Source organism: Protopterus annectens, chromosome 8.part1 (genome assembly GCF_019279795.1).
Source record: "Protopterus annectens isolate FY-2018-M chromosome 8.part1, PAN1.0, whole genome shotgun sequence".
NCBI classification, from domain to species: Eukaryota; Metazoa; Chordata; order Ceratodontiformes; family Protopteridae; genus Protopterus; species Protopterus annectens.
In genome coordinates this window covers 152,851,442-153,139,799 of record NC_056742.1, presented here as the reverse complement: position 1 = coordinate 153,139,799, position 288,358 = coordinate 152,851,442, and the positions used below count along the sequence as shown (strand labels likewise).

The 288,358-nt window shown below is 41.7% G+C and overlaps 1 protein-coding gene across 2 annotated transcripts; it reads right to left on the bottom strand.

The window, feature by feature from the left end:
* Window positions 1-48,892: 48,892 nt before the first annotated feature.
* CCHR8.PART1H16orf46 (chromosome chr8.part1 C16orf46 homolog) lies at window positions 48,893-271,059 on the bottom strand. 2 transcript variants are annotated; one of them, XM_044081796.1, is made up of 3 exons: window positions 270,842-271,059; window positions 205,596-205,823; window positions 48,893-50,879 (listed from the first exon to the last, which is right to left on the bottom strand). In XM_044081796.1, the coding sequence occupies exons 2-3, from the start codon at window positions 205,794-205,796 to the stop codon at window positions 49,782-49,784; spliced, it is 1,299 nt and encodes a 432-aa protein (XP_043937731.1). In that variant the 5' UTR covers window positions 205,797-205,823; window positions 270,842-271,059; the 3' UTR covers window positions 48,893-49,781. The 2 variants fall into 2 exon arrangements, with proteins under 2 accessions (XP_043937731.1, XP_043937732.1); XM_044081797.1 differs by lacking the exon at window positions 270,842-271,059 and adding an exon at window positions 270,571-270,806.
* Between the last annotated feature and the right edge of the window lie 17,299 nt (window positions 271,060-288,358).

Below are 288,358 nucleotides of genomic sequence, written 5' to 3'. Positions count from 1 at the left end.
TAATGCTCTAGATTCTCTTTCAGAGGGAGGGTTTTTGGCAGAGGCAGCTGCTACAGCTTTGGGGCCCTGTGAAATGGTTTCAGGATCTGCAATAGGAGCCTTATACAAGTGAAAGTGTGTGTCCGGGACCCTGTAATATCTGTCGGGCTTGGCAGGGGCCGGGGAAGAGAGTCAGGGGCAGTACAAGCATCATTATATGCATCATCAACAACTGTAAGTACTGGAGGAATGGCTAAAGGCCTATGCTGTGGTAAATGTAAAAGGTCCTTAGCCTTTTCCTTGAATCTGAAAAATCCTGGCCCTGCCATTGAAAATGCTCTCTCATAGCATGTAAGGTTTCCCCAAAAGAAAATTCCTCAGGAGGAGAGGCAGAAGGAATGGAGTCTTCTGCATCAGAATCCTCATAAGGAGAATATGGGCCTTCTGGAGGATCTGAGTTTTCTGAATCATCCGAGGAATAGTCTGTAGAAATAGGATCCGGGGGCTCTGCTCTAGGCCTCTTCTCTGGAGGGGGTTGAGAGACCCTGTCTGGGTGAGGTTGGGATCCCCTGATCAAAGAAATGAGATCCTCAGCCAGGCTGAGCATTTGGGAACTAGAGGTAGGCCTGTGCGAGGGGGTTTTTGCAGGCAAGGCCTTAGAAGATTTAGCTGCTTAGCCCTAGAAAAAGCCTTGATAGACATAGATGCAGGGGGCCTAGCAGCTCCACGTGCAGGGGTAGATATGTCTAAAGGAATAGTATCTGATAAATCCTGGGTGGCTGCTACAGCAGGGGTTATTTCAGTAGCAGATTCTGCCATGCTGTGTGAGGCCTCGGCTATCGGAGGCATGCTTTCGGCCGAAGGAAGAACCGAGGACTCGGTTTCAGCCGAAACCGAGACACTCGCGGTTGGCTTAACCGTGGTTTCGGCCGAAACCGCGGGCCGCGAGTGTCGGTCCTTTTCCTTACGCTTTTTAGCTAATTGTGAAGTCGGAGTCTCCGATGGCATTTTGTAAGCAAAAGCGGGACCAAAAAACTCCTCTGCAAACTCCGACCGACGTCTAAGTGTCCGTCGGTTGAAGGAAGCACAGGCTAGACAGGCTTAGACGTCGTGGTCTGGGCCTAAGCAAGGAAGGCAGTAAGAGTGGAAATCCTTATGAGGTATTTGTTTCCCACAAGTTAAACAATTATTTACTTTTTCTGACATCGGCTGAGGCAAGAAAGAGTCCCCAACGGGGTACTTAGCTTTTTAGAAGTCTTCGGTAGTAGAAATCTCTGGATCTGACCGACCGGCACTTGCGAACAGCTTCTGCTTCGGGCACCGCGTGGCAAGAAAGACTGAGGAAAATGGCGTCGGCTGATGCCTTTATACCCAATTCACAGCAGCTATGACGTCGGGTGAAGTGCGACATCAGCCGAGGCCAGACCCAGACTTTGGAATCCGGCCGACCGAAGGGCTGCCTGAGGCAGGACAACCCAAATGTTAGGACTGCAGATGCATCCTTGAAGGACATCATTGGTTTCTTTAGCATCTTCTGATCCTTCCAGAAGTTACATTTGTAGGAGGTTGGCAGGAGGGAAGTTGAGGAAGAATGAAAATGGGAAACACAGACGGAACATTATGGTAAGCACATAACGTCTTTTATCTGATGTTGTCATTTTCATTCATTCCTCAATGATTGAGACAGAATTCCCAGTTACCTCAATCCCGGGACAACTCAAGAGGATGTTCCTGAGCACCACTAAGCTGAAGGCTGCTCTTCTCCTAGAGACCAGATCTAATTTGTAATGAGCAATAAAGGTAAGAGGGATAGCCCAAGCTGCAGCTGCACAAATATCATCCAAGAAAGATCTGGATAGAAATACTGAAGTTGCCACAGACCTTGTGGAATGAGGTTTTGACAAAGAGAAACCCAATTTATTGTAAAAAAAAAAAAAAAAAAAAAAAAGGAAATACAATCCATTAACCATTTGGCCAAGGATCATAGGAGATTACTAGGCTATCCACCAGGAGGTCATTACAAGTCCAGCCATTTCATCTCAATGTAATACCATAGAAATGCTAGTCAATACCCAAGATTACATTTAGTAATGACTGCCCATGTCCAGGAAGGTTGTGGGCACTATTTCTGTTAAGAATTTATTGTGCCCCATCCACCCATCCAGGTTTCTCTTGATGCATTTCTTTGCATTTAGTTTGAGATTGTGACCAAGACACTAGTCATTGGTCAGTGTAAGATCTTCCTGCAGTATACTGACATCATTTGGGGATTCAATAATTGCACTCAGTTTGCAGTTATCTGCACACCTGGTCAGCCACAACCCTAGTTTTGACATGAACTTCTGAGAAGTACATATCAAACAGTAGGGGGGCCAGCACTGACCCCTGTGGCACTCTGCTATTGACAGGTCTGCTGGTTGATGTGGAGTTTCCCACTTTGATAGCATGTGTCTGGTTTGTGAGCCAGTTGGCAACCCATCTTACAACAAAGAGGTTTACTTTCAGTTTGCTAAGTTTATTGGTAATGCCCAAGTGTGAGATTGTGTCTAAAGCCTTTGCCAAGCCGAGGTATGCTGTGTGCACGGATTTGCCCCTATCAATGGTTCTGTCACATTTTTGAAGAAATCCACCAGATGTAATAAGCAGGATTTGCCCTTGATGAAGCCAAATTGGGTTGGATCCAGGGTTTGGAGGTCACCTATGTCTTTATTATGAGGTCCATAATTATACATTCCATAGCCTTACAGATGAAGCTGATCAGGCTTATTGGTCTGTAATTTCCCGGGTCTGTTACTATACCACCTTTGTGGAAGGGAATAACTGCTGCTATTCTCCATTCCACAGGAACAAGGCCTGTGTTTAGGCTATGATTGAAAAAGGTACTTAATGGTGATGCTAGTTCATGTTTTAGCCTGTTTAGAAGACAGTCTAGGATGCTGTCTGGTCCTACAGAGGCTGTGTTTTTTGCCTTGGATAAGGCGTTGATGACCTGCTCTTCAGATATATAGGGTGGGGGAAGTTTGGGGAAAGGTTTGTGATAAGTTTGGAGAGGCTAAAGGAGTGAAATTCTCGCCAAGCCTATCTAATACTTCGTTTGCTATCTCTGTGGGGTCAGTGTGTGATAACCATTAGTCACTAGTTCTGCACATGCTTGGGTCCTACCTTTTAGGTTACATACATAGCTGTAAAAGGCCTTAAGGTTATCCCTGGCTGTGCTAGCTAAGTTTTTCTCAAAGGAGCCCTTAGAGGATTTGACAAGTTGTCTTATTTGCCTGTTGAGGTTGAGGAGGGTGCTTTTCCATTTTTGCGGCCTCACCTTTGTTTTCCTGGAGAGCAACTTTTTACGTTTATTGTAAAGCTTGTTGATGCTGGATGTCCAGCATGGTGGCTTGTTTTTTCTTCAGCCTCTGGCTTTGATTATTGCTGGTACAGCTGAATCTATACACTTATGCAAGTGATTATACTGTGTTTTAGTGTAACCTTTGATGTAGTTACCACTTCCAGCTGGGGGTAGGGCTTGGAATGCATTTATACCTTCACCTAAGAGGGTATAGTTTGCCTTGAAGTTTTTTGGTCTGATTTCACCCTTTGTGAGTTCTGGTGCTAGTGCCAGCTTGAAGTTGACTGATTTGTGGTCAGATTTAATTGAGTGTCCTACAGTTGTGGCAGTGCATCTGTTTGACATCTTAGTGAGGACCAGATCTAGCAGGTTTGTTCCTCTTGTCGGGGGAAGAACAATTTGTTCCAGGGCATTTGAGTTAAAGTCAAGTAACTTTTGTACTAGCAAGTTACGGCTAGCATAGGTTTCCCAGTTGATGGTGGGATAATTGAAAGCCACAATAACCAGAGTATTTGGCAATATCTGGATTGTCTTAAGTTTGGTCAAGTAGGCTTCATGCGCGTCATGACCCAAGGAGGGGGAATCTATAACTAGCTAGGACCTGAATGAGGTTTTTACCCACCGTAACCTGAACTTGGACTAACTCCATGGATTTGCCTAGTCTAACTAGACGGGAGATGAATTTATCTTTACTGTAGATTGGAACACCACCTCCATTGGTTCTCATTTTGCGGTCTGAAGGTATGGAAGCCATTGTAGCCTTGCAAGTCCAGAGTACTCTCTGAGACCTTGAACCAGAAGTGCTTCCTGGGTGTACAGTTTTTGTTCAAGCTCCTAGCATTAAGCAGCATGACCCTTATTCTATGATTGGCAAATTTCACATCGGTAAGTTTGTTATCAAGACCTTGCCTAAAAAAGGCACTATGGGGGAGGCAAGAGCCTTTGCCAGCAGCCAAAAGCCTAGTGGTGCCAGGTGCAAACTGTCTCTGGCAAAGCAGTGAGATTTGTCAACCATTGCTTCCCAGGCTGACAGGAACTGGATCCCCTTTGAATGATACCAAAAAATAATCCAATTATTGAAATCAATCATGTTTTGTTTACACTGTGGCATCATTCTAGGTGATAGTAGTATGCTGCTCAAGGCTAGGGACATACCTGCCTAGGAAGTATACTCAGAGAGCTCAATCATGTCTCTCTTCATATAGTCCAGTGAGGTACGTCTCAGGTCATTCACTAAAATGTGAATTATGACAGAGTCATAATGGTACTTGTTGCTGAGAGACCTGCGTGCATGCATGATCTGACAAATCCTGGCACCAGACAGGTAACTGAGTGTGACTTTCTCCTTGCCCAACCTGGATGGTGGGACATCTGTGTGTGTCATAATGGAGTCTCCAATGACAAGCAAATTTGTTTTTTGAGTGGTACACCTTATGGGCTTGGTAGGTGAGACACTGGTGTTACTATGAGTCATCGGTGCTGTGGGAACTGTGTTAGTTTAGCAGTCTTGTGTTTTGCAAGTCTTTGGTGTTTCAGTAAGTTTTTTTTAGTGAACCTCCATGTATGTTGATTTTTGTGTTTGGTGCATACTACGTGTATGAGTAGTGGTACTATGTGCATGAATAGTGGTGGATGGGTTGACAACCTCTTCAGTATTACTGTTTCAAGTGTGAGAGAGCAGAGATTCAAGATTCTTGGTGTAGATACATCTCTTACACTCTTTACTAGACTGAGTTATTAGTAGAGGGCTGTCAGTGTACATGAGGCAAATACCGCACTGCCTCAAGAGGCCCAAGTCAACAAGGTTGCCAGGAGAGACAAGGGTAGTCCAACTGTCCATAATGCTAGGTTGAAGACTCTTATCACAAAAGGGGGGTTTTCAGGATCAATCAAGGAGGAGCACAGTGGTTGGATATTTCTGCCAGGGCTTTTTGCTGCTGGTTTAATAGGTTACAGCTCACTAGTAGTATTTATTTTTTTGACCGGAAGAGTACTAAGGATGAGGGCTACACTAATGTGCTACAACTGGTGGAAGGGGAAAATTTGGTGAATTTATCTGTTTGGCTTTGGTTCACAATTATGCAGCAGTGTGCAATGGGCAAACAAGCAGAAACCTGCTCAAACACAGGGCTTAAATAACAGAAGCTAAAAACTTGAAACAAAACTTTAAAAAGGTTCAAAAGTACCAATGAGGATGCTTACTCCAAAGTTCTAGACCAACCACCCTTCGGCAGACAGGTTCCAATCAGCACAGTCCTCTCAACAGAGTGCAGAAGGGCTCTTTCTAATCAAGGATGGCCTAGAAAATGTGGTCAGAACAAACAGCCACTACAAACAGACCCAGATGCAGCAAACTTGTATCTGGACACATTTCGGCGGGAAACACTGCTGAAAGTTTAAGTTCACTTTGGTAACTTGTTTGTCCAATTCTGAGTCCAAAAAGGAGACAAATAATTGATCTGATTTCCTGAAAGCCTTTGTCCTATGAAGTTAAAATATAACTGTCTTTGGACATCTAACAGGTGCAACATGTATTCTCCTTTGTTTGAGAAATTCAGAAAGAAGACTGGCAGGTTGATAGTTTAATTGACATTGGATTCTGACACCACCTTAAGAAGGAATGAAGGATGGGTTGGTCCTTAAGGATACCCAATCCTTATGAAAAATCTGATAAACAGGATTAGAAGATAGGGCTTGAAGTTCTGAGACTCTTCTAGCAGAGGTAATGGCCATTAAAAAAACAGTTTTCCAGGTTAAATATTTTAGTTCACACTCTGCTGATGGTTCAAAGGGAGATTGGTCAAGTATTGTAACATTAAACTCAAATCCCACAGGGGAGTGAAGTCTTTAAAAGGAGGTCTGAGAACAAAGGCAACCCTTATAAAAGCTTTACAATGTTTGGAAGTGGCTAAAGTTGAACTATTGATTCCTATGTAAAAAAATAGAAATGGCAGCTAGTTGTACCTTAACAGCTGAGGAACTAGCTCTCTCTTTAAAAATTGCAGCTAGGAGCTTCAGAACTTTTGGAATTGGTGTGGAAAAAAGGTCAATATCTTTTTGCTGTGCCCAAAAAAACAAACTTTTTCCATTTGATTGTGTAAAGTTTTCTTGTGGAAACAGTATGAGATTATAAGAGAATGTGATGGACAGGAGAGGAGACCCTGGGCTGTCTAGCTATGAGCAGAATTGGAGAAACCATGCAGTCAACTTTAGGCCTAGAATTTCTAGGTGTAGTGAGTCTGTCAGGTGAGATAGGAGGTCAAGAGTTGGATCCAGAGTGCAAGGCTGGCAAAGGAGATGAGGCCAAAGAACGAGAACTCAAATCTAATGAGGCCAATAAGGGACAATGAGGATGACTGTCCTCTTCAGTTGTGATGCTTTTTGAAGAAATTTGGGGATTAGAGGTACTTGGTCAAAGGTGTAGAGGAGACCAGGGGGGCAATTGTGGAGAAGAACATCTCTCAGTGACTCCCCCGGTGGAAGAATTAGGGCAAAGAACTTGTTGCAGTTGGTGAGGGGAAATGCAGAAAGATCGCAGCAAAGTTGGCCCCATCAATGGAAAATTTTTTCCTCCACTTTCATATTGAGAGACCACTCATGAGGCATTAGACTGTACCTGCTCAGCTTGTCTGCTTTCATGTTAGATTTCCCTGGGATGTGCATTGCTATCAGAAATCGATTGGATGAGATTGTCTATTGCCATACTCTCTGTGCTTCTCGACAAAGGAGGTAAGATTTTGTTCCTCCTTGCTTTCTGATGTACCAGTCCACTAACACATTGCCCGTCTGAATTACAATGGCCCCAGAGGGGTGAGTGTCTTGGAAGGTCTGCAATGCTAGAAGGACAGCTCTCATTTCTAGGACATTGATATGTGTATTGGCCTCTTTGGGAGACCATGTGCCTTGGGCTGTCTTTCCCAAGAAGTGGCCCCCAACTGATTTAGGAAGTGTCCATGGTATGAGGAACAGTGAAGGGGTGACCTTGAAGAAATTGATCTGAGTAAATCCACCAAAGGAGGTAATTTTTGCATGCCTGAGTTATCTTTATCTGGGTGGATAAAGACTGGCAGAGAAAAGACTTCTAAGCTGCTGATGTCCACTGCAGGATTCTCATGTGATAGCTTGCTAACATAACCAGAGCTATCACAGCAGACATTGACCCCACTGTTTGAAGGATCTTCTGTGTCAAGACATAAGAATTTTGAATAATCTTTTTGACTTGGAATCATATCTTTTTAATCCTTGGAAAAGGAAAAGAGGCTGTCAAGGAAGACGTGTTGAACAAAGCCCCTATAAACTACAATATCTGAGTTGGTGTTAGTTGAGATTTGTTGTGATTGATAGTAATTCCTAGCTGAGAGCATAGCTGGAGTACATGATTCATGCTTTGATCAACTGATGCCTTGTTGGAGTGGTTATGAGTCCATCACTCAAATAAGGAAACATCAGGAATCCTTGCAGTCTCAAGTGAGCTGATACCACTGCCATGCATTTGGTAAACATACTGGGGGCTGTGGTAAGACCAAAGGGAAGAGCTCTGAACTGGTAATGACAGGGTTCCAGGTAGAAGCATGTTCATTTTGATATATTATGCATCCTGAAGATCTGTTGAGCACATGCAATCATTCTGTTACAGAAATGGCAAAATGGACTGAACCAAGACAATTCAGAACTTTGTATGCTGAACTGACTTGTTCAGATTGCGGAGATCTGAAATTGGTCTCCAGTCTTCTGTTTTCTTTGGCACTAAAAAGAATCTTGAGTAAGTTCCAGACTATTTCTGGTTTGGGGGGACCTCTTGGATGACCTTTTTTCTAGCAGCTTTTTTTATATCTAGTGCTGCTGCTTTCATCTAACTGGATGGAAGAGCAGACATTTTGATTACTGTACAGGGAGAAGGAAAGAAAAAAGGAATTATATACCCTCTAGAAATAATCCTCTGCACCCATGAATCTTTTGTTACCTGTAGCCAGGCTCTCTGGTGCAGGGACAAACAACCTCCAACTCCTCCAGAGGTGGACAATTGGGCCTTCTTTCAGGAACACTGGTAGGATCTGTCAGAGCAGGTATCTCTAGACCCATGGTTCTGTGGGCCACCTCCTCTGCTGCATGGATGGCATCTTCCATTAGAGTTTCGTCCTGCCTCTGGGGGGACTATCTCCACATGGATATTGAAAGGAACCCTATGACTTTTTGAACCACATTTTTGAAACACTTCATTGATTCCTGGAAAAGCTCCTTTGGGGGGGGGGGTAAAAAATGTATGCTCACAGCACACAGGGTTTTACCTTCCTGCTCAGACCTGGATAGTGCGTCTTTAACCTTGGCTCAAATAGTGAACTTCTGTCAAAAGGAGCATTGATGAAGGAAGACTTAAAGGGCTCTGAAAAATCACACAGGAACAACCAGGCATGTCTCTTAATGGAAATACCTAAACCTGCGTCCTTCAGGTACTTTCAGCTGCATGTGAAATGAGCCTCATGGACGAATTTGAAATGGACTGTAGGGTAGCCAACTGTGAGGCAATAGAACTTTTTGCCTCAGAAGTAATGGTCCCCGAGAAGGATTTGGTGAGTTTTGTGATCAAATCCCTCTAAAGTCTAGTAAAGTGTGCCAAATAGTTCGGTGATTGAAATGCAAAGGTTGCTGCAGCATACACATGCTTCCTAAATCTGTCCTTAAACCTAGACTCCCTGTTAAGATGATGAACAGAGGAACTTTGTTCTGCAAGTTCCTTCTTTGTGGCCGCAGCTATGACCATAGCATCCACAGGTACTGCCTTACTCCAAAACTCCATATCCTTGAGCATTGCAGGAATCCTATTTGGCATTTTGGGGATCGGCTCAATGCAGTCAGGCTCCTTTCATGCCCACTGAGAGATCAAATCAGTCAGCTCATCAGTGGGTGGAGTCACCCAGGAGGCAAATGGGCCAAGACCCAAAGGCTTCCAGTAATACAGATTCCTCTTGGGAAGGGTTGCCGGTTGACCAACCACCTTTTTGTTTTAGGATCTCTAGTACGTCTCCAAAGGAGACATCATCAGGTGGTGATCTTGGGGACCTTTCCCCCTCATTGAAATCAGTATCTTCTGTGACAGACTCTTGAGGGAAGTCAAAGTTCTTCCTCTTGCACTTTATCTTCTAAGGGACTTCCTCAGTGGGATGTTCCAGAGAAGTAATGGAAGAAATCAATATACCCAGAGGGGTTTCCTGGGAGACTTTCAGCTGGCTGTCCTTGTTGAGTAGTATGTTGAGGCTCTTGATGTAAAGACAAGTGGGTTTGGGAAGTGGAAACTGAGTAAGGTAGATGTGCCGTTTCTCCAAGAGCAGAGAAAACTCTGTCCACCACCTTGAAGTCAGAACATCCCAGGAAGGAAGTAGCCGATGACTCTGAGAAGACATGCTTCCAAACCACTGACTCCCTCCAAACCAAAAGCAAACTGGGGTTTCAGCCTAGCTGTCAAAGGCTGAGGTTCCGCGGGGCAGAGACAACTCAATCTTGGAGTCTACTCTAACACCCCAGATTTGGTGCTGATGTTATGACTCTGAGAGTCATCCAGCTCCAATGTGCTCAGAGCCACTCCACTCACACACAGTACCAGAGTAGAAGATAGGACAAACTTTGGATCCAATAAGGATGGATCTGGGACTCTCAGTTCCATCTGCAATGAAATTGAAGGTCGGATCAGAGGAGACAGCATTGCTGCAGTAGTACTTGTGAAGGTCCTTGAACCTGATGGGTTAGGAGCCTAGAGAACCCCCATTTCTATTTACATTGAAAGAAATGTCCTTATCATCCTATCCACATCTGCTTCAAACGTCTGGAGGATCAAGAAGATGATTCAATAGATGAGGTCCTGCAGTGGTGGTGTTTCTTCAGGAAAGGGGATGGGAGACGGGAGGGAACGGGATCCAGAGATGACTCAAAATAGCTCCAAGGAGAATATTTTGGATCTGAGTGGGTCTCATCCGATGATGCAGATTTGGCTTTGGAAGATGTAGAATCCGAGTGTTTTGCCTTCAGAGCAGACTTCCTCGGGTCCCATAATTTAGTTTTTTAGGAGGTTCTATACCAGTAGCTGAGCTCGGAGCAGCAGATCCAGAAAGGTCCAAAGGACAGTTCTTTGCCTCATTCTTGTCTGTTTTCTTACGGGGGTTGAACCCCAGGTACTGTCTGAGAAAAAGATGAAGGCAGCAAACTCTTCAAAATAAGCTTATTTTTTCTAAACACTACGGCCAGTGGAATAAAAACCTTATAAATATCACAGTACATATTCAAATGATCTGGGCCTAAATAGTAACTGCTCCAGTCATGTCCATTTGACAAAGCTATCTTGCAGCCACAGGCTTTGCATATTTTAAAACCTGCTGGTTTTTCAGCCATTTGTATCCAAAAACTACATTTCTAAGAGAAAAGGAAAATGAACGTTTTTTTTTTTTTTTTTTTTTAAGGAATCTATTAAGGGGAGAAAAGATTAAGAATGGTGTTAACTGAGACTACTGCTAAGTTATTAGGAAAGTAAGCATAAATAAAATACTAACAATTGTAATAAAGTTACACTAAAGAGTGTAGAAAGGGTAAGAGTGGGCCATTAAAGAAAAAGATAAAAGAAAAATGTATTAATCTGCTTTTCTACTCACAAATATCACAAAAGCTCAAGGGCTAACTGCAACCACATCTGTACGCAAAGGCAGAAAACTTTTAGTTATGTACTCACCATAACTTCAGATGTTTGGGATCCATCTCGCCTACATTCTGACTGATGGGTTCGGAGCCGATCCCTCGGCTCCGACTCGGCACGCTTATGCCAAAGAGCGAAGTCTCTTATTGGCTGAGCTTACTATATCCCAGGATGCACCACTACCAGTCCCCCAGATCTAGTTTGTCCGCATACATGCACACATGCACGCTCTGATTATATAACATCGTCAGATGAACAAGATAAAAACAGTAGAACTCAAACCGTTCAATCTCTTCTGATCTCCAAGGCAGGGGGAAGGAGGGTGGGTATTAGGAATGTGGCGAGATGGATCCCAAACATCTGAAGTTATGGTGAGTACATAACTAAAAGATGTTATGTGATCCTATCTCGCCTACATTCTGACTGATGGGACAGCGTCCCTAGCACCTGAATCCTGGGTGGCTCACTGGAAAACACTCCTGAGTACCGTGGAACCAAATGATGCTCGTCCTTTAGATGCCACATCCAATTTATAGTGGGAAATGAAAGTGTGCGGATTGGACCAAGTAGCAGCACAAATCTCCGATATAGCGAGCTTGGAATGAAAGGCTATAGAAGTAGCCATAGCTCTGGTAGAGTGAGCTTTGATAGATGTTGTAAGTTGCTTATTCGAAGAAGAATAAGCCTGAGTTATGCAATCTCTAATCCATTTGGAGATAGTAGCTTTTGTGATGGTTTTACCCAATTTATTGTCTGAGAAGGACACAAACAACTGGTCTGACTTACGAAGTTGCTGAGTCCTGTCTAAATAGAAGCGCAATTGCCTGTGAACATCCAATTTATGGAGAGTGTATTCTGCTTCATTGGAGAATTTTGGGAAGAAAACTGGTAGCTCTAGAGACTGTTGGAGACAGAGATTAGAACAGACCTAAGGGACAAAGGATGGATTAGGCCTGAGTGATACTCTATCCTTGTGGAAAATCAAGTACGGTGGTTTAATAGACAGGGCTTGAAGCTCTGAAACTCTTCTTGCAGAAGTAATTGCAACTAAGAAGGCAGTTTTCCAAGACAGATATTTTAACTCACATGTAGCAGCCGGTTCGAAAGGGGAAGATGTCAATGCACGAAGCACTAAATCTAGATCCCATGGAGGGGCAGGATGAAAAACTGGGGGTCTTAACAGACCCGCACCTTTAATGAAAGTTTTGCATAGTCTGCTGCTCATCAATGGAAGATCCATGGACTCGTGAAATTTAGAGATAGCCGCTAGTTGGACTTTAATAGTAGAGACAGAAGATCCTTGATTAAACAGGGATGTTAAGAATTTCAAAACCTCTGGGATAGGAGCAGTGATAGGGTCTAAGCCCTGAGTTGAGCCCAGATAGCAAACCTCTTCCACTTACTGAGGTACAATTTCTTAGTGGTGGGTTTGTGGGCCGAAGATAAAATGTGAATAACTTCCGGGTCTAGTGTGTGACTTCTGACTAAAGTCGGAAGTGGAGGAACCAAGCTGTCAACTTCAAGGAGTGAAGGGACTGGTGCTGTTGTCCCGACTGATGAATTAACAGGTCCGGAATTAGGTCTAAAGTCCATGGATCGTCCACCGCATGTTTCTTCAGGTAAGGAAACCATACCTGACGAGGCCAGTATGGGGCAATCAGTATCATTGGACCCCAATTGAGAAGCTTTTGAATGACTTTGGAGAGAAGTGGAATCGGAGGAAAGGCATAAAGTAGCCCTGTTGGCCAAGGTTGTGCTAGAGCATCCATAGCTGGTACTCCTTGATGTGGAGTCAAGGAGAAGAACCTTTTGCACTTGGTGTTGAGTGGAGTTGCAAATAGGTCGCAGCACGGTGTCCCCCATCTCCGGAAAACCTGATCTGCTACTGTTTTGTTTAAGGACCACTCGTGAGGAGAGAGAATTGTCCTGCTTAATCTGTCTGCCAGTATATTCGATTTTCCCGGAATGTGGGTCGCTACCAAGAAACGGCTGGTAGCTACCGCCCATTCCCACACCCTCATGGCCTCTCTGCAAAGGGGTAAGATCTGGTCCCTCCTTGCTTGTTTAGGTACCAGACCACCGACATGTTGTCTGTGTGGATGGCGATTATGCCCTGAGGGAGAAACCTGTGTAAGGCCTGTAGGGATAGAAGTACCGCCCTCATCTCCAATACATTGATGTGGAGAAGAGTTTAGTCTGGAAGCCAGGATCCCTGAACTAACCTGCCCAGACAATGCCCCCCCCCACCCTGTCTGGGAGGCATCTGTCGTCAGGGTGACCACTGGAGAGGGAATAACAAAAGGACTTCCTTGATTTAGATTGGATGTCTGAAGCCACCAGCGAAGGTCCCGTTTGCATGTTTCTGTAATCATGATGGGATGATTGAGGGGAAGGTCCTGAAAGGACCATTGAGTTGACAATAGCCACTGAAGAATCCTCATGTGCAATCTTGCCAGAGGAACTAAAAGAACTGTGGCAGACATTGAACCTAAAACTTGTAGAACCATCCTGGCTGGGGCTTTGGATCTTGAAATCAGAGCTTGAACTTGGCCCTGTAAAGTTTGGATCCTTTCGGTAGGAAGAAAACGCATCAATTTTGAGTCTATCTCTGCTCCTATGAACCTTATGCGCTGAGAGGGCAGCAAGACAGACTTTGACCAATTGAATGTAATCCCCAGGGTAGCACCCAGGAGATGGTGGCTTTGAGGTTGTCCATTAGTAGATGCCTGGTGGTGGCAGTCAGGAGCCAGTCGTCCAGATAGGGAAACACTTGGAATCCAAGACTTCTCAGGTGAGCCGTCACTACTGCCAAACACTTGGTGAACACCCTGGGGGCTGTGGTGAGACCAAAGGGCAGTGCACAAAATTGGTAATGACTGACTCCCAGGCTGAAGCGCAGATACCTCCTGGACGCCTGATGTATCGGTATGTGATAATAGGCGTCCTTGAGGTCTATGGAGCACATCCAAACATCCTTCTCCAACAATGGGAGAATGGATTGTAACGTGACCATTCAGAATTTGGATTTCGTGACGGATTGGTTCAGTCTGCTGAGATCCAATATTGGTCTCAGGTCCCCTGTCTTTTTTGGCACTAAAAAGAACCTGGAGTAATTTCCGGATCCGATCTGGTCTGTGGGGACCAGTTGGATGACTCCTTTTTCTAGCAGCTTTAAAGCTTCTGCGGCTGCAATTTCCCTTTGACTGGGTGGTGGGTCCGGGATTTTTTTGGACGGTGGAGGTGAGTATGTGAATGGGATGGTGTAACCTCCGGCAATGATCCGAAGCACCCATCTGTCCTGAGTGATTGACTCCCAGGCTTTTAGGTGCTTGGCAAAATGACACCCGACTGGCACAGCCGGGCAATCCCTCATGATGTGTGGGAGGCTGAAGAGCCACGAAAGGACTCGCGGTCTCCAGAATTGCGGGCCCTCTGCCGCCTCTGGGACGGCGTCTCCCAGAAAAATTTCCCCGTCCTCTGCCTCTGGAAGGGGAATCTTCCTGCTGTTGGGGGAAAAACTTACGTGATTTACGGAACCACATCTTCCCCCCTCCTTTAGCCTTGGGATAAGGCCGAAAGGGAGTGGAATAACGGGCACCTACGGCAGATAAAGTTTTTCCCTCTTGCTCACAGCGGGTAAGGGTGTCTTTAACCTTAGGTCCAAACAAAGAGGACCCATCAAAGGGAGCGTCAGCGAAGGAAGACTTGAAGGCCTCCACAAACTGACACAAGCGGAGCCAGGCTTGTCTCCGTAGAGCCACGCCTGTGCCTGCCGCTCTACCGCCTTCGGCCGCATAGGAAATGAGCCTCATGGACGAGTTAGAAATTGACGTAAGGATAGCCAACTGAGAGCTAACCGACTAGGCTAGCTGCTCAGGTAGGTTACCCGAGAGGGAATCTGACAGCTCCTTGACCAGATCCCTCTGAAGCCTGGTAAAATGTGCCAAATAATTCAGAGACCTTAAAGTAAAGGCTGCTGAAGTCAGGGTGCGCTTCCCGTACCTGTCCATGCTCCTAGACTCCTTATTAGGAGGATGGACGGACGTTGAAGCCTCTGCCACGTCCTGTTGTGTAGCAGATGCCACCACCATGGCATCTACAGCCACGCCTTTAGTGAGGAACTCCTTCTCGGGTGGGGCAGACAAAAATTTATTAGGACGAGAAGGGACTGGTTCCACGGTATCTGGATGTTCCCACGCCTTCGACAAACTAAATCCAGAAGCTCGAAGGGCGGAGACACCCAGGAGGCGGAGGGCTGAGCCCCAAAGGCCTTGAGGAGCACTGACTCATCAGCAGAGGGGGGTTTGGATATCCAGCCGCCTCGTTGTTTGAGGATCTCTAAGATGTCTGCAAATGAGACATCATCCGAGGACGACTTGGGACCCCTCTGCATCATCAAGATCAGTGTCTGATGTAATAGACTCGGGGGAGTCCACGTGCTTCCTCTTGCACGATCTCTTCCTTGGGGGTTCCTCGAAGACAACTCGAAGAACCCTCAGGAGGAGGGAACCCCAATGGGGGTAACCTCAGGCCCAGGGGCTCCGCTGCCTACGGACAGGGAACTGCCAAAGACCCAGTCTCCACGCCCAGGGAAGGTGCGGTAAAGCCGGAGAGATGGTCAAGAAGACTTGGCCAAGGCACTCCTCATAGCTCTGAAAGCCGGACCCCAGAATCCTGGGAGTGTCCGGTCCCGAGCCATGATAGCCGACGGAAGTCCCGCAGCCAAAGCACCGAGAGGGAGGCTCGGAACCGAAAGCATAGGTCCCGAAACATCACCCCCGGGTCCAGCCGAAGAAGTCCGTGTACCAAACTCGGACCCGAAGGCCCGGGTTGGAGTAAGGGTCGAAGCCGACCCTAAGATCTCCACCGGCTCCAACAGCACCTGCTCCGACGGAGCCGAAGCGGTCGGAGGAGGAATAGCAATGGGATGGGCCTGGGCTATCGGCTCCGAAGCCAACTGGGTCGGAGCCGAAAAAAATTTTTGGAAGACTGGGGACTGGAACAGTCTTTGGAGCACCCTGTCTATATCTGAATCCGACATCCTCGAAGACCGAGAGGATACTGAACGGGTTCGAGATGGCCTCTCCAATGGCCCCAAAGGGCTAGGGGACCGGCTCCGAGGCGACCCGATGACTATCGGCGCCGAAGGAATACCCACACTAGATTCCATCGGTGCCGAGGTGGACTTCGGCGCCGAGGAGGAAGTGTCTGAGCGGGCAACCCTTGTCGGCTCCGAGACCAGTGGAGCCGACGAAGGTGACCCGCCTCGATGCCCCAGCCATCGGCTCCAAACCAGAGGAGTCGAGACTGGTGGCATCGAGGCAGACCGTTCCGCCCTCGGCTCCGAAGTCCTTGGAGCCGAAGGAGAAGCCTGCCTAAGTCTTTTGGCGGTCGGATCCGACGGGCTGGTCGGAGCCGACGCCCTTTTCTTTTTAGCCGGAGAAGGAGAGGATGCCAAGGCTTCTTCAAAGGAAGGTTTTATTAACCCTTTAAGAATCAGTTTATTTTTCCTCTCCTGGAGGACCCTTGAGGAAAAAGCGTGACACACACTGCATGACTCCTGTAAGTGTTTTGCACCCAAACAATACACACAGAGCGAGTGATCGTCTGTGATAGACATTTTGAAATTGCATTTGGTGCATTTTTTAAAGCCCGAAGGCCTAGGATTTTGAGACATTATGGCAAAAAATCAGTAACCTTGACAGAAAAATACACTTACTTTCTGTTTACTAATAGGTTTACAGTTATCGCTTAGGTAAAGAAAGCGTCACCAAATACTAAGGGTACTTTGAAACCCTGTAAGGTTGAATGACCGGGAAGGCCCTAAGATGAAGGAGGCCCAAACCAAACTCAACCCAATCACACAACAAAGTTCTTTTTACAAACTCCAAACACACACAAAGTGAAGAATAGCCGTTAAAACAGCTTTTTATGACAAGAACAGCAAAATTCTGACAGAAAAAAAGTTAGTAAATTTACTACTCAGCTCAGCCAGCTCGAGACCACGTCTTCGCAGATTAGCGGCAAACGAGATCTGGGGGACTGGTAGTGGTGCATCCTGGGATATAGTAAGCTCAGCCAATAAGAGACTTCGCTCTTTGGCATAAGCGTGCCGAGTCGGAGCCGAGGGATCGGCTCCGAACCCATCAGTCAGAATGTAGGCGAGATAGGATCACATAACATCGTGATCTTTGTTATGGTGGGGACTAATGCATTATGGGTAGGAGATGAGCTTGAGAGCTTTCAGTGTTCCATGAGCTGCAAAAATTGGCAAAGTTGGATCTAAGGTTTGGATCTGAACCTAATCATTGAGGAATGAATGAAAATGACAACATCGGATCAATAATTTTTATCTTCTATATGAAAATTTCATATGGCTGCCAACTCTAGTTTAATCATGGAAAAACTAGCTTCTTCTTTGAAAACAGCAGCCAGAAAATCAAGAACAGCAGAAACAGGGGCATTAAAAGGGTTGCTGGTGTTTCTTAATGCCCAAAGGGAGAATCTTTTCCATTAGCTCTTGTAAACGTTTTTGGTACATACTGGGGGGAAAAGCCTGGGCTGTCTGGCTATTATGGGAACTGGAGTAACCATGAGGTTAGCTTGAGGGCTGGGATACTGGGATGATTCATCCCTGAGGGGTGTGAGAGTAGATCTGCAGTTGGGGCCAGTATCCAGGGAGGAAAATGAAGATGAAACCAAAGGAAGGGGAACCACATCTGGCAAGGCCAGAAAGGAGCAATGACGATGACTGAGCTCTTCAACCAAGCTGCTTTCAGTAGAAATTTTTGGATCAAAGGAAGTGGGGGCTAAGTGTAAAGGAAACTGGATGGTGTGGACTAAAGTATCTCTCAGTGACTCCCCTGAGGGGGGATCAGGACAAAATACCTGCTGCATTTATTGTAGGGGGACACAAAGAGGTCAGCACAAGGTTGGCCCAACAAAGGAAAATTTCCTCCATTACTGATTGTTTGAGAAACTACTCATGAGGCATCTGAACGGACCTGCTGAGTTTGTCCACTAGTACAATGGAAAGCAGTTGGAAAAGATCACCCATTGCCACACTCTCATAGCCTTCCTGCATCGAGGGTAAGACCAAGTCCCTCCTTGTTTGTAGATGTACCAGACTACAGACATGTCAATTTGAATTGCGATAGTCCCTAGAGCATCTTAAAATGCCTGCAATGCTGAATGGACTGCTCTAACCTCCAGAATGTTGATATACAAATTGGTCTCTTGACATTCCTTGGACCATCCCTCCCAAATAATGCCCCCAACCCCAAATGTGAGGCATCTGTGGTCACTGTGGCCAGTGGGTGTCTGGCTCCACCAGTAGATATGGTGTTTGCATATTTGTGAAAGCTTGACTGGAAATGATAGAGGTTGTTGAAGAATAGGTAAACAAATGGCCAGCACCAAAGTGTAAGAAGCACAGCAGAACAAATAAAAATTATTTATTAGATGGTCCCAAACCGGTTTCAGCAAAACTGCCTTATTCAGTGGAAAGTTTACACAAAATCAATACAACCATGACATTTAAATAAGACAATCCATCGAATAACCATTCAGCTTTACATTTATGTCATCACCTACATCACATACAGACCCATTAACCCCAAAAGCATGTATCAACTAATGTCCATTAATATTTACTTATAAATTAATAATAATTAAAATAATCATTTATAAAATTTATAAAATTTAATAAATGTATTAAACTTTGTGAGGTTTAATTTATAAGTAAATATTAATGGACATTAGTTGATACATGCTTTTGGGGTTAATGGGTCTGTATGCGATGTAGGTGATGACATAATTGTAAGGGTGAATGGTTATTGGTTGGAACCGGTTTGGGACCATCTAATAAATAATTTTTATTTATTCTGCTGTGCTTCTTATACTTTGGTGCTGGCCGTCTGTTTACCTATTTCTAGTTTGGTTTGGCCCCCGTACTTGCCGTATGTGCAGACAACTTGTACTTCATCGTTGTTGAAGAATAGATCTTTGAACAGCTAGAGTCCATTGAAGGACACACATAAATTAGTGTGCTAAAGGAACTCGAACTATTGCTGTTCCACAGACCCAAAAGCTTGTGGAATTAGCCTGGTTGGAGGAGTTGGATGAGATAGAAGTCGATGAACCTGAGATCTGAGTATGTCTACGTAATAAGAAGGCAAGCAGTTTGTGTTGTTGTGTTCAGATGTGCACCAACTCCAGACTCTGCACTCATGTGAGGTTTGATTTGGCATAATTGACTGTGTTACCTAGTGAATGACAAATCTGGAGCAAATAGTCCCTGGCTTGTTGTAGCATGGCAGGTGTGATGAGCAGCCAGTCATCTAGGTATGGAAACACTTGGAATCTTTTTAGTTTGAAGTCAACTGCCACCACTGCCATACATTTGGTGAACACCCTGGTGGCTGGGGTGAGTCCAAAGAGCAGGACTCTGAATTGTTTGTGACTGGCTCCCAGCCAAAAGCGTAAGTGTCTTTGGGAGCGCCTGTCTATTTTGATGTGATAGTACGTATCCAGAAGATCTATGGAGCACATCCAATTATCCTTGTGTAGAAATGGCAGAATGGATTGAACCATGACCATTTGTAACTTTGTCTTTTTCATTAACAGATTTAGTTTGCTTAGATCCAAAACTGACCTCGGGTCTCCTGTTTTTTTGGTACTAGAAAGAAATACAAGTTCCAAATCCTGTTTGGCCTGGTGGGACCTCCTGAATGACTCTTTTGTCTAGCAGCCTTTGAATTTCTTGCGCACCAGTCTTACTTTGACAGGTGGAATATCTGGAAGCCTAATTCTTTTGGAGAATGTGGGCTGGGAAACTGGTATGAAGTAACGTCTGGATATTTTTAGCACCCATTAATTTTTTTGTTATAAAAGCCGTGGTGTCCAAGTGCAAGCACAAGCAGCCCCTCACTGCCTTCAAAGGTGGGCAGTTGGGCAGCTCTTCAGGAGTGCTGAAAGAGTTTATCTGGGAAGGAATCTCGGAAACCCTGACTTTATGGACCTCCTCTGCCTCAAAGGTGACGTTTACTGATAGAACTGCCTCCACTGCCTCTGAAGGAGTTGTCTCTGTGTGGATTCTGGAAAGGTCCCTGAGATTTGTAGGTGTCAGAAGAGAGGGGAAGTTCCTTCATAGGAACTGACTAGAACCTAACTGGAACTGGCTGTCCCTGTGGAATAGGCCTGACGGGCTCAGAGCTTGAAACTGAAGAGGGGATGGTGGGAGGATCCAAGGGGTGAGGGACCGGATCTCTAGAATGAAAAAAAGTCCTTTCCACAATCTCAAAGGTAGATGGACCAGGAGAAGCTGTGGCCACCCACAATGCAGCCGAGTGATCCAATACAAGTAGATTATGTATCTGACCTGATCCATGCCTGGAGGAGGGAACCAGGCCCAAGCTGTCTAGCTCCAGGGCTTCAAGGGGCAGGGATGAATCCAACATCATCATAGTAAATCCTCACTCTGGGACCCATTCTGATCTAAAGGCACAGGAACAGAACTGGTCAGGGATACCAATGGAGTCCAAGAAGTAATTCTCTTCAGATCCGACTCTAGAACTTTCAGGGCTGTCAGATCTTGGGGCTCCAAAACCAAAGGATGGATTGGAAAAGGACATAAGACTGTGTGAGTAGTGGCCATAAGACTCATGGATCCAATAAGGAGCAGAGCCAAGATAACCCCCACCTAGATATGAGCTCTGAGGAACTTTTGCATCATTCTATCCACATCTGCTTCAAATAGACTCGGACCTGATGGATGATGTAGTTGACTGTGGTTTGGAGTGCTTTTTGGGTGTCTGCATAAAAGGGGAATGGAGCCTGGGGGAGATAGGATCCAAGAGAAGCTTTGTTGAATGAGCTCTAGTACGATGAACTAGGCTTAAGATCTGAAAGTTTTGGATCCATAATCTAAGTCGTAGGACTTGCTGAGATGATAATCTGATCCAATGGCTTAGGATTTGGAGTGAAACTTTTCAGGTCCAAAGACGTCTGATCTGATAGCTTCAAAACTTTAGAAGTGTTGGGAGACTTTGGCAGTGAATGCTTCCTATACTCTGAAGGGGCTTTCAGTGTCTTACTGGAGGTGTGAGCTCCTGAACAGGAGGAAGATGAGGGAGGACGTATACCCTTAAGAATAAGTTTACTCTACCTGTCATTGCTCTCAAATTGAAAGCTGCACAGACAGAGCAGTTTATATTCAAATGAGCTACTCCTAAACAAGAGATGCACTCCTTGTGGGCATCTGATTTAGAGTTTTGTGCCCACAAGAAGTGCATTTTAAAGCCTGTTGAATTGTTGAACTGTCAGCCACAACAGTAGAAAAGTAAAGAAAAGAAGGGCAGAGAAAATCAAGAATAGGATTTTTTTTTTTTTAGAAAAAAATACCACCAATGGTAATAAAGAATTACCCTATTTAAAAAGGTAGGAGGGATAGAAAAAAGTAAACAAAGACAAAATACCAGCAATGGTAGTTTCAAGGAATTACATAAATAGTATAAATATTCCAGACAAAGAAAAAATGAAGACTAAGAGGATGGATAACAATATATATATATAAAAAGGAAACATTTTAGATAAGAAAAGTAAAAAATTCTACTCACAAAAGCTTGAAAACTGTAAATAATGCTGCAAGAGAAGAACCTTACATCTGAGTGCAATGGTGGCAAATGAGATGTGAGGTACTGGGGATGGACTCAGGCATTATGGGCAGAAGGAGGAGCTTGAGTTTTGGATCCAGAGTCTGAAGTATTCGGCAGAGTCAGATCCGAGGATAGGATCCGTAAGCCACTCATTGAGGAAGAATGAAAAGGACATCATATACTTAAGAAACATCTGAAGTCAGGATGAATAGGGATGTTATGATAAGCATCTTTTAAGTCTAGTGTTAACAGGAAACTTCAAAGACAAAAAAGAGGTAACTGGTTGTAAAGTGACAACATTTTTGAAATAAAGCACTATCACAAACAGGTTTAGGAAAAAAATATCCAGAAATGATCCCAAAGCATTTTCTTTATTTGCCACTAGAAACATCCTTGAATAAAACCTTCTGCCTACCTGGGAAGGAGAAACTGGATCTGTCGCTCCTTGCGGCAGCATGTGACAAAGAAAGTACAGTTGAGTACACTTACCACAAATGCAGATGTTCGAGTGTATTCACTGTTGCAGTCATCACATTTGGGTTATCCCTGCCAGGGTAGCCCCGAATACCAGAGGCTTAGTATTTCTGCATCGGTTGCTGTCACTTCAGGACTGACGTCATGTCATCAGTAGTATAAAGTAAGCCAACTGACACAATTACATCAAATTTTCTTGCCCTGTCAGGAGCCCCCAAGTGGGAGCTAGGTTATGGTTTAAGAACCCCACCAGTAGAAAGTAAATACCAAAAAGTTCCTTGTAAGGAGAGAAAGAAAGAGAATAGGGGGATGGAGGGAGGGAAACCAGGACTGAAACAGTGAATACACTCGAACATCTACATTTATGGTAAGTGTACACAACTGTATTATGTTCTTCTTGTTTCACTGTTGCAGTCATCACATTTGGGTTGATTTCCAAAGCTGAGGAAAAGGGTGGAGGCAGTCAAGGAGACTAGGGGCTGGCTAGGATGCCCTGCAAGACTGCAGTGGCAAAGCCTGCCCTGGATTTGGAGAAGATAGGCAGGTGGTAATGCTTGGTTAAAGTGTGAACAGATGTCCAGGTGGCAGCCTCCAGGATGTCCCTGGTGGGGACTCCTCTGAGGAAAGCTGCAGAGGTGGAGGCTGCTCTGGTGGAGTGTGTCCTGACCCCCTTAGGAGGAGTTTTTCCGTGTTGCTTGTAACAGAAATTGATGCAGTGTGCTATCCATTTAGAAATTGCTGGTTTGAAGATGGCTTTGCCCTCTGCCCCTGCAGCAAAGCTAACCAGTAATTGATCAAACTTTCTGAATGATTTAGTCCTGTCCAGATATAATCAGAGCTGTCTGTGCTCATCTAGAGAGTGCAGGATCCATTCCCCCTTATTTTGTGGGTTAGGGAAAAAGGTGGGCAAATGAATGGCTTGGTTGAGAGCCACACTGGACACCACTTTGGGTATGAAGGATGGGTTAGTCCTGAGGGAAACCCAGTCAGCATGGAAGATGATGAAAGGCTCCACAGCCATAAGTGCTTGTAGCTTGGAGACTCTTCTGGCTGAAGTGATGGCCAGAAGAAAAGCTTTTCTTCCAGGAGAGAAATTTTAACTCTGCTGAAGATGCTGGTTCAAAGGGGGGGGGGGGCAGGGTGAGTTTTTCCAACACAAAGATAAGGTCCAAAGCTGGGGTAGGTGCTCTTCTGGGTGGCCTTAAGTTGCTAGCCCTTCTTAGGAATTGTTTGATCAGAGGGTGTGAGAAAAGGGGCTGTTCAGTGTGGAAATGAGCAGAGACTGCAGAGGCATGAATTTTAATAGAGAAAAAGAGAGACCACTGTGCAGCAGGTCATCTAGGTAATCCAGGATGAGAGGTAGGGAGGGCTATGCTGTATTGGCTCCCTTAGCCTGAATCCAGGTGCAAGAACCTTTTCCATTTGTCAGCATAAGACTTTCTAGTGCTAGAGTGTCTGGCCTCATGTATAACATCTAGAACCTGTTTACTGAGGTTGGCAGATTGATCAGTGGTCAGGGAATAAGCCAGGCTGCCAAACTGAGGGTCTGCAATTGGGGATGCATAAATTCTCCTTCCCTCTGGGTCAGGAGGGTTGGGGTCTGAGTGAGATGTCATGGTGGCAGTGGGGACAGACTGCACAGCAGTGGGTACCAGTGCTGGCGAGGCCAGTCTGGAGCAATAAGAACTGTCCTTGGTTTTTCATCCCTTATTTTGAGCAGTACCCTGGTGATGAGAGTTAGTAGAGGAAATGTATAGACAGATAGATTGACCCAGGGGAAGGATAGGGCATCCACTTTCCAAGCCATGCAGTGATGCTTCCTGGTGCAGAAGTTGCTGAGCTGATGATTGGTGTGGGAGGCAAAGAGGTCGATCTTTGGGGTGCCCCATTTCTGAGTTATTAGGGTGAAGGTTCTTTTGTCTAGCTGCCACTTGTGTGGGTCCAGAAGATTTCTGCTTAAGTGGTCTGCCAGATAGTTTAGAGAACCTGGCAGGAATTGTGCTCACAGGTGGAGTTGCATGGCAGAAGCTGTGTGCCAAAGGGTCATGGCCAGCCTGCATAGAGGGTAGGGGTGAGTCCCTCCCTGCTTGTTGATATACCACATCATGGTGGTGTTGTCTGTTTTGATCAGGAGGGCCCCTGGGGAGAGAAGGGACCTGAAAGCTGTCAATGCATGCTGGACAGGTAACATCTCTTTTTGGTTGATGTGCAGATGGATTTGCTGTGGGCTCCATTGGCCCTGTATGCACCTGTCATCCAGGTGTGCACCCCAGGCATAGTCTGATGCGTCTGTGGTGAAGGTCTGGGTGGCAGGGAGGGTGGTGAGAAAGGTAGTCCCTTGTTGTGGGAGCATGCTGCTGCCCACCAAAGAAAATCTTTCCTTAGGCAAGGTATCATTGGTGTAAGAGTTTCCAGGTCTTGAGAGTGTTGACACCAAAGGCTTTTTAGGTACCACGGAAGTTTCCTCATATGCAATCTGGCATATGGAATGAGTAGAATGCAAGATGCCATGAACCCCAGAGCTTGCAGGATTTTCCTAGCAGATAACTGGGGTCTGATGGCTAGTTGACAGAAGTAGGCTGTCAGGTAAGTTTGCTTTTCTGGTGTAAGGAATGTCATCTGGGATGCTGTGTCCAGGCTTGCTCCCAGGAATATAATCCTTTGTGTGGGTACTAGTTTGGATTTCTTTTCATTGATAGTGTACCCTAGGGAGGTCAGTAGGGACTTTACAAAGGCCAGGTGCTTGAGCAACTTTTCCTGACTCTCTGCCTGAATTAGGCAGTCATCTAAGTATGGGTAAATTTGGATATTCCTTTGTCTGCAAAAGGCAATGGTGGGAGCCAGACATTTTGTGAAAACTCTGGGAACAGTAGATAAGCCAAAGGGAAGTGCAGAGAACTGAAAGTGCAGAGATCCTGCCCTGAAACGTAGATATTTCCTGCACAATTCCCTGATAAGAATGTGGAGGTAGGCCTCTTTTAGGTCTAGGATGGCTAGCAAGCATCCTTGGACAGAATGGGTAGCAGTTGCTGGAGGGTGAGCATTTTGAATTTTGGTATCACCAGGAAGGTGTTTAGAATGGATAGATCAAGGACAGTGCACCAGGTGCCCTATTTTCTGGGTACCAGAAAAGTCTGGAGTAGAAACATTGGCCTATATGTTCTGCAGGAACGTGCTCTAGTACCCTCATAGAGAGCAGGGAAAGGACTTGTTTTTGTGTTTCTGTCCACTGGTTTGGAGATAGATCTGGGAACCCTTTTGGGGTTGGAAGAATGTGGAAAGAAAATGTGTATCCCTGGGACACTATGTTGAGGACCCAGCGGTCGTTGGTAATGGTGGCCCAGGTGCTTGGGTGAAAGGAGAGTTTTCCTCCTAGGGGTAAGTGAAGGTGGGCAGAGGGAGGGGGTGGGGGAGGACAGTCATTGTGAGTTCTTACCATGATGGGGTGGCTTAGAACTCCCTGGTTTTGAAGTGAAGGAATTCCACTGTTTTGATCTCTGCATTCCCTGTGGTTGCTGCCTGGGGGGTCTGGGCTGAAATGACCTGGTGGGAGCAGGAAAGGACCAGTGCTTGCAGGGGCAATGCCTGCTGAACCTGGGTGGCTGGATCTGTAGGAAATTGCATCCAAGAAGTTCACGCACGCAAGACAACGTGTGCGGTCCCAAAAAACCGTTTGAAACACAAAATGGACCAGCACGTGAAGGATTGTTCGATTATTTATTATTAAATCTGATTGTAATGGTTATAAACCATTACAAAAACCAAAAGCAAACCGGTTTCAGCTAAAAACAGCATTTCTCAATGCTACAACATTTAATTAATGAAAGTTTCCACCATATCCACTTGGGTGTATATATATATATATATATATATATATATATATATATATATATATATATATATATATAAATATAAATTTATATATATATATATACTAGAGTCCTTAAAGGGACATACACATCTATAACAGACATAGAGATAAATTCTCTCTTTGATGTTTATAATTATTCTATCACATTAACATAAAAAAACAAGTGATACTAATTACCTACATCTAAATATATATGGTGTGTAATAATAAACCATACATATTACTATCCTACTACCAAGATACAGAAATGTATAAAATTACAAAATACATTCTATTTAAACTCTATTATTCAGATTCATTTAGTCCAGGCCTAAAAAGTCCACCCAATTTGATAATCCACATATTTTCCATGTAATTAAGTTTGGTGTGCCACCCTGCTTTAAAACTTCTATGTAGTGTAATCCTGTCAATAATGGCAAATTTGGAAACAGCAGATGGGTGATCCATAACGTGTTTATACAGTGCATTGGTTGGCCGTTTATTCCTAATAGCACTCATATGCTCCCCTATTCTAAATTTTACAGGCCTAGATGTCTGGCCAATATAGAAGGCAGAGCAAGTGCACGTTGCTAAATATACCACCCAATCTGAACTGCAATTAGCAAAAATTCTGATATTAAACACATGAGAAGTATTTTTGCTTGTAAACTCAGTTGTTTTATGTATATGTTGACAAGCAGTACAGTGGCCACATGGGAAGCAACCCACAAGTACATCCCCAAATAAAGTTGTTTGATATGAAATATGGGGAATATATCTCTTGTAGTGGGTTAAGTATGAATTAAGATTTATTCCTCTACGATATGAAAATGAACATTGTTTGGGTAAAATATTGTTCAGATAGTCATGTGATAGTAAAATGTCCCAGTGTTGATTGATAATGTCTCTAAACTTGTTGGTGTTAGTCCCATAAGTGGTTACTAGCCTCAAAGATGAATCAGAACCTGTTACAGAAGATACCCTATCCATTGATTTATATTGTAATAGATCTGTACGTGTAAGCCTATTAGTTTGATCCATAATATGAGAAAGATTGTGTTGATCGTAACCACGATTAATAAATCTTTGTGACATTTCGAGACTGCAATTGGCATAATCTGGTTCAGAAGAGCAGATACGTCTAATCCGCATAAACTGGGATTTGGGGATATTACAGATGATGTGGAGTGGATGGGAACTTTGAGCATGTAGTAATGTGTTATATTGAGGGAATTTGCGATGAACCGAAGTAGCTAAAGTGTTGTCTGAAAGTCTAACTATTACGTCTAAAAAGACAATCTTATCATATTCAATGTTGGCAGTAAATTTAATACCAAAAGAGTTGTTATTCAAATATGTTACAAAGTCAGACAACTGATCCAATTCTCCACGCCACACCATCCAACAGTCATCTAGATATCTGCGCCAGATAGCCAGATGCTGGATGTTTATATTATGCTGAACATCGTATATAAATGTTGCTTCGTAATATCCCATAAAAAGATCTGCGTATATGGGAGCAAACGATGCCCCCATTGCTGTGCCCTTGATTTGCCACTATACTTTCCCTTTGTAGTAAAAGATATTTTTACGTAACACAATTTCTGTCAATTTTATCAAAAAATTGTTAAAGCCCGTAGAGTACAAGTCTGATTTGTATAGCCAATATGATACAGCCTGAATCCCCACATCATGAGGGATATTTGTATATAGGGAGGCCACATCCAATGTACAGAGCCACCAATTCGGTTCCAGTTGGGAATCTTCAATGATCTTAAGAAATTCTGTAGTATCTTTTATACGGGATCTAATTTGCTTCAGTAAAGGTTGTAAATAATGTGTAAGAAAAGATGACAAAGGCTCTGTTAAGGACCCTCTGCCTGACACGATCGGTCTACCAGGAGGATGAAGTGGATCCTTATGTATTTTAGGCAGCAAATATATATATTGTGGAGTTGGTTCATCCACCTTAAGCTGTTTAGCTACCCGTTCACTTATAATACCTTGGTCTGCTGCCAAATCTAGAAAAGAATCCACTTCACCCTTGAAAGAAAGGGTAGGATCGATGCTCATTTCCATATAAAAACTGGAATCTGACAATTGTAGGAAATCCTTAACTGTCTGCATAGATTTAGCTTTTTCTTCCATCTTTTTAAGACCTCCTCTGCCTTAGTGCCAAATAGGTTGTCTTTGTGCAAAGTTGCATCCAATATTAGCTTTAACATGGTCTGGCAAGGGCTGTTCCTTAAGCCATGCATGCCTTTTAAGGACAGAACTGGTGACTGCTGCTCAGCAAGAAGCTTCTAGGGCATCAAAATCACAGTGTAAGTTGTGCTTAGTCACTTGACTTGCAGAATGCATTAACTCTTGTAACTCTTTTTAGATACTGCACAAGCATGAAATGAAGACACTTTTTGTTTTCGGAGTTCCAAGGTATGTTGCTGAAATTTTAGCATATGGAACTGGCAATTTAGTGCTCTGATATCAAGAGTAGCAGAGGTGTATACTTTTTTACCCCATCTGTCTAGTACTCGGGAATCCCTATCTGAGGGGGTGGGATTCTTAGCAGAGGTTGCTTTAATTCCTTTACTCCCTAGAGAAATTACCTCAGGGTCAGCAGTAGGATTTTTGAAAATAAATTTGTGCGAGTCAGGAACTCTGTAATACCTGTCAGGTTTTTTGGGTGCAGGAGAGAGGGTGGCAGGAGTCAAACTGGATTCCAGGAAAACATCGTCCACAACATCCAGGACTGAGGGAATGGCCTGGGATCTGTGCTGTGGAAGATCTAAGAATTCCTTAAGTCTCTTTTTAGACTGAGGTTAGTCCTGACATTGCCGCTGGAAATGCTCCCTTAAGGTATGAAGGGTTTCCCCAAAGGAAAAGTCCTCGGGTGGAGAGGCTGAAGGAATAGAATCCTCTGCATTAGAATCCTCATAAGCAGAGAGGGGTTGCATGTCTTCATATTCAGATGCATCAGAGTCATCAGACTTCTGTTTAGACAAAACTACCGAGGACAGAACTTTTTCTTTTGGAGGGGGTAGCCTGGCTTCCCCTGATCAGCATGATAAGGTCTTCCGCCATTTTAAGCATTTGAGACTGAGGCAAGGAAACAGGTGCCTGAGATAGGGTCATCGGTTTCTTGGGTATGGTTTGTACCCTGGGCCTTAAAATCTCAGTAGTTTTTGAAAGAACGGTAGACACAAAAGAAGTCATTGGTTTGTGTCGAGAATCGGTAGTACGAATTACTTGCTCGGAAGCCGGTGCCTGCTCAGCAGCTCCGGACCCATCCAAGAGAGAGACAACAGCAGGATCCTTAGTCGAAGTGGCATACCAGACTTTGAAAGGGTCTCAGCAGTGGCCTGCAAATCCACATAAGCAGACATCAGGGACTGCGAAAGTGCCTCACTGAGGACCGGAGAACTGACGACTAGCTTAACGGAAGCATCGTCGGTAGGTTTGGACTTGTGTGGTCTGACTCTGTCTTTATCCTTACGTTTTTTCAGAAGATCTGCTGTCGGATGGCTTACCGAAGCCATATCACAATTCGAGGACTGTAAATGAAAATATCTAGTTGCAATAAGGGCCCGACGATGTATAGTTCTGGTGTTGAACAAAGCACAAAAGCAATAGCAAGGGACGTCACGGTCTGGGCCTAAGCAAGTGACGCAGTAAGAATGAAAGTCTCGGTGTGGTATTTGCTTTCCACAGGCAAGACAACTGTTAACTTTTTCTGACATCGGTTAGTGCAAGAAAAAAGGATCCCCAACAGGGTAGTTAGCTTTAGAAGACTTCAGCTTCAATTCAGAAGACAAAACATAGGTAGCGGCCGAGCGGCACTCGTGCAAACTGCTTCTGGCCCCGTGGCAAGAAAGACTGATGTAATGGCATTGGCTGCCTTACTTTATACTACTGACGACCTGACATCAGTCCTGAAGTGACAGGAAGTGACAGCAACTGACGCAGATATACTAAGCCTCTGGTATTTGGGCCGGCAGAGGGCTACCCTGGCAGGGATAACCTAAATGTGATGACTGCAGCAGTGAAACACGAAGAACATCAGGAGGAAACATGAGTCTGACCTGCAAGATGAGGAATGACCTCCTGGAATGGAGGAATTTCCTCCCACTGCCATCTGTAACCTTAATGGATCATTTTCAGTACCCATTTGTCTGAAACAATCTGTTGCCAAAGATAAAAATGCAGCTTCAGATTTTCTGATAGACAAAAAGGACCTGGCTGGGAGGGGGGGTCACAAGGTCTCTTGAACAATCATTTAGACGACTTGGACTGTCCTTCGTTTGCGGAGGGGTTAAGACTGATTTTTGGAACACCCTTACCATTTCTTCTTGAACGTCTGTTTATCTGTTTTTTGCCATAATTGGATGAGAAGAAAGAAAATCCCTTGTACAGTTTTGAAAATAAGAGCTGAGATTCCCTGGATCAGCTTGCCCTTTTCATCACACTTTTTGATCAACTCTGCAGCAGAGGGTCCAAACACTAAATCACTATCCAGAGGTGAATTTAAAATCTCATTTTTGACATAATCTTGGAGGTTCTAAGAATGCAGCCAAGCACACCTCCTTAAAACAGTACCACTGCCCACAGCCCTGGAAGTAGTATCAACAGAGGCATACATACACTGCCATGAGAAGTGACCTGTGCAATAGAAGCAGCTAAGTTACTTAAAGATTTTCTTCACAAGAAGAAACTGCAGATAAAACATCCCCTTACTTTCACAATTTGTCAGAACAAACTATAACACGAGTCTCAAAATTTTGAAAATTAAAGTTGCATAAGTTTACACTTTTCCCCATCTTCTTCTTCTTTCGGCTTTTCCCATTTAGGGGTCACCACAGCGGATCACCTGTCTGCTCATGATTGGCAGTGGAGTTTTACGGTGTTGAGTTGCCAGCCCAGCGCCCAACCTTCCACAGAAGGCACACACATGCACGCACTCACACCTAGGGCCAATTTAGAGTGTCCAATCCACCTACAGCATGTCTTTGCGATGTGGGAGGAAACTGGAGCACCCGGAGGAAACCCACATGAACACAGGGAGGACATGCAGACTCCACACAGAAGGTACCCCAGCCGAGGATCGAACCGGAGAGCCTCTTGCTGTGAGGTGGGAAAGCTAACCACTACACTACCATGGCCGACCTTTACACTTTTCCCCATACCTATCAATAGTCTTTCCATCCTTATTCGAAAGAGTAGGATTAGAATTAACTAAGTGCTTAGCAGCAGTGGAATCAACTAAAGCTATAGCTGTTGGGTCAAGTTTGTGAATAGTGTACAAAATGTAAAAGACTGAGGAACCTTATAGATCATATCTGCTTTTTAGGGACAGCTGACTGAGTATCATAAAAAATGCAGGCAGTAAGACAAATATCCTCTAAAGCAGACACGATGAGAGGAATGGGTGTAGGTTATGGAAAATCTTTCTGTAACAACTCAAGTTATTTTCTCTGGGACTGAGAAACCTCTATACTCTCCCACTGAAAACACTGGGAAATTTTAGCAGTAGTCTCAAAGAGAACTCCCACAGGGAGAATCAGAAACTAAGCTCTCTTCTGAGACTGAATCAGAAATCTGAGGACAAAGCCTGCATAAGTCCTTGTGTCTTCCTGTTCACATTTAGAATATTGAAACTCATAAGAAAAAGAGGCATCCCTCTTTCTTTTACCAGAAACTACTTTACAAGAAGGATCAATAGCCTGAATAAAACCCTGAGAAGTTCCGGTAAACTACTCCTACCCACAGAAATTTAATAAGGATAGATGCAGGAAAAATGGAGCCAACCATGTTACTAATGGCAGCAGCTGCTTCCCCAGAGATGGCATAGTATTTTGACACAACTGAGAAACCTTCCCTGTTTCTTCTCTCAGGACTATCTAAAGTAGTGCTCCCTTCCCTCTGAGGGGAACTCCAACAGCCACAGGGGATGTACCTAACTCCCTGGTCAACAGCGGCTGTAGATGCTACAACAGAGGGATCCGGGGTAAAAGATGAATGGTCTGAGGTACAACAAACAGCCACAGCAGAGTCATCCACCTGTGGCTGAGGCAAATTGTTAGCCTGCTGTGGTGGGAAAGGGTGCTTGATTAACTTTTTGTTATTGTTGCTGGAAGGACCAAATGTGGGACCCACAGTCTGTCCCATGGTCAAACTGAAAATGGTGGTTTCCCTCTTCCCCAGGTAAGACAAGAACCTGTCTGACTACCATTCCATAAAAGTTACTTTTTTGATAGAAGCACAGAAAAAAAAATAACTTTAAAACACTATGGCAGCCCCACAACAGAAAAACAAATACAATCTTTCCACAAAATATATGTTTTCAGTTAGTCTGCACTACTTTTATACTGACAGAAAGAAACAACAGCTCCATTTAAAAGAACGTCATAATCTTGAGACAAACAACAACACTCCTAACTTTGAAATAAATTTCCTAAAGAGGAAAGTAATAAACCATCAGCAAAATTTAAGAAAATGGAACATTTTTTCCCAAAAGGGAACTTATCTGCCCAGCAAAAAAAAAAAAAAAAAAAAAGCACAAGCTGATGTCGATATTCAAATGTCTCTTCAGTGACAGTAAGGCTCTAAAGGGCTTTGCGCCCAAACATGTCATTTAGTCATCTCTGCACAAGCTGTTTTGATATTTTGGGTGTGTAGAAGGTGCCCTGAAGCTTTGGAAGCTGTCTGTCTGTTATATCTTTGGCAAGATATAACCCATATAGCTAAGGCTATTGCAGCAGTGATCAATATGAAGAGCATCTACTGTTGCCTGGGACAGAGGGGAGTCACAGCAATCATATTGGGAGCTTCCTTCTGAATCTTCAGAATTACCCTGGAAATCAGTGGAAAGGGTGGAACAGCATACAGGAACATTTCTGTCCAAGGAAAAGAAAAGGCATCTGTCTTCAAGACATTTTTGCATGGAGTCCTGGAGCAGAATCTTGCCAGCTGATTGCTCAAAGAGGAGGTAAATAAGTTTACTTGAGGAAGTACCCACAGATGGATCAAACCTTGGAAAACACCCTGACCTAGTTTCCATTTGTGAGCATCTGCTTTTGTCCTTGCTCAGCTCATCTGCCATATAATTTTACACTGATGGAATACAGGATGTTTGTAGAGTGAGACTGTGTTGTGAAGCAATATCCCAAGCTAATGTGGCTAGTCTGAAATGGGGTAAGACCTGGTTACCCCTTACCTGCTGATGTCCCACATGACTGTGATATTTTCTATAACCTGAAGAGGTCCCAGGGACCAAAGATGATCCTGGACAAGCATCTCTTTTACATTTATGTGCTTGTATCTGTCCTTGGTGTCAGACACACCTTGCACTTATATCCCTCTTGAAAAGTACAGTTGTGTACACTTACCATAAATGTAGATGTTCAAGTGTATTCACTGTTGCAGTCATTACATTTGAGTTATCTGCTTGAAGGTAGCCCTCAGTCGGCCTGAATAACAAAGTCTTGGGTTCTGTGTCGGTTGCTGTCCCTTCTTCCATTATATCAATTCATCAGGGGAATAAAACATGCAGCCGACGCCATTACATCAGTTTTTCTTGCCCCAGATGTCAGGTGCCCCCCTAATGGGAAGCAATTAAATATAAAAGCACAAATATATACCTCCAACAAAAAAGCAAATACACCAAAAAGGCTTTTAAGCACAGTAAAGGAAAAAAGAAGTTAGGGGGCTGGAGGGAGGGTAACCAGGACTGCAACAGTGAATACACTCGAACATCTATATTTATAGTAAGTGTATACAACTGTACTATGTTCTTCGTGTTTCACTGTTGCAGTCATTACATTTGGGTAGATTCCCAAAGCTATGGTTGGGAGGAGGAATTCAGATAGCATTAGGACCAGCTATAAGGCCCTGTACGACTGCAGTGGCAAAGCCAGCTCTGGATTTAGAGACAATTGGCAAATGATAATGCTTGGTGAAAGTATGTACAGAACTCCAGGTAGCAGCGTCTGGGATGTCCTGGTAGGGACGCCTCTGAGAAAGGCTGTAGAGGTAGATGCAGCCATGGTGGAGTGAGGTCTGATCCCCTGGGGGATAGGTTTTTCCATGGTGCTTATAGCAGAAATGAATTGAATAGCTTATCCATTTAGAAATGGTTTGCTTTGAAATAGCCTTCCCCTCTGCCCCTGCAGCAAATGCCACCAGCAGTTGTTCAGATTTCCTTTGAGGTTTAGTCCTGTCCAAGTAGAATCTAAGTTGTCTGTGCACATCTCAGGAATGCAGTATCTGTTCCCCTTTATTCTGTGGATTGGGAAAGAAGGTTGGCAAATGAATGGACTGATTAAGAGCCACACTGGATACCACCTTGGGCATGAAGGATGGATTGGTTCTGAGGGACACCCTGTCCGCATGAAAGATGATGAAAGGCTCCACTGCCATAAGGGACTGTAATTCAGACACCCTTCTAGCTGAAGTGATTGCTAGAGGGAAAGCTGCTTTCCAATAAAGAAATTTTAAGTCTGCAGTAGCATCTGGCTTGAAAGGAGGTAGAGTCACTTTCGTTTCTCCAAGACAAAGTTAAGGTCCCAGGCTGGGGTTGGAGCTCTCCTGGGTGGTCTCAAATTTCTGGCCCCTCTGAGGAACTGCTTGAGCAGTGGATGAGAGAAGAGGGGAGGCTCTATGTTATAATGAGCTGAAATGGCTGAGGCGTGGATTTTAATGGAGGAAAAAGACAGGCCCTTGTGAAGCATTTCAGTTAAGTATTGTAAAATCTGAGGTAAATTTGGCGCTGCTGTGCTCATCCCTTGAGATTGGTTGCAGGCACAGAATATTTTCCATTTTTCAGCATAAGATTTTCTAGTACTAGGCCTCCTTGCCTCTAAAATGATATCCATCACAGGTTTGCTGAGTGATGGTAAAGGAGAGATTAAGTAATTAGCTAGGCTGCAAGGTTCAGTGTTCGAAGCTGAGGGTGCAGAATCTGGTTATCCTGCTGAAACGGCAGGGAAGGAGTCTGAGGCAGGTGCCATGGAGATAACCATGACACACTGCGCAGGAGGAGGTACCAGTGTTTGTGCGGCCAGTCTGGAGCAATCAAAATCATCCTTGGTTTGTCCTGTTTGATATTTAGTAGTACTTTGGAGAGCAGAGGCAGAGGGGGAAAGGCATAGACTGATAGGTTTTTCCAGCTAAAGGACAGAGCATCCACTTTCCAGGCTTGTTTGTGGGGAGTCCTTGTGCAAAATTTGTCCAATTGGTAGTTCTGGGGAGAGGCAAACAGGTCTACATCTGGGCTCCCCCATTTACTTGTCAACATGTTGAAAATCCATGGTTCCAGTTTCCACTTGTGTGGGTCCATGAGATTTCTGCTTACTCCGTATGCCAGTGTATTTGATTTTCATGTCAGGAATTGAGCTTGTAGGTGCACTTGGTAGCTCAAGGCTGTGTTCCACAATGCCATGGCTAGTCTGCAGAGGGGGTAAGAATGTGTACCCCCCCTGCTTGTTTATGAACCACATAACAGTGGTGTTGTCCGTCTTTACTATTAGTTGCCCTGGAAGAATGTGGTCCTTGAAGGCTGTCAGAGCATTCTGTACAGCTAACATTTCTTTTTGATTGATATGCAGGTGCATTTGACTTGGGTTCCATTTGCCCTGAATGCAATTCCCTGCCAGGTGAGCCCCCCCATGCATAGTCTGATGCATCTGTTGTTAGGGTTTGGGCGGCAGGGGGTGGTGTGACAGGTAGTCCCTTGTTTTGGTGACAGACCTCTGCCCACCAAAGGAACTCTAGGCTTAGACAAGGTATGATAGGAATCATTGTTTCCAAGTCTTCAGAATGTTGACACCATAGGCTTTTTAGATACCACTGTAATTTCCTCATATGCAGTCTTGCATATGGAATTAGAAGAATGCAAGAGGCCATGAACCCCAAGGCTTGCAGTATTTGTCTTGCAGATAGCAGAGTTTTTGTGGCCACTTGTTTGAAGTAGGTTGTCAAATGAATTTGTTTCTTTGGCGTGAGGAAAGCCATCTGGGAAGTTGTATTCAAGCTTACTCACAGGAATATAATTTGTTGACAGGGTACCAGGTGTGATTTCTTTTGATTTATGGTGTACCCCAGACAAGTTAGAACCCTTTGTACAAAGGCCAGATGATTCAAAAGTATGTCCTGTCTTTCTGCCTGAATTAGATAATCGTCCAGGTATGGGTACATTTGAATAATTCTTTACCTGCAAAATGCAATAACTGGAGCTAGGCACTTTGTGAATACCTTGGGCACAGTAGATAAGCCAAAGGACAGTGCAGAGAACTGATAGTGCGTGTAGCCTGCATTGAAGTGTAGGTATCTTCTGCAAGATTCCCCGATTGGGATGTGCAGGTATGCTTCTTTTAAATCTGGTGTTGCCAACCAGGCATCTTTGCCTAGCATAGGAAGTAATTGGTGAACAGTCAGCATCTTGAATTTTGGAATCTCCAAAAAGGTGTTTAGAGTAGACAGGTCCAGGAGAGGATGCCCCGAATTGTCTTTTCTGGGTACCAGGAAAAGTCTCGAGTAAAAAAACTTGTCCCTTTTCCTCTTCTGGTACCAGTTGAATAGCCCCCACGCTTTAAGAGAGAAAGTACTTGTTTTTGGGCCTCTGCCCACTGATTTGGGGGTAGGTCTGGCCACCAGCTTGGTGTTGGTAACGTGTGGAAGTGAAATCTGTATCCCTGGGACACTATATTTAAAACCCATTTCTCCTGGGTAGAGTTCCCAATTCTTTGCATGAAGAGCAATCTTTCCCCCCAAAGGGGCAGTCAGTTGATTAGTGTTTGGAAATTTTAAAAGGAAGTCATTGAGACAGTTTACCATAGGGGGGAGTCTTATTATTCCCAGATTTGGAAGTGGAGGCCCCCCCACTGCTTAGTTCTGTGTGTCCCCTGGGATTGAAACCTGGGGGTTTTGCTGTGTCTGAGTTTGGCTTGAGAAGACCTGGAAGGTTCTGGAAAGGACCAATTCTTAGAGGGCCAGTGCCTACTAAATCTAGGAGGCTCAACTTTTAAAAAATATTTAACAGTTTGCATAGATTTAGCTTTATCTTCCATCTTTTTAAGAACTTCCTCAGCCTTGTTGCCAAACAGGCAGTCCTAATTTAAAGGAGCATCCAACAATTTAGCTTTAACATGATCAGACAAAAATTGCTCCTTAAGCCAAGCATGCCTTCTGAGCACAGACCCAGTAACAGCAGCCCTGCAAGAGGCCTCTAATAAATCAAAACCACATTGCAAAGTATGTTTTCCAACTTGTTCAGCAGAATGCATTAAATCCTGTAATTCTTTATTTTCCACACAGTCAGGAATCAACATCATTTTCTGTTTAAGTAGTCCAATAACATGTTGCTGATACATTAACATATGAAACTGGCAGTTTAAAGCCCTAATGGCCAAGGTTGCAGAAGTGTAAAACTTCTTACCCCATCTATCCAGCACCCTGGAGTCTCTATCAGAAGGGGTAGGATTTTTAGCAGTAGAAGCCTTAATGCCCTTGGGCCCCTGTGAAATAGTCTCTGGATCTGCAACAGGATTTTTAAAAAGGAACTTGTGGGACTCGGGGACCCTGTAGTATCTGTCAGGTTTTCTGGGAGCAGGAGGCAGGGAATCAGGGGCCAAACTAGATTCTGAAAAAGCATCATCAACAATGTCTAGTACAGATGGAATAGCTAAAGGCCTATGCTGAGGTAGGAGAAGGAAATCCCTAAGCCTCTTTTTTGAACCAGAAAAATCCTGGCTTTCCCAGTGGAAATGCTCTCTTAGAGTATGTAAGGTTTCCCCAAAAGAAAAATCCTCAGGAGGGGAAGCAGAGGGAATGGAGTCCTCTGCATCAGAATCTTCATAAGTAGATAAGGTCAAATCCAGATCATCAGAAGAATCAGAAAAAACAGAATCCTGATCAGAAGATTCATAATCAACTTCAGTCCTAGGCCTCTTAGAAGGGGGAGGTTGGCTACCCCTGATTAGAGTTATTAGATCTTCAGCCATTCTTATCATTTGTTTTTTAGGCATAGAGGCCTGAGCATGTGGGCTGGGCATTGGTTTTTTTAGGCATGGATCGAGATTTAGGCCTGAGTAAAGAAGGAGGCATCGGTTTAATATGCAAGTCCCTAGGCCTGAATACACCCTCAGAAGCCGGTGCCTGCACAGCGGCTCCGGACGCATCCAAGGTAGAGACATCCGCGGGTTCCATAGTTGAAGCATATCACGGCATACCGGACTCCGAATGGGTCTCACTAGAGGCCTGCGAATCAGAAGCAGCGGGTATCAGGGGCTGCAAAAGCACCTCACTGAGTACCGGCGAACTGGTGACTGGCTTAGGAGAAGCGTCGGCAGTTTTGGACCTCGGCAGCCTGTCTCTGTCTTTATCTTTGCGTTTTTTTCGGAATCTCGGTAGTCGGATGGCTAACCAATGACATTTCTGGATAATTAAACCGAGAACCGAAATATTTAGAGGGAAAATATACCAACGACGGATAGTGCGCTGATTAAATAAAGAACAAAACTGACAGCAAGGTATGTCATGGTCAGGGCCTAGGCAAGGAATACAGTACGAATGAAAATCTTTATGAGATACTTGCTTTCCACAAGTAATGCAATTATTAACTTTTACTGACATCGGTAAGGAACAAGAAAAAGTTTCCCCAACGGGGTACTTAGCTTTAGTTGAAGACTTCAGTTCTGAAACTCAAAAACGAAAATTTCAGGAGTTGGCCGACCGGCACTTGCAAACTGCTTCTGCTTTGGGCACCACACAACAAGAAAGACGGGAATAATGGCGTCGGCTGCATGTTTTATACCCCTGACGACCTGACGTCATGGAAGAAGGGACAGCAACTGACACAGGACCCAAGACTTTGTTAATCAGGCCGACTGAGGGCTACCTGCAGGCAGATAACCCAAATGTAATGACTGCAACAGTGAAACACGAAGAACATCTGCTCCCCAAACAATGTTCCATTTTTCTGTGGTGACTGACTGCTTTGGAACAAGGAGGGAGAAGAGGACTCCTGGATTTAGGGATCTTTGCTGTCTCCACCAAGTGATTTCCCCACTGACAAACCCTAGCACTGGGGTTTGAAAAAACAAAGTATGTTGGTGCTGAGACCAAAGAGACTTCAGATACCATTGTATCTTTCACATGTAGAATCTTGCCAGGGGTTCCAAGAGAATCATAATTGCTATGATACCCGGAATACTGAGGTATTTCCTCACGGTGACCGAAGTATGAGTTGAAAACCTTAGAAACAGATCTACATACACATCTAATTTTTCCTGTGGAAGAAAAGCTCTTTGAACTAGGGTGTCTGGCTCACATCCCAAGAGCACAATTCTGTCTGAAGAAGTCAAAAAAGACATACAAACCCGACAATTCAAAATTCTGAAAATCAAAGTTGTAGAAACATACCTATCAATAATCTTCTATCCTTATCATAAACTGTAGAATTGGAATTAAATTAATGTTTCACAACAGTAAGATTAACTATAGCTATTGCTGCTGGGTCAGGTTTGGAAAGAATGTATAAAACTTTAAAGACAGAGGAACCTTATACATCATATCTGCCCTTTTAGGGGTAGATGGCTGACTATTAGGAAAATTGCAGGCAGTAACATGCATCTTGTAACAGCTCATAGTATTATCTGAGGGACTGAGAAACCTCAGTGATCTCCCACTGAAAACACTAGGAAATTCTGTAAATAATTTCAGTGAAAGAGAACCCCCAGAGGGAGAATCAGAAATTGAGCTCTCCTTGGAGTCTGAATCAGAAATCTGAGGAGAAAACCTGGTATATGTCCCTTCATCATCCTGTTCAGATTCAGAACCTTGAATCTCTTCAGGAAAAGAGGTATCCCTCTTTATATTACCATAACATTTTTATAAGAAGGATCAATAGCCTGAATTCAACCTTAAGCCAGACACAGTAAATTACTCCTGTTCAAGTAAATTTGAGGAGTAGATATATGTTTAGTTTTATGTTACTTTTTGACAGGAAACATGGGGCCAACAGTGTTATTAATGGTGATAGCAGTTTCCCTAAGGATTGCTATAGCTTTCTGACAAAACAAGGATGCCTTTCCTGTTCCTTCTCCCAGGCACCAATAAGAGTGGCTCTCTCTTGCCCACTGAAGGAATCCCAAAATCCACAAGAGAAGTGGCTAATCTCGGGTCTATAATGGCTGTAGGTGCTACATCAGAGGAATCTGGGTAAAAGATGAGTGGTCTGAGGTAGAACGAATGGCTACAGCAGAGTCACCCACCTGCAGCTGAGGCAAGTTGCTAGCCTGCTGTGGTGGCAAAGGCTGTTTGCTCAAACTTGTCTTTTTGTGGCTGGAAGAAGGCCTGACTGTGGGATCAACGTTGTCCTGTCTTCAAGCTGAAAAATGGTGCCTCTTTCCCATGGAAAACAAGTAGAAACAGCTGATAAAATTTAGTCTCACTTTTTTCACAGAAAAGCACAGTTAAACTACTCTAAATCTCCCACCCTAAAATTGAAATAAACACAATTCCTCCATAGAAAAAAAATGTTTTTAAGTAAAGTCATTTTAAACTGAAAGAAAAAGAGTGCTCCTGTTTAAAAATACAATACAGTCTCATGACAGTCCATTAAAACCCAAACTCCTGGTTTTAAAATAACTTTCCTGAACAAGAAAGTGTGATCAAGCAATTTGCTTTAAAAAGGAAGTTTTTCTCCCCGAAGAGATCTTATCTACCCAGCAAAGGAACAGCACAAGCAGACTGTCAATCCTCGGGAACTTTAGTGGAATGCACTCTTAACTAGCAGGAATGCTCTGAAGGGCTTGGTGCCCAAATCTGTCTTTTTAATCAGCTCAGTTCGAGCTAATGGTTTGGGCCATGGAAGGAGCCCTGAAGCTTTGGAAACTGGTGGGCTGCTATACCCTTGCAGGATATAGCTGATATAGCTTAGGCTACTGCAGCAGGGATGAGTATGAAGATAATCTCATTTTCAGTTAATCTGCATGTCTCCGAATTGTTCATATTTTCTGACAGCATTAATTGGCAATTTCTTGTAGTAATTACCAGTGGTAGCCCATGCACTGTACTGGCACAGTTTTCCCCCTCATTTGTTCTCTCACACATTTGCAGACATTCACACACACACACACACACACACACACACACACACACACACACACACACACACACACACACACACACACACACATCTGTGACAGCTCTGCTGATGTGCACATACACTGCTACATATATACCCACCTTCACACAATCCACCACTATCTCTCTCCTTTTGGCAGCCACTTAACTGATCTTACCTTTCACAAGATCTCCCTCATATATTATACTGGGGGATGCATCATTTGGCTGTGTTCATTAACATGTCTGCTTCTCTGGAATAAAATAACCACATCAAGCAGAGCTCCTCAATGACCCTAAGCACAACTTTGAAAACTGGATGGGACACTGTAAATTCACCCCACAGGTGGCACCTGTGTCCATCATGGATGGGGCAGTTGGTGCTAGGGCCTTAACAAGCCTAGCCATGTAATATCCTTGTTTCCAAGCTGACCACGGTAAGATTTAAGCAGCCAAGCAATTCTCTGAATTGCTCAACTGTGTCATAGCCTGGAATGCCTTATTAACATTTAGCACAGCTCTAGAAACAGCCAAGCATGATGATTCTACTGATTAAGTAGAATCACTGGAGTGGGACTGTCTCTGAATCAAAAAGGGCATCTGCAAGTTGTTTTCTGCCCAAGTTAGGCTTAATACTGGCAAAAGCTCATTCTTAATCCTAGGGGTAACCCCTAAAGTACTAAAATTTGTCATGCCCATTACCTAGCCAAAATAATCTCTTATATGGTAAATTAACACTGTGAGCTGAAGTAAAATAAAACATACTAGTTTCATATAAATAAAACATATTAATTAAATGAGTGCTTCAGAAACTGAATCAACTGAAGACCTGCTTGGTGAAAAGATGACACAGGCACTTTTACATTTCTACCAGAACAGTGAACTGATTTGTAATGCACCTCTTGTTAAATATTAACATTTTGTGACTTGGAATGCAAGCAGTCATGCTCAGGAGAAGGTGATACCTGCTTAAGTTCCGGCCAGTAGGACAAGACTATAAGTAACACAGAGTGGGAAATATCTTAATTTTAAACTGAAAGCACTTTTTCTTGCTTAAATTTTAAATGTGAATAATATCTATCCATTGAGTTGTTAGGCTTCGATAAAACCACAGTCAGTGCGTGTCTTTCTATAGTATTAAAGGATCATGGAACACTCTCTTGTATGATGTAAAGAAGATAATAATAGTATGTGGCCAAAAAGAACAACAGACATCTGTAGAATCTTGAAGTCAAATTAGCACATACAGCAGAGGACATAAACCTCACACTTTTGCCGTGTTCAAATAACTGAAAATGAATGAAAAGCAAATTAAGTACCATCCCGTTTTAGGTTCATAGATTTATAGCAGTTTACTGGGCTAATGGCCCTAGGGCCTTAACAAGCCTAGCCATGTAGCACCCCTGTTCTCTAGTTGATCATGGTTAGATGGTTGTTTTAGCAGAGCGAATCAATGATTAGCACTGTCTGCTCCTATCCATGAGAGACACAGGTGCCACCCCCGGGCTGAATTTATGTTCTCCATCCAATTGTCAAGGTTGTGCTTAAATAGGGTCATTGAGGAGCTCTGCTTCATATGAAGTGGGAGTTTATTCCAGAGTAGCAGCAATCTCTGTGAGACATATCTGTCTCTCCAATATGTTCTGTTATGTCACAAGCTAGGTTGAGATGCCTGAATTGAGTGACTCTTGTCCCATGTGATTTGCAGATGTGCATCCCTGCATTACCAGGCTATAATTCATACCACCCCTTTTGGCCACCTAACCTGGACCGAAACACTAAAGGCGCAGGCGTGTCCATATTCATTAAGGATATCCACACCTCCAGGTTAGTTGCTCAGCATAATGCATCCAAGAGTATCCAAGTGCAACTAACTCTAGGCAAGACCGCAATCCAAATTGTAACTTGCTACAGATCCCCCACCATGCCCCAGGATTCCACTCCTCATTTCTTGATACACTGGAAAATATTAGGGTACAACTCAACACCCTCATAATGGTCGATTTCAACAACCCCACCATTAACTGGGAAAACTACTCATGTACCAACTCTTTTGCTCAATGTTTTCTGGAATTCATAAATTCAAACGCCTTGGATCAACTTATCCACACTCCCACCAGGGGCAGCAATATCCTAGACCTGGTCATTACCAACATGGACGACCTGTGTTCCACACCAGAGGTCAATTCCTTGTTGGTCAGATCTGACCACAAGCTAATCACCCTAGACATCCACATCCTGCTCCCCACCGCCCATTAGGAAAATCGCCATAAAGAATTTCTCCAAAGCCAACTTCACGCTTCTTAAGACAGAAGTGGCAAACTTCACGACACCCATGCAGATGGACAATAGAGGTACGACTGCTGAATCCTACACAAATGCACTTTATAAGCACTTACACGAGTGCATGGATAGTGCTATCCTCCAAAAAAAGGAAGCCAATCTGGTGGTCCCCTGCCATAAACAAACACTACAACAGAAGAAAGAAACTATTGCAAAAAGAGTAAAATCCCATGATTGGAGGAACTCCCTGGTCAGCCTCAGTAAGAAGCTGAGATCCCTCATAAAATCCTCCAAAGCTAGTTACGAAAACAAAATCACCACTGATTCTAAAGACAACCACAAAGCATTCTATAGCTATGTCAAGAATCTCAATGGCAACACTCAGATCTGCTCTGAGTTACAGCACAATGATACTAAATTTACAGAACCAACTGATATTGCCAACATCCTGGCAGATAGGTTCAGTGCTAACTTTACCCATCTCTCATCCCCTAAAGGACCCATCTCTATACCAGAAGAATGCAAAGTTCCTGTAATCACAGCTGCACAGGTAAAACCCACACTCTCCAAAGCCAAGAACCCAGCATCCATGGGACCTAACAACATCTCAGGCTGCGTTCTACACAAACTACAGAATGAACTGGCACCCCACCAAAGCACCATGTTCAATCATAGCCTCACCTCAGGCTTTGTGCCCACTGAATGGCGAACAGCGACGGTTATACCACTCCACAAAGGGGGAGTCACCACGGACCCTGGGAACTACCGCCCCATTAGCCTAATGAGCCTGGCTTGCAAGGCCATGGAACGTATCATCATGAAACTTATAAACAAAGACACTGCTAATCGCCAAACTCTGGACCCCACCCAGTTCGGGTTTGTAAAAGGCAGATCATGTCTCCTAAACCTGATAGACTTCTTTGAAGCAGTCACCAAAGCCGTAGGCGAGGGTAAGGTGGTTCACACAGCCTATCTAGATCTCGCCAAGGCTTTTGACACCATCCCCCACTCTGGAATTATAGATAAACTCACTAAACTAGGTATAAATCCCTATGTCACAAGATGGGTTGCCAACTGGCTCACTGACAGAACCCACACTGCAAAAGTAGCAGACTCCAAATCTGACTTCAGACCAGTGATAAGTGGAGTACTACAGGGTTCAGTCCTGGGTCCTCTCCTGTTTGGTATCTACTTTTCTGAAGTACAGGCTAACACAGAAGGTCTTTGGCTAATGAAGTTCGCAGATGACTGCAAACTAGGAGCCGTAATCAAAACTCCTAACGATGTGGATATCCTACAAAAGGGCCTCACTGAGACAGATGCCTGGTGTCAAAGCCATGACCTCAAGCTCAGTGCCAAAAAGTACACTGTCATCCCCTTTGGTAAAAACTCTGTACCCATGAGCTATCACATAGGTCGTAGTTTACTTAACACTGAACGTGTGATAAGAGACCTTGGGACACAGGTGGACAGTAGTCTCTCCTTTGATAATCACATTGCCACAGTAGTCGGGAAATCCTTCTACGTGGCATACCTCATCACAAAAGGTTTCTCATCCAGGAAAAAAGAGGTCATTGTTCCCTCTACTCATCACTCATTACACCCATTATAGAGTACAATGCCCCTTTTGGTATGTACCTCACAAGACATCTACAACTGGAAAGGCCACAGAAATACCTCACAAAGAGGATTACCTGCCTCAAACATATGCCTTACGCAAACCGTCTCAAAAAACTCCAGCTTTACTCTGTCGCATATCGCCTACTCAGAGGCGATCTCTGCCTAATATACAAAGCTATGTCAAACCCAGAGCTGCTGAAAATGCAACACTTAAAGAAATCCCAATCCCTCCAAGTTACACTCTCTAGGGACCTAAACCTTGTCACCAAAATAAACAGAACATGCTGGAGGGATAGATTCCTGTCCCAGAGACTTTCCAAACTCTGGAACAAACTACCTAGCTATATCAAACAAAGCTCCTCATTAGCACTCTTCCAAGAAAAATCTTGATGAGTGGATGGGAAATTGGAAATTCACCCCAGGGATCACCTCTGAGGCTCTGCTCGACAGAGGCACAGGAAAATAATTTTCTTGGGTGGCAAAAGCCAGGGTACCTTTTTGGCTAGGCTTATATAGGCCCTAGGGCCAGTAGCCTAGTACCTACCTATAAACCTATGAACCTATGAAGCATTTCCATTAGGGCAGAGTCAGAGATCAGTCTGTAGGCCAGGCACAGGTTGCCACTCAGCAGCCTGTAGGATACAGAGTACAGTGACAGGGCCTTCAGTCCTTCCATGTATATTATGTTTTTGAGACTTTCAGTTTTCTTGGTTAGAAACCTCTGTGGTCTCTCATAGGATCATAGGAGGTTACTAGGCTAATGGCCCTGCAGTCCTTACAAGCCTAGCCAAGAGTTTATCTCCAAAAAGAACCCTCAGTCAGCACCTGTCACCCCTGTCAATGAGGGACAAAGGTGGAACTCCTGGGGCAAATTTGTGGTTTCCCATTGACTCATCAAGGTTGCACTTGAAGAGGGTCAGAGAGATACTCTGTTTGACATGTATGGGAAGTCTATTCCAGAGATGGGGCAGCCTCTGGGAGACAAACTTGTCTCTCTAGCAGGTTTTGTTGATGCTGCATATTAGATTTTAGGCCTGTCGAGCACGTAATGCGTGAGGAGTTAGACTTATGGATATTGAGCATCTCTGGTAGGGGAGGGTCCAATATTGCCTTGTAGGTGAGACACAGATCACCTCTGAGCAATCTTTATGATACTGAGTAGAGTGATAGTGATGGGGAACACCACTAGTGACAGGTCTGCTGTCGGAGGTGGTGGCACATATTTTGACCTTGTGGGTCCTATCTGTGAGCCAGTTAGCCACCCATCTGACGAGACAGGGATTAACACCAAGTTGTCTTAGCTTTTTGATGATGCCTGAGTGGGGGATTGTGTCAAAGGCCTTTGCCAGGTCAAGGTAAGCTGTAGGTACTCACTTTCCCTCATCTAAGGCCTTGTTGACAGTCTCAAACAAGTCAACTAGGTTCAGTAGACAAGATCATCCCCTGGCAAATCTGAAATTGGTGGGGTCAAGTGCTTGGAGATTGCCTATGTTCTTGTTTATAAGATCCATAATAATATGCTCCATGGCTTTACAAATCAGACTTGTCAAGCTAATGGGGTGAAAGTTTCCCAGGTCAGTAGTGGCACCACCATCGCGCAAGGGAATGACAATAGCATTTCTCCACTCTGCTGGAATGAAGCCTGTAATTATGCTGTGGCTGAATAGGGTGCTCAATGGCAAAGCTAGTTCTTGCTGGAGATGGTGCAGAATACAGTCTGGGATACTATCAGTTCCATGGAAGCTGTGTTCTTTGCCTTGGATAGGGCCTTTGACACTTGATCATGGAGATGTGAGGTGTGGAACAAGTATCAGGGATGTCGATTGTTGCAGGTTTCTGGTGAGGTACATGCAAATGGGAGCACTGAACTCTATTAGTGGTCTGATGTGGGTCGAGTACAGAGGAGTTATAACATCCTTAGTTATGGATGCGATGCCCTTATTTATGAGATGTGCAACATAGAAGGCTTTCCTTACCACTGTGGAGACATGGTGACTGAAATTTAAATTGCTATCAATCTGTGTTCCCAAGTCTCACACGACTGTGTTTGAGCTTAGGGGGTGGGGATGCTATCTATAATGTAATTTCCAGGGTCCACTTCTTTGCCAAAGGGGATAATGATACACTTTTTTGCATTTAGTTTTAGACCGCGACTGTAGCACCAATCAGTCGATGTTAGCCCCTTTTGTAATATGTTAACATCATTAGTGGACTCAATAACTGCATCTAGTTTGCAGCCATCTGTAAACTTGGTAAGCCACAGGTCATCTACTTTCGCCTGGATGTCAGAGAAGTAGATTCTAAATAGTACATGTGCTGGCAAAGATCCCTGTCGTATACTACTGGCAAATGGTCTACTGGAGGACGTGGAATCCCCAAATATGACAGTATGCGTTCTGTCGGTGAGTCAGTTTGCCACCCATCTAGTGACGTATGGATTAATCCTAGCTGGGTGAGTTTATCAATGATACCTGAGTGGGGGATTGTGTTGAAGGCCTTGGCTAAGTCAAGATAGGCAGTATGTACTGCTTTGCCCTCATCCAGGGCTTTGATGAAATTCTCAAAGAAGTCTACCAAGTTTAATAATCAAGACTTGGCCTTGATGCCAAACTGTGTCGGGTCAAGAGTTTTGGAGGTTGGCTCTGTCCTTGTTGATAAGGTCCATGATGATTCTTTCCATGACCTTGCAGATAAGCAACTGGCATTAACACATGTACTCCCTGCAGTAATACTGACAGGAGTGCAGCATGTTCAAGCAATAAAAAAGATAAAGTAGAAACTAGGCACACAACATTCAGGTTCAATACTTACTCTTTTTAATGGGTCTACTACAAGCACCGGTTCCCAGGAACTTGAAGACCACTGTCTCACAGCCAGTATTTTGTTGTTCACATGGACTGCCACTCATGCCTGAAATTAAATGAATTTTGGCAAGGTGTAGCAGCTGTGTAGATAGAGTGCAGCTGTGGTGAATGAGTGAAGTAACACTGTAGCTTAATGTTTCAGATAGTGATTGGTAGGGGAGGTAAGGTTAAGGAATGGCAGCAGAGTTTAGGGTTAGGATGTGTCAAGGAAGTTTTAGATTTAGAGGGCCATTGGAAAGTTCAGGTTTAGGGTTAAGGAGGTGCAGTGGAGTTTTAGGTTGAGGGGGTGATTGGAGACTTCAGGGTTTGGGAAAGGGAGTGGAGTTTCAGATTTAGGGAACAATCCGGGATTTTATATTTAGGGACAGGGAGTGGAGTTTTTGGTTAGGCATCACTTGAGGACCTCAGGTTTAAGGATTGGGAGGAGAATTCTAGGGTTAACATTAGGGAGCAAGAATCGGGTTAGGGACTGGGAGTGAATTTTAGTGTTACAGTTAGGGATCTGGTAGAACTATACAATTTAATAGGGTTGGGTTGAGGGATGGCAAGGTACCTATGTAGAATTGAGCTAGTAGGATTTAGGGCACTTACTGTTTAGAGCAAGTGGCACTGAGTAAATGTGTAGTAAGCTACTAGCACGTTAGCATTTGTAGCAGACACTTTTTTACATTAAGGGGTAGTGGATACCCAGTATTACTAATGGAATGACAGCTACTGAAAAATCAAACATGTTGGTATTATGAAGGCATTAACATACCTAGAAAAAAAGTGTGTGTGTGTGTGTGTGTGTGTGTGTGTGTGTGTGTGTGTGTGTGTGTGTGTGTGTGTGTGTGTGTCTGTATGCATCTGTGGGCCTGCTTGAACAATAGGGTAAGGAAGAATGATCATAACTTTCCCTTATGCTGATATTTTGTGTGCTTTGTGAAAATGTTAAATGCTTCACTTATTCAAACAGTGCTAATTAAGAAGAACGGAATTACTCAAAACTTTTCAAAAATCAAAATTTTGCATGCATCATCTAATAGCTACTCATATTTCAGTCTTTTTAATGCAAGGTCAACAGTTTCTTAGCATTACTTCTAATGTGTTCCTGAGAACCAGTCTCCATGGAAACAATTTTCTATCTGTGTAGGGAATACAGTACTGCTGCTTACAACATCTTGAGGCTACAGAGAAATACAATTATAGTATCAACTTTAAAACAGTCACAGACTACAGATACTTGGGTAAAATTACAAAAACAGGGTCCTCGTTACAAGGAATAGTTACACCCTCATATGATGAAACCCTAACTTCCAGGAATATCATAATATCCTAAAATGATGCAATAGACTTAAATGTGGTGCCCCAAAGTATTAAACAGCTAAATGAATAACCTATGCACAGCTTCAATAATTCCAATGCTTTAGTTAAGACCAGACCTTACTTAACTACAGTTATCCCATTTTCTACACCTACAAAAAAATACTGTGTGAACTGTTGTAACAGCAAATGAAGATTTTGTGACAGCAAATATGTTTGCTTCTAAAAGTCAGAAAACGCCAGCAAGTAGGGCTTCATTCTTGCCTTGGAATTGACTGCAATCAGGTCTCGTAACAACGTGACAGTATGAACACCTACTCCTACTTACTGGCATTTTTTTACTGATTTTCAGTGACAATGTTTCATGCTGTAATCATTACATGTGTAACCTTTTATGCAGTAATGATTTTAGGTTTCAACCTTCCATATGCATTATATATGCTCATTTGTGCTTAATAATGTTCAGTCTACATTTTAAAGGATAAAAAGCACTTGGCACAGATTGAAAAAGGCAGACATCGGTTGCCATAGTTATGGCAAAAAAGTTGGAAACTAAATTGCTTATTTTGTTCTGCCATTGCCATAAATGTAAAACACAAAACTTCTGCTACAGATTTTACAGCAGTCTATAAGGCACAGCTGGTATGGCAACTCTGGTGACCAATAGCTCAGGTAATAGTGGCACTGGAACATCTACTCCTCCCATTCTGTTTCTTCTCTGCTCACTGCCATTATCACTTCTGCCACTGGTAGAAAAAGGACCTCTAGATAACTCATCCTTCTTTGCATTCCTCTTGCAATACTGAATAGTTCTCGGGTGCAGAAGACTCTGAGTGGAAGCAGAATCAGATGGTTTTGAAATACTGGCATTAGGAATTACAGAACTGGCTTTGCCTGGCATTAAAGAACACTGACAATTCCAGTGGTCCTTGTCAGTTAGTATCTGAGTCCTTAGATCTAGTGGCACAAAGGCAGGTAGAACATTTTCACCCCTAAGTTGCCGCCTCAGAGCATCTGCTACTACATCTGGAGATGCTGCATTGACTGGCATTTGTAAACCTTTAGCATGACCCACAACTCCAGCAGATGCCTTGTACTGTGTTTTCTCCTCATTCTCAGGTGTAACAATTTTGTTCTTCTTGACAGAAAAATCCAGAAAGTCATTGGGAACAACTGGTTTCAAAGGTGGTAAAACAGCAAAACAACTGAAAGCCAAATTTTCATTAGTAACATAATTGACTCCACACATGTAGTTAACACGGCCTTTCTTTGCAGTCTTCTTCTCTCCAAATCTCATCATACTGTAAGTGTGTGACTTCTCTTGTTGCTGTACGTCTTCTTCCTTTAATGGTTTTACATCATTTTGAAAAGAATGTGTCAGATACACTTCTGCATCACTCTTGTCCTGTTCATTAGATTCTATACCATCACCACAGCTATAAGCTAAAGGAGTTTGCATTTCAGAAGAATTCAGCACCTCACCATCAGCACACTGTGAGAGATTTTGAGCTATTGTTTTAGGCTTGGTAGGGGGCTTACTAACTTCTTTTGAGTACTCTATTACAGACTTAGTTTCCAGAGTTCTTTTTTCTTCTGGTAGTTGTGCCAAATCTGTACAAAGTGTGCAGTGGTAGACTTCCCCATATTTGCTTTTCTGTAGTTTCTTCTGTGGATAAAGGCAAGCAAAAGGGGAAGCTCTTTCCCAACCATGTACCTGAAAAACACAAAACCACACCAAATAACACAAATTTAACTAAAGCTATGATCTTTGGGCAAAAATTGTGTTACATGGTACTTTTCTTATTGTATGAAAAAGAAGATACTACATTGGGAACACTGTTTCAGCTACATTCAAAGTAAGAAGTGAAAAATATGCAATAAACTATGTTAAAAAAGGATAAATGGCTTAATGCAGCAAAGTACAGCTGTGTAAGAACTTACCATAATTCTAAATATTTGAGTAGATCATTGTTGCACAACCTTCAGACAGCTCAGCACCCTTCCCTCTCCAGATATAGCAGATGCCATTCCTGCTGAGATGTTAGGACATTTGCAGTATAAAACAGGTGTCTCCATGTCATATTACAGCTTTCATGCAATCTACACAAGACACTAAGCATAGAAAGATAAAGATTAAGGTCTAAAGAGAAACACTGAGAACTATACAGAAAGGAGACCCTCATATTCTAAAGTAAGGGCAGCTAGAAGGAAGGAGGGCTTCCCAAAATCCTACTCAGACATAAGCAGGCTCAAGGCCCTGAAATAGGAAGGGGAAAAAGCATATACAGAAGAGATGGTATCCCTCCCCAGTCTAGGATGCCCAATAATTAGAAGGGGGTGGCAGAAGGAAATAGTACTGTAACAGTGATCTACTTGAACATCTACTACTACTGTAAGTTCCTACACAGTTATATTGTGTTCTTCATTTAGACCACTGTTGCAGGAGTCCTCACTACCGGGATGATTCCCAGAACTCTACCATGAAAAGAAGAAGATGAAACAAAGTGGATGACTTGCAGCATATCCTACAGTAGGGCAGCTCTCACCCTGCAAACAATGTCCATCTTGTAATGGTTTGAAAATCTATGAACATCTCCTCTGTTCAGGGGGTTACCTTTGTGCTGGCTTTCTTATGGAAAGTCATAACAGTGGCTATTATCATAGTTCTATAAGTTCTAACAGATCCTGCCAGTTTCCTACCCTGAGATGAATAGCAGAACATGATGCAGTGTGTTAGCCATTTAGAGAATATTAATTTTGGCATTGTCTTCCTTACTTTCCTATAAGAAAAAAATGGTTCTAAATTCTCTCCTCTGGTTTTGTGCAACTAATGTCTGTCCTACTTGTGAACCAATAGTTTAGCTAGGGTGGGGCAAGACAGGCAACTGCCCCTTGCGCAAAGTGTTGGGGAGTGGAGGCGCAATCAGCCAATCCTGATCTCTAATGCAATACTTGCTTTTAAAAGCCGGTATTGTGTTTGCGGTCAAACCTAAGTGTTATAGACCACACATGGAGCACTACAATGTTTAAACTATAACAAGTGTTTGCTATACTGCAGCAAGAAATTTGCTACGGTTTAAAAGTAAAATAAATAAATAAATAAATACCACTTTTTTTAAGTAAAACCTGACCACAGTATCTCTCCATGCATGCAGGGTATAAACTGTAGCAAATGATTGCTACATTTGACACAAGCATTTTTTTTTAATAAATATAAAAGGGTTGAGGGCAGAGTACAGAAACGGGACATGAATGGTTAGATGGTTGGGGGAGCTTGCTGTGCATATGGCCAACTGATTGGTGTGCCAGTAGAAAGAACATCTGTTTTTTTTTTTCTCATTAGTGGAAGAGCTTGGGGGTGGATCTGTAAGAAGCCCCTCATTACAATGCAATGACTGGCTTAATACAGTAAAGTGTTTTTTTTTTCCTTTCTGCTCTTCACTTAGAGCTGAGGGTGTAGAGTGCTGGTTCATGGTACTGGCACAGGGCACTTGTTGAGCTAGCTATGCTTCTGCTGTGTACATCTAGAAAGCACAGTTTTTTTTCTTCTTCTCTGTGTGGGTTTAGGAAGAAAGCAGGTTGCTGGATAGCTTGGTTGAGTGGAAAATTCAATCAGTACCCTAGGCACAAAGGAGTGATTTATTCTAAGATTCAACCTGTCCTTGTGATAAACTACTAAATGTTCTTTTCACATCAATGCTTGGTTTCACGTAGCCAAGGTGATAACTACTAGCAGGGCTGTTTTCCAGGTCAGGAACAAGGGGCTGTGGTTGGAAGTTGTATGATACATGTGTCACTTTTCAAGGGCGTAATTCAGTTCCCAAGAAGGAACAATTTTTCTTGATGGTCTCAAGTGTAATACTTCTTTTAGGAACTATCTGACATGTATGAGACATGTCAAGGGTAGATCCAATGATAAGATGTCTGAGACAGCTGAATAGTGCACTTTAAGAGAAGTACTGGACTACTTTAACAAACAGGTTTGAGTGGACAGATCTAAAAAGCTTCTGTATGGAGACAATGTGGCATTACAAGTTGAATTTGATCAGGAACTTCAGCAAATGATAGGGGAATGGAATGCAAAACTTAAGGCTTGTGGGATGAAACTGAGTATAGACAAGACAGTGTCAAAAGCAGCAAACATTGAAATCAGAAAAATATGAAGATTGAGACAGAAGGGGAAATAGTGGAACAGGCTAATAGCTTTAAGTATCTGGAAGGAGTGGTTGAGAAGAAAGAAAGAAATTCTGAAAGAGAAAATGAAAAATAAAATCAGAAGTGCTGCAGCCATCTGGCACAGAGCATTGGAGGTAGTGTGAATCGTGCCAAAGAAGCTGAAGAGTAAAGTGTGTAAAACAGTGGTGCAACCAGTACTTCTGTATGGTGCAGAAACATGAACAGTAAAGTCAATGCAGCTGAGGAAATATAAGTGATGGATATGAACTGCCTGAGAAGGGTGGTAGGATGCACACTGTGGGAAAGACAAGGAAATGCTGGCATCACGAATCCAATTGGCCCCAACCACAAAACATAAGGTCAAAAAGAACAAATTATGGAGGTTTGGGCACATGTGCAGGAAAGAAGACAACATGAAGAAGATTATTTTGGAATAGCAGAAAGGAGGCAAGAAGAAATGAGGATGTCTGACCAAGAGCTGGATGGATTGTGTGAGAGAAGACCTGCGACAGTCAGTTGCAACAAAATGTACGACGTGCCAACAACTGACACAACACTGACCCAATGTATAAAAAACAAGAAAAAAGGGGATGATGCTGATGATAAGGCCAATCCTGCACTGAAAAGCTCACTCAAGTGCTTAAGTATCATGGACGCCGATGCAGTCTTTGGGTTCTGATTACTTCTAAAGCATGAACAGGAAAAAAAAAACTTCTTCATTCAGAAAGATAGTATTTTGTTGAGGTTGTTTTTCTAGCCTCTTTAAATATATTCAGTATGTCCTTTATGAACTGGCTTCAGGTCGGTTTTTCAAGGACATAATTCAGGTACTATTGAGGACTACAGTGTCTTGCATAGAGAGAGAGAGACACACACACACAAAGTCATAAAATATCAGGATTTGCGGCAGAAATGAGAGCAATGTGGGGGAAGGATACCCACACAGTTCCAACAGTAGTAGGAGCAAGAGATATTATTGCATAGGGAATCATTACTGGGCATACTGTGGGTGCTGTGAAAAGCACTTTTGGCTGACATCAAAGATTGAAACAATACTAATTTCATGAACTTTAATCATACTTTGGCTTAGGAATGGGGTCCATTCCAGTCATGGTATTAGAAACCAAAAAGATTTGGAGAAATTAAAAAAGGAAAAGCATTTTCTTTTTGGTGGTCTCAAGTATAATATTCCCTTTAGGAACTTTTTGACATGTTGGCAATACGTCAAGGGTAGATCCAATGGCAAGATGTCTGGGACAGATGAATAGTGTATTTCACAAGAAGTACTGGACTACATCAGCAAATAGGTTGTCTATGAACTGTGTAGGGGCTGTGTTACCCTGCACCTGCTTTGGTTGATAGTACACTGGATCTGTGAATTTAGCTGAAGCTGTGAAGTACATTAATACAACCCAAAAGGAATTCTCTGTCTGAGTATTTGGACAATAAACCTGGTAGATCAATAGACTGACTTGATACTAGTTTCATTGCCTATCCCTAGCATATTATTATTTTTTTGTATGCACAGGCACCCTGTCCTTGTAAAAGATCAGGTAAGAAGGATGTACTGTTACAACTTGTAATTCATAAACCCTTTTGGCTGGAGTTTAATAAATATTCTCACGATAAGAACTTCAATTCTGCATCTGATTCAGGCTTATAAGGGAGAAATGCAAACTTCTCCAACAAAAACAGAGATCCCATGAAGGAATGAGATCACTGACAGATGGTGTTAAAAGAAAGGTATTCTTCAAAAAGGCTTTGTATCTCTTTAAAGACACTAAGGTGATAAAATGGGAGTTCTGGTAGAAATCAAAGATAACTGCTAAATGAACTTTAGGTGAACTTTAATGGTCAAATAACTAAGTCGAGAGTCATAGATTTCCAAAATTTAATCAAAAGCTGAAGTGACATGGTCTATAAAAGTTTCAGGATCTTTTGAAGAAGCCCAAAAAAAACATGTACACTTGCTTTCATAAGCTTTTCTATTATTAGGTTTCTGAGAAAATGAAAGAATATGAACAGCCCTGAAGGGAAAGACAAGATTACTGAACATCAATGAAAGAGTAGAAACCATGTGATTAGAAATAGGGAGTAGGATTCTGATGGGCCAGATGTCATCATCTGCTTTCAGCTGTTCCCGTTAGGGGTCGCCACAGAGGATGGGCCAGATGTAAAGAGGCTTATTCGAGAGCTGAGACATGAGAAAGGAGAACCATACTTGTCAAGGCCAAAATTAGGTTATCAGAATGATTTTGGACTTCTACTGTCTGGTTTTCTGGATGAAACTCACCATAAGAGGAAATAAAGTCTGTAGGAGTAAACGGTCTACTTCTAAATGATAGCAGCCTGTAACATTCCTCCACTGAAGTGATAAAAGGGAATAGAAGCTGCTGTACTTGACACTGATTGAAGAGGTCAACAGGTCACAACATGGCTTTTCCAACTGACAAAACAACTTCTACACAACTAAGATAACTAGGAATCATCATATGTAATCAGCAAATAGTGTGCTTGTCTACTAATGAGCTATTTCGCCTGGAATGTGGTTTGCTACATGAAATTTCATGGTCAGTATAGAGAATTTCCAATCCCTCACTGATTTTCAACACAAGGAAAAGGAAAAGCTTTCCCCTTGCTTGCTGACATCCCAAAACACTGCAGTGTTGTCACAGTAGATGGTCATTACACCCCAATGTAGGGTGTCCTGGAAAGTTTGGGCTGATAGACGAACTGCCTTCATCTTCAGAATACTGATGTGTAAGCTGGCCTCCATGTGTGACTAAGCACTCAGATCCTCTAGCCTTGACAAACCTTTCACCCAAACCTTAAGTCAGAAACATTCATAGTGACTGCAATAAGAAGGATGGGAATCAGAAATCTGTTCCCTTGTATAAGCTTGGGTGGGTGCAACGATCACAGCAGCTGAGACTTGCAGAACCTGCATATCTTTATTTGCTGGTACATTGTGTCTGAGATCTGAGACCACTGATCTCACAGCTTCTATTGCTTTGCTCTTGTGTGATACTTGGCAATGTATAACACTGTGGTTGACACTGCCATCAACAAATGGACAATGGCAAATTGCAACTAAATAAATTGTGAAACTGAGTTCTGGAGAAGTAGGCTTCTTTCTTATGGTAGGCAAACACTACATGTAACCATCTGCACACTGCAGTGTATGAACTTGAGCAGTTCAGATGGCTGAAAGACTTTGCAGCACTCTCTGTGACCTTCTAAGGACTGAAACAGACTCAAACAATTCCAAAGCAGATATAAAACTATTCAGTGAAGGATTTCCAAGGAGCCTGTCATTCAGGTAGGGGAACACATTTTCCTCTTGCAACATCTCTTTTGCTTCAGTTACAAATATAAATCTAATAAATACCCTGGGGGCTGCGATGACAACAGAGAAATGAATCTTGAATTCATAGTGATGGAAGTGCAGGTACCCCTTGGACTTCCTTGCTATCTTTATATGGAGGTAGGCATGATGGAGCTCCAAAGAGCTCACTGAGTCAAGCATGGAAGGATGGGCTGCACCATGACAATAGGACAGCCTCCCTGGGGATGAAACTGTTAAAGCTGCTTGAGTTTTTTTTTTTTGTATTCGAAAGAAACTGAAGTAATAAAGTACAGTTGTGTACACTTACCATAAATGTAGATGTTCGAGTGTATTCACTGTTGCAGTCCTAACCAATGGGTTATCTGGCTTCCAGTAGCCCTCGATCGGCCAGAATACCAAAGGTAAGTAAATATGACATCAGCTGTCATTGGTTGTAAAGGACTTCAGGACATCCGGTACAAAAGGAGGCAGCCAATGTCACTTCCTCAGTCTTTCTTGCCATAACAGTCAGGAGCCCCCAGAAAACAAGGCTTAAGCCAAAAGAAACTTTGGCAAATAAAACCAGATTCAGCCTGTACCTTAGGAAAGGAGAACAGGAGAGGACCAAAAAAGGGGGAATGAGGGAGGGAAACCAGGACTGCAACAGTGAATACACTCGAACATCTACATTTATGGTAAGTGTACACAACTGTACTGTGTTCATTCTGTTTCACTGTTGCAGTCCTAACCAATGGGTTGATTACCAAAGCCCAGAGAAAAGGGGGAGGTACCAACAGAATCAAGGATTGGAGAGAATGCCCTGCAAAACAGCAGTGGCAAACCCTGCCCTGGCTCTAGAAAACAAAGGCAAATTATAATGCTTTGTGAAAGTGTGAACAGAAGACCATGTGGCAGCCTCTAAAATGTCTTTAGTAGGGACACCCCTTAAAAAGGCTGCAGAGGTGGAAGCTGCTCTTGTGGAGTGGATCCTAACCCCTTGAGGAGGAACCTTGCCATGAAGGGAATAACAGAAAGTAATACAATGTGCAATCCATTAAGAACTGGTTTGCTTAGAGATAGCTTTGCCCTGAGCTCCAGGGGCAAAACTGACCAATAACTGTGCTGGTTTCCGAAGGTCTTTAGTCCTGTCCAGGTACAACCTGAGCTGTCTGTGCACATCAAGAGAATGTAGGATCCTTTCACCTCTATTTCGAGGATTTGGAAAGAAAATAGGAAGGTGTATGGACTGATTAAGAGTCAGGCTAGAAACCACCTTAGACATAAAAGAGGGATTGGTTCTCAGAGAGACACGATCTGCATGGAATATAAGAAAAGGCTCCACAGCCATGAAAGCTTGCAGCTCCGAAACCCTCCTTGCTGAAGTTATAGCCAAAAGGAAGGCAGTCTTCCAAGAGAGAAACTTTAAATCTGCAGTGGCAGCTGGCTCAAAAGGAGGAAGGGTGAGTTTCTCTAGAACAAAATTAAGATCCCAGGCTGGAGTAGGTGCCCTTCTGGGAGGTTTTAAGTTGCAAGCACCTCTGAGAACCATTTTCAACAGGGGATGAGAGAAAATGGGTTGCTCAAAAGAACAATGAGCAGAAATGGCTGAAGCATGGATCTTGATAGAGGAAAAAGAAAGACCACCCTGAAGCAAATCAGCCAAGTATTCCAGGATCAGAGGAAGAGTAGGCTGAGAAGACGATTCCCCTCTAGCCTGCATCCAATGAGAGAATCTTTCCCATTTGGCAGTGTAAGACTTCCTAGTGCTAGGCCTCCTGGCCTCTTGAAGTACATTAACCACCTGCTGGGAAAAGGAAGAGGAAATGCATTGATTCATACAATGAGCCATGCTGCCAAATGGAGAGACTGAAGATGAGGATGTAGACTGTTTCCCCCTTCCTGAACCAAAAGATCTGGTTTTAGAGGAAGACGCCAAGGAGGAAGTTTGGAGAGACTGCGAAGCAGTGGATACCAATGCTGTCTGGGCCAGTCTGGAGCTATGAGAATAGTCCTTGGTCTTTCGTCCCTGATCTTCAATAATACTCTGGGAAGAAGAGGAAGAGGAGGGAAGGCATAAACTGACAGAAGCGTCCAAGGGAAGGACAGAGCATCCACTCTCCAGGCCTTGCTGTGATGCTGTCTGGAGCAAAAAAGTGGTAGAAGGTGGTTGCCTGGGGAGGAGAAAAGATCCACCTGAGGAGTGCCTCAATGTTGAATGATGCTGTCACAGACTGCTCTGTTCAGTTGCCACTCGTGAGGATCCAGGATCTGTCTGCTCAACTGGTCTGCCAAAACATTGAGTCTCCCTGGAAGAAACTGAGCTAGGAGATGCAGCCCCAAGGATGCTGCTATGGACCAGAGAATCATGCTCTGTCTGTATAGGGGGTAAGAATAAGTCCTTCTCTGTTTGTTGATGTACCAAATGACTGTGGTGTTGTCTGTTCTGACAAGCAGAGTTCCTGGAGATAGAAGATGCTTGAAAACTAGTAAGGCCTGCTGAACTGCTATCAACTCCTTTAGGTTTATGTGCAGGTGCATCTGCTGGGCATTCCAATGTCCCTGTATGCATCTGCCATCCAGGTGAGCTCCCCAGGTGTAGTCCGATGCATCAGTGGTAAGAACTTGAATGGCAGAAGGTGGGCGAAAAGGCATGCCTTTGTTTTGTAGACAGGCTGTCGCCCACCAAAGAAACTCTGTCTGCAGACATGGAAGCAGAGGAATTATCATATCCAGGTCCTGTGTGTGTTGACACCAAAGGTTCTTGAGGTACCATTGCAATTTCCTCATATGCAGTCTTGCATATAGAATCATGAGAATGCAAGAGGCCATGTATCCCAGAGCTTTCAGGTATTTCCTTGCAGGGAGCTCGGACAGGCTTGCCAAATCCTTGAAGTAAACTGAAAGAGCTGCCTGCTTCTCCTGGGTGAGATATATCATCTGGGTGGCTGTGTTCAGACTCACTCCCAGGAATGTTATCTCCTTGGATGGCACCATTTTTGATTTTTCCTCATTGAGAGTGTAACCCAGGGAAGAGAGACGAGTTTTTACAAATTCCAGATCCTTTAACAGCTGTTCTTGAGAATTTGCTTGAATTAGACAGTTGTCCAAGTATGGATAAATCTGAATTTTCTTCTGCCTGCAAAAAGCAATGACTGGAGCTAGGCACTTTGTGAAAACTCTGGGAGCAGTAGATAAGCCAAAGGGCAGTGCAGAGAACTGATAATGTTGCTTGACCACTCTGAAATGAAGGTATTGCCTGCAACTTTCTCTGATAGGAATGTGCAGATAAGCTTCTTTGAGATCCAAAGTTACCAGCCAGAAGTCCTTATCTAACATTGGCAGCAACTGATGCAAAGTGAGCATTTTGAACTTTGGAATTACCAAGAAAGAGTTCAGAATGGATAGGTCTAGGATACGATGCCAGGTGCCTTCTTTTTTGGTACTAAGAAAAGTCTGGAATAGAAGCTCTGGCCTACCTGCTGAGCAGGAACTGATTCTACTGCTCCCAGATGTAACAGAGACAAAATTAGCTTTTCTACTTCTGCCCTTTGGTTTGGAGGAGTGTACGGGAATCCTTTGGGTACTGGAAAGGTGTAGAAAGAAAACCTGTGTCCTAGGGATACAGTTCCGAGTACCCATTTGTCGTCCATGATGGTGGCCCAGACATTTGCAAAAAAGGCAAACCATCCCCCTAAAGGATTCTCCAGGCATGCAGGAACAGGCAGAAGTTGGACAGAGTCATTGAGAATGTTTGGATTGAGATGCAGGCTTAGAACTTCCTGCCTTGGAAGTGGAAGCATGCCAATGCTTAGACCTTTGAGGGGTAGCCACCTGCCCCCTAGAGGATTTGTAACCTCTAGTCCGAGAACGGTTCTATCTGCTGGTATCAGGAAACAGCCAACTCTTAGAAGGGTAATTCCTGCTGAAGCAAGGAGGTTAAACTTGCAGACAATCCTTAACTGTTTGCATAGACTTGGCCTTATCCTCCATCTTTTTGAACACTTCCTCTGCTTTGCTGCCAAAAAGACTGTCCTTATGTAAAGGTACATCTAAAATCTTAGACTTGACAGGCTCTGGAAGGGGCTGCTCCCTGAGCCAAGCATGCCTGCTGATAACAGATCCAGTATCTGTAGCCCTGCAGGAGGCTTCTAGAATGTCAAAACCACAATGTAATGAATGTTTATTAACAAGACTGGCAGAATTCAACAAATCCTGCATATCCTTACTCTCTGCCAAAAGAGGCACATTTGCAATCTTTGACCTAATAGCTTGCAAGGTGTGCTGCTGATACCTAAGCATATGAAAAAGGCAATTAGTAGACCTAATAGCAAGAGTGGAAGAGGTATAAACATTTTTACCCCACCTATCCAGGTTCCTAGACTCCCTGTCGGAAGGAACTGGATTTTTGGCAGCAGTGGCCTTAACTCCTTTAGGCCCTTGAGAAATAACCTCTGGGTCAGCTAGCGGATTCCTAAAAAGAAATAAATGAGAATCAGGGACTCTATAGTACCTGTCAGGTTTCCTGGGAGCAGGAGGAACCGAATTTGGAGTCAAGGAATTTTCCAGAAAAACATCATCAACCACCTCCAACATTGGAGGAATAACCAGAGCTTATGCTGTGGCAAATCCAAAAACTCCCTAATCCTTTTCTTAGATTGGAGATAATCCTGACTTTCCCATTTAAAATGCTCCCTGAGAGTATTCAAAGTATCACCAAAAGAGAAATCCTCTGGAGGAGAAGCAGATGGAATGGATTCCTCTGCATCTGAATCCTCAGAAGGAGAAAAAAATCTGAGAAACTTCCTCTTCATCAGCGAAATGCTAGAAGTATCAGAACCTAAATAAGATAAAGCCTCAGGAGAGACATCCCTACCCCTTTTTGAAGGAGGAGGCTAAGTGTCAAAGGAAAAAACTTCAAAAACCAATTCACGTAAGGTTCAAGTATGGCACCCTTTATTAACTTGCAACAAGGAGACAAAGCATGCACGCAGAATGATTTGTCTGAACATTCATAATTAGTGTGGTACTTTTATACAGTTGTTTCCATGTCACACAGTAAATGTTACTATTCTATTGACATAGTTAGACACAGCTTTCTGTATTGTTCTACAGAAAATGTTACTAGACTAATTGCTGACTAGTTGAGAATAACTGCTGATTTACAAAATATTTGAGAAAAACAACCTGGCCTTGGGGCTTATTTTAGCCCACCACACACTTTCTATTCTTCAATTGTGCAGTTCTAATATATGTGTTACATTTTGCCTAGATTCAAGGTACATTTCTAACTCCGGTATAAGTAATGCTGACTATGGTTTATACTTTCAAGCAGCCTTTGTTTTCATTATCAGTAGCTTCTAGCAGCTATGTACTTTCTCATGGCATACGCAGAAAATCAGTAACTCCTTGTTAAGTCTCATGACACTAGTAGAAATTAAGCACTTATTATTATTTTCATGACATTAGCAGAAATCAAATGCTCCTTGTTATGTTTCTAATAGCTGTGCAGATTCATGCAGTGTGAACAGAATAAATGTATTAACCCTTTTAAACCTCGAATGCACTAAGCATGCATATTACTAATACATATTTTTCTAACACTGTGACCCCTAATAAGAGTCAAAAGGTCATTAGCCATTTTAACCATTTGAGATTGAGGGGAACGAGAGGAAACTGGAGTCTGTTTCTTCACAGGCTTACGACTGGAAGATTTACCTGCAAGTCTAAAGGACTCGGGGGGGCCTGGCAACCGCCAAAGTCGTGGCAGAGGTCGTCGGTATGAGCCTGCTGTCCGAATGAAGAACGGAGGCCTCAGACATCGGAGTCAGCTTAGCGGCTCCGGATCCAGCTAAAGAAGCAACAGGTGGAAGGTCAGAACACAAAATGGAAGCCGGAGGCCTGTGGGACTCCGAAATGGTCTCAACCGAGGCCTGCGGTTGAAAATCCTTGGACTGCAGGAGCTGCAAAGGTGCCTCACTGGCTACTGCAGGACTGACGACCAACTTAACATCATCTGAAGACTTGACCCTCTGAAGCCTGTCGCGGTCCTTATCTTTACGCTTCTTAGGGATATCTGAAGCCTGAAGACCAGCAGACGCCATACCGACAAACTCAGGCCACACTCCAAAATGCTTAGCTAAAAGCTTAGCCCGATGATGAATAGTATGCGGATTAAAGGAAGCACAGAGATCACAATTAGGAACGTCGTCGTCAAGGCCTAAACAAATAATACAATAGGAATGAAACTCTCTATGGGGAATCTGCTTTCCACAAGTAAGACAACTATTAACTTTTTCTGATATTCATTAAGGCAAGAAAAGAGGATCCCCAACGGGGTACTTAGCTGTAGTTGACTTCAATTTTGTAGTCAGAAACCAAAAAGGTAAACTGCACTGGCACTTGTGCAAAAAAGCTTCTGCTTCGGGCTCCGTGGCAAGAAAGACTGAGGAAGTGACGTCAGCTGCCTCCTTTTGTATCGGATGCCCTGACGTCGTTTACAACCGACGACAGCCAATGTCATACTTAAATACCTTTGGTATTCTGGCCAATCGAGGGCTACAGGGAGCTGGATAAACCACTGGTTAGGACTGCAACAGTGAAACATGATGAACATCAATAAACCTGCCTCATCTGGTTGGGCATACTGGATGGCTCCTTTTGCAAAAAGGTTTAAGATTTCTTCTCCTTCTGCAGTCTTTTGAAGGGATGGCACTTCATGCAGGAGTAAGGAGTAGGAATGCTGGGTCAGGTTGAAATGTGACAATAAATCTGGATATTACTGTTCTTAGATAGAACATCACAGTGGCATGACAGCATGTCACCTCACAGCAAAAGGTTCTCCTGTTTGATTTTTGGCAGGGGTGCTTTCTGTGCAGAGTCTACATATCCTCCCTGTGTGCGTGTGGGTTTCTTCTGGGTGCTTTGGTCTCTTCTCACATTCCAAAGACATGAATTAGGTGGTTTGGGTACTCTAAATTGGCTGAAGATGCGAGTGTGCATGTGAGTGTGTTATGGAAGAACAACCATGGCAGGGCTAGCCACCGGCAGTATGAACCTTGGCTCTAGATGACTATCACTGAAGTAACACCCCAACCCCATTGGGGAAAAAAGGCTGTGGATGGATAGATTACTGTTCTTGGATATATGGCCAAACAAAGAAACCACTTTTTGTTGACTTTACTTTTGTTGACAATTATTAAGAGATTACCTGCCATTGACTACTATACACACAAACCTCCTTGATAGAAACGGAATTTTGAAGGGGGTAGCCTCCCATGTCACTCACACTCCTGTATCTCAGTGACTGCATAACCTTATGGAAAACAGAAAATTCTTCGCTCAGCTTTCCTGTGATCTCTCTGTATTAAAAATCTATATTTCATTGAAACACTCGATGCATTTAGTTCAATGATTTCCATTTCACTGGAACATGGCTAGATAGCAAGCAGAGAGCTAAAGTCCATATCCACTTTTCCCAACTGATTGTCAACCACAGAAAAGTGGATTGACAGATGCCTCCTGACTGCCTCCAGAGTGGGACAGACAGGCAAGACCTAAGGGATTCTGCAGCCTCTTGCTAGAAGTAGACCATGGCCATCCTGTTTTTGCTGGATTTCCCTCTTGGTGGTGGTGATGGGGAGTTGCTAAGGTAGTTTTTGGTTTCTTCCTGGTTGTTAATTTTAACTGTGCCACTCCTGGCTACAACTAAATCATAGTCATTGTGGACTTCAGTGCATCCTAGAAAAGGGGCATTAGAGAGTCTGAATGTTGTTGTAACAGCTATAAGGATTTGCAATCTGTATTTTCTATGTCCAAACTCATGTCAAGTTCAAAAAACAGTGGGACCCTGAAACAGTGACTTCAAGGAAATTCCTTTGATTTTTTTCAGAAAAATCTATTAGCCAAAGACAGCAGTGATGGTACATTACAATACTGAAGCCTGCAGCTTGTGCTAATCTTTCAGCAGTTACAGGACAGTCTCACGGTAAAAGATAAGTGACTGAGATATATGACACGACTGATAATTAAGACTAAAAGTTATGTTTCAAAGGTCAGTCTGCAGCTTGTCTAGTGAATGCTGAAATTCATCAACCAGGTCTTGCTGAGACTGAATCATATATGCAAGCAGCTCTACCCAGAAAACAATGTAAGAAGCTCTAATGGAAATTATTCATTAAAAGAAATATGGCACTCATGAAAATCAGACTTTTTTTCCCACAAAAACAAACCAGTAGTATGCACTTCATTCTCCAATGTATGCTGTAGCACGGCAAAACAAATCTGGAGAGGAAAGATCTAGGCAGTGCATTATTCATTAAGGGGAATGACTTAGTAGCCTGGGAAATTTTCAGATGCTGAGCTCTCCTAAGTCTTGATAACCTTAATTGTATTTGTTAACGAGAATGGAACTCCTCAGTCTTGATTCACTGTTGTTTATGGTAAACACAGGGAATTTTTCTGGAGAAAGCCTATGTCTCCAGTGGTACACATGGTCATATGTATGGGTCAGATGCTTTAAGTGGCTCTTTTCCCATGCGGACACTTTTATCAATTTTAAGTGATCTCACTTGATTATTCAATTTTTCTACTAGAATGTTTTCAGAAGTACACGTAATGTAAAATAAGTCTTAGTTGTTTTTTCTTTGCACTCTGCTGTTTCTATGATTTTAGTCAAAATATGGTTGCTATAGAAAATATACCTCTTCTGAAAACATTAAGGAAGGCCATTCAGAGTACAAATGAAACTTAACCTGCCTTAATGAACCTTGTGATGGTTGACCTCCAACATATCATGCAAAACAGCTTTCTCAGATTAAGTACAGCATTTGAGAGAAAAAATTAACACAGAAATATCTCAGCTACCCCATTCATTGCACTTTCAGGGTTTTACACGAGTGCACATAAACTAAGAGATTAAGAGAGATGATCTTGAAAATTGGACATAAAGAAACAATCTGTGAATAACTGACTTACCTGAGAAAAAAAAATGGGATCCTCTTGTCTTTCTAAGAAAGGAAACAGAAAGGAACTAGGTGTCTTGTCCGCGACAGAACTCTGAATCAGCAAGTGGACCCATTGCACACCAAAATTAACTTCATCAATGTACTGTCACTCTTCATATTTAAGTGTTTGGACTTCTCAAATACAGCACATATACGCAATATGACTAGAGAGTTGGGTGTGGCCATGAAAAGTACAGTTGTGTACACTTACCATAAATGTAGATGTTCGAGTGTATTCACTGTTGCAGTCATTACATTTGGGTTATCTGCTTGCAGTAGCCATCAGTCGGCCTGATTAACAAAGTCTTGGGTCCTACATCGTCGGTTGCTGTCTCTTCTTCCGTGACGTCAGGCCGTCAGGGTATAAAACATGCAGCCGATGTCATTACATCAGTTTTTCTTGCCCCAGATGTCAGGTATCCCCCTAATAGGAAGTAATTACATCTATAAATATACAAGGTTATACCTCAAACAAAAAAGCAAATACACCAAACGCTTTTAAGCATTGAAAAGGAGATAAGAGGTATAGCCAAAAAAAGTCAGGGGGCTGGAGGGAGGGTAACCAGGACTGCAACAGTGAATACACTAGAACATCTACATTTATGGTAACTGTACACAACTGTACTATGTTCTTTGTGTTTCACTGTTGCAGTCATTACATTTGGGTAGATTCCCAAAGCTAAGGATGGGAGGAGGAATTTAGATAGCATTAGGACCAGCTATAAGGCCCTGCAAAACTGCAGTAGCAAAACCAGCTCTGGATTTAGAGAAAATTGGCAAATGGTAATGCTTGGTGAAAGTATGTACAGAACTCCAGGTAGCAGTTTCTAGGATGTCCCTGGTAGGTATGCCTCTGAGAAGGGCTGTAGAGGTAGATGCCACCCTGGTTGAGTGGGGTCTGATCCCCTGTGGGATAGGTTTTCCATGGTGCTCATAGTAGAAAAGAATGCAATGGCCTATCTATTTGGGAATGTTTTGCTTTGAAATAGCCTTCCCCTCTGTCCCTGCAGCAATTGCCACCAGCAGTTGTTCAGATTTCCTTTGAGGATTAGTCCTCTCCAAGTAAAATCTAAGTTGTCTGTGCACATCTAAGGAGTGCAGTATCCGTTCCCCTTTGTTCTGTGGATTAAGAAAGAAGGTTGGCAAATGAATGGACTGATTAAAGGCCACACTGGATGCCACCTTTGGCATGAAAGAGGGATTGGTCCTGAGGGACACCCTGTCCGCATGAAAGATGATGAAAGGCTCCACTGCCATAAGGGCCTGTAATTCAGATACCCTTCTTGCTGAAGTGATGGCTAAAAGGGAAGCTGTTTTTCAAGAAAGGAATTTTAAATCTGCAGTAGCAGCTGGCTCAAAAGGAGGAAGGGTGAGTTTCTCCAATACAAAGTTAAAGTCCCAGGCTGGAGATGGAGCTCTCCTGGGTAGTCTTAAATATATGGCCCCTCCGAGGAACTGCTTGAGCAGTGGATGAGAGAAGAGGCAAGGTTCTGTGTTATAATGAGCTGAAATGGCTGAGGCATGAATTTTTATTGAGGAAAAAGACAGGCCCTTGTGAAGCATGTCAGTTAAGTACTGTAAAATCTGAGGTAAATTGGGCACTGCTGTGCTCATCCCTTGAGATTGGTTCCAGGCACAGAATCTTTTCCATTTTTTAGCATAAGATTTTCTAGAACTAGGCCCCCTTACCTCTAAAATGACATCCATCACTGGTTTACTGAGGGATGGTAAAGGTGCACTTAGGTAATTAGGCAGGCTGCTAGGTTCAGTGTTTGAAGCTGAGGGTGCGGAATCTGGTTCTCCTGCTGGGACGGCAGGGTAGGAGTCTGAGGCAGGTACCATGCAGCCAACAGTGACACACTGCGCAGGAGGGGGTACCAGTGTTGGCATGGCCAGGCTGGTGCAATCAAAATCATCTTTGGTTTGTCTTGTTTGAACTTTAGTAGTACTTTGGAGAGCAGAGGAGGAAAGGCATAAACTGATAGGTTTTTCCAGCTGAAATACAAGCATCCACCTTCCAAGCTTGTCTGTGGGGAGTCCTTGTGCAAAATTTTTCCCAATCGATAGCTCTGGGGGTAGGCAAACAGGGCTATATCTGGGCTCCCCCATTTGCTTGTCAACATGTTGAAAATCCTTGGTTCCAATTTCCACTCGTGTGGGTCCATGAGGTTTCTGCTTAGTCTGTCTGCCAGTGTATTTAGTTTTCCTGGCAGGAATTGAGCTTGTAAATGCACTTGGTAGCTCAAGGCTGTGTTCCAGAATGCCATGGCTAGTCTGCAGAGGGGGTAAGAATGTGTACCCCCCCCTGCTTGTTTATGTACCGCATAACAGTGGTGTTGTCCATCTTTTCCATTAATTGTCCTGGAAGAATGTGGTCTTTGAAGGCTGTCAGGGCATTCTGTACAGCTAACATTTCTTTATGATTGATGTGAAGGTGCATTTGAATTGAGTTCCATTTGCCCTGAATGCACTTCCCTGCCAGGTGTGCCCCTCCATGCATAGTCTGATGCGTCCTGTTGTTAGGGTTTAGGTGGCAGGGGATAGTGTGAATGGTAGTCCGTTGTTTTGGTGGCAGGCCTCTGCCCACCAAAGGGACTCTAGGCGTAAACAAGGAATGATAGGAATCACTGCTTCTAGATCCTGAGACACCATAGGCTTTTTAGATACCATTGTAGTTTCCTCATATGCAGTCTTGCATATGGAATTAGAAGAATGCAGGAGGCCATGAACCCCAAGGCTTGTAGTATTTTTCCTTGCAGACAGCAGGGTTTTTGTGGCCACTTGTTTGAAGTAGGTTGCCAAGTGAATTTTTTTTTCTGGCGTGAGGAAAGCCATCTGGGAAGTTGTATTCAAGCTTGCTCCCAGGAATATAATTTGTTGACAGGGTACCAGGCGTGATTTCTTTTCATTTATGGTGTACCCCAGACAAGTTAGCACCCTTTGTACAAAAGCCAGATGATTCAAAATTATGTCCTGGTTTTCTGCCTGAATTAGACAATTGTCCAGGTATTGGCATATTACAATATTTCTTTGCCTGCAAAATGCAATGACTGGAGCTAGGCACTTTGTGAATACCCTGGGCGCAGTAGATAAGCCAAAGAGCAGTGTAGAGAACTGATAGTGCGTGTAGCCTGCTTTGAAGCGTAAGTATCTTCTGCAAGATTCCCTGATTGGGATGTGCAGGTATGCTTCCTTTAAATTTAGTGTTGCCAACCAGGCATTTTTGCTTAGCATAGGAAGCAACTGGTGAAGAGTCTGCATCTTGAATTTTGGAATCACCAAAAAGCTGTTTAGAGTAGGCAGGTCCAGGATAGGACGTCATGAATTGCCTTTTCTGGGTACCGGGAAAAATCTTGAGTAGAAACCTTGTCCCTTTTCTTCTTCTGGTACCAACTGAAGAGCCCCTATGCTTAAGAGAGAGAGTACTAGCTTTTGGGCCTCTGCCTACTGATTTGGAGGTAGATCCGGCCAACCACTTGGAGTTGGTAACGTGTGGAAGTGAAATCTGTATCCTTGGGACACTACATTTAAAACCCATTTGGTCCTGGGTAATGAGTTCCCAGTTCTTTGCACGAAGTTCAATCTTTCCCCAAAGGGCAGTCACTTGAGAAGTGCTTGGAAGTTTTAAAAAGAAGTCATAAAGACAGTTTACCATAGGGGGAGATTTGGAAGTGGAGGCCCCCCACTGCTTATTCCTGTGCATCCCCTGGAACTGAAGCCTGGATGCTCTGCTGGATCTGGATTTGGACTGAGAAGGTCTGGAAGAGGCAGGAAAGGACCAATTCTTAGAAGACCAATGCCTACTAAATCTTGGAGGTTGTACTTGTAAAACATCTTTAACAGTTTGCATAGATTTAGCTTTTTCCTCCTTCTTTAAGAACTTCTTCTGCCCTGTTGCCAAACAGGCAGTCCTGATTTAAGGGAGCATCCAGTAATTTCACTTTAACATGATCTGGCAGGGATTGCTCCTTAAGCCAAGCATGCCTTCTTATTACAGACCCAGTTACCGCAGCCCTGCAAGATGCCTCTAGTGAATGAAAACCACATTGCAATGTATGTTTACCAACTTTGTCAGCAGAATGCATTAAATCCTGTAAATCCTTATTTTCAGCACAATCAGGAAACAACATAATTTTCTGTTTAAGCAATCCAATAATATGCAGCTGATACTTTAACATATGAAACTGGCAAGTCAAGGCCCTAATGGCCAACGTTTCAGAAGCGTACACCTTCTTACCCCATCTATCCAGAACCCTGGAGTCTCTATCAGAGAGCGAGGATTTTTGGCAGTAGTAGCTTTAATGTCCTTGGGTCCCTGTGAAACGGTTTCAGGAGCCGCAGTAGGATTTTTGAAAAGGAACTTGTGAGAGTCAGGAACCCTGTAATATCTATCAGGTTTTCTGGAAGCAGGAAGTAGAGTCAGAGGCCATGCTAGATTCTGAAAAGGCATCATCAACAATGTCCAGTACAGGAGGTATAGCTAAAGGCCTGTGCTGAGGCAGGAGTAAGAAATCACTAAGCCTCTTTTTAGAATCAGAGAGATCCTGACTTTTCCAACAAAAATGCTCCCTGAGAGTATGCATGGTTTCACCAAAAGAGAAATCCTCTGGGGGGGGGGGGTTAGAGGGAATAGAGTCCTCAGCACCAGAATCCTCACAGGTAGATAAGGGTAAATCCCAGTCATCAGAGGAAACAGAAATTTCAGAATTCTGGTCAGAAGTATCATAACCAAACTCAGTCCTAGGTCTCTTAGAGGGGGAAGGTTGGCTTCGCCTGATTAAAGTAATAAGATCTTCAGTCATTCTTATCATATGGTTTTTAGGCATAGAGGCCTGACCATGCGATCTGGGTGTCAATTTTCTAGGCATGGTTCGAGTTTTAGGCCTTGAAGAAGAAGATGGCGTTGGTTTAATATACAAGTCAGTAAGCCTGAATACACCCTCAGAAGCCGGTGCCTACACAGTGGCTCCAGACCCATCCAAGGTAGAGACATCCACAGGTTCCATAGTTGAAGCATCTCACGGCATACCGGACTCCGAATGGGTCTCACTAGAGGCCTGCGAATCTGAAGTAGCGAGTATCAGGGGCTGCGAATGCGCCTCACTGAGTACCGGCAAACTGGGCGGCCTGTCTCTGTCTTTATATTTGCGTTTTTTCAGAATGTCGGTAGTCGAATGGCTTACCCAAGAGATATCAGGATAATTGAACCGAGCACCAAAATATTTAGAAGCCCAAATATACCGTTGATGGATAGTTCGTTGTTTAAATAAGACACAAAACTGACAGCGAGGTACGTCATGGTCAGGGTCTAGGCAAGGAATACAGTATGAATGAAAATCTTTATGAGGTATTTGCTTTCCACAAGAAATGCAATTATTTACTATGACTGACATCGGATCATCGGAAAAAGTTTCCCCAATGGGGTACTTAGCTTTTAGTTGAAGACTTCGGTTCTGAAACTCGAAAACGAAAATTTCTGGAATCGGCTGACCGGCACTTGCGAGCTGCTTCTGCTTCAGGCACCGCACGGCAAGAAAGACTGATGTAATGATGTTGGCTGCATGTTTTATACCCCTGACGACCTGACGTCATGGAAGAAGAGACAGCAACCAATGCAGGACCCAAGACTTTGTTAATCAGGCCGACTGAGGGCTACTGCAAGCAGATAACCCAAATGTAATGACTGCAACAGTGAAACACGAAGAATATACTGTACCCAGTTTTATTACGACCCAATTAAATAAACAAAAGCCACTACCTCCTTTGATAAAAATATTTTAAAAAAAGATATGCATCTCTAGAGATCTTCACTTTCCAGATGTTCTAATTATCACTCAAGGTAATAGTGTTTATTTTGCTAATACTCCCGCAGGGGTGAAGTTCCTAGGTAAAAGCCTGGCAGTTCATCAATGGCACTCATAGACCGAGTGTATAAGAGCCAAGTAAAGTGAAGGATGGACTGGTGTTGTACAAGAAGCGTATAGAAAGGGCCAGTATCTTTGGATCCTAATGCTTCACCATCTTCAAGAAAAAATAATAATACTTTGGCAAATAAACATGAGACTGCAGGACCTCTCATAAGCAATTTGCAAACAAAAACTGATTTCCATACTCATAGAATAATTATTCTGAAGTCATGTGTAGTCAGCTGGCTGCTGAAGAGATGGGTTGCAATGGAAACATCTCGCATCCCAGAACTTCAGCTCAGTAATTTGAATTTTATTTATCTGATTATACTAGAAAAATTGACAAATGGTTTAAACAAAATAAATGTGAGATAAGTATTGCTAATACTGAACCAGTGAATACTAAGCTTAGATGGTCAGATATTTTTGATATCGTTGTCACGCCCAGTGGAGGGTGAGGAGTACAGAGAAGGCAAAATGTTAGTATATGTATTTCACTTCTAATAGGCTTTCATAACAAGATGGACTCATGAACATTCTTCAGTAAGCATCTGTTGATTTGTTTCCTGTCCAATATTAACAACTGCTAAGAAATGTAAAAAGATTTGTTCTGTGTAGAAAGTTCTTTTATGGAATTCAGAACCTATGCCTAATAAACAAGTACTCAGGAGATCTTTGTTAGAAAAATTAATGCTGTAGTGTTCATTTTTAATTAGTGATTCTTCTATGATTGCTACAATGTTACTTTTAATGAAAGGAATTATAAAAACATCCGGTATTCTGTAGTTTGAGGAGAGATTACCTTAATTTCGCAGTTTCCCATGTACATGTTTCTCTATCATATAAACAAGATTATTCTTCTCTGCTGAATTGTGTCATGTGAAAGTTATTGGGTACTTTAACAGCTCTAGTTGTTCTAACGCACAGTTTTCATTTACTAGGTTTAACCTGCAAATGGTTTATGCATATCCTTCACTGCTTTGCTGCTGCACTGTTTTCAGTTAGATCAGGTGCAATGCAAGAGTATTTTAACTCTACTAGTATATGTAAACTATTTTAAGTTTTTTTTCACTTGCTTAACAAATGAATGTCTGCATTTTTACAGTGCTAGGACACTTTATAGCACAATGCAAACTTCTGTCAGGCACCATACAAATATTTTATTTATTTATTTTATTTTACATTTGTTAACCGGGAGAGTCCGACTGGATACATGTCCATTTTCAGCGGAGGCCGGTGAGAAAAGCTCCAAGTACATAACAGACATATGAACATTGTTAATGCAAAAAAAGGAAAATAGTTGAGTTCTAAATACAATATAAAGATACATCACATCTTGGGAAAAAAAAAACAACAGCAGCATATAAAAAAACATAGGTCAGTTACAAAGGGCGCCTTGTTAAAAGCAGTTAGGGATAGTGAGGTAAGAGAAGGGTAAATGATAGTGGTTAATCAGGTTTGGAACAGGGACATTGCCAGAGAGTATTGAGATGGGGTTTAAGCTTTTTTGAATTGTAGGAGTGAGGGTTCTGAGGTGAGCATGGTGGTAGGGAGTTCCACATTTTACCTACAAAGTTTGAGAATAGAGAATCCCCAGCAGAATTATTGGCTTTGGTAGTTTGAGCTAAGATCTTATTGGAGGAGCGTAAAGATTGCAGGTTAATATAGGGGTGAATGATGTTTTTCAGAGCTGGTGTTTTCTCTGGGTGATACAGTATCTGGTGAGCCATTTTGAGTTGGTTGAAATGGAGTTGGCTGGAAAACTCTAACCACCCTAGTTGCTTCAAGTTAGTGCAGTGGTGCGTTCTAAAGGTGGAATTTGTGGCAAATCTAGCTATGTGATTGTAACAAGAAGCAAGTTTGTTAAGGGTTGTCTTGTTTAGGTTTGTAAAGAGGGGGGGAGGCATAGAAAAGAGTTGATAGTAGGTGTGTGCTGGCAATTGTAATTTTAGCATGAGGAGTGAGAAAGTGTTTTACTTTATAGAGAGCCAAGCTTTTATTGACGGTTTTGATGGTAAGATTGAAATGGGTGTCAAATTTAAGGGAGTTATCAATGGTAACACCTAATAGCTTTGTGTGAGCTTCTGATGATATAGTGATTCCATTGGAGGATGTAATAGAGAAGGTGGGGGGAAGAGTCTTGTTAGTGGGTGAGAAAGTAAGTAGTTTTGTTTTGTTGGGGTTGAGAACTAGTTGTCGACTTGAGAACCATTTTTCTATTAGGATGAAGGTGTCTTGGGTTGAAGCAGTGAGGTCTGCCAGGTTGGAGGCGGTGCTGATGATAGTCGAATCATCTGCATATTGAATGCATGAGGCATGGGGGGTGATTGTGGGCAGGTCATTAACAAAGATGGTGAAGAGAAGAGGGCCAAGAATAGATCCTTGGGGAACTCCAAGTGTAACAGGTAGGCATGTAGATAATTTGTCCTGCCATAGAACAGCCTGTTGCCTATTGGACAGGTAGGATTGGAACCATTTCAGCGTGGAATTGCTGAGTGATAGTTTTTTTAATGTATGGAGGAGTTGAATGTGGTTCACCATATCAAAGGCCTTGGAGAGGTCTAAGAAAAGAGCAGATGATAGTTTATTATTGTTTCTGAAGTTATTGATGGTATTAGAAAAGGATAGTAGGGCTGATGTGGTACTGTGATTTGGCCTGAAGCCATGTTGGGAGTTAGCTAGAATTTTATTTTTGGTGAGGTGTTCCATCAGTTGTTTGTGGACACACTTTTCCATAATTTTGGCCAGGGTGAGAGTATAGCTATAGGTCTGTAGTTGGTTAGCTCTAGTGAGCTACCACCTTTATGGAGAGGAATAATGTGGGACATTTTCCATATGGAGGGGATGAAGGCTTCTGACAAGGTACGGTTTATGATTATGGAGACTGGATAAGAAATGGCCTCAGCTGCTTTTTGCAGAAACTCAGCTGGGAGAAGGTCAGCTGCTAGCTTAGTGGGTTTTAGTTTTTTAAGAAGAGATGTTATAAAGGATATGGGTACTGGATCGAAGGTAAATAGATGATCTGATGTAGTTGTAGTATTCTGCTGGCATGGGTAGTGGAGTGGGTTGGTTGTTTGTTTGAATTGTGTGGCCAGATTGTATAGTTTCTGTGAAGAAACTATCGAATGTGTTAGCAATGTTTACAGGGCACTGTTGTTTGCAAGTTGTTGGAGTGGGGGTGGTTGCCTGGCCTGGGTGCAGGAGCTTGTTTAAGCCTGCCCAGAATTTTTGTGGATTATTAAGGTGTTTGTGTTGGAGGTGGAGGAAGAAGTTTTTTTTATCATTTAAGATCATTCTTTTAGTTTCATTTCTAAGTTGCGGAAGGTTTGGTGGGAGTGTGGGTCTTTAGAGTGCGCCATGTGACCCACATCTTGTTTCTAGATAGGATTTTGGATTTTGTTTCCTTAGAGAGCCATGGTGCGGTTTTGGTTTTAGTTCTAATGGATCGTATTGGAGCATGGAAATCTAGAATCTTGAGGAAGGTGGTGTTGAAGTAGATAACTGCCTCTTCCCTCAGCAAAATGAATCAAATGATCGACATGCCATCAATGTTTCCCTGATGGATTAGCATGTCTTATTACTTAGCATCACAGGAGGCAACTAATTCTTTTGCTTGTTTTCAGCATAAATACTTCAATATAAATATGTGGCGACTAAACTGAAAAGTCTGATGATACATAGTTATGACCCTGTAGTGAGCATTTGATAATCCAGGTTCATGCATTTCCTATGTTGTTCATTGTGTTTCTTTCATACCCACTCTGTGTTAGAAATGGAAAAACTTTGACAGTATCCTATATAACCTCACTTTGAACAGAAGCTTAGGCAGGGGAGGATGGGAAGTGAGTGTCTACGGCTCGTCTGACCTGGGGGAGGGTGCAGTGGCTCTTGGACAGCTCTCTGTCACTCCAGTGTTGGTAGAAGGTCCACAGCAAGCTAAGCAAGATGCTGATTCCAGGAGGGGTATGTGTTGTGGCTAAGAAGCTGGTGATGGTAGCTCTTGTCTATACATACAAAGGAGCGTACATGAGTTGAATACAGGGGAGCTGGTACTTTCTGCCATGATGCAAATGTGCATGCCTTACCCAGGAGGGTAAGGGATTACAACAGCAACCTCATGGCTGCCTAGTTGATGGCTGTGCCACAGACCTCCCTCCTGACTGAAAAATGAATGAGCTCTAGTGTCTCTTGCCCTTGAGGGGAAAAATAGCCAAGCAAACAAATGGCCAGTGGAGAACAACTGGGTGGCCATGTCATTGGCTTGACTGTCAGCATTCAAGGGGTCAAAAATATACACAGAAAAAATAAGTTTCTTTCATGTTTTACATATTTAGCACTGCATACATTTCAGGTAAGTCTCAATATGATTGCTGATGACTCAAGGTGATTGGTCCTATTGTTCTATTTTATGAATGCCACAATATTCAAATATTAAGGCTTGCTGAGGTCATTGTATTTATTTTAGAAATGTCTTATGAGTTAATATTAAAGATTTGCAGTAAAATTATTAGAATCTTTGTTCAATGCCGAGTTTCATTAGCTACTTATTTCTATAGCTGTGACCCACTAGGTGGGGGTAGGGAGTAAAACACTAGGTAGTTTTATTCTCACCAAAGATTATACATTGCCATTGGTTTGAGAAAGGTCTGATAGCTGCCGGTCCTCTAAGTAACTTTGGATTTTTTTACAGCTTACTACTTATATTTGCTAGCAATTAAATTTTTACTGCTACTCACAAACCCTCACACATGTACTGGTTTATTCTATTATAATGCATTTTGTTCTCATTTTCCTCACACAGTAAATGTTACTATTCTATTGACATAGTTAGACACAGCTTTCTGTATTGTTCTACAGAAAATGTTACTAGACTAATTGCTGACTAGTTGAGAATAACTGCTGATTTACAAAATATTTGAGAAAAACAACCTGGCCTTGGGGCTTATTTTAGCCCACCACACACTTTCTATTCTTCAATTGTGCAGTTCTAATATATGTGTTACATTTTGCCTAGATTCAAGGTACATTTCTAACTCCGGTATAAGTAATGCTGACTATGGTTTATACTTTCAAGCAGCCTTTGTTTTCATTATCAGTAGCTTCTAGCAGCTATGTACTTTCTCATGGCATACGCAGAAAATCAGTAACTCCTTGTTAAGTCTCATGACACTAGTAGAAATTAAGCACTTATTATTATTTTCATGACATTAGCAGAAATCAAATGCTCCTTGTTATGTTTCTAATAGCTGTGCAGATTCATGCAGTGTGAACAGAATAAATGTATTAACCCTTTTAAACCTCGAATGCACTAAGCATGCATATTACTAATACATATTTTTCTAACACTGTGACCCTAATAAGAGTCAAAAGGTCATTAGCCATTTTAACCATTTGAGATTGAGGGGAACGAGAGGAAACTGGAGTCTGTTTCTTCACAGGCTTACGACTGGAAGATTTACCTGCAAGTCTAAAGGACTCGGGGGGGCCTGGCAACCGCCAAAGTCGTGGCAGAGGTCGTCGGTATGAGCCTGCTGTCGAATGAAGAACGGAGGCCTCAGACATCGGAGTCAGCTTAGCGGCTCCGGATCCAGCTAAAGAAGCAACAGGTGGAAGGTCAGAACACAAAATGGAAGCCGGAGGCCTGTGGGACTCCGAAATGGTCTCAACCGAGGCCTGCGGTTGAAAATCCTTGGACTGCAGGAGCTGCAAAGGTGCCTCACTGGCTACTGCAGGACTGACGACCAACTTAACATCATCTGAAGACTTGACCCTCTGAAGCCTGTCGCGGTCCTTATCTTTACGCTTCTTAGGGATATCTGAAGCCTGAAGACCAGCAGACGCCATACCGACAAACTCAGGCCACACTCCAAAATGCTTAGCTAAAAGCTTAGCCCGATGATGAATAGTATGCGGATTAAAGGAAGCACAGAGATCACAATTAGGAACGTCGTCGTCAAGGCCTAAACAAATAATACAATAGGAATGAAACTCTCTATGGGGAATCTGCTTTCCACAAGTAAGACAACTATTAACTTTTTCTGATATTCATTAAGGCAAGAAAAGAGGATCCCCAACGGGGTACTTAGCTGTAGTTGACTTCAATTTTGTAGTCAGAAACCAAAAAGGTAAACTGCACTGGCACTTGTGCAAAAAAGCTTCTGCTTCGGGCTCCGTGGCAAGAAAGACTGAGGAAGTGACGTCAGCTGCCTCCTTTTGTATCGGATGCCCTGACGTCGTTTACAACCGACGACAGCCAATGTCATACTTAAATACCTTTGGTATTCTGGCCAATCGAGGGCTACAGGGAGCTGGATAAACCACTGGTTAGGACTGCAACAGTGAAACATGATGAACATCAATAAACCTGCCTCATCTGGTTGGGCATACTGGATGGCTCCTTTTGCAAAAAGGTTTAAGATTTCTTCTCCTTCTGCAGTCTTTTGAAGGGATGGCACTTCATGCAGGAGTAAGGAGTAGGAATGCTGGGTCAGGTTGAAATGTGACAATAAATCTGGATATTACTGTTCTTAGATAGAACATCACAGTGGCATGACAGCATGTCACCTCACAGCAAAAGGTTCTCCTGTTTGATTTTTGGCAGGGGTGCTTTCTGTGCAGAGTCTACATATCCTCCCTGTGTAGTGTGGGTTTCTTCTGGGTGCTTTGGTCTCTTCTCACATTCCAAAGACATGAATTAGGTGGTTTGGGTACTCTAAATTGGCTGAAGATGCGAGTGTGCATGTGAGTGTGTTATGGAAGAACAACCATGGCAGGGCTAGCCACCGGCAGTATGAACCTTGGCTCTAGATGACTATCACTGAAGTAACACCCCAACCCCATTGGGAAAAAAAGGCTGTGGATGGATAGATTACTGTTCTTGGATATATGGCCAAACAAAGAAACCACTTTTTGTTGACTTTACTTTTGTTGACAATTATTAAGAGATTACCTGCCATTGACTACTATACACACAAACCTCCTTGATAGAAACGGAATTTTGAAGGGGGTAGCCTCCCATGTCACTCACACTCCTGTATCTCAGTGACTGCATAACCTTATGGAAAACAGAAAATTCTTCGCTCAGCTTTCCTGTGATCTCTCTGTATTAAAAATCTATATTTCATTGAAACACTCGATGCATTTAGTTCAATGATTTCCATTTCACTGGAACATGGCTAGATAGCAAGCAGAGAGCTAAAGTCCATATCCACTTTTCCCAACTGATTGTCAACCACAGAAAAGTGGATTGACAGATGCCTCCTGACTGCCTCCAGAGTGGGACAGACAGGCAAGACCTAAGGGATTCTGCAGCCTCTTGCTAGAAGTAGACCATGGCCATCCTGTTTTTGCTGGATTTCCCTCTTGGTGGTGGTGATGGGGAGTTGCTAAGGTAGTTTTTGGTTTCTTCCTGGTTGTTAATTTTAACTGTGCCACTCCTGGCTACAACTAAATCATAGTCATTGTGGACTTCAGTGCATCCTAGAAAAGGGCATTAGAGAGTCTGAATGTTGTTGTAACAGCTATAAGGATTTGCAATCTGTATTTTCTATGTCCAAACTCATGTCAAGTTCAAAAAACAGTGGGACCCTGAAACAGTGACTTCAAGGAAATTCCTTTGATTTTTTTCAGAAAAATCTATTAGCCAAAGACAGCAGTGATGGTACATTACAATACTGAAGCCTGCAGCTTGTGCTAATCTTTCAGCAGTTACAGGACAGTCTCACGGTAAAAGATAAGTGACTGAGATATATGACACGACTGATAATTAAGACTAAAAGTTATGTTTCAAAGGTCAGTCTGCAGCTTGTCTAGTGAATGCTGAAATTCATCAACCAGGTCTTGCTGAGACTGAATCATATATGCAAGCAGCTCTACCCAGAAAACAATGTAAGAAGCTCTAATGGAAATTATTCATTAAAAGAAATATGGCACTCATGAAAATCAGACTTTTCCCCACAAAACAAACCAGTAGTATGCACTTCATTCTCCAATGTATGCTGTAGCACGGCAAAACAAATCTGGAGAGGAAAGATCTAGGCAGTGCATTATTCATTAAGGGAATGACTTAGTAGCCTGGGAAATTTTCAGATGCTGAGCTCTCCTAAGTCTTGATAACCTTAATTGTATTTGTTAACGAGAATGGAACTCCTCAGTCTTGATTCACTGTTGTTTATGGTAAACACAGGGAATTTTTCTGGAGAAAGCCTATGTCTCCAGTGGTACACATGGTCATATGTATGGGTCAGATGCTTTAAGTGGCTCTTTTCCCATGCGGACACTTTTATCAATTTTAAGTGATCTCACTTGATTATTCAATTTTTCTACTAGAATGTTTTCAGAAGTACACGTAATGTAAAATAAGTCTTAGTTGTTTTTTCTTTGCACTCTGCTGTTTCTATGATTTTAGTCAAAATATGGTTGCTATAGAAAATATACCTCTTCTGAAAACATTAAGGAAGGCCATTCAGAGTACAAATGAAACTTAACCTGCCTTAATGAACCTTGTGATGGTTGACCTCCAACATATCATGCAAAACAGCTTTCTCAGATTAAGTACAGCATTTGAGAGAAAAAATTAACACAGAAATATCTCACCTACCCCATTCATTGCACTTTCAGGGTTTTACACGAGTGCACATAAACTAAGAGATTAAGAGAGATGATCTTGAAAATTGGACATAAAGAAACAATCTGTGAATAACTGACTTACCTGAGAAAAAAAATGGGATCCTCTTGTCTTTCTAAGAAAGGAAACAGAAAGGAACTAGGTGTCTTGTCCGCGACAGAACTCTGAATCAGCAAGTGGACCCATTGCACACCAAAATTAACTTCATCAATGTACTGTCACTCTTCATATTTAAGTGTTTGGACTTCTCAAATACAGCACATATACGCAATATGACTAGAGAGTTGGGTGTGGCCATGAAAAGTACAGTTGTGTACACTTACCATAAATGTAGATGTTCGAGTGTATTCACTGTTGCAGTCATTACATTTGGGTTATCTGCTTGCAGTAGCCATCAGTCGGCCTGATTAACAAAGTCTTGGGTCCTACATCGTCGGTTGCTGTCTCTTCTTCCGTGACGTCAGGCCGTCAGGGGTATAAAACATGCAGCCGATGTCATTACATCAGTTTTTCTTGCCCCAGATGTCAGGTATCCCCCTAATAGGAAGTAATTACATCTATAAATATACAAGGTTATACCTCAAACAAAAAAGCAAATACACCAAAAGCTTTTAAGCATTGAAAAGGAGATAAGAGGTATAGCCAAAAAAAGTCAGGGGGCTGGAGGGAGGGTAACCAGGACTGCAACAGTGAATACACTAGAACATCTACATTTATGGTAACTGTACACAACTGTACTATGTTCTTTGTGTTTCACTGTTGCAGTCATTACATTTGGGTAGATTCCCAAAGCTAAGGATGGGAGGAGGAATTTAGATAGCATTAGGACCAGCTATAAGGCCCTGCAAAACTGCAGTAGCAAAACCAGCTCTGGATTTAGAGAAAATTGGCAAATGGTAATGCTTGGTGAAAGTATGTACAGAACTCCAGGTAGCAGTTTCTAGGATGTCCCTGGTAGGTATGCCTCTGAGAAGGGCTGTAGAGGTAGATGCCACCCTGGTTGAGTGGGGTCTGATCCCCTGTGGGATAGGTTTTCCATGGTGCTCATAGTAGAAAAGAATGCAATGGCCTATCTATTTGGGAATGTTTTGCTTTGAAATAGCCTTCCCTCTGTCCCTGCAGCAATTGCCACCAGCAGTTGTTCAGATTTCCTTTGAGGATTAGTCCTCTCCAAGTAAAATCTAAGTTGTCTGTGCACATCTAAGGAGTGCAGTATCCGTTCCCCTTTGTTCTGTGGATTAAGAAAGAAGGTTGGCAAATGAATGGACTGATTAAAGGCCACACTGGATGCCACCTTTGGCATGAAAGAGGGATTGGTCCTGAGGGACACCCTGTCCGCATGAAAGATGATGAAAGGCTCCACTGCCATAAGGGCCTGTAATTCAGATACCCTTCTTGCTGAAGTGATGGCTAAAAGGGAAGCTGTTTTTCAAGAAAGGAATTTTAAATCTGCAGTAGCAGCTGGCTCAAAAGGAGGAAGGGTGAGTTTCTCCAATACAAAGTTAAAGTCCCAGGCTGGAGATGGAGCTCTCCTGGGTAGTCTTAAATATATGGCCCCTCCGAGGAACTGCTTGAGCAGTGGATGAGAGAAGAGGCAAGGTTCTGTGTTATAATGAGCTGAAATGGCTGAGGCATGAATTTTTATTGAGGAAAAAGACAGGCCCTTGTGAAGCATGTCAGTTAAGTACTGTAAAATCTGAGGTAAATTGGGCACTGCTGTGCTCATCCCTTGAGATTGGTTCCAGGCACAGAATCTTTTCCATTTTTTAGCATAAGATTTTCTAGAACTAGGCCCCCTTACCTCTAAAATGACATCCATCACTGGTTTACTGAGGGATGGTAAAGGTGCACTTAGGTAATTAGGCAGGCTGCTAGGTTCAGTGTTTGAAGCTGCGGGTGCGGAATCTGGTTCTCCTGCTGGGACGGCAGGGTAGGAGTCTGAGGCAGGTACCATGCAGCCAACAGTGACACACTGCGCAGGAGGGGGTACCAGTGTTGGCATGGCCAGGCTGGTGCAATCAAAATCATCTTTGGTTTGTCTTGTTTGAACTTTAGTAGTACTTTGGAGAGCAGAGGAGGAAAGGCATAAACTGATAGGTTTTTCCAGCTGAAATACAAGCATCCACCTTCCAAGCTTGTCTGTGGGGAGTCCTTGTGCAAAATTTTTCCCAATCGATAGCTCTGGGGGTAGGCAAACAGGGCTATATCTGGGCTCCCCCATTTGCTTGTCAACATGTTGAAAATCCTTGGTTCCAATTTCCACTCGTGTGGGTCCATGAGGTTTCTGCTTAGTCTGTCTGCCAGTGTATTTAGTTTTCCTGGCAGGAATTGAGCTTGTAAATGCACTTGGTAGCTCAAGGCTGTGTTCCAGAATGCCATGGCTAGTCTGCAGAGGGGGTAAGAATGTGTACCCCACCCCCTGCTTGTTTATGTACCACATAACAGTGGTGTTGTCCATCTTTTCCATTAATTGTCCTGGAAGAATGTGGTCTTTGAAGGCTGTCAGGGCATTCTGTACAGCTAACATTTCTTTATGATTGATGTGAAGGTGCATTTGAATTGAGTTCCATTTGCCCTGAATGCACTTCCCTGCCAGGTGTGCCCCTCCATGCATAGTCTGATGCGTCCTGTTGTTAGGGTTTAGGTGGCAGGGGATAGTGTGAATGGTAGTCCCTTGTTTTGGTGGCAGGCCTCTGCCCACCAAAGGGACTCTAGGCGTAAACAAGGAATGATAGGAATCACTGCTTCTAGATCCTGAGACACCATAGGCTTTTTAGATACCATTGTAGTTTCCTCATATGCAGTCTTGCATATGGAATTAGAAGAATGCAGGAGGCCATGAACCCCAAGGCTTGTAGTATTTTTCCTTGCAGACAGCAGGGTTTTTGTGGCCACTTGTTTGAAGTAGGTTGCCAAGTGAATTTTTTTTTCTGGCGTGAGGAAAGCCATCTGGGAAGTTGTATTCAAGCTTGCTCCCAGGAATATAATTTGTTGACAGGGTACCAGGCGTGATTTCTTTTCATTTATGGTGTACCCCAGACAAGTTAGCACCCTTTGTACAAAAGCCAGATGATTCAAAATTATGTCCTGGTTTTCTGCCTGAATTAGACAATTGTCCAGGTATTGGCATATTACAATATTTCTTTGCCTGCAAAATGCAATGACTGGAGCTAGGCACTTTGTGAATACCCTGGGCGCAGTAGATAAGCCAAAGAGCAGTGTAGAGAACTGATAGTGCGTGTAGCCTGCTTTGAAGCGTAAGTATCTTCTGCAAGATTCCCTGATTGGGATGTGCAGGTATGCTTCCTTTAAATTTAGTGTTGCCAACCAGGCATTTTGCTTAGCATAGGAAGCAACTGGTGAAGAGTCTGCATCTTGAATTTTGGAATCACCAAAAAGCTGTTTAGAGTAGGCAGGTCCAGGATAGGACGTCATGAATTGCCTTTTCTGGGTACCGGGAAAAATCTTGAGTAGAAACCTTGTCCCTTTTCTTCTTCTGGTACCAACTGAAGAGCCCCTATGCTTAAGAGAGAGAGTACTAGCTTTTGGGCCTCTGCCTACTGATTTGGAGGTAGATCCGGCCAACCACTTGGAGTTGGTAACGTGTGGAAGTGAAATCTGTATCCTTGGGACACTACATTTAAAACCCATTTGGTCCTGGGTAATGAGTTCCCAGTTCTTTGCACGAAGTTCAATCTTTCCCCCCAAAGGGGCAGTCACTTGAGAAGTGCTTGGAAGTTTTAAAAAGAAGTCATAAAGACAGTTTACCATAGGGGGAGATTTGGAAGTGGAGGCCCCCCACTGCTTATTCCTGTGCATCCCCTGGAACTGAAGCCTGGATGCTCTGCTGGATCTGGATTTGGACTGAGAAGGTCTGGAAGAGGCAGGAAAGGACCAATTCTTAGAAGACCAATGCCTACTAAATCTTGGAGGTTGTACTTGTAAAACATCTTTAACAGTTTGCATAGATTTAGCTTTTTCCTCCTTCTTTTTAAGAACTTCTTCTGCCCTGTTGCCAAACAGGCAGTCCTGATTTAAGGGAGCATCCAGTAATTTCACTTTAACATGATCTGGCAGGGATTGCTCCTTAAGCCAAGCATGCCTTCTTATTACAGACCCAGTTACCGCAGCCCTGCAAGATGCCTCTAGTGAATGAAAACCACATTGCAATGTATGTTTACCAACTTTGTCAGCAGAATGCATTAAATCCTGTAAATCCTTATTTTCAGCACAATCAGGAAACAACATAATTTTCTGTTTAAGCAATCCAATAATATGCAGCTGATACTTTAACATATGAAACTGGCAAGTCAAGGCCCTAATGGCCAACGTTTCAGAAGCGTACACCTTCTTACCCCATCTATCCAGAACCCTGGAGTCTCTATCAGAGGGCGTAGGATTTTTGGCAGTAGTAGCTTTAATGTCCTTGGGTCCCTGTGAAACGGTTTCAGGAGCCGCAGTAGGATTTTTGAAAAGGAACTTGTGAGAGTCAGGAACCCTGTAATATCTATCAGGTTTTCTGGAAGCAGGAAGTAGAGTCAGAGGCCATGCTAGATTCTGAAAAGGCATCATCAACAATGTCCAGTACAGGAGGTATAGCTAAAGGCCTGTGCTGAGGCAGGAGTAAGAAATCACTAAGCCTCTTTTTAGAATCAGAGAGATCCTGACTTTTCCAACAAAAATGCTCCCTGAGAGTATGCATGGTTTCACCAAAAGAGAAATCCTCTGGGGGGGGGGGGGGGTTAGAGGGAATAGAGTCCTCAGCACCAGAATCCTCACAGGTAGATAAGGGTAAATCCCAGTCATCAGAGGAAACAGAAATTTCAGAATTCTGGTCAGAAGTATCATAACCAAACTCAGTCCTAGGTCTCTTAGAGGGGGAAGGTTGGCTTCGCCTGATTAAAGTAATAAGATCTTCAGTCATTCTTATCATATGGTTTTTAGGCATAGAGGCCTGACCATGCGATCTGGGTGTCAATTTTCTAGGCATGGTTCGAGTTTTAGGCCTTGAAGAAGAAGATGGCGTTGGTTTAATATACAAGTCAGTAAGCCTGAATACACCCTCAGAAGCTGGTGCCTACACAGTGGCTCCAGACCCATCCAAGGTAGAGACATCCACAGGTTCCATAGTTGAAGCATCTCACGGCATACCGGACTCCGAATGGGTCTCAGTAGAGGCCTGCGAATCTGAAGTAGCGAGTATCAGGGGCTGCGAATGCGCCTCACTGAGTACCGGCAAACTGGGCGGCCTGTCTCTGTCTTTATATTTGCGTTTTTTCAGAATGTCGGTAGTCGAATGGCTTACCCAAGAGATATCAGGATAATTGAACCGAGCACCAAAATATTTAGAAGCCCAAATATACTGTTGATGGATAGTTCGTTGTTTAAATAAGACACAAAACTGACAGCGAGGTACGTCATGGTCAGGGTCTAGGCAAGGAATACAGTATGAATGAAAATCTTTATGAGGTATTTGCTTTCCACAAGAAATGCAATTATTTACTATGACTGACATCGGATCATCGGAAAAAGTTTCCCCAATGGGGTACTTAGCTTTTAGTTGAAGACTTCGGTTCTGAAACTCGAAAACGAAAATTTCTGGAATCGGCTGACCGGCACTTGCGAGCTGCTCCTGCTTCGGGCACCGTACGGCAAGAAAGACTGATGTAATGATGTTGGCTGCATGTTTTATACCCCTGACGACCTGACGTCATGGAAGAAGAGACAGCAACCAATGCAGGACCCAAGACTTTGTTAATCAGGCCGACTGAGGGCTACTGCAAGCAGATAACCCAAATGTAATGACTGCAACAGTGAAACACGAAGAATATACTGTACCCAGTTTTATTACGACCCAATTAAATAAACAAAAGCCACTACCTCCTTTGATAAAAATATTTTAAAAAAAGATATGCATCTCTAGAGATCTTCACTTTCCAGATGTTCTAATTATCACTCAAGGTAATAGTGTTTATTTTGCTAATACTCCCGCAGGGGTGAAGTTCCTAGGTAAAAGCCTGGCAGTTCATCAATGGCACTCATAGACCGAGTGTATAAGAGCCAAGTAAAGTGAAGGATGGACTGGTGTTGTACAAGAAGCGTATAGAAAGGGCCAGTATCTTTGGATCCTAATGCTTCACCATCTTCAAGAAAAAATAATAATACTTTGGCAAATAAACATGAGACTGCAGGACCTCTCATAAGCAATTTGCAAACAAAAACTGATTTCCATACTCATAGAATAATTATTCTGAAGTCATGTGTAGTCAGCTGGCTGCTGAAGAGATGGGTTGCAATGGAAACATCTCGCATCCCAGAACTTCAGCTCAGTAATTTGAATTTTATTTATCTGATTATACTAGAAAAATTGACAAATGGTTTAAACAAAATAAATGTGAGATAAGTATTGCTAATACTGAACCAGTGAATACTAAGCTTAGATGGTCAGATATTTTTGATATCGTTGTCACGCCCAGTGGAGGGTGAGGAGTACAGAGAAGGCAAAATGTTAGTATATGTATTTCACTTCTAATAGGCTTTCATAACAAGATGGACTCATGAACATTCTTCAGTAAGCATCTGTTGATTTGTTTCCTGTCCAATATTAACAACTGCTAAGAAATGTAAAAGATTTGTTCTGTGTAGAAAGTTCTTTTATGGAATTCAGAACCTATGCCTAATAAACAAGTACTCAGGAGATCTTTGTTAGAAAAATTAATGCTGTAGTGTTCATTTTAATTAGTGATTCTTCTATGATTGCTACAATGTTACTTTTAATGAAAGGAATTATAAAACATCCGGTATTCTGTAGTTTGAGGAGAGATTACCTTAATTTCGCAGTTTCCCATGTACATGTTTCTCTATCATATAAACAAGATTATTCTTCTCTGCTGAATTGTGTCATGTGAAAGTTATTGGGTACTTTAACAGCTCTAGTTGTTCTAACGCACAGTTTTCATTTACTAGGTTTAACCTGCAAATGGTTTATGCATATCCTTCACTGCTTTGCTGCTGCACTGTTTTCAGTTAGATCAGGTGCAATGCAAGAGTATTTTAACTCTACTAGTATATGTAAACTATTTTAAGTTTTTTTTCACTTGCTTAACAAATGAATGTCTGCATTTTTTACAGTGCTAGGACACTTTATAGCACAATGCAAACTTCTGTCAGGCACCATACAAATATTTTATTTATTTATTTTATTTTACATTTGTTAACCGGGAGAGTCCGACTGGATACATGTCCATTTTCAGCGGAGGCCCGGTGAGAAAAGCTCCAAGTACATAACAGACATATGAACATTGTTAATGCAAAAAAAAGGAAAATAGTTGAGTTCTAAATACAATATAAAGATACATCACATCTTGGGAAAAAAAAAAAACAACAGCAGCATATAAAAAAAAACATAGGTCAGTTACAAAGGCGAGGCGCCTTGTTAAAAAGCGGTTAAGGATAGTGAGGTAAGAGAAGGGTAAATGATAGTGGTTAATCAGGTTTGGAACAGGGACATTGCCAGAGAGTATTGAGATGGGGTTTAAGCTTTTTTTGAATTGTAGGAGTGAGGGTTCTGAGGTGAGCATGGTCGGTAGGGAGTTCCACATTTTACCTACAAAGTTTGAGAATAGAGAATCCCCAGCAGAATTATTGGCTTTGGTAGTTTGAGCTAAGATCTTATTGGAGGAGCGTAAAGATTGCAGGTTAATATAGGGTGAATGATGTTTTTCAGAGCTGGTGTTTTCTCTGGGTGATACAGTATCTGGTGAGCCATTTTGAGTTGGTTGAAATGGAGTTGGCTGGAAAACTCTAACCACCCTAGTTGCTTCAAGTTAGTGCAGTGGTGCGTTCTAAAGGTGGAATTTGTGGCAAATCTAGCTATGTGATTGTAACAAGAAGCAAGTTTGTTAAGGGTTGTCTTGTTTAGGTTTGTAAAGAGGGGGAGGCATAGAAAAGAGTTGATAGTAGGTGTGTGCTGGCAATTGTAATTTTAGCATGAGGAGTGAGAAAGTGTTTTACTTTATAGAGAGAGCCAAGCTTTTTATTGACGGTTTTGATGGTAAGATTGAAATGAGTGTCAAATTTAAGGGAGTTATCAATGGTAACACCTAATAGCTTTGTGTGAGCTTCTGATGATATAGTGATTCCATTGGAGGATGTAATAGAGAAGGTGGGGGGAAGAGTCTTGTTAGTGGGTGAGAAAGTAAGTAGTTTTGTTTTGTTGGGGTTGAGAACTAGTTGTCGACTTGAGAACCATTTTTCTATTAGGATGAAGGTGTCTTGGGTTGAAGCAGTGAGGTCTGCCAGGTTGGAGGCAGTGCTGATGATAGTCGAATCATCTGCATATTGAATGCATGAGGCATGGGGGGTGATTGTGGGCAGGTCATTAACAAAGATGGTGAAGAGAAGAGGGCCAAGAATAGATCCTTGGGGAACTCCAAGTGTAACAGGTAGGCATGTAGATAATTTGTCCTGCCATAGAACAGCCTGTTGCCTATTGGACAGGTAGGATTGGAACCATTTCAGCGTGGAATTGCTGAGTGATAGTTTTTTTAATGTATGGAGGAGTTGAATGTGGTTCACCATATCAAAGGCCTTGGAGAGGTCTAAGAAAAGAGCAGATGATAGTTTATTATTGTTTCTAAAGTTATTGATGGTATTAGAAAAGGATAGTAGGGCTGATGTGGTACTGTGATTTGGCCTGAAGCCATGTTGGGAGTTAGCTAGAATTTTATTTTTGGTGAGGTGTTCCATCAGTTGTTTGTGGACACACTTTTCCATAATTTTGGCCAGGGGTGAGAGTATAGCTATAGGTCTGTAGTTGGTTAGCTCTAGTGAGCTACCACCTTTATGGAGAGGAATAATGTGGGACATTTTCCATATGGAGGGGATGAAGGCTTCTGACAAGGTACGGTTTATGATTATGGAGACTGGATAAGAAATGGCCTCAGCTGCTTTTTGCAGAAACTCAGCTGGGAGAAGGTCAGCTGCTAGCTTAGTGGGTTTTAGTTTTTTTAAGAAGAGATGTTATAAAGGATATGGGTACTGGATCGAAGGTAAATAGATGATCTGATGTAGTTGTAGTATTCTGCTGGCATGGGTAGTGGAGTGGGCTGGTTGTTTGTTTGAATTGTGTGGCCAGGGATTGTATAGTTTCTGTGAAGAAACTATCGAATGTGTTAGCAATGTTTACAGGGCACTGTTGTTTGCAAGTTGTTGGAGTGGGGGTGGTTGCCTGGCCTGGGTGCAGGAGCTTGTTTAAGCCTGCCCAGAATTTTTGTGGATTATTAAGGTGTTTGTGTTGGAGGTGGAGGAAGAAGTTTTTTTTATCATTTAAGATCATTCTTTTAGTTTCATTTCTAAGTTGCCGGAAGGTTTGGTGGGAGTGTGGGTCTTTAGAGGTACGCCATGTGACCCACATCTTGTTTCTAGATAGGATTTTGGATTTTGTTTCCTTAGAGAGCCATGGTGCGGTTTTGGTTTTAGTTCTAATGGATCGTATTGGAGCATGGAAATCTAGAATCTTGAGGAAGGTGGTGTTGAAGTAGATAACTGCCTCTTCCCTCAGCAAAATGAATCAAATGATCGACATGCCATCAATGTTTCCCTGATCGATTAGCATGCCTTATTACTTAGCATCACAGGAGGCAACTAATTCTTTTGCTTGTTTTCAGCATAAATACTTCAATATAAATATGTGGCGACTAAACTGAAAAGTCTGATGATACATAGTTATGACCCTGTAGTGAGCATTTGATAATCCAGGTTCATGCATTTCCTATGTTGTTCATTGTGTTTCTTTCATACCCACTCTGTGTTAGAAATGGAAAAACTTTGACAGTATCCTATATAACCTCACTTTGAACAGAAGCTTAGGCAGGGGAGGATGGGAAGTGAGTGTCTACGGCTCGTCTGACCTGGGGGAGGGTGCAGTGGCTCTTGGACAGCTCTCTGTCACTCCAGTGTTGGTAGAAGGTCCACAGCAAGCTAAGCAAGATGCTGATTCCAGGAGGGGTATGTGTTGTGGCTAAGAAGCTGGTGATGGTAGCTCTTGTCTATACATACAAAGGAGCGTACATGAGTTGAATACAGGGGAGCTGGTACTTTCTGCCATGATGCAAATGTGCATGCCTTACCCAGGAGGGTAAGGGATTACAACAGCAACCTCATGGCTGCCTAGTTGATGGCTGTGCCACAGACCTCCCTCCTGACTGAAAAATGAATGAGCTCTAGTGTCTCTTGCCCTTGAGGGGAAAAATAGCCAAGCAAACAAATGGCCAGTGGAGAACAACTGGGTGGCCATGTCATTGGCTTGACTGTCAGCATTCAAGGGGTCAAAAATATACACAGAAAAAATAAGTTTCTTTCATGTTTTACATATTTAGCACTGCATACATTTCAGGTAAGTCTCAATATGATTGCTGATGACTCAAGGTGATTGGTCCTATTGTTCTATTTTATGAATGCCACAATATTCAAATATTAAGGCTTGCTGAGGTCATTGTATTTATTTTAGAAATGTCTTATGAGTTAGTATTAAAGATTTGCAGTAAAATTATTAGAATCTTTGTTCAATGCCGAGTTTCATTAGCTACTTATTTCTATAGCTGTGACCCACTAGGTGGGGGTAGGGAGTAAAACACTAGGTAGTTTTATTCTCACCAAAGATTATACATTGCCATTGGTTTGAGAAAGGTCTGATAGCTGCCGGTCCTCTAAGTAACTTTGGATTTTTTTACAGCTTACTACTTATATTTGCTAGCAATTACATTTTTACTGCTACTCACAAACCCTCACACATGTACTGGTTTATTCTATTATAATGCATTTTGTTCTCATTTTCCTCATCTGTACTTGTATGTCAAGTTGATTTGTTGCTTCTGCTTGAAATGTCATCCTGATTAAAGTAAGCTGGTTCAGTCAACTGGTTCCACATGGCACTAGGAATCAAGATATGTCTGATCTGTAGCACCTGATGTCTCTGCTCATAATATTTTGACTACGAGTTTTACTAATCTAATAGCATGAAGGGTTACAAATGTGTCTATTGTCATTAAGGCCAATGCTGTAGTATCTCATTTATTCAAACTTAAAGTACAATTCAAATACAGTCTTCTTCTTCTTCTTTCGGCTTTTTCCCGGTTGGGGTCACCACGGTGGATCACCTGTCCGCTCATGATTGGCAGTGGAGTTTTTGCGGTGTCGAGTTGCCAGCCTGGCATCCAACCTTCCACAGAAGGGACATACATACTTACACCTAGGGCCAATTTAGAGTGTCCAATCCACCTACAGCATGTCTTTGGGAGGAAACCGGAGGAAACCCACGCGACCACAGGGAGGACATGCAGACTCCGCACAGAAGGCACCCCAGCCGAGAATCGAACCGGAGAACCTCTTGCTGTGAGGTGGCAACGCTAACCGCTGCACCACCGTGGCCGCCTGCACAATTCAAATACAGTAAGGTTCAGAATTTTTTTAAACTACTGGAATGTATGGAGAGACATGTTGTTCATGTTCTGTTAAAACAGCTAGCTCTTTTTTTCAAAGATTGTGCAGACAGAGTAAAGTTTTTTATTTCTATATCTCACTTGTAACCCTGTGCCTGCTGAACATTGAGTCATTGCCTCAGCTGTCATTTCATTTCCTACTGGGGTAACTGCTCTGCTGCCAATTAATTCCTCATCAGGATGACAGCCACCAAACTTAATTTGTTACCCTATCAGGTAAAAGCCAGTCAAAGTCCAGCCACACAGAGGCAGCCAAGTGGGAAGTTTTTATATGTCTTTTACCCCTCCTCCTGGTGATGATATGACCACTAACATCACAGTGAGAGACACCTTTGTCTCTTCATAGGAGCATGCATGAATGTATGTAACATGCAAAGGCTACCATCATTTGCTTGGGATAGCCACTTTCATGTCTCTCCATGACCTATGACCAACTTCAGTTAATGATTCCCTGCGTTCCCCTGGGCCAGTGTGCCAGCAAAAGTATGCACTTTTCCCACCCAAACCCTGTCTCTTTCAGCAGCCAAGCCACTATTCTAACTTCAGTGTTCTGTGTTACAGTCAAAGCTTTATCCCACTTTACCACACATGGATGGAGTAAATGGGAAGAAGGAAGATGGACTGTTTATTCTTATATATATATATATATATATATATATATATATATATATATATATATATATATATATATATATATAAATATATATACACACACATACATAGACAGAGAGAGAGAAATTACATACATTAACAGAAAACCTCTATGGCGTTACTACATATGAAAGGAAGAAGTACTTAGATAGTCATGTAGTTTTCTTTGATACGGCAGATCCCTGGGGGCCATTGCTCTTTTTCCTGGTGTACCCTTACTGTTTCTTTTTGTATTGTCGCTTTCCAGATTTTTGTTGTCCTGGTCTAAAAGGCTTTTTGAAAAACAGCCCTGGATAGTGTCTACTATACATATGGACTGTTAACTAAAAAGTTGTTTAACACCTTGCATTAATTTACGTTTTTCTATAAATGCTTTAAAACTTTAGCAGAGAAGCCACCAAAAATGATATCTTTCTCTCTGGGGCATTAAAGAATCTGGGATTTATCATCCTCTGAAAAACTCTCCTCATTACAGATCCAGTGACTGCAGTTCTAAAGACTGCCTTACCTGCATCACAGGAGCAATTCAGAGTATGTCTGTGACCAGAGATGCAGATTTAAGTAAATTAGTCAGAGAAGATTTAGAGTCAGAAGCAGGTAAATTAAATACAATATGATGCATGGCTGAGAATATGGCCAGGAGGGATTTGGTCACATGGGCCTTGACAATGTATAGCTTTGAAGGTCAAGGTTTTAGAGGTATAGACCTTCTTGCGTAATCTAATGCCCCGCTATATCTTTGTCACTGGGAATGGGTTTAGAGAGTGCTAAAAGTTTGGAACCTCCATCTTTATCAACATAAATAACATCACGGTCTAACAAAAGATTTCTGACAAGGTATTTATATGATTCTGACAAATTATAAAGCCTACCAGGCTTATTAGGTGCAGCAGGTTGAGCATAATGGGAGCAACAAGCAGAATTAAACACATCCTCCAAAGCTTCAAGGACAGGTGGAATTGCTATGGGTCTGGGGAATCAACATTAAAAAGGACAGAATACCTCTTCTGAGTATATGAACTGCCTTTTTCCTCCCGTATAAACATATCTTTCATTTTGTAAATGGTATCTGAGGAAAAAAAATCCTCAAAGGGGGAATCAGAAGAGACAATTTTTCTCATATTCAAACTGGGACGTGAGGAGACTTGAGATGCGTAATCTAAGCCTTTCTCTTCTAAGTCTGAGGAAAACTCTTCCTCAAAAGAAGAAGGGGATGTTTTTCTCTTGGAATAAATGGGGACTGGTGTTGAGAGTGGGGAATTCTATAAACAATCTTTTTGCCAGACTGTAGCACTTCTTTTGGGACTCCTTTAACACTGGATGGAATGTAAGGGGGAGAAAGGTGTTTAGTTTTCTATGTGTTTTTTTTTTTTTTTTTTTTGAGCGGGGGGGGGGGGGGGTGTCCAGCTTAATAGTTTTGGAAGTATCAGATGCCCAGACCTCCATGAGGGAACCTGCTACCTCTTCTCTTACTAAGACTTGAGGTACTCCATCTGACCTTTCAGACAAAAGAAAATGGTGATCTACTGTCTTGACAGCTGCCTGATGTCCAGTCTTAGTGGATTCTTAACTTCTGACCCAGAGAAACTTTCCGTAGAGCAACAGCAGAGGAGTTGGGAAGATCAGGCTGGCAGTCTGAGTGCTACATGATGGCCGCAGCAGATGTTAGTGCCCAACCAGGAAGCCAAGGTGGAAGACCAGATTCCTTCAAAATCCTCTCTAGTAGTTCTTTTCTTTTTCTTCTCCTGAAGGGGGCTGTTTGATGAAGAGGCAGCAGCCATACAGGATCATGTGAGGGGATTTAAGTTGCTGATTTTCTAAAAAGATTAATATTAAGCTGACTATGAATGGTCTTTAGGGTAAAGGAGAGGGAAAAATCACATGAACTGACATTTTGAGAGTCCTCCAAATAGAAGAAACAAGTGGTGTGGGAATCCTTGTATGGGATTTGTCTGCCACAGGCATTATTATATTCTGCTAGATAAAAGACACAAATTCTCTACAACATTTAGTTAAAATATAAAGGAAGGTACTTAGAAGGGTACTTATCTGCCCAGAAAGCTGAAGTATGAGCTGACTGCCAAAACCAAAGTTGCAGTGTAGATGAGACATTTGCCTGAACTCTTCAATTGCAAGAAAACTCTGACTTTTGGTTCCCGTGTGTCTCCCTTTACACTAGAACACTTATGCTTCAATGGACATACAGTGCATGTGGAAGACACCCAAAACCTTTTGTACCCTGGCTTAATGTCTGATTCTTGTCAGGATACATCCAATATATCATCATGCTACAGTAACATTGACCTAATGATGAACATTTTTAGTTTCTCTAGCATCAAATTTGAGTCCCACTGCAGCACAGGATCTTTTACCACATGTCTAAGTAGAAAAGAGAGTTTGAGGAAAGTTAAGAAGGAATGGTTTAACCCCTGATGAAAACTAGACATGGCTGCCAAATGTACTTTTTAAGAAGAGTAGATTGGCTTGCCCAGTGGGAACTGGAGTTCTGGAAGATGCCTGAAGGATAATCTCCACCATTTGCTTCAATAAGTTACTCTTAGAAGATCTCTGGGCAGAAGTTAGAGCTTGGACCACCTGAGGTTGGTAAGCAGAGTGTCTGGCAATTACTAGAACTGAATAACCATGTGGTTAGGCACAGAGATTGGGTGAGGTTTGTCGGATGGGTGAAGAGGTCCTGAATAGTTTCCAGCAGGGGGGGGGGGGGTTCTTAAGAAGAGGAGACATAGTAGATGAGAATAAAGTAGGGAGAAACTAAACCTGATAAAGTAAAAAACAGCATAGCAGGAAGCTTGCTTTTCTGTTCAGTTTTTACTGGACGAACTTTAGAGTGAGGGGCAAAGGGGGAAGCATACAGGATTCCTGGTGGACATTCCTGGGGGATCTGGCCATGATGAGGGATGATGCAGAAATACCCGCTGCATTTAGTATTGGCTTGGTAGGCAAACAGGTCTCAGAAATTCTGGCCCAATGGCAAAATACAGTTTTCATCACTGATGGACTGAGGGATCACTTGTGAAGAATCAGAATGCAGCGACTGAAGCTGTCTGTTAATGAAATGACCTAATAAGGAATACAGGTTGGTATCAGAAAACACTAAGATGAAAAAGAAGTTATGTACTCACCATAATGTTCCATATGAGTAGTTGTACTTCATTTGTCTTCAACCTGTGGGTTACGGATCCATATCGGATCCAACACGGCCGCATATCCAGCATCTGATATGAGCTCCAAGTTCCTCCCCTTACCCATAATACCCCCTGTCTCTTTCCTTCCTTCAGATCGAGTTTGCTTCCCAACACATAACACATACCCAATCCAACAAGACCTTACCACTACTGGCAACCCAAATTTCCTGAGCCAAAGTATGACAAAGGACATCCCTCAGATGTCCATCTTCTATATATATATATATATATATATATAGCCAGGACAATAGTGACAAGGTCGGGGGAAGGAGGGGGGATGGCTGAAGACAAATGAAGTACAACTACTCAGATGGAACATTATGGTGAGTACATAAGTTCTTTATCTGAAGTAGTTGGCTTCATTTGATCTTCAACCTGTGGGACAGAGTCCCCAGCTACTATACACCTGGGAGGCCCTCATGGAAGGATATTCCAGAGCATGGCAGAGCCAAAAGATGCCCTGTTCTGGATATGATGTCAATTTATAATGAAAAATGAAGTTATGAGATGAGGACTAAGTAGCTGCAGAACAGATATCATCCAGTGACACCCTGGAGCAAACAGCTGCTGAAGTAGCCATAGATCTGGTAAAATGTGCTTTTACCTGACCTGGAGGAGAAATTCTCCTGACATAGTATGCCCGAATAATGCATTGGGAAATCCAACGGGCCATCGTAACCTTGGAGACTGGTTTCCCCAAAAAGGGTTTTGAGTAAGAAATAAACAGCTGGTCAGATTTACTAAAAGCTTTTGTCCTGCGCAGGTAGAACTGTAACTGTCTATGTACATCCAGCAAATGTAATTTATATTCTCCCTTATTTTGAAAATTTGGAAAAAGACTGCAAGATTGATTGTCTGATTAATAATTGCTTCAGACGGTACTTTGGGAAGAAAGGATGGGTTAATACACAAAGACACTCTGTCCTTATGAAAAATCATATAAGGAACCTTGATCAATAATGCTTGAAGTTCTAACACTTTCCTAGGAGAAGTAATGGCAACTAAAAAAGCTTCCAAGACATACTGCAAATCTACTGAAGCTGCAGGTTCAAACAGAGGTGAAACTAAAGCCTAAAGCACTAATGTAAGGTCCCACGGAGTCGTAGGATTCTTCACTGGGGGGGTTCTCAGAAAAAAGGTACCCTTAAGGAAGATCTTGCAAAGTTTAGAAGAGGCCAACAAAGTCATGTTTTCCCCCACAAGAAAATTGGAAATTGCGGCCAGTTAGAATTTTGACAGTGGAGGAACTGGCACCTTGCTGAAAAATCCCTGCCAAAAACTCCAATACCGCAAACACTGGAGCAGTAAAGGGATCCAATGCATGTTGTGAGGCCCATATGGAAAAACGTTTCCTCCTGCTACAGTATACCCTTCTGGTGGAAGACTTGTGAGCCGCCAACAAAATGGTTTTAAAAGGAGACGATAAACCAGTAATCCTAATGATCATGGGAACTGGAGCAGCCAAGCTGTGAGCTTCAGACTGTCCAGGTCTGGGTGAGGAATCCCTGTGGGATGAGAAATGAGATCCAGAACTGGATCCAATGTCCACGATGGAACTATTCGATGAGACCATAGAGAGGGAAACCAGACCTGGCGAGGGCAGAATGGGGCAATGAGGATCACAAAGCTCCCCAGTCTGTGAGCTTTCTGAAGAAACTTTGATATCAAGGGCACAGGCGGATAAGCATAAAGAAGACCGCGAGGCAAGCATGAATCAGAACGTCTCTGGAGGCTTCCCCCTGAGGGGAGTTCAGAGCACAGAACTTGCTGCATTTCACATTGGAAGGAGATGCAAATAGATCACAGCAAGGATGACCCCACTTTAGAAAGATCTGCTCCGCTACTGAAGGATTCAGAGACCACTTGTAAGGCATCAGGATAGATCCGCTGAGCCTGTCCGCTAGAATGTTGGACCGTCCTGGAATGTGCGTTGCTACTAGAAAACGGCCGGTGGAGATCACCCATTCCCACGGCTTTGCGACAAAGGGGGTAAAGATCTGGTTCCCCCCATCTGTTGATGTAAAGTCCACCGACATGTTGTCTGTCTGGATAGCAACTGACCCTAGAGGAAGATGGGCATGAAGGGCCTACAACGCAAGAAGCACCGCCCTCATCTCCAGGATGCTGATATGCAAACTGGTCTCGAATGGGGACCATGTGCCTTGAACTGTCCTTCCCAAGCAATGCTTCCCCCTCCCTAGCTGGGAGGCATCCGTGGTCACCGTGGTCATGGGAAAGGACGGGAGAAAGGAACATCCCCTGATTAGGTCCAGGGAATGAATCCACCACCGAAGGGAGTCCCTGCACACTCGGCAGATTTGTACGGGATGAGACAACAGCAGAGCCAACAGAGACCACCGGACAGCAAGAGTCCACTGAAGAATCCGCATTTGAAGGCGCGCTAAGGGTAGCAGGTTGATTGTATCAGTCATAGACCCCAATGCCCTCAGTACTGTTTCTGCTGTCAGAGATTGGGCTTGAAGAACATACAGAATGTGTAGCTTCAGGCTGTGTATCCTGTTTGGGGTAAGGAAAACTTTCATTTGGACAGTGGCCAACTGAGCCCCAGTGAAGTCTAAGGTCTGAATAGGGGCCATCAACGACTTATTGAGATTGATGGTGATGCCCAGTCTCTGTGCTAGTAAGAGGAAGTAATCCCTGGCTTGGCAAAGTTGATGCTCGGAAGGGGTAGCGAAGAGCCAATCATCCAAGTAAGGGAAGACCTGAACACTCTGAAGCCTCAGGTGAGCCGTTACTACTGCCATCACCATAGTCAACACCCTGTGGGCTGTAGTGAGTCCAAAGGGAAGGGCTCTGAACTGATAATGACTGGCTCCTAGCCAGAAGTGGAGAAACCTTCGAGAGCACCTGTCCATCTTGATATAATAGTACGCGTCCTGGAGGTCGATTGAGCACATCCAGTCATTCACCTGCAGGTAGGGCACGATGGATTGAAGTTTGACCATCCGGAATTTCATCTTGGTCACTGACAGATTCAAGGTAAATAGATGTAAAATGGGTCTTAGGTCCCCCATTTTTTTTGGCACTAAAAAGAACCTAGAATAAATGCCTGATTTGGACTAGTTGAGGGGGACAGGTTGGATGACTAGTTTTACTAGCAGCTTTTCTATTTCTAGCACTGCTTCCACCCTCCGTGCAGGTGGGACATCTAGGAGTTGTTTGGGAGGATGGGGTGGTTCGAGGAACTGGATTGAATACCCTCTGGATATGATCTGCAACACCCAATGATCTGTTGTTATGGACTCCTATTCCGCTGGGTGTAGCAATAACTGGCCCCCAATTGCCTCCAGAGAAGAGCAGTCAGGCAGCCCTTCAGGGCTGCTGTGCGGGTCTGTCCAAGAACGGTTCTCGAGACCTGTAATTTCTCAGCCCCCCTCTACCTCTAGTGCAGCGTCTATCAAACCCCCTGCCTCTGGGCGATGCTGAGTCCTAGGTGTCCCGGGAAAATGCCTGAGACTTCTGGAACCACATCTTCTTAGCCCCTCACTGATTCCTACAAAAGGATCTTTGAGGGGGGAGAAGTGGATCCCGATGGCAGACAGTGTCTTCCCGTCCTTCTCACTCTGGACCAATGTCTCATGTACTGACTTCCCAAACAGGGAGTAAACCATCGTACGAGGCATTGGTGAACAACGCCTTGAAGGGTTCCGAGAACTGACATAGCCTGAGCCAGGCATGTCACCTGATGGCATTGCCTGTACTGGCTGCCCTAGCGGCTCCCTCAGTAGCATGGGAGAGGAGACGCATGGAGGTGTTAGCGACTGACTTCAGAGGATCCAGGTCTGGTTTCTGGCCTAACCTTCAGCGGCGGGCCAGCCGGAGCCGAGTGGTTGGGAGGCTGCTTCCTTGCCCTGTCCTTCCTAGACTTCCTCCGGGTAAGAAGTAGAAGTTAAAGCTGCACCTGATGTGGGGGGGCATAGGGGCTACAGCCCCTGAAGAGGGAAGTAGGCCCTTGAGAATGAGTTTGTCCCTCCTGTTCTTCAGTGCCCTGGAATTAAACCTGGCACAGATAGGACAGGAGGTTTGTAGGTGGGCTGCCCCCAGACACACCATGCACAGAGTATGGCCATCGGCTGGGGAGAACTTATGGCCACACTCTGTGCACTTTCTGAAACCAAGTTTAGGGGTTTCAGCCATGTTCCAAAACAGGCCCAGAACACACACACTTGCACTAAGTAAAAGAACAGACAGAAAAAAGGGAGAAGAATTTTTTTTTTTTTTTTTTTTGCATACCGACGACTACACGGGAAGGATAGGTAGCAAAGCTAGGAAGAAAAGGTAAGGAGGGAAGCAAAAAGCACAAAAATACACTCACTTATCCCAAATGACTAGCTAAGAACTTGGATCAGGATGCTTGCTTTTCCAGCGGCAAATGAGATCTGAAGGGAAGAAAGAGACAGGGAGCATTATGGGTAAGGGGAGGAGCTTGGAGCTCGGATCAGATGCTGGATATGCGGCCATGCTGGATACAAACATTCCTATAACATCTACAGATCCTTCTAGGAGTGACTGGGCTGGGGGATAGCTGGGAGGGAATGTGAGGAGGAATGAAAATGGCAGTAACATAAATGCTAAGTTATGGTAAGTACATAACTTCTAAATCTAATGTTGTCCTTTTCATTCTTCCTCACGAATGGGTCAGAGTCCCCAGCTACATAACTCTCGGGAGGCCCTCAAAGAAGGACATGCTGGAGCATTCTCGAACCAAAGGAAGCTCTGCTTCTGGAGACAATGTCTAATCTGTAATGTGTAACAAAGGTATGAGTCTTTGACCAAGTGGCTGCAGTGCTGACGTCCTCAATGCAGGCTCTTGAAGAAAAGGCAGATGAAATAGCCATACATCTAGTGGAATGCACTCTAGGAGGACGAGGCAACTCCAAACCTTTTTGAGAATAAATCAGCGAAATACAATCAGTAATCCATTGTTCAGAGTAATTTTGGATACTGCCTAACCCAGGCATTTAGGGGAAAAGGATACAAGCAGCTGATCAGACTTCCTGTATGGTTTCGTTCTGTGAAGATAAAAACGTAGTTGCCTGTGGACATCAAGAAGGTGCAGCATATATTTGCCCTTATTAGTAAAATTTGGAAAGAAACCTTTTAATTGCAAAGACTGGTTAATGTTAATCTCTGTGGCTACTTTAGGCAAAAAGGAAGCGTTGGTTCAGGGAAGCACCCTATCCTATGGAAAGTAATATAAGGAGGCCTAGCCGATAAAGCTTGGAGGTCAGAAATTATTTTTGCTGAAGTGATATCTACTAAAAAGATGGTTTTCCAAGAAAGAAACTTCATGTCTTATTTGTCCACTGGTTCAAAGGGTTTCTGAGTTAACCTCTGAAGGACCACTGCCAAATCCTAAGGAGAAGAGGTATCCTTTACTGGAGGTCTAAGGAGGAAAATTCCCTTCAAGAAAGCTTTACATAATCTGGAAGATGTCAGTGAGAAAAAGGAGGATGGATGAACTAGGTGCTGAAAAAGGGTTAATATTCTGTTTGGAAGCCCATATGGAGAACCTCTTCCATTTGCTTCTGTACACTTTCTTGGTGGAGTCCTTCTGGGAGGTCAAGATAATGTCACGAACTGGGGAAGTCAGCCTGGACTGTCTTCTTATCACTGGAAGTGGAGAAACCATGTGGTCAGTTTGAGGGCATGATGACTGGGGTGTTGGATTCCTAATGGGTGAGATAAGACATCCTGAGTGGGCTCTAGTATCCGTAAAGGATATTTCAAGTGAGACCAGATGAAGGGGAACTATACCTGTCGAGGCCAGAAGGGGGAAATGAGGATGACTGAGCTCTTCAGCCTGCTAACTTGTTGTAAAAATGTTTGGATCAGCAGTAAAAATGTCTGGTTCAGCAGGAGAGGGGGGGTAAGAATACAGGAGATGAGAGGGTCAGTTATGAATCAGTGCATCCTTCTGTGACTCCCCAGGAGGGGGGATCAGAGAAAAGTATGTGCTGCAGTTGTTGTTGAGGGGACAGGCAAATAGACTGCAGAAAGGCTGGCCCCAGCAGCTGAAGGTCATATTCGCTACTGTTTGATTGAAGGACCACTTGTGAGGGATCAAGATGGACCTGCTGAGTTTGTCTGCCAGCAAGTTGTTTTTCCTTGGTATATGTGTTGCAATAAGAAAGCGGTCTGAATAGATCCCCCATTCCCACACCCTCATGGCCTCTCTGTACAACTGGTAGGAATGGGTTCCTCCTCATTTGTTGATGTACCAGACTACTGACATGTTGTCAGTATATTCCCTAGAGGGAGAAAACGTCCTGAAAAAATTGCAACGTTAGGATGACTGCTCTCATCTCTAAGATGCTGACATGCAACTTGGTCTCAGAGATGGGACCACGTGTCTTATCCCAGCTTTCCCATTAAATGCTGCACCCCCACTGGAGTTGGGAAGCATACGTGGTCACTGTAGCTGTTGGGGGAGGAAGAGAGAATGGTTTGCCCAGAAAGAGGTGATCTGACTGGAACCAACACCGAATATGATGTTTGCAAATTGGAGTGAGCTTTACTGGAAATGATAGAGGCTGGTACAGAATGGACCACTGAACTGCCAGTGCCCACTGAAGGATTTGCATAAATAATCTTGCTAGAGGAACTAGAAGAATGTCAGCTGACACTGACCCAAGAGCTTGCAACACTAGTTTTGCTGGAGAAGACAGATGAGTCAGTAAGTCCCGCACCTGATTTCTCAATGATGTAATGACATGAAGAGGTAATGATGCCACTTGGGTCGCAGTATCCAATTGAGTTCCTATAAATTCCAGTGTCTGTACAGGAGTCGGCTTCAGTTTCACAAAGTTTATTGTAATGCTTAGGGAACTGAAATCCGAAGCAAGTTGATGCTTGGTTGGGGTGGTGAGGAGCCAATCATCGGAAAAGAGAAACATCTGGAATCCTTTGAGTCTCAGGTGAGCTACCATGACTGCCATGCATTTGGTGAACACACTGGGAGCTTTGGTGAGACCAAAGGGCACTGTGTCAAATCCTATCTGTTCAAGTGAGACCTCTTGGATGACTCTTTTTTTGTAGCAGCTTTTGAGTTTGTTGTGCTGTGAATTCCCTCTGACTAGGTGGAATGTCAGGGAGTTTCTTCCGTTGGACAGGAGGTGTAAGGGAAAAGTGTAAGTAGTGTATGTAGTAACCTCTGGATATGATTCTTAGCACCCATGTATTTCTTGTGATATTTGTTCAGGCGTCCAACTACAAGGAGAAATGACCCGACAGTCTCCAGAGATGGACAGTTGGGCAACACTTCAAGAGTGCTAATAGGACCTATCAGAGAAGGAGTCTCTGAAGCCCTGGTTTTGCGGACCCCCTCAGCCTCGGGGGAGATGTCTGCCATTGAAACCTCCTCCTCTGCCTCTGGAGTAAGTATCTCCACGCAAGACCTGAACAGGTGCCTGAGATTTTCAGAACCACATTTTTTTGCCACCTTGCTGGTTCCTAGAAAATGAACGTTGAGGAGTAGAAAACTTGATTCCAATGGCAGACTGAGTCTTTCCATCCTGTTCACTGCGGGTGAGCATGTCTTTCACTGATGGCCCAAACAAGGAGGAGTCAACAAAGGGGGCATTAACAAAAGATGTCTTGAAGGATTCCGCAAAGTCGCATAGCCACATCCAGCCATGTCTCCTAATAGCTATGCCTGAACCGGCTGCTCATGAGATACGCTCATCGATGAACTGGCAACAGAGAAAAGAGTCGCCATTTAAGGAGACACCTTCTTGAAATCCTCTACTGACATGGTCTCAATGAGAGAGTTTGAAAGCTCCTTGATCAAATCTCTCTATAAGCAAGTAAAATTTGCCAGGTAATGTACTGATCTCAGTGCGAAAGTGACTAAGGCATAAACATGCTTTCCAAATCTATTCATCACTCTGGACTCCCTGTCTGGTGGATGGACAGAGGAGATTTACTCCTCTAGTTCCACCTTAGTGGCAGCCACCACAACCATACCATCAATTGGGATTCCCTTGCTCCAGTGACGTCGATCCAAAGGGGGGACTAAAAACTTATCCAGGAGCTTGGGGGATAGGCCTGACAGTGTCCAGTTCCTTCCAAGTCCGGCAGGAGGCTACCGTGAGGAGCAAAAATGATGGACTCAAAGCTCAGACCCGATGAGGGAAGAGGTATAGGATCTGAGACTAGAGAGGACGGCTGTCTATGCAAAAAGAAAGCCTTTTCTACTACCTGGAAGGCTGATGGATCCAGAGAAACCTCTACCTCCTCCTTGGGGCCAAAGCAGAAAGGTTGGGGCCAACCCTGGATTTCAGCCGTCCAGGAGAATCAGATTTGAGCTGTCCAGGGACGAGGCACCAAGTGGAAGGGAAGGATCCAATAAAGTAGGAACCTAACCCAATCCCTCACATCAGATGCAGACTTGTCAGATCCAAGAATCCCTCTGATCTGAAGGTATAAAGGCAGGACTGGTCAGGGATTCTGTTGGAGTCGAGGAAGGGAGCTTTCTTGTATCTGAAACTGAACCTCTCTAGGATCTTGGATCCTTGGACTCTGAAGCTGCAGGTCAGATCTGAGAAGCAGACAGTATCAGTTGAGCAGGTGTGCTCACGGATCTGGTAGGGATGGAGCTGGCAGGACCCCCATCTGAATCTCAGCCCTAAGGAATCTCCACATCATCCTGTCCATGTCTGCATCTGTCAGAACTTAGATGAAGTTGTGGATGCCGTCCTAGAGAACTTTGTTGACGTATGAAGCAACCGGGGAGGCAGAGCTGGAGACACTGGTTTCAATGCAAATTGTGGCATATGGTCTCTACTCATCAGATAAAAAAGTCTGGGATCCAAGAAAGAGATGGATGGAACAGGAGAACTGGTAGTAGGGGCTGAGCTAGTCAGATCCGAAGGCTGTTGAGGATCCGAGGGCAGCCCAATGGGCCTCGGATCTGAGACTTTTCGCAACTTTTCAGCTGGCTCCAAGGAGGTTTTATGAGATTTGGGGTGGTGTCTTTTCCCCAGCTCTGAAAACACTTGAGGATGTTTTGAGGGGATTTAAGCTCCGGCAGGAAGTAATCCTTTCGTAACAAGCTTGTTTGTATGATCTGAGAGGGCCTTCAGATTAAGCGTTGCACAAAAGTCACATGGAGAATCCAGACGGGCCACTCCTAAACAGTATACACACTTCTTGTGGGCATCAGAATTAGGAACCGTATGCCCACAAGAAGTGCACTTCTTAAAACCCATGGGTTTCTCAGACATGACAGTAGCAGACAGGCAGTAAACTCTAAACAGGAAGAAATTCAAACAACACTAAGTTTAACTAGAATGTTAAAAATTCAATCTACATTAAATTTTAACCTGAAATGTTTAAACAGATATAAGGAAAACAGCTTTTTTTTTCAGACCATAATAGAAATATATAAATGTATAAAGAAAACTGTGAAATAGAGTGCCAGACATGAGACGAGGGACAGACAACAGTAATTAGAGAAAAACCCTAATGCCTGCGAACAGCTGAGGGAGGAGAATAAACTTTAAGGGTAATTATATGAAGAAATCTGAAGAAAAATAGGACTAGAGTTAACCAAAAAAAGATTAAAAAAAGTTACTCTTACTCTCGGGACTGGATCTTTGATCCTCTGGGAGTTGGGGATGGAATAGAGCATTATGGGTAGAGGGAGAAACTCAAGATTTGGATCCGAAGTCTTGTAAATGCAGCCAAGCTGGGACCCAGGATCAGATCCTAGACTCATTCGTGAGGAAGAATGAAAAGGACAACATCAGATCAACCCGTCCTCATAGCCCCTCATGGCCTCCTGACACCGGGATAATACTGTACACTTCCCCTTTTGTTAATATTTTACACCACTGCAATACTGTCAGTGTGGATGGCTACTACACCCCATTCAGAAATTTATAGGATCACAGGGAATTACTAGGCTAATGACCCTAGAGGACCTTTTTAAGCCTAGAAATGCTTCCTAAAAATATTAACCAGGTTTCGTCCCATAGGTTTTTGTGGGGGTGTATATATATATATATATATATATATATATATATATATATATATATATATATATATATATATATATACACACACACACACACACACATATATATATATATATATATATATATATATATATATATCTATATAAATACATAACTGGGGGGTAACAAACTGACAGACTAGAGAAAGGTTGGGTAGTAAAGCCACCAAATGAGATGATTTTTGAAGACATGAGATATGATTCTAAAGGTACACATGAGATCTGTACACTGGGACCACAGAATTTTGAAGGCCCATACTAAGAACCTCATATGGAACCTAGAAAATTGAACAGTGAAAAAGTACAGTTTTGTACCTACCATAAATGTAGATGTTCGAAGATCCACATTGCTGCAGTCCTTACACTTGGGTAGTCCGCTGTCCTCGGTCGGCCCGAATATCAAAGTATAAGGCTGACGTCGGTCAAGGTGCATTTGACTGACATCAGGACGTCAGGGTACAAATGCGCATGACCGACGTCATATCCTCAGTCTTTTCTTGCCCCAGATGTCAGAAGACCCTAAACATAAAGGTCAAAACCAAAAGACAGCAAACAAACAACCAACCACCCCTGCACTAATTATATGTATAATATATACAATATACACAATATTTACAACCCAACCCACACAACCACCTCTAACTACAGAGGGGAAGGAGGGAGGGTAAATTGGACTGCAGCAATGTGGATCTTCGAACATCTACATTTATGGTAGGTACAAAACTGTACTATGTTCTTCATCTCACATTGCTGCAGTCCTTACACTTGGGTAGAATCCCAAAGCAGAGGTAAGGGAGGATGGCCAAACTACAAGGAAGCAGGAGCTGCCAAAATGCCCTACAAAACAGCAGTGGCAAAACCAGCCCTGGATTTAGAGTAAAGTGGTAGGTGATAATGCCTAGAGAAAGTATGCACTGAACTCCAAGTAGCTGCCTCCAAGATATCCTTGGTTGCCACTCCCCTCAAAAAGGCTGTCGAAGTGGCAGTAGCCCTAGTGGAATGAGGCCTAATCCCAGCTGGAATCTCCTTGCCATGATGGGAATAACAGAAAGCAATGCAAAACCCAATCCACTTAGAAACAGTTTGTTTTGACACAGGCTTGCCCTGAGAACCCAAAGCAAAAGAAACAAACAACTGCTGACACTGCCTGAACCCTTTAGTTCTGTCCAAATAATATCGCAACTGCCTGTGTACATCTAAAGTGTGCAAAATCTTTTCCCCCTTATTTTGGGGATTTGCATAAAAAGTAGGCAAATGAATAGTTTGGTTTAAAGCCACACTAGAAACCACTTTAGGCATAAAGGAAGGATTAGTACGTAAAGATACCCTATCCTTATGGAAAATCAAGAAAGGCTCAACCGCCATAAGGGCCTGCAATTCAGAAACCCTTCTTGCAGAGGTAATGGCCAACAAAAAAGCAGTCTTCCATGATAAATATTTCAACTCAGAAGTAGCTGCAGGCTCAAAAGGTTGTAGAGTGAGTTTCTCCAACACAAAATTGAGATCCCAAGCAGGAGTAGGAGCTTTTCGTGGGGGTCTTATATTCTTTGCCCCTCTAAGAAATTGCTTGAACAAAGGATGAGAAAACAATGGTGGGTCACAATCATAGTGAGCCGAAATTGCTGCAGCATGAACCTTAATAGAAGAGAAAGACAAACCTTTGTCCAGTAACTCAGTAAGATATTGAAGAGCCACACTCAAATTAGGCTCAGAAACATCAAAATCTTTTGCTGCACTCCAAAATAAAAATCTCTTCCATTTATCTGCGTACACTTTCCTTGTACTAGGCCTTCTAGCTTCCAAAATAACATTCAAAACTTGCTGAGGAAGTGGAGGCCCACTATGGTTCAAAACAGAATATGCCAGGCTGTTAGGTGCAGAGAGTGAAGCTTGACATTGAGCAAATGGCTGTCCTCCTGTGACAACAGGTGTGGAATCGAAGGCAAAGGCCATGGAGGCTCCCGTACTAGACTTCTCAGTAATGGGTACCAGTGCTGTCGAGGCCAATCTGGAGCTATTAAAATCATCCTTGGTTTGTCCTGTCTGACCTTTAGAAGTACCTTTGGGAGGAGAGGCAGAGGTGGAAAGGCATACACATGAAGATTGCTCCAATTGAAAGAAAGAGCATCCACTCTCCAAGCTGTGGGATGAAACCTTTTTGTGCAAAACTTTGGCAGCTGATGGTTTAGTGGAGAAGCGAACAGATCTATGTCTGGAGTTCCCCATGACACTGTCAATTTCTGAAATACATGAGGATCCAATTTCCACTCGTGGGGATCCATAATTGCCTGCTCAACACATCTGCTAAGGAGTTCTGTGCTCCTGGCAGAAACCTTGCCTGAAGATTGAGCTGTAAACTGAGAGCAGTCTCCCACAAAATCATTGCTTGCCTGCATAGAGGATAAGAATGCGTTCCCCCTTGCTTGTTGATGTACCACATGACAGTTGTGTTGTCTGTTAGAATCAACACCTGCCCTGGAAGAAGTAACTCCTTGAACGCTATTAATGCAAACTGGACTGCTAACATCTCCTTCAGGTTGATATGTAGATGTTGTAGTCTGGCAGGCCACTTGTCTTGTATCCACTTTCCATTTAGATGAGCTCCCAAGCTTTGTCTGAGGCATCTGTCGTTAAAATCTGACTCGCCTCTGGCCGGGTCACAGAGAGTCCCTTGTTTAGGTGACATTCCTGAGCCCACCACAAAAATTCCTTTTGAATGCAAGGTATTATTTGAATGACAGTGTCCAGATCCTGGCAGTGCTGTGTCCATACATTTTTGAGATACCATTGCAGCTTCCTCATATGCAGTTTGGCATTGGGAAGCACCAGAATACAAGATGCCATGAACCCTAAGGCTTGAAGGACTGTCCTTGCAGTCAGCCCGGACTGATGAGATAGTTGATGGAAGTAAAGGGATAGACTCTTTTGTTTGTCCGGGGTTAAAAGGCCATCTGGGATGCTGTATTCAGTCTCACACCCAGAAAGCACATGTCCTGAGAGGGTACTAGACTGGACTTTATTTCGTTCACAGAATACCCCAGGCATCTTAGCACTGCTATCACATATTCCAAATGATGAAGAAGCTCTTCCCTTCCTTGAGCCAGAATCAGGCAGTCGTCCAAATAAGGATAGATCTGTATTCCTTTTAGCCTGAAGAAAGCTATCACTGGAGCCAGAACTTTCGTGAACACTCTGAGCGCAGTAGATAAGCCAAAGGGCAATGCAGAGAACTGATAGTGAGAAGTCCCAGCTCGAAAACGCAGATACTTCCTGCAACTTAGTCTGATAGGAACATGAAGGTAAGCCTCCTTGAGATCCAAAGTTACCATCCAATGATCTTTGCCCAGCAGAGGTAAAAGCTGCTGTAACGTCAACATTTTGAACTTGGGAATGTCCAGATAAGTGTTGAGGGTAGATAAATCCAAAATTGGTCTCCACGTGTTCCCCTTCTTTGGTACTAGGAACAGGCGAGAATAAAATCCTAGGCCCACTTCTGGCATAGGAACCGGCTGTATGGCCCCTATTTGGAGTAACAGAGAAACTTATGAATGACCAGGCCACTGCACAACGTAGGTTGAAAACTTCAGTACTTATTCAAGCCAAAACGAACCAACAGCAGGACACCAGTTTAATCCAAAAATACAAAATTTTATTACAGACTTAGCGCTTTCACCTTACAAAGGCATCATCAGAGTCAAAAAGCTGTTGCATCAACTCACTTTTAAATAATAAAGTCTGTAAGTAATAAAACAATAAATCAATTAATGCATTAATTAATTAAACCATCATCCAGTAAAAACATTTTCACAATCAAACATTGAAAGTTGTACTAAGTCATTAAAGGCCTTTGCAAGAAAATATTTTAAATTACATACAGTTGATATACCAGAGCAAATATGTTAATAATTTGATAATGTTGAAGTGTTAAATAACCTACTTGATGAACTGATTTCAATATTTATATTTCTTTAAGATCTGAAAGTACTAAATAACATTCTTATTACAAATGTTATTACTAAATAGTTCTATAATATTTTATTTTATTTAATTATTTTAATAATTATAGTGCAAATATTTGTACATAGGTCCAGTCCTATAGAACCTGGGATCTATGCAAGAGGTTTATAGAAATAAAATCATTGAGTCAGGGTAAGACATGGCATTCAGCGAAGCTGCACTCCATCTTTATCAACCTTGTTCTTAATATCACCGTGGTGATATTAAGAACAAGGCATTAAAAGAGATGGAGTGGCAGCTCGCTGAATGCCATGTCTTACCCTGACTCAATGATTTTATTTCTATAAAACCCTCTTGGCATAGATCCCAGGTTCTATAGGACTGACCTATGTACATTTATTTGCACTATAATTATTAAAATAATTAAATAAAATAAAATATGATAGAACTATTTAGTAACAACATTTGTAACAAGAATGTTATTTAGTACTTTCAGATCTTAAAGAAATATAAATATTGAAATCAGTTCATTAAGTAGGTTATTTAACACTTCAACATTATCATAATTATTAACATATTTGCTCTGGTATATCAACTGTATTAAGTGTAATTTAAAATATTTTTCTTGCAAAGGCCCTTTAAGGTGACTTAGTACAACTTTCAATGTTTGATTGTGAAAATGTTTTTACTGGATGATGGTTTAATTAATTAATGCATTAATTGATTTATTGTTTTATTACTTACAGACTTTATTATTTAAAAGTGAGTTGATGCAACAGCTTTTTGACTCTGATGATGCCTTTGTAAGGTGAAAGCGCTAAGTCTGTAATAAAATTTTGTATTTTTGGATTAAACTGGTGTCCTGCTGTTGGTTCGTTTTGGCTTGAATAAGTACTGAAGTTTTCAACCTACGTTGTGCAGTGGCCTGGTCATTCATTTGTTATCTGTTAGTGCCCTGATATTGGGTCAACTGTTTGTTTTTATCGTTTGGTAACAGAGAAACTTGCTTGTGAGCCTCTATTCTTTGTTGAGGAGGAACGTCTGGCATGCCTTTGAAAGGAGGCAAGGTATGGAAATAAAACCTGTAACCGTGGTGTATGATATCCAATACCCATCTGTCTTGGGTAATTAAACTCCAATTTTCTTTGAAAAGTGCCAACCTTCCTCCCAAAGGTGCTGCCAGACGAGAAGGCTCTGGCAGCTGAAAAGGTAGGTCATTGGGTCTGTTTACGAAAGGACTGACCCCTGCCCTCACCCGAAGACTGTGCAGGACTGTGCCTGAAAGAGCCCTGAGCTCTGCCCCTACCACGTCTAGATCTACCCCTAGACTGGGCATCATAAGAAGGATACGCCCACCCCTTAGTAGGCCAATTTCTACTAAACTTTGGAGGCTGGACCTGCAAAAATCTTTAACAGTCTGCATAGACTTAGCCTTGTCTTCCATTTTCTTTAAAACTGCCTCAACAGGAGGACCAAACAACACGTCAGATTGTAAAGGAGCATCTAAAATCCTTGTTTTAACATGTTCAGATAAATTTTGATCCCTCAGCCAGGCGTGCCTGCGAAGAACTGACCCAGTGGCAGCCACCCTAGACGAGGCCTGTACAGCATCAAAACCACATTGCAAAGAATGCTTACCCACCTGTTCAGAAACATGTACTAAATCTTGCAACTCTTTACAATCAATACCTTCTGCCAGAGCATCAACCTTAGACTTCAATTGTGAAAGGAGATAGTTTTGGTATTTCAACATGTGAAACTGGCAATTCAAAGCCCTCATAGCAAGAGTGGAAGAAGTATAAACTTTCTTTCCCCATCTATCCAAGGCCCTGGCCTCTTTGTCTGCAGGAACCGGATTCTTAACAACAGAAGCCTTAACACCTTTAGGCCCCTGGCTAACAGTTTCTGGGTCCGCCCTAGGACTCTTAAAAAGATACTTATGAGCTTCAGGCACCCTGTAATACCTATCCGGTTTAACAGGAGCAGGAGGCAAAGAATCAGGATTAAGAGAAGCCTCTGTAAAAACATCTTCCATTACATCCAAAACAGGAGGTATAGCCAAAGGCCTATGCTGGGGTAAAAACAAAATTCCCTAAGCCTTTTCCTGGAATCAGAGAAGTCCTGACCTTCCCACTTAAAATGCTCCCTCATGGAATGAAGAGTTTCTGAAAAAGAAAAATCCTCAGGAGGAGAAGCAGAAGGAGTAGAATCATCCACATCAGAATCAGAATAAGGAGAGTACTCCTGCAAGTCTTCAGCCGAAGACTCTGAAACATCTGAAGCCTGCTCAAGACTCCCTAGCTCAGGCTCCACCCTAGGTCTCTTATCAGGAGGGGGCATAGAACCCCTAATCAAAGTAATCAAATCTTCTGCCATTTTAAGCATATGCTTCTTGGGCACAGTTCCTGAAGAGCTAGGGGTAACACCAACTGAAGCTAAACCTGGCCTGCCCCTGGGAGAAGCCTTGGAAACAGAAGGAGAGGGCCTAACCACCCTAGGCAGGGAGGGGAGTATAGTAACCTGAGAAGCCCCATCACCCTGGCCTGCCTCCTGAGAGGCCACATCCTGCAATAACAAAGTCTCTCCCTGGGATCCCAAAGAAACCTCCGGTGGAACCACCGCTCCACCGACACCCCTAAAGAACCGGCGACCGGTACTGACGGTTCCTCTAGCCTAGGTTTAACTGCTTTGTCCTTGCGCTTCTTGAAGAAGCGGGCGCCGGAGCATCCGACGGCATTTTATAATTGCACCGCTTCAAGACTAACCTGGCACAATCTAATCTTCTCTTAATAGTGCGCTTATTGAATCTAGCACAAGAGCGACACCCAACAACGTCGTGCTCAGGCCCTAAACAAGGAATACACAAAGTATGGTAGTCTCTATGCGGTATCTGTTTCCCACAAGAAATACAATTATTCACTTTTTCTGACATCCGGTAAACCACTGAGGCAAGAAAAAACTAAAATATTCCCCAACTGGGTACTTAGCCAACTTTGACTCGGTCTGAAACTCCGAAATCAAACAATTTCAGAACGCCAACCGGCACTTGCAACGCTGCTTCTGCATCGGACCATGCGGCAAAAAAGACTGAGGATATGACGTCGGTCATGCGCATTTGTACCCTGACGTCCTGATATCAGTCAAATGCGCCTTGACCGACGTCAGCCTTATACTTTGATATTCGGGCCGACCGAGGACAGCGGACTACCCAAGTGTAAGGACTGCAGCAATGTGAGATGAAGAACATCCATAACCACCATTAGGCATAGAACTTTGAGACATCATGCAATTGCAACTTCAGAGGCCGTTACTTTGGACATCAAAACCGAAGATCCTGTTGTGGAAGAGTCATTTTGCAAGTCAAGAGTGCCAAAGTGGCACCCTAAGACTTTCAGTGCTTGGGATGACTCCATCTGGGACTTTACTATGTTCACTGTGATCTCCAAAGATTAGAATACTTACAGTAAAGTCTCATACTTCCATCAATGCCTTTCAAGTATGGGATGCTACCTGCAAGTCATCTAGGTATAGGAATATCTTGACTCCATACAGCTTCTGGTTAGCTTCTTCTATAGCAAAGCTTTTAGCAAATACTCTTGTTACTGTTGTGAGACCAAATAGAAGGGCCCAAATTTGAAAATGAACGGCTTCCCCCAGGAAGTATAAGAACCTCCTGGATGTCTTGCCAATTTATGCATCAACTATGCATCTGGGAGGTCCAGGGCTTCTGAAATACAAGGAAGGATAGACTGCACTATGTTCATCTCAAAAATTACCTTTGGAACAAACTTGTTTAATCACAATATGGGTCTGAACTCCTCTGTTTTCTTTAAAATCAAAATTAATTTTGAGTAAAATGCAACCATTTTGGTCTGGTAGTATCTCTTGGATTGTTAACTGTTTAGGGGTTTTTGGGCCTCCACTTTGACTGCACTCTTCTGTTTGGCATAGCCAGTCTAAATAAATAAATAAATAAACAACCAATATTCAAAATTTGCCACCAGCTTCAAGGAGGGCAATACAAGATAGACCAAGGAATAAATTAAAGCTATCTATCTAATTATATAGGTTTACCTTGAATGTGGGAAAAGTGCTCCTCTGCTTGACATGTAGTGGAAGTCTGTTCCAGAGGTGGGGGTTAATTATCTGTTAATGATGGTTTAGATTCTTTGAGTATTTGAGAACCTATATGTTCTGCCAAGGAAGAGAAAGTCAAAGATGGTAGAATCTTTCATGTCTTGAAAGGTTGGACTAAGATCTCCACAGAGAAGTATATACAAAATAAGTACAGAGAAAGGGTTGTCAGTCTGAGCTGATAGCTGAGATGTTTGAGGACATTAATCTTTTCAGTTAGGAATTTCTGAAGCCTCTTAAGTTGGAGAACACATTTAGACAAATAAATACTAAAAGGAGCATTATATTCAACAGTGGGGCTGATGAGGTACAAATAAACAGGAATTAAGACTTGTTTGTACCTTGAGGAAATGCCTTCAGAAATGAGAAGAGACAGAAGGCTTTTCAAAGTACAGTGGCGACATGAGGGGCAAAAGATTAGGAGTTATCAAAAAGAGTGCATAGATCCTTTACAAGGATGTCTAATTGTACTGACATGTCACCTATATGGTAAGGGAAAATGTTTTGTTTACCAAAATTAACTATACTACATTATTTTCACATTTAATTTGAAACCATCATCCTTAGACCAACTATTAACATGGTCTAACACATGTTAGTGTAATTGTGAATCAGTGGAAGATCAAATAACACCACCAAATTTATAGCTGTTTGCAAACTTAGGTAACCACAGGTTAGGAGTGTTTCTCTGAAGGTCTGAGACACAGATGCCAAATAGGAGAAGGCTCAGCATTGTGCCTTGCAGTATACCACTGGTAATTTTTTTTGCTTTCAGAAGTGACACCTGTGACTCTAACCACATAAATTCAGTCAGGCAACCAGTTAGCTATCCACCATTCAATACAAGGATTTATGTTCAGATTTACAAGTCTGTCAATGATGCCTATATGGGGAATAATCTCACAGACCCTGGCCAGGTCCAGATATACTGTGCACTGCAAAAACACAATCTGTTGCTTCAATGATGTTTTCAAAGAAATTAATAAAACTGAAGAGACAGGGCCTTCCTTTGACAAAGCCAGATTAATGAGTGCCCAGTGTTGAGATTTTCAATGTCCCAATTAATGATGTCTGAGATAATATGTTCCATAGCATTATATGTGACGTAAGTGAAGAGTAATGGGTCTATAGCTACCAGTGTATGTATTTGGAGAACCCTTGTGTAACAGCATTACAATGCCTGTTTTCCAGGCTTCAGGAATGTGGAGAGGATTAGATTAAAGAGGTTAAGCAGGGATTCAAATCCGCCATATTTAGTTTGATAATCAGACAACACAGTATGATATCTGGGCCCGTGGATGAGGTGTTCTTAGTTTTTGAGAGGGTCGAGAGGACTTGTTCCATAGTAATTAAAGGGGTGACTAGGACTGTGGAATCTGGGGCATAGCTGTTACCATGGTTGGAGTAAATTTGCAATAAATTTGTCATCTAGGACAATAGCTATTTCCTTTGGGTCACATCTGACAGAATTATTCTAGACTAGCTCTGGACATTATTGGCTGATAGTTCTTAAAGGACCACTACGGACAAATGCTGAAAAAACATGTATTTTATTATTTATTTTTTATTTATTTATTTTATTTTACATTTGTTGATCTGCTAGTTCAACTGGATATATGTCCATTTTCAGTAGAGGCCCAAGGAGAAAAGCTCCAAGCATGAACAGTGACAAAGTTAACAATATATAAAAAGACATGTAAAATCACAATACAGAGGCAGCATTGGTCAAAAGAAAAATTATAATAATAAAATTATAAACTATGAAAATTATACTAAAAATTATACTAAAAAATTATACTTAATGTAATAGCAAGTATGAGCAAAACCCAATTAAGAGAGAAAAGCCCTTATATTTTATCCTCTTACTATGAAGAAAAGAGTAGTAACTAGATTTGGAGACATAGGTTAGAGGAGTAGGGAAAGGGGTAAGAGCAGGAAGGGGAAAAAGATATCACTCTGGGTTAGCACATGGACAAAGCCAATGAGTTTTAAGATGTTCTTTAAGATGTTTTTTAAATAGAGAAGTAGAAGCAAGGGTTGATAATTCAGAAGGAAGCTGATTCCAGTTTTTTACCTGCTGTGTTCGAGAAAAAGTGAGTCACCAGCTTTGTTGTTAGATTTAATCGAGGAAACTAGGAGCTTATTAGCAGAGCATAGTGTAGCTAGATTTTTGTATGGTGTAATCAGATTAGTGAGGATAGGGGTGTTGTTGGGGTGGTATAGGATCTTTTGAGTGATAAGTAATTGTTGACAGAGTATATGGTTCTGCAGTTCTAGCCATTCAAGTTGTTTGAGGTTGAGGCAGTGGTGAGTTTTAAAGGAGGAGCATGTGATGAATCTAGCTATGCTATTATAACAGGTAGAAAGTTTGGAGAGGTCGTTTTTAAATAGGTTAGTATATATAACAGAGGCATAGAAAAGGGTAGAAATGAGGTGGGTCTGGGCAATAGTTTTCCTGGCAGAAGGGGTAAGGAAGGGTTTAATTCTATAGAGGGTACCAAGTTTTTTGTTAACAGACTTTATGGTGGAGTTTATGTGGTCATCGTAGTTGAGACGATTATCAATTGTTACACCTAGTAAGCAGGCTGTAGTATCTGGGGTTATGTTGGAAGCATTGTTAGAGGTTACAGAGAAGAATGGATTATGTGATTTATGAGTTGGAGTAAAAAGCAGTAGTTTTGTTTTTTTGGGATTTAGGAGGAGGCAGTCTTGCATAAACCAGTTTTCAACATTATGAAAACAGTTTGGGTGAGGGACTGGAGAGAGGCTATATTCTTAGCTGTACAGATTAAGGTGGAGTCATCTGCATATTGAATGCAGGTGGCTTGAGGTATGTTCATGTGTAGATTGTTAATAAATTAGGAAAAAAGAAGGGGACCTAAGATAGAGCCTTGGGGTACTCCAATATTTACTGGAAGTAATGAAGACAGATTGTTATCCCAAAGTACTGCTTGCTGTCTATTTTCCAGATAAGACCTAAACCATTGTAATGCTTGTGGATCGAGAGAATGGGCCTTTAGTTTGTCTAGAAGTAAGTTATGGTTAACCATATCAAAGGCTTTTGACAGGTCAATAAATAGTGCAGAGGAAAGAGTTATTGTTACGATTTTTATTTATAGAGTCGGTAAAGGATAAGAGGGCAGTCGTTGTGCTATGGAATGGTCTGAAGCCATGTTGGCAGTTTGCTAGTAGGTTATTTTGTATTAGGTGGTTAAGTATTTGTTTGTGAATACATTTTTCCATTATCTTACCTAATGGGGAGAGTAAGGCAATAGGTCAAAAGTTAGAAAGCTCAATAGAAGATCCACCTTTATGTAGAGGGATGATGTGGGATACATTCCATATGGTAGGGATTTTGCCTTCTGAGATAGTTCTGTTAATAAGGATAGAGATGGGATAGTCTATGGCTTTTGTGGCAATTTGTAGGTATTCAGATGGGAGATGGTCAGCAGAAGGGGTGCAAGGTTTCAGTTTTTGAAGTAGCTTACAGATGAGAGATGTAGGTACAGGTTGTATTTGAAAGGTAGGAGATGAAGTCTTGGAGGTATTTAGTGGGGAAGCAGTAAAAGGAGGTAAAGAATTGGCTAGGGTTTGAATGGCTTCTGTAAAGTAGTTATTAAAGGCATCAGGGATCTGGTTGAAGTTATTATGGTTGAAACCTGCTAGGGCAGGAGTAGTAGAGTGACCTGGCTGAAGAAGTTTGGTTATCCATGACCAAACTTTTTGTGGAGTTTGTTGACTGGTTTGTTGGAGATGAAGGTAGAAGTCTTTTTTGTCTCTAAGAATATCCTTCTTGGTAGCATTTCCTAACTGTTTAAAGTGGAGGTGATCTGATGGACATTTGGTAGCTCTCCATTTAGCCCAGATTTTATTTCTGAGGAGCATCTTTTGCCTAGTTTGTTTTGTGAGCCATGGGGCAGATTCGGTTCTTATTCTAGTAGAGTGATAAGGTGCATGGTAAACTAGGATTTGAAGAAAGTTAGTGTTAAAGTAGGTCACAGCCTCATTAAGTTCAAGATGGGTCAGTGGTGACCAGTCACATGATTGCAGTTCATTTAGAAAGCTGTCTGGATAAAAGAATTTTTTTGAGCGGGAGGTTTTGAGATTATGAGTAGTTGGGATATGGACTTTTTGTCTAATAATGTAGGTAAGCATATGGTCGCTGATATCATTGGGAAGGGTTCCTAGAGTATAAGTTTCAGGGTGGCTATTAATAAGGATCCAGTCAAGAGTAGTTTCCTTACTGCTAGGTTTGTGGATTCTAGTAGGAGTGGTTATTAATTGTGAGAATCCAAAGAGATTTATGTGGTTAGTAGGGTTAGGGGAACTGCAGGTAGACCAGTCGATGTTAAAATCATCCAGTACAATGGTCTCCTGGGGTAGTTGGGTAGAGAGGTAACTAAGTAAGTTTTCAAGAGTATTGGTATTGTTACCTGGGGGGAGATACATGCAAATTAGATAGATAAATTTGGAGTTGTTGATTTGGAGTTTGGTAGTCAGGATTTCAGATTTGGTGTCTAATGATGGAAGCACATTAAAGGGGGAAATTTGGAGATTAGATTTATAGAGAATGGCTATACCTCCACCTTTTTTGGTTTTACGGTCACATCTAAGGATATTATAGCCAGGAGGGCTAATTTCCTGGTCTACAGTGGATGGTTTTAGCCAAGTCTCTGTAAGACATAGAATATCAAATGAGTGCACGTCAAGCAGTGCATGCAAGTGGGAAATTTTATTAATACTTCTAATGTTAAGGTGAGCTATCAGGAGGGAGTTAGGTGGTTTAGTTAATGTAGAAATCATAGGCAATGTTAAATTGTCAAGGTTATTGGTATAGTCAGTATTGGGGCCAGGGTTTGGATGAATATCACCGTCTAGGAGGGGGTGTTGCTGGGGATATTGTAGAAATTTCAGGATTTTGTAGAAATTATTAAAATTCTTTTTGGTAGTGAAGAAAGTAACATGGGTTGCTCTGTGATATTTTGGTAGTATATAGTAGAGGTATAGGTTATGTTACTGTGGTTAAGGGAGTAGATGAAAGAAGATGGCAAAGTTTGTTGGAAGTGATGGTTTTGTTCAGGTAGAGAAAGATTTTCAAAGAAGGTGAGTGAGTAAGGTATGGTAAGAGAGGCTAATAAGGTATGGTAAGAGAGGCTATTGTGGTAGTTAAGAGTAGCATGTTTGCGAAAATAGTTTTGTGTGTTGGGGGCCATAGTAATAAGTAGATATGAGTTGAGAGTAGTTTGTGTGAGTAGGTGAAGTAGAAAATAGGAGAGAGTGTTTCAAGATATTGAGAAGGGTTTAAATTATGCAAATAAGAAGTTAGTGGAGGTTTATAAGAGGTAGATTTGGGAAGTAGTTAGTGCAGTGAATGGTTAGGAAAAGTGAGGGAGTAGTTCAAAAGAGAGTTAATTAATACTAATTAGGAAAGAAAGAGATAGGGGAGTGGCCTGGTGATGAGGTTTATGATATGATGAGAAAAAGGGGGTGGTTAGTGAAGTATAAGTGTAGGACCACTGGGGGTGGGTGGAAATTGGGGTAGGGTAGGGGAGCGGAGTGAGCCCACAGGGCGAATGGAGCGGGGCAGACCCAAGGAAGGTAAAAGCAGTGAGAAAACAATCAGTAAGGTAGAAGGTAAGAACAGGAGAAGGTAAGTAAAAAGGCAGAAGTTGTGAGTATAAAGAAGGGTGAAAGAAAATGAGAGGAAACCAGGGGGGAGAAAGGGTTAAAATAGCACTAGGGGTGGGAAAGAGGAGGGCTTTATACAGTCATAACTTGGTTGTGGTAAGCTTTAGTCGTATGTGTGTTTGTTCAGAATAACTAAAGTATCACATTACTACTATGAGCAGGTAAAAGCAAAGGCGTAACAAGTTTAGTAAATATGCTGGAAAAGCAAAAGGAAAAACAAAGCTCAGCAATTGTAAAGTTACAAGATTCTTACTGTGAGGACGCTCTCACCACAGTACGTGCAGCTGTTGTGGCAATTCAAAGCTGGCACAAGGGGTTTAAAAAAGCTCTGGCAGGCCACTACTGGATGTGGGAGGGTAAGAGAGGATTAACAGCCAATTAGGAGGGTTACCATGGGGAATGGCCAATTAGAGAGGTAACAGTAAATGGAGTCGCAACCCGGTTCTCAAAAAACAATCTGAGAAACAGTATGCAGGTAAGGAAATTAAGGTACACGTATAGAGTACTTTTCTATGTTCTAGTCTGCTTTTTATTTTGTAGTCTACTAAAAAAGCTAATTTGTAAAAAAAAAAAAAAAAAAAAAAAAAAACAATGCTAGTCAAGAGGGTGGTAGGGGGGGGGGACCTAATACTAATTGTAACGATGATAGTGATATCGAGTCATGAATTTCTGCACCTCTCAAAGCCACTTACCACAAAATAAGTATTCATTCTAATTTTATTATTTTTTATCCCCTTCTGCCCTCACGGGGGCAGACATCCTGGTGAGAGTTTTTTCCCTTGATAAGGTAAAACTGTCCCAAAATGCAGTATGAGAGCCCTGAATGTGAGAAAAAGTAGCCCTACCATTTGTTGTCAGATTAGACTTCCATTCACTTATAATGGGAAACCTGAAAAAAACTGCCAAGATTAAGAGTCTGCAGATCAAGTGTCATTGTCTGCACTGAGTTTTACAAATGTTGTTCATACTGATGTACTACACATTCTCTGACAAAAAACTTGCAAAAGTGTCAACAAATTACTGAGATAAAAAAGACTTTTTACAAAGAGCGGTTTTGCTAGTTGCAGTTCCTGACCAAGTTACTCCTCCCATCTCCCCTCCTTCAATGAGCCAGACTCTCACATTTCCAGCTTGGCTAGGTTTAGCTACTTAATCAACTTTGCATGACAACAGACATCAAAGAAATCACAGCCTGGTGTGTCACTAAAACTCTTCCTTCACAAGTTTCTTTATTCCTGACTTTTGACTAGCACTTTCTCATGAATTAGAAGTCAAAAAAAAATTAAAACACAAATATCAATCCACAGTTTAGGACAATATATCATTTTTTTTAAATATTCACAGTATTATATTTACTGTGCACTGCTTTCTGGCTGTTCACCTGGATATTTTTGCACAGTAAGTCTGCCATAACACAACCCAAACCATCTTATGTAATGCCAAGCTGAACAATAAAATAGTTTTGTTTCTTCTTAACAACAACCTTCCAAGCCTGTTATGGGACTCACTAGTTTCTGTTGGGATTGCTTCATGCAGCTTGTCTTAGTTGTACACTTGCAAGGATATCTATCATCCCGTCAACACAAACTCATGTGGAAAGCTTCCAAATCAGAAACTTTTCAAAATAGCACCACTACTAATTTAATAGGCTCACAGAATAAGACTATGTGAATTGGCATCCCTTTTATGAAACAGACTTGTGAAGATGCAATAAATGTAGGGTTGCCAGCTGTCCGGTTTTCTGACAAATTGTCTGGTTACAAATTTCATTCAAAACCGGACACGTGAAGTCCGGGTTTTGAATGAGCCAAAATGTTTGTTTGACTCGTGTTGATAAAGTAAGAAAGAGTCTGTTGCTGCAGATGAAAGCGAGACATTGATCATGGACTAAGGGCAGCCAAAACATACCAGAGGGTAGCCTGCGGACCAGTGGTGGAGGACGGTGAGATCTTGCTTACTGTCCATGCATAGTTGTAAAAGCAAAAATAGGGGGGGCCTTTCGTAGTAAAACTGCACTTCCCAGAATACCACGTCCACACGTTGTATTTCAAGGTTTGATTCTGGTTGTCATATGACTTAGTTTGTAGCAGAATGGCGGAAGTAGTACCAGAGGTAAGCACTGTTACAGTGGATGTTTCTTATGTATTAGGCAGTAGTCAGTTAAAGCAAGAAATAATTTTGTAGTCTATAAATATAATGCAGTGAGCATTGTACATCTGCATGTATATTTATTTGTAGTAACATGGTTTAATTTAAATACTGACTGAGACTTGCTCAGAGCAGGCTGAAAGTGTATGTTTGTACATGAGGTAAATGCAGTTAATACTTGTATAGTGTATAGATTGCGCTTATTGTGCTTGCTTCTCTATTTTGATTAAAAAGCTATTGTGTTTTCGTAGTTGGTTTTAATATGTTAACATTATAGAGAACTGTCTGAAGTTGTGTCTCTGTATGTGTGTGGGTATGAATTACAAAATCAAAATGGATGCATTATACAGGCAGTTACTATGTTATTCTGAGCATGTCGCTTCAAAAGATTGTTAGTTCATCGGGATGTTTCTACATGATGGAATCATGGAAATCGGGCTCATCCCGGAGTTTACAACCAAAAGTCTACACGGCAAACGTATTATTTAAATGTTATTAATGGCTACACATTTGCCATATATACTGATGGTGTGAACTGTTTATCTAAGTACCGCTTGCAGAAGAATCATGGCTTCATGAAGGTGGTCTAGAAATTGTTAACTTGGTTAGAAGAAAAGACATGCTTATTGGATAAGCGAGTTGCACGCTTGCTCATAGCTCTTAATATTGTCACAGTAAAACTCAAAAGTTAAAACAAAGTTCAACAATCATGGTACATTTATTTAGTTGTACTATTTACTCAGATAACAGCTAGAATACAAGTCTTTGTATTATCCTGAATCTTATGAAAACAATAACACATTTTTAAGTGCATTTTTAGTGATGCTTGGTTATCTCAATGTTAACTGCCATGCTACAAATCAGAAATTTTAATGAGGGAAAGGACAAACCTCTAAAGGCAAGGTAAGGACACCTGGGGGGCTTTACGATTTTGGTATACTTGAAAATTATTCTGTTTGCATTGTCTAAAAGATTTTTATATAATTGTCTGATATCACTGTGCTTAATTATCCCATATTGATTTATGCTTGCACATGATGTGACAGCATATATTATCACACTTAGTTTTGTGCTAACAATATATCACTTTTTTACATTCCTGCATATACTATGTCAGCTCCATTCTGCCATAGATCATTCTCACACTTGGCCATAAAGTAAATTGCAACAGTCCTGTAGCATACTTTATGTTAACATCAACCGTTTTCCCCTGTACAATACTAAAAATGTATCCACATGTCCAGAGTTCACTGTAAACTGAACAGAAGTCAAACAGCTTTCAAACAAATATCTCTCATTATAATAGTAACACTAACTCTATTGCTGTGGTATAACTGATTACCTTGGACAGCTACCCAGGAACAATATTAATCGCCATATTCGGCAGTCATAATTATGTACTAGAGGTTTGTTATAATAACATTATATGCCTTCCTCAAATGTACTCTTTATGTTTCTTCCATTGTCATATGAGCCATTAGTTAGCACATGCATGTGCTCACAAATGTCTACACATATGTACAGCAGGTAATCTGGCATTGTGGAATGCACCTTCATGGTGCATTATAATTAGTTTAAAGGTCATATTGTGTGAGTAGAGCTCATATTTCATTTTGAACTAGTGATAAAAGTACACTCTCCTACTAACAATGTAGAAACTTAATATAGATCATTTCACTGCATAAATAAATAAACCAGAAATATATATGCAAATATTTTACTGTGCTGGGGAACCCCTCCCCCGTTCATAGTAGCACCATCCAAACCCATTAGCTTTTAGAGTAGGAACTTGTGTAGGCTTCGAAAGTCTTTGTAACCTATGGGTCGTTTCTTGTTGCTATTTGCTAAGGTAGGCATGCTTGTAACGGCATGGGGCCAGTGTACAAATCCATTTATTTATTTTTGCAGGAGCAGTTAAATTAGTGATCACATATTAGCATAGTCAGAAAATGGGAGTGGGATATTAGTGGTCCTACTTGCTGTGTAGGGGAGACGCATCACTGATGCATCATTGACACTGACTGCATAACAGATTGCGGATTTGTTGTGGTTCCAGTGCAGTGCGGCTTACATAGATAAGCATAGTAAATCGGCTGAAAGCAGGCATCCGGAACAGAAAAAGAGGGTGTTCCCGTCACGGTGATGTCACAAAATGGGTGGGGCATGGATGGGAGAGGGGGTGGGAATGGGTGGAGTTATGGGTGATGCGAGGGGTGTGACCTTAGTCCGGTTATAGCCACAAAGAAAGCTGGCAACCCTAAATAAATGTCAGTATTTGTTCATGCGAATCCAACACCTTATTCGAAAATTATGGATTGTACTATGTCAGAGCATACATGTAAGCCAAAAGTAGGGACAGGTGTGGATTTTGACTATATATATATATATATATATATATATATATATATATATATATATTTTAATTTTAAATACACATATCTTCCCAAACAAATGTGTAGAACAGATATCTATATGGAAATACTGAAATAGAGCTCATATAATATATGTGTGCGTACATACGTACAGACACACACACCCCTCATCAGCTACTCAGTTAGTGAATACTTTATTGAATTCAAAGAGACTTCAATGTCAAATCGAATGAAACTGTTGTCTTTCACATTGTTTATGTATTAAAAACAATCATCTCTCCCTGAATCATTCACCTTTCCTCTCTCATATACCCTTCCTTGTCCTTTTCTTCTTCTTTCGGCTTTTCCCGGTTAGGGGACCCCAAAGTGGATCACCTGTCTGCTCATGATTGGCAGTAGAATTTTACAGTGTCGAGTTGCCAGCCAACCTTCCACTGAAGGCACACACATGCACGCACTCACACCTAGGGACAATTTAGAGTGTCGAATATACAGCATGTCTTTGGGATGTGGAAGGAAACCGGAGCACCTGGAGGAAATCCAAGCGACCACAGGGAGGACATGGAGACTCCGCACAGAAGACACCCCAGCCGAGGATCGAACCGGAGAACCTCTTGCTTTGAGGCAACAATGCTAACCGCTGCACCACCGTGGCTGCCCCCTCTTCTAAACATCTGATTTATTTTTTCTACAATGACTTGTACATCTTGTATAAATGCAAATGTCAGTTTATAGTATTGCACTCACTGTGTACGCCAGAATAGTACTAATATATACATGTACTCCTTTTCAACAAATAGTCTATATTTTTATTTTGAGTTCTAGAAGGTATATTCAGTTTGTTGTCACCACCTTGGATAAAGTTGAAAACAAGCACTATTTAAAAAAAATAAATAAAATTAATCTGTTGTGTGGACAGAAAACAGATGATTACATTCAGTGTACTGGCCATCACTCACTTTTCAAACAAACACTATTGTCAAGGCATGTGAGAAAGATGCCTTGGAGTAAGCATGTAAGTATGGAAGGAAAGTACCCTGTGGAAGTGACAAATATTAATGAACAAACAACAGTTCTCAGGATTCAGTTTGAAATTAATGTCTGTGAAGGTATTTGATGCAAATTCTCAGGATTCAATTTGAAATTAATGTCTGTGAAGGTATTTGATGCAAATATCATTACAAGAGAGCACAGCACCATTTCTTCTGAAGTGCAGGGTTGACACCTCCTTACTTCAGCAGGAAACACAACATTTATATGTCTCTGAATGACTTACAGAAATCATAATGTGTGAGATCAGTTGAATAACAATGGCCCAAAGTGTTTTCAATAGGAAGGGAGAGGCACAGTAAGATGATGTCAGTGATTCCATCTGAAAGACAACTGCAGACATTGGGACTCCTATGTAAATGAATGTGTTTTACTATAGATACTGAGATTGGAAGAACAGGTTTGACAAAAGGTAACGGAACAGCAGGTATCTCACAGATAGCCATGAGCCCCCACGGGTGTCCTAATTGTGCTATCTGATGACTTTAGATAGATATCACTTCAAAGGAAATAAACAGTATTATCAGACCAGGTCATGTGTAAGGGAAAACATGCATTTTGATCAGGTTCTGATATAAAATTAGAAATACATCATCATTCCATCTGAGAAATGTCAGGTTATGTAATCAGACCATCATTCAGCATATGAACAGGTCATATACATTAGCAACCATGAAAAAATGGCCAGTTCTATAGAAATCGATGATACATGGCTTCTACTACAAGAGCAACATATGTTAGGTCAATATGTCCACATCCATGAGTGCAAATCCACTAAAATGATTCCAGTGAATCAGCTGGCCATCACTTACACAGCAATAGGCCAGGCTGCAGTTGCATAGTGGCTGTTCATTACACTGTGATGAACAGATATATATTCATGCACAAACCATTTACCAGTGAGTCCTGTTACTTTGTCCATTTTCCAAAGTCCACTGCTATGTCAGTAGGGGACAAGAACAACCAACAATCTCAAATTAGTATCCTACCAACTACTGGAAGCCAACAACATGGAAACAAGTCCCCTGCTAGCAGTGTGTCAAACAGGGGTCACTTAAACAGAGCTTGTGAGCTCTCTGTTACACATTGTACACCATACATGTATGCATGAGCAAGCGTGTATACATTCTGCAGCTGAGAAGTCATTGACTGTTTCTCTGTAATTAGCTTCCACACTATGTAACCTCCCAAACCATAATTTATGCTTTGCAATAACTTCTGCTTTATCTGGTCTCTCACACCTGGCTGTATTTTTCAGAACATCTGCGACCTCAAAGCTTGGCACTGAGAGATTGTCAGACTTCATCTGACATCAGAGTAAATATTACAAGCATGTTCTATTAAAATACTTTAGTCCACACCCCTGTTAAAATGCCAGGTTTTTGTGATATAAAAAAATGAGACCACAATAAATCATTTCAAAACTTTTCCCACCTTTAATGTGACCTATAACCTGTACAATTCAATTAAAAAACAAATAAATCTGTTAGGGGAAAATATATAAAAAAATACAAAATGTACAATAAGCTGGTTGCAAAGTGTGCACACCCTTAAACTAATACTTTGCTGAAGCACCTTTTGATTTAATTATAGCATTCAGTCTTCTTGGGTACACACCTGCCATCAATTAAAGAGACTCTGATTAACCACAAATAAAAGTTCAGCTGTCCTAGTAGGATTTTCCTGACATTTACTCAGTTGCCTGCTACAGCAAAAGCCATGGTTCACAGAGAGCTTCCAAAGCCTTAGAGGGATCTCATTGTTGAAAGGTATCAGTCAGGAGAAAGGTACAAAAAAATGTCCACAGCATTAGATATACCATGGAACACAGTGAAGACAGTCATCAAAAAGTGGAGAAAATATGGGATAACAGTGACATTGTAAAGAAGTGGACATCCCTCCAAAATTGATGAAAAGACAGACAAGACAAACTGGTCAGGGAGGCTACCAAGAGACTTACAGAAACACTGAAGGAGCTGCAGGAATTTCTGGCAAGTACTGGTTGTGTACTACATGTGACAATCTCCAAAATTCTCCATATGTCTAGACTATGTGGTAGGGTTGCAAGACAGAAGCCTTTTTTTTTTTTTTTTTATTTTACACAGAAAAAAACATCCAGGCCCGGCTAAAATTTGCAAAACAATACATCAAGTCTCCCAAAAGCATGTGGGCAAATGTGCTATTGTCTGATGAGACCAAGGTTGAACTTTTTGGCCACAATACCAAAAGATACGTTTGGCACAAAAACAACACTTCGCATCACCAAAAGAACACCATCCCCATGGTGAAGCATGATTGTGGAAGTATCATGCTTTGGGGTTGCTTTTCTTCAACTGGAACTGTGGCTTTATTCAAGTTGGAGGGAATTATGAACAGTTCCAAATACCAGTCACTTTTGCCCCAAAACCTTCAAGCATCTGCTAGAAAGCTGAAGATGAAGAGAAATTTCACCTTTCAACATGACAATCACCCCAAGCATACATCCAAATCAACATAAGGATGGCGTCACCAGAACAAAATGAAAGTTTTGGAATGGCCCAGCCAGAGCCCACACCTAAATCTAACAGAAAATCTGTGGGGTAACCTGAAGAGGGCTGTGCACAAGAGATGCCCTCGCAATCTGACAGACTTGGAGCACTTTTGCAAGGAAGAGTGGGAAAATATTCCCAAGTCAAGATGTGCCATGCTGATAGACTCTTACCCATTAAGACTGAATGTTGCAATTAAACAAATACTTTGTTGAAGCACCTTTTAATGGATTGCACACTTATGCAACCAGCTTACTGTAAGTTTTTTATTTTTTTATAATTTTTCCCCTAACAGATTTGTTTGTTTTTCAATTGAATTGTACAGGTTATAGGTCGCATTAAAGGTGGGAAAAGTTTTGAAATGATTTATTGTGGTCTCTTTTTTTTTATATCACAAAAACCTGGCATTTTAACAGTGGTGTGTACACTTTTTGTATCCACTGTAGGTCCCCTTCAATGAAGCAAGATACCCACTCTACAGTACTTAGTTAAACCTACTTGAGTCAATCACATTACAACCAAACATTCTAATCATGGGCAATTATAACTATCCCTCCATTGCCTGGGAAACATGTGTACCAACATGTTTACACAAAGGTTCCTGGACTTTGTTAATACTATTGCCTTGGAGCAAATAGTATGCAACCCCACAAGCGGCTCAAATACTCTCAACCTGCTCCTCACCAACACGGGTAACCATTGCACCACCACAAACAGAGGACACTCACTAGTTAAATCTGATCACAAATCAGCCACATTTGAAGTAGCTATAACACCTGAACCCCTCTTAGGTGAAATCAGCTGAAAAAAATTCACCAAAGCTAATAATACCCTCCCAAGGGATAGCATAAATAATTTCCAAACTCTTGGTCCCACAAATGGCATTGACTAATATAATAAGGTATACACAAATGCCCTGTACAAACACTTATTCAAATGTATTGACACAGCTGTACCTGATATGATCAAAATAAGTTTCTCAAGAAAAAACAAGCTTCCCTGGTAGACACCGAGCATTAATAAGTTATACAACAAGAGGAAGAAGTTCCTGTCTAACAACAAAAATGAGAGATTCCAGCACTGGAAGAACACCCACTTCTGCATGAAAAAACAAATAAGACAACTTATAAAATCATCTAAGGGCAATTTAAAAAAAATAGCAACCACAGCTAAGGATAACTATAAGGCATTCTTTAGCTATATTCGTAATCTAAAAGGTAGGACCCAGATGTGTGCTGAACTAGATGTGGATGGCATCACACACACATTAATCCTACAAAAAAATAGATAACTGATTAGCTGACAGGTTTGGTGAAAATTTCACCCCCTGTCCCCTCCAAACATTCCACAAAGCACTTCCCTGTACATCTCCCCCCACCTTGTATTTTCAAAGAGCAAGTCATTAATGCTCTCTCCAAGGCCAAAAAGCAGCCTCTATGGGATCAGACATCATCCCAGGTTGCATTTTAAATGGTCTAAAACATGACTTAGCAACTACATTAGATACTGTCTTCAAATACAGCCTGAGTAGTGGTTTTGTCCTGGCTGAATGGAAAACAGCAACCGTCATCCACCATCATAAAGAGTGTACAACAACAGACCCTGGGAACTACATACCCGTAAGCTTAACCAGCCTTATCTGTAAGGCCATGAAATGAATCCTCGTGGACTTTATAAATAAGAGTATAGATTATCTCCAAACCCTTGATCTGATACAATTTGGCTTTGACAAAGGCAGGTCATGCCTGTTAAACCTGGTGGATTTTTTCAAAAATGTCACCAGAGCAATAGATGAAGGCAAATCTGTGCATACAGCCTACCTTGACTTGCCAAGGCCTTTGACACAATCCCACATTTGGGCATCATTGATAAACTCTTCCAGTTGAATATCAACTCTTATGTCGTCAGGTAGGTTGCTACCTGGCTCACCAACAGATTGCACTTAGTCAAAATTGGGAACTGTACCTCAATCAGCAGACCTGTCAACAGTGGGGTTCCACAGGGGTCAGTGCTGGCCCCCCTATTGTTTGGAATATACTTCTCAGACATTCAGGCCAAAACAAAAGGGGATGTGGCTGATTAAGTATGCTGATGATTGTAAATTAGGTGCAATCATTGATTCCGCAAACAATGTCAATATATTTCAAGAGGGACTTCCACAAACCGATGATTGATACAAAAGCCAGGGACTCAAACTCAGTGTTAGAAAATGCATTATCAATCCCTTTGGTAAAAATGATATCCCTGCAGATTATCATATAAATAATAATACCATACGTACCAACTCAGTAGTGAACTTGGGAATGCAAGTTGAGTGTAGCCTTTGACCACCATTTATCTACTGTGGTAAGGAAAGCATTCTATGTTGCACACCTCAGTAGCAAAGGCATTGCTTCAAGAGCAAAAAGAGTCATAACAGCTCTGTACTTGACCCCCATCAGGCCAATAATTGAGTGCAATGCTCCCTTTGGTATGTACCTTACCAGGCACCTGCAGCAACTTGAGACACTTCAGAGATTTCTAACCATGATGATTCCAGGTCTCCAGCACATGTCATACATTGACTGACTGAAGTCACTGTCAATGTACTCAGTAGTGTACAGAGCACTCAGAGGAGACCTGTTCCTGGCATACAAAGTAAACCTAATGGAAATGCTGCACATTCGCAACTCAAATGGGAAAGAGTCCCCTGCTCCAGGGGCCTTAACCTGGCCTGCAACATAAATAGGACCTGCGGGAGAGACGGATATCTCTCCAGAGGTTGCCACTCCTCTGGAATAGGCTACCATTTCACATCAAACAAAGTCCCTTTATGAATCTGTTTAAATGTAGCCTGGATGACTGGATGGAAAACCGTAAATTCCTGCTGGGGATTTCACCTATGATCTTCCTAGATATGGGCAGTTGTTGCTAAATAAGATCTTGAATTCAGGGAAGATCCTTTTACATTGGGTTTCTCTAGTATTATATTGGGTACACACAGCTAGACCTTTGAGTCAGTAGCCCAGTAACCATGTATGAATCTATGAACCTATATTCAGCATTACAAATGATGTGAAGATTAAAGGACATTTTGACATTGATTAGAAGCTATCTACAGATGACCCATCAAATGGGACTTTGGCATGATGCAGCTAATAATGCTTCCTATCAGAGCAGAAAAAAAAATCTGTCACAGTAAGGACACTTAGGATACAACTATCTGCATCTACCAGTATTGCATCAGCTGACAATATGGGAAAACATCCCTGACTATCTGCCTACATTTGTTTTTTGGCATTTCTGCCGGATGGTGAAAACACAAATAATTCTCTTGAAACTTCAGAAGATTTGAAGTCAGTACAGTCAACATCATGCCAAATAATCTGGTGTGGATTCCTCTATTCCTTCATGTCTGCCGTTGAATATTTCAACTCCACTTTTGTAGTAGTCCTCAACAACTAGGCACCTCCAACATTACATCAAGGTCCTTATGGATCACATATGAGAATAGCATCCCAGTTTCTAAAAAATTAAGAGTTACAATACTGGTCTCTCCGTTTTAATCACTTTAGAGTGGACAGGAAATGCACATGACCATCTTAATAAAATGCAAGCGACAGCAATATAATAACCAGCGAAAGGTATAAAAGAAACAATCCAACACAGTTCTCTTCAGGGGTTGATCAAGCGATTTCAAAGCTTTCCCCTACTGAGTTCTTCTGATGTAGCTGAATAATCCAGAATCTATCTAGACAATATTATATCTATGCACATATTCACCACATCGATTACAGCTATTAATTCTGGACCACATCTTGTCATTGTGTCCTCTATGGGACACCACAAATGGGAAACCACAAATTTGTCCCAGGGGTTCCACCTGTGTCCCTCATTGACAGGGGTGACAAGTGCTGACTGTGGTTTCTTTTTGGGGATAAACTCTTGGCTAGACTTGTAAGGGCTCCAGGGCCATTAGCCTACTAACCTCCTGTGATCCTATACAGACAATCCTGAAACCGCTGAAATTAGTCTTGTCAAAAAAAAAACAACTTTTGCTAAAATTTGACTTTTGCTGCATTGCTCCTGATTTCATATAACTCCAGTTTATACAGATGGCTACTCTACTTTCCATCTTCTTTCTCTGTTCTGATGAACCACTGCATATCTGAACATTTCCCAGACTTTTGAAGTCAGTGGTAATTATTCTTTTAACTAAATATGGTCACTCAATTCCAGTTGCTAGCTGAGCTACTGCTGTTCATTTTCTTGCTTCTAAAGCACTGAAAAATGTACGCTCTCCCATAATCTTTATAGCAACATAGACAACCTACTGTCTCACTATCATTTCCTCACCATTATGTAAGGCATACAATGTCTTTCTGATCAGAAACCAGTATTTAGCCTGCAGTTACTGAATGCTTTTAACAGTGTATAAAATAGTTCAAAACATGATCTATAATCCATTTTATTCTTAGCTGCTAGCTATGTTTGTAATGGAAAAGATACTCTCTGGTTTCTGATAGTGTATAACTTCTTGGAAAATCAATGGTAACCCTTGTTCATTGCTCCCACTATTGCTGATTCCACAGGATGGTGGGGTCTATTTTGGGTGGAAACGTCGATCATGCACATCTAGAAAACTTAACTGTTATTCTTTCTTTACAATTATTTATAACTATATTGTTCAGCCCTCATTATTTCTGTGTAGACAACGAAAAGGACTTTTTTTTAACTGATGAGTAGAAAAGTTGATAATCTTGTTAAGTGTTCCCACATTCCCTAGATGGACAGGAGGTGTAACTTTCATGGTATGATGGAATATAGCATTAAAAATGAAAAAGGTAAATTGTATTTATTAAAACGTGAGGCTGTTTATAATAAGTGGTCAAAATCTATTTTGAGACACCCCCTCCCACAACTGCTAATGTATTGGTTCATCTAAGTGAGATTAACTGAGAATAGAAGCACTGGATGGGGTGCAGACAGCATGCCAACAGATTTGTGTGCTATTTTCATTTCTGCAGAGCAAAGTGAAGCTGCATTCCATTTGGGAGCAACTTTTAGAAAGTAGGTTGGGTTCCAAAAAACTACAACTTTAGTTTTAGCAGAAAAAGGTACCAGTGTTTACACATATCCAAGAAACAAATTGAGAGTGGACACCAGCATGTTTGCTGTGAGATAAATCTTCTAGGATCTCTAAAGAATGTTCTCTAGAAAGATGTATAGTTATGCAGGTGCATTTAATAAAAATGTTCACCAGTTAAAGAAATTAGCCATGTGACCATTAGATATTTAAAGCTGTACTAAAAATATACTTAAGAAACACAGTAGCTGTCAAACAAATCCATACATTCACTCGCCAATAAAATGCAGTAAAGAGAGAACACTATATGTAATAAAACCATGACTTCACTTCATCGGGGGAAAAAATTCTGCCTCCAGTTTTTCCAAGTATTTTTAATGCATGCTCCTAATTATCTCTCACTAGTACTCAATGTTTACTGCAACTTGATCATGACTGAAAAGGGACTCCTATGCTTCAATTCACCTAACTAGCAAGCTTTCTAATAGCAGTAGTAAACATTTGTCCCTATTGTTGGTCCTTTCTCCCTCCATTATTTTTTTGGCTTAGTCTAGATTTCTTGTGCATAAAAGGTTGAGAGGTATAGCACACTTATCAGTTTCTTCAAAATAATCATGCAAATAAAGTAGTCCATTAAAAAAAAAAAAAAAAAAAAATCATCCCCATGTCCCTCATTCTTCTGTGGAAAATATCGGTAATAAAACAGTGTAACTAGTTGTTTATCTTCATTCAGCACGATCCCAAAACTGTTGTACACTTTCAAATAATACAGTAAAATAATTCCTTCCCATCAATAACGGCAGCTCAAAACCTTTGAACGTTAGTCCCCAAAAAGTCCGTAACAATGGCCTAATCAGATAGGAAAATAAAGCTGTGCATCAACAGTTATCTGCTAAAGAAGCTCTGCTTTTTGTCGTGGGTGTTTTTATGCTATAGAAATGCCAGGTATAGGGCCCAATTGAATGTTAATACTTCAGGGGGCGTGCATAATTAAATAGTGGGTGTTCCCAGGGCGAAATCAGAAGAGGAGGGTGTGTATGTTGGAATAATACAGAAATATGCAGTCTAAATGATGGGCAACTTGTCGAAGGATTATGCGAGCATGAGAGTAAGGTTTTTTAAACATGTCTTGCAGTACCAATAATTGCTCGCTCACAATCGTGGGAACAGAGAAAAACTAATTCTTATTTTATGTTTAATTTGTTTTGAGTTGTGGGATCTTTGGATAGGGAAAGAAAATGTATTGTGGGGAAGAAACTATGTTCTGCTTCCCGTAGTTGTCCTTTAACTTCCTGACATAGTTTATTTATTTACTCATTGACACATTTGTTAAACATTAAGTACACTGGTTTGGTGAACTTTTTTATGTATGACCTGGGCCAAGATGACAAAGTTACATTATGAAATTAAACTGATGTTGCACAGATCATCTTGAAAATGAAATACAATATAATTTGAGTAATACAAGGCATATACCATGCAATTCAGATGCATATAGTGCAGTAAGCACATGGGTATAAATATGTAACATAGAAAATAAAGTAGCTGTGTTATACACAATATCTAGCATCTGAAAGGTGACTCAGCAGATGGTACAAAGACACTCTATTAGGCTGCAATGTAAAGACAGAAAGATAAATATAGTCATCAGACACCATTCATAAGGGATGCCAGCAACAACCTGCTCACCAGTCCTTAGAACATTAAAGGCAGATAGAAAGGTGTACTGCCTTATACACAGCCTACAATGAATGAGGAAGAGCTCACCCTTGAAGAAGTAAGAACAGTACTAAGTAAAATGAAGTCAAAGACAGCAGTGGGTTCAGATGAGATCACTGCAGATACGATCAAGATGTTGAGTGAGTTAGGACAGAAATGGCTCTGAGGGTACTCACTGCACTACAGAGAGAGAAAGGCATATTGCACATGACTGGAGAATAACCATTCTACTGCCAGTGTACAATAACAAAGGGACATTCACAAATGTGGATAGTACAGAGGTATCAAACTCATGTCACAATGCATGAAAGTGCTGGAGAACATGGATAACAAATGAATACACAGAACAACAGAAAGCTTGAAGGGACATGATTCAGATTAGAATGCAATACGACTGATCTGATGTTTGCAGCGAGATATGTAATGGAGAAGAAGCTAGAAATGAGAAAAGAGTCCAACTGGGCATTCCTAAACTTGAAGAAAGCATACATGGTTCCAAGAAAACTGATAGGACCTGTCCTGTGAAGGTTCAAAGCCCCATAAACAGTGCTAGAATCAGTGCAGACTATGTACAAGGACACGATGATACAAGTATGAACAGTGTTCTGACTCACAGAGGGGAGCCCAGTGGGAGTGGGTGTGCATCAGGCTTCAGCTCTGATCCCTATGCTGTTCACATTGCTGATGGACTACATTAGAAAATAGGTCACAGGGGACAGATCAACAAAGCTGCTCTGTGCAGATGATGTGGTATTACAAGCAGACCGAACAGGAACTTCAGAAAATGATGGAGGAAGGGAATACAAAACTGAAGACATATGAGAGGAAGCTGAGTATAGCCAATAAAGTTGTCATGGCAGCAAGTGGAAATCACAAGAAGCTGAAACTTGAGATAGAAGGAAAAATAGTAGCACAGGTTAGCAGCTTCAGGTATTTGGAAGGGGTGATTGAGGAGAATGGAAGTCTGAACGAGGAAGTCAATGCTAGAAACAGAGGAGCTGTAGCCAAATGGCACAGTGTGTCAAGGGACGTGTATGACAGAAGGACAAAGAAGCTGAAAAGTAATGTATTCAAAGCAGTGGTGTTACGTGTACTTCATTATGGGGCAGAAATCTTGGCAGTGAAGGCACAGCAGTTGAGGAAGCCAGAACTGATTGACATGACATGCCTAAAATGGTTGATAGGATGCTCGCTGTATGACAGACAAATTATGACATCAGACCAGAAACCAAAACAGTCCCAAATGCATAGAAAGTTAGATTACAGTGGTTCAAGCACATGTGCAGGAAAGCAGAAAATTATTTGGTGAAGAAGATTTGGGAGACAGGAAGAAGGTATAAGGAAAAGATGAAGTCCAGCAAAGAGATGGATGGATTGTGTGATGGATTATGTTAGAAATGACCTGTGACATGCAGGCAGGAGTCTCAAAAAAGGTAGGAAGGTGGCAATGAACCAAGAGAGGTGGCGACAGTGCATGCAATACCCTGACTCCAGGAGGAAAATAGGAAAAAGGGGGTTGATGATGATGTACATAATACAGTTGAGAATCACAACGCTGTAAATAACAGGGACCTACACAGACACTTTAGTAGTACTTACTAGGCCACTTTAGAAGCATGTAAAGGAAAAGGTTGAAATCTTAGTTTTTCAAAGAGAAAACAGAAATGTCATGTATCATCATGTGATTAGCATGTGACTTCCTTCCTTTATATAGGATTGATAAAGAATTTGTTTTTCAGTCTGATGAAGTCTCATTTCCTTTAGAATTTTTTTTAAGAGACAAAAAGCTTTATTCTTTACATTTAATAAATTACTAAATTTTCAGCTCAGGTGTTTTAATTTTTCCATCTTGTTTTCAAGTCAGTTTTGGTTGGATTTCTAAAAAGTCTTCAACTGAATCACTTAATTGTATATCAAGAAGTTGAAGTAAAATGCATTCTTTTTGTTTTCTCTATGTTAGCAAAGCAATTCTTTTTCCCAGGTAAAAAAAAGAAGTTAAGTGCTTAGAATAACATTCCATTTGTGTTGTCCATTTTCATTCTTCCTCAACTGATGTGCTTGGATACAATCTTCTCATCCAACTTGGCCAATACTAAAGCTTGTGGGAAACAAAAAAATCTTGCGCTTCTCCTCTACCCATAATGCACCAACCCTAAGTTACCTCAGATCTTGTTTGCCCATTTTTTTACAAGAAAGGAAGTATCTAACATGCATAAATATAGGAGATATAATACTGCATGTATTCAATACAGAAAGAAACGGGTCTATATTATAAGACCGAAAGCGCATATGTGTGACTACATAAAAGGCGACACATAATGCACGAAACCTGAAAATAGCGAACGGCCACATCATCAAATTTTTCCCTAGGGAATAAACTTACGCGTCCGTTCACTAAAACAAAATAATTTAACACCATAAACAGGTGGGGGGCTTCGCCCCCCACACCCCCCTAACTAAATTAACTAAATATACCAACTCCAAGATCGCACTATAGGGAAGGAAAGGGCAACTCCATGAAGTTGGCCAACTACCTCTTTACCCTATGACATATTCATCGAATCGCTTAAATGCAATTCGATGACTATGTGTTGCTGTTTCTGTATTCGCTCAGAAGCATTTTTGTGCTTCTAATATAGACCCAAATAAACTATATCAGGAGCTCAATATAAGGACAATGATGTCCCTCTAAGAGCTCATTCTTCCAGACGTTTGTAAATAGAAAAGATGGGGGTTGGTGGGCAGGAAGTTGAGGAAGAATGAAAATGGACAACACAGATGGAATGTTATGCTAAGTACATAACTTCTTTATCTGATGTTGTCAATTTTCATTCTATTCTCAATTGATGGGACAGAGTCCCCAGCTACCTATAATCCCGGGTGGACTCTAAGGAGTGATTTTCCTGAGCACAGTTGAACCAAATGATGATGTACCCCTGGAGACCAGATCCAACTTGTAGTAAGTAAGAAAAGTATGGGCAGTAGCCCATGTTGCTGCTGCACATATGTTGTCCATGGACACTCAGTAAAGAAAAACTGAAGAAGCTGCCATGGACCTAGTTGAATGAGCTCATATCAGTTGTGATAATACTCAGTTTGTTATAGACAAATGAAATACAGAAATACACTCAGTTAGCCATCTGGCTAAAGTTACCTTTGCGACTGGTTTGCCCAGTTTCAATTCTGCAAAGGAAACAAACAGTCTGTTTTTCTGATATCTTTTGTTATACGCAGGTAAAAACTGTAAAATTGTCTGTGAACATCCATTAAATGTAACGTATTCACCTTTGTTTGCAAAATTAGGGAAGAATACTGGCAAACTAATGGATTGCTTAATATTAAATTCTGACACCTTGGGAAGTAAGGAGGTATTAGTTTGAAGTGCCACTCTTTCCTTGTGAAAGATAAAATATGAAGGTTTTGCAGACAAGGCTTGCATGCCTGAAATTTGTCTAGCAGAGGTAATGGCTACTAGAAAAATAGTTTTCCTCGTAAGATACTTAAGGTCACATTTAGCTGCTGGTTCAAAGGGGGAATATATTGGAGCTTGCAGTACCAAACTGAGATCCCATGGAGGAGTAGGGTCCTTAATGGAGGTGTAAAAAATAGAGTGCCTTGCAAGAAAACTCTACACAATTTGTGAGATGCGACTAAAGAACCTTCAAATCTAATGCAAAAATGTAATATTGCTGCTAACTGAACTTTAATGGTTGAGGAACTAGCCCCTTCTTTAAAAAGTAAGGCTAAAAACTTGACTATGTTATGTATCGGAGCTGAAAATGACTCAACATGATTTTTTGTGCCTAGCAAACAAATCTTTTCCATTCACTTGTATAAAGTTTTCTTGTTGAAGGTTTATGGGCAGATACAAGAATATGTTGGACAGGGGAAGAGAGCACTGGTTGTCTGGCTATTAATGAAATTGGAGAAGCCAGACAATCAGCCTAAGATTTAAGATGTCGCAATGGATCATGCCTGTCAGGTGAGACAGGAGGTCAGGAGTCAGATCCAGGATCCAAGGTTGTTGAAGTAAGCGAGGCCAAAGGAAAGGAAACCAAATATGTTTTGGCCAGTATGGTGCAATGAGGCTGACATTGCTCTTCAACCTGACAGCGTTCTGTAGAAATTTTGGAATTGATGGGTAGTCATAAAGCAGGTGGATTAAGGCAAGGTAGCTGCTGCATTTGTTGTTTAGGGAGAAGCAAAAAGATCGCAGTAAGGCTGGCCCCATGACAAAAAATAATTTCAGTCATGTTCTTGTTGAAAAACCACTCTTGAGAAGAATGCACCTGCTCAGTTTATCTGCTATCACGTTGGACATTCCCAGAATGTGCACTGCTATGAGAAAGCGGTTAGATAAGATTGCCCATTGCCACACTCTGAGTGATTCTCGACATAAGTGATATGATTTGGTCCCTCCTTGTTTGTTGATGCACCAAATTACTGATATTGTCCGTTTGAATTGCAATCGTCCCCAAAGGGACAGCATTTGGGAAGGCTTGCAATGCTAAAAGCACTGTTCTCATATCTAGGACACTGATATGCAAGTTAGCCTCTTTGGGAGACGAAGTGCCTTGGACTCTGTTCCCCAGAAAATGCCCCTCACCCCAAATGGGAAGCGTCTGTGGACACTATGGCCTTGGGCTGAGGGGGAATGAATGGATGGCTTTGTAGAATGTGATCTGACTGAATCCACCACCTGAGATCACTTCTGCATGTCTGGGTAATTTGAATCAGAGTTGACATGGGTTGGTAAAGTATCAACCATTGTGTTGCTAACATCCATTGGAGAATCCTCATGTAAAATCTGGCTAAGGGTACTAGTGTTGGTGCTGACACTGATCCTAGATCATGAAGGACCAAGCAGGCCAAAATCTTGGTACTGCAGATTATTTTCATGACCTGTGATCTTATAGTTTGAACCCTTGATGAGGGTAGTGAAGCTATTATTAAGTTTGTGTTGAAAACTGCTCCTATGAATTCCAAATTCTGAGATGGTTCTAATTGAGACTTAACATAGTTTATGGTTATCCCCAGATGAGAACAAGTCTGGAGAACCTGATTTCTTGCCCATATCAATTAATGCCTGGTCGGGGCAGTAATAAGCTGGTCGTCTTGGTATGGAAACACCCAGAACCCTGCAGTCTCAAGTCAGCTGTTACTACTGCCGTACATTTGGTGAACACCCTGGAGGCTGTGGTGAGACCAAAGGATAGAACTCTGAACTGGTAATGACTGGCTCCCAGCTGGAATCATAAGTCTCTTCTGGCTCACCTGTTCATCTTTAAGTGATAGTACACATCCTGAAGGTCTAATGAGCAAGTACACATCCTGAAGGTCTAATGAGCACATCCAGTTGTCCCTGCCCAGAGAAAGGAGAATGGATTGAACGTGACCATCCAAAACTTGGTGTACTGAGCTGACTTGTTCAAGTTCCTGAGATTCAAAATTGGTCTCCAGTCCAGTTTTCTTTGGCACTAAAAAGAACTTTGCGTAAGTTCCAGATTCTATCTGGTCTGGCGGGACTCTTGGATGACTTTTTTTCTAGAAACTTTTGTATTTGAATTGCTGCTGCTTCCCTCTGATTGAGTGGAACATCAGGGATTTTTCTTGAGATTGGGGGTGGAAAGGAAATGGGTATTATATAGCCTCTGGATATAATCCTCTGCACTGAAGTATCTTTTGTTATGTCTGGCCAGGCTCTCTGATGCAGAGATAAATGAACCCCAATTGTCTCCAGAGGGGGACAAATTGGGCCTCTTTTCAGGAGTACTGGTAGGGTCCGTCCAAGAAAGAATTTCTGGACCCCTGGTTTTGCGGGTCTGCTCTGCTGCAGGGACATCATCAACCACTGGAGTATTCACCTCTGCCCCTGGGGGAAGTTCCTCTACATGTGTTCTGGAAAGGACCCTGGGATTTCCTGAACCACATCTTTGGAGTACCTTTTTGATTCCTTGAAAATGATCTCTGAGGGGCAGAAAAACGTATGCCCACTGCAGACAGGGTCTTTCCATCCTTCTCACACCTGGATAATGTGTCCCTCACTTTGGGGCCAAAGACATGCTGTCAAAAAGAGCATTGATGAATGAAGACTTGAAGGGCTCTGCGAAACCACATAAGCCCCACTAGGCATGTCTCCTGATGGAAATGCCTGAACCGACTGCCCTTAAGGTTCATTCAGCTACATTCAAAATGAGCCTCATGGACGAATTCGAAATAGTTTGCCCAACTGAAAAGTCATAGACAATTGGACCTCTGCAGAAATGGATCCTGAGATGGTATCTGACAGTTCCTTTATCAAATCCCTCTGTAACCTTGTAAAATGTGCCAAATAATTCAGCGACCTTAAGGTGAAGTTCAGTGAAGCACAGACATGCTTCTCAAACCTGTCCATCGCCCTAGACTCCCTGTTAGAGGGATTAACAGTGGAACTCTCTTCGGCATGTTTCTTTTTGTGGCTCCCTCTGTAACCTTGTAAAATGTGCCAAATAATTCAGCGACCTTAAGGTGAAGTTTGGTGAAGCACAGACATGCTTCTCAAACCTGTCCATCGCCCTAGACTCCCTGTTAGAGGGATGAACAGTGGAACTCTCTTCGGCAAGTTTCTTTTTGTGGCTGTTGCCACGACCATGGCATCAATAGGCAGCCCTTTATCCCAAAACTCCTTATCTGCAGGTGCTGCCATAATCTTGTTTGGTCTCTTGGGTATGGATTCTACTGTGTTGGGTTCCTTCCATGCCCGCTGAGGGAATAACTCAATAAGCTCATAAGTGGGAGGAGTATCCCAGAAGGTAGACAAGCCAGTATTGAAAGCCTCCAGGAATACCTACTCCTCGGAGGAAAGGTTGCTAGGCGTCCAGCCACCTCTCTGTTTTAAGTTCTCAAGGATGACTTCAAATGAGACATCTTCAGGAGGTGACTGTGAGGAACCTTCACCTAAGTCCCTATCATCCGTGACTGACTCTTGAGAAAAGTTCAAGTGCTTCCTCTTGAACAACTTCTTCCTAGGTACCTCCTCAGTGGGATGCTCTGGGGAGGTATTGGAAGAAACTTCAATACCCTACTGGGAAGCCTGGGGTTCTCGAACTGGCTGTCCTGGTGATAAAAAGTCATGAGGCTCCTAGTGTAGAGACATAAAGGTAGAAGACTGAAGATCTGAGGGGGTTGGATCCATCCATTCTGCCAAGGCAGAAAACACCCTTTTCATAGCCTCGAAGGCAGACAGCTGCAGAAAAAGAGAAGACCTTGGCTCCGAAAAGACAAGCATTTGGTCCACCGTCCTCTTCTGCTGTGAAAGCAATCTCCTCAAGGTGGAAGCCAGAGCAGAGTTATCCAGTGCCGAGGCTCTGAGGCACAGAGATGGCTCCGATAACTTTGATTTGACTATAACACCCCAGTTCCAACAGGAAAGCAAAGGGTCTGACAGAACCGCAGCACTCAGAGTAAAATTCGGATCTGAAGATATTGCTATCTTTGGATCTGAGCCAGGCGGAGCTGGAAAGCTTGTATCCAGGGACTCTGAAACAGTCAAAGGAATTAGAGGAGGAACTTGGAGTGGGGGTGTAGTTGAAGGACGGACCTCCTGACCCAAGGGGGTAGAAGCCAATAAGACACCTATCTGATTCTGGGCTGACAGGATCTTCCACACCGCTCTCTCCACATCTTCCTCCATCAAACTTCTGGAAGAACGAGTTGAAAGCATAGAGGGGGATCTAGATCGGTGATGCTCCAAAAAAGGTGAGAGCACCCTTGAAGGCATCAGATTGATGGATGGTGAATATCTAGTCCTGGGAAGAGAAACAGGGCTTGAGCTAGTTGGATCCGATAGCTTCTTCGTTGGATTCAAGGTAGTCGAGTCCATCAATTTCTTCTTTTTCAGATCCAAGGGTGACGTCAGATCCAGCTTAGATCTTTTCCTGGATGGCTCTAAAACTGGGGAGGATGATGTAGATGGTTTCAGAGATGAAGTCTTTGACTCTTTACTTTTGGGAGATTGATCTTCAGATATAGCCTCTCCAAAGGCAAAAGGAAGTAAGCCTCTCAAAATAAGCTTATGTTTTCTTTCTACAAGTGGCCTAGGGTTGAACCCTTGGCAGATGGAACAGTCTTCTTGAAGATGTAAAGGCCCAAGAGAGTAAACACACATGGTATGGGCATCAGACATAGGAAGCTTGTGCCCACACTTAAAGCACTTTTTAAATGCAGCGGAGCCTTTCTCTGCCATAACTACCACTATAAAAAAGCAAAAATAGGCTAGAACAGATTTTTTTTTTTTTTAATAATATAGGACAGCAAGACAGAAGAAAAACTACCAGCAATGGTAACAATGACTACAACTGTAGAGAGGAAAGAAAAATACTAGCAATGGTATTTTAAAGAAGCATGCACTGTACAACAGAGAAGGTAAGGGACAGTAGCTATATACAAAGTAAGGCGAATTAGAAAATATTAAGGTTTACAAAGTTTAGAAGATTATATCACAACTGAAAAAATGTTCAAGAGCTATGGTCAACCAAGTCTTTCACGAGATCTGAGGTAACTTAGGGTTGGTGTATTATGGGTAAGGGAGAAGCTTGAGAATGTTTGGATTGCCACAAGCTTTAATAACGGCTAAGTTGGATCTGAGGATTGGATCAGAGCCCATCAGTTGAGGATAGAATGAAAACTGACATCAGATCTTTGTTTGCCTTGGAAACGATAATACAAGCAAAAGTAACAGTCGGTAAAATGGAAATGACCGTACCTTTTTTAACTCACCAGTGCAACAATATTTCATCAATGAAAGATTTGGGGATCCAGAGTTAATTTTATGTGACTTAGTTTAAAGCAAATAGCTGGAAGCAATACTACCCTCATGCATTCCTCATTTTAGACTTTAACAAGGCCTCTGATATCATGCACTGGCTTTTTATGTGGAACATAGTTACAGTTCTGGGGTTTCCAAATATTTCTTTTTAATAAAGTGTAATTAATATATGCATTCCCCTTCTGCCATAAATGTCTACTTTCAGTAATGTTTCCCTGACCATTCATATTACTAAAAGTATCAGACAAGGATTTCCCCTCTTTCCACCTTTATTTGTGCTACAGGTAGAAAAAACCTTGACTTGTTTCTCAGAAAACATTTATTAAATATGAGTATTCCTGTTTCTAAATCCATCCATCATTCTACAACCTGTTTTTTCCCATTTTTGCACATGGGGTTGGGCTATCACATAGATGGTGGCAATCACCTAGAGCCAATTTTCACACCACCAGGTGGCTAGCCCTGCCACTAACCTCTGTAGGTTTGTAGGCTATTGTGCAATACAGTTATTAAATCCACAAAATAATGTGCATCTCATTTTACAGTATGTCGAGTTATGTTTGCTAACATCTGTCTCTCAATCTGAACCAGTCATTTTTCCTTCCCTTAACAAAGGCAACCTGGTATATGTGGAAAATTTTGAGTATATACTTGTTGCCACAATACAGTGCACTTATCTAGGGATAGAGCTTGACATCTATCTGGATAACATGTCAGAGCTCAATATAAGTTTTTTTGATAAATGTGTTATGGTAAATATTCTCTGGGAAAAGATAAATGTACTGTTTATATGTACATAACAAATAACTGCATCATTTATACTTCCTAAGATTTCTATTTATTAATGTTTTTAGAATGGGTTAGTCCCACTGGGCCTGTAGCCTCTTTTCAGGGGAGACCTGAGGTGGTATTTATACTACAAGGGAAAATCTGTCTGGGGCATTGGAAAACTTCCCATAATCTTTTTGACAGGCGCTGTGGGATCTTTTATATCTACCTGAACTACCACCAACTCAAGCAGATGGGGCCTAGGTTACAGTTTCATCTGACGGATGCCTTTTTCATTAGGCACCTACTCTTTATTTTGTTCTCAAAATATCGCACAGTTTTACAAACTCTATTTATAGATTTCTTATGGAATTCTGAATTACCTAGAATCAGTAAATGGAAACTTGTGCCCATAAACTCAATGGATGCAGAACACTCCCCAATGTGTTCCACTATTTTGAAGCCACAGTTTCTTGTGAATACCTGACAGCCAAGACATTTCCAATCTGATTATGAACGCCAGAATAATGTGTCTTCAATGTGCTGTGATAGAAACTAACAAAGTCTGGGATCCAGGTGGTCTTAAAAGATAACTTAAAGCTTAAAGGAGTAAGCAATGTGGTTATTCCACTAAATTGTTCCTATTACACACCTTATACTCACCTTATACTATCACAGATCAGAAACAGATTTAATTGGGGAAATGGATGGACGTGTGCGCAGTGGCAGATGATAATAGGGTCGATCTGGGTGGCTGCCTGGGGCCAATGATTTGGGGAGGGAGGGTGGCTGAGGTCTGACAATATATTAATACATATGCTGCCCAAGTCACCAATCTAAAAATTAAGCATTTGTTTAAGTTTTGTTACATCCAGCACTGCTAACTCATTTTTGTTAGCTTTTGTACTGAACATAACTGCTGACTTTAAATGTATTACTTTATTGTTTGATTAAAAAAAAATCACAGCAAGTATTTATTTGCACTCGCATAACTAAATATCAGCAGTGTACATGTGCAGCACAGGACAGAGATGCGAGGTCAAATATGTCAGTCACGGGTACATACTAATGCTTGTTTGTCGCTGGCTACTGCTACAAGCTGCCATTCACATTATTTTCCCCAAGCTTGTAAAGGTTCATGGTGCATATCTTGTAGTTCTAAATGGTCAAATGTCATGTTTCAGCAGAAATACAAAAAAAGGAGGTTTCTAGAATTTGCTAAATTACAGCTAAGGCATACTGAAACTTAAAAAATGGAGAGAACAACATCATAGATATCACAAATCTGCTCTGCAAAATAAAAACTTGTAAGGAGCATACAGCTCACTGTGTTTTTTTATTAAATTAAATTCACAAACTATCAACACATTTGAATTAATTATTTCTGGGCTTTCTGATTCTTCTCAGGATTTTGTTTTTACCTACAATGAAGCCAACCAATCATAAAATACATACAAAAAGTAGAAAGCCCTGGAAGTTTAGATGTAAAATGAAGCGGTGAGCAGACACAGTGCCAAAGATCTGTGGCATGTTTGCATGTGTGCCATTCGCTCTAGCAATAAGAATTTGATGTTCAATGGCAAAATTAGCAGCGGGAATAACAGTTTTCCAGTCTACAATGGAAGAAAAAAGCAGCTGCAGTAGATCTTTCAGTTTCTCTATGGGACTACAGTAGATAGCAGACCACTGTGATCATGAATTGGCTCTGGGATAGACTGTAGCTTTAACAAGCAAGTTTTTTCCCTCTCATCCTGGCAGGCAACCAGATATAATGTTGGCTACATTTTGTGTCCATTAAATAAACAAGCAGGATCTAGACAAATCATAATTTTTAAATAAGATCTTCCCCTTACAGGATGACATTGGGTGCAATCATTGCCAGTGGACTGAGCAAAACATAAGAGGAAGTGGAAGTTGTTTACAACTTCAAAAATGGTATATATCTCTTAACTGTCCCCGATTTTGCAGAATATCCATGTGGCGGTTTCTCATTAGTCTAGCTTAGCAGGATTAATCTGATTTGGGTAATGTAACTTGAAATAATCTAATATGTGGAACACAGTTCTATATACAGAAGTGACTAAATGTTGGGTGGGGTGGGGGGGCTGATTGTTAAAAAAAAAAAAAAAAAAAAGCAAATATAATTTGTATGCAGGACTGGGAAAAATACAGCTTCATAAGCTATAGTATTATACTGTTCTTTTCAAACTGCATTCTTTTAATATGTAATAAGAGAGAATAGTACATGTTGCATGAAGTGAGGCATGAAGTTATATAAAAAGGGAATTTGTTAGCCTGACTCCTCCAGGCTAGGAGTGTGTTGTTCCTAGGGCAGGTTTGAAACATCCAGAGTCAGAAACAAGACCCCTTGGAAGTAGGTGAATAATGTATATGAAGGTGTTCACATAAAGTCTGAGACAAAAACCACAAGGGATGAGGACATTTGCAAAGTTTTCTATAGGACACAGTCATTATAACGTAATGAAATTGCATGAGCAGTTTGATAAGAAAATGTATAAAATTACAGTTTTTGTATGTAAAGTGAGAATGCTTCATCAAGGGCTATGAAGACTGACTCCCAGCACTGTAAAAATAAAATTTCTGTTTGCACATCCTGAAGTGTTGTTCCTGACTAAAGGCATATAAGGTAAATTCTTAATGTTATTTATTTATGACTATAACAGAGTGAATTTAAAAGTTACAGGCTGGCAACATTTCCTTCACTTTCCACCACAAGCATCAGCATTGTCCACAGAAAATTACTAGCTTTGGTGATTTACAATGTGCAGGGTGTGTGCATGAAAGTAGCTAATCACTGGCAAGTGAGAAGTGTTGTCATCTAATGAAGTTTGGCTGTGGTTGAGTTCTTGGTTGTGGATTCATTTATTTTTTTTTATTTTTTGTGGCATCTGCATGCCCTCCCTGTCTCTGTATGGGTTAATTGATGTGCTTTAGTTTCCTTCAACACTCCAAAGACATGACATAGGTGAATTTGTGTTCCCCTAATATGCCAGCATTTAAAGGTGCAGAATGCTGGGATTCCGGACACTGGCTAAGGCTCTTGCTGCCCCTATAGTGCCTTTTTAGGCAAGGTTCAAATAACAAATTCCCCACCATGACAGGAACAGGCAAGCAAAAACTGAGGGTAATGCTACTCAGTGCTAGAAGTCTGTTGTTGTTGGTCTTTCGGCTTTTCCCGGTTAGGGGGTCGCCACAGCGGAACACCGGTCTGCTAATGATTGGCAGTAGATTTTTACGGTGCCGAGTTGCCAGTTCGATGCCCAACCTTCAATGAAGGCACGCCCATTCACGCATGTCTTTCAGAACGCCACTCGACTGCGGGGAGGACATGTAGACTCCACACAGAAGGCACTTCCCGCACTCCAGCCAAGAATCGAACGTGAGAACCTCTTGCTGTGAGGCAACAATGCTACTGCTGCACTCAATGCTAGACGTCTAAATCTCAGAATGCACTCACTCCTTAAAATGGAGAGCATTGATATCTGTGCAGTGACTGAGACCTGGTTCAAGGCTCCAGAGAGCACCCCTGCACTACCAGGTTATAACTCATACCACACGTTTCGGCCATGTAACCTGGACCGAAACACCAAAGGCGGAGGTGTGTCCATATTCATTAAGGATATCCACACCTCCAGGCTAGTTGCTCAGCATAATGCATCCGAGGTTATCCAAGTGCAGCTAACTCTGGGCAAAACTGCAATCCAAATTGTAGCTTGCAACAGATCCCCACCATGCCCCAGGATTCCCACTCCTCTTTTCTTGATATACTGGAAAATATTAGGGTTCAACCAAAAACCCTAATAACGGGCGACTTCAACTACCCCACCATTAACTGGGAAAACTACTCGTGTACCAACTCCTTAGCTCAACGCTTTCTGCAATTCATAAACTCCAATGCCCTGGATCAACTTATCCACACCCCCACTAGGGGCAACAATATCCTAGACCTAGTCATTACCAACATCAGTGACCGGTGTTCCACACCTGAAGTCAACTCCTCGTTGGTCCGATCCGACCATAAGCTAATCACCCTTGATATCCACATCCCACCCCCACCCCCCATTAAGGAAACCACAGTAAAAACTTTCTCCAAAGCCAACTTCATGCTTCTTAAGACAGAAGTGGTGAACTTCATGACACCCATGCAGATGGACAATACAGTTACAACTGCTGAATCTTACACAAATACACTCTATAAGCACTTACACGAGTGCATGCATCGTGCTATCCCAAAAAGAACCAAGACGCTATCCTCCAAAAAAAGGAAGCCACTCTGGTAGTCCCCTGCCATAAACAAACTGTACAACAGAAGGAAGAAACTGTTGCAAAAGAGAGTAAAATCCCATGAGTGGAGGAGCTCCCTGGTCAGCCTCAGTAAGAAGCTAAGATACCTTACAAGATCCTCCAAAGCTAGCTACGAAAACAAAATCGCCACTAATTCCAAGGACAACCACAAAGCATTCTATATCTATGTCAAGAATCTTGATGGCAACACCCAGATCTGCTCTGAGTTACAGCACAAAGGCAAGAAAATTACAGAACCAACCGACATTGCCAACATCCTGGCAGATAGGTTCAGTGCTAACTTTAGCCCCCTCTCACCCCCTAAAGGGCCCATATCTATACAGGAAGAATGCAGAGTCCCTGTAATCACAACTACACAGGTAAAAGCTGCACTCTCTAAAGCCAAAAACACAGCATCCATGGGACCGGACAACATCCCAGGCTGCGTTTTACACAAACTTCAGAATGAACTGACTCCCCACTTAAGCACCATGTTCAATAACAGCCTCGCATCAGGCTTTGTGCCCACTGAATGGCACACAGCAACAGTTATCCCACTCCACAAAGGGGGAGCCACCACTGATCCTGGGAATTATTGACCTATTAGCTTGACGAGCCTGGTCTGCAAGGCCATGGAATGTATCATCATGGAACTCATAAACAAAGGCATTGGTAACCTCCAAACTCTGGATTCCACCCAGTCCGGGTTTGTGAGAGACAGATCATGCCTCCTGAACCTGATCGACTTCTTTGTGGCAGTCACCAAAGCCGTAGATGAGGGTAAGGTGGTTCACACAGCCTATCTTGACCTCGCCAAGGCTTTTGACACCATCCCCCATTCTGGAATTATAGCTAAACTCACTAAACTAGGTATAAATCCCTACGTCACAAGATGGGTTGCCAACTGGCTCACTGACAGAACCCACACTGTAAAAGTTGCAGACTCCAAATCTGACCTCAAAGCAGTGACAAGTGGAGTACCACAGGGTTCCGTGCTGGGACCTCTCCTGTTTGGTATCTACTTCTCTGAAGTACAGGCTAACACAGAAGGCCTCTGGCTAACGAAGTTCACAGATGACTGCAAACTAGGAGCCATAGTCAAGTCCCCAAATGATGTGGACATCCTACAGAAGAGCCTCGCTTAGACAGATGCCTGGTGTCAGACCCATGACCTCAAGCTCAATGCCAAAAAGTGCAGTGTCATCCCCTTTGGTAAAATCTCTGTACCCATGAGTTACCATATAGGCAGCAATCTACTTAACACCGAATGCGTGATAAGACCTTGGGACCGAGGTGGACAGTAGTCTCACCTTTGATAGTCACATTGCCACAGTAGACAGGAAGACCTTCTACGTGGCACACCTCATCATAAAAGGGTTCTCATCCAAGAATAAAGAGGTCATTGTTCCCCTCTACTCGACAGTCATTAGACCCATTATAAGAGTACAACACCCCTTTTGGAATGTGCCTCACAAGACATCTGCAGCAGCTGGAAAAGCCATAGAAGTACCTCAGAAAGAGGATTACTGGTCTCAAACAAATGCCCTACACTGACCGACTCAAAAAACTCCAGCTTTACTCCGTAGCATATTGCCTACTCCGAGGTGATCTCTACGTAACATATAAAGCTATGTCAAACCCAGAGCTGTTGGACATGCTACACCTAAATAAATCCCAATCTCTCCGAGCTACACGCTCTAGGGACCTAAACCTCATCACCACAATAAACAGGACATGCTGGAGGGATAGATTCCTGTCCCAGAGACTTCCCATACTCTGGAACAGGCTACCCATCTATGTCAAGCAAAGTTCTTCATTAGCACTCTTCAAGAAAAATCTTGATGAGTGGATGGGAAATAGGAAATACACCCCGAGGATCACTTCTGTGTCTCTGCTCGACAGTGGCACAGGAAAATAACTTTCTTGGGTGGCGTAAGCCAGGGAACCTTGTTGGCTAGGCTTACATAGGCCCTTGGGCCTATAGCCTAATACCTATCTATGAACCTATGTGTGTATGTCTGTGTAGCTTATGTTAGGCAAGGTTTGTCTGGGGCAGTGTGTGTGCGCGCGTCTGGAAAACTGTCGCTGATTTTTATTTTTAACTGTGTGGATACATAATACTGCCAGACACACACACAGCATTTTTTTTTTTGTTTTGTTTTATTTTTTACTACTACCCAGAATAATAAGCAAGCAAGTCATTAGCTTTAAAAAATAAGGCATAAAATGCATCACACAAGAGCCAGACTCTCTGAGCTTCTTGGACCTGGTGGCCCTTAGACCCTAGGTTATATAAGATGGGTTTTGGCAGAGTGCCCTCTGCTCTAAACCTCACCTTGTCTAAAACCAGCCCTGCTCAGAGGCATGCACTGAAGGTTGCCAGAACTTGTGTAGGGAGTTGGGAATGGTGTGATTGTTTCTTTAATTTTCCTCATAATCAAACCTCAAGAGTTGTGCACAAATGTTTACTATAGCTGCTAACGGGGCTGTGGACAGTGTGGCTATTAGTTCTTTAACATTCCTTAAAAACCTCAGAGTTGTGCCCGGAAAGTCACAATAGCTGGTCTAGGGGCGGGGTACTGCATAGGAGGAACTGTTGGAACACATTACTGAGTTCATCATTGTTTTCACTTTCCTCACAACCAAACATCAGATGTGTACACAGGTACTATCTTTTGGATGTAGGTATAAGGAGGAATGTTATTTATGTATGTTCAACAGCAACACACTGAAGTATGTTACTCTATTTTATTTCTTTCAGGTTCCCCCATTCTGACAGTGATGCACAGAAGGTAGCTGTCTTTTGTGGAAAAGGGTAAGGAGGCATACCGTATACATGTTTTACAGCAGCAATTTGAAATATGACTGTGTCATTTGTTTGCCTTTTATCCTAACCCAAAACCAGAGGAATATATAGAAGGCAAAGTGACTATCTTTTTTTTTGGGGGGGGGGGGGTTGTAGGAAGGCAGACACTACTCCCAGAAATGATTTATATATTATTAAAATCATTTCTCTTCTCAGTTTGTTGTGAATTATTTTGACAGACACAACCTATTTCTCCTTGAAAGAAAAAAAATATTTCATTCCTTACTCATGTTTTTTTACATTCAGATAATCACTGGGTACACTATCAAAGTGAGCTACACTGTTGAATGATTACTGCATGATGCATACTTCCACAACTACATTGATACCACCTACAGCACAGAGCATTGCTTGGCAGGCCAAATACCCAACCATTTTTCCTTCTTTTACTGCACTGCCATGTGAACTTCTCTTGATACTAGTAATGTAGCAAATCAGATCCCCACTCCTATCCAGAGTAAGCAGAAAGCCTGCAAATAGTAATTGGTATGGTGGAGAGTTGCAGACTACCAGACTGAAAGAAGAGCAGTTGGTTACAGTAATGTGAGCTAATTTTATTTTAATCCTAGTAGGCAGTCAGATATGGACAGTCACTACAGCATGGAAGTTTGTAGTTCCTAAATAAGGGGTGCTGGCTGTGGATGACATTACCTTAACTGTCGTTTGCTCAGTTTGGACTAGTATAAATATTCCATTTATTTAATTAAAATATACTTTATAGCTACTGTTTCAGTAAAGCAAAGCTGAAACCGTCCTTGATTTTGCAGAATGTCTCTTGACTTTGCCTCATATTTTTTGTCTGTGTCTCATAAAACGTGTGGGTTTCTGGCAAATCACTGGGGGTTACAGTCACTATATAAGGACTAGTTATAGATGAATGCAACTTTCCCTTTTGTCATTTGCAGTTCATGCCAATGCCAATCAATACCTAGTATTGTCAAAGTTCTGTATCTATTTTACTATCTGTTGAAAATATAGTTCTCACTGTGCATAATGTAAAAAATGTATATATTGTTAAATACCTTGCAATATGTATGCAAAAAACATATATACTGTAAAATTCGGGTCTATATTAGAACATCGAATATTTAACAGTTTGAATCACTAAAGGTCGACCTTTAGTGATTGAACTGTTAAAACATCGAATGTTCAGAAAAAAAAACAACAAAAAACAAACTAAACGGTGTAGGCAGGGGGGCAAGGCCCCCTGCACCCCCCACCCCCATTACTTAAATATACCAACTCGGAGACCGCACTACTTCGAAGTAAACAGAATCTCCCCTTACCGAGATTTCCGTTTACTTGTTCAATGTTCTGCAGTTTCACTATTCTCGTGTTGACAATGTCAGATTTGACATTGTCGACTTTCGAGAATTTAATATAGACCCTAAAATTCCACCAATATATTTGCTTTAAGTATGCATGCCAACTGATTTCTTCTGTATGTGTGTTAATAATTTAGTGCAATCCAGTTGTTTTACCTTGTATACTACTTTGTGCCTATGGCCCAGGCTGTGGCTGAAAAGGTTCTGCTGACCAATTCATCTAACCAGCTTTCAAAGTGTTAAAAAAAAGAATTTGCCAAATTTAAACTCCGACTTTAAGGAGTAGTGTACATTTGTATGAAATCACTGTGGAATATACTCACTAAATAATGACGGACATTTGAGTTTTCAGACTTAATATCCTTCAGGAAATGCATGCTAATATAAAAACTGTAATTCTAGCAACTTTCTAAGTATATAAGAATAATATTTAAAGTCAGTCCTTAATTAATTTTATGGTTTTGCTCGTTTCCTCAGTTAAGACATTGAGAGGTATTAATCAAGTCAGATGATGTGTACACTGCGGGTTGTAAGTGAATTTTTTTTGCTCAGTTTAAATAGTAGTGCTTTACAAGACTAGTGCACATTTGTGTGAAATTTTTCAGAATAAGTGGGCTACTATGTATTTGACTAAAAGAAACATGAAATATGTTGTCTATTAGTATTGCTTATTTATTTTTATCACAATTGGCCATTTTACTTGTACAAGGTCAACAACTGGGCTAGGAGTGCTTGGTATGGGGGTTGTCTACACATAAAGGCTGACCCTATGGTCCTGAGCAAGTCAAGTAGTCAGTCTGGCTTAGCAGAAATTCGGTGCATTTGGGTAAAGCAGGTTGCAATACATTACTGTGACCACTGTTTATCACAATAGGGCATTTTAAGTGTGCAAAATTAAGTGGCTGTAACTAAGGGGTATGGATATTGGTGGATTATAATGACAACAGTTCTTATGGTCTTAATCAGTAGGGTGACTCAAAGAACATATGAATTTATGGATGGCCCCAAAAAAAGTGTGTGTGTGTGGGGGGGGGGGGGTGAGTGGGTGCCCATGGTTTGAAAACATTAGAGGCCTGAGATACTCTTATTCCAGCAGTGTTTGTTTGGGTGTGTGACTGTGTGTGTGTGTGTGTGTGAGTGTGTGTGCACCCAACCTACTACACATCCCACTTACCTGTTTCAATGAAACACGCGCATGACAAAACATATGTTCGATAAACTGGATGTTCAACCAAAAAAAACCCTGCACTTCCACCCGTTGAATGGAACTCGTGAGTGCATCTATTTATCTATATGTATACACATACATACATATATATATATATATATATATATATATATATATATATATATATATATATATATATACATATATACACACACACACACACACATATATGCGTGTATATACACAAGATGCCTGTCACAATACTAGTAAGCCCTTTAGATCAGTTTTTGAACTTCAAGGCAAAGGCAGACTTGCTAGAGTTCATTTGTGGCAAATCTTACAAATACATTCCATTTTATTTAAATAAACAGAGTCTGTTTTGTATAGTAATTATTTTTAAGTATATTTCTTGCTCTAATAAGAATCTTCCAATCTGTAATAACAAGTGTGTTAACTTAAGAGTTACTTACTAGGGGATTATGAATAAAACTTCCAATATCTTCACTAATATTAAACATAAATAGAGAGGACACTTTTGGTAAGGTATATACAACCAAAACATGGGCCCAGACCTTGCAGATAAGGGGTCTCCTCAGACTTACCATCTACATTATTGCTTAACTTTTTAAAACATTTGTATACGTAAAAACATTACTACTTTTGAATGAAATCCAGAGAACAGTCAAATTTACATAAATGTTCAAGATGTGGCTCCTTAAATGCTGACCATCACACAGTTTGAGAGAATAATGTTATACTTACAAAAATGGGAATGTTTATTGAAAGGGCTAATTGAGCTTTACAGATTAATATATCAGACTACAGTTTTCTTGATCTTTTGTTATGGAGTATTATTCCTTCTAAATATAAGTTCACATATTTAGAATGTATATGGTTACACTATCTAGCAGCCACATTCCTTAATTTCAACTTAAAAAATTGGAAACAGGATTCTGTGGACTGGACACACACCACTAGCTCTGTATGCCAGGTATCCTATGTGAAGGCATAGCAAGACTTATAGAGCAGTTTTTAATGAATATTGGTATATTTTCTTCTTTTGTATGGGACACTCCTGGTAAAGGCTAATTTACACCTATCATTGCCTTTTATCATGTTAGTGTTTTAGTATGTTTTTAGTTATATGGTGATTCCATAGTTGACATGGTTGTTTGGTTCTGTAAGTTTTTTTTTATCTAATAAACACTGCTGATGTTAAAAAAGGCAGGATTAGATGGTAGTCAGAGCATGCTGTCCTTGAGAATATAACTCCAAATGTTCCAAAGGAAAGAACCAGAGAAAATGCTCTTTAAAATAACATTTTACCAAAGTAAGGGGTGCCTAGTAAGCACAAATTAACCTCCAAACACTTGACCTTACTCAATTTTGACTTGTCAAAGGGAGATCATGCCTGTCAAACATAGTGGACTTATTTGAGATAGTTACCAAGGCTCTTGATGAGGGGGAAATCTGTGCATACAGCCTACCTACACTTAGCCAAGGCTTTTGACACTATCCCCCACCTCAGGCATAATTGACAAACTCATCCAGCTAGGTATCAACCCGTATATCATTAGATGGGTCACCAACTGGCTCACTGATACAACCCATATAGTAAAAATAGGGGAATCCACCTCCAACAGCAGACCTGTAACCAGTGGTGTTCTACAGGGATCAGTCCTGGGACCTCTACTGTTTGGAAACTATTTCTCAGAAGTGCAAGCTAAAACTAAAGGTCTGTGGCTGCCAAAGTTTGCTGATGACTGCAAACTGGGAGCAGTCACAGAATCTCTAAAGATGTTAACATCCTACAAGAGGGTCTTACACAAACAAATGATTGGTGCCAAAGTCATGGCCTTAAACTCAATGCAAAAAATGTATTATAATCCCTTTTGGTAACAGTGATGTTCCTGCTAACTACTACATCAATAGTAACACTCTAAGTAAGCACTCAGTGGTGAGAACCCTGGGCACACATGTTAACAGCAACCTTACCTTTGATCACCATGTCTCCACAGTGGTAAGAATGGCATTCTATATTCCTCATCTCATAAGTAAGGGCATTGCCTTCAGAAAAAAGAAGTTATAACCTCCCTGTACTGTACTCTTCCCTCATCAGGCCAGTAATTGAGTACATGCCCCTTTTGGTATGTAACTTTCCAAGCACCTGCATCAATTGGAGAGACCACAAAATTTCCTCACAAGGAAAATTCAAGGTCTTTAGCATCTGTCCTATGAGGATCGTCTGAAATCACTGTTACTTTATTCTGTTTCTTACAGACTACTCAGAGGCGATCTCTGCCTTGCATACAAGGCAAACTTTGACCCTGCTTTATTGGAAATGCTGCATATCCGTAAGTCAAATGGTACATGGGTTACTCGCTCTAATGGCCTTAACCTGGGATGTGACATTAATAGAACCTGCTGAAGTGACAGATTGGTCTCCCAGAGGTTACCACACCTTTGGAACAGACTCCTGCTTCATGCCAAGTACAACACCTCATTGGCCATATTCAAACTCAATCTGGACAACTGGATGGGTACATGAATTCACCCCAGGGGTTCCAGCTATGTCCCTCTTAGACCCGGCTGATAGGTGCTGATTATGGAAATAAAGGGTAAAACTTGTCTAGGCTTGCAAGGGCCCTAGGGTCATTAGCCTAGTAGCCTCCTATGATATATATGGATGAGGTTGTGAGTTAACTGTGTTTAGCTTATCACTGTAATTTTATGAATCAGTCAGCTATTAACTATCTGCACACTAGCATACAGCTTCTGAAAGGCAGCTACAGGAAAGTTGAGAGTGACAATTGTAAGGCATCTAATATATACATATTATTCTATTTATTGACTGCTTGATAACTTCCTATATTTAACTTGTTCTTGAATATAGTAATATACAAAACAATTGCTAACAGCTAAAAACAGCTTGTTAGTTTTTATATAACAGGCTGTACATGGTTTGAGAAATAAAAAAAATAATAATTTAGATCAGGAGAGAAACCACTCTGGATTTACTTCAAATTTTATGTCCTGGTTGAAAATGCTTTTCAGTTTTACTTTCTTTAACCATAAACTCCAACTGTTCAACTATGTTAATCGGGATCACAAAACAGGAATCAAGTCTCTCTTGCAAAAAAGATGGTGGTGTGGTGTGCAGATGCAACAGTATAAGATGTACAACTGTTGGTTCATTTTTTTAGCAGTTTCTCTAGTCTCAGGAGCCAGGACTTGGGGAAAGTCTTGCTTTGCCTTCCTCCCTCTGAATTGGCTATTAAAAATGAAAGAGCAATTAAAGCAGAAAACTCAAAAACCATACTTGGGCACATACCTATCAATTTCTTTGCTGAAGAATCATGGACAAAAGCAAAAACAGTGGAGAGAAAGATCCACATATCAGTGACAATTTGTTTTAAATATTACTCTAATTCACTTAAAAATTAACAGAAAGTACAGTCATGTTAAACAAACTTACCATAATAATAGATCACTGTTGCAATGACCTAAGCTATATGGGTTCTACCACCATGACTGTCCAGGTTTTCAAAGTTTAAAGACACATTCCACACACTAACTGTAAGGAGCTTTACAGGAGCTCCCTATAAAGTCAGCTGAAATGCAAATTATGTCAAAGCATCTTTAGGAAAGAGACAAGCTCTGAAAGAACAATGCTAGGAAACAATTCAGCAGTAAACTATACAAAAAAGAGTGCATATATTGATACCTCTACAACACAAAAGGAAACCAGCCAAAATAAGGGGGCTGGAGGCAAGGGAGCCCGCAGGATTTTTTGCAGGGGGGTGCAAACCCAAGCCCCGCCCATGCAGCCCCACCCCCTCGGTTGCCCTGCCCACTCAGCCCCCTCGCCCACACAGCCATTCCAGTGTCCTATTACGTGGCTATTTCTCCCCATTTGTCATAGACACTGTTCAAATCTCTCAGTGTGCATACTGTTTTATGCTTTACTTCTACAATGATTACATATATCTGGATTTCATTTACAACTTTTATTTCAAATTTTATAGCACAAACACTGACAGACATTTACTAAACCTAAATAAAGCAATAGTCTTACAATGAAAACAGACTTAGCATTAAAACTTCTCTACCTTTGAAACCCACATTCACTGAAACAGCATTGAAACCCACATTCAACGAACATGCATCTGGCCAATGGCGGGGTAAGTTTACCTTTGGTCCGTTTCCAAATCATAGGCTCCTTGCACACATTTTTAGAAACATGCAAGAGTTCTTTGATTCGCCTTCCTGACTTAATTATACTACATAATAATTGAATTATATCTCTTGTATAATACAGCACCACTTGTTAGAGTGTGTTTTAAAGTTATAGTTCTGAGCATCTTTCCTTTAAGCAATGAAACAAATCATATGAACCAATAATGACAGCCTGCCCAATTCAGAACATTTCAACCATAAAGGAACACTTAAACTTCTGTCATACAATCCACCAATATCAATCAGTATGCAGAATCTCTGCAGAAGTAAAAGTCATCTGAATAATTCCACATTAAAGAGATCTGAAACCAATGAAGAGGTTGTTGCTAGAAAAAAAACTTTGTATTTCAGTGTTTCATTTACAAATTCAGTGCCTGCTGCCCTTGAAGAATAAATTGCATGTGCTACATTAAAATAAATGGTAAGTTGGTATATTGCAATAGGGAATGGGTGGCAGGCTGAAAAACAGGTTCATAGTTATTAGGTGTCTCATCCAAAGGAGGACATACTAAGAACTGCAGTACCATACCCCCTTAAAATACAAATGTACATGCTGTATGAATAGAACCTACAGCCCTTTGCATAAAGACGCAAGTATGCTACCTGCTGTGCTAACACTGCTTTAAAATTCTATACCACAATAATGACACCATTTGCTAAACAAAACAGTTGCACCTAAATTTCACCTGTTAGAGCTAACTAGGGAATTTCTCTCTGACTCTGTCTCTCTCTCACACACACACACACACACACACCTCAACTTTAGTGCAAGAAATAAATAAATAGATTTTTTCAAAATTACAACTGTAAACTCTGTGTGACCATGGTGTGTGTTTGTTTTTGACAGAAAGGTATAAGGGAACTCATGGCTATGTATATAGATGAATCTCTCTGTACTGAAGTACTCCCTACCATGATGCTGCTTTAATAGTGTGTTTGCATTCAGAAACTTTTACAGTTTTTATACTAAATTTTATAGCTACATGAATTAGAAAATAACCAATTTCCTTTTCAGAGCCTAAGCTAAAAAGTCCACTCCGTACAAGCACTGCTTCCCCTGGAAAACATCTATATATGCATCATCACAGAGACCTAGTTAAAGACCGATGACAGCACTCCTTTAATGCAGGATTTCAATACCTGCCACAAGTTCAGGCCTATCACCAGAGATGAAAAGGTGATGGTGTCTACATATTCTTAAAGAACATTTCATCTCCAGACTTGCTAGGTGAGATAATGATGTGGAATTCCTCTGCATCCAACTTTGCATTAACAAAACTCCTTACTGTGTCATACCTAACTATAGGTCCCCTCTATGTACCCCATCAGTCCATATCTCCTACCTAACTAATATGGTGTCCCTATGCATTAAGCCAACACAATTATTCTAGGCGACTTCAATCACATTTTCTTCCAAAACTGCCATTTTGAGGAAGGATTATTAGGGGAGAGCAACATTTTGAGCCAAAATTGGGGACAATGGAGAGGTTTGGATATTCCTAATTCTACAAAGCGATTTGCACATACCTCTCAACCTCTTAATGCAGGAAATCTGGACAAGGCTAAATATATTGGGGGAACATACAAACACTACTAAAAATTGCTCGTGTATAAACTTAAGTGTTGATAGAATAACAGGTCTTGCATTAGCATGCATTTTTTCTGAAGGTTATGACGTCTGAAACTCAAATGTCTGTCATTTAGTGACTTCACTGTATGAGGAACAAACCAAAAATAAGAAGCAAATATCTATTCATTCTGCAAAGATATGGACAACTGAGAGGTATAGTTCAACCGGGGCTGTCTGAGTTTGCTACCCCCCCTCACAAAATCATGGTCGAATGGAGCCTCCCCCCTGCAGCCATTCCAATGTCCCATTCCTTGGTTATTTTGCCCCATTTACCATAAATACTGTAATGTGCATACTGCTTTACTTTTGCGATGATTTAGATTTCATTTGAAAGTTTTATTTTACAGCACAAACTAATACATATCTGTTAAACAAAGCAATGCAGTCTCACAATGAAAATAGACTTAACATTAAAACTTCTCTGCCCTTGAAACTCACATGCATTGAAACAGCATTGAAACCCACATTCAAAGAAAATACATTTTGCCAGTGGCAGATAAATATTAACTTTGGGCTGTCTTCAAAATCATAGGCCCCTTGAACATAACATACACATGCTCTTTGATACACCTTCCTGACTGTATTACATTATATTCCTTGTACAATACAGTACAGTTGTTAGAGGGCATTTTAAATTTATTGTTTTGAACATTTTTCCAGTAAACAATGAAACAAAATGCATACACCAATGACAGAACTGCCCAATTCAGAACATTTCCATCATAAAAAGTCTACTCAACCTTCTATAGTCCACCAGTGTCAGTAAAAAATATGCACAATCTCTGAAGTAGTAAAATTCACATTAAAGAAATTTGTAACTAATAAAGAGGTTGCTGCTAGCAAACAACTTTATATGTCATTGTTTCATCTACAAATAAAGTGCCTGTTGCCCTTGAAGAATAAATTGCCTTTGTTGCATGCAACAAAAAAATGATAAGTTAGTAATACCGCAATAGGGAATGGATAGCAAACTGGTAAAAGGTTCATGGTTACTAGGTATCTTTGCCAAAAAGGACTGCAGCATCCACCCCCTTTACAACACAGTACAGTATCAGCAATGCATCTACCTACTGTGGGAGTAGAACCCACAGCTTTCAGCATCAAAAGCAAGTACACTATCTGTTGTGCTATTAACAATGCAAGCAGACTAAACATAAGCAGCACTAAACTTTTGCTCTCCTGTAGCTCTCTGGTCCTTATAAAATTTACTCGACACTCAGCTGTATCTCTGAACTTTGCAGCACAAGAAATCTGGAAAAAGCCAAAATTTATTGGGGGGGGGGGGGACAAAAGGCCAAAAACCAGGGACACATTTTAAGCATTGCTTGTATAATGTTGGAAAGTTGCTAGAATAAAATGCTGCATTACCACCATACATTTCACTGCCACGTCTTGAACGCAGGGGACCCTGTGCAAAACAGTCAGAGCAACATACCTCTATGTCAAATCAGCTGTTTTGTGAAAGAGAACGACTGAAACTTAAATGGCTACCATTTAGTGAATTCAGTTCTCACCATAGCACAGCTGTCAACCTCTTAGCACAAAATACCTGAACAAAGCCAAAACTGGGTGAATACAGCCCCCAAACATTCAGTGAATTCAGTTCTTACCATAGCTCTCAACCTTAGCACAAAACCTGGGTGAAGCCAATAATGGGGGGGATACAGTCCCAAAGACAGGGATACATTTCAAATATCCATCTTGTACACTTAGAAAATTGCTAGAATAAAAGCTTTTGTTACCATGCACTTTCTGAAGAATATGAAGTCTGATGATATTCAAATGTGTCATTTTTTTTTAACATTTGTTAACCAGGAAAGTCTGACTTGGGAAAAGTATTATTTTTAGCCTAATACTTGTTTGTTACAAGGTGATTTTAGGGGAAATGACATTTTAGGGATAATGGAAGCTACAACGTGGGTAAAATTAGCACCAAATTGGTCAGATTACACACACACACACACACACACACACACACACACACACACACACACACACACACACACACACACACACACAGACTATATCCTTGGGATCAGAATATGTGAATATTGTGGATGGATTCAGTGCATTGTTGGACAGCATTCTTTCATTTTTCTTGGTATTTTTTGAGACCCTTAAGTTTGTCCACTGCTGCCGTTTTTTGTAATAGTGCTCTTAAGTTCCTCACTGGCATTAATTTCCTTCTTTCATTATACAGTTTAACATGAGAGTTCCATCAGAAAGGTTTAGTCCAGAATTCATCCCTAGACTTAAGGCAGACTGGTACAGACTTTTCTATGCAGCTTTTCAGGGGGTACTAAAAACTGGAAGTGAATGCAGTAGTTCTCTCAGTTGGGTTAACTTGGAGGATTGTTGGGAAATTTTCCAAGATCTTTTCCAGGTCAAACCTAGTTCAGCTTGCAGAAGTCCCTAAAAGAATGGTCTCATTTGGTGGCAGGGTACTACCACTAGGAGCTCATCACAGAATTTGTACCACCGGTGCTCAAATTTTTGCGTGAGTTACTTTCCCCTGGCCTCACTTATTCCTGTGTAAAGGTTCATCTTGTGATCATCTCAATATGTCTGGCCATGGATTCTCCTCTTTCTTTGTTGTTAAGCAGTTTTTGAAAGCAGTTTTGCAACTGAGATCTCTTTGTAAACAGGTTGCTCCTATTTAGGATCTCAGTTATCTGCTGGGGAAATTGATGAATCAACTTTTGAACCTGCTCATTACACTGATTTAAGGTTCTTGACTTGGAAAACTGTACTCATTGTACTGACATCTGCAATAAGAATATCTGAGTTTTAAGCTCTCAATTTTCTATACCCCCTAGGGTATCTTTAAGGACAACCCCTCTAATTCATGCTCAAAGTGGTTTCAGAGTTTACTCTGAATCAAGTCTTCAAATTTCCAATTTTCTATCCTGTACAAAAAAAAAAAAAAATGTAGGGAGAACAGATTCTGCACATTCCCCATATTCTGGGAATACATAGGTAGCTCAGGTACTATCTTCCGAGAACTAAAACCTTTTAGAAAAGCCAATGATCTATTTATTTTTTATCAAGAGACAAAAAGGGACACTGTGTGTCTAAGCAGACAAATTTAAGGTGGGTGTTCTACCCTATTGTTTTTGTTATTCCCACCTTGGAAACCCATTCCAGGAAGTATCAAACTACATTCCACTACAGCCTTGTCTTCTTCGACAGCATACTGGAAAGGTATGGACTCTAGATGTATACATGGTCTTCTGTGTATACATCTACAAAGCATTACAAACTGGATTTGTTTTCTAGGCTCATGTCTAACTTTGATAGCACCATTCTCCAGAGGCTCCTAGATCTATATCCATCATTCTGCAAGGATGGATAAGCTTTAGTGCTCATATATTCCTAAGGGCTACTGCAGCACTTGGAACATAGTATAGTTGTGTAAGTTACATGTATTCATACTTATTCCATAGAAAAGGTGCATTATTGCACAACCTGTATCATATTATTACATGTGCAAATGCACAATGTTTCCAAAAATACACAGGAAGAAGATTTAAGACAGTTATCTGAATGCTTAACTACAAGTGATTATGTACATAAGTAACCAAATATGTTAGTAACATCAGCAGATGAATGGTAGATATAACTGCAATAAAAAACAGTTCAAAGGAGAAAAAGCAGTAGCTGACAAATGGCTAGGATTCAGTACATCGGTATTTGGCTAATGAGAGAGAACCAACCAACCTGACTGACTTCTAAGAGTTTTGAAAGTGAGATACTAATAGGTGTGTCAGTGTGTGTAGTAAATTATAAGTCAAGTAGTAATGTTGGTGAAAGTAAGTTATGTATGAGGAAAAATATGGTAAAGTGTTAAAAGGGCAAAAAAGAAGGTAGGAAAAGTAAGAACAAAAACTGGATTGTGCAAATAAATGTCACCTCCCACTGGACCCCAGCATGGTTTCAAATGAGGTCACAAAACCCTTACTGCTATATACAATGTCACTGACAAAATATACATGGCTAAGGACTCTCTTCCTAATAAGCTCAGTAAAGTAAGATTCTGTTACTGCTAAATGGTTCAAAAACTACCTGGAAAGCAACCTTAACAATTCAGCCTTGCAGGTTTAAGAAAGATATTGGAATTTACATCAAAGATTTCCTAGAATATCTGTCTTAGGCCATATCCTGTTCTACTTACACATTAATGACATTATGCCTACCCCCTGACCCCTTTTACAATTACCCATTATGCAGATAACATCATGTTTTCACAGATAGCACCCTCTACCAATCAAGTCCAGAAACACTAATACATTTCACAGATAGCACCCTCCACCAATCAAGTCCAGAAACACTAATACATTTGACTTAAACAAACTCTTTTTGCTATAAAATGAATCACCTTACTTTTAATACAACTACATTATGCCAGAAAGCGATGACAGATTTGTGATTTTAACTATGGATGAGGAAATATGGGAGAAGACAGGTGGATACAGTGTTGAATACATATTCTGTAACCATATCTCACACACACACACACACACACACACACACACACACACACACACACACACACACGCGCGCACACACACACACGCACACACTACTCACTCTGAAAGTGTGTCCCATCTTCCGCTCGTTTCCTCCCACTGTGAACCGGTCCCATCTTCCGTCCATTTCAGTTTCAGTTCCCGCTCGTTTCCTCCCGCTTGTGAACCCAAAACCGTCCGTCCGTGAGAGTTCCCGCTCGCAAACTTGAAAATATGCGCGCGATGATGTTAGCACGCCCGCGACCGGACTTCTTAAAGAAGAACGCATGATGTCAGCACGGACTTCTTTCTTCTTAAAGAAAGGATGTCCTAAAAAAAAAAAAAAAAAAACTTTTTTTTTAAATTATAACATTATTCAGCCGATTCCAGGGGGGTGCAAGTGCACCCCCTTGCACCTGCCTGCGGGCGCCCTTGGCTGGAGGGAGGGAAGGCTACTGTAACAGTGATCTATTACAACATCTACTGTTATGGGAAGTTTACTTACACAACTGTACTATGTTCAACATAAAGATCACTGCTGCTGTACCTAAGCTATATGGGTAGATTAAACTATAAACTAAGACTGCAGGAGTCCCTGGAGAATTGCTCTAGTAAAGCCTGTTTTGGACCTTGAAAAAAATCCAGTTTGTAGTTCTTTGTAAAAGTAAATAAAGAAAATCAAGTTGCTGCCTCTAGAAAGCATCTATGAGTCCACACATTTCCAGAAAGTCACCAAAGAAGCCAAAGCCTTTGTGGAGTGGGCTCTAACCCTTCCTGGAAGTGACTTGTTATGGTAAGTATAACAAACGGCAATAGAATAAGACAACCGCCTGGACTCAGTCTGCTTTAATACCAGTTGTCCCTTCTTACCTTCTTGAGAGACAGCTGATCAGCTTTCCTGAAGGTTCAAGTCTTGTCTGGGCAGCATATGAGCTGCCTCTGGGCAAGTAGAGTGTGAAGAAGCTGTTCTTCCTTATTCTTGGTTCAGGAATGAAGACAGGGAGATGAACAGTCTAATGTAAAGTAAACTCTGACACCACTTTAGGCAAAAAAGAATGGCTAGTTCTTAAAAAAACCCTGCCCTTGTGAAAAATGAGGTAGGGTTGACTCACCATCAGTGTTTGCAACTCATATAATCTTCTAACAGATACCAGAGCAATTATTAAAACAGTCTTCCATGCCAAGAGCCTCAATTCAGCCAAAATGAGATAGTTCAAATGCAGAAAGAGTAAGCTTTTTAAGCACAGAGTTTAGATCTCAAGACAGAGCCACATATTTCTTATGTGGATGGATAAGCAAAACCCCTTTCAAAAACATATAACTTGAGTGTGGTTAGAAAGGGGGGATCAAATAGCAGCCAAGCAGAAATGGACAACAAATGCAGTTTGATAGAGTTGTAAGACAGGCCACAGGACAGTACCTCACACAAATAATCAAGAACCAGAAGCCAACAAGCCTGAAGAGGGTCCTGGTTCCTGTACTAGCATCAACTAGAAAGTCTTTTCCACTTGCAAATATATAATTTCGTAGTAGCATTTTTTCAGTTCCTTCTCAAAGTTCTATCATCCAGGCATTTAGCTGAAGATTTTTTTTGGGGGGGTATATCAAACAACCCCTGTCTTGTGTGAGTAAACCCAATCTATGAGGTGCTTGTGATAAATGCCAGTGGCCAAATTGGAAAGAAGGAAGCACCACTACTGGCAGGGCAAAAGGGAGTCACCACTAAAATGCACTTTCTGAACAATAAGTATAAAATTTTAACATCTGATATTATCTGACTGCAAACCTCAGTGATGGCTAGTCTACACAGAGGGTAAGATCTGGTTCCCCTCTGTTTATGTACCAAATCACTCTGATGTTGTCTGTAAACACTTGCAGAGGATCTGGGGACCATAGGTAATCAAGATACTCAACAGCATTTTTAACTGCAAACATCTTTTTTATGTTAATGTGTTTTGGTCCATCCTTTCTGTTTCAAAGGCATCCACACAGACACTATGCCCCAAGCAAAAGCTGATGCATCTGTTGTTTTGGACTGTGCTGGAGCTGCAGGGAAAAACTGCAGACCTTGGATTCTGATAATTTTGGTCTCCCCCATGCAAACACAACTATTTTCACAAACTCCAAAACTACAATCTGGAATGTCAGGGGATGCTGATGTTAGGACCACAGAGATTTTAGGTACCATTAAGTTTTTCTCATGTGGAGTCTTGCTAGAGAAATCATGAGAATCATAAAAGCCACAAGACCCAGAATCCTGAGAAAGCATCTGGCTGAGACAGCAGTCTGAGTGGAAAAACTCAGGAATATATCTAGGTACAGATGTACTTTTTATTGTAGAAGAAAAACTCTTTGAACTGAGGTATAGAGAAGATAAAGCAAGTAAACAATCCTGTGGTAAGGAGTCAAAGAAGACTTGTATGTTCTCCTGGAATCCCTGTCCGTGTAGGAGATCCCTCACCCAAATGAGAGACTCCTGACACTTTTCAAAGATAAGTAAGTTGTCTAACTAAGGAAAATGGAAATACCTTGCAGTCTACAGTAGACTATCACAGGAGCTAGATACTTTGTGAATGCCCTTGGAGCAGGAGCTAGACCAAAGAGTACTGCAGAGAACTGATAACATGCGTCAGACATAGAAAATCTTAAGTAGCATCTGAAATAAGGATCAAAAGGAATTTGAGGTTATACAACTTTTAAATTTAGGGTTACCAAAAAACTCAAATGGGGAATGAGGGGTAACAAGTTGTGAAGGGATAATATTTTGAACTTGACCACTATCACAAACAGGTTTAGAAAGGGAAGATCCTGAAATGGTCTCCATGAATCTTCTTTCTTTAGCACCAGAAACATTCTTGAATAAAACCCTTCTCATAACTGAGGAGGAGGGACAACCTTTATCACCCCTTGAGACAGGAAATGCAGGGCAACAGGAGGGAAAAGACAAGTTTGGAATGGCAGATGGAGGGAATCCCTCCAAAGGGGGGGGGGGGTGAAATTCCCATATAACCCTGATTACTCTCAGAACTCATCTCTCTAAAAATGTTTGTTGCAAAAGAGACAGAAACAGAAAGAGATGGAAGTTCACACCCTCTGGAAGGATTAATGACTTGCCATCTTAGGAAGTGTGTGTGTGTGTGTGTGTGGGGGGTCTTGTAGATAGTCATTCAGACTTACTACATTGTCCTTTGTTCTGGGGATTCCTCCTTTCTTTTTGGAACCTCAAAGCCATTGCCTTTGAAATGTTTACTTACCAGTAGCTGTTGTGTTTGTTTATTTTGCATTACATCCTTTGCTAAACTTGGAGAAGGCAAAATATCTGATAAATTCCTTGAATCAGCCTTCCTTTCTCATCAGACCTTTTAAGGACCTCTGCAGCAGATGGTTCAAAAACTGTCTAAGGAAAATTCATTCAAAATTTCAACTTTGCCATCCTCTGGAAGGTTCATAGTACAGAACCAAGCAATCCTCCTCATGACAGTTCCAGTGGCAGCAGCACTGGAAGTGATATCAATCTCAATCATAAGCACATTTCAAACAGTGGGTAGCTACTTGAGACAAAGAAGCAATAAGGTTACACAAAGATTTTCCCTCAGCAGAAGAAAAAGAGGTAAATATAGTGTTTGTGCTCTCAACAGGAGGCAAGCATACACTTTAATATACCAGCTTGACAACTGAGAATTATAAAAAATAAGTGCTGCAGAAGAATACACTTTTTTCTCAAATCTAACAAAAGCTTTCCCATCCTTGTCAGAAGATGAGGGATGGGTATTAGGCAGATGTTTAGCAGCAGCTGAGTTCACCAAAAAATAGCTACTGGTTCTGATCTATAGGATTATTATATAAAAACTTATAAAACTAAAGAACTTTACACAATATGTCTGCTTTCCTGGGGGTAGCAGGCTGACTGTCAGGCAAGTTTCAGTCTATGATAAAAACAACCTCCACTGCTGAAAGAAAAGGAGGAATTGGGAGTCAGTTTAGGAAAATCCAGTTGCAATAAATCATAATACTTTTTCAGGGACAGTGGAATGCCATTATGTTCTCAATGAAAAAAGAAGTTATGTCTTACCATAACATTCATTCATTACTGATGGTTTTTGGTTCCATCCTCGGAACCAAGCCGGCCTTATACCAAGCTCGTGTCAGCCAGAAACTCTCGAGCCAAGATCCTACCCAGAATGCTCTGCTCCCCATTACCTCAGATCTTGTTTGCCGCGTTGCTGTACAGCCGTGTCAAGCCACACTCTCTCAGTTAAGTGAATAATTTTTTGAAAGTTTCTATATTGTTAGTGCTTTAAAAGTTTTCATTCAGTTACTATTTCTATACTCCTATCCTATCATATCTTTAAGACTCTCTCCCTATAGTTTTCTTCTCCTTTATTACCCTTTCTTACCTTTGAGATAATCCTTTATTACCATAATTGGTGATCCTTCCTTCCTCTCTTCTTACCCTTCTGGATACCTTCCTTAACTCTTTTGTACTGTCGTTCTTCTCCACATCATTATGTCGGACAAGAACAGTAGTGTTGGTTTCAAACAGTGTAAGGAATGTGTCCGTAAGTCACCGCTTTCTGATGGCCATGATTTATGTGTCTATTGCATGAATGTCTCCCACCTTTCAGTGGATCCCCCGTGTGGGATTTGTAGAAATTTTTCGACCAGGACTCTCAGTGAAAGAAAGAACAAGTTAATCCTGAAAGGCCTTCTTAAAACTCCTTTCTGTGAGGCTATCTCTGGGTCGAAGAGCTCAACCCCTCCTGCTAAACCCCGCAAGAGGCGTTCTTCTTCTTCCTCCTCCTCGAGGTTGCTCACTTCATCTCCCTCTGGAGATCGCAGGGAGTCGACTCATGAAAATGTAAAAATTTACAGATTTAAGTGCAGACACTTACAGCTCCAACAGTTTCGTCGCAGCCTTTATCAGCACTATCTCTGCAGGTACAGTCTCCTTCTGCCCAGAGTTTGAGATACTGTCCTCTATGGTGCAAACACCTTTGGCACCAACATGTTCTTCGGTGCAGTTCTCTTCGGCACCATCATTACCACCGGTGCAGACACCTTCCTTGACAGCACCATACTCATCAGTGCAGACACTTGCCACACTGCCATTTATGGTGCAGACACCTTCGACTTCTGTTGTGCTGCCTTCATCGGCGCAGACTACCTAGATATCATTCTCCTCGGTGCAGACACCCTCTGTTCCGGGCTCTGTACCACTTGAACTAGCAAGGACCAAGTACTCTCCTTCTTTGGTTGCGTTTGTTGGTAGTCAATATAACCCTTTTCTAGAAAGGCCAGAATCACCTTCATGTTTCTCTATGAAGTCGACCAGGAGCCTCTCTGAACAAGATGTGTTGCGGCTTATCGACCAGTTGCTTGTGGCCAGGGGTCTCTCTCAACCATCTAAAGCTACGTTCCCTCTTTCAGGTGAATGTATTTCTCCACAGACTCCTGTATTTCTCCACAGACTCCAACGTACACTCCTCCTTCAACTTCCATGCAAGCATCAAAGCCCCTTCCTCCAACAGCAGCTTCCCTCCCTCTGACCCCAGTAGTGGACCTCACTTTGGAGCTAGAGTCATCCTTGTGGCCCTCGGTGCACTAGGTATCGGGCTCTTCTCAGGCTAGTGGCTGTGCCGTGGGGGAGGGCATTTTTGGTTCCATGCCAATTTTTTTCTATGGCACCCTCCAGGAATCCTCCCTCCCTCACGCTCCATAGGCCTCTTGAGACTCCTTGTCTGGGGGTTATATCATCGGAGCGGGATGTGACCACGGTTCCGAGGTCGTCATGCTCGGTTCTGGGCTCCCATCCCTCTTTGGGTGGTCCGGCATTCCAGACCATGGAGAGGGCACTTGCCTCTGGCTGGCAAACCCCCCATGTCGGACTCCTCTCACCCATCTGTGCCACAACTGTAGCAAGCCACAACCACCGGACACCGAGCACAAGGGCCTCAGGTTTCTCCCCCTCAGGAGACCCCCCCCTTTGCAATCTTCCCCAGAGCTTCCCACTGAGAAAGTACCTTGCAAGGTTTCATGCTAGAGGAAACACAGAGATTCCACTGAGGAGTCTTTGACTGAAGATACGGACTTTGATGATGGGGAAGGGTCCCCACAGTCACCCTCTGATGAGGTGTCCTTTGGTGACATCCTCGAGATCCTAAGACAGAGGGGTGAATGGAAGTCCTCCAATCCTTCCTCAGAGGAATCTGTATTCCTGCAGGCCTTTTGTGCTCGGCTCCCCCTACCTCCTGGGTTACCCAGCCAGTCAATGAGCTTGTCCAGCTCATTGTCCAGCATGCATGGAAAGCTCCTGACACCCTGGAAGCTATACCGCAGAGGCCTGACAAGATTTTATCTCCCCAGATGAACATCCCCATTGGTCTTCCAGTAGATGCCATGGTTGTGGCGGCTGCAACCAAGAAAGACTTGGCAGAAGAGAGCCAGACTGTCCATCTGCCCAACAAGGAGTCCTGGGCAATAGACAGACTCGGGAAGCGTGTGTTTGCTTCATCGACCTTCACCGTAAGGTCCTTGAACTACTTGGCACACTTTACAAGGCTCTAGAGGGATCTTATCAACCAACTCTCTAAAACCTTGACAGGAGCTATTTCTGATGAAGTCTGTGACAACGTAGCTTCTCAGACAGCGATCCTAGAATCCATATTTCTTTGAGCAACTATGAACCTACCAGTGCTCCTGAAGCATTGCCCAACTGCTCACATCTGGAAGCGGTCAGGGATCATTTTGCCTTGAACAACTACTGCCTGGCGAAACATAACCACCGATTCTTGGGTACAACAGATAATATCCAGAGGCTATCACATCCCCTTCCATCTCTGTCCAACCTCATCCAGAATGAATGAAGATTAACAACATCAGATCAAACATTTCATTCTGTAAATAGTTTCAGAAAAAGAAAATTCTTCAAACTGACTAGCCAAAGTCTCACTCCACAGAATATGAATTACAAACCTGAGGAGATAATGTAAATTTGCCCCATTCACCATCAATTTGTGGTTCAAATTCTTGGATCACTACAAAAATAAAGAATCCTTTGTTGTTTAACTAGAAATTGCTGAACTGGATGGGTCAATAGACTGAAATAAATCCTGAGCTAAGCCCAAAAAAACAATTCCTGTCCAATGTAAACGAAACAGGGGAAGACATGTCTGCGTTTTTGCTTCTTTTTGACTGGAATTTCTAAAGAAACACATTTTTGCCAGGCAAAACCTCCCTAGGAACAGGTAATCTATTTTTAGTTAGGCAGACAGGAGTTTCCCACTCCTTCCACCAAGACTGACAACAGTCTCCCTTACCCACCAAAGGCAGTCTAACAGCCACAGGGGACATATCAAACTCCTGGTCCATGGAGGCTGTAGGGACTACACTAGAGGGAGTCGAGGATAAAGGTGAATGGTCTGAGGAACCAAAAATCTCCACTGTGTCTGGGGTACTTTAGCATCCTGCTGTGCTGGCAAAGGTTGTTTATTTATTAAAATGATGAACCAGTAGGTTGTTCCACTGTAATGTTGAAATGGATACCAGATTCTCAGGGAAACCAGGCAACAGTAGTTGGTAAACAGATAAGTACAAAAAAAAGTCACTTTTCCACCAAAAACACAATAAGAAGCAGTTAAATTCTTATCCTAGCACTCAAACAAAATAACACAACTTTTAACTCAGAATAAAATAGCTTTAAAGTTTTTTCCCTCAAAAGTAAAAAGTAATGTTCCTGTTTAAAAGTAATTAAGTTACATGACAGTCAATAAAACACCTTTTTTTCTAGCTTAAAGGCTAATTTTTTTATAGAGCAAGTTCGATTTCTGTCATAAAAAATGTCTACATTTTTTTTCCAAGAAGGGAACTTATCTTCACAGCAATGCAAAGCATTACCCAATCATTGTTCCTCAAAAGCCTGCAAGAGAGCACTCTTCAAAGGGAGGAAAGCTCTGAAGGACTTTGTGACCAAACCAGCCTTTGTCTTCATCTCAGAGTAAGCTAAATAATAGTTTGGGTGCAGAGAAGGTGCCCTTGAAGCTTTGGAAGCTGTCTGTTGTATCTTGCGCAAGATACCACCCATAGAAACTACGGCTACTGCAGCAGTGATCATAATGATGAGCATCATCCATGTGGACTGCAGAACTGAGTTTTCAAGCATTAGGCAAGATACTATAAATGCAATATGTCATGGCTGGGTATTGCTGCCAACTTAAAATCATATCTGAAGTACTTTCTTAAGAAACATTAATTTGTTGTACACTATAGTATAGTGTGACAGTTTAATCGCAATGAATTATGCTGTATTTATGTGTTCATTGCATTTAGTTAATTACTAACCTGTACTTTAAAATGCAATAGCATTATGCTGCAAAATTATGTAAAGTGGTACGGGTAATTTTTTGGGGATTTCCAAATATGTTCCTTATTTCAGCAATGGTGACATACACCAAGGGATCCAGCTTAGGGGTGGGGTGGGGTAAGGGGTCTTGAAGAAATTTTTTTGAACTGCATAAAATTCATTAGATTTGCATTCATGCAAACTGCAATGCTTTAGGCCATGCATAACAGCATATATAAATAATGAAAATATCACTGCAATAACACAGTACTAATGGTAATTACAGAGACACATATGCAGAGTCTAACATTAACGGCAATTCCTTGCACCTTAGACTGGATACTTTGAAATTGTTTGTAGGGTTAGAAACACCTGCAGAAATGTGGCTTCCCTGAAACTGTTGTTTGCTGAGTTTGCCATTGTAGCATACCTTTCAAAAGTAGAGTTGCCACCTTTCTTTGTGGCTAAAACCGGAGAAAGGCCACAGCCCTCGCATCACCCATAACCTCGCTCATTTCCACCCCTCTACCATCCACGTTCCACCCATTTTGGGACATCTTTATAACATCAGCTAATGGGGAACGCCCTCTTTTTCCATTCCTGATGCCTGCTTCCTGACGATTTACTATGAATTCTGTAAAAAACCATTGTAAATCTGATTTAACAAACTCCAACAATCTGTTTCTGTTTTGAAACAGAATACCAGAGTCTGTGCACTGTTTTCCAGACTACTGGACAATCAGTTTGATTTCCGGATAGTCCGGAAAAAAAAACGGACAGGTGTCAACCCTATTTAAAAGCAGATATAGCAATAAATCGACTTATTCCCCCTTTCCACAGATACAATGGTGCCTCTAAATGTATCAACTCAGGAAGCCATACAATGAAAGTTTTTTCCACAATGGATACATTTTCAACTTTAAAGCCATTGTTTTGCAATAGCTACTGCCGCAAGACCCAGTCATACATTTACACAGTGACATGCTGCATATTCTCAGAATAAGACACTGGACTGCTTTAGAAAATGAAACATGAAATGGCTGGGAGGTTTCGACATAAATTAAGCTTCATTAGTAAAGATAGCACAACTTAGAAGTATTGCAATACTTTTATCCAGAATCCACATACATATGAGATGACTAAACAACTTTTTTTCTCATATCTCAAATGCTCCCGAGGAGAGCAACTATAATCATGAGCAGAACTGCAGAGAATGGCCTAGCTGTATACAACTACTGAAAAAATAAATAAAACAACATAGAAGTATGTAACACTGGCAGTATAACACCACTGATTAAATCAGTACCACATTTCACTTTGCCAGATTATCATAGTCAAACAATCAGTAATTAGTCAACACATAAAATCAGGGATGTTACTATAAATGTAATTTACTGAACCAATGAAGTGGAAGGAAATGCAGGACATCAGCAGTGACTACTTTGGTAGTGACATTACTGGCCAGTAAAACAGTACCTCTCAGTACTTACTGCTGCAATATTTAATTGCAGGTTGGTTATGATAGGTCATGTCACAAGTTAAAGCACTTATTCATTCATGTTACACAAGAAACAGTAGTAACAGTTATTACTTGTTAGAATTTAGTTACTCATTAGTAACTGCAAATTTTGTAACATTGTTTAATAGTACTTTTTTTATTCAATCATGAAATGTTTAATTTTTGTTACTAATACAATTGCTTCCTAATACTTATGAGTCCATTTCTTGCCTACATTTTTCTCTCTCTCTCGTGCGCTTTTTTTTCTTCTCTCCATTTTATGTTGTTTTTCTGCAGGTCTAGTAGTGCCTGGGACAACTCAATCACAATCCTCCCAGCTGCAGGAAAATTCTTCACCTCTCCCTGCCCACCTAGAGAAATCTTCACAGGGTGGGTGCAGTGGCTCTTCTGTAGGTCTCCTAGAGTACAGCAGTTTGGTAAGCCAGGACCATGAGCTTCAAGAACTGGTTGAGGCTGCAATCAAGAAGACCATGGAGAGGCAACTGCAACCATTTCAACATCTCCTTCAGTGGGTACAAAAATTGCTGATTGGTTGGCTCTGTCCAGCGAGACACTGAGGGCTTCCAGCCTCAAACCACTAGGATCCACCTCCAGGTCCATCAGGGTGGGGGTGAGGAGGCAACTGAGGATTTCCAGATGGGAGTGGAGGCTGCCTCACAGATTTACTCATCCTCCCTTTGTGTCTGCCTGTCATCTGAATGTCTTGTCCCCCTCCCATGTCAGCCCACTACAGTGTTCCCATTTGTGTTGTCAGTCTTTTATACTTATATCCTCCTTAACTCTTCCATAACTTTTTCGCCTACATTCTCAATACCTACTCCTTTCCCAACTTCCCTATTTAAAAGAATGGAAAAAGGGGTTTCTTTCCCAACAAGTACAAAACCTCCACTTCCCCTCCTACCTCTTCTGGCACAATCCTCTTAACATGTTCCTTTTGGGTCTTGTCTTCTCTGTTGCCTATTTCTAACTTCCTATCCCCCCCCCTTTCAACCTTATAATAGCCAAAACAGAGTGCCCATCTAGAGGGAATCTTAAAACATTTTCTATAAGCTGTCAGCTAGCAGCACACAACTCCACTAAGTGTAGGTTTTTGGGGAAGTTCTCAAAAGATCCTTGCAAAGTCAGACCCACAGCCTCCTGACAAAATGACATTTGCGCCTTAATGTATATTTAAATTATTCTGCACTTAAGTGGTTTCTACTCATTCAGTGCTGCTTCAGATGTGGCAGACTACTGTGGGCTTTTTGTGGCAGGGCTGAGAAAGTACAGTTGCATAAGTAAACTTAATCACAATAGTAAATATTTGAATGATCACTACTGCAGAAGTCTAAGTGATTAGGGATGTATCCTGGAGAGGCTACTACAGCCAGCCAGCTTACAAAGCTTTAGGACACATTCCATGTGCCCAAACCATTAGTCAGCTCAAGCTGAGCTGACTAAAATAATGGTTTGGGTGCTAAGCTAGGCCCCGAGACAACATTGCTAGGAAAAGCAAAAATACATGTCTACACCTGGCATACAAAACACACCAAAAAACAAGATGGAAAGAGTGGCTATTGCATCGGAGATCATTTGAACATCTACTGTTAGGGTAACGTTATTACACAAATATTCTGTGTTGTTTATATTGAACACTGCTGTTGTAGCCTAAGCTATATGAGTAGATTAACTTAGTTTAGAATAAATAGGAGGTGGAAGGAGAAGGGTCCAGGAGCCCCTGAAGAATGGTCTTAGCAAAGCCTGTCCTAGACCTGGAAAAGGAATGTAGTTTGTAGTGCTTTGTAAAAATATTTTATAGAGGACCAAGTTGCTGCTGTTAGAATACTTCTGTCGATCAACTCTTTCCAAAAAGCCATAGATGAATCCAGCGTCCTGGTAGAGTGTGCCTTGAACCTGCCTGAAATAGTTTTGTTGTGGTGCAAATAACAAAAAGTAATAGTCTGAGACAACCATTTGAAAATAATCTCCTTTTACACAGGTTGTCCTTTCTTCTTACCTTCACAAAAATAATAACTGATTAGAAGTTCTGAAAGATTTTGTTCTGTCAAGATAGTACCAGAATTGTCTGTGGACATTCACGAGATGATGTATCCTTTTTCACTCATTCTTGGATACAGGAAAGAAGACAAGGAGATGGACAGTTTGGCTTAAAAGTAAACTCAGATACCACTTTCGGCATAAAATAATTAGTTCTCAAAGAAATCTGTCTCTCTGGAAAATGAAATAAGGATGACCCTCCACAAAAGTTTCCAATTCAAATACCGTTTTTTGCACAGGTCAGTGAAATCAGTAAAAACTGTTGCCCATGTTAAGAACCTCAAGTCAGCATGATGAGCCAGTTTAAATGGAGCAAGTGGTAGCTTCTCTAGCTCAAAATTAAGATTCTCAAGTAGTAGCCACCGGTATTCTTGGAAGCTTCGTATGTAGCACCCCTTTCAAAAACATTTTCACATGAGAATGCATTAAAAGAGGGGGATTCATGGACAAACATGCTGAAATGGCTGAAAATGAACCTTGACAGAGGAATAATTAGGGCCATAAAATAGTAACTCACACAAATACTGAAAAACCAGAGAAATACTAGCCCTGAATGGGTGTTTTTGGCACCAGCTAGATGATTTTCTAGTAGCAAGTTTTCTTGCCTCCATCAGCACCTGTTGCACCCCCTTAGTAAATAGGGGCCTAAAAGGTATTAAGACCCTATCATTCAGGCAGTCAGTTGTAGTTGTTTGGTTTGAGATATATCAAACACCCTGTTCTTGTATGAGTAAATCTAGTCTCTGAGGAAGCTTGTGGTAATTGCCACTGGTCATTTCCAAAAGACGAGAGAATCACTGTTACCTGTGCCAGAAGGTGCTCACTACAATGATGTTGAGGGATTCCTTCTGAATCTTCAAACAAACCCTGGATATCACTGGAAATGGAGGAAAAGCATACAGGAATATTCTTATCCAAGGAAAATAAAAGGCATCTGTCTTTCAAGCCTTTTTCCACAGTTCTGGAACAGAATTTTGCCAGTTGATTGTTTAGACAGGAAGCAAAAAGCTCTGCCTAATAAATTCTCCACAGATGGAACAAATCCTGGAAAACACCCTGATCTAGGTTCCATCTGTGAGGGTCCGACTTTTTCTTGCTCAGCTTGTCTGCTCCACAATTCTAGTGTAACACAATGTAGGATGCTGGCAGAGTGCAATAGTGCTGTAATGCTATACATGTACCAAATCACTGTGGTAATGTCTGTAACTACCTGAAAAAGTCCTGGGGACAACATAAGATTCAGCGAATTGGGTGTCTGTATAAGAGCTAGCATCTATTTTATGTTTAGGATAAGAAAAACAAACCAAAGTGCATAGAGAACTTGCTCTTTTATCCACTTTGATACTGGTCCTTTAGAAAAGTCTGAAGTGTCTGTTGTGACTGACTGCTTTGTAGTAGGAAGGGGGAATGGGAGACCTGGATTCAGAGATATTTGATGTCTCCACCAAACAATTTCTCTTTTTACAAATCATAGAACTTAAACTTGAAAAGATAAAGGATAAACCTTTTGTAACAGTTTTGTCTATTGTGCAGTTCACTCAATGTTTTTTCTCCATGGGCAGAAAAAGCCTATAGTAAAAGTTCTGAGGTCCCAAACTGTACTTACATTTTATACTTACTTGGGCATATCCATGAGCTCTGTAAAAAACATGCACTGACTTATTTCCACTGTAAGCTGTTTTTCTGGACACTTGCATTTTTCAAAAATGTAAGTCACATAGTGTGGCTCTAAGTGATCACCTCCACTGCATATAAAGAGGTCTGTCTTCATTATGAAGAATAACAGGGACTGGTCACATAAATCATGGATATCAGCAGGCACTGTACTCCTTTTAGCCAAAGAAGAGAAGATAAAGTACTTCAGGAAATATGAACCCAGTAAAAGCAAGCAGAACCTCTCTTACTATATGTGATACAAGCATTAAAAAGAAACAAGTCAGACTGGGAAAACATTCCATAATAAAGTTTTCATAATGTGCTTCAAGGAATTTGAAACCCACAAAGGCAGGCATAGCCTCTCATGTTACATGTGATACAAACAACTAAATAAAGTCTGTCAATAGCCTTGTAAAAGCAGGCATTTCAACAATCAGACTGTAAACCACTCTGTTACATGGAACTGATAAAGCTCAGGCAAAAGTATTTTCTTAAATATAGTTCTATAACGGCTGTTTGTGGTATATAGCCATGCTTGTTTTCTCCTTTTTTGTATGCTTGCTAAAAAGGTTAAAAATAGAAATAAAACTTTTAACTAAGAATGAGGTTCCACAGACTGCTGAGCTGATAAACCCTCATGGGTCATTCAGGAATACTTAAATAAGTGACTAACCTGCTTGTTTTTCCATCTCCAAGACATTCATCCAATTAGCTCATCCCATCATTGTCTGCAACTACCTTTAAATACCTGACCAGGTCAATGTAATGTATTAGAACAAGTACACCCATCCACCTACCTACTTAATGGAATAACCATTTTGAAACTTAAACAAGGAGTCTTTGTTCCTCCTAGAGGGAGGGCCTCAGATTGAGAGTCTCCTAGATCTGCTGGTTAAAGTGATTTTGTCTGGTCTAATCCTTTACACTCTTGTTTTTTTTAATCCATTTCTGGGTCATTGAGAGCCAAAGCACATACAAGCACTCAATAGGCAAAAGGCATATTCTTAAGGCATTGTGTTTGGGATGCAGCAGAAAACTGAAGCAAATGGCAAAAGCCTATGCAAACAGACTGAGTACATCCAGATTTCAATTAGAAGACACAATAGCTAAGAAATGAAGTGAAGAAAAAAGAAGTTATGTAACTACCATAACGTTCCATGTTAGTTGTCTTCATCTCGTCTTCTTTCTTGCTGGTTGGGATCGGAGCCAATCCTCAGCTCCGACTCGGCCATCTTCTATAGCTCGAGAGCTGTTCACTGGCTCGAAGCTACCCCTTATCCCATGATGCCTAGCGCTAGCTACCCAGATCTCATTTGTAATAGCTAACCCCAGACATAGCCAGAGAATCAACCTGTCCAAACAAACAGGTTGAGCATACCTGTCATACTCTCTAAATCAGTAGAGAAAACAAATCAGAGAACACTCGGCCAGTGAAACCAAAACTCCTCTCGATCCAATAGGACAGGGGGACGGAGGGTGGGACGCAAGAAAGAAGGCGAGATGAAGACAACCAACATGGAACGTTATGGTAGGTACATAACTTCTTTATGTTAAGTTGTCTATCTCGCCTTCATTCTTGCTGGTTGGGACAGCGTCCCTAGCACCTACAATCCTGGGCAGACTCTTCAGAACAGTGGAACAAGTCAGCTCTGCTCCTGGAGACCATATCTAGCTTATAATGAGAAATAAAGGTATGAGGATTTGCCCACGTAGCAGCTTCACAGATAGAATCCATGGGCAACCTAGACTGGAAGGCTACAGAGGTGGCCAAAGCCCTAGTAGAATGACCTTTTGGTTTGATAGGCAACTCTTTGTTTCTCAATTGATAAATGAAAGTAATAATGTGAGACAACCACCTGGATAAGGCCATTTTGGAAACTGGGAAACCTTGTTTGCCTAGAGCGTAGGAAAGGAATAGCTGGTCCAACTTCCTTATATCCTTAGTCCTATGCAAGTAAAAATGCAATTGTCTATGAACGTCCAATTGGTGTAATTTGTATTCTGCCTTGTTGGTGTGGTTAGGGAAAAACACAGGAAGGTCTATAGATTGGTTTAAATAGTTTTCTGAGCAGACATTCGGAAGGAACGAGGGATTAGTCATCAGAGAAACCCTGTCCTTATGAAAAAACAAGTATGGAGGACAAACACACAGTGCCTGAAGTTCAGAGACATGTCTGGCTGAAGTAATAGCTACCAGAAAAAGTATTTTCCAAGATAGAAACTTAATGGAGCAGGATGCTGCAGGTTCAAAGGAGGGCATAATTAAGGAGGTTAGTACCAAATTAAGGTCCCAAGAAGGAGGGGGATCTTTCACTGGAGGTCTAAGGAGAGTAGTCCCTCTTAAAAAGGCTTTACAGTGCTTATGAGACATAATGAAACATGAAAGTTAGAAATGGCCGCCAATCGAACCCTGATTGTAGCAGAAGCGGACCCAGAATGAAAATGTTGTGCTAGGAGCTCCAAAAGTTCGTGGACTGGGGCTGAAAAAGGATCTACATTCCTAGCCTCTGCCCAACAAGAAAAACGTTTCCATTTGCTAGCATAAGTCTTTCTAGTTGTGGACTTGTGAGAGGAGACAATCTCGCGCACGGCCTGAGAAAAGCTGGGAAGCCTGGCTAAGGTTGGAAGTGGAGCAACCAAGCTGTGAGCTGGAGTGTTTGGAGGGATTGATGCAGCCTGCCTGATTGATGAATCAGTAGGTCTGGAATCGGATCCAGAGTCCAGGGCTGATCGAGAAGGTAATGGTGCAGGAATGGAAAGTATATCTGTCGAGGCCAGTAGGGGGCAATGAGGATCATTTTGCTAACCGACGATATTGCTTTCTGTATGAGTTTCGGTATCAGGGGAAATGGAGGGAAGGCATAATGAAGTCCTCGAGGCCAATCGTGGACTAGAGCATCTTTGGATGTGTGACATGGAAGCGGAAGAAGGGAGAAGTAGTTGCTGCATTTGCTGTTGAAGGGGGTGGCAAAAAGATCGCAGCAAGGCTGTCCCCATTTGCGGAAGATCAGATTCGCAACTACCTGATTCAGAGACCACTCGTGAGGCATGAGAATAGCTCTGCTGAGCCTGTCCGCTATGACGTTGGGCCTCCCAGGGATGTGCATCACAATCAGAAATCGTTGGGAGGAAATCGCCCACTGCCAGAGTCTGAGTGCTTCTCGACATAGGGGGTAGGATCTGGTTCCGCCCTGCTTGTTGATGTACCAGACCACTGACATGTTGTCCGTTTGCATTGCAATGGTCCCAGAAGGGAGAGAGTCTTGAAGAGCTTGCAATGCTAGGAGTACGGCTCTCATTTCTAGGATGTTTATATGCAGGTGGTACTCGTGAGGCTGCCAAGTGCCTTGGACTGTCCTGCACTGATAATGCCCCCCCCCCCCACCCTATCAGGGAGGCATATGTGGTCACCGTGGCAACTGGAGGGGGCTGAATGAAGGGTCTGCCCTGAGTCACTAGTGGGGAGACCATCCACCAAGAAAGGTGCCTTTTACATGCTTCTGTAATCATGATCATGTGAGACATGGGCGGCTGTTGGAAAGACCACTGTGATAACAGAAGCCACTGAAGGATCCTCATGTGAAAGCGGGCCAGTGGGATTAGAAGAACTGCCGCTGCCATGGAACCCAGAGTTTGAAGGACGAACCTGACTTGGATCCTTTTGCTCTGCATTAGAATTTGTACTTGCTGGCGAATTGTAGACACCCTTTCTGGTGGTAGCCTTGCGGACATGTTCCTTGTGTCTAAGTCTGTTCCTATATAGGTGATAGATTGACAGGGCAACAAGGCAGATTTTTCGAAGTTTACTGTAATGCCTAGCTGGGAGCAGATTGTGATAGTGTAGTCCCTGGCTTGCAGAAGTTGATGCCTAGTAGTAGCAGAGAGGAGCCAGTCATCTAGATATGGAAACACCTGGAATCCTTGACATCTCAGGTGAGCCGTGACCACTGCCATACATTTGGTGAACACCCTGGGGGCTGTGGTGAGACCAAAGGGCAGAGCTCTGAACTGGTAATGACTGGCTCCCAGCCGGAAGTGAAGGAATCTCCTGGAGCGCCTGTCCATTTTGATGTGGTAGTACACATCCTGAAGATCTATGGAGCACATCCAATTGTCCTGACCCAGAAAGGGTAGAATGGACTGTAGAGTGACCTTCCAAAACTTTGTTCTTTGAACAGACTTGTTTAGTCTGCTGAGATCCAGAATCTGACTCCAGTCCCCTGCCTTTTTTGGTACTAAAAAGAACCTTGAGTAAGTTCCGGATCCGTGTTGGTCTGCCGGGACTTCCTGGGTGATTCCTTTTTCTAGCAGTCTTGAAACTTCTATGACTGCTTGGTCCCTCAGATTGGGTGGAACATCTGGAAGGGACTTGCTCGACGGTAAGGGGGGTTAAGAGTAGGGAATTTTGTAACCTCCGGATATAATTGACTGTACCCATTTGTCTTGCGTTAAATTTTGCCAGGCTTTTGGGTATAGTGAAAGTCTTCCCCTGACTGCCTCCAGAGGCGGGCAGCCGGGCAACCCTTCAGGGATGCTGAAATGGCTTCTCAGAGAAGGATTCTCTGTTGCCCTGGTTCTGCGGACCCCCTCTGCCACGAAGGCGGCGTCTATTGTTGTTGTTGTTTCCCCCTCTGCCCTGGAGGAAAAATCGCTACGTGTGTCAGGCGAGTCTCTCTGGGATTTTTGGAACCACATTTTACCACTCTTCTGACGCTTGGGGTATGGTCTGGAAGGAGAGGAAAAACGGACACCCATGGCAGAGAGAGTCTTGCCTTCTTGCTCACACCTAGTCAAAGTGTCTATCACCTGTGGTCCAAAAAGAAAGGAACCATCAAAGGGGGTGTTGGTGAATGACGCTCTATAGGTTTCCGCAAAGTTACACAGCCGCATCCATGCATGTCTCCTAAGGGCCACGTCCGTACCTGCGGCTCTACTTGCACCATCGGCTGCATAAGAAATGAGCCTCATGGAGGAGTTGACTACAGAATTAAGGGTCGCCAGCTGGGAAGCCACTTTAGCTTGAGCCCCCTCAGCTGATGGATCTTGAAGGGTATCTCCGAGCTCTTTAAGGAGATCCCTCTCAAGCCAGGTAAAATGGCATAAGTAGTTCAGTGAACTCATAGAAAAGGTCGCTGAAGCAAACATTCGCTTCCCGTACCTGTCCATGGTCCTAAACTCCTTGTTAGGAGGATGGACAGATGAAGAGGTTTCCGCTAACTCTTTTTTGGTGGCTGCTGCTACCACCATTGCATCAACAGGAACACCTTTGGTAAGGAAAGTACAGTTTTGTACCTACCATAAATGTAGATGTTCGAGTGTATTCACTGTTGCAGTCATTACACTTGGGTTATCCTGTTGGCAGGTGATCCGCAGTCGGCCAGAGTTCCAAAGTCTTGGTCCGGCGTCGGTTGCTGTCGCTTCTTCCCTGACGTCAGTGCGCCAGGGATATACAAGATGCAACCGACGCCATTTTCTTCAGTTCTTCTTACCCCTGATGTCAGGTGCCCCCAAACAGGTAGGCAATACATATTGCTAACCAAAACATACAGTGAATAAAAAACAATACCCTTATCTACAAGCAAATACACCACATAGGTTGTATATAAGTTCTATAGGATAGAAAGGCATAGATAAGTCCCAGCAAAGTAAGTGGGGATGGAGGGTGGATAACCTGGACTGCAACAGTGAATACACTCAAACATCTACATTTATGGTAGGTACAAAACTGTACTATGTTCATCGTGTTTCACTGTTGCAGTCATTACACTTGGGTTGAATCCCAAAGCTGAGGTTGGGTGGCTGGGTCTATAAAGGATTTGGAGTTGCTATGAGGCCCTGCAGCACTGCAGTGGCAAAGTCTGCTCTGGATTTAGAGTAAAGAGGCAAGTGGTAATGCTTGGTAAAGGTGTGCACTGAACTCCAAGTTGCAGCTTCCAAAATATCCTTGGTTGGTACTCCTCTAAGAAAGGCTGCTGAGGTGGCTATTGCCCTGGTAGAAAGTGGCCTAATGTTGTTAGGCACTGTTTTTCCATTTTGTGTGTAGCAGAAATGGATACAGTGTCCTATCCACTTTGAAATAGTTTGCTTTGCAATAGGCTTTCCCTGTGATCCTGCAGCATATGCTACAAACAGTTGCTCAGTTTTCCTGAAAGCTTTTGTTTTGTCCAAGTAGAAACGTAACTGCCTGTGAATGTCCAATGAATGCAGAAGTCTCTCCCCTTTATTCTGGGGATTTGGATAAAATGTTGGCAAGTGAATAGTTTGGTTAAGAGCCACACTGGATACCACCTTTGGCATAAATGTAGGGTTTGTTCTTAGGGAAACCCTGTCTTGATGAAAAATGATGAAAGGTTCCACTGCCATTAATGCCTGTAGCTCTGAGACTCTTCGGGCTGAAGTTATTGCTAGTAGCAGAGCAGTTTTCCATGACAAACATTTGAATTCTGCTGAACTGGCTAGCTCAAAAGGAGGTAAAGTTAGTTTTTCCAAGACAAAGTTGAGGTCCCAGGTTGGTGTTGGTGCTCTCCGGGGCGGTCTTATGTTTTTAGCCCCTCTGAGGTACTGTCTTAGTAATGGATGTGAGAAAATTGGAGGTTCCGTGTTATAATAAGCTGAAATGGCAGAGGCGTGGATCTTAATTGATGAAAAGGATAGGCCTTTGTCCAGCATCTCAGTTAAGTACTGTAATATCTGAGAAATATTTGGAACAAGAGGGTCAAAGCCTTGAGCCTGGTTCCAGGTGCAGAATTTCTTCCACATTTCTGAGTAGGTTTTCCTGGTGCTGGGCCTCCTGGTCTCCAGAATAACATCCATAACAGCTTTAGAAAGAGGGGTTGGCTGCTTGGCTAGGATATCTGCCATGCAGCCAGATTTAAGGTTTTGAGCTGACTGTGCAGGATCTGATTGTTTTGTTGAGTCAGAAGGTGAGGAATTTGAGGTAAAATCCATGCTGAGCCTTGAGCCAAGTTCTTTAAGATTGGGTAGCAGTGCTGGCGTGGCCAGTCTGGGGCAATCAGGATCATTTTTGGCCTCTCTTGTCTGGCTTTTAGGAGTACCTTTGAAAGGAGAGGCAGTGGTGGGAAGGCATAAACTTTTAGGGTTTTCCAGCTGAATGAGAGAGCATCCACTTTCCATGCTTGTGTGTGTGTGGTAAGTCCTCGTGCAGAATTTCTGCAGTTGGCAGTTCAGAGGGGAGGCAAAAAGATCTATGTCTGGGCACTCCCATTTTTGTGTTATCATGATGAATACTTGTGGATTTAATTTCCACTCGTGAGGATCCATGATGTTTCTGCTTAAGTTGTCTGCCAGAGTATTTTTCTTTCCGGGCAGGAATTGTGCTTGCAGATGAATTTGATAAGTCAGTGCTGTATTCCACAAAGTCATGACTTGTCTGCAGAGGGGGTAGGAGTGTGTGCCCCCTTGCTTGTTTATGTACCACATAACTGTGGTATTGTCCGTCTTTAGTAAAAGTTGTCCTGGATGCAGAAGGTCCTTGAAAGCTGTCAGGGCATTTTGTACAGCTAGCATCTCTTTTTGATTGATGTGAAGATGCATTTGGTCTGCGGGCCACTTGCCCTGAATACATTTTCCTTCCATATGTGCTCCCCAGGCGTAATCTGATGCATCTGTTGTTAGTGTCTGCCTGGCTGTGGGTAAAGTGAAATGCTGTCCCTTGTTGTGGTGACATGCCTGTGCCCACCATAGAAACTCCTGTTGTAGGCAGGGAATAAGTGGTATTATTGCTTCCAAACTGTGACAGTGTTGAGTCCAAACACTTTTTAGATACCAGTGTAACTTCCTCATATGTAGTCTGGCATATGGGATTAGTAGTATGCAGGATGCCATGAACCCCAAGGCCTGCAGAATTTTTCTTGAAGGGAGTTGGGTTTTTGTTGCCATCAATTGAAAGTACTGAGTCAGTTGTCTTTGCTTGTCTGGCGTGAGATAAGCCATCTGGGCAGTTGTATTTAAGCTTGCACCCAGAAATATTAAAGCTTGTGAGGGCACTAGTTTTGACTTCTTTTCGTTTATAGTGTATCCTAGGCCCATTAGTAATCTTTTTACAAACGCCAGATGAGTTAGTAGAATGTCCTTGCTCTCCGCTTGAATAAGGCAGTCGTCCAATTAGGGATATATTTGAATTCCTTTTTGTCTGCAAAATGCAATTACTGGTGTCATGCATTTTGTGAAGACCCTGCGCGCAGTAGATAAGCCAAAGGGCAGTGCAGAGAATTGGTAATGCATTGTGCCAGCTATGAATCTGAGGTATCTTCTGCAATTTTGTCTGATTGGGACATGCAGGTATGCCTCCTTGAGGTCCAAAGTAACAAGCCAAGCCTTCTTGCCCTGCATGGGTAGAAGTTGCTGTAGAGTCAACATTTTGAATTTCGGAACATCCAGGTAAGTATTTAGAATAGATAGGTCCAGTACGGGTCTCCAGGCTTTGTCCTTTCTGGGGACCAAGAAAAGTCTTGAGTAAAATTCTTGTCCTTCTTCCTGTTGTGGCACTTTTTGAATAGCTCTCATGTCCACGAGGGCTGTAATTTATTTTTGTGCCTCTGCCCATTGATTTTGTGGCAGGTCTGGCATTCCTTTTGGCCTTGGTAGAGTGTGAAAGTGGAACCTGTAACCTTGAGACACAATATTCAGTACCCATTTGTCTTGGGTGATTATATGCCAATTTTGAGAAAAAAGTGCTAGTTTTCCTCCTAAAGGAGCTTCCAAAAGGTAAGTGCTTGGCATTTGGAAGGGGAAGTCATTGGGACTGTTTCCTGTAAGGTTATGACTTGTCTTCTCCTCCTTTTGGGCCTTGGGGCTGAGATCTGCCTCTTGGGTGTCTGTATCTGCCTCTTTGTGGTCTGTCTGACACTGGAAAGGACCAATTATTTGAAGGCCAATTTCTGCTAAATCTAGGTGGCTGTACCTGTAAGAAATCCTTCACTGTTTGCATAGATTTTGCTTTATCCTCCATTTTCTTTAACACCTCTTCTACCTTAATACCAAACAAGATATCATGCTGTAAAGGAGCATCCAATAATTTTGCCTTAACATGGTCAGGTAATTTGTTCTTTTAACCAAGCATGCCTTTGAATCACAGATCCTGTAACTGCAGCTCTACAAGATGCCTCTAATGAATCAAAACCACATTGCAGAGTATGTTTTCCCACTTGTTCAGCTGCATGCAATAAATCCTGCATTTCCTTATAATCAGGACCTTCTAAGCTTGTAAGCATTTTCTGTTTTAACAGCGACATTAAATATTGTTGGTATTTAAGCATGTGGAACTGGCAATTTAAAGCCCTTACTGCTAAATTTGCAGAAGTGTAAACTTTCTTCCCCCATCTATCCAATGCTCTAGAATCCCTGTCAGAGGGGACTGAATTTTTAGCAGTGGAAGCCTTTACCCCTTTGGGACCCTGGGAAATAGTTTCTTGGTCAGCAGCAGGGTTTTTATAGAGAAATGTGCGAGAGTCAGGGACTCTGTATTACCTGTCTGGCTTGACTGGAGCTGGGGGCAAAGAATCAGGGGTTAAACTAGATTCGGAGAACACATCATCCACAATATCTAACACAGGCGGAATAGCAAGGGGCCTGTGCTGAGGCAATAAAAGAAAATCTCTGAGCCTCTTCTTGGATTCTGAGTAATCCTGGCTCTCCCAATGGAAATGCTCCCTCATGGTATGTAAAGTTTCCCCAAAAGAGTAATTCTCAGGAGGAGAGGTTGAAGAAATGGATTCTTCAGCATCAGAGTCCTTATAGGGGGGTATAGAGTATCCCTGGTCTGAAGAGGAGTCAGAGGAAATGGAAACCTGATCAGAAGAGTCATAGTCTGTATCCTACCTAGGCCTTTTATCAGGAGGGGGATGGGAACCCCTGATTAGAGTGATTAGGTCTTCAGCCATTTTGAGCATCTGTTTCTTAGGCATGGAGGACTGTCCAGGAGAATGCTGTACCTGTTTCTTTGTCTTTAATGGTGTTTTAGACTTGGTTGTTGTTTTGAAGGTAAGCTGTGAAGGTCTGAAAACACCCTCAGAAGCCGGTGCCTGCTCAGCGGCTCTAGACCCATCTGAGGGATTAGTTTCCATAGGCCCAATACCTTGAGTTTCCAGAGGCCTAGTTGTCTCCACGTGGGAGTCGGAGGTGGCCTGAGGCTCTGAGGTAGCGGGTGTCAGGGGCTGCGAAAGTGCCTCACTGAGAACCGGTGAACCGGTGATTGGCCTAGAAGAGGCTTCATCATCAGTTTTGGACCTCGGATGCCTGTCCTTATCCTTGTCTTTGCGTTTTTTTGTGAATTCCGGTCGTCGGTTGTTCCGACGGCATTGTATAATTGAACCTTCGGCCAAAGTAATGCAAAGCAAAATCAAACCGACGTTTAATAGTGCGTTTGTTAAATCTAGCACAAAACAGACAACTACTGACGTCGTGGTCAGGGCCTAGGCATGGAATACAGTAAGAATGAAAATCCTTATGAGGCATTTGCTTCCCACAAGAAATACAATTATTAACTTTACTGACATCGGTCTGAGGCAAGAAAAAGTTTCCCCAATGGGGTACTTAGCTTTTTTGAAGACTTTGGTTCTGAAATTCGAATTCGAAAATCTCAGGAGTCGGCCGACCGGCACTTGCGAACTGCTTTTGCTTCAGGCACCGCGCGGAGAGAAAGACTGAAGAAAATGGTGTCGGTTGCATCTTATATACCCATGGCGCACTGACGTCAGGGAAGAAGCGACAGCAACTGACGCCGGACCAAGACTTTGGAACTCTGGCCGACTGCGGGTCGCCTGCCAGCAGGATAACCCAAGTGTAATGACTGCAACAGTGAAACATGATGAACATCTGCTTATCATGGGGTGCTGTGATAAACTTGCCAGGTCTCTTCGGAGTTGGTTCCACTGTATCCAGAGCTGACCAAGCCTTTCGAGCCACCATGGACATATGTGGATCGAAAGGCAGAGAAACCCAGGAGGTGGAAGGTCGGGAACTGAACGCATCCAGGAATACAGACTCATCCTCGGTAGGGGCTAGGGGATTCCAATTCCCCCTCTGCTTAAGCATTTTGAGGATGTCCAAAAAGGAAACATCTTCAGAGGGGGATCTCGGGGACCCTTCCGAATCATCTAAGTCTGTATCAGAAGTGACAGACTCAGGGGAGTCAATGTGCATCATCTTGCACTTCTTCTTATGAGGGGGCTCCTCTGAATGATCAGGGGAGGCCTTGGAAGAAGAGGAAACACCCAATGGGTTGCCCTGGAGCGCCAGTTCCCCACGCTTGGGGTCTGGAGGAGGAGCAGAGGTTGGCACAGGCACTACAGGGGACAGAGCCGATGGGGCAAATAGTGGAGCTGACTCAGTGGCCAGCACACTCCTCATGACATCGAAGGCATCCCTGCCACAATGCAGAGAAAGCTCCGGTTCCAAGGAAATCGGAATCTTTCTCCGCACCGAGGGAGATGGCTCAGAGGCCAATGTAGGAGCCAAGCTCACCTGCGCCGAAGCGCCGAGAGGGAGAACGGGGTCGGACAAGGGTCCGATGCCACTCTCCCCCTTGGAGCCGACGAGGGAGCCCCAGCACCCAGATCCCTCGACGGATGGCACCATCGAGGGAATTGGAGCCGACGACGGAACCAAAGGAGATAAAGTTATCGGAGCCAACGGTTCCACTACTCAAACCCCAACAAACTCCGGCTCTGAGCTCAATGGAGTCAGAGGAGGAACATCAATAGAAGTGGATGGAGCCGACACCTGTTGAGGAGGGCTGGACAACATCTTGGCAAGTGCCTGTGACTTTAGCAACCTACTGACCACTCTCTCCACGTCGTGATCCGAGAGCCTAGAGGATCGAGAGGAGTGAGAAGATCTGTGACTGTGCTCGCTTTGCAGCAGGGGAGACCGAGGAGCCGAATGTATCGATTCCAAAGAAGGGGACCTCAGTCTCTTGTGACTCCGCGAAGGCTCCGATGTTTCTGATGGAGCCGACGGGGAGATAGTTTTATCGGTTCCAGCCGGAACCGAAGTAGCTGGTAGAGTCTGAACCAAAAATGGCTCCAAACTTGGATCCGACGATTTGGTAGATTTAGGGGATTTCACAGGCTGAGTCTTGGCCGGTGAATCCTGGGGCTTTAAAAGGCCCCTAAGAATAAGCTTATTCTTATGCTCCTGCAGAACTCTTGGACTAAATGCATGGCAGATAGAACAAGAGTCCTGCAGGTGCACAGCGCCTAAACAATAGACGCAAGAAGTGTGCCATCTGTCAGAGACATTTTTGGACAGCATGAGTCACACTTCTTGAACCCAGACACCTTGGATACTTTGGACATCCTGTAATAAAAAATACAACAATAGCTAACCAACCAAAATACAGTCTACAGAAAAGAACACAGTACACTACAGACTAAAGCTAAAGTTTGTTTTTTTTTTTTTTGATAGGAAAGCCTGTAACTCAAACGGCTAGCCTATAAAGGAGGTAGAAGGAAAGCCTCTACATTAAACGAGTTCTAAAGGGAAGGGAAGGAAGCTAGAAATACACACTTAGCTAACACAACAAATATAAGACTAAAAACTAACAAAACCCCCTAGGAAAAATACTATTTCTAGTAAAAAAGTTCTATAAAGAAACGTTATACGAACCTGAGCCAGAAAAACGACACCTCGCAGCTGAAGCGGCAAACGAGATCAGGGTAACTAGCACTAGGCATCATGGGATAAGGGGTAGCCTTGAGGCAGTAAACAGCTCTCGAGTTATAGAAGATGGCTGAGTCGGAGCAGAGGATCAGCTCCGATCCCAACCAGCAAGAACGAAGGCGAGATAGACAACTTAACATCAAAGCTTGTGAAGCAACAAAGCTAGCCACTATATCTGTGTCCCGCCCAAAGTGTCACAATTTGTGTACTGATCTACTGTGTGATAGTGTGTCAGATACCTTGCTTAAGATATGCAGGCCATGTCTGCACCCACCTTTTGATATAATATTCTGGTTATGTGGTCAATGAACTCCTAACAGCTTTAGCTGGCATGACTTTTCTATTGTGAATCCACAGTAACCCAATTTCGACATCATAACATTCTTAACTATATCAGCGAATTCATGATATTCCCTACAACTACAATTAAAATGGCAGGATGACAGTTTCCAGTCTCAGTCTTGCTCCCACTCTTGTGAAAAGCCATCACAGAGCATTCCTCCAGCATTAAGAACATTACCTTGTTAAGAAAATAGATCTTCCTATTCTCCATTTAGTTCTTTATGAATTTCAAAATGAATCCAATCAGGCTGGATTGGTGTACATTTTCAGTTTTGAAATTCTTCCAGTAGTCTTTCCTCCTTGAATAGACTGGGATCAAATACCTTCATTCTGGGCATCTCTACTTGTTGCATTTGGCAAATCTTCCTCCCTTCAAGAATAATGAGCAGTCTGCTTTTTCACTTTATCATGCTGACAAACTGTCATTTTTGTCAAGATTCATTATCCCCTACTTGTCTGTCTTTCCCCTCACGTATTTATAAGAGATTCTTAACTCCCTCATTTCTTGCTTGAAGACAGTTTAGCACGTATAGCTAAGGTTAATGGTTGCTAACCTTTATCCTGCTATCCTGTTTTTCCCCTCAGTGTCTATCTGCATATGCCGCACTTCTGAGCAAGTCATTTAATAAGAGATCCCTATAAAAGTGCTTGCAAACAATGGGACCTACTCAGCTAATAAATAAATAAAATGGTTAAACATTTCTTAGTCTGGGACTTTGATTTTCTGACTGCCTTTCTTGCTTCATCTGTGTTAAATGACTGTTATCTGTCTTCCACCTTCTGTTTTGTAATCTTCTTAACTTATGCATGTTTTCCCCAGCCTTCAACATCATCCCATTTGAGAATTATATCTTTTTGACCGGCATGCTTGGGTTACACTAAGGTTTCTTGCTTTATCCACCAATATTTGTTTACACCAACACCTTGCTCTTTGAAAGTCTTTTTCCAAACTACTACCCCATTTGGTCAAAGCTATCCATCAAAAGTCTAGTTGCTTCTGGTTAGATCAGCTTCTTTAGTTGGAGAGGACAGCTGTTTATTGGAAGACTCCAGTACTAGCTGTCTCCTGTTCCCATTTAATTCTTAAAACCAAAAGAAAATGAGCCCTCACTGGCAACAGCCTTACATCTGGTACATTATTTTACTAGTTACTGGTGGCTTTCCAATTTATTGAAAAAAAAAAAAAAAAAAAAACATTGGTCCAGATTCATTAACAGCTACACTAAGTGCAGCTGTTGTGTATGTGGCATGGTGTTCAATGCACACTATAGCATGCTATATAGTATTACTGCACTTAGTGTAGAACCACGAAACAATGGTAAGTGGGAGAATATGCTAATGATAGCACAAGTAGCTGAATTACAAGCTAATTAACCAATCTAACAAGGCAGAAATATTCAGGAAGATATAAAGTAATTGTTCACACTCAATGTAGCCATTTGCCCTGAAATCCAAAAACTCTTTGTATTACAGCCACGATTACACATGGGAAAAAGAAGGATGTTAGAAGCTGCTGCTGCCATCATTAACCTGTATGTACACACCTGGCTTTAACTCAAAGTGCTGCTACTACTGACAAAGCTCGGTCAGGAAAAAGGAGGGTGTTTAGACCCAGTTTAGCTTATGGACTTCATGCCATAGAAATTGTAGAGTGATACTGGGTGGATAGGGAAACACTACAGGAAATATGCAATCTCTGCAGTCATCACCTGAGGCCCCAGAGTAGTTGTGGAGAACCCATCCCACTGAAAACAAAGGGACATGTAGAATCACATATATCTGTTAAAGACACATTTCAGAGACCTACAGAGGATATATTAGGGGTGTCAAAGGCCTTAGCTTCCACACTATCAAATCACTTTCTAAATGCAATACTACAAGATGCAAGGGAGCATACCTGTTTCCTAAGAACCCGACAGGAGAAACAGCAAGAACCACGCAGATATTTTATGCAATAGCACACTTCCCTGAAGTTTGGGGGCCATATATTGCACACAGAAAGAAATAAAAGCACCACCTCGTGAACTGGGAAAGAAGTACATTAACATAAAATAGTACCACTCTACAAACTGTCAGGCTGTCTGTAATGCTCAAGAGATCATCTATCGTGTCTGTGCAGGTAACCCAGGCAGTTTTCACAACTCACTAACTAATAAAAAGCACAGATTTAGAAAAAACAAAAAACTGATGGAAGGCAACCAGAGAAAGTACAAATATTTTAATTAAATATGTAATGAAGCGCTTTTCGTTTGACTTAATAGACAAACTTCATCAGATAAAAAGTTTAAAGAGGTAGTTTTTTTGGTCATGATAATATAAGCAGTATTTTAGTGCACATTGGGTGAGATGACTTTTTAATTAATAACTTTTTTATCAATATGTGCGTATTTAGTAAATGCTCCTTTAAGGACCTAACTATGTTTCATTGAAAGGGAGAACTATGTAATTGGATTGGTTGTAGTATGCCATATGATTACTTGAGTTCCAGTTTTAAATGTCTAATTTTTAAGAACTTGGTATCTGAAGAAGTTTGTCTATTAAGTCAAATAAAAAGTGGTTCATTAAATATTTAATTTAAATATTTATACTTTTTCTGATTGCCTTCCATCAGTTTTTTGTTTTTTCTAAGTTTTCACAACTCACTCATATGGCATACCTGTGAAATGTACACAAGGTTTGCTATGGATGATTTCACACAAAGGCATCCAGTTGGGATACAGGTTATATTCTGGAGCTGTGGCTCAGGACACCCATGAGAGATACACATAACAATGAGCAAGGATACAGCGATGTCCATGCTCAAACTACAAATATCATAGAACATGTACCTGGCTTGCTTAAATCAAGGTTCCAGTGTCTAGACACTTCAGGAGGTACCCTGCAGTACAACCCAGCCACCTCTGTAGAAATACTTACTGTCTGTTTCAACAAGGACAACTAAAGGCAGGATCACAGTTCGTTCCCAGTACCACAGATGGAGCCGGCACCTCCAGCAGATACAGATGAGGAGTCTGCAGGAGAACCACCAGACACAGATGCTGATGGCAGATGTAGGCATGCACAATATGAAATAGCTCTGGCTAACAGGCAAAGGACAGAACACACACACTGAATACCTAAAGAAAGAATAACAGTCTTAGCATGTACAAATATTAAAAAATGATGCCTGACAAAATGCACAACCTTTACTTAAACATGTAATGGTTACATGCAGTTAGCATCAGACACAAGCAACCCCCCAAAGAGATTTTTCTCACATCTGCATTATTACCAAGGTATGTCTGGAACATGTATAGCAGAATCTATGCAGTTGTATAAATGATTACTATGATAGGCAAATTCTCATATGGCTCTAAGTTGATACATGTCCCAGGTGTACAGTAATGTCAGTAATACCGCATGATTGATGTTTGTCATACACAGCTATGGATTTTGCTCAGTAATGTGCATCACACCTTTCAGTTGGCCATTGTATATAAACCAGTGAGCAGGTCAAGGGTAGCATCATTTGCACAAGTATAACTGTAAGCAAGACTTAAACATCTATGTTGACTGCATGAGTAACAACAGTAACACAAATACTGTGAAGGCCAACAATTACAAAAGCAATCATGCACAACTGATTATGAACTATGATTAAAAGCATTTATTCTGCAATACATTTTCATCAAAGGAAGGTTCTGAGTAAACAAGCATTAGCTATCCTGTCATACGTGTGGAGTAGTCAGTTCAGAGTTGTAGCCTCTGACCACAAGAACTAACTCTGCCAAGAATTGTACTAACAGTTCCAGGACCCAGGCTAGAATTTGGGGTGCTACCTGACGAGCTGTCATCACAACTACATTCAGGACCATGACCATGTGGCCTATCACATCTGGGTGTGGACACTGCAATCACTGAAGGAACAATGGAAGTACTGCCACTATGGGAGCAGGATCTTGCAAGGCCATGGTGGCTAACACTGGACAATGTAGTGGATCCATGGTCACATGATTGCCGACCCACCCCCAGCAGACATTCCATTCAAGACACTGCCTGATCCAGTCGGACATTCATCCTGGCCAAGGAGTCACCCATGTGGTTCAGGCAGTCCTGCACATCAGAATGCATAATGTTTAATACTCACAATCTCTCTTTTGAGGCCCTTGTGGAACGTGCATGTGCCTCCATGATGGCCCTTCACATATGTTGTGTGTCACCTAATGGCACACTAATGTCAGCAGCAGGGTGGACAGCAGGTCTCCTCTGAACATTTCTATCAACCCGCCTGTGTGGCATCTTGCACTCACAATGTCTACAAAGAGAACCAACCAATCGGGCAACTAGATGAGCCACTCTACCCAGATCCACTGTGTCACCATTAACCTGTCGTACGTCTGAGGTCTCTGTGTCATGGGTAAGTGTAGGCATACTGACTGCATCCAAACTAAGGGCAGGAGATGCTGGAGGCACAACTTCAATGTCAGATTGACCCTCTGCACCTCCAGACTGTGCCTCTTCATCGCTGCCATCATCTTCAGAGGCTACCAATACTCTGACATCAGATGGCAGGAGTTCCACTGTGTCACTGGCAGGATCATCTATAATAACAAGTAAGCAAACAATGACAACAAAAAAGAAATAAAAAGAGAATAAAGAATAATCAAACCAATGTTATGAGAAATGTATATTACAGCTTAAAAGATACTACTGCACTGAAATCAAACAACTTTCATTTACACATACATCTACCTTTGTATATTAATAAGAATACACAAGGTGTGCTTACCATGTGCAAGTGGTCATGCAATGGTAGACCCAGATGTTGTCCCCACATACACACACACACACACATAAAATAAATAAATAAATAAATAAATAAATATATATATATATATATATATATATATATATACACACATATATATATATATACGTATTATGTGTATGCGATAACAATTACTTAAATACCATACCTAGCAGTTATGTAGCAGACACACTGGGGGTGTCTTCCACATCAGTCCCAACAACAAGGATTTTGTGTTAACCCTGTGCTGAGCTGTCTGGATCTCTGACAGTGGACAAGAACTCCTCTGTTTCATTCACTGGTGGCTCAGTAGAAGAACCACCCTCCCATTACCACATATTCACAGGCAATTGCAGCTGCCTGATGTCTGGCCGCTGTAATCATATCACTGGCCCTATGTCTTATTTTGGAATATGTACATCCATGGCTTCCCACTGCATTAATATCATTTACTATCTGTTCCCATATACAGTCATGGGAGGATCTGTTTCCCATGCATCTCACATTGGAATTACCCATGGCAACAAAGGGGCTGAATGATCACATCATTCTCAGTGTCCATGTATGGTGGTTTACAGGGTAGAGATGTCTTGGGGGCCACAGACCTGTACGAGAGGAAAATTAATAGGAAAGAAAAAAAATCATAAGCACAAAAACAAAAGATGGTTAAACACAGAAAACACATATGAATGTATCCATCATGCACAAAATACATGAAAAAAGTAAGGCTTCATATGAGTACACACAACTTAATACAGTCCCCCCCAAAAGGCACAACAAAGAAAGAACTTGATAAAAAAAATATCATAGCAGGACTAATATTTCTGTCACTCTGTAGTACACTGCAACATTAAAAAATATTGTACACCTGTCAAGGAAAATGGTTAATACTTAATGAACTGATATGCACTTTCATGGATGTCAGTAAGGTAGACATCAGAGCTTTAACACAATTGTCACTGCTACTAATGCAAGAACCCATGACCTTTGTAATAACTAATACAACAGTCTTTCAAAAGTGATCAGCTTTCAAAATTGAAAATTCCATTAAACTACCATCGTTATGTAGAAAAATACTGCAGGGTCAATAAATAACTGTGGTATACATGCCCATGCCAACAGCTACTGAGAATAATGCAGACAGTAAAGTAATACTTGTATTGTGAAATGCAAACTATAACTAAGGTTCAAATACATAAATGTGTTCATAACAGCAACTTAACTTTGCACCAAGTCAGTTGTGAAAATAGAAAAAAGGTTTTCAAAGTAAGTAGCAGTATCAAGTTCTCAGGATCCAAGCAGTCTCCTCACTATGATACAAGTTCCTTAGCTACACTATTACTGTTACATATAATGCAGATTCAGCCCTCTCAGCACAGTGAAAATGCAAATGAGGTGTGAACTCATTAGCATTCATAAACTCCACAATCTGTACTAAGGACATGGAATGTAAACATGATGTAAGGACCTACACAGTTAAATGCACATGCCCTACCTCACTGAGAAATGTTACCTGCTAACTGCTTGCAAGTGTGAATGATTAGTCTGCCTGCAGTATCAATCAGGTTGTGTCAGGGAGACGATACTTAACAAGAAATTTCATGACTACCATAGGCTGACTTAGGACAGCAACACTTCTAACATTTATATGATTTTTTATGCCTCTAAATGCAATTGTGTATGCAATTCTAAGGAAGTAGATTACTTACTGAAACATATCAACTGCAGGGCAAAGCACATAGCAGTCTTGTTAGGGAAACATACATGTTGGAGTGATCACAAAATAAAGAGAAGGAAAGGGGTGCAGTGGTTGCATTTATTTAACACTGTTGAAGAAAAATGTTCCCTGTTGCCAGTATCAAAGCCATCTACTCATCTAACTGCAAATTATACATGACAAAGGTCAGAAATCACTTCTGTTTCACCTGTAATGTCAGTTGATACTATGTCATATATTGAGTATAGGTAACCTCTTTAATCTTCGTAGTATACTGTGTGCGGCACATAATGACAGGAATCTGAACTGCATCTTGTAAATGCCCTGGTGTCTTGGGGTTCTAATCCAGAGATAGTGGTGTTTGTATGAACATAATGATGTTTAATGAATACATGACAAAGGTGAGGAAATATCAGTTATACATTTTAATTACTTGCTTCATAATGTTTCCTATATTTAAGTACCTTTAATTTTTTTTCTCTGTTTGCTTGCTTGCCGTTTGGCATTGTGCCCTCTGGAAATGATGTGGTCTCTAGCAGTGAACTGCAGTTCACTGTGTAAGGAGAAAAGTGAAAATTTTCACTTAGGCTGCCTTCATTAGCACAAACAAGTAGCCACAAATAACATTTTGATTGTTGGAAGGATATGTGAGAAGAATGAATTTGTCACCTGAATGCACTTCTTGATGTCTTCATTGTTAGCTAAAACTACTGAATGAATTCATTTCCCTGTCAGCTTTTTTTCTCCATCACTTTTTTCTAATGCTTGTGAGTATTGGATAGTACTCAATGAAGAAAATGCACCTCTCATGTATCCTTCTCTGTGGCCCAATGTAAAAATGCAGTGATCTTAGAGAAAAAGGACTGCTAATGTAGGGTTTGAATCCAGTTAGCTGATAATTTTATCGATTGATATTACTGTGCTGTTTTGTAAAAAAAGTACCTTTCTTCTTACAGTAAATGGATTGGCTTGAAACAGAATCTTTAAATAGAACTTTTAAATTAACACTTCTAACAAACTGCTTTAAGTCTGTAAGAGCTGCGACAATGTTGTCAGCAGCTGTGGGAATGAAACTAAGTCCTTTCTGTAACAGGGACAAGTGTAGAGATTCAAGACGAAAAGTAGATAAACAATACCATGAGTTACCGCTGAGTCAGTTTTCCTTGCCCCATAGGGCTCTCGTTCTTCCGCTTGATTCCACTGAGGTTTTGTCTCTGTAAGGATTGGCCCCCCCGACACACTCCGTTCTTTCACTTTTTCTGGTCGATCCAGCTGAAAACGTTTCTGGGTAACATTTAAAATCAGCTGTTGACTCTTACCATTCACATTTTCAGCACCATGCTCCTTCTCCATTGATTCTACCGCAACGTGCGTATTGACATGCGTACTGGTACCAGCCTCTGGTGTGGAGGTCGCCGAAGTGTCAGAATGTGGGGGCGTGTCCTTAGATAGGCGAGTTGACATAGCAGAAGATACCAGGGACATGGAGTCAGAAACATTCACAGATGAGGCTCCAGTATCGAAAAAGTCATTTTTCGATATATGCTGCCCAGAATGCTTATTAACAGTAGAAAAATCTTGTTTAGGCCAAGAAAAGATATGGCCCCTCTGGAAATCAAGTACATCATGTTTAAGCTTACTTTTTTGCAGCTTCAAGCTTATCATCTAGTGTGTGCAGTCTATCAAGCATCTGTTGGCACACATTAGTCAAATTAGGAAAACGGCATAGTAAGCAACTTGTTCTCTAAACTGATAATTTCTTCCTTCAAATCAATCTCAGTTTGAAGGAAATGATCATTCATCAAAGTCATATAGTCAAGGCTTAACTTCAAGTTAAGCTGTTGCCAATGCTTAAGTAAATCTGGATAAACATTGCCATACGACAGCATTTTTAAGATCCTTAAACCTCGTGGAACAATGCCCATGTCAAGAAAAGCTAAAAAACTAAAATGTTGCCATTGTAAGCGTTTATAAGATCCAACTTTCTTCTCTAGTAGCTCTAAGTTCTTATTAAAGTCAGCAGCAGTTTCAGATAGTGAAAAGGAAAGGTTGTCAGTGATTTCCATCTCTCCAGGAACCAGATTAAGAAGTGAATTAACCTCTTTAGTTAAGAGAGCTTTCACAGAAATGGTAGTTTCCATAAGGATAAGTAGTACTGGCTGAACGGCTCTCAATCCACAAATCCCAATGAATACAGCAGGAAACACAGCAGCAAGATCAAAAACAAGCACCCAATGTAGTACCGGAAACAAAAAGCAACAGTAGAATACAGCCACGTTGAGAAAAAACTTTTAATACAAAAAGCAGCAGCAAAGCTTTCGGGTCTACACCCTTCCTCAATGCTAAATACTAAATGTTGTATAAAAAGTCAACATTTCTCAGTATTGCTAACAGCATGTGAGTTGCTGTCTGTCCAATTTCACATTTGGCATTAATTACATTCTGATATTTTACTCCAGAAATTAAATTTGTGATGTCTCAAGGAGATGTGAGAAGAATAACACTGCCACTGTAATGCACTTCTTGTTCTAGCTATTGTTAGTTATACCCTATGCTTGAACTGTTTTCCTTACAACTTTTTTCTCTGTTAATTTTTATATGTATATTTTTAATGCCTTTTCTATTTGCTCTCCACTCAGCAGCATGCAAACACAGTTATTTTTTTAAGGAAAAAGGTGAAAATTTAATTTAGGTTGACTTCTGTAGCACAAACCAGTCTGATACTGGTGTGTGGCTATCAGCACTCTGGACATTACCTAGTGAATAAATTCCACCTCTCAGCTAACTATCCCTTTGACACAAGGTAGAACTGAAGTGACTTCAGAGAAATAAGACAGATGATGCAGGGTTTGGATCCAGTTAACTGGTAATATTATGGGGGGGGGGTGAATACATATTTACACAGATTTTGTTAAATCACTGTGTTGTTGTGTAAAACTCAGCTATTATCATTACTGCTAATAGCACGTGAGGTTTTGTTTATCCACTTTCATATTATGTCGTATTAACTGTAAGTCTGATAACATTTGCCACAAATAACATTCTGATTGTTGGAAGGAGATGTGAGAAGAATGATCTGTCACCTGAATCCACTTCTTGCTCTGTTCATTGCTAGGTAAAACCACTGATTGAATTAATTTCCCTGTCAGCTTTTTTCTCCATTACTTTTTTCTAATACTTTTTGCATTTGCACTCTACTCGGCAGTGCACAAATACAGTTTACTACCTAAGGAAAAAAGTGGCAAATTTAATTTAGGCTGCCTTCTGTACAGCAAACCAGCCTGGCATCAGTGAGCAGCTGTCAGCACTCCAGGTAGTATTCAGTAAAAAATGTAATCAGTGAGGTAACTTTTCATGTGGCACAAGGTATAAGTGCAGTGATCATAAAAAGTGAAGACAAGTGATGCTGGGTACAAATCCAGGTAACGGATATGTTTCCAGAGGGGGTCAGAATGCCATTTGTCACATCATTTTGATTAGGAATATCACACTAAACACAAGTATCACAACTACATTTATTGCATTCCTGCTTGCTATAGAAGCCCAAAACAGTGTATGTAAATTATATTAAGCATGTAGAATGCATATACATAGGTATTATGTTTACAATATTTTGTTCTAATTATTGAATTTTCACAGAAGTATTTATTTATGACAATACGTGTACTATGCTGTGGAACAAAATCCCGGTATATGTGAGGCAGAGCACCTCGCTAGCCTTGTTCAAGAGAAATCTTGACCAATGGATGGGAGATCGCAGATATACCCCAGGGATTACCTCAGTGTCACTGCTCGACAGAGGCACAGCAAAATAATGGGTATAGTTCCCCATACTAAAGGGGTGGCATAAGCCACAAAACTATGGGCTAGGCTTGTAAATGCCCTTGGGCAGATAGCCTAGTATGAACCTATGAACCTATGAACCTATGATGAATGCATGTCACCTAACCACCATGTATGTATGCAACCTAACCCACCATGTCTTACTCAGGTCAACCCAATGCATGCATCTGAGATGCATTTACAAACATGAATACTGTCTGTTACATAGAAATGCAGTCCCAAGACTAAGTAAAGTTAAACATATACAGGCATCTCGTAAGTAGGTGTACATTTAGTCTTAAATTACTATACCTCTAACTACAATGTTAATAAGTAAACTCTCCTTTGGCAGTGACAGTAGAGTTTAACATTTTATCCTTTTTTATCTTGGGTTTGATTCTCAGGGGATACTACATAATCTTACCAGTGTCTAACTCCCAACATGCCAATATGTCACAAGTCATACCAGTTTTTCCTCCAACAAACTATGATTACAACCAAAACCATAAAGCATATCAGGGTTTAATGTTGGAACATGTATCAATAGTTTGAGCACTGTACATGGCCAAAGCTCAATGCCATTTTTAAAATCTTCTGTCAGTGTACTCATTGCCAATGTGTCTGGCAAGCCATTACTGTGCTTCCAATTCTGCAAATGCAGTTGACAAGGCTTTGCATCTTTGTGCACAAGCTGTTACAAATGAGATCTGAAATGGGTGCCAATCCAGACCTATATTTCTGTAGTGACTGCTGCAGACATGGCTGCTGGTATAGATGGTGCTTCTTTTAAAACATTAAGGTGGGAAGTTGAGGAGTCCAGGATTTTTGTGGAACTCCTCATGAAGAACTACAGCTATAGGCTACTGCAAGGGGAATATACCAGGTCTCTGTATAAGGCTGAGCCTTGGAATAGCTTAGCCAAGGTTGTTTCAAGTGCAACTGGCATCCCCACACACTGGAGAACAATGTTGTCACCACTACATTAACATGAAAAAGTGCAAGATGAGCCGCCTTGGCTGATGGGAGGATGAATTTAAGACTGCAAACACTCCTTAGCTGTGTAAGTATACTGACACATAACCTGTGTATGGTAAGGCATTAAATATCCAGACAATGTAGTTATACATCATACTATCATGTTTTTTTCTACTGTATAGCTACAGCAGAGACTGGAGAAGGCAATGAGGCATATCAGGAGAGTCTAACTTGTCTCAGAGAGGCACTGTGTAATAGCTTTTGGTTACTGCATTAGGCAATGGGTACATTAGATTAATTGTACATGGGATCGATACCAATAAACAGATGTTCAGTTTTTCTTTTACAGGCTAATACTGTAGCAATTCAATATTTGAAAATACAATTATTACCTTAGAAAGCAGATATCTGACATATCACAATGCAATACATGATTCTGTTAGTCATATCATACCGTTGTGACTGATTTTATGATGCATTCATGCCTTCCCATCAAATATGGATGTGGCTAAGGTGTGCTAATGAATTGTCATATTGTTTTATGCACTGGAATAATTAACTACTGTGGCATGCCATTGATATAATGATCTCTTTTTGTCTCTACACTCTCTCTCTTTTTTTATACATTGCTGCTGAAAACAAAATGACCATTAACACAGGGAGGTAGACCAACCACTAGACTTCCAACCACCATACGTCCACTGGTGGTTGTGGCGGCACCACCGCGGGCAACACAGACACTCAGCACATCTGGGTCACAACCTGTCAGCATTGCCTCCACAACTCCTTCTTACCTTCTCCACCTGCGGCAAGTAGCTCTGTCCCAGCTGCTAGTGCAGTGGTATCCTCCTGGAGCAGTAGTAGTGGATATAGCAATTTATCACTTGGCAGGTGCTGACAGGGCTGACGTAGGGCTTTATGGAGAGGGGGCCTCTATACCCAAATCAGCAGGCTTGAAACTTTCCTATGTCATATTGCCAGAATGATGCTATATCTGGCACTGATCCAAGGAAGTGACACAGAAAAAAGCGATGACAGCTCTGAGGGCAAGGACTAGATTCTCACTGTTCTCAAGTTGGATGTGGCTGCACGTCCAAAGTCCTCTACCTAGTTCCAATCATGGTGTCCCTAACCTTTTGTGTCCATCATTATCCTTGTATGTCCTGTATGTCTGTGCCTACTACCTAACCTACCCTAACGGTCTCATTCCTAAGCACCATTCACAACATTCCTCTCTCTCTCAAAAAAAAAAAAAAAAAGATCTGTCCGGCAAAAAATATGCCTCATAAACAACTCTCTACTGTGCCTATGTGTCATCTTGACACACTTGATTTGGTCCAACTGGCTATACAACATTATTCTGTTGTTGTCACCCATCCCTGGTATGGTGACTCTCCAAAGTTATAAAATTCTTTGTTCAATTTTACACTTGTGTTGTGAACAAGTGGGTAGCTATGGTGCTCTCCCACCACCCTCCTGCAAATTCCAGTATTCTTTCTCTGTATCCTACCCTCTGCTTTCTACCCCCATTTTCACCACTGCCCTATCAACCTTTTCACATGTTTAATCTGGTCAAAACATAGAATCACACACAACACACATGATAAGAAATGGCCCATCAACAAGCCTTGATTTTTTTTTTTACCTCAGCAGTTGTGCAGAGGTTGGCACTGCACACCATGCTGAGTGGCAGTGCATGCAGTTAAACTTCCTATGGCAAAAACTGAAGATTTTAGTTTCAGCTGCAGTAGTCCAGTTACTTTCACACAAATGTACTTGAATCTATTGTACTATAAGAATAGAGTAAAGGCAGACTAAAGGCATTACTGTGACTTACTGTAAGAGTTCTTAGACTGCTGGATGTAATGAACTATAAGTTCCTATGTGGCATGTTGAGATAGTTCTCCTGTCTATAGACTTATATTTTTGCATACTGTCATGGGTTTGATTACAAGTGTAGGTCAAATTATTCATTTACATTTTATATTCCTATTACACATTTAACTGCAAAACGTCTGCATTTCTCTCCATTTACATTTCATTAACTTATTTGAACAGTGCAGCAAGAAAGCATTTGCAAAACCATTCTAGCTCTAAAAGGGAGATTATTAAGCCACGCTTATCCTACTTATGTCTTAATGTTGGTTGCAGTCTCCTATCCCTTCTTGCTCCCTATAGCAAGTACTTCGCTAAAAAGAGCATGACAGCTTAATAATGAAGTAACACATCATACAGATGGACCTACATGTCCCTCAAAAAATATCATTGCTGTTCCTCTCTCCATCTGTCTCTCACTCTGTTCACCCCTCCTGCGTCAGTAAGTTGCCACTGTCCTTCAACCGAGTGCTTTAAATTCTGCAAAGAAGTGAGTTTCTTTGTGGCATGATGAGATATTGCTCAGATCAACGAACAGATATTAACATACTATTGAGGGTTTTAATCCAGGCATTAGGTAAGTGTTTCAGAATGTTTTTAGTACACTGTTTTGTATGTAGCTGTTGCCTACATATTGTTATGACTGAAAAAAAGTAAATGGTCTAGGCACACTGAAGTCGGCTATTAATTCATTTATTATAAAAAGTTCATACACAAGCGCTTTCACCATGACACAATGCAGGGATTTTTCAAGTGAATAAAAAAGTTCAGTAAAAATCCATTTAAATATCCTTGTTCCCAAAACAAGACACCAAGGAATTTTAAAGGCATATACTCTTCCGTTAATTAATACAATAACAATAGCAACCCTATATTATTAACATGTTACTTGTTTAAAAACATTAAATATTGTTTCAACTACTTCAAGTATGAAACATTTCAAAATTAAAGAAAGCACTGTAACGAGCTGATTAAATGTTAATAGTCCAGAATAAAAAAAGCCACTGTCAGCAGTTCTATTCTTATATGTACATTTTGTTCATAACTTGCTGGCTTTTTTAATCAAATAGGGCTTTATTGAAATATTGTCATTTAGACCTGGGGGGTTTGTTGCATTTAGTTTTATTTGCCAGTATGTCTTCCTGCAGTTTAACCAGTTCTCCCAGTCCCCCCCCCCCAGGGTCCACTCTAAAATCCCAAAGTAAAAACCTTTATGGTTTGGTTCCACATGGAGATGTTTATAAAGGGCACTGTTCAAACTTTTTTCTTTATATGGTAAATATGCTCGTAGATACGTTTACTCAATGTCCCTTCCGACTTCCCTACGTAGAAACTTGGACAGTCTCTACATAGGGCCAAGTAAACTATTCCTCAGTCTCTACATAGGGCCAAGTAAACTATGCCTCTGGTCATACAGTTGCCCTTCCTAAAAGTTAAAGTACTATTCATGTCATTATTTAACATGACCTTTTCCTTGTCAATAATGTATTGACAATAATTGCACCTTCCACGTTTTCTTGTTCCAAAAGTTCCCTGGTGTCCACCATCATTTTTATTCTTCTCAAACAGTTTTTTTTAAATTTGTCCCTGTTTTGAAAACAAAATGCGGAGTCTCATTTACTTTGTGTACTATATCCTGGTTGAATTTTAACATTTTCAAATTTATTTCAACCAAGTTTTTTTATTTCTTTTAAAACATTACTATATTGCATCACTAAGCCATAGCCACTTTCTTAGACCACTCTTTGAAACATATAACAGAAGACTATCAGCCATTTACTAAAGTAGTTCTACAGTCCTATTGATAGAATACAGTGAACAGAAACAAGATCAAGATTCCAGTTACAGTCAAACAATCACAACATTAAACTCAAGCATACATTTTAAAACATTAGCTGTAAAAATTAGATATTTCAGCTAAACTAAACTACTGTTTAATCTCATGTATATATTTTCATTAAATGACTTATCACATTTACTTACTGCTTCCTCCCATCCTGTTCTGAATGGGTAATGCATAAATTTTCCATCTTCTTCAGAGATTTCTTCACTGATCTGAATAAGAGTACTAATGGCATTTCTTTCAATTTTTGTCTGGCAGGTGAAAAATGGAAAGATCTGAAATGTTTTACTCGACTCTTCCTCTTTACAACAGACCAGTGTGATGTCACTTAGGTCATCCATATCTATAATTTACTTTCAAATGATTTCCTTAAAAAAAATCACAGCATACCATCAGTTATATAAAGACACTATTCAATATTATACTTTAAATCATTCCATGCCTAAAAAAGCTTTTTATAAAATGTTTACCTCTAAGAGACTTACTCAGCTGTCTGCTTTGTTATTGCCTTCATTTTTCTTAACAGAACATATGGACTGTTCATAATACTAGTCCAACATCATAACGTTCATTTTGCTTATAGTCTAAGATTGAATATGAGGTGACCTGGTCTAACCCTTAAGAATTTTTCACACATTAGCACAATACGACAGACTATGAATAAGTGGTACACAAAGATCAGGAACAATTGGATGAAGTATAATTATCTGCAACACTTAAGTCTCATCAAAAATGACTAAATTTCTACAAACAGCTGCTATCTGAACACAGACTTCAAAATACCTATGGAAAAAAAAACAGTGAGATACACAATAAGTATAGACAATACAAGTTTACAAAAAAATAAATAAAAAAATAAAAAAACAATAATAAATATGAAGCTTAATGGTAGTGGTATGCATTGATAACAAATATATGTTGACAAAGCAAGGGGAAAATTGCATTAAATACCATACAATAAAGAATAAGGACTGGAACAACCTGATTTTTTTATGTCAAATTCAGCAAATTCTCTTTCAAAAAAAAATGTCTGCCAAACCATGTAGCAGGCTCCCTCAGTAAGCCAAAGGTGCTACATCCTTTTTGAAGGCGTTTCCCTAATTCTTCATTCCCTACATTATTTCTAGTCTCCAGTTCTTCTTTGGATTTACACAAACAACACCATTGTTACATGACACAACCAAACAGGGAGTGAACAAATGTTACAACCTCTGCAGACTTAGCCTTGATTGCTTGGGACACAGTCATTCAGCAAAAAAATTCTTCTTTAAGATGTGTACATTCCATTAGAAAAGAACACTGTGACAGATTTTCTGAGCAGATCCAGTACAGATTCTCATGAATGGATACTAAACAGACAGATCATTCTAGATATTTTCCATCTGTACTACTCAGAAAGATCTTTTTGTCTCCATATAACAGACAACTTGGGCTGTTCTGTTCAAGGGTATCATGTCTACCAAACTACAGTTGCGTAATTTACAGTTACCCAGAACAATAAATATTCAAATTCTTCATTGCTGCAACAGCCTATGGGTTGTATCTTGCTAAGGATAGAGCACCCAGACAGCTTCCCTAAGCTTTAACCCTATCCCACATAGTCACTCTGGCGGCCTATAGGCTAATCCCTTTTGAAAAGAACTATAAAAACAGCCAGAGTGACAAAATCTTCAGGTCTTTCTTGACCCAAAGCAGAAAAAAAGAGGGACTCATCCTGAAACAACCATAACTATTATAACCAATGAAAGATTCATCACAAAAATACAACAATAAAAGTTATAACCCATAGTAACTATACAGAATAGGGGGTGAATGGGTGTGGCTACTGCAGCAGTGAAGAATTTGAAAAGCTACTGTTAGGGATAATTGCAGCTTATACAACTGTACTATGTTCAGCATTTTCAAAGATGCAGCAGCCTATGGGTAGATTACCAAAGCTTACCCAGACTAGGAGGAGGAAGGATAAGAACCCAAGATCCCCTGGAGAATAGTCCTAGCAAAGCCTACAGTGGACCTTGACAAGGAATCCAGTTTGTTGTGCTTTGTAAGTGTATGGATGGAGGACCAAGTAGCTGCATCTAGAATGTTTCTAGAGACTTCTCTTTCCAATATGACATCAAAGAAGAAAATACCCTGGCAGAATGGGAAGCAACCCTGCCTGGGTTGATTTTGCCATGGTGGGAGTAACAAAACACAATAGCAGAGGACAACCATCTAAAGATAGTGTGACGCCCATGCCCTGGCCCAGCAATCAAGGAGCCTCAATGCTCACCACTAACACCAGAGAGGGCGTCTCATATATGAGGAAAGGATAACAAAAACACACAGTAAAGTGCAATTTCCCTTAAGAGCCCACAGAGATCACAGTCAGTCCTTGCTCCCCAGGTCCCCAACAAGACTCCCCACTGGCACAGCTATAGGGTCCAGATATCAGCCTAGCTGGGCAAGCTAAATTTTCCAGCCCCCTCTTTGTTCAACCAGTGCTTTGTGTCCTTGCCCAAGTAGCTGACACCCACACACTTTGAGATAAGAGTTTTATACAACCAAACATATACTTCTGGGGAAGGCCGGCACAGGTTCTCCAGCTGTGCCCCTTTTACCCAGACTATACTAGTGCCCTGCCACCAACCAGTTAATAATTATCAGCTACTCAAAGGACTTTAAAAGGGTATCCAATTATTACTCTGCAATATTATTATCCGATTGGTAAGTGTAACTAATCAGTCAAAGCTTATTTGGAGTGACTTGGACAGTAAACTCTATAAATATGCAATGTACTCTAGAGCTTAAATTATCTCTACGCAAACTAGCCACAGTTAAAAGGTTTTAAAATATTTAATAATAAATAATTAAAACCACAAGACAATTTTTTCTACTACACAGTCAGTGCAAGTCAAGAGTTCAGAGATCACACAGAAATACTTAAAATAATTCAGTAGTACAGTTCTGACATCACAGAAAAACACAGTCTAATATTTCTAGTTCTAGCTACCTCTAAAAGAAAACACAAGTCTAAGATAACTTACATGTGAGCAAACTTACATGTGAGCAAGAGGCAGTGCTGTAAGTTGGATGATCTAGACAAAAATGCTTAATGCCTTCTGATACTCTCTTTTTAAATTGCTATTGCAGTTCTGATAAACATTACATCATTCTTTTACATTTTCCTGGAGTTTCCAGGCTACACATTAACTGCATTTACATTCTTAACATCTCCCTTTTGTTATCTTGCAGCTGGTCAGGAAAAAGAGCAATAAAAATACATTTGCATGTTTAAATCTAGCAATTTAACTCTTGGTTAAAACAACAGAAATAATTTCTTCATCTAGACTTTTCGGCACCACTGTCTACTTCAAAGGGTCACCACATGCTTTACTTTGGTCAGTAGAATGCACTGTTGTCACATTTATTTCCAGTTCCACATGTAACAGTATTTCTTTACATTGAAGACAACAAGTGTATGATTAACATTCATATTTACAAATGATAGAATTATGTACCAAATTCTATCTGGCTAGGCTGGCAGCCTTCACCCTTCTCTACCAGTCTTTGCATCCCCCACCCCCCCAGGAGAACCCAAGCTAGTTTTTCAAGTGACCCTTGAGAAACGCCACTCGAGAGAGTTAGGTCTATCTGAGTGTACCTACCCCATTCCCTGTCTTGAGAGCCCATCTGCATTGGCATTGCTACTCCCATTGCGGTGCTGCACTGACATATACGCTTGTAACCCTAGGCTCCATCTTAGCAACTTGGCATTTTGCTGGCTGGCTCTGTTTAACCATATTAGGGGGTTGTGATCTGTCATAACAGTGAATTTCCTTCCATAAAGATAAGGGTGAAATTTCTGCAGTGCCCACACTCTGGCTAGTCATTCCTTTTCTACAGCTGCATAGCATTCCTCCCTGTGTTGGAGCCTATGACTGAGATATACCACTGGGTGCTCTTCCCCCCCTGAAGAAATCTGGCTACGCACAACCCCCACTCCATGGTTTGAAGCATCCATCTGCACAACAAATTCTTTGCTGTAATCTGGATTGGCTAACACAGGGGGTTCTCCCAAAGCTTTTTAAGCTTCTGGAATGCCTGCTCACACGCTGGGGTCCACACTACCTTATCTGGCCTGTTCTTCCTTGTCAGGTCTGTGAGGGGAGCAGCTATAGTACTACAACTGTGGACAAATTATCTGTAGTACCCTGCTGTCCCTAAAAATGCCCTTACCTGCATTTTAGTAACAGGTGCAGGCCATGCCTGAATGGCTTCCACTTTGGCAGGTTCTGGCCTTATTTTACCACTCCCCAGTCTATGTCCTAGGTAGGAGACCTCCGCCATACCCACCTGACATTTGCTCGGCATAATGGTCAACCCTGCCCTCTGCAGTCTGCCCAGCACCTCCCTGACATGCTGAAGGTGCTCTGGCCCGGAATGGCTGTAGATGGCAATATCATCTAGGTAAGCACGAGCAAACTGATTGTAGAGTTTAACCTCTCAACAACACCATTAGTCTTGGGATGGTAGGTGGTGGTCTTCATGTGCTTCACCCCACAGGACTTCCACAGACAAGCCAGCAGGTCTGACATGAAATCGGCACCTCTATCAGTCAGTATTTCTTTTGGGAAACCTACGCTGCTGAAAATTTCTAACAAAGCATTTGCCACCTTCTCTGCCTCAATGGAGGGCAAAGCCACTGACTCAGGGTATCGTGTAACATAATCCACTACCACTAGGATATACTTTTTCCCTGTGGAACTTGGGGTACTCAGAGGACCCACAATATTCATAGCTACCCTCTGAAATGGCTCCTCAATCACAGGCAAAGGAGCTCTCACCTTGTCTCCTGCCTTGCCTACCTTTTGGCACTGCTCACAGGTCCTGCATTACCCTGTTATATCTCTGGAAATTCCAGGCCAATAAAAGTTATGCATAATACTCCTCTTTGTACGTTTTATGCCCATACAACATCATGGGCTATAGCTAGAAGCGCCAGACGGTATGCTCTAGGCACTACCAACTGCTGTACTCTCTCACCTTCTAGCCCTCCCTCAGGGGTCCACTCTCTGTACAGTAACCTTTTGTCCCAGTATACAGATTCCCCCTTCCCTTGAGAATCAGGTGCCTCCGTAGCTACCTGCCTCAGGCCTTGCAATGTAAGATCTGAGAGCTGAGCCTGTCTCAACTCTCTCCTTGTAACCCTTCCCAGCTCCCCTTCCACAGGAAGTCTGGCATCCTCTGACAGTGGTGCCTCACGGTCAGCCTGGGTACTCCTACTCACCTCTACCTTTGCAGTCACTCTGTCCCAGGGACCATCAGTACCCACAAGCAGTTGTGGCTCACCTTCAGTCTCACTGCTACAGCGTAGCTCACTCCCTGAAGTAACCACCTCACCAGTCCTGGCTGCAAGTATGGAGTCTGTCTGGGTCTCCCCCAGGCTACCAAACTTACATGCTTGTCTCCAAGCCTGACTGTGTGTAACTGCATAAGCACAGGGTACTGCACTATCAAAATCATTCCCTATCAGGACATCTGCAGGTATATCCTCAAACACACCTACTTGCTGGCTTCCTTTTCCACCCTCCCAGTCAAGGTGAACCCTAGCCAAAAGGTATTTGGAATGGGATTCCTCCTAAAGCCCTGGCTGGAGTGGACTGCCCAGGCAAATAGTGCTCCTCTGTAACCATTGCAGGCTTTACAATGGTTATATGAGAGGCTGTGTCTTTCTTGGCAATGGCTTCTTTGCCATTTAATACAATAGGATATAGCCTCTGGTGGTAGTTTGGTACCCTTGTTGTCCCAAGACAATGTACTATTGGCATTTTGTCTTTCCCACTTACTGGCTCCCTCAATATTGGTTCCCCACCTTGCCCTAGTGGACACCTGTATGCCACATGGCCCCACTGGTTGCATTCAAAACATTTAACCCTAGTTCCTGGATGTGTACCTGGACTAGTGGCTTCCCCTGCTACTGGCAGATTCTGTTGTGGCAGTCTGTGCTGCCCACCATGGGTTCCTTTAGACCCATGAGCAGTACTGGGGGTCCCCTTCCTGGGCAGAGCTGCCCTGCTTGTCAGGTATAGGTCTCCCTTCTTCCCCAACTCATCTGAAGTAGCACATTGTCTATCAGCTAACCAGATCCTCATGTTCTCAGGCAAAGTGCTAAGAGCTTGTTCCCTCACCAAAAGATCTACCAGACCTTCAAAAGTGGTGACCTGACCTCCACTCACTCACCTATGGAAATAAGTGCTCAATTCAGCAACATATTCACACACACTTTCATCTGCCTTGTGTCTGTGCTCACGAACCTTTTTCCTATACATTTCAGGTGTTAGTTTAAACAGCTCTAAAAGATTATTTTTTACAGCAGTATAATCAAAACATGCAACATCAGACATTTGGGACAGAACAGTTACAGCTTTACCATGGAGTAAGGGGGTCAGGAACCGTACCCAGAGCCCTTGGTCAACTTCATACTGCTTACATACCCTCTCAAACATATGAATGAAACTATCAAAATGATCCCCCTCTTTAAACTGCAGAAGAAATTTACTGACCTTGTGTGCTTCTGGGGTCCAGTTACTCCTTTCCCCATTACCTCCATGACTCTGGCGAAGAGTCAACATCTCCTTCTCATGCTGCCTCTGCCTCTCTTGTTCCTCAGATTGTAGATGTAATAGTTTCTCATTCTCCTCAGCCTTCAAACGTCACAGTCTCTCATTTGCGTCTAATTCCACAAGCCTGGCCTCCAACTCAAGTCTCTTTAGCTCCAGCTGGATTTTTAAGTCGACTGCAGAAAGGTCAAGCTGTCCATTCTCCGAGGGAATTATATCTCCAATGCCAGTATGACTGTCTTCCTGGTTGCCATTTTCTGATGCAGCTGTAACCAAGGCTGCAATGAGGTCTGCCTTAGTCAGGTTTCCATGCACCCGTCACCTAGCCTGGCACATCTCAGTCAGCTGGCCCCTTGTCAGCTTTCCATACTCTTCTGCTGACACGCTGCCTGCTCACCCTGACTAACTAAGCTAACAAAAGAAATAAAACAATTGTGATCTGAACTCTGAGTATTCACTGCGTGGCTGTTTCAGAGTACAAAAACACCTTCAAAGCTCACTGTACACAAGCTACAAGGATCACTCTACCCACACCACTACAAGCCAGTCAGTATTTGCCAACTAATTAATATGTGATGTGGACATCCCACCACTGCCAAACACAAATGTGAGGATATCCCAACCACTGCCACCACAAATGTGATGCCCATGCCCTGGCCGAGCAATCAAGGAGCCTCAATCCTCACCAATAACACCAGAGAGGGCATCTCATATATGAGGAAAGGATAAGAAATACACACAGTAAAGTGCAATTTCCCTTAAGAGCACACAGACATCACAGTCAGTCCGGGGCTGGTCGCTCCCTTGCTCCCCAGGTCCTCCATAAGACTCCCCACTGGCACAGCTATAGGGTCCAGATCTCAGCCTAGCTGGGCAAGCTAAATTCTCCAGCACCCTCTCTGTCCAACCAGTGCTTCTTGTCCCTGCCCAAGTAGCTGACACCCACACACTTTGAGTTAAGAGTTTATACAACCACACAGACATTTATAGGGAAGACTGGCACAGGTTCTCCAGCTGTGCCCCTTTTACCTAGACTATACAGTAGTACCCTGTCACCACCCAGCTAATAATTATCAGCTACTCAAAGGCCCTTAAAAGGGTATCCAATTATTACTGTGCAATATTATTATCCAATTGGTAAGTGTAACTAATCAGTCAAAGCTTATTTGGAGTGACTTGGACAGTAAACTTTATAAATATGCAATGTACTCTAGAGCTTAACTTATCTCTACACAAATCAGCCACAGTTAAAAGGTTTTAAAATATTTAATAATAAATAATTAAAATCACAAGACAATACTTTCTACTACACAGTCAGTGCTAGTCAAGAGTTCAGAGATCACAGAGAAATACTTAAAATAATTCAGTAGTACAGTTCTGACATCACAGAAAAACACTTAGTCTAATCTTTAATCTTTCTAGTTCTAGCTATCTCTAAAAGAAAACACATGTCAAAGATAACTTACATGTGAACAAGAGGCAGTGCTGTGAGTTGGATGATCAAGACAAAAATGCTTAATGCCTTCTGATTCTCTCTATTTAAATTGCTATTGCAGTTCTGATAAACATCATCATTCTTTTACACTTTCCTGGAGTTCCCAGGCTACACATTAACTGCATTTATATTCTTAACATCTCCCTTTTGTTATCTTGCAGCTGGTCAGGAAACATAGCAATAAAAGTACATTTGCATGTTTAAATCTAGCAATTTAACTCTTGGCTAAAACAATAGAATGAATTTCTTCATCTAGACTTTTTAACACCACTGTCTACTTCAAAGGGTCACCACATGCTTTACTTTGGTCAGTAGAGTGCACTGTTGTCACATTTATTTCCAGTTCCACATGCAGTAGTATTTCTTTACATTTAAGACAACAAGCCTGTGATTCACATTCATATTTACAAATGATAGAAATATGTACCAAATTCTATCTGGCTAGGCTGGCAGCCTTCACCCTTCTCTACCAGTCTTCACAGATAGTCTATTTAGAAACAGGTTGACCTTTCCTTAGTCCCTGTATAGGAAATAAATAGCTGGTTATCTCTCCTGAAGGACTTGGTTCTGCCAAGGTAATACCGAGTTACCTGTGCACATCCAAGTTATGAAGAATCAGTTCTTCCTTGTTTTCTGACTGGATGCAAAACTGGGAGACTGATGGCTTAATTCAAAGTGAACTCTGAGACAACCTTAAGCATGAATGTGGGGTTAGTCTACAGAATGACAATCTCTATGGAAAACCAGACAGGATTCCCCCACTATTAGAGCTTGCTACTGAGATACTCTGCAGTTTTCCAAAGAATGAACCTCAGTTCAGCCAAAGAGGCAGGTTTAAAAGGTAACAAAGTCAGTTTCACCAGTACAAAACTGAGACCCCCAAGATGGAGGTATTTGTTTGGGAGGAGATCTCATATGAAACACCCTTTTCATAATCTATTTGAACAAAAACAAAGAAGAAAGAGGGGGAACCATGAGTAGACTAGCTGAAATGACCATTAGATGCCCTTTAATAGAATCACATGAAAGAGCAGATAATAGTAACTCATATAAATATTTAAGCACTATGGGTGCAAACTCCTTGATGAGACCCTGGTTAATGGCTAGACATCAACTAGAAAATGTCTTTCATTAGCCAAGCTATGACTTTCTAGTAACAGGCTTTCTTGCCTCCTTTAGTACCTGCTGGATGTCGTTCTGTAAAATGTGCCTCAAAGGTTTCAAAATTAAATCCTACAGTCAGTCAATTGCAGTTGCTTGATGATGGAGTGTATCAAACTCCCCTTGTCTTGTTTGAGTAGATTCAGTCTACGTTTGCGATAACTGCTCTTGGCCATTTCCATAAATAGGGATAATCAATTTTACATGAGCCAAAAGGAAGTTACCAGAATCATTTTTGTAAATTTTTCTGAATCTTCAGAAGTACCATGCAAATTAGGGTGGAAAAGCACACAGGAACATTCCTGACTAGGGGAATGAGAGAGCATCTGTTCTCCAAGCTTGTTTGCAAGGATTCCTATAAGAGAATTTCCCTAGTTGTCTGTTTTGAAAGGAAGCTAACAGAACTACTTGAGGTGTTCCCCATATCTAGATCAATTCCTGGAATAGCTTTGTAATGTGTTTACACTTGTGAGGATTTGTCAAGGATCTGCTAAGTTTGTCTGCCATTATATTTTGCTCTGATGGTACACAAGAGACCTGAATACTTAGAGAATGTTGAAAGCAACTACCAAGTCATTAGCAAGAGGCATAGTTGGTATGATTTGGTACCATCTTGTTTAAATATCACATCACTGTGGTGTTGTCAGTGATCAAATGAAGAGGTCCTGGTTGTCAAAGATGATGCAAGAATTTCACAACTTGAATAACAGCTAGAATTTCTTTGACATTTATGTGCTTTTGTCTGTCTGAATTGTCCCACAGACCTTGCACTTTTACTCCCACAGAAATTATACCCAAAGAAAATTTTGAGGAGTCTCTCAAGACCAATTGCTTTGGGGCAGGAAGAGAAAGGGAGTCCTGAATTTAGAGCCATCTTATCGTTTCACCACTGTAGTTTTAGTTTTACAGATCTGAGCATTGGAATTAGAAAATCAAATGGGTAAAGATGCTGGGTCCACATGTTTAAGAACCACTGAATCTTTCTCATTTGCAGCCTAACAAGTGCTATCATTGGGATTATAGAAGGCGTAAGGCCTTGAATTCTGAGAAATTCCCCAGCTGACGCCTATGTCAGATGAGAAAAGTTCAAGAATACTTCCTGATACGTTTCCACTTTATCTTGAGCTAAAAAGGCTTTTTGCATGACAGTGTGTCTATAAGGTACTTTTAAAAACACAATCCTGTGTGACGGAGTCATTAAATATTTCTGTATATTTATCTGAAACCCCAGATGGGTTATAACGGATGAAACTTTTGCTAAGGACTCCTGACATGTGGACAAAAACTGCACAAATAAGCAAGTCATTTAAATATGGAAAAATGTGGATACCTTGCCACCTTCAGTGAGCCAATAGAGGAGTTTGGCACTTCATAAAACACTCTTGGTACAATAGCTATCGGGTAAAAGGGTAATGCAGAAAACTGATAGTGTGACTGAGATGCACAAATCTTAGGAAACTGCTGAATTTGTATGTTACTGGAAGGTGATGGTAAGCATCCGTGAGGTTTGAAATTATCATAAAAGAGTGACCTGGGAGAAGGGCTCACAATTACTGGAATGTCAACATCCTGAAATTTGGAACTTTCACATAGACACTGAGGAAAGAATGAGCTCAAACTGATCTACACAAGTGCTTTTTTTTGGGGGGGACCAGAAAAATTCTGGAATAAAAGCCCCTTCCCAATTGTTCTGCAGGAACATGTTCTATGATACCCGTTTCTAACAAATGTTGGAGCACTTGAGAAAAACAGTCTGTTTAGTTTGGAGGATGAGGGGAATACCACCTGAAAGGAGGAGGAGAATCTATCCATTGCCAGTTGTAACCCACCTGAATCACCTTTAAAATTCCATCTCTGAACTTATCTAACATCAAGCCAGAGGGGTCTACTTTAGAATGACGAAAAATTAAAATATTGAGTGCTCACATGAGTGAAATATCAGGAATTCGACATATAGCTTTTTGGATCTCAGTACAGTGAAGATCGGAATATTTGCCCTTTCCTCACTGTAGTGCGATCTCAGAGTAGGGATATATATTTAGCGGGGGGGGTGCAGCCCCCCACAATAGCGATTTCGATTTTCTGATTTTTCGCTCATGTGAGCACTCAAAGTTTTAATTTTTCATTGTTATAATATAGACCCAGCCAGAGCACTGTGGGACAAATAATTTGAAAGCAGAAAGGGAATAGGGGTAGGAAGAAGGAGGGAGTTGACCAGGTCTCTGCCACAGTCATTTTACATTTGGTGCTTGACCCTTTCTTGGGAAGTTCCTTTTTTTTCCCCTGGTGTGGGGGCTGTTACCCACCTACCATTTTCTCTTGGGTGCCTGCTTGTCATTTGGCTGAGTTCTCTGCTTATTTTGTCCTTTGAAAGGGGCAGGGGTTTTAGAAGGGAAGAATTTGGGGACCTGAATAATCCTAGAAACTCCTATTAATTAACCTCTGCCATCCCATTCTTTGAATACCTCAGTAGCAGCACACCAAACAAAGCTTCCAAGTCTACAGAACAACTCAAAACTTATGATTTTTAAGTCCTCTAAAAAAATGTGGTTATGTACCCAAACAAATCTCCTCAAAACAGTAGCTGATGGGGGAGGGCCATAATGGCTAACTGAGAGCAGCAACGGGTGAAAGCTCTGCAACTGAAAACTTTTCTTTGACAGAAAATATAAACAAAAAATACATAAAATGTGGAGATACTTGTTACCTAATTTTATTGACTAATAGAGAAAAGATTTATAGCTTCAAACTCTTCAAAAGCTATACTTTTCTGTCAGAATTTCAACTCTTGGTTAAGAGAGAAGAGACTTCAACATGAGCCACTCAAGAAAAAGACATCTAGACAATAATATTGGGTATACAGGATGTATTACTTAAAATAGATAAACTGGATACTAAAACAGAAAGTTTCAAAGAAGAGACCAGAAAGATGACACATTTAGAAATTATTATGTAACAGCAAAGTGCACAAATCAGCAGTATGAAATAGTCTTTAGATGATTATGAAGGGAGAATAACTAAAGGTGAGTCTCAGGCTGAATTCCTTTTAAAACAAAATTACTAGCTCACAGATAAAGTTGATGATTTAGAAAACAGACTGCAACAAAATAACATTAGAATTTATGGTATACCTGAAAAGTATGAGAGGGAGTGGGGGACAATATAATAAACTTAACAACTTGGCTACATATCACATTAAATCTACCTGAAACTTTATCTTTTGGAATTAAAGAAGGACATAGATCCATGAGAGCACCTTCGAAGAAAGAAAACTCACTACCATATTCAATTATAGTTAAGTTTATCTTGAACTTAGAAAAAGATCAAATATTAAAAACAGCATGGTCCAGCCCACCTATTAAAATAGGTGAACATGTAGTCAAATTTGACAATAACTATTCTAGTAAAGTAATGAGGAACTTAAAAATAAAAATATTAAAGCCACTTTGGTGTTTCCTGCAAAGATCAAATTATTTCCTTCTGAAAGGACTAAAATATTTGACAAGCTGGAGGAGGCATCCACTTTTGTCAATAATAAAATTCTTAATAATACTGAAAAAATGGAGTGGAACAATATACCCCCAAGAGACAAAGTGAGCTGAACTCCTGGAAAACTACTTCTAAAATTAAAAAGCTTAAAAACAAATAACTTTTTTCTCTGATTTCTGAAACAACAGATATGCCCTTTAAGTAGAAGGCTTGTACTGGACTTTAAGCTTCAAAACATATGTTATATACTTATATTTTCAGCTAAAACATTTTTCATGATGAGAAATATACATGGTTTTACTGTTCTAGTGTATTTACAGTGACAGAAATATTCATGGTTTTACTGTTCTAATGTACTTAGAGTGAAAGACTTGATATGCTTTATTTAACTAAACTTATAAGTTTAATTCTAAATGTTAAATACCTCTCGTAAAAGAATGTAATTAAATTATAAGCAATACAATACTTTAAGACTATATAAGTTAAGAATTGCATTATTTTTTGTTTATCTTTGCTTAGCAAGTGCATTGTTGAGTTAACTGAACGTCAGCTCTAAGTAATATGCTAATTAGATGTGTTAAAGTGTTGGTAATTTTGTTTTCTTTGTTCCTATGTAACACATTCCTTTCACATGTTACTTATGAAGCAAGTAACACTTAAAGAAAGCTTGAGAACAAAAGGATGTTTCAGTTGTATGAGAATGCTAGATTCTTGCCTGCCTTGCTTCCCAACTTGAGCTATTTTGAAGAAAATCTAGGTCAAAGTTCATTACTGATGTCTGTGAAAACATAAAGTAACTTTCTTTTTTCAAGTCTACATGTGAGAAATCTACTCAAAATAACATCTTTTTTTTTCTTATAAATAAAGAACTGGTAAAACTAAAGCTATAGTAATGTTTTGTATTGCCCTCTTGCTGACATACAATTTACTTACCTTTTGCTGAATGTTAATAGCTTATGTTAGTGTTATTAACTGTAACTGTACACATTAATGAAAAAATGTAAAGTAAGCTGTTTGTTACTGAGTGGGACCATTTAAAAGAATTAAGAAGAATGAGAAACTTCCAGAGTAAATTAGCAGAGACTGTGTGCTGTGAGCTGTCATTTTAACACACTGTAATCAAATTCTAATGTCAGGATGTGAAGCTTAGATCAGAACAGCAGTTCACAATAGCTAAAAACACACAACCAAATTAAACAAGCAATAATTATTTTATAAATATAGCCAAGCTTGTAATACTAGAATTAAGAAGAGTAAACATCTTATAAATAATATGCACATGCACACGGAATGAGAAAGCCAATATGGAAGATTAATAAAAGAGCAGATTTCAGTGAGTTAAGAAATGTATACACACACTAAAATGTCTAACAGAGAGCTGATGATTAAATAGTTCTTTGATGGGAGATTTTAGAAATACAAGTTATACAGAATAAGGTAGAATATTAATGTGAAAATAATACAGAAAAACATATATTTAAATAAACTGTTTATAATAAATATATGTATTACATACACCTGCGTATGGCAGAAATGTAAATGCATAAGATCTCATATAATTTACATACAAAATCATATAAAGATATTTGAAGATAATCTGAAAGCTGAAAGTTGAAACTTGGTTATGAGAACTTTGAAGATTTTTGCATATTGTATGTTGTTAGATTCACCAAGACTACCTGAAATAACTAAATTTGTAAGTCAGAGCTGAAATCCGAGTGCTACTTTGTGGAAACAGAACTTCCACTTTGATAGAAAAAGTAGATTTTTCAATATGCTTGATCCTGGGAAGGGAGAATGGGATTTGAATTAAGTACACTGTAACATTTGAATACAGCACAGACTGCAAATGTTTTTTTTTTTTTACTCCAGAGAAACAAGACATTCCCTTTGACCTCAGTAGTGTACATATTTTTATGCAGTAATTTAATAAGCTACAGTTTTTTTAATATTTTGATATTTGTCGTGTTAACAATGTTACACAATTTTGAGATACAGACACTTGTACTTTAAAAATTAATTCAGAGCTTTTGTTAGAGCTATAACATGTGTATATCTTTTAGCAAGATAACTATATATGTGCATTTATTTTCATTTTGTATAATAGTTTGGTATGACAGGATAACCTGTCACCTGTAAGTTTATCTTTATCTCTTCGGGTCCCACTATGTTCTACTTATTCATTTAGAGATCTAGTTATAATAATGTTGATTAATTGGGGGGAGGTAGTTTTAAATGGCAAAATATATAACTAAATTAATAGTCTCTTATTATTTTTGGCTTATATATTATATTAATTATCTGTAAGTCATGGTTGCTTTTGGCTATTTTTTGATGCATTTTTAAGTATTTGTGGGTACAGAGATATTATAGTAGTTTGTCTATTCGATAGGCAAACTGGGAATATTTGGTTCCCACGGTAGGTTGTGTTTTATTAGCAATACATACAGTTATATTTGTAGACTTTTTTTATTTATGAGTTTTAGGAGTTTAGTTTGTAGAAAGGAAGAAGTAAAAAAAATGTGGAATATTAAGACAGTGCTGGAGGAATGCATGAGAGTCTTGTACATAATTCAATTAATATGGTGGACAAATGTGTCAAATTACCTTTTAAAAAATCTTTTTAAATACACAATATGGGTAGTTTTAATCTATTATCTGTTAAAATAAATTGGTTAAATGACAAAAGAAAATCATTGATAAGATCTCTAAAAGTAAATATAGGCGGCATTATATTCTTGCAAGAGACTCCCTTGATAGACAAAGATATATACAATTTAAATAACTTAGTTTACAAAATGTTATCACTTCTTTTAACAAAAAGAGTAAAGGAACTTGGAGAAAAATCTATTGTAATGCCTAAGGTAATGTAATCCATTAATGATCCCAAAGGAATGTAATCCATTAATGATCCCAAAGGAATGTATACATTTGTAATAATTAAATGTAATGGCAAACTCTATACATTAGTTATATTTTATATATATATATATATATATACATATATATATATATATATATATATATATATTTTTTTTTTTTTTTTTTTTTTTTATTATATATGGAATAGGTGCAAGAGTGGCTAAACATCACTTAAACTTACTACAAAATCACTGGAATATATGGTACGTTTAATTTTAGCAGGGGATAATAACTGCATATCTAGTGAACAGAAGAAAAGTAAAATACTGGCATCAGCTAAAACACTAAACAGATGAATTAGTAATAATAATTTAGTTTATTTTAATAGCAAAAGCAGAAAATAAGTAATTGTTTTTCATTTATTATTCTTATGCGCATGGGATGCAAACTAGAATTAATAAGATTTATGCATCTACAGCTTTACTTAATAAAATTAGTTATTTTAAAACTATTCTTTGTCCTTTATCTGATCATAATGCACCAAGTATTACTATATTAATGGATATAAGGAAATGTCAGATTTACAGAATACCAGTATATATGATGAAATTAAAAAGAATACAAGAGTTACCTTAAGGAACAAATCAAGTTTTTTTTTTTTTAATCTTTGAACGATAATGCTCAGGTTAGTAAAGTCATACTATGGGACTCCTTAAAATGCATATTAAAGATAGAATGGGAAGATGGGCTAGTAATAAAATGAAAGAGTGGGATAAAGAGTTGTTAAAACACAAGATGAAATACACAAAATGAGGTCTGAACAACAAACAAAGAGATTAGATAATACTGAAGCCATTAAAAAGTTAATGACAAAATATCAAACAGTTTTAAAATATAAAGTGGAGACAGTTTCAGAAAAAATAAAACAGAAAACTAAGCATGTCTACTCCTCGTATTTCCTTTCACAAGAGTAGTTTACTGGGTCTTTTACAGGGTTTAATTCAGGTTATTGATCATTCTTGTTATGCAGTTTCTGGTTTAAAGAAAGACAGCTATCCTTTTTCCTGAAGAGATTCAAGATTCTGTATCTGAACAGGAACAAGAAAGGACAGATACAGTTTTTTTTCATCAGATTCTCTCTGTGGAGGTTTCTCTTTCTCTGAAACTATTACTAGAATGTGCCAGTATTATCAGTGGAAGAACAATGAAGTGTCTTACTCCACAAGAAAATACTATGAGCTGTTGCAGAAGGAATTTCCGGAACCTACAAGCATTTTTCCCGCTTCATCTGCTTTAGGTGATGTTTGTGTTATTGCCTGCAATTTTCCAGATAGACAGCTGCCACTAAAAAGGCAGATAAGATGTATAACGTTCCTTAGTCTTTTATGTTTTTATACACCGTTCTCAAACCTAGGATAGGTTGTGTAATGTTCCTCAGTCTTTTAAGCTTTTATATACTATTCCCAAACTTGCTATAGTTTAAGGTGATCCCACTGCTGCTAGACACTTCGCTAATTAAAATCTTACTCTTTCTGATAAGGATGGGAAAATTATTGAAAAGTATACTTTTACAACTTTGATTTTCAAAATGTTGAATCATTGGACTCGTATGTTAAAGTTTGATCTAATTGTGATAGTACGACAAATGTTTTATCTGCACTTTCTTCTTGTGAGGAAAAATCTGCTTTAGCTAATCTAGTTTCTTCTACTGCATGGGTAACTACTTATTGCTTACAGTGTGTGCACGATTCTGTTACTACTTCTTCCAGGGCTATGGCCACAGGTAGTCTTTTGAGGAGGTTTGCATGGCTGCATTGTCAAAACCTCATAGACGATGAAAAAAAATGACATTTTAAATTTACATTTGAACAGAGATTTAGTTTTTGGCCTTCAGCTGAAGAGGTGATCAAAATGTGTGATGAAAGGGGTAAGCTGATGCAGGGAATCTGTAAGATTTTTTAGCTCTCCTTTTCCAAATTTCCTTATGAATTCTTTAACTCATTCAACTATGGCAAAAAAAAGAATAAACAGTTTGAACAAAATACAGATAAACAGACATTTAAGAAGGGGGTTACAAAAAAAAAAAAAAACTCCCAAGACCAAGGACAGTCCAACAAGTATGAAAGACTATTCAAGAGACCTTGTGGCTCCCTTGCACCCTGGCCCCTTTTTTCTTTCTTATAAAAAGTCTGAATCTTCATTTTTTTCTTCAGCAATAGATACTTTCATACAATTGGGTTCTGAAGATCATTCATCATGGTTACAGATGGCAGCGGGAGGAAATTCCTCCTTTCCAGGTGGTTATTCCTTATCCTCCAGATCAGACTCTTTTTCCTCCAGTTCTCTATCATATGCTGTTCCAAGGAGTGAGAGAGCCAGTTCCTCCTACCCAGGTGAGAAAGAAAGAAAATGCTTGGAGACCAGCACTGGATTTTTCTTTACTAAACCTGTGTGTGACAGTGCCCAAATTCAAAACAATGTCACTTCACAACCTGTTAACTCCTCTTCCTCTTTCAAGTTTCCTACTAACTTCTTCTTCTTTCGGATTTTCCCAGTTAGGGGTCACCACAGTGGATCACCTGTCTGCTCATGATTGGCAGTGGAGTTTTACGGTGTTGAGTTGCCAGCCCGACGCCCAACCCTCCATGGAAGGCATACACACTAGATGTAAAACATGGTTATCACATCATTATTCATCCAGACTTCAGACATTTCTTAAGCTTTTCCATGTCTGGATCATATTATTAGTTTTCTGTCTTACCCTTTGGACTATCCACTGCACCATGAGTGTTCACAAAGAGTCTAGCTCCACTTGTAGCTCATTGCAGACTACAGGGTATCCACAATGCTTATCTTTTTCACAGTATCAGGAATCTTTCTCTTGGGTAAGACATGTCTTTTACAAGCTGGGGTTCAAAGAGATCCTTCAGAAGTCTTTCTTGACTCCTTCACACAGGATTGTGCTCTTGTGAAGTCAGCCAGAGACCTCAGTTCAGACAGCTTTTCTTCCATAGGAAAAGAAAAAGAAGTTATGTCTTACTATAACGTTCCATCTGTGTTGTTGATCTTCGTTCGTTCATTACTGATGGGTTATCAGTTCTGTCCTCGGAACCGAGCCGGCCAATATCAAGCTCGCGTCAGACAAAAACTCTCAAGTCAAGGTTCTACCCAGCATGCTCTACTCCCTCTTGCCTCAGATCAAGTTTGCAAATTGATAGATAAAAGTAGAGGCTACCTCTGGTCATAACCGACCTACCAAAAAGGAGTACATGAGATCAACCAAGAAACTCCAGAATGGGGACGGAGGGTGGGAAGTAATGAATGAATGAAGATCAACACAGATGGAACATTATGGTAAGACATAACTTCTTTATCTGATGTTGTTAATCTTTGTTCATTCCTTACTGATGGGACAGAGTCCCCAGCTACCTGTATTCCTGGGTGGCCCTCATGGAAAGACATTCCTGAACACCATGGAACCAAAGGAAGCTCTACGTCTGGAGGCCAAGTCCAATTTGTAATGAAGAATAAATGTATGAAGTTTAGCCCAAGTTGCAGCTGCGCAAATATCATTGAGGGAAGCCTTAGCATGGAAAGCTGCTGAAGTTGCCAAAGATCTTGTAGAATGTGCTTTGACTCTGAGGCAAGGTGAGATTGTTTTTGTTGTAGATAAAAGGTGATACAATTTCTCAACCATGAAGCCAATGTAACTTTTGACACAGGATGACCCCGTCTAGGACCCGAAAAAGCCAGAAACAGTTGGTCAGATTTACAGATAGATTTTGTTCTGTCCAGATAAAAACGTATTTGCCTATGAACATCCAAAGAGTGCAAGCAATACTCTCCCTTGTTAGAATGGTTAGGAAAGAACACTGGGAGATCAATAGATTGGTTGATAGATTGCTCTGACACCACTTTTGGTAAAAAGGTAGAACTGGTTCTCAGTGATATCCTATCTTTATGGAAGATAAGATAAGGAGGTTTGATGCATAAGGCCTGACGTTCTGACAAAAGTCTGGCTGATGTGATTGCAATCAGAAACAGTTTTCCAAGAGAGATATCTTACATCACAAGAGGACGCAGATTCAAAGGGTGGAGCTGTTAAAGCTTGCAGATACAAAGCCAAATCCCAAGGTTGTACGGGTTCTCTGAAGGGAGGTTTCAGGTGGATAACCCCTTTCAAGAAAATCTTACAGAGTCTGTGGGACATAAGTGAAGAATCTTGAAAACCAATATGAAAATTCGAGATGGCAGCTAAATGTACACGGATAGTAGAGGCAGACACCCCAGAGTGGAAAAGATGTGATAAGTAATCTAATACCACCGAGACCGGGGCTGACAAAAGGTCTAGTTGCTTATCTGCTGCCTACAGAGAGAACCTCTTCCATTTGTTAAGATAGATTAGTCTGGTGGATGACTTATGAGATGCAATAAGAATATTGCACATAGGGGACGAAAGGTTTTCATGCCTGGCAATCATAGGAAGTGGAGAAACCAAGCTATCAGTTTCAGGGCTGTTAGATTGGCATGAATCAGACCCTGCTGATGGGAGATCAACGTTGGTGATGGATTGAAGATCCATGGTTGATCTAGCAGGTGAGGCCAGAGGAAGGGAAACCAGACTTGTTGAGGCCAATATGGAGCAATGAGGATCACTTTGCTCTTCAACTGTCGGGTTTTCTTTAGAAATCGGGAGATGAGGGGAAGAGGTGGATAGGCATAAAGAAGACCAGAGGGCCAAGTGTGGGCTAGAGCGTCCCTTGGTGACTGTCCCCAAGAGGGGATCAAGGCAAAGTAGTTACTGCACTTGTAGTTGGTTGGGGAGGCAAATAGGTCACAGCAAGGCTGGCCCCAGCGATGGAAGACTTTTGCCGCTATCAGAGGATTGAGAGACCACTTGTGAGGCTGTAGAATGCACCTGCTCAATTTGTCCGCTATCACGTTGGAGCTCCCAGGAATGTGCGTTGCAGTCAGAAAGTGGTTGTGAGCTATCGCCCATTGCCATATTCTCAAGGCCTTTCGGTATAATGGATAAGATCTGGTGTCCCATTGTTTGCTGATGTACCAGACCACTGACATGTTGTCTGATTAGATCGCAATAGTCTCTGACAGACAGATGGAGTGAAATGCTTGCAACGCTAGAAGCACCGCCCTCAGTTCCAGGACACTGATATGCAAAAGGGCCTCTGTCTCTGACCAAGTGCCTTGGATCGAGTTTCCCTGACATAGCCCCCACCAACCCCATCAGGGAAGCGTCCGTGGTCACCGTGGCTATTGGTAGATGGTGGGTGAAAGGGCGAGACCATTGTTGGGGATTTCGAGACATCCACCAGAGTAAATCTTGTTTGCATCTCTGAGTAACACTTATTTGAAAAGATATAGGATGTTGTAGAGGGTACCACTGAGTGAGAAGTAGCCACTGAAGAAGTCTCATGTGGAATCTGGCTAGGGGAACAATGGTGATTGACGCTGCCACTGACCGCAATAGCTGAAGTACAGATCGAGCTGGGGATTTGTGGTGACAAAGCAATGGTTTAACTTGTTGTCCTATTCTCTGCAGTCTGTGTTCTGGAAGGGATGCTGCGCAGTTTCGTGTGTCCAACAGTACCCCAATGAATTCCAAAGACTGAGTTGGGGTTGTGTTGGATTTCTCCAATTTATAGTGATTCCCACGCTTTGAGCTGTTAAGAGAGTATACTGCAGGGCTTCTTCCAGTAGACGCTTGGTGGGGGCGGTAAGGAGCCAGTCTAGATATGGAAATGCCTGGAATCCTTGAAGTCGCAAGTGAGCGAAAACCGGTTACCTATTACAAAATCGAAGTTACAGAACTTCGAATACCATATGGTCAACACCATATGATCAAAGTTCCGTAACTTCGAAATTAAAAAACAAAAAAAAAAACAAAAAAAAGAAAACATACCCTGACGGGTTAAAGCAGGGGGTCAAGACCACCTGCACCCCCCCACACCCCCCACTACTTAAATATACCAACTCCGAGATTGCACTACAGCGTAGGAATGGGAAATCTTCCCTTTCTGCACCATAGTTCTTTAAAGTGCGATCTCGGAGTTGGTATATTTAAGTAGTGAGGGGTGTGGGGGGTGCAGGGGGGCTTGCCTCCCCTGCACTTTTTTTTAATGTTTATTTTAAACATTTCGAATTTCCAATTGTTCGATCATTAAAGGTCGACCTTTAGTGATTCGAACAATTGGAAATTCGATGTTCCAATAGGAACCCGCGATAACCACTGCCATGCATTTTGTGAGCACTCTGGGGGCAGTAGAGAGACTGAAGGGCAGGGCTCAAAAATGTTAGTGACTGGCTCGGGCTCCTATAAGGAAGTGGAGGTATCTTCTTGAGCGTTTGTCCATCTTTATGTGGTAATATGTATCTTGAAGATCTACAGAGTACATCCAATCATCTTCTTCCAGAAGAGGAAGGATAGACTGAACCGTGACCATCCAGAATTTCTCTGTTTTTACAAATTTGTTTAGTGTACTGAGATCCAGAATTGGTCTTCAGTCCCCTGTCTTTTTTGGCACTAAAAAGAACCTTGAGTAAAATCTGGATCCTATCTGGTCTGGGGAGACCATCTGGATGACTCTTTTTTTGTAGCAGCTTTTTGATTTCATATACTGCAGTTTCCCTTTGATTGGGTGGAACGTTGGGTAACACTCTTGCTGAGACTGGGCAAAAATGGAAGGGGAAATGATAGCCTCTGGATATAATCCTTTGAACCCAAAAGTCGGTTATCTTTTGCCAGGCAGCGGGGTACAAGGAGAAACAACCCCCGGCCACTTCCAGAGGTGAGCAGTCGGGCAACGCTTTAGGAGCGCTGATAGGGTTGGCCAGAGAAAGAATCTCTGGAACATCAGTTTCACGGACCTCCTCTTCCACTGGAGTTTCCCCTTCTGCCTCTAAGGGAAAACTCGGCACGTGTATCCTGGAACAAACCCTGTGATTTCTTGTGCCAGATCTTTCCGCTCCTCTGATTTCTGGAATAGAATGGAGTGGAGTGTCTGACACCAACAGCAGACAAGGTCTTGCCATCTTGTTCACACCGTGCCAGCATATCCTTGACTTTAGGGCCAAACAAAGAAGTGGCCTCTATGGGGGTATTCATGAAGGAAGCCTTAAAGGAGTCCTCAAAGTCACAAAGGCGCATCCAAGCATGTTGTCTGGCGACTATACCTGCGCCTGCCGCTCTAGCTGCCCCTTCCTTTGTGTGCGAAATAAGATGCATGTAAGAGTTGGAAATGGACTCTAGGGTGGCTATCTGAGAAACCACATTATCACGGACTTCATCAGAAACAGCTCCTGCCAAGGTTTCAGAGAGCTGGTTGATAAGATCTCGCTGAAGCCTGGTAAAATGTGCCAAATAATTCAAAGATCTTACAACGAAGGTTGATGAAGCAAATATATGCTTCCCAAATCTGTCAATCGCCCGGGACTCCTTGTTAGGCAGATGGACAGTTTGGCTCTCTTCTGCCAAATCCTTCTTAGTAGCAGCTGCCACAACCATAGTGTCTACTGGGAGACCACGTGACCAGTGGGGGTGTTCCACAGGGGGCGATAGTATCTTGTCTGGTCTCTTAGGTATCGCTTCCATGGTATTAGGAGCCTTCCATGAGAGCTGCACGATGAACTGGATGAGCTCATTGGCAAGCGGGGTGACCCAGGAGGTAGGGGGCCGGACACAAAAAGCTTGCAGGAATACGAATTCCTCGGAGAAAAGATTAGAGGGCTTCCAGTCACCCCTCTAAAGATCTCGAGGATGTCACCAAAGGACACCTCATCAAAGGGTGATAGTGGGGACCCTTCCTCATCATCAAAATCAGTATCTTCAGTCAATGACTCCTCAGTGGAGTCCATGTGCTTCCCGTTGCACGATGCATTGCGGGGCACTTCCTCAGTGGGAGGTTCTGGAGAAGACTGCAAAGAGGGGGTCTCCTGAGGAGGAGAGACCTGAACATCTTATGGCCAGTGTCTGGGGGTTGAAGCTTGTGGCAGTTGCAGCACAGAGGGGGGAAGAGGGCTCCGACAAATGAGCTTTGCCAGCAGAGGCAAGCACCGTCTCCATGGCCTGGAAGGCTGGCCTGCCCAAGGAGGGATGGGAGCCCGGCACAGAGCATGACAACCTCGGAATCGGGGTCACACCCCGCCCCAACTAACCCACCCCCAGACCATGAGTCTCAAGAGGACTGAGAGCCATAAGAGAGAGAGGATCCCTGGAAGGTGCCATAGAAAAAAAATTTGGCATGGAGTCAGGAATGCCCTCCCCAATGGCACAGCCACTGGCCTGAGAAGAGCCCGATGCTCAGTGCACAGAGGGCCACAAGGACAACTCTGTTTCCATAGTGAGATCCACTATTGGAGTCAGAGGGAGGGAAGCTGCTGTTGAAGTAATAGGCTTCAAGACTTGAATAGAAGTCGAAGGAGGAGTATACGTTGGGGTTTGAGGCAAAATACGCTCACCTGAATGAGGGGACGTGGACTTCGATGGTTGAGAGAAACCTCTGGCCACAAGCAACTGGTCAACAAGCCGCAACACATCCAGCTCAGAAAGACTCTTGGTTGACCTTATGGAGAAGGCTGATGATGATTCTGGCCTTTCCATGAAAGGACTATACTGACTGCTTGCAAAAGGATCCAATGAAGGGGAATATTTGGTCCTTGCTAGTTCAATAGGTGCAGAGCTTAGAGCCGAGGAAGTCTGCACCGAAGAAAACAAGTGTGGAAAAAGTCTGCTCCGAAGATGTTGGCGCCGTGGTAGTTGAAGGTGTCTGCGCTGTAAAGGCAAAGGTCTGCCCCGAAGGGTACGGTGCCATAGTGGAAAGGGTCTGCACCAGCAATAAGGACGGTGCCGAGAAGGACTGCACCAAAGTATGTGTCGGTGCCGAAAAAGTCTGCGCCGTGGAGTACAGAAGAGTCATACTTGGAGCCGAAGGTGACTGTACCAATGGTGCTGAAGGGAACTGAACCTGTACTGATGGCGCCATTAGGGGTTGCGACAGAACTGTCAGAACTGTAGCTGTCTGCACCAGGAACTCTGGTGCCAATATTGATAAAGGAGACATGGCTGTAGTCAGGATCATTTGGGGTGGTGCCGAGCCTGGAGCCGACAGGTTCACAGGTGACAGCGCTGGAGTAGTAATCCATTTCACCTTCTTGTGAGTCAACTCCCTACGATTTCCAGAGGGAGAAGAAGGGATTGACTTTGATGAAGAAGAGGAAGAACGCCTCTTGTGGGGTTTAAAAAGGAGGAGGTGAGCCCTCCGACCCAGAAATAGCCTCAGAGAAAGGAGACTTGAGGAGAACTTTCAAAATTAACTTATTCTTCCACTGGTTGAGAGTCCTGGTAGGGAACTTTTTACAGATCCCACACGGGGGATCTACAGTCAAGTGGGAGACATTAAGACAGTAGAAACATAAGTCATTGCCATCGGAAAGCAGTAACTTATGGCTGCAGTCCTTGCACTGCTTGAAATCAACAAAACTTTTCTTATCCAACATAGCTGTTGTGGAGAAGAAGCACAGGAGCAAAAGGAAGAATAATGGCTATCCAAGAAAAGGATAAAAAGAGAAAAAGGATTACCAACGATGGTAATGGAGAATTACCACAAGGTGAATAAAGAGGGTAATAAAGGGAGAAGACTAATGGGAGAGAGTCTAAAGTGTGCGATAGGGTAGGAAATATTAGGATAAACTTTTGAGAAAATTAGAGTAATAATATATAAACTGTCAAAAAATTAGACACTTAGCTGAAAGAGTGGCTTGACACAGCTGTTGAGCAACATGGCAAATGAGATCTGAGGTAACAAGGAGAAGAGCATTCTGGGTAGGACCTTGGCTCGAGGATTTTTGGCTGATGCGAGCTTGATATTGTTCGGCTCTGTTCCGAGGACGGAACCGATAACCCATCAGTAAGGAATGAACGAAGATTAACAACATCAGATCAATGTATATCTAGATCTATTTTATTTATTTATTTTACATTTATCTTACATTTGTTGACCGGGCTAGTCTAACTGGATATAGGTCCATTTTCAGTAGAGGCCTGGGTGATAAGCTCCACTAAACAGATAAAACACTAAACAGGTAGTAGCAATGACTAATACAATATAATTTAAGATTAGAATGCAGTTGATTATATAGCAGCTTAATGATAATATAAGTAACATATTTTAAAATGAAGAAACAAGAAAAAAAATATTTATAAAGAAGAAAACATGTTAATGTAATTGAGAGCTATCTAAGCAAGTTCATACTATGAAGAGGGTTCCTAAAGAAAAATCAAAGTTACAACCAACTTTATGTAGTTTACTGGTCATACTTACTAAGGGAAAACAAGAATGTTAAAGGTAGAGAAAAGTAAATACATTAGAAAGCTCGTTAAGCAATTATTCTCTAAGGTAAATCACAAGAAAGAGTAAGCACAGAGTTAAGGTAGTTTACAATTTCTACTCTTTGAACATTCAGTGAGCAAAGGTGGTAGGGATTTAGTCTGGTTTAATACATGGACATAGCCAGTGGGTGTTAAGGTAAGCTTTAAGTTGCTTTTTGAAAAGTGGTGTTGAAGAGATAGATGAGAGTTCATTTGGAAGCTAGTTCCAGATTTTCCCCACTGAGTTGGAGAACAGAGAGTCCCCAGCCTTATTATTGGATTTATGTGAGGCTACTAGTAATTTATCTGCAGAGAGTATGGTTGTGAGATTTTTGTAAGAGAAGATAAGGCTACTGAGTATTGGAGTGTTACTAGGATGATAAAGGATCTTGTGGGTGATAATAAGTTGTTGAAGCTGAAGCTGATTCTGAAGTTCGAGCCATCCTAGCTGTTTTAGGTTGCGACAATGATGGATTCTAAACGGGGAGCCAGTGGCAAATCTGGCAATGTTATTATGGGAGGTTGCCAGTTTGTTGAGGTTGTTTTTGGATATATTGGTGTAAATGGGTGAGGTGTACAGGAGAGTGGAGATAAGATGAGTATGGGCAACAGTAGTTCTAGCTAATGGTGTCAGGAAAGGTTTAATCCTGTATAGGGAGCCTAGTTTTTTGTTGACTGATTTAATTATAGTGTTGATATGTGTGTTAAAGTTAAGGTTTTCCACCCAAATGTTGGTCACTGTGAGGAAATACCTTAGAATTTTGGGTCTCATGGTATCTGTGATTCTCCTGATACTCCTAGCAATACTCCACAGGAGAAAGATACAGTGGTATCTGACATCTCTTTAGCCCCAGCACCAACACCCTTTGTCTTTTCAAATCTCAGCACTGGGGTTTGTCAGAACAGAAATCATCTGGTGGAGACACCAAATATCCTTAAATCCAGGTCTCTCCTTTTCCCTCCCAGTTCCAAACCAGTCAGTCACCACAGACACCTTAGACTTTGCTAGGGAAGCAGTTTCAGGAGGGATAAAAGTGCATGGTGACACAAGCACATAAATATCAAAGAGATGCTTGCCCTGATCAAGGCACTCAACTCTCTGAATCATCTTTGGTCTCAGGGATCTCTTAAAGTTCTTAGAGACAATACCACAGCCACATGGTATATCAACAAACTGGGGAACCAAACTGTACCCCCTTTGCAGGATAGCCATGTTGGCTTGGTATATAGCAGTGGTGCACAACCTTTTTGTGGGGAGGGCCACTACATGAATTCTTAATGCATCTGCAGGCCACCTCAAAACATAGTAAGTCGTTACAAGTTAAGAATAGGTACAGGTGACTGGCATTTTTCAGCAGTCATGAAATTGCTCGTTTTCTACATCAACTTTGCATTTAACTTTACTCTGGCTTGCAGCCATGACTTATTGCAAACTCTTGCAGAAAGTTACTACTGTTTACACACTATAAGTTATAAACAAGAAAGAATAGTTACTTCTGCGGCTAAAATTAGAGGTGTGCGCAACTGCAGTCAATTAGGTAAGTAAGCACATGCTAGAAAGTTTGCATGACTGGAGTAAGGAATAGTATTTTTTCACTTTTTTAAAAATTTTTTGGTTACTCTTTGGGGGCCGGATGGCACTGCATGGAGGGCCGGATCTGGCCCCCAGGCCGGACGATGTGCACCACTGGTATATAGCTTCACATCACAATCTCACTCTAGAGGCATCCTACACTTCGTCAGAGCAAAACTGTGTGGCAGACAAACTGAGATGAACCAGGGCAGACCCTCATGAATGGAAACTAGATGGGGGGGGGGGGGTCCTCCAAGATGTGATCCATCTGTGGAGAGTTCTTTTTCAGGAAAGGGTTGTATTCTATAGTATTCTACAACTATTCTAAAAGCTGCTTCTTGGTCCTCTGTACATATTCTTACAATGCACTATAAGCTTGACTCTTTCTTTAGGTACAGGTCAGGCTTTGCTAGTACCATTTTCCAGGGTCCCTTGGACTCTTATTTTTCTACCTCCCAAATGTAGTAAGCTAGTGTAAACAACCCATATAGCTAAGGTTATTTCAGCAGCGATCAATATGATGAACACAGTATAGTGGTGTAAGTAAACTTATGATAACTGTAGATGTTCAAATGATCACTGCTGCAGTAACTGCTCCCTCCTTCCATTCCTGCTGGGTTTGCAGTTCCTCAATTACATGTACATTAAGTTGCTTTACTCTGGGGGTTGTAAAAGACATACTTTTCCGGTCTTTATGTGTCTTCCTCTTTCTTTGTGGAAGTGTGGTCCTGGAATGAGAATAATTAAACTGGTGGAGATGCAGGCAAAATGATTATTTTGTGTATTTGTCTGTATGTGTGTCACTCTCATTTGGCATGTAATTGACTTGTACTAGTTCAACCACTGAAACGTTCATTTTTGATTTAACAATTGTAATTAAGGATAGTGTGACTCAAGCTTTCATGGGATAACCTTTATGACATCAGAAAACAGCCTGTTCAACTGCACGGTATACTCAACCTTGTAACATATGACAGGTTACTAACTTCAGTTTGAAAATAATTATTCTAAAAGAATAATATTCAGAAAATTTATGTTTTAGTACTTTGAATTGCTACTGTCTCCAACCATGATATTTCTACAGCTATGTCTGGTGCAGAAGACTAAGGCTCTTGAGCTGAAAACAAGCTGCTTCCTTTAGTCAAAGGTGCAGTGTTTGATTTCTTCCACTTCCATTTAACTACTTTGTAATTCTAACCAACAGACCTGACAGTGTTGTCAGGTTTTTCTGAAAAAGGACACCTGTATACAGTTAAGAAATGTATAAAAAAATATTCTTTTCAGCACACACTGAACAATTCTATGGTATTTATGCAAAACATCTACTACTGTCTATGAGTAAATCGAACCGTTTGCTAATGCACAATAAAAGTTTAGAATTTTTGAAATGCAACAATTAACGTTACTACTAAGTGATACCACAAAAGTTTTCTTACAATGATCATGTAAGAATTATAGAGTGGAACTCAAGAATGAAAGAAAACAGAAGTTATGTTCTTACCATAACGTTCCATGTTAGTTGTCTTCTTCTCGCCTTCTTCTTGCTGGATGGGTTCGGAGCCGACCTCGGCCCGACTGCCACTCTAAAGCTCGAGAGTTGGTTCCACCGGCTCGAGGCTCCCCTTATATCCCACAATGCTAGGCGAGAGTTACCTCAGATCTCGTTTGTAAGCTAACCCCAGCTTATAATAGTAACAGTATAACTGTAAACAGAGTCCACCTCTAACAACAGGAAGAAAGAAGGGTGACCTACATCCTGAACCAGGAAATATGCATAAAAGCATATGTCTAAGAAAGAGGTGGTAGAAAGAGAGGTCACAATCACAACTCCTCTAGGTCTGTCCAGGCCAGGGGGAAGGAGGGTGGGACGCAAGAAGAAGGCGAGAAGAAGACAACTAACATGGAACGTTATGGTAAGAACATAACTTCTATATGTTAAGTTGTCTATCTCGCCTTCATTCTTGCTGGATGGGACCGCGTCCCTAGCACCTTGTCCCGGGTGGCCTAACGGAACAGACTCCTGAGAACAGTGGAACCAAAGTTAGCTCTATGCCTAGAAGCTAAATCCAACTTATAATGAGAAATGAAAGTGTGAGGAGTAGCCCAAGTAGCCGCTGCACAAATGGTGTCAATAGGCAGTCTGTCTTGGAAGGCTAAAGAAGTAGCCAAAGCTCTGGTGGAATGGGCCTTAGGTTTATCTGGCAGCTTTTGATGTCTAATTTCATATACAAGGGAAATCAAAGATGTTAGCCATCTGGATAATGATACCTTTGAAACTGAAAGTCCCTTTCTGCTTTCCGCATAGGAGACAAACAGCTGATCAGATTTTCTGAACTGTTTTGTTCTATCCAAGTAGTACCTCAATTGACGGTGAACATCCAGGCAGTGTAATTTTTGTTCAGACCTATTGGAGTATTCTGGAAAAAAGACAGGTAGATCAATGCTTTGATTTAGATTTGACGTCGAGACCACCTTAGGCAAAAAGGACGGGTTAGTTCGTAAAGATACTCTGTCCTTATGAAACAAAAGATAAGGAGGACGACAGCTGAGTGCTTGAAGCTCTGAAACTCTTCTAGCTGATGTAATAGCTACCAGAAAAGAGTCTTCCATGATAATAATTTTAAAGAACAGGAGACTGCAGGTTCGAAAGGGGGGAGAATCAAAGAAGCAAGAACTAAATTTAGGTCCCAAGGAGAAGGAGGATTTCTTATAGGAGGTCTGAGAAGAAAAACTCCTTTCAAAAAAGCTTTGCAAAGCTTGTGGGACATTAAGGCAGATTCAGAAATACCCACATGAAAGTTAGAAATAGCTGCCAATTGAACTTTAAGTGTAGAGGAGATGAACCTGCATGGAAGAGTTCAGCTAGAAAATCAAGGACTAATTGATGGAAGCAGTGAAAGGATCTATGTCCTTTCCTTGAGCCCAATATGTGAAGCGTTTCCACTTACTCAAATAAATCTTCCGAGTGGAAGATTTATGGGAAGCTATCAAAATATCTCTAACAGAGTGAGATAATTGAGGAAGCCTGGCTAAGGTTGGAACTGGAGAAACCAAGCAGTGAGGTTCAGAGAGGGAGGGGAGCCATGAGACTGGCCCGACTGATGGATCAAAAGATCTGGAACTAGGTCCAGATTCCACGGTCGCTCAAAAGAAAACGATGTAGAAAGGGGAACCACACTTGTCGAGGCCAGTAAGGAGCAATGAGGATCAATGAGGCCTTCTGAGCGATAGCTTTCTGTATCACTTGAGAGATTAGTGGGAAGGAGGAAATGCATACAGAAGTCCCCGGGCCAAACTTGGGCTAGAGCGTCTCTGCTGGGTTGGCCTGGTAAAGGGAATAGAGTGAAATATTCTCTGCACTTGCTGTTTCGGGGAGTAGCAAAAAGATCGCAGCAAGGCTGACCCCACTTGAGAAAAATTTCTCTCACTACAGAGTCTTTCAGAGACCACTCGTGAGGCATGAGTATAGCTCTGCTCAACTTGTCCGCAATTTGATTGGACTTTCCGGGGATGTGCGTTGCTATCAGAAACCGCTGAGAAGAAATCGCCCATTGCCACAGTCTGAGTGCTTCTCGACACAGGCGGTATGACCTGGTTCCGCCTTGTTTGTTGATGTACCACACTACAGACATATTGTCTGTTTGGATTGCAATCGTTCCCAAGGGAAGAGAGTCTTGAAGGGCTTGCAACGCTAAAAGCACTGCTCTCATCTCCAGAACATTTATGTGCAAGTGGCATTCATTTGGTTGCCATGTGCCCTGGACCGTCCTGCCCTGATAATGCCCCCCCCACCCGATCAGGGAGGCATCCGTTGTCAGAGTAGCAACCGGAGGAGGTGGAACAAAGGGTCTTCCCAACAAGAGCTGAGGGGAAGACATCCACCACATGAGATGATTTTGCACGCTTGCGTGATCATAATGGTGTGAGACATTGGAAGTTGCTGGTATGACCATTGAGTAAAGAGCATCCATTGAAGGATCCGCATGTGGAATCTGGCTAATGGAAGCAGAGGTATGGCAGCTGCCATAATTCCCAACACTTTCAGAACTAACCTGGCTTTGATTCTGTTGTTGTTGAAAAGGAGTGATACCAGTTTGTGAATGTCTGTTATTCTCTGATGTGTTAGTCTCGCAGACATGTTTACTGTATCTAGATTTGCGCCTATGTAGGTAATAGTACGACAAGGCGACAAAACAGACTTTTCGCAATTTATTGAAATACCCAGCTTTTGACAAACGCGAAAAGTGTAATCCCTGGCCATCAGAAGGAGATGCTTGGTGGGAGCTGTGAGGAGCCAGTCGTCCAAATATGGAAACACCTGGAATCCTTGTCGTCTCAGGTGAGAAGCTACCACTGCCATGCATTTGGTAAACACCTGGGGGGGCAGTGGTGAGACCAAAGGGCAGGGCCCTGAACTGAAAATGACTGGTTCCCAGCCTGAAGCGGAGGAATCTTCTGGAGCGTCTGTTCATTTTTATGTGATAGCACGCATCCTGAAGGTCTATAGAGCACATCCAGTTTCCTTTGCCCAAAAGGGGAAGGATGGATTGCAGCGTGACCATCCGAAATCTTGTTTTCTTGACTGATCTGTTCAAGACACTGAGATCCAAAATTGGTCTCCAGTCCCCTGTTTTCTTTGGAACTAAAAAGAACCTTGAGTAGATTCCGGATCCTTGCTGGTCTGCTGGAACTGGCTGAATTGCTCTTTTTGCAAGCAGTTTTGAAATTTCCAAAACTGCTAGATCCCTTTGAGCGGTGGAACATCTGGAAGGGATTTTTGACTGATTTGGAATGCGAAGAAAGGGATAGAATAGCCTTCGGAAATGATGGACTGTACCCATTTGTCTTGAGTCAGGGATAGCCAGGCTTCTGGGTACAGTGACAATCTTCCCCCGACTGCCTCCGAAGATGGGCAGTCGGGCAACACCTCAGGGATGCTGAAAGGGCTTGTCAGGGAAGGCTTCCCGATTGCCCTGGTTCTGCGGACCCCCCCTGCCCCTAGGGCGACGTCTACCATTGTTATTCCCGCCTCTGCCTCTGGCAGGGAAACGACTCTGTGCGTCAGGCGAAGTCCCTTGAGATTGTTTACGGAACCACATCTTTCCACCCTTCTGGCCTTTGGGGTAAGGCCTAGAAGGAGTAGAAAAATGGACTCCGACGGCAGAAAGGGTCTTGCCATCAGTTTCGCACCTAGTCAAGGTTTCTTTCACTTGAGGACCAAAGAGAGATGATCCATCAAACGGGGAGTTAGTGAAAGACGTCTTGAAGGGGTCCGCAAAATTGCATAGCCGCATCCAGGCATGCCTACGTAAGGCCACACCTGTCCCTGCGGCTCTGCTCGCTCCATCAGCCGCGTAAGAAAGAAGGCGCATGGAGGAGTTGGTTATGGAGTTAAGGGTAGCCAGCTGCGTGTTCATCTTATCTTGGAAACCCGCAGCTGTAGGGTCCTTTAACATTTCACTCGCTTCCTTGATCAAGTCCCTTTGAAGACGAATAAAATGGCACAGGTAGTTCAGCGAACACATGGTAAATGTCGCTGATGAGAAAATCCGCTTCCTGTACCTGTCCATGGACCTAGATTCCTTGTTAGGTGGATGGACAGGTACTGAAGGATCAGCTAGCTCCTTCTTAGTGGCAGCAGCTACCACCATAGCATCCACAGAAACTCCTTTTGTTAAGAACTGTTTGTCTGCTGGTGCCGTTATGAACTTGGAGGGTCTCCTGGGAGTGGGGTCCACTGAATCAGGAGCCGTCCATGCCTTCTTAGCAACCACCTGCATGAGGGGGTCAAAGGGGGGGGACACCCAGGAGGTGGAAGGACGAGAGCCAAACGCCTCAAGATACACAGATTCGTCCTCCGAAGGGTTGAGGGCTGGCCAATTTCCCCTCTGTTTCAGGATCTCCAGAATGTCTGCAAATGAGACATCTTCAGAAGGGGAACGGGGGGAACCCTCAGAATCATCCAAATCTGTGTCTGACGTGATGGACTCAGGTGAGTCAATGTGTTTCCTCTTACACTTCCTCTTCCGAGGGGGCTCTTCTGCCAAATCAGGAGAGGCCTCGGAAGAGGATGAAATCCCCACAGGGGGTTCCTGAGGAGCTGGCTCTCTGCGGTCCGGGATGAGGGAGTGAGTCGACTTAACCTGAGGCACTGTAGAGGGAGGGGCGGACGGAGCCGACTGTGGAGTAGAGCCAGGCTCTAACACACTCCGCATGACCTCGAATGCACCCCTGTCAGGCAGAGCCAGAGGTCCCCACTCCGAGAAGCTAAGAACCCCCCTCGGCACCGACAGTGATGGCTCCGAGGTCGATGTCGGAGCCGAACTCACCAGCCGAAGCACCGAGAGGAGAGGGGGTCGGACAAGGGTCCGATGCCACTCACCCCTCGAGCCGACGAGGAAGTCCGGCGCCGAGATTCTTCCAAGGAAGAAAACGGAGCCGGCAGCGGAGCCGAAGACAATTGTATCGGCTCCGACGCTATCACAGTCTCGGTTCCGACGCGACCCGGCTCCGAGCTCAAGAGAGTCGAAGGAGGAATATGTTGATGGACCGGGCAGGCATCGACTGATGAGTCGGGCTCTGAAGCATCTGGGCCAGTGCCTCGGACTTAAGAAGTCGACTCACTACCCTCTGAAGGTCATGATCCGACAGCCTCGATGACCTAGAGGAGTGAGATCTTTGGCTCCGTTCAGACAGCAGGGGAGATCCTGGAGCCGAATGAACGGAGCCAAGAGATGGTGACCTGGACCTCTTCCTAGTTGTCGGCTCCGAAGGTCTGGTCGGAGCCGACACGGAACTTCTACTACCTCGGCTCCGGCCGGAGCCGAGGGAGCCACAGAAACTGTGGACTGAGACTTATCGGCTCCAGCCGGAGCCGATGAAGGCAGAGGTTGAGAAACCTTAGGTCTCGGCTCAGTTGTCGGAGCCAAGACCTAGATGCCTTAGAGGGCTTCCCTGTTGAAACAGATAGGGAATCCTCTGGCTTGAGTAAGCCTCTTAATATCAATTTATTTTTTCTTTCCTGCAGGACCCTGGGGCTGAAGCCATGGCACACAGCACAGGAGTCCTGCAGGTGCAAAGGCCCCAGACAGTAGACACAAGAAGTGTGAGCGTCTGTCAGAGACATTTTCTGACAGCACGCATCACACTTCTTGAATCCGGAGACCTTTGCTTCCTAGACATTTTTTAACAGGTGTAACAAACACACACACAAACACACTAATTACACCCTGTCAAGTTTAAATTATAATAAAAACCACTAACTAGGATTTTAAAATAATACACACACACTCCACTAGGGAAGAGAAAAGGCCTGTAGGCCCAAGGGAAGAACCTAAAGTTCTTGAGGGAAAAAAACGGGATTTTTTTTAGAAGGGGATAAAAATTTCTCTAAACTAAGGGAAATAAGTAAAAATATTAAAATTAAAGGGGTTTTGATAGACTAAATTACACAAGAAAAAGTCACTTACCAAGAACCGGTAGAAAACCAACCTCGATAGCTGTAGCGGCAAACGAGATCTGGGGTAACTCTCGCCTAGCATTGTGGGATATAAGGGAAGCCTCGAGCCGGTGGAACCAACTCTCGAGCTTTAGAGTGGCCGAGTCGGAGCCGAGGTCGGCTCCGAACCCATCCAGCAAGAATGAAGGCGAGATAGACAACTTAACATTCAGTATTTTCAAAACTAGGTTGCTAAAAGGAATTTTACACTTTCTTTAATTCTGACAATCCTGTACCTGCTTTAATCACTCTTGAAATAAAACATAAATACTACTACACTTATCAAAACAGCCTTGTAGTCTCAAATAGCTTCATGACTGAATCTGTATAATATACTCAGTCACTAAACTCAGCAGTAACCTACGACTGCTAAGAGGTGAGCTGTGTCTGGCATACAAGGCATCCTCCGACCATTACTGATGGATTTACTGCACATCAACATAAAACTGGCATCAGAAATACTTGGTCTAGGGATCTAAACCTCTTCTGTGACATCAACAGAATGCTTTGAAGAGAAAGGTATATCTCTCAGAGGATACCTTTGCTCTGGAATAGACCCCCCTTTTATGTAAGACAAAGTTATTCCCTGTCCATATTCAAGCACAACCTAGATCATTGGATAGAAAAAGAAAATTTACCCCAGGACTGCCCCCCTGCAATTCTGATGGACAGAAGCAGCTCCTAAATGCTTTATTCCATGTTTGGGTCCCAAAAAAAATATCTACGATATACTCTCAGTTATTCTCATTAGGAGTAATACATAATTATCGACCATGTGATGGGCAAGGTCAATCTATAATCACATGGGCTAGGTTATTTTGAGTGTAAAAAGGAAATTGGCTAGGCTTAAAATGGCCTGTAAAGGCAGCTAGCCTCGTATTTACCTATGAATCCATATGAATCTGAAATATCAGACATAACTAACAGAAGGTTGCCTTTGAAAGAAGTTGCTAAAACAAAAGGAGTAGAAATTTAAATTACATATTTTTCAAGGGGAATATGCACAATGTAACATCTGAGATTTAGGTAGGCACCCTTTCCCCACATACCTGATAACTGACATATGCTAACTCCAAGATCGGAAAACCTCATAATAAATGGAATGCTTTTTTTTCCCTGAATAGTGCTATCTTGGAGTAAAGGCAATGCACGGTTTTGGAGATAAACCAAGCAGGTCTTTCACTCTATGGTAATGAGACTTTGAAGTCAGAATAATTAGTTAGCAGGGTGTGGGTGTAAATCTCCATGCAGAAACAGTCCAGTAAATATACTTTTAAGTTTTAAAACCTAGTTTGTAGGAATAATTTAACTTTATGTTCATACATTGAAAATCTGATATTTTTTGATATTTTCAAACAAAATGACAGACTAGACAAATGAAAGGTTAGGGGTTGGCATAATGGGTAACAAAGTACTGAGTTTGAGTCTTACTTTTAGTCACTCTCTGGTTTCTCTCTAGGCATGTATGTAATAGTCTGCAGAGTGATTGCCTAGTATTTACTCATAAATCCTTTATAGTTTACTACAGTACTCTCAGAACTCCACTTGAGAACAGTTCTGTAAACTGAACTTCAGAAACTACAAAGGCCAAGGGAAAGTGTGAAGAATGCGATACAGGATATTACACAATGACTGGCCATTATCATTCAAAAATGAGCATGCTTGATTGGTTAGCCCAAACAGCATGCCCATTATAAATTGAGCATATACCAACAGGAAAGGTCCGTCCACTAAAGCATCATTGAGTGACCGCACTTTCCTATCAGTATATGCAAAAGAAATAGCTGCAACAGTTCAGTTAAGAAATAATCTTGAACATGTGGAAGGTGTTTGTCAGCTGCAATGTTCTGCATACAAGAAAAATCAAGTAAGTACAAAAAGAAAATCAAAAATGTACTTATTTTCTTGTGCGCAGAACATTGTGGATGACACAGTAGCTTACGAATACCTTCCCCAACCTACAAGAATTCAGTGCAGACAGATAACTTTCTATACACTGCCAACCACTATGAAAGGAAACACCAGTGACTTCACAATAAAGTAATAGGACCTCAAACCACATCATTTGTTTTTACTTGTTTCCTATAAAAGAGATGACAAACTTCCGGTATTTCGCAAAAAATGCTAAATCTTCTTTGTTTTCAGCTCCTATGACATTATTCTCAATTTACCACTGTTTCACACTGGTAGTAGGTGGATTGAAGATTGAAAATTACCAGTTTGTTTACCAAAATGTACAATAATTTAAAATATAAAAAAATAAATAATAAATAATCTGATCTACTTAAACAGTACAAACTAGTTAATATTCTAAAATGAGCTGATTGGAGAGTCCAAAAACTGTGCCTGTTTTGGATAAAACGAATAAATACTTAAAAAAGAAAAATATAACATATACAATATAAAACAAAACTATAATGATAAACTTGAACTAAAAGTCTGGAACTATTTTCCCTTAGAAAAAAGTGGAAGAATACAAAATAAAATAAACAGAAACCTAAATAAAAACTTAAAAACACAACACAAAACTAACTCCATTGTAGAATAGCAATAACCCACAGCTGGGTTTGGCTAATGCTGACTTACCCGCAGCTTCGCCCTTGTGACTAAACCACAGCAAATGTGGGTAAATCCAGAATTCACCTTCTTAGAGCCTCCTGGAAGGTCTAGACTACAATAGACACTGACATCAACTTCTTTGTGGAAGGCCCAGTTTGCAAGCAACACTGACAATAGCTTTATTTATGTGGAACTGCAAATGCCCTGCAAAGTGCCTGGACAAAGTGTGAACTAAAGCATACCTCCCCACCCTGGGTCTGAGGTGTCCAATGCCAGTACCAGAAATGTGCAAAATCTGCTGTATGATCTATCAAAATTCCTCTAAATAACAGTATTACACAACTGAAAACTACATGGAGACAAGGAATTACAGAGAAGGACTTGTTAGAAGATGGATAAGCTAGGCTCTTATCAGTTTGCTGAAATACGTGTATAGCTTTCTCATGAGAATAATTACTGACCAATGAGCAAGAACACATACGAACTCCCCAGAAAACAGTTCCTTCCCACAACCACTCAAAGAAGGCAGAATAACATACTGTGAATCATGTTCCATCATCAGAAACGCCATCTCGTTTTCTGAAATGAGTACAGCCCTAAACAGATCTTGTGTAAATTTTTTCCATAGGTGGTGAGTAGAACTCAGAAAAAACGTTCACAAACCTACAAGTTCCAAAAACTGTTACCAGCTATAAACTAATGCAGCTTCTTAGTTATGGAACAAATACATATATTAACTTTAGTGTTAAAATTTAAAACAGTAAGTAAAACTAGAGGGGCTGAGCCATGTGAACTGGAAACGCTGCCTCCACTGTGTAAATCTCACAAATTATTCAGAAACTGAGAACTGAGGGTTTCTTTTTATCCCTGCTTTGCTATCCTTAAGTTAAGAATGCCTCTCATCCTGGCACTGAGCTGTATATTATATGAATGCATTAGAGCTTTGAATGTACACACAGCACACTTCTTGCAAAAAATGCAAAAAAATATGCCTAGTCATTAGTAGAACTGCATATTCCTTCCATTTATCACTGTCTTTAATGCAAGCTGAATTATCTACATACAGATCCCTCTGAACGGATGCCAGATAGGGTGAGAAATAATTGTTCTCTATAATCATAGAACAACATAACAAAACAGATTATTTCTTATACAGTTCCTGCTTGAATGAGAGAGGTTCTGGATCTTATCAAATCTGCAACCCCTTCTCTACTATCAGATAACGTGTTTGATACAGGCAACCCACTTATTAGCGTGACTTCAAAGGTAGAACATAAGCCAATGATCATTCCATTTAAAGAAGAAACTATTTCACTTGAAACTAATTTCTCCATGGTGACTGTTGTATTTGTCAGTCATTTTACCGTGTCCATTCACAAAGTTTACTTTGTTGTCTCTTAGTAAAGGTTGAAGATTCAATAAGGGTGTACTGTCTAGCACTCTGTCTTTCACATCTTACACTAGTCATCATGGCTACTGAAGTTCTTCTCTATTAGAAATAACTTCTTCTCTGATGAAATACTCAGAAACTCAGGAGGAAGTTAGGAAGGCAAGTAAGTTTTGACATTCGGTGGGACTGTGCTTGTAAGAGTGTTTCTGAGTTAGGGTGAAAGTAAGGGATAAAGAAAGGGATAGATATTGTGTTGCATGTGTGTGTGTTCATCCATTGCATACAAGAAGTAGGGACACCAATTACCAAGAATTTTTCCATGATGCCTCTCACCCCCCTTCACAACACAAAATTCAGGGGCAACCATAATTAATGACAATGTTACTAACACTGATGATTTTTTGGACTTTCCCCTGCTGAGACGGTCAGAAAGATTAATCCAGTGGACTCTTTCATCGAATTTATCCACTGCCACACTCTTGAGGGCTTCTTGACAAAGGGGATACGACTCGGTTCCTCCCTTCTTGTTGCTGTACCAAACTACTGACATATTGCCTGCTTTAAATGCAACTGTCCACTGAGGAAGAACTGTTTGAAAGGCCTGCGATGCTAGAAACACCGTTCCTAGCTCCAGGACACTGATCTGCAAGTTGGCCTCTAGGGGGGACAATGTGCCTTGGACAGTCTTGCCCAGAAAATGACCCCCACCCCATCTATGAGGCATCCATTGTCACTATGGGCATGGGCTCTGGAAGAAAAAAGGGGCGACTGAGGACAGTTTGTTTGGAAAAGGTCCACCAAAGTAGATCCCTCTTGCAATAACCGGTGAACAGAATTTGGTCTGACAGGGGCTGGCGAAGGATAGAGCACTGAGAAGCTAGTAGCCATTGCAGAATTCTCATATGAAACCTGGCTAGTGGGACTAGATTTATTGAGGCTGCCATCAACCCTACAGTTTGCAAAACTAGTCGAGCAGGAACCCTTTTTCTGTGGATTATCTTTTGAACTTGTGCTATAATTCTCTGGAGTCTCTCTCCAGGAAGGGATGCTATAGCTGTTGCCATATTTAGCACAGCCCCCATAAATTCTAAATTTTAATTTGGAGTCAGTTGGGATTTCTTGTGATTTATCGTAATTTCCAGGTGGGAATAGATACTGAGAGTGTAATCCCTGTCTACTATCAACTGAGGTCTGGTCGAAGCGGTTATGAGCCAGTCGTCTAAGTACAGAAACACCCAGAATCCTTGCAGTCTCAAGTGAGCTGCTATTACTACCATGCATTTGGTGAACACCCTGAGGGCTGTGGTGACAGCAAAGAGCAGCACTCTGAATTGGTGATGACTGGCTCCCAGGCAGAAGCGGAGGAACTTCCTGGAGTGTCCGTCCATCTTTATGTGGTAATATGTATCCTGAAGATCTATCGAGAATATCCAACAGTCCTTCTTCAGAAAAGGAAGAATTGACTGTACTGTGATCATCTGGAACTTTGTTTGACAAACCGATTTGTTCAGCATGCTGGGATCCAAAATCAGTCTCCAGTCCCCTGTCTTTTTGGCACTTAAAAGAATCTTGAGTAGGTTCCAGATCCTTTCTGGTCTCATGGGACTTTGTGGATGACTCTTTTGTCTAGCAGTTTTTGAATTTTGTGCACTGCTGAATCCCTCTGGTTGTGTGGAACATCGGGGATTTTTTTGTATACAAGGGGAGGATGGGAAAAGGGAATGATACAGCTTCTGTATATGACCTGTTGCACCCAGGAATCTGTTGCTATGTTTAGCCAGATGTTTAGATGCAAGGACACGTGCCCTCGATGGGTCTATATTGCATGTGCGAACATTCAAAATTCCGAATCTCATATGGTTGACACCATATGATCGGATTTTTGAATGTTCAAACGTTGTAACGGAGATCTCCATAAGGGTAGATTGCCCTTTTCTGCACTGCAGTGCGATATCGGAGTTATTATATTTAAATAGCGGGTGGTGTGGGGGCACAACCCCCCACGTGGGGGTGGAGGGGGCTTGCCCCCCTGCTTAAAAGCTTCAGGTAGGTGTTTTGTGTACTTTATTTTTATTAGACATTCGTACTTTTGAAAGTTCAATCATATGGTGTCGACCATATGAGAGTCTAACTTTCAAATGTTCAGTTATCTAATATAGACCCGCCCCCGACTGCCTCCAGAGAAGGACAATCAGGCCTCCTTTCAGGAGTGCTGAAAGGGCTTCCTGGAAAAGAATCCCTGAAGCCCTGGTTCTGCAGACCATCTATGTCCACAGCAGAAAGGGTCTTACCCTCCTTCTCACACCTGGATAAAGTCTCTCTTACTTTTTGGCCAAACAAGTATGTTCGATCAAAAGGACCAGAGTCAAATGAAGATTTGAATGGTTCTGCAAAGTCACATAGATGCATCTAGGCATGTCTTGTTATGGCTATGCCTGCTCCTGCTGCTCTGGACGTCCCTTTGGCTGCATGTGTGTTTAGCCTCATGGACAAATTAGACACAGACTCTAGGGTGGCTAGCTGGGAAGCCACTTTCTCTTGGACTCCCTCAGCCATAGCTCCCACCAGGATATCAGACAATTCCTTGTTCAGATCCCTTCTGAAGTCTTGTAAAGTGTACAAAACCACCATAAAAGCAGGACTGCTTTTATGGTGGTTTTGTACTTTGCTTGCTTCACTTGGTTGTGCTGTGTGTCTTGTAAAGTGTGCCAAGAAGTTCAAAGACCTTAGAGCAAAGGTCGATGAAACAAACTCACTTCTCAAATCTATCCATAGCCCAAGACTCCCGTTTGGCAGATGGTTAGATGAAATCTCCTCAGAGAGTTCCTTTTTTGTGGTGGCCATTGTGACCATGGCTTACTCTGCTAAGCCCCTGGCCCATAACTGTTTAACTTCAGGGGCAGATAAGATTTTGTCAGGTCTCTTGGGAATGGGTTTGATGGTGTCTGGAGCCTGCCATGCCCGTTGTAAAATCAAGAGAACGAGTTCATCACTGGGTGGGGTCACCCAAAAGGTAGACGGGCAAGTGCCAAAAGCCTGCAGGTAAACAGTTTCCTCCAAGGAAGGGTTTGGGACTTCCAGCCACCCCTTTGCTTTAAAATTTCGGTGACCTTGGGGACCCTTCTCTCATCAAAATCTGTATCCTCAGTGACTGATCCCTGAGGGGAATTTAAGTACCTCCTCTTGCACTTCTTTTTTATGAGGGACCTCCTCAGGGAGATAATCTGCGGAGGTGTCAGAAGATGACAGAACCTGAGTCTGAGAAACCTGAGACTTTGGCACCCAGTGTCCCTGTGGAGAGAGAGATGGAATAACAGATCCGGGAGGGGGGTACCTGTCCCGAGGAGGAAGGTATTGACAGAGTCACTGTAAGGGACAGGGCCCTCTCCATTGCCTTGAAGGCTAGTCCCCCTGAAGAGGGAAGGATTATCAAAACCAAGACAGACTGCTTCGAGACCAGGGTCACTACCTGCTCTGAAGAACTGACCCTTGAGACGGAAGCTGGAGACTAACTCGAGCTGAAACTCCGAGGAACAGGGATGGCTCCGAAAACCCTGGATTCGAGTCCTGTCCCCATTGAACTGCCAGGGTGCAGCTCAGAGAAGTCTCCTGTACCAAAACCACCTTAGAGCTCAGGGGGATTACCGCTTCTGAAGAGGTGGAAATCTCAGGTACTGGTACAGTCAGTGCCAGGAGACTTGGAACAGAAAACTCTAAGGCCTCGGAGGAGGTCACAGGAGGAGTGGTCACAGGGTGAAAGAAGGCTCGGTTCCAATACCCGAAGGAGCTGGAACCAAAAGGGGGCCTGAAAGTCCTCTAGCCTACAAGATTTTATTCATAAGTCTCTCCATACTGAGCTCAGAAAGACTTTTGGTGGAGCAGATCGAAGATATGGATGGAGATTTAGGCCTCTGAAGAAAAACCTCTTGAAGTTCAGCAGCGAAGGGGTCTACAGATGGGAGTAAGTAGTCCTGGATGGAGATTTAGGCCTCCGAAGAAAAACCTCTTGAAGCTCAGCAGGGAAGGGGTCTACAGATGGGGAAAATTTCCCTTGATTCAGATACTGTAGCTTGCACTGAAGAAGGAGCAGAAAAATTGAGCTGCACAAGAGCCTTCGACATCGAAAGAGCTGACATAGTTGGTGCCAGGGCAACAGTTGTCACCAATAATTCAGAATCAGAGGCCTCCAGTTCTGAGAATACTTTCAGAACCAAGGATTTCAATTTCTTAGTTCTCAGAGCCAAAAGAGAAGTTGAAACTGAGATACTCCTCTTTTTGCCCTTCTCCGTGGAAGATGAGGATGAAGGGGAGGAAATATCAGGCAGAAAGGATCAAACCCTTTAAAATAAGTTTGTTACGTCTCTCAACGAGGGCTCAATGACTGAACACATGGCAAATACTGCAGTCCTCTTGTAAATGAACGAGACCCAAGTGATAAACACAAAGGGAGTGAAGGTCAGAAGATGGGATTCTATAGTCGCACTTCTGGCATTTTTTAAAACCAGAAGGGGATTTGGCTTTCTCAGCCATCTTAAAAAACATTACTGCATGGCTAGAAAACAGACACTCACACACGTACTCACATAGAAAAGTTTGAGAGAGAGAAAAAAAGGAAAATTTTTTTTAAGGGAAAGAAAGGAAAGGAAAGGGGAAAAACTATCAACGATGATAGTTAAATATATACACCAAGGTGTACGGGGAGAGAACATCAATAATGACATTTAGAATTACACTAACGTATAAAAAGAGAGAGAGAGAGAAAATATTAAACAAAAGGGCAAAGGATCAAGTAGACAGAAAATAGTAAGAAATCTCTAGGAAACAACAATAGAAATTTACCTAAAGGCAAGGAAACTTGAGAGCACTGACAAAACATGAGTGTTTCAGAAAAGTGGCAAACACGATCTGGGGTAATTGTGAGAGAGGGATTGTGGGTGGAGGTGAAGCTCGAGAGTTTTTGTCTGGTGCAAGCTGTAGTAATGGCCAAGTCAGTTCCGATACTGGAATTGGACCCATCTGTCAAGGATAAAATGGAGACTGAAAACATCAGATCCTTGGTTTGTAGATTTCCTCACTAATAGATCCTTCAAGATAAAAGTAGGCACTATCACCTCTGAAACAGCTCCTCTTATGAAATAAGTCTCCTGGGGTTTCACTTTAGCCCCCTGCTATTTTACATATTTGTCAACAGTCTCTCCTCTGATAATCCTCAGATATGTTCTAATTCTTTATGCAGATGACATGGTTATCTACAAGTCAAACAAACCCCCCTCTGTTATACAAACTCAGATGACTTCCAAACCCTTAACTAGTAGCTAATAGGCCAGAAACGTATACTCAATCCCTCAAAAGCAAAAGCAATGCTATTTAGAACTAACCACAAAATAGCCAAAGTGCCCAGATTCTTTAATATTAAAGATATTAGAAATACTACCACAGAAACTACCACATCCTTCAAACAGCTTGGCATTTTGGCTAGAACCAATCTCTTAGCTTTCAGCTACACATTCAAAACACACACAAAAAGATCAAGACACTACTGTTCTGGGTGAACAAGCTATCACTGCTTCTGTACAAGCCAGCCAAAACTGCCATAGGCAAAGAGATACTAACATAACTCGAATATGGACTACCCATTATAGCTGCAGCCTCAAAGAAAACTGTCACCACCTTACAAACCATCTCTAGTAAAATCTGTCAGTTCATTACTAACTCCCCCAATAAAGAACACCACTGCCTAACTCCATCCACAGCTAAATGGCTCCCAGTACATTTGAGAGCCAACCTCCTACTAGAATCACTAATTCACAAAGCTCTTTCTCCTGAGACATGGTACCCTCTCACTCATGTTTTCACCAAACACATATTCTCAGTGGTATCTCTCAATCTCATTCCACCCTACTAACTCCAAAAAGTAAACACTATTATTGCACTGACCATGCATTCTCCATCCTAACACAAACTATGGGACTCCTCTTCTCTCTCAATCTGACATGTTGAAAAGAACTTGGAATTTAGACAACAGCTCAAGGAACACCTCTACACACAAGCAAAGTGTGGCAACACTCACTCAGGTCACGTTAGATGAGCCCTGCAACTCTCACACATCCCCAAATCCTTATTTCATCCTTACTTACTACCTCTCAAATCATCCTACTTCCCTCTTCTCTATGCATCTCTCTCTCACATTTCTTCTTTCTACTCCTCTTTCTTCTGCATGCCTCTCTCACCTTTTCTTGTCTTTTCCTCATGGTATCCTTTCTTGCAACTATTCTCATTTGCCTTTTCTAATGTCTTCACACCTGTCTATATAATGATATGCTGCAATCCCTGTAGCATAAGCCATCTTGGTCATTATGGCTACAGCTTATCCATAAACTCTGCTAAGTATAATTCTGTTTTTCCATCCATGTTTTCAAATTGCTAATTGCTTCTTGAACTAAATGTTGTAGTATTATTTTCACATCTATTCAAATCATAGTTAGCTACTGGCCTCCAAATCTGACTCAAGATGCCCAATCCGCCTACTTGGACCTGTTCAAATCTATCAAGATTCAACCCTTTACCCTGATCCTGGTTGACTAACTTCCCAAACATAGACTGGAAGAACTATTCATGCCAGAGCAGAAATGCCCAGAAATTCCTTTATTCTGTGCAAATACCTTGGAACAGCTAATTGATACCCCCCAAGGGGTGATAATACCATGGACTTGTTATTAACCAACATGAGTAACCACAGCAGCATCCCTATAGTATCATCCTCCCTGGTAAGATTAGACCACAAAGCGGTCACTTTCGAAGTCCCCATTTCCCCCAATCCCCCCCCCCCCCAGCTAGTATCAGACATAAAACCTTCTCCAAAGCTGATTACAGCCTCTTGAGGGATAGTACAAACAGCTTCACAGCCCCTCCCCCTCTGTAGGAACTGGTACCAATATCCGAAACTGCACCAAAGCACTATACGAGCATTTATACAGATGCATGGAATCAGGCATACCTGATGGGACTAAATCATCCTCTGCAAGGAAGAGTAAACCTGTTTGGTGGACATCTGCAATAAATAAACTCTATAACAAAAGGAAAAAAATTGCTGTCCAAGACCAAGAAGGAGCAGGTGCCCAATTGGAAGCAATGTCTCCTTAGCCTGAACAAGCAAATAAGAGCACTAGTGAAATCCTCCAAAGCAAACTTTGAGTCCAAATTGGCCACATCTACTAGAGACAATCATAAGGCCTTCTTCACATATGTCCACAACTTCAAAATAAGCACCCAGATCTGTTCAGAACTGGTAGTCAAGGACACTGCATATACAAATGCCGTAGATATAGCAAACTTGCTGGCTGACAGATTCAGCGATAACTTTACCCCCCCCCCCCATTAGTAAACCAGGACATTGTCAGTACAGGCCCCCTTCCCCTTATATCTGTGGAAAAGGTCATCACTGCTCTCTCAAAGGCAAAAAATAACTCCTCCATGGGACCCGATAACATCCCAGGCTAAATCCCACGTGAACTCTGGCAGGAACTTGCAGCACCGGTAAGCACCCTATTCAACCAAAGCCGGAGTACTGGCTTTGTCTCAGCTGAGTGGACGACAGCCACTGTCACCCCTTTACACAGATATGGAGTGTCCACCGATCCGGGAAATTACAGACCCATCAGCCTAACTAGCCTGAACTGCAAGGCCATGGAACGGATTATCATGGACCTCATCAACAAGGACATTGGCAACCTCCAAACCCTTGATCCCACACAGTTTGGCTTCATCAAGGGGAGGTCATGTCTGCTAAATCTGGTCGACTTCTTTGAGACAGTCACCAAAGCCATGGATGAGGGTAAGATGGTACACACTGCCTATCTTGACCTGGCCAAAGCCTTTGACACTATTTCCCACTCGAAGATAATAGATACAATCTCTCACCTAGGCATCAATCCATATGTTACCACATGGGTAGCAAACTGGCTCATTGATAGAACCCATGTAGTCAAAATAGAGGAAGCCATCTCAAGCAGTAGACCTGTAACAAGCGGCACACCCCACGGTTCAGTCTTGGGGCCTCTGTTATTTGGGATATAATTTACTGAGGTGCAGGCCAAAACCAGTGGGTTATGGCTGACCAAGTTTTCAGATTACTGCAAGCTGGGTGCTGTCATCAATTCCCCTAGTGATGTGGATATCCTCCAAGAGGGTCTCACTCAGACAAATGACTGGTGCCAGAAATATGCCCTCAAGCTGAATACCAAAAAATGCATCATCATCCCCTTTGGGGAGAGTGACGTCCCCACAAATTATCACATTAATAACAACGTCCTAAGCACCCAATCAGTCATGAGGGATTTGGGCACCCAAGTTGGTAGCAACCTGACTTTTGACCACCATGTTGCTTCCATTGTACAGAAAGCCTTCTACACGGCCCACCTCACAAGTAAGGGTATCTCATCCATGGACAAGGAGGTCATAACATCCCTGTATTCTTCCCTTATAAGGGCCATTATTGAGTACAACACCCCTTTCGGCATGTACCTCGCAAAGCACATGCAGCAGCTGGAGAGACCACAGAGGTTCCTCACCAGGAGAATCCAGGGCCTCAAACATCTACCATACACAGATAGGCTAAAAGCCCTATCCCTCTACTTGGTTTCATACAGACTCCTCAGAGGTGACTTCTGTCTGGCATACAAGGCGTTCACAGACCCCACCTTGATGGGACTACTGCATATCTGCAAGTCAAGTTCCACTCGAGTAACCCACACGCGCGGCCTCAACCTGGTCTGTGACATCAACAAGACTTTCTGGCGGGACAGATTTCTGTCCCAGAGAATCCCCTATGATTTCTGTCCCAGAGACTCCCCCATTTATGGAATAGACTCCCTCTCCACATCAAGCAGAATACCTCTTTACCCCCTTTTTAAGCGCAACCTGGATAACTGGATGGGAAACAGAAAATATACCCCTGGGATTCCACCCACGTCCCTGTTGGACTGGGGCATCGGGTGCGGATTTGTCTAAACATGGACTAAACTCTTGGCTAGGCTTCTAAGGGCCTCAGGGCCAATAGCCTAGTAACCTCCTATGATCTGTAAATGCATATACACATTTTTAGTATATCATTGTACCTGTAAATATATTTTTTTAATTTCTTATTCACCTGGGCTGTGCTTGCAAATGATCCATTGAGATCAGTGCACTACCCATGTAAACAAATATAAATAAATAAATAATAAATCATCTTTTGTCTAATTCCTTTTGCTCTGCAATACTGCACATGGCAAAATGCTGTGCCACACAAAAGAAAATCTGCTGAATAAACAAGAAAAAAAAAACTGAGCAAACAACAAATACACAGGTCTGCAGCAACAGCTAACTCCCAAAGTATGATTTCTCATACTTATGAAGACAGGAACACTGAAGAAACATTTTCAGTTATTTCCTCTAATTTTTTTTCATCTAATATGCAATTTAAGAATTCAGAACAACAAATTATTTTACAAAGGCAATAATGGCTGCTGCAAATGAAACACACACACAAAACACACATACTTGGCTTGCCACCTTTTCAAATGTCCAAAGTAGAAAAAGAAGATATATCTTACCATAACGTTCCATCTGTGTTCTTGACCTTCATCTATTCTTGACTCTTGGGTAGTTGGTTCTGATCCTCAAAACCCATCCAACCATTATGCAGCTCGCGCCAGCCAAAAATCTCTCAAGCTAATTCTCTACCCACAACGCCCCTCTCCAATTTACCTCAGATTGAGTTTGCAGACTTACAGAAACCCAGAAGAACCATAATCAAATATGAAGAGGCCATGTCCAAGGTGAACCCTAACGATACAACCAGGACAAATGTTCACTCCTCCAGGAATTCACAGGAGGGGGGATGCCTAGAATAGATGAAGATTGACAACACAGATGGAACATTATGGTAAGACACAACTTCTTTATCTGACATTGTCAATCTTCATCTCTTTTTTACTCTTGGTACAGCGTCCCAAGCTACTTTACATCCTGGGTGGCCCTATAAAAGGATATTCCTGAGAGCCATAGAACCAAAGGAAGCTCTTAACCTGGAGACCAGATCCAATTTGTAATGAGTGATAAAGGTATGTGGAGTAGCTCACGTTGCTACTGTGCACATTTCATTCATGGAAGCCTTTGAATGGAAAACAGCTGAAGTGGCTATTGATCTGGTGGAATGCGCTCTCACAGGCACAGGTAACTTGAGATTCTTTTTTATTATATATGTAAGCAATACAATCTCTTATTCATTTTAACAAGGTAACTTTGGAAACAGATTTCCCTAAAGCTGGGCTGGAAAAGGATACAAGCAATTATTCTGATTTTCTAAATTCTTTAGTTCTGTTGAGATAGAAGCGTAATTGTCTGTGAACATCCAGCAAATGTAGGCAATATTCGCCTTTGCAGGAAAAATTGGGGAAGAAAACAGACAAGTCTATGGTTTGATTAATGTTGGACTCTGAGACTTCCTTTGGAAGAAAGGATGGAGTGGTTCAGAGTGAAACTCTATCCTTGTGGAAAATTAAGTAAGGGGATTTTGAGCATAAAGCCTGCATCTCAGAAACTCATCTAGCGAAAGTTATAGCTATGAGGAAAAGCGTTTTCCATGAAAGGAACTTTAGGTCGCATGTCGATGCTGGCTCAAAGGGAGTAAACACCAAAGACTGAAGAACAATGGTCAGATCCGATGGGGGTAGAGGGTCTTTAAATGCAGGGTTCCTTTGAGGAATACTTTACATAGCCTATGTGAAATTAGAGGAAGGTCCCCGAAACCATTATGGAAATTAGAAATGGTAGCTAATTGGACTTGAACTGTGGAGGCGGAAGCCCCTTGATCAAAAAGAATGGCTAGAAATTTTAGAACTTTTCCCACAGGAGCAGAGAAATTATCAAGATCGTTATCATAAGCCCAGGTTCAAAATCTCTTCCACTTACTAAAGTAGAGCTTTAGGTTCATAGGTTTATACTAGGCTATCTGCCCTAAGGCATTTATAAGCCTAGCCCAAATTTTTGTGGCTTACGCCACCCCTTATATGAAAAAATACTGTGCCCATTAGTTTGTTGTGCCTCTGTCCAGCAGTGACACAGAGATGATTCCCGGGGTAAACCTACGATCTCCCATCCACAGGTCTAGATTTCTCTTGAACAGAGTCAGCGAGGTGCTCTGCCTCACATGGACCGGGATTTTATTCCACAGCATAGGGAGTCTCTGAGTGATAAATCTATCCCTCCAGCACGTCCTATTTATATCCGTGCTAAGGTTTAAGTCGCTTGCTCTAGTGGTTTTGGTGGATTTGGATTTTTGAGGTGGAGCATGTCCATTAATTCCGGGTTGGACATGGCCTTGTATGTCAGGCACATGTCACCTCTGAGCAGACGGTATGCGACTGAATAGAGCTGGAGTTTCTTCAATCTGGCAGCATATGACAGATTTTGGAGTCCCTTTATCCTTTTGGTGAGGAACTTTTGGGGTCTCTCCAATTGCTGCAGATGTCGGGTGAGATACATCCCGAATGGGGCATTGTACTCGATCATTGGTCTGATAAGTGAAGAGTACAGGGGAACAATGACCTCACTAGATCTGGATGTGAATCCCTTCATGATCAGGTGGGCAATGTAGAAGGTCTTTCTAACCACTTTAGCAATGTGAGTGTCAAAAGAAAGGCCACTGTCAACCTGGGTCCCCAGGTCCCTGATAACCTCTTCTGTGCTTAGTGGATTGCCACCTATATGGTAGCTTGGGGTTACCTTGTTTTTCCCGAAGGGTATGACTATACATTTTTGGCGTTTAACTTCAGGCCATGGCTCTGGCACCAGCTATCTGTTTCCGTGAGTCCCTTCTGAAGGATATCCGTGTCCGATGCACTTTCCACTATGGCCCAGTTTGCAGTCGTCTGCAAACTTTGTCAGCCAAAGTCCTCCCATGCTGGCCTGTACTTCTGAGAAGTAGATGCCAAACAATAGGGGCCAAGGACCGAGCCCTGTGGGACACCACTTGTGACCGGCTTGGAGTCTGACACAGCGCCAGCAACTCTAACCCTGTGGGTTCTGTCCTTAAGCCAGTTTGCAACCCATCTTGTGACATATGGGTTTACATTTAAGCTGGTAAGTTTTTCTACAATACCCGAGTGGGGTATTGTGTCGAAAGCCTTTGCAAGGTCAAGGTAGGCTGTATGGACTGCCTTTCCCTCATCAATGGCCTTGGTGACTGTTTCGAAGAAGTCGACCAAGTTCAAAAGTCATGATCTTCCCTTGACAAAGCCAAACTGGGTCGGGTCCAATGTCTGCAAGTCCCCTATATCTTTGTTTATGAGCTCCATTATGATCCTCTCCATAGCTTTGCAGACTAGACTTGTTAAGCTTATGGGCGGTAATTACCAGGGTCCGTAGAGGTGCCGCCTTTGTGGAGTGGGACCACAGTTGCCGTACGCCACTCCTTGGGCACGTATCCTGTGGCAAGGCTGAGATTAAACAGCTGCCTTATGTGCGGGGTTAATTCCTCATTTAGCTCGTGTAGCACACAGCCGGGGACACCATCCGGTCCCATTGATGCTGTGTTTAGCTTTAGAGAGAGCAGCTTTCACCTGCGCATTTGAGATGTCCGGGAGGCTACACTCGGCTGGGATAGTTATCTCTCCTTTAGGGGGGAGGGGGTGAAGTTTGCACTGAACCTGTCTGCCAGTATGTTGGCAATGTCTGTGGGTTCAGTGATTTTTGTATCATTTTGGACTAATTCTGAGCATATCTGGGAGTTTCCACCCAGGTTCCTAACATAGCTGAAAAAGGCCTTATGATTGTCCTTTGAATCCATGGCAATTTTTCTTTCAAAATTGGCCTTAGTTGATTTTATGAGTGCTCGTAATTTTTTACTAATAATGATCAGGGGTGACTTCCCTTTTATGGATTTTGTTCTATCATGTAATAGCTTTCTCCTCTTATTGTAAAGTTTGTTAATGGCTGGGGTCCACCAGACTGGACGTTTGCCCTTTGTGGAAAGAGTCTTGGTTTTATTTGGGATTGCCTGATCCATGCAGTCCTGGAGGTGTTCATAGAAGGCATTTGTAAGGGCTTCCGCAGCTTGGGTTGTGGTTTCCTCTGGCTCAGAGGCCTTGAAGGATACCACACCAGTCTTTCTGGTGGATGGTCTATGGGAAGCCAGCAGAATTTTCTGCACTGGGGTAGGTATATCATTATGCCTGGCAACTAGCAGAACTGGAGGAACCAAGCTGTCAGCTTGACATTTTGAAGGTTGGGGGTGCACCACTCCCTGGGGGTAGAGAGCAGGTCTGGAACTCGGTCCAGAGTCCATGGACGGTGAACCAGATGAGGGCACAGGAAGGAAAACCAAATATGTCGAGGCCAGTAGGGTGCAATGAGGATCACTTTGTTTCTCAACCTGGCTGCTTTCTTGAGAAAAAGTATAATTAGAGGGGGGAGACATAAAGGAGACCAGGGGGCCAATCGAGGAGAATGCTGCTCGGTGACTCCCCCCTCAGGGGGATCAGGGAAAAGTAGCTTCTGCACTTATTGTTTTGGGGCGATGCAAAAAGGTCGCAGCAAGGATGGCCCCAGAGATGAAAAATTGTCCTCGTTATCTCGGAATTAAAAGACCACTTATGAGGCAGTAAAATTTATCATCTGCTCAGTTTGTCCGCTATCACATCTGAACTCCCTGGGATGTGTGTTGCTATCAGAAAAAGGCTGAAGGAAATAGCTCATTGCCACACCCTGAGAGCTTCTCGATACAAGGAGAAGGACATGGTTCCTCCTTGTTTGGTACGGACATTGATATGCAGATTGGCCTCTATCGGCGACCAAGTGCCTTAGACTGTTCTTCCGAGATGATAACCCCCCCACCCCATCTGGGAGGCATCTGTGGTCATATGAGAGAAAACACTATACCGGGTACCACACAATAACGTCTTTATTTAAACAAAGTAAAAAGGAGAGGTGAGCGCTTTCGCAACCTTCGTTGCTTCATCAGACAAAGAATTAACTGTTCAACTGCTTGTTTTATATCACTCTCAGTCAAAAAAATTTTTTTCCAATTAGTGACATCATACAACTTTTGAAAATTTAAAGGCATATATGACAAGAATATTGTAAAATACGCATATGAATATAAAATATATATACAAAAATGTAAAGTATGTTCATATTTATGCATATCTAATTTAAAACAGTTAAATAATCTCATTAAAAATGCATATATATAAAAAATGCATATAAATAAAAATGCATATCTAATTTAAAACAATTAAATAATCTCATAAAAATGCATACATAATATATATATATATATATATATATATATATATATATATATATATATAAAAATAATGCATAATACAAAATATATAATATAAGAAATATATGTATATATATATATTTTTATTTTGTGCAAAAATTAATTGTGTTGAAGGCGTCTAGCTTTAAGAAATGGAACCAGTGATGTACAACCATTTAAGCCTGGATATCTATCAGCATTGAGCTTGATAATCCATCTTTGTTCTCGGCTCTCTGTGAACTTTTCTATATCTCCTCCCCTCACATTTCTATGTATATGTTGTAAAACAAAGAACTTGAAAGAGTGTGAAGGGTCAGTGTTTAAAACATGTTGAGCAAGTGCACTAGTAGTTTTGTTATTTCTGATGTCTCTTATGTGTTCCAATATTCTATCCTTTAAGTTTCTATTTGTTTTTCCTATATAGAAGGCATGACATATTTGGCAGAAACAAAATAAATAACATCTGTGGTTTTACAGTCTGCATATGAATGAGAGTATAGTGTAAAATTTCTAACAGGATGAATATATGGTGTAGTACTATGAATATGTGTACAAGCAGTACAAGACCTACAAGGAAAAGTACCTTTGTCTGGAATTATAGGTAGTTTTTGACGTCTTTATTACACAATTGTTGTTTTAATGTTAGATTATTTCTGAAACTGAAACTAGGTGCATTACCAATGAAAGAATGTAAACAAGGAATCTCATGTAAAATGTGCCAATGTTGTTTAATAATATTAGTATACTGATTAACATTACTAGCATACTGAAAAACCGCTCTAATGCTATTATTTTGTGTATTATTTCTCAAATTACTGCTATCTGACGTAACAGAATTAGAAGATTGAAAGTACGCTTTACATTTAGAGTCCCTGAGTGTCCAAGCATCAGAAATAGTTCTATCTATTTCATCCATATGATATCCTCTTCTTAAAAAATCAGTTTTCAATTTATTCAAAGCTAGTACTGCATCATTATCATTGTTGTGTAATCTTAGTGTTCTGTATACCTGCCCCTTGAGCACATTTCTTGGAATGTGTCTAGGATGCATACTGGTTTTGTGAAGGTATGAATTTTTCTTCGTGGGTTTGTGAAAAATTTTGCTGGTAAAACCTGTCAACTCTGATTTGATTATATGTACATCTAAGAAATCAATCTCAGATGTAGAAAATTTGTATGTGAATCTCAGAAAATCAGTAGTTGTATGCAAATAGTTAATAAATAATATAAGCTCAGATATATTGCCTTTCAATAATAAAAAAAACATCATCCACAAAACGTGTATACCATAAAAGCTGACTAATAAATGGATTCTTATCAGAAAAGACATGTGTTTGTTCCCAGAATGTAAGAGATAGATTAGCATAACTATTTGCACATGGTGTGCCCATGGCAACGCCGATCTGTTGCAGAAAGAATTGTTCTTCAAAATATACAACATTATTTTCCAGAATAATCTCTAACAAACTGCATATAAGTTGTACTTTTTCATTGGTGAAGCAATTATTTCTTGTAAGAAAATTTCTAATCATATTAATGCCCCATGTATTTGGGATACTTGTAAACAATGACTCTATATCCATAGTAACAAGAGCAAAGTCATTAATATCTGATAAACTTTCAATTCTAGTATGTAATTTCTCTAGAAACATTTTGGTGTCTCTTAAAATATTTTCACATTTGTCTAAGAGCACATGCAGTGTACTTTCAACATAAATAGACAGTGGCTCTGTACACCAACCAGTGCCTGAGACTATGGGACGCATTGGTGGCAGACTTCTGTCTTTATGAACCTTTGGTAAACCATAAATCTTAGGAATAGTTGGATTCAAGACATTAAAGTATTTAAACAATGGTTCATCTATTAAATCAGTAATTAATAAGTCAAAAATCAAGAAAGACACTTTATCAATGATGGCATTCACTGTAACTTTTGAGATTCCTCTGTATGTATCATTATTAAGCAGTAACTTATACATTTGTTGTACATACAATTGCTTATCTAAAATAACAATACCTCCACCTTTATCTGCCTGTTTAATAACGACAGAATTCAAGTTCTTTAGTTCATTCAGTGCTCTATATTCACTTGTATTTAGATTTCCATAGTAATAGTCACTCAAATTATCATCATATATCTGCCTAAAAGATGTTTCACATATATCAAGGAATCTTTGTATACTGGGAGTATAAGGAATGAAAGTGCTAGGCTGTTTAAACACATTCATATTATTTGTAACATTGTTTGGGAACAAAACTTTTAGAGACAAATTCCTGCCTAATAATTTAAGGTCTTTAATCATTTCTGTAAGATTAGCCTTTCTAGCAGGTATAAATGAAAGGCCCTTATTTAAAACATTCAACTGTTCCGGTGTTAAAATAATAGAGGAAAGGTTCAAAATCAAATCTGTAGTTAAGTCCGTCTCCTCTTCGGAGAATGTACTGCTCCTTCCAGTGAACCCAGTTGCAGTGACTGTCCTTTGTGTACATATTGTTTCATTCGATTCTTGTAAGGTAGTGGTACTCTCAAAGTGAAGTCGCCCTGTTTGCTGGCATCTAAAAAAATACTTTCTGTGTTTTCAGTCACTTGTATGTTTGAAGTTCCTTCCTTTCTTAGAGTCGATGAAGTATGACTTGTAGATGGTAAAACTGCATATGTTTTCTTTGGAATAGCTCCTAATTTACTGTTTTTATCTTTTAAATTACTGTTTTGTTGGTCAGAGGACTCAGAAACAGGGAGAGTTAAACTGGTGTTCTTCTCCTCTTGCATACAAGCTGTTTCAGTCGTCAGAGAACAGGGAGTGCCTTGTGTAACTGCAGCATAGGTGGAATCTGAATTTAAAGGTGTAGTATGCACATTCCTTGCCTTGTCAGAAACAGTTTGATGTCTAAAGTTATTTTCTTTGGGCCATGAGAAGACATTATTTAAAGCAAAATTTTTTTTGTCTCTGTTAAGTTTTGATAGTTTAATGTTTTGCAGCTTCCTTTCTGTGGTCACTATGGCCTTGAGTTGAAGAGGGACAAAAGGACGGCCTAACAGGACTTCTTCAGATTCCATCCACCACAACAGGTCTTTTTTGCAGGGGCTGGTGATTAGTATGGGGTAGTTCACTGGATGGTTAGAATAGACCATTGTGATGCTAGAAGCCATTGTAGTAGTGCATGTGGAACCTTGCTAATGGGACTAGAGTGATGGTTGCTGGCATGGAACCCAACTCTTGAAGGACTAGTAGCACTGGAACTTTGTTTTTGCATAGAATAGGATGTAGTTGGGATTTTATCTTCTGTAATCTGTGCTGGGGAAGGGAGGCTACACGAGAGATGGTGTTCAGACGAGCTTCTATGAATTCTAAATCTTGAACGGGGCTTAGCTGAGATTTTGTTTGACTGACTGTGATGCCCAAGCACATGAACAAATTCAGAATGAACTCTGTTGCTTGAAGCAGTAGATGCCTGGTGGAAGCGATGATGAGCCAGTCATCTAGATATGGAAACACCCAAAATCTGTGCAGTCTCAAGTGAGCTGTTACTGCTGCCATACATTTGATGAACACCCTGAGGACTGTGGTGAGACCAAAGGGCAGCACCCTGAACTGAAAATGACTGGCTCCTAGCAAAAGGTGGAGAAACCTTCTGGAGCATTTGTCCATTTTTATGTGGTAGTACATGTTTTGAAGGTCTGTAGAGCACATCAAATTGTTTTCCTCCAAAAAGGGAAGTATAGATTGAACCATGACCATCCGGTATTTGGACTGTTGAACAAATTTGTTGAGAAGGCTGAGATCCAGTATAGGTTTCCAGTCCCCTGTCTTTTTTGGCATTAAAAAGAACCTTGAGTAAAATCCGGATCCTATCTGGTGGGACTTCTTAGATGACTCTTTTTTTCTAGCAGCTTTTGGATTACTAAGACTGCTTGGTCTCTCTGATTGGGTAGAACATCATGGAGACTTGTGAGAGGTCTGGGATAAAGGTTGCAGGGGACAAAATAACCTCTAGCAATAATTCTACGCACCCAAATATCTGTGGTTATCTGTTGCCATGCTTTTGGATTGCATGCAGAGAAAAGCTTCCCCCGACTGCTTCCAAAGGTAAGCAATTGGGACCCCTTTCAGAAGCACTGGTAGGGCTGGCCAGAGAAAGAGTCTCTGGAACCCTGATTCTGCGGGCCACCTCTGCCTCGGGGTTGGCATCTTCCATTAGAGCACCCCCTCTGCCATGAGGACAGCCTTCACCACATGTGTCCTGGAAAGGCCCTTGGGACTTTTTGAACCACATCTGATCACTCCTTTGATTCCTAGAGTAGGATCATTGGGGAGTGGAAAAACATATGCCCACAGCAGACAGGGTCTTCCCATCCTTCTCACACCTGGGTAGAGTTTCTTAAACACTGAGGCCAAACAAAGAAGATCCATCAAGGAGGGCATTGATGAAGGAAGACTTGAATGGCTCCACAAACTCACACAGGTGCATCCAGGTGTGTCAACTGATAGCAACACCTGAACCAGCTGACCTGGTTGTCCCTTTGGCTGCACACGAAATGAGCCTCATGGACGAGTTAGAAATAGACTCCAGGGTACCTAACTGAGAGGTCGCTTTTTCTTGGACCTTATCAGATACATCTCCTGCTAGGGTGTCTGATAGTTTCTTGATCAGATCCCTCTGGAGCCTAGTGAAGTGTGCCAGAATTTCTGGTGAAGGTTGATGATGCAGAGACCCGCTTTCCAAATCTGTCCATCACTCTAGACTCTTGGTTAGGGGGATGAACAGCGGAACTTTCCTCAGTGACTTCCTTTTTGGTGGATGCCGCTACCACCATGGCATCTACTGCTAACCTTTTAGCCCAATGTTGGTTGTCCTCTGGTGCAGAAAGGATTTTATCTGGGCTCCTGGGAATTGGTTCTATGGAGTCAGGAGATTTCCAAGCCTGCTGAGTGATCAGTTTAATGAGATCATCAGCGAGAGGGGTCACCCAGGAATTAGATGGGTGAGAATCAAAGGCGTGCAAGTACACAGACTAGAGGTAAGGGTCTTTGGGCTTCCAGTTACCCCTCTGTTTTAGGATCTCATGAATGTCTCCAAAGGATACATCTTCCGGGGGTGGCTGGGGGGAACCCTCCCTGTCACTGAAATCAGTGTCCTCAGTGACAAACTTCTTCAGGGGAGTCCATGTGTTTCTTCTTACATATGTTCTTCCAAGGAGGCTCCTCAGTGGGAATGTCTGAGGAGGTTTCTGAAGAATGGTGGTCCTCAGCTGGAATATCTTGCAACCTTGTAGCTTGCTGTCCGGGCATGGAGGTTGGTGAAAGCTCCTGGTAAGAAGGGTTCAGTGGATGAAACTCCGATACAGCAGGAGCCACCTGAGAGCCTGTGGTGGCCAATGCTCTCTCCATAGTCTGGAAAGCAGACCCCCCCATGGATGGATGGGCGACTGGAACAGAGGACAAACTTGGATGTGGGGTCCCACCCCGCCCAGATAGACCCACCTCCAAGGCCGAAGCCGAGGAAGGACCCACAGCTGCCACATTTCCAAGAGGCAATGACGACTGAATAAAATACAGGAGTCGACTCAAACCTCTCGGGCCCGACAGTGGAGCCACGATTTTGGGAATCCATCGGTTCCGAAGGAACCAAGGAAGTCAGAGCCAAGTCTGGAACCAAAGGCAAGGGCAGCTGTCAGTGCCAGAGCAATAGGAACCTGCGTGGTTGGGGTGGGGTGCTCTAAAGCCTCTGAGGAGGTCAGAAGAGGAATAACTGGAAGAGTCCTGGGAGAAAACATCCCTGCTCTAGGAGGGAGAGGAGGTTGGGAAGAAGAATAAGACAGACCCTAGCCGTGAGGAGCTGGTCCACCAATCTCACCACATCAACTTCAGTGAGACTCCTGAAGGAGCGAACAGACAATCTAGAGGGAGATTCTGGCCCTTCTATAAAGGGACTGGGAAGCTGAACAAAGAAGGGGTCAATGGAAGGGGAATACTTTGTCCTGGGTGTATAAAGAGGATACATTTTTGGCACTGAAGGGGGGATGTGACCTGTTGGGGTGCAGAAGGAGATGTCGGCACCGACGTAGAAACTAAAGAAGCCGATACCAGTGCTGAAGGTGCCGATGGTGACTGGTGCCGGAGAATGAATTGGTTCAGAGAGCTACAGAACCTTAGCTCTTGGTTCCGAGAAGGAACCAAAAGAAGGGGAATTTTGTTTTCTTGATGTCAGTGATGATGGAGACGTCGGCACCAAAATACTAGTTTTGGAACCAGAGGCCTTTGGAGAATTATTGGTCTTGGATAAAGCTTCTTCAAAGGGGGTCTTAAGAAATCCTTTAAGAAGAAGCTTGTTATGATGCACTACCAGGACCATAGTACTGAATCCCTAGCAGATGGAGCACTCTATGTCTAAATGTAGAGCATCTAGACAATAAACATAAGTTGATTTCCCGTCAGAGTTAGGCATTTTTCGGCCGCAGTCCTGGCACTGCTTAAATCCAGTCATGCCTTTGAACTTATCTGCCATATTGACAAGTGGCACAGGAAAAATAAACAGTCATGACACACACACACACACACACACACACACACACACACACACACACACACACACACACACACACACACATACACACACACATACACACACACACACACACACACACACACACACACACACACACACACACACACACACACACACACACACACACACACACACACACACACACACACACACACACACACACACACACACGCACGCGGATACACACACACACACGCATATACACACACACACACACACACACACACACACACACACACAGGCATACACACACACACACTCACACACACACACTCACACACACACACACTCACACACTACCAAAACGGTATAGAGAAAAGGAGAGAGAGGAAAAACTACCAGCAATAGTAGGGAAAGGAATACCAAAACAGGTACAGAATTACAGCTACCAGCGATGGTAGAGAAAAAATACCAATGGGTACAGAAACGCACTCACAAGTAAAAAGGGTGGGTAGAGAAATGAAAAATATTAAAGTTGTATAGGAAAGAAAGGTAGAAAGACTAATATATTTTAAACATTTCTTAGCTGCTAGAGGATAGATGGCTGACGTGTCTTGTTATAAGAGCGGCAAACCTGATCTGAGGTAAATTGGAGAGGGGCGTTGTGGGTAGAGTATTAGTTCAAGAGATTTTTGGCTGGCGTGAGCTGTATAATGGCCGGACCAGTTCCTAGGATCAGAATCAATGTCCCAAGAGGCAAGAATAGATGAAGATTGACAACATCAGATCAATTTTTATGGAAACTTGAGACAGTTGCAATACAAACATATCTACAACCTGTGCAAATGCCTGGACTTGGGGTTTTGTAAAAAAAAAAAAATGTTATTTATATATATATATATATATATATATATATATATATATATATATACACACACACACACACATATACAATCTCCCTGTACCTCTCAACATTAAAAATTACAACATTTTTTGGGAAATGTGCTAGACTTAAAACAGCCCACAAGGCCAGTTAGCCTAGTACTTAACTATGAGCCTGTAAGTTTTTTAGATAGTAGAACTCATGTCAGTAGTGATAAGGAATCTTAGTAGAAGAGCATTTAATTTATTTTGTTAAACATGTGCCCTTGAACTGGTCCATCTTTATGAGGAGGATCGGAAGAAAGTAAATTTAGGAGGAGCAAAGCAAAATGTGAGACCAAAAATTACAGCTCTATGTCTAAATCAAAGCAGTTGAGAAGTATGCAGCTCATTTTTTTCAAATTTGCATTGTTTCTGCTCTTTCATATAATGTTAAAGTGGTTCAGACACAAATAACTGCTTATACAACTACTTAAATAAATTTAAGTTGGGATTTGGGGCAATGGAGAACACTTGACTGTGCATAAGTGCAAATCCAGAATATCAAATGATGTGGTTACACAAGGTCAAATTATCTAAACTGTCACCTTAAACTGTTACTACCACTAATATGTTAAACATAAAAAGTTTCCATTACTGCTGAACATATCTTCCAGCTGTCCTTGACTTTGGCTCAAAAATTAGTTTTGTCCATGCTTTTTGAGCAAAAAAGTTGAGAGCTATGGACCAGATAACATGCAGCAGCACCTAGATGGCGTAAGGTTCTGACAGCTACGTAAACACTGGTGCGGTCCAGTATTCTCCTTTATCATCAAACTGTTTACCTCACAAAGTACAGGATTCAATTCTCACCTTTGAAAGGGAAATTGGCAAGGCCTAAAATGTCGAACAAGAGCAGCTAACCTACTACCTGCCTATGAACTGCTTTTGTTGTCTTACAATCTCAGGGCATTTGCAGTTTTTCATATTTTTGCCAGAGTACATAGCTACCTAAAATAGACTGTCACTCACATATACATGATTGTGAGTCAGAAGTTTAAAGCATTTAGTTTTGAAAAGTTGCCCAGCTAATACATTAAATGAACATTTTTTTTTCTGGGAGTATGGATAATAGGAAGATGCAGGTAAATTAATTCTTTACAGTTCTCCAGCTGAGCAAGATGCTTTATTCTAATTTCTTGTAATCATATTTTATCAATATCCAGTACCTTATTACTTTCAAAACTATAACACTAAATAACACTCAGGACTGAATGCTGGTGTTCTAGATACATTGTATATCTCCAGTAAGATACCATTCTTGCATGCAAACAGAGCTGGATCAGGGTCAAATGGGACCCTTGGCAGGGTAATGGATCAGGGACCCCCACATACACAAACACAGCAACCCCCCTCCCCCCACACACAGCAGCCCTGCAGCATCTCCGTCACCATGCAGCCATTGCAGTTTCCCATTACTTGGCTAGTTCTCCCCAGTTACCATAAATACTGTTTAAACCTGTCAAGTGTGTGTGCTATTTTCTTCTTTACTTCTATTTGAATTTAATTTAAAAGTTATATTTCAAATTATATAGCATAAACACTGACAGACATTTGCTAAACAAAACAATACAGTCTCACACTAAAAACAGGCTTGGCACTAAGAGTAAACTTCTCTGCCCTTGAAACTCACATTTATTGAAGCGGCACTGAAACCCACATTCAAAGAAAATGCATCTGGCCAGTGTCAGATTAAGTTTACATTTGGGATGTTTTCAAACCACAGACCCCTTGCACACATTTTTAGGACCATGCATGTATACATTCATGTGTTTTGACTGTATTCAATTATATTCCTTGTAGAACACAGCACTACTTGTTAGAGTGTGTTTTGGATTTGTAGTTTTGAACATTTTTCCGGGAAGCAATGAAACAAAATGTATGAACCAATAATGACAAAACTGCCCATGTCAGAACATTTCAACCCTAAAAGGCCACTCAAACTTTTGTCATTACCATCCACCAATATCAGACAATAACGCACAATCTCTGATGAAGTAAAAGTCACATGAATAATTCCACATTAACAAGATCTGTAACTAATGAACAGGTTGGTGCTTGCAAACAACTTTATATTTTAGTGCCTCATCTACAAATTCAGTGCCTTTGAAGAGTAAATTGCCTAAGTTACATTAATAAAATTGTAAGCTAGTAATATTGCAGTAGGGAATGGATGGCAAACCGACAACACATTCATAATTACTAGGCATCTCATCCAAAGGACACACTCAGGACTGCAGCACTTCCACTCCTCTCCCAAAAGTATTACACAGTATCAGCAATCTATCTACATGGTGTGGGCCTAGAACCCACAGCCTTCTGCATCAAAAATAAGTATGCTACCTGTTGTGCCACCAGCACAGTTTTTAAATTTAATAGCACAGTGATAACCATTTGCTAAACAAAACAGTTGCACGCTGAAAACAACGAAGCTCGCAATTCCTTGAAAATGCACAGTGAAGCTGACAATTTCTTGAAAATGTACTGAGGTAGTTGGTGCACTTGGTGTAGAGGATTCAGGTTCTTGTCTCCTGTAGCCAAGGTACAGGGTTTGAGCCAGGTTAAATTAACTAACCTGCCATTTTTACCCAAGGCATTTCACACACACACACACACACACACACACACACACACACACACACACACACACACACACACACTACCCGGAATATTATGCTACAGATCTCCAATGTACAGCAGAAAGAAATGTTCTGTTCCACCGCAGCCTGCTCTAATGTGCCAGATTACTGAAATGTCTCCTTTGTTCCGTTTTGTGTGTGGAATTATGAATAGTAGTGGCGCATACATTGCATGGGTTGATGCATGACACACAGATGTAAGGCTGTTCTTAAAGAAGAACACCTTTAAAGAAGATGTGTAGTTGTTTCTTTTTTACTTGTGGCAGCAGCGTAGCCGGGGGGGGGGGGGGGGCTCCCAGCTAGTAGGCCCTAGGTGACTGTCTTGATTCTTTAGTGCTGGATCTGGCTCTGCATGCAAAGGCAGTTACACAAATTACTGTCTGTCATGTTAATGGCAGTCTTATTCCCCGTTTCTGTTTTTATTCACGGGGCAAAGACTAAAAATGACTGCATTCATTAACTTTTTTCTTTCTTTATAGACAAGATTACTGACACATTATGCTCTCACCTACAGTGTAACAATTTCATTGTTCAGTCTCATAACTCTCAACCTCATAGTGCTAGACATCTGAACAAAGCCAAAAATGATTGGAGGGGGACAACAGGCCAAAAATAGGGATTTTCAAATAGTGCTCCAATAAACTTACAAATTTTGAAACACGGGTGCCCAGTAGGAAAGTAGCTGGAATAAAGAAGCTGAACCACGACAAAGTAAAATTTTCTTTTTTAATACAAAATGGTGAGCGCTTTCGCAATGGTGTGGGTACCATTGCGAAAGCGCTCGCCGTTTTGTATTAAAAAAGAAGATTTTACTTTGTCTTGGTTCAGCTACCTTCCTACTGGGCACCTGTGTTTCAACATTTTCAATTTCTGGGCTGGTTTGGATTTATTTGTTTGAAACTTACAAATTTGCTAAAATAACAGGTTTTGTATTAACATACATCTTCTGAAATATATGAAGTATGAAACTCAAATCATTGTCACTATTTAGTGACTTTTTAGTGATTTGGCATAAATAACACAAATTTTGTGGGTAACAGACCAAAAATATGAGCCAAAAATCTGGACAGATGAGAGGTATGTTTAGTCTTCACTGTTACCATCTGGACCCATATTATAATCACCCAAGTAGAGCTAGATATCTTTACTGGCAACTACCGTCATCAACACGCCCCAAACATAACTTTTTTTTCCATTTTTTTATGTTATATATTGTAAATATGCAGCACGCACACTAAACAATTACACAAAGTCGCAGACTGGAAAGCTAGCATAAGTCGTATACATCGCTTTCAAGTTAATTTAATTTATATGCATTTAAAGATAAGGCAGATGTTACTCTCTTCCGGCAAACTAAACCGCTGGCTGTCAAAGCTCTCACCCTTCACTTCCAAAAGGAAAAAAAACTAAAACAGCACTCCTTCTCATTACGAGGAACAAATGGGCAAAACGTGGAACACCAGTACAAACAGTTTTCTAACACTTTCACCCTGTGACAAGCGTCACAGGGCTGTTAAATGTGTCATTTGCACTTTTAAAACGTTCTTTAATTAACATGATTCAGTATTATTTACCATTTACAGTAGTTTGAACATGACTGACAGACCTTTTCAATACGGAATAGTGAGTAACATGGACTTTTTAAGACTCAAAATAAGGAATGTTCCTCGTAATGATGTCACTTGATTGAAAGGTATAAGTTAAAGATTTAAGTTGCACTCCAGGCTTACCTCGCGTACGCCCGGCTACCTATAATACTCTTTACTGACACAGATCTCCCTCATGCAAAGGAATGTCAAAGCGCTTACAAAAACGGCCAGCGTGCCTCACTGTAAAACGGAAAAACCGTCACTTTCTAGGATTCGTACTGCCTCCTTTTTAAAAACTCAGGTTTATAAGCATTACATCCATACATCACCCCGCAGCGCAGTGGAAACATGGAAAAAGAAGAGTAACTGAAGTTAACGTCTCAAAAACACAGCAACTTGAAAAATAAATCACCTGCCAAATGATGTCGCATCACGCTTGTTTACCGACAGATTAGTAAAAAGAATCCCTGGTGGCAACATCATTTGGGAACGAATGCTTCCAAACAGCAATCATACAACAAATTACTTTTACTACTTACACTACAAATACATACACGCCGTGTAATCTACTGCTAACCGGTTGGGACGACACGAGTTGCTATGACAACTTCAGTGTAGGGGGCGCGGCTTACATACAGACATGACACAAACAGCTTGCATCTTCGTTTAAACAAATAATGTAGGAACGTATTCTCAGGGTTAAAGAAAAAGAAGGATATGGTGGGATGCCCGCCTTCCATGGTTACTTATTTATGGGATGAGGAGATACTGTCTTGACGGAAATAAACACGTTCAGCCAATAACAACTGACACACTTGCACTGGAATGAAATAGCTGTCTGCAAACGAGTTTATTTTGCCAAGCCAATTAGCATGTAATGCCAATTAAATCTTGGGGTGAGTGACTTGACTTGAGACGTACCTCTCTGAACTATATGAAGACAGACATCACTGAACTCTCAGATTATGTGTCCCAGGCTGGTATGAGCCTAGCCCTAAGAAGCATACTACCTTCACCTAGGATAATGCCACAATATAAACAAAAGTTATTAACGTTAACAATTGTCTTAACATCTGGTGTCAGTCCAAGGGAATCCAGCATCTGTCAGCCTGGGAAGACATGGTCGGGAGACCACGCTACTTTGCCAGAGATAGTCTGCACCTGTCTCCTCTTAAGTTTTCAGATACTGGCAAAAGTTTTTATCTTTTTTAGGCAATGTCAAAAATATTCCTGACCTAACAAAATCCTCTTGAGATAAGCACAAGGTTCAGCTGCTTAATGCTAGGAGTCTAAACAGGAAACTGTACGCCTTGAAAGCATTCCACACCTTGGCAGATGCTGATGTCTGTGCAGTTACCAAGACTTAGTTCAAAGCCACAGAGAGCATCCCGGCCGTGCAAGGCTACAATGCCTTCCACATGTTCAAACCACAAACTGTGCGTGAAAGAACCAGAGGTGGATTTGCATCCATCTTCATTAAGCCAAGTACACTTTGTGACTACTACATATCCAATTAACTATGGGTAAAGCACCCTACAACATCATTGCTAGATATAGGTCCCCCACTATGAACCAAGAAAAGTATACTGTATACCTGGACCTACTGTAGTCACTTGCAATACAGCTAAACACCTTGGTCATGGGTGACTTTAACTATCCTTAAATTGACTGGGAAACATAAATGATCACAAACATGCTTGTCAGAGGTTCTTGGACTTTGTCAACAATAACACTCTGGAACAGATTGTCATCATCTCCACAAAGGGCTCAAATGTCCTACACATAATACCAACATGGGGGAATCACTACACTCCCCACTGTGTGATGCCTTCCCTGGTACGATCGGACCATAAATCAGTCTCGTTCAACATAAGTATAAGACCTGAGACCCTTCCAGGAACAAAAAAATTAAAAAATGTTGCCAAAACAAACTACTACCTACTAAAAGTTGGTATAAAATGTTTCAACGCCTCCTCAATCATAGAAAACACTGACCCCTATGCAGAGGTGTACACAAATATCCTGTATAACCCCTTAAGCAGCTGTATACACTCGGCTGTACCTGACCAAATTAAAACCAGGTCCTCCCAAAAAAAACAAGCCACCCTGGTGGACCTCAAGTATAAGTAAGTTTTATAACAAGAGGAAGAAACTGATGTCTACAAACAAGAGGGAACTAACTCAGCAGAGGAAGAATTTCTTCCGCAGCTTAAACAAACAAATCAGAAATCTTGTCAAATCCTCCAAAGCTAATTATGAAGCTAAAATAACAACCCTAACTAAGGATAATCACAAGGCATTCTTTAACTACATCAGAAATCTGAAAGGGAATGCCTAGCTATGTGCTGAACTGGTAGTAGATGGTACCACTTATACTATACTGGAGGAAACTGCCAACCTGTTAACGGACAAATTTGGGACGAAATTCTCCCCCTGTTTCCACCAACCATACCCAAAGCATTCCTGCCACTATTCCATAATCTATTATCTTTAGACAGCACATCATATATGTGTTCTCCAAGGCCAAAATCACAGCTTCAATGTGACCAGATAACATCCCAGGTTGCCTACTAAACAATATAAAACAGGACTTAGCGGACCCACTTGGTGACTGAAAACTGACTATATTCCAGTGGAATGGAGAACAGCAACAGTAACCCCCCCCCTGCACAAAATGGGGCCATCAACCGACCCTGGGAACTATAGACCCATAAGTCTAACTAGCCTTTGCAAGGCCATGGAAAGAATCATTGTGGACCTTATCAACAAGGATATAGACGATCTTCAAACTCTAGACCCAACCCAGTCTGGATCTGTAAATGGTAGATCATGCTTGTTAAACCTGGTAGACGTCTTTGAGAAGGTCAGAAAAGCCGTGAATGAAGGAAAGATACTGCATACCACCTACCTTGACCTAGCCAAGGCATTTGACACAATTCCCCACTCAGGTATTAAAGAGAAACTTTTCCCAATTGGGAATTAACCCTTACATCACTAGATGGGTAGCCAGTTGGTTTACCAACAGAACACATACTGTTAAAGTAGTGACTCTCCCTCTAGCAGTAGACCTGTCACTAGTGGCGTAACACAGGAATTTGTGCCAGACCCTTTACTGTTTGGAATTTATTTCTCAGAAGTCTAGGAAATGCAGACAGTCTGTGGCTGACCAAGTTTGCTGATGATTGCAAATTGGGTGCAATCACAGAATGCCCAAATGACATTAACATACTGCAGAAGGGGCTAACACAGACAAAAGACTGTTGCCAAAGCCATGAATTAAAGCTAAACACAAAAAATGCATTATTGTTCCCTTTGGAAAAGTTAAATTCCGTGCTAATTATGCCATTGACAGCACCCCCATAAGTTCAAACCCAGTGGTACAAGATCTGGGGACACAGGTTTATAGCAATCTGAACTTCGACCACAACGTTTCCACAGTGGTGAGGAAAGTCTTCTGTGTAGCACATCTCATAAATGAAGGCATTCCATCCAGGTCTAGGGATGTTATAACTCCACTATACTCATAGGATCATAGGACGTTACTAGGCTATCAATCAAGAGGTCATTTCAAGACTAGCCATTTTATCCTAATGTAATACCATAGATACTTTAGTCAATACCCAGGATTGTATTTAGTAATGACTGCCCATGTCTAGGAGGGTTGTGAGAGCTGATCAAGTTCACTGACGATTGCAAGCTGGGAGCCATTATTAACTCCCCAAGTGATGTAGACATCCTACAGAAAGGCCTCACTGAGACCAATAACTGATGTTGAAACCATGGCCTTAAGCTTAATGTCAAAAAATGTATTGTCATTCCCTTTGGGAAAAACTCAGTTCCCACTAATTACCACATTGATGGTAGCCCACTGAACACTGAAGGCGTCATAAGAGATCTGGGGACACAGGTTGACAGCAACCTTTCCTTTGACCACCACATTGCCACTGTGGTCAGAAAGTCCTTCTGTGTGGCATATCTCATTACTAAGGGTTTTGCATCCAGTAAGAAAGAGGTCATCATCTCTCTCTACTCTTCCCCCATTACACCAATCATCGAGTATAATGCCCCATTTGGCACGTACCTCACTAAACACCAGGAACAGCTGGAAAGGCCACAAAAGTACCTCACGAAGAGGATCCTAGGCCTTAAACACATGCCCTACATGGATAGACTCAAAAAACTCCAGCTTTTCTCTGTCTCATATCGTCCATTAAGAGGCAATCTCTGCTTGACCTATAAAGCCATGTCTGACCCAGCCCTGTTAGAAATGTTACACCTAAAGAAATCCCAATCTCTCCCCACCACACACTCCAAGGACCTCAACCTCATTACCACAATCAACAAAACATGCTGGAGGGACAGGTTCATAACCTAGAGACTGCCCATGATCTGGAATAGACTTCCCATACATGTCAAGCAGAGTGCCTCACTGGCCCTTTTCAAGAGAAATCTTGATGAGTGGGATGGGAAATAGGAAGTTCACCCTGGGAATCACTCCAGTGGCTCTACTTGATAGAGGCACTGGGAACTAATGGTGGCATGATGCCAGGGCACTTCTATGGGCTGGGCTTGTAAAGGCTCTAGAGGGCATTGGCCTAATACATGCCTATGAACCTATGTCCATTGTCATTCTTTTTGGTCTTAACCTTTGTCTTGAAATAAACTGGATTTCTGGATTTTGTAACCTGGTGGTCTTTGTGGTGTCTGATTGGTTAACAGTTCCTTTTGGTACTACATTCCCTCCATTTAATTGTTTATTAGTACTTTTTGGGGAATTCGAGACCAATTTGCTTTTCAAGTACAGGAACCATGGCTTCAGGAGGTGGACACATAGGTGATCTGAGAAAGCTGATTGGTCAACTAACTCAGCTAGTGGATATATTGACACCTATTTGTACTTCCTTGGCTACCAATGCTTCTATGAACATATTGCCAGGCAACTAGGAGGTGTGGCAGCGTCCAGTGACTGCAATGTGGAGTAAAAGAACAATGAGGAAAAATAATGGAGTTTCCTTAAATCATGAGAAGGTTACTGATACAGATACTGATTACCAAAAGACTCTTATGATGCTGGCTGAAGTAAACCATGATATTGGGCGAGAAGAACAAATTGGTAATGGTACACAAGGAACGAGCAATAATAGAGGTGACTGTAACTCTAATTCTGAACTTAATATCAATACAGGCATTCAGTTGAATTCTTGGCTGGCTAGAAAATATAGTTTTAGTAGTTACCAGCCTAATGAAACTGGACAGAGAAATGATGGGCATAACAATAGTTATTTCGACGATATTAAATATCTGGAACAGCATTTGTTTAAACATAGATCTCTTAGTATTGAAAATGCATATTTGAAAGAGTGTGTGAATTATGCTGTTGTGCTGAAAGGCTTGAGGATGTGGAAATATCCTAACAATGTAGCTGAGGGCTTCAACTTCCATAAGGAACTATTAACCATTTTTTATAGAAGTAGTATAGAAATTGTGAAAGCCCTCATAAAGCATAATGAAAAGGAAATGGATTTTATTCTAGAGGAAACAGAGAATTTAAATAAAAAATAGTTAATGATTTGTTATTTACAATTGAGGGTTATAAGAAAAAAAAAATTGAAATCAGGGATTATGTGGACAGAAAATTTTATGCTATCCTTAATAGGAAGAAAAGGAAACTTGAAAGGGATAGGACTGAATATTTGGAAGAACGGGGTAACCCTAAACCTAGAAGTTACACAAACTACTATAGAGGAAATGAGAGACAGGCTGATAATGTAGATGAGGGTCGAGGTGATGGGAAAAATATGGGGAAAGTAATAGGTATGATACTGTAGATATACAGTTTAATTATCAGGACCCTTTAGCGTATCCCCTCCTTCAGAGATCAGAGAGGTTAATGAGCAAGCAACCTCCTCACTACAATTACAGTCGATGGAAGGGGAAGAGTCAGGAGAGGTTTTGATTGCAAATCAAGTGCAAAATGAAGGAATTTTAAGAGAAGGTTTTAAATTGACATACAGGGGTTACAATATATTTAATTATAGTGATGTAGATGTGAAAGAAGGGCATTTTGGTTTTTCTAAAGGATTTCACTTTATTCCAAGAAGGAAATGTGACACGAGCAAGTGAATAATAGAATTAAAATTATTTTTAAAAAAGAAAAACCTGGAATTCATATACAGGGGTGAAATTATTCGGGCTGTATTAAATGAGTTAAGGAGGAAAAGTATTTATAATCCACAACCAGACCCCCAAATAAAAATTTTGAAATTTTAGTTGAGAATGAGCTTAGGAAAGGGGTTTTGGCTAATAAAGGTTCTCCTAACTTACCCCCATGTGAAAGTAAAGTTTTAGAAGAATTAACGCAAAATAGGTTATTAAGAGTAATGAAACCTGATAAAGGGGGTGGGACAGTTTTAATAAATACGATCAACAATGAAGCTAAAATGATGGAGCGGTTGGATGACGTTGATAAATATGTTAGAGTTTCCAAAAATGAGATCAATATATAGCTTATAAACATATATATGTGATTTTGAAAAATTTATTGATGGAGGTTCTTACAGATATGGAAACTTTTTATTTTTTAAATAACAATCATCCAAGAGTTCCAGCAATATTTGGCATCCCAAAAGTACATAAGGATCTACTAGACCCACCCCTGAGACCCATAGTTGCTGCTGAAGGTTCTGTAACAGCCATTCTAGCAAAATTTTTAGATGTGAAATTAAAAATGATCCCAAGAGAAGATAAGAATGATTTAAGGGACTCATGGGAATTTTTAAGAAGTGTAAACCCTGATCTTTGTTTAGAACAATTGCATTTTGTAACTATAGATATAGTTGATTTGTTTGGATGTATCCCACATATGGAGAGGCTTAGTTGGTTTGAAGAAGCCGTTAATATATTTTGTAACCTTTCTCAAGTAGATTTTTGACTTTGTTTAACATTAATGGAGATGGTTTTAAAGAATAATTTTATATGTTTTGAAGGATATTTTTTTCAGCAAATCAATGGAGTGGCTATGGGGGCGAGGTGTGCCCCTTTGTATGCAAACTGGATTTTGATGGTGTGGGAGCATTTATTTACAGTGAATTCTTGTTATAAAGATTGTTGGGTTGTATATAAAAGATTTTTGGATGATATTATTATATTTTGGGTTGATACAGAGGATAGGTTTAAAGAATTTTAAATATATATCTGGCACAACTATGTTCTTATGGTTTACTTACCATTTGAATTGAGATATGATTAATTATTTAGATGTTACTTTATACAAGCATGAGGGGAGTTTTAGATCAAAAGTGTTTAGAAAACAAACCTATTCAAACTCTTTACTTCATTACACAAGTGTGCACCCCTATCATCAGACGATAGGTATTATAAAAGGGGCAATATGTACAAATTTGTAGAATGTCCTCAAATGATCAAGCTTTTATAAATGAGTGTACTATTTTGAAAGGAATGTTTTTAGATCGTGGTTACCCCATTGAACTAATTGAAAAAGTGTATGGTGAAGTCTTGCAGGGTAGGAATGGCAGGTTTAAACCTATTTTAGGGTTAGATTGTATTAACGTAAATGGCAGGATAAAGAAGGAACTTTTCCAATAGAAGCTAAGAGTGGTACAGATTATGAACAAGTATTTATAACAAAATTTAATGGTGATTCATTTGTTATTAGAAACATCTTGCAACATGAATGGCACAGATTTGCTAGTTTGTCGGATCTTGGTGATATTTTTGAAACCCCTTTGAAAATTATTTATAGTCGGGACCTCAACATTAAGGACCTTTTAGAGCGGCCAAAAATTTAAAGTGGTAACAGGAATAGGGTAGGTACATATGAATGTGGTTTTTGCCCACAGTGTAAATACATTTTAAATAAAGAAGCCATTTTTAGAGACTAGGGATAAGTATTTATTAGGAAGGGTGAGTAGTTCATGTGATTTGAACAAGGTGGTTTACACTGGATTATGTAACAAATGTACAGCTTTTTATGTGGGCAAAACCAAGAGAAAATTGAGGAGAAGGATATACGAACACATTTATGATATACTCACAAATAATCAAAGGAGTGTATTATACAGGCACAGTTTAGAATGTACTGTGGTGAATTTTTCATTTTTTGTCCTGGAAGAAATTCCTACTGATGTAAGAGGGGGGGTCTTTGGGAGACCAGAATTGAATACAGAGAGGTTTATTGGCAAATATTTTTGGAAGCCAATAAGCCTTCTGGACTCAATGATATTGTCTCTTTAGCCCCAATTTTGAAGTTGAGAGAGCTGCAAGGTTATAGTAAGGTGTATTTTAAAAGAACGACACTTGTTTTATATTTAAAGGATCCCCTGAAGACATTTTATGTAGTTTTAAAAGTGTTTGAATTCATTGTAATTATTAGGAAAAAACACTAGATGGTGGTAATATATATTTTTTCAATTGGCAGTGAAAATATTTCTTAATAGTTACAATTTTCTATACTTAATTTATATATATAAAATGATGTGATAATTGTATATTTTGTTTTGGTGATTTGGTTAAAAATTTTTGCAAGGCATTTTTTATGGATTTTAATTGTTTTTAATTAATGTCTACATCTTCTTGGTGGTTCGTGAACTAGGGAGGGTATATAATTGAATGTTTTGTTGTTATTAGGTCATTTAACATCTGAAGAAGTCCTCAAGGATGAAAACTGGGGATTTTAACGCATTTATGTATATGTCCATTGTTCGCCATTCTGTTTGGTCTTAACCTTCATCTTAGAATAAACTAGATTTCTGGATTTTGCAACCTGGTGGTCTTTGTGGACCCTTTTCTTGGTTAATAGTTCATTTTTGTACTACATTCCCTCCATTTAACTGTTTATCAATGCTATTACATTTTATGGGCTGTACCTACCTGTTAAACCCCAAAACTGACTTACTGTACAGGGCCTGCTGATGTCATTCCCCCTTAGAAGCACAGTGAGACACTCTTCAGGCACAATAGCTTTATTGCACATGCAATAAGTATGTAGCACTGTAGTGTATATAACTAGATAGGTAGAGGTTCTACTCTCAAAACCGGCAACTCTGTGAGTATATGTGTGTGTATAAGCACATCCTCCTTACAGCAGTGCAGCTTTCTTGCCTGTGTGTGTGATGGTTATACAATTTTAAGGGCCTGTTAACCCCCCCCCACTAGCAACCTTTTCAGGGCCTACTGATATCATCCTCCTTAGAAGCACAGTTAGACACTCTCCAAGTACACTAGCTCTGTGGTGCACATGATAAGTACATAGTACTATAGTATGTATAACTAGATAGGTAAGGCTTCTACTCTCAAAACTGGCAATGCTTTGAGTGTATGTATGTGTATGTGTCAGCATATCCCCTTGTAGCATTGTGGATGTCTTGCCTGTGTGTATGCAATGGTTGCAAGATTTTAAGGGCCTATGCAAACCTGTTAATCCCCCCATTGGCAACCTTTACAGTGCCTGCAAATGTCATCCACCTGAACAGTAGTGGCAGACAGTAAAAAAAAACATAAGCTCCATGACACATGCTCTACATATGTAGCACTATAGTATGTATAACTAGACAGGTAGGGGTTCTACTCTCAACAAGGGCAGTTCATGTGGGTGTGTATGTATATTCCCATGCAGCAGTATGACTGTCTTATGGTTACCACCTGTCCCACTGTGCAAGTCACAGTCCTTGTTTTGACAGGTGTGTCCTGTAAAAACTAAAACAATATAAATGTCCTGAGAGTGTAAGACAAACACACATTTCCTACATTATTCTAATAGTTACACAAAACAGTCATGTTACAGCACAAACACCTAAATATTATGAGAAATGCATAATCTAAGCAAATGCTACAAAACTAAGCTGTTATATTGTCAAAAAAGTGAGGTTGTGTCTGTCGTACTCACTGTGGGTATTTTTTCTCCTGCCAACTCTCATGTTACTACAAAACGTGTCCCACATTGGGCATTTGATAAGGTGGAAACCCTAGTCTGTCTTGCCTTTGTGTGTGCAATATGTATATATTTTGAGGCCTTTTGAGTAGATGCTACCCCCAAATAACCCACGTGTATGTAGGCATGAATGCTAGCTGCCACCACCTACATTTGTAGGTACTGACTCAGTTCATGGATGAATGTAAGTTGGGTGCTGTCTGTCAGTCAGTCCCCAAATGATGTTAACATGCTGCAAGAGGGTCTTAAATCAGCAATGGACTGGTGCCAAGGTCCTGGCCTCAAGCTACATGCAAAGAGCTGTATCATCATACCATTCCCCAAAGACATGGCCCCACTATTTACCACATCAACAGCAACCCCCTAAACACCCAACCTGTGGTGAGAAACCTGGGGATTCAGGTTGATAACAATTTCCCGCAACCATCATGTAGCGGCAGTGATCAGTAAAGCCTGGTACGTGGTTCATCTCATAGGTAAAGGGATTGCATCCAGAAAAAAGGTAGTCATTACCTATCTATAGTCCTCATTCCATACAACAATATTTTACTACAATGCCCCATTTGGTGTGTACCTATCCAGACATCTGCACCAAGTGGAAAGGTCATGGAAATACCTCACAAATGTAATCCATGGCCTCCAAAACCTATCCCATGCAGACAGGCTCAAATCTCTATTGATCCACTTGGCATCGGACTGATTACTCAGAGGCAGGCTGTGTCATGCCTACAAGGCAATGTTGGACCCTGCCCTACTGCAGATGCCCCATATCCATAAGTCTAACCCCTCGCGCATTACCTGCATGACAGGCCTGAATCTGATATGCAACATCAACACCACCTGCTGGTGAGACAGGTTTGTCTCCCAGAGGCTGCCCTGTCTCAGGCATATACTTCCCATACACATCAACAGAGTACCATGCTGACCCTCTTCAACTACAACCATGATGAGTAGATGGGAAACCACAATTCTCTTCCATGGGTCCCACTTGTGTCCCTCATTGACAGGGGCAACAGGTGCTGACTGATGTTTCTTTCTGGGGATAAAATAATTGCTAGTCTTGTAAGTGCTCCAGGGACATTACTCTAGTAACTTCCTTTGAACCTATGATCCTAATGAACTCCAATGTGACATGTGTCATGAGTAGCATATTGTGTCATGGCGTATGCATGCAAGATTATGCTGTCTGCCCCCATTGTCCCTGACACACTGTTTCACTGTTCTACACATATGTACCTAGGTAAACATCCACATATACAGCCGTACCTTGGCTAAGTCACATTTCTGTGTTGCCACCATCCCATCCTGAGCTGCTGTATTGGCACCAGCTCTCCATGGCATAGACACACAAACCCCTGAAACAGAAATAGAAAAAGGTGTGGGAGACATCAGTCAGTCAGCATTACTACCACCAATGCAGCATCATAGAACAAAGGTACATACACTTTGATGTGTACGCATGACACATGCCATCAGACAGCACCTTACAGGGCATAACACTACTGCACTACAAACTGTCATTAAATGTACTATAGTCACCCTGTGCATCAGACACATATTTTCATGTCCCAGACCTGCATCTGGTGGTCAGGGACATCAGATATACAAGTGTTGTAGATATACGTAAGTTGCTACCTGACAGAGTCAGTGAAAGCTTCACCACCTGTCTCCACTGTCAGTACATCAGGACATCCCCAGTACCTGCCCCATTCCCCTCATATCTATGGAACAGGTCATCACTGGCATCTCAAAGTCATGGAATACAGCCTCCATGGGACCCGATGACATTGCAGGATGCATCCTACATGACCTCAAGGATGAACCTGCAGCACCATTAGGCACTGTATTCAACCAAAGCCTGAATACCGCCTTTGTCCCAGCTGAATGGAGTACACCCATTGTCATCCCTGTACACTAAGGTGGAGTGTCCACTGACCTGGCACATTATAGACCCATCAGCCTAACTAGCCTGATCTGCAAGGCCATGGAAGGGATTATCATGAACCTCATTAACAAGGACAATGGCAACCTCCACACACTCGATCACACACAGTTTGGCTTTGTCAAGGGGGGATCATGTCTGTTACATTTGGATGACTTCTTTGACACAGTCACCAAAGCCATGGATGAGGGGGAGACAGTCCACACTGCCCACCTTGACCTGGCCAAAGACTTTCACAGTATTCACCACTTGGCCATAATAGATATACACTCTCAACTAGGTATCAATCCGTATGTTACTAGATGGGTAGCACACTGGCACACTGACAGCACCCACCTACTCAATATAGGGGAAGCCACCTCAAGCAGTAGACCCATAACTAGTGGCAAAACCCAGTATTCTGTCTTGGGTCCTCTGTTTTGTGTGATTTACTCTTCTGAGGTACAGGGCACAACCAGTGGGCTATGGCCGACCACATTTGCAGAAGACTGGCTGCTGGGTGCTGTCAAAAAATCCCCTGGTGATGTGGACATCCACCAAGCGGGTCTCATGCAGACACATGAGTGGTGCCAGGCACATGGCCTTAGGCTGCATACCACAAAATGCAGCATCATCCCTTAGGGGAGAGTAATGTCCCCTCGAATTATCACATTACTAATAACGTCCTAAGTATGCAATCAGTCATGAGGGATTTGGGCACACAGGTTGATGGCAGCATAACATTTGACCGCAATGGTGCTGCCTTTGTAAGGAAAGCCTTCTACATGGCCCACCTCATATGTAATGGTATCTCATTCAGGGACATGGGGGTCATGAAATCCCTGTATTCTTCCATAATAAGGCCCATTATTGAGTATAATCCCCCTTTCAATTTGTACATTACAAAGCACATGTAGCAGCTGGGGAGACCACAGAGGTTCCTCACCAGGGAATACCAGGTTCTCAAACATCTACCATACACAGATAAGCTACAAGGCCATCCCTCTACCCAGTTTCATACATACTCCTCTGAGGTGACCTCTGTGTGGCATACAAGGCGATCATGGACTCCACCTTGATGGGACTGCTGGACATCTGCAACTCAAGCTCCAGTCAAGTAACCTGCAGATGTGCTCTCAACCTGATCTGTGACATCAGCAGGAGTTGTTGGTGGATCAGATGTGTGTCCCACACACTCACCCACCTGTGGATTGGACACCATGTCCACATCAGGCAGAGGACCCCTTTTTAAGCAACATCTGGATAACTGGATGGTAGACAGGTCATACACCCTTGGGATACCACCTGTGTCTCTGTTGGACTGGGACATTGGGTGCTGATTTGCACCAACATGGCCTAAACTCTGGTCTAGGCTTATGAGGGCCTCAGACCCAATAGCCTGACAACATCCTATGATCCTAGGTATACTGCTTATGGCCCTGTATGCTGTGATGGACTGTGTTGTCATGTCTCCACATCCATCACTGCATTCTACTGTGGTGTGTCCCCTATGGCGATGTCCCAGTACCATGTCATACATCCACCATTTGACAAATAGGTGAGTGTTACTACAAGTGTATGGGGACAGTCCAGCAAAATGTGTGTGACCCAATGACAGACATCACTGTAAACGTGCTGTAGAATATCCTCCCTGTAGGTGTCCAACATCTGCAGTACACAGATGTTTGCAGAATGTGTACATGTGCCTGATATATGTGGACCCTCTGCCAGACAAAAGTGGAAGTGTGGCAAACAGTTGGACAATAGGTAATGTTTGTTCCCAGACTGTGGGTAATCTGGCTGTCACACGCCAGACTCCTCAGAAAGCATTCATGGTAAACTAATATCTGGTACTGTATTAATTCCCTTACGTTGTATGCTCAATATGTGCACTCTGTTGCTGAGGCTGGGCCTGTGTCCCCCGACTACTACTGGCTATAACCTGCTGTCCTGCTGTAGTGGGTCAACAGGTATGGTAGGCATAGCTCTCAAGCAATGGGATATGTGTGTAGAGTACACAGTGTCCTAGCCAGAGTACATCAGGAACAGTCAGGGACACCTGCACAATGTCTGAAGTATGCCTGTGTGACATTCACATACTGAGAGGAGTTGACTAACAGTACATCATGTGATATGCCAGCTGTATCCACCAATACTTACTGTCAGTATTGTCTAAAACATAATCCAGTAGCATTTGTACATGAGCCGACCATTGTTGGAGGGACTCAGAGGGCCAGAGCTGTGATCTATGCCATGGTAGATAGAGCCAAAAGGGAAGGCTGTAGGTGCCAGACAGTTGAGTAACAGCAGCATGTCATTCCAAGATATGTACTACAGACCTACTGTTGTAATCCCTATTTACCTTAACTACATCCTCCCATCTGGGTCCAATTACATGGTGATTTCTATTACCTACTTGATATAGTGCTGTTCTTCTTTAGGTGCAGAAATCCTGTATTGTAATGCTTATGTTCTCACAGTCTGTCTTCATAAAGAAATTAACAGACCTGTTCACCATAGACAGCAGCTTGCCTTTTGTAGGTAATGCTCATGAAGTGCTTGTGCACCAATCTGTGGCTCACACTTGCCAATTGCATCCAGAACAGCTGGGTTGCATTTTCATTAGCCAATGACATGGCACCACAGTGATATATTTAAGGCCTTCATGTAGGCCTTGGCCCTGTTCCTGGCCTGCAAGATGTACATTATTGAGGTGTGGGGACTACAGCATCACAGAGGGTAGGTTGAATACTGTCCACTGTCCAGATTTATGTGGTATGTCCACAGTTTGGCATGCTATGTTTGGCCATTATGAACAGACTTTGTGATTATGTGCCAGTTTTTTGTTTAACAACGTGGGTTGAGGTCAGTAAGGGGACAGACAGATGTGAGTGTCATACGTCATTTGCATCAGAATATGCATGTTGTTGCAGTAGCTACTGGTCTATCAGCTGTGTAGATTTGTAGGGGAAAACTATGACACATGTCCCTGTCACTTGACCATTCTCCCCACCCCTGTGGGAGGCAAAATACAGCATGCTAGGAATGACTGCAGTAGCAGCATGTGGTTCTGCTTAAAATTGCATGTCTCAGTCAGTTATTTGTTGTATTGACAAGAATGTACTTGACATTGCAACAGACTGGAATGGCAGCCAGGACTGTGGGTGGCAAAATGTAAAGCATGCTAGGAATGTCACAGATTGAGCTACTGAGTCAATACTATAGCAGGTGTATTTGCAAGACATATGTGCATGCATACAGTCTGTTATACAGGATTGGCATGAACACGTGTGTTTGTATGGGTATGACGTGTGACACTGCACTGTCTGTCATGATTTTCTAATCTCAATCTGTACTGTAGGTTTTGTGACAACTGTGCCAAAAGTAGGTGGCACAACTATGGACATTCTGCAACAGTCTGTGCAGTTGTTAGCTCTACCTGATATTATAGTCCTCACGTACATCCATCAGCATTTATTTTGCTGTGTACTCGTTTGGTATCTGCATCACAGTCCCAAGTACTCTGTCATTTTTCCCATTATATGTACAATAAGTATGTCAGTGGCACTTAGGATATGTGTATGGAAACATCTGCTATTCTTCAGAGCTGAGTGGCCTAATGGGCTAATGCACTATATTGCAGTGTGTCAGTGGTACTGAGGATATCTGTATGGAAACACCTGCTATTCTTCAGAGCTGAGTGGCCTATTGGGCTAATGCACTATATTGCAGTGTGTCAGTGGCACTGAAGATATGTGTATGGAAATACCTGCTATTCTTCAGAGCTGAGTGACCTATTGGGCTAATGCACTATATTGTAGTTGACAGGGTCCTGTGTTTGAGACTTGACAGGGGTGAATTTATTGCTGATGTGCATCACTGATACTCATGATATGTTTATGGAAACATCTCATACCCTTCAGAGCTGAGTGGCCTAGTAGGCATAATGCACTATGCCATAGATGGCAGGGTCCTAGGTTTGAGACGTGGCAGGGGTAATCATTTTGCTGATATGTATGACAATGTCAGAAAGACAGAAGATGATCAAACCAGTTTTAAGCAGGTTTAAGCAGGTTTGCGTGGGTTTACATGATGAGCCGCAACCCACTGTGTTGCTTAGCTCAGCTTAAACCTGCACTATTTCCAAAAAAAGAAAAGAAAAAAGGAGAGATAAGAAAGTGGTGAAATCAGGGGCAAGCAGGGTAAAAACAATGTGAAAGGCAGGTAGGGATGTGCAGGATGGGTGTAGGAAAGGACTCCAAAGCTGTCCATTTCCTGTACAGCAACCAATGTGCAGGTTGTGGACAATTTGGAATTTGGAGCCTCACATCCCAGACATAGGGGTGTGGGCAACATAACTGTGTTCACTAATTGTTGTGATGATTGACTGTGGGCAGTGTACATGGGGGTAAAATGGAGAGCTATGTATGAGGTGATATTTTTTTTTGTGGGCAGATGCCCATTTTTCATTTTTTTAAGGAGAGAGTGGAATGTTGGGGAAAGGATATAGGTACATGTGGGGAGTTAAGTTGTGTATGAGAGGTAGCATTTGCAAACAGACAAAACAGACAAGACAGCAGACAGGGGTGGTGTAATGCACATGATGGGGGTAAACACCTTGGATGGGGCGGGTGTTTTGGTATTGGAGAACCAAGTGCCCCCAAATGGCAGGAGTGGGACTGAGCTCCCCACCCATGGGCAGTCACCACTGCTCTGTTATGGCCCCGAAGGTGGTTGTGCTGGGAGCTGGGTGCCAGTGCCAGCCTGCCTTTTCAGGATGGCCAGTCTGCCCTCAATCCAGTGCAAGCAATTGTCCAAGCCACACTGGATGATCCTGCACACCATCCCTGTAGCTGTCGATGGGTGACCACTCCCTCTTCGCATCTGCTTCTGGGGGGACAGGCCCATCCCCTGAGGTGTTCCTGCCCATAGGTGGTGCAGAACCAGTGGAAGGGCCAGTGCCATGGCTGGCTGAGTTAGAGTAGGCAGATCTCCGGGAACCGGGCTACCCAGTCGAGCTGTGGTGTTGAGGTTTTTCAAAGTGTATAGGTTAGTAATGAAGAGAACAAGTGGTTAGTTGTAACAACATATGCCAGAACAAATCACATAACGCAGTAACATGACATTGCATAACATATAGAACACAACAATAATTGGGATAACAGTCAGTATTGTAACAGCATGCCAGTTACAGTTACAGCATTAGGCCAACAACATAGGTAATTCAACAAGGTATGTTAGTATGCAACCACTGTAATACATAACAATTATAAAACACAAGGCTCAACATAACATTCTGACAACATATGATAAAAGTAAAACATACCTGATGTATAAGAATAATAAATTATGATGCAGATAAGGGGTGGGGAGGCCGAGAGATATACATGCCATTACTACCAGTATAGGCTATATTGTTTGGAACAGAACTCTTATATAATCTACAAGTCTGCCCTTAATTTATGCATACAAGTACCCAATAGCTTATGTGGCTCCTACATACTTCTGAAGCTATCCACAAGGGGCAGTATGGACCAAGCTGTAACACCTACAGGTACACAACTACAGGGGACTATTACATGTCAGGAGAAGATATGCGACTACCTAGGTGTACTGTGGACTGATGCAGTGTGACTGTGCTGTTGAGATAAATCAAGTGGCTGTTAAATCTGTGTCCCAGGGATTTGGCAAAGTGATCACAGTCCATTACAGAGTGACACCTGAGAGACATGTATTGTGCACAGTACAGATAGTTTATACTTATCATGCTGTCCTTGGCAGGCATGATGTTAGACTATCAGCAGATATTCACAGACACACCAGGCATACAGCCGTACCGAGATTAAACAGTTTTATTTGCTTTACTTTAATAACTTGTATTAGTATTGTACTTGTTGACTTTTTATTACTGCAGTCTTATCACCTTGCCGAGCAATGCTGTTAACACTCTGGTATATCTGGACACACAAATTAGTAACTCATTTGAACAGCTACTACAGCCATTTATTTGCCTGTAATTCCTGTGAGGAGAACATCTGTTAACAATACATAACAGTTTC

Bases quoted from the DNA above. Each gene is read 5' to 3' on its own strand.
- CCHR8.PART1H16orf46 (XM_044081796.1), bottom strand. From the start codon at position 205,796: ATGGATGACCTAAGTGACATCACACTGGTCTGTTGTAAAGAGGAAGAG. The intron at 50,880-205,595 runs GTAAGTAAATGT...TGTGTTTTTCAG, and splicing joins GAACAGGATGGGAGGAAGCA to GTACATGGTTGGGAAAGAGC.